The 243,793-nt window shown below is 35.6% G+C and overlaps 2 protein-coding genes across 2 annotated transcripts; both read right to left on the reverse strand.

Annotated features, from left to right (window-relative positions):
• Positions 1 to 1,315: 1,315 nt before the first annotated feature.
• Positions 1,316 to 230,227, reverse strand: LOC150108679 (ATP-binding cassette sub-family F member 1). Its single transcript, XM_090416145.1, has 18 exons — positions 229,917 to 230,227; positions 214,820 to 214,878; positions 198,134 to 198,268; positions 183,609 to 183,709; positions 163,169 to 163,254; positions 136,950 to 137,089; positions 125,204 to 125,352; positions 113,466 to 113,549; positions 110,425 to 110,549; positions 103,010 to 103,122; positions 93,189 to 93,363; positions 77,990 to 78,064; positions 59,209 to 59,279; positions 40,092 to 40,124; positions 19,680 to 19,751; positions 18,100 to 18,261; positions 5,139 to 5,211; positions 1,316 to 2,453 (listed from the first exon to the last, which is right to left on the reverse strand). The coding sequence occupies exons 1-18, from the start codon at positions 230,134 to 230,136 to the stop codon at positions 2,266 to 2,268; spliced, it is 2,061 nt and encodes a 686-aa protein (XP_090272271.1). The 5' UTR covers positions 230,137 to 230,227; the 3' UTR covers positions 1,316 to 2,265.
• A 3,989-nt stretch (positions 230,228 to 234,216) lies between these two features.
• On the reverse strand, positions 234,217 to 234,801 carry LOC150108680 (zinc finger BED domain-containing protein 5-like). The gene has a single exon (XM_090390505.1). The coding sequence runs from the start codon at positions 234,799 to 234,801 to the stop codon at positions 234,217 to 234,219; it is 585 nt and encodes a 194-aa protein (XP_090246631.1).
• Positions 234,802 to 243,793: the final 8,992 nt, after the last annotated feature.

The raw sequence follows: 243,793 nt of genomic DNA on the forward strand, positions 1-243,793 counted from the left end.
CTCTAATATAATATCAGCAATGATTTCTGATAATTGAAAACACAGAGTTTGGCTTTCATATAACTTTGGAAGCTATTTACAATCATGCTACTTATCATTAAACATAAGAGACAAGATCATTAAGATAAGTTTAATACTTAAATGCAGCTGAAATAGTTTTTAAAAAATAAAATAAGCAGCACCTGTGTGCAGTACATAACTATCAGAACATAATAAACTATTTTTATGTGCAATTTTCAATATCCACAATATATTTATTGTTCTGTTCATCAACTGCATATATGCTGGGCAGAAAACTTAATTTTGAAGCATTAATAATGATATGATATATGACATTACTCTGAGAACAGGTCAATTTATTACATTAACTGTGTGTGTGTGTGTGTGTGTGTGTGTGTGTGTGTGTGTGTGTGTGTGTGTGTGTGTGTGTGTGTGTGTGTGTGTGTGTGTGTAAATGAAGATAAAATTTATACACTGAATTACCTTGTAACATCATATACTGAATATTATATTTAAATTATGATTAAATAAAATTAGTAACTTATTACTTAAATTAAGGGGATATTAAATCCCACATAGTTTTAAAACCGAATAAGAAACTCAAAGATTGGAATCAGAGAGTTTCTTGCCGAATATAGTAAACTATAAAGTATCGGCGACACTAGCGTTAGCCAATGCAAGTGATCCTGGTACGTAGTACAATACCGGACGACTCGTTGCAAAGGTGGGGGAAGTTCAGATCACTATTCTTAGGTATTTTCCATAATGTAAAAACACATTTCCTAGGAAATGTATGCTGTTATTACATTATGGAGGGAGGTCACTACCCAGACCAGTTTCAGCCTTTTTTGAGGCTTCATCAGTGAGTAGCTAGACCTAATGTTATCATTAAACATAAGAGACAAGATCATTAAGATAAGTTTAATACTTAAATGCAGCTGAAATAGTTTTAAAAAATAAAATAAGCAGCACCTGTGTGTAGTGCAGCACCTGTGTGTACACACACACACAGTTAATGTAATAAATTGACCTGTTCTCAGAGTAATGTCATATATCATATCATTAGGTCTAGCTACTCACTGATGAAGCCTCAAAAAAGGCTGAAACCGGTCTGGGTAGTAATCTCCCTCCATAATGTAATAACAGCATATATTTCCTAGGAAATGTGTTTTTACATTATGGAAAATACCTAAGAATAGCGATCTGAACTTCCCCCACCTTTGCAACGAGTCGTCCGGTATTGTACTACGTACTAGGATCACTTGCATTGGCTAACGCTAGTGTCGCCGATACTTTATAGTTTACTATATTCGGCAAGAAACTCTCTGATTCCAATCTTTGAGTTTCTTATTCGGTTTTAAAACTATGTGGGATTTAATATCCCCTTAATTTAAGTAATGTTTTCATTGCCGAAATGAAGCTTTTTAGCTCTTTATACTTTAGTAACTTATGTCATTTATATCCGAGCAAAATGTTGCTTTCTATAAATCCAGAATATACTTTTCAATAATTTAGATTTGTTTACAAAAACATGATTCCATATGTTATAATTTCAGACCTGAAGGTGAACAACTACATATTAAAGCATTAAACTTTAACAGCATTCACTTTTAATTAATATATTCCCTAAAAATGTGAATATAATAAAGTTAGTAACTGTATTAGAAATAAATTACTAATTTTTTGAATATCAAATTGCCTTCTATCTATTATTATTTTATTTTCAGCAGAATTGCTATTACCTTTTTGACTAGTACAACATATCTAGAATTTAGATATTCAGTTTTTCAGGTTTTAATGCTGTGCAAAGGACATGCATTAAGAAATAAAATTCTACATCATATTTTTAATTAAAAATATCAAAACTTTAACCAGTTTTGCCCAACATTAAAGGTGACTTCCTAAAAGTACAAAAAAAAAACCATTATGAAAACATAAATGAAAACCTTGGACTAAATTTTGCATTCTTTATCATTCAAAAATGCTTTTAAATGATAAATATTTAAACAATCAGAATAACAGGTATGTTATTCTGATTGTTTATCAACCCTGCATTTGAATAAGAAAAAAGTGTAGGCATTAAATATTATTTCAGATGCATTCAAAATTGTAATATAATGGCTTCATGCTTTCATGATTAGAATAGCAATTTTAAATACGGCAAAATAAATAAAAGAATATGTGTCAGTACCACATTCTGTATATAAATTTTCTGCAGAATCCAGTTCCAGGTTCACAGATTCAGTCCATTTTAATATGATACAATTAATCTTTCATAGCCTGTTGTGCTGCTATACTTGGATTGTTAATTGTTTCCCCTAAAGATTCTAACAACTCTCTACGATAGTCATCAAAGTCACCATCTATTTCATCAATGTTTTTGCCTTCAATGACCCATAACTGACAATTTGTGTCTCGAATTAGTCTTTCATCATGGCTAACAATTATTACTCCTAAAAAAAATTAATACAGAGTATATCAATAATAGTATGTTCATGCATATAATAGCATATGCTGCTTGTTTAACATATATAATAATTAAAAAACAGCTAATAATATTCACTCCAAAAAAAAAAAACTATGCCAAATGATTTTTGTTAGATTAATTTTGTTTAATATTACAGTAGATGCTCACTACAGCAAACTCTTAGTGATTGGGGAAACAATTTTATTGTAGCACAACGGTCAGCTATAATGAATTCTGGGAAAAAATATTGTTCCAACTCACTCCATTTCCATGAAACAAAGGAATAAGCAGGAAACAGAACAAAAGAAATTGCATACATAAAAAATACAAATGAAAACAATAATGGGAGACATAAAAGAAAGAAGAATATAAAACTATAAAACTTAAAATCTAGAATTAATGTTTAAAATTTGAAATTTTATGTTAGTTTAAATTAATATCACTTTACCTGAAATCTTCATAATAAACTAAATATATGCAGTTTGTACCATTAAAATCAAAAATAACCTGAAAATTTATTATAAATTTTATTTATATTTATTTATTATATTTTATATAAATTTATTTATCATATTTTTCATAAGTGTTCACTCATGAAAAATACAACACTATGACATAGGATAGCTTTGGTATTAAATGAGAGTTTTTGCCAGGTTAAGATTTCTGACCAGTCTCTGAGGAGAACCAACCAGTTCAAAAAAGCTGTCAGGCCAGTGAAGTCTCTATCAAGATTAAAATACACAGGCAGCACCTGTGTATTTTAATCCCTTAACGCACCAATTAAAAGTCAGAAAGCAGTCGTTTTTCCGCCAATTTTTTGGGCAAGGGTGATTTGCTGAATCAAATTCATTATTATTTGAAAATTCACATTCACAGTCACAAGTATTAACTCGGGCAAGTGGAAAAAATTCAGTTTCTCAGACCAGAGTTAAGTCGGTTGAGTGCGTTAAGGGGTTAAATAGTGCATTTTAATAAGCTAAGTCAACTTCAATGCCAAGGATTGTATTCCCATAAGCTTTCTGGTCAGTTTTTTGAAACTTTCGGAGCTGCTACACATATTCAGCTTTGAAATAAGGTTGAATCTTTAATATCTCCTGTTTCTATTTTACATCACCAAAATGAAGCTGTGTAGCTCTTTCTTCAATAATCTATATAGAACATTGGAAACAAGCATTCAGCTCAGCCACACATATACTAATATTATGACTATATTATGTAGATGTTGTTGGAGTCTTAACAAGTAACAGACTGATTTGGAGGAAAATTGTAGATAGGAAGTTAGTAATGATGTAAATTTTTCATGTAGTACTATCATATCCTGTACACCCCTTGAGGGTACATGGCAGGAATTTAATGATGATGATTATGTAGATGATGTGCTTGTTATTTGGCATCATGGCCTAGACAGTAATATATTTTTAGCATATCTAAACAGGAAACTTCCAAAAATACACTTCAAAAGAGAAAAAGAAAGTGACAATCATCCTCCCTTTATAGGCACATTAGTAACATGACTACCTAATGGTCATTATCCTTTTCCATTTATAGAAAACCCACACATATTTACAGAAACAATCATACCACCCATCCCAATAATGTGGCATCCTCAAAACACACAGAGGCAGGGCTATTTGTTCAAATGACACAACCCCTGAAACTGATTCAGGTACCTTTGGAACACTACTAGCCAATGGCTAAAAACTTTATAAAATAGAAAAATACTGCATGCACTCCTCATCCCTCCTGCAACCAAAAACCAGGATCACAGCAAAACTATTCCCATCTCATATATTAAGGATAAATCAGAGAAGATAGCTGAAGTTCTCCATGCCACTTTTAAGCTTTTTTTTCTCCTCTTGCATATCCTGGAGTGTATAAAATTCCTTGTACCTACAGTTTAGCCTACTTTGGACAGACTGGAAGATCAGTTATCAGCTTTGAAGAACACAAAAATGACATTCATGATCATTTATACGGCAAGTTGGGAATTGGCAGACCATGCACTAGATATTCCTTCATAAGGGATTAAATGGAAGAAGACATCATTATTACACAGAAGTCACTATATGTCCAAGAGACTATTTTTTGATTTTAGAATCAGCATCAGATGTGAAGCACTCCTCTGAGTATGGCTGCATTAATCTGCCAAAGATCTGGGAGACAGTAGCCATTCTGAGACAAATATGGCCTGAGCCTCCAAATTAACTTTATGGTTCTCTGGCCCCTTGTTAGTTCTTTTTCAGCTACAATTTGAATGTTTCTACAACTATCTACTTGAAGATGGTGGGTAGAAAACCAGTGAAATATTAGTAAGTTCAATATTTTTTCCCCTCCCTCCAAGCTCACTCTCATTAAAAATAAATAAATAAAACTTACCCCATTCAATTCCCTAAAAAGTCAGTATAAGTCTCCAGCTTCTCATAAATGGAATTCTCAAACAAACAGAAAGTGATATTTCAACTTTTGCATCTTATTAATTTCATTCACACATGCATTTGTTTTTAAACATTGGCACAAGCCTTGTTTTGAGAAAAGGTATGAATGAATATTAGAGATCATTCTAAGACAAATAAAAAAGTAATAATAAAATTAAATTTAAAAAAAAAAAAAAAAAGAGTACAAGTTTTAACTTAAAATCTGAATTCACTCAGTAATGAAAAGAAACACTTACCTCCATGAAATTCATTAATAGCATCACCTAAAGCATCAATTGATTCAATATCCAAATTGTTTGTAGGCTCATCCTAACAAAATATAAATAATCAGAAAGCACATTCTGAAAACCCACAGAAAGGCTGATCTTTATAATAATAATAAAATTTATCTAAAAAGAAGAAGCTTCTGATTTTAGATATGATTTCGAAATTCTAAAGCAATTTAGAATATATATGAATGCTTAATCAAAATCCCATAAATTATATAAATAAGATTATGTCATTAAATAAAAGTTTTCACAGAAGTTATCAAAGTTGTTTTTCTATAAGTCTTTTTGTTTATTTGAACAGAGATTGTTTCAAAAATACAGAATTTTTCAATACTCAAGTTTTCAGTTATTCTAGATTTGCAATTGTCTAAGATATTCAAATTAAAAATTCTTCCCCCTCCCCAATTTTTGTAGCCAAATTTCAAAAACTGCAGAACTGTTATCAAAATACAAAACATATATCATCTCCTAAGAAAGAGTGCAGACATAAAAAGAAATCCACTACACAGTGAATAATACATCATCAGATGTAAATAATGCTTGCCAAGAAATTATGTTCTTGTTTAATCCTTTATTCAAGCATAAGTATGAAACATATCTTCACAAATGGGCTACTTTCATATAGAAGCTGGTGACTTCCCATCAATTTCCTCATTATCCCAGTATTTTAATAATAAAGTGATACACCTTTTTACTTCTTGTATATGAAATATGTGCCTTCTGTACTAATTCAACCTTGGTATCTTATCTCTTCTGGGTCTGGCTCTCACAGATGAGACCACAATGAAGGTCAAAACCAGTCTGACAGTGATCCTCCCATTTTTTTAATTTTTTTTTAATGAACCCATATATAATAAAATGAAGGACCTATATCCTTCAGTGTATCAGCATCATGTGTGGAGTGCAGAGGACTCAGAAGTTTATTGACATTTTTCTAAAGAGTTACAGGTTGTAGTTGTTTGGAAATACATCTTGCAAAAGGCAATGCCAGAGGAAGGTAGATGGAATAAAAGCAGGTTCAGCATGTTTACAGTTGCACAGTAAAGGGGTGCTGGGAAGCTGTGTATTAACAGATGTAACAGAAAGTAGAGGAATGATGGTTGCCAGTTCAGTGAAGCAATCTATAGAATACATAGGCCAAACATTTGAGTATATGAGGTAGAGGTTGAAGTCAATCTAATCTGTGAGAGAGAGATCGACTATGAGCCGAATTGCTGCCTCTGAACAGTATCAAGAATTTTTAGAGTTTTTTTTTTAGGGGAGGATGCTCCATTCCAAACATGCGAATAGTAATCTAAGCATGGACAGATTTGGGATTTGTATGGTATACAGTTTAGTTAAGAGTTGGTTGGGTGTAAAACAGCATCCTGAATGAAAGAAAACGCCTAGTTTTTTGGATGCTGAGAATGCTATTGATATGATGTATTGGTACAAGGGGGGGGAAGAGAAAGAGAGAGAGACTGGAAGTAAATTTCATCAAAGCAGAGAGAGATCTGATCTTCACTGTGATTTGTGTATTACTGAAGGTAAGGGAATTTGAGCTGAGATTTCTTTTGTGATAGAAGAGACTAGACTGTGTTTTGATGGCAATGAATGTGACCAGATTGTTCTCACCCCATCGAAGGATAGTATGTAAATCAATGTTTAAGACACTAGTTGTAGATGATCTTGATGCTTGGGATATCTGTGCACTGCATCATTTATCAAATGAGTAGGCTGAATTAAGAGTACTATTGTCTGCAAAAGCTGTGGTTAGGATTAGTGGTGACAGAGTAGGTCGTTTATGTACATTAGAAAGACAGTAAATAACAGAAGATTGGTTGAGAAGCTCAAAAAGAGAGACAGTCATCAACCATGACAGGCAGTGAATAACCAGAGAGGAAACTAGTAACCTAATTAGAGAGAGTGGCTGGTAGAACCAAAGAATGTCAGTTTGTTTAGCAGTCCTGGATGCCAGACATGACAGAAGTTGGCTATTGATTTACAATCTTCTCTATTATTTTGGAGAGGACTGAGGTGATGACAATTGGTTGTTAGTTTGATGATAGACTTCTACCTTTTTTTTTTTTTTTTTTTTTTTTTTAAATAGGCTAGATATGTGATTGCTTCCACTTGAAAATTTTTCTAGTATGGTTCTGTCACTACTTGGTTCGTTCAACAGTCTTTCAAAGTAATTACTCCAGACATCTAGGATATCCCTATCTTCAGTTTTCATGTCATCTTTATCATCTTTGATTCCTTTTACATACTCTTTCCTCCATTTCTAAGTTTCTTCATTAGCCTCCAAAACATTTTGCCACCTTTCCGATATTTATTTTCTGTAATCTCACCAGTCTTTCCATGAATTTGTTTAGCTACAAGATTCGGTTCTTGTTTTCAATTTATTTCACTTTTCTTCAATAATGTTTGTATAGTCAATACTGTTCTTTTCAATGTAATATCCATTTTTATCCTGCTTAGTACTAAGTAATGCTCACTTCCAATTTCAAATCCTCTGTACACTCTTGTATCCTGAACCAGCCTTATGATATTATTATTGACAATGAAGTAATCAATGAAATTTATCTTATTTCTGGTGTCTTCTCTGTATGTGACTTGTGTACATCTTTATGTATTAGTAATGACTAATCCGTGTCCAGAGCAGAAGTTCAAGCAAATACCATTATTATTAGCTTTGCCCTTTTCTCCAAATTTTCCTAAAATGTTCCTATATGCTGGTGGGATTCAGATCCTGCTCTGCTATTCACATCTCCAACAAGGACCACTTTTTCCATTTTCTTTATGTCAGCTACCTCTTCTAATGTCTCAAAAAATTCTTCCACTTCTGCTTTGAAGTGAAGAATTTTTCCATTTCAAAGTGCCTATGGTCCCACAGAAGGTTCTGTGGGACCATAGGCACAAATAAGTTTCATTGTCCATGTCCCCATTTTGAAGTTTGCCCACATAACTACTTGAAACTGCCTTCCAATCAAGAAGGAGTAGTGATACTTTCAACACCAAACATGAAGATAAAGTATCGCTACTCCTTCCTTTCCTTGATCATTATTGCCTGAAAATAACATCCTATACTTATTATTTAGTAAGATCTCACCTGTTTTTGTCTTCTTTGTATCAGTAATGCCAATTATGTGGTACTTTCCCAATTCTTCTGCAAGTTCAATTTCCTTTCCATTAATTCCTTATATTGATGGTTCCTATCTTCAGTTCTTCTGATGTTGGGATTCTTCTTCTTCTTCTAGATGCTGAGTTGGAGCTTGTTTCAGTAGCTGACTTTTCACAGTTCACCCTGGTTCTCTGACAAAAACAGCAGTGGCCTTGTTTAACTGAGTAACACCCCAGTCAGCATGTAATCTCATCATGTTGTACTGCCATCATTTTTTTAAAACATACATAAAAATGTCAGTAGGATTTTATAGCAGTTTTGGACCACCATGCTACTATTCAAGTATGACTGACTTATTCTTACTGTTGAGTCTTCATTATGCTATTTGTACCTTATTTACTTTTAATTTCAAGCTGAAGATGTTCTCTTGATACTTTGAAGAAAATTTTATGCAATTAAAATTCTAACATAAGTGTTTGACTGTATTAATATTTATTTAAATGTCTGTTTACACTTTAGTTCACATAAAAGTATTTATTTACTGTCATTTATAATGATTTTGTATGATTTAAAATAAGTCCACCATTAAAAATGATATAAACCAAAACTGAGATAATCTAACAAATTTTAGAAAAGAAAATTTTTACAATATGCTTGTCTAATTTTATCCTTAAAATTAGACAAGCATATTGTAAAAATTAGAAACATTAGACCAAAATAAGAAACATTTAAAGCAAATCCAACTAACATTATATCTAAAATTAAACTAGCTGGTTTAAATGGTTAATTTAAACAACTCTGAGATGACTCAATATGTTTTAGTTAAAAGACCCTAAGTTCCAAAATAAATTCCATATTTCATTCATCACACGTTAATGATTTCATTAATTGCCACATATACTTTTTTTAACTCTATAACAACACGATCCAAACAAAGAAATCAATAAATAACATCAAAATCTTGAACTGTTTTCAAAAATATGATCTTATATTCCTAGCGCATTCAGTGATCCTCATTATGGCAAAATGATGGAGACTATTGCTATTGGAGTAAAAACTTTCCTAAACGTACACCGCAGTACACTACCCATAAAGAACAGACCTCTAACATTGAAGTCCCCCTCCACACACATCCTGCCAGAGGCGAGACTAGTAGTAACAACAGTTGACCAAATAAGTAATATTATGGTATAGCGTGTACACTGTAATGAAGCTTGTTTCTTTGTAAATAATATAGGTAAATATGTATATGTAGACTCCAGATGATGACCTTGATTTTATTATTATAGCAGCTTCATTATGGGAGGTCTGCTTAACTAGCAGCATATCTATTATATTAAACCTTAAACTCCTTTATGCACCTAGCATTTACAAAACATCTTCGCAATGCGTTCCACTCACTTGCCACTTTCCATTTGGAATATCTATTCCTCACACCTTTACACAACTTACTCTTGTTCTTTACTTCTCACCTTCCACTCATTTCACAATCTCCTCTGTATTAATCCAGTAAAATCCCATCATTATCTTAAATGTCTCTATTATGTCCTCTTTTTCTCCTATCTGACTAACTTTGCAATTTATATTCCTTCAACCTCTCTGCATAAACATCCCAGAATCCTGATATTGCCTTGGTCATTCATTTCTGGATTCTCCCTAGTGTTTCCATATAACAATGAAACCAGGTGATCAAGAAGCACAATAGTCCACATGTTAGTTTAGTAAACTCATCCCCGTGAAGGATGATGATTCTGGTTTTTAGTGGAACTTGTGGCATAGTAATTAAATAATAAAGTAACACATAAAAACCACAGTGAAATCTTTAATTAGTAAAAAGACAGATATTTCGTGCTAAAAATAATAGTATATCTTCAGTGTCTGTAACAGTAATAGGAATGGAACACAGGCAAATGTTCGGTGGATCACCTATTAAAATACAATTGTTACCGCATGCAAGGATATTCGAATATGTCATCCACTCAGGTTATTTTAGTTGGAAAAACAAAATCTACAAACAAATTGAAGGTACTGCCATGGGTAGCCCTCTGTCTCCACCTTTGGCAAACTACTATTTGAAACAATTCGAAGATACTATGTTCTCATCCATTCACCCATCCTCAACCATCTCTTTGGTACCGTTACGTCGATGATGTTTTTGCTGTTTAGCCACACACCGAAGAACTTTCCACTTTTCTACAACGGATAAATAACCTTCACCCACGCATCCAATTCATAATGGAAAAAGAAAACTCTGGTACTTTACCATTTTTGGACATCCTCCTTACTAGAACATCTTCTGGTACCTTATCTACAAGCGTCTTTCGAAAACCCACTTTTACTGGCAGATACATTCACAAAAAAGTCTGCACAGCACGTCTCAAAAATTTGGCATTCTTAAATCTCTAATTCATAGAGCATATAAAGTTTGCTCTTCCCCAATAATCTTACAACAAGAACTTTCCATCATTAAAAAGTTAATGGAATCAAATGATTACAACTCCAATCAAATCCAACAGATACTTGACTCTTATGTTCCAACACCTACAGTTTCTTCAACAGTCTGCACAGTTCCTATTCCATACATTCCAGGAATCTCAGAACCTATAGGTAGAATTCTGAAAAAGTATCAACGGATTCCAACATATATTCCTATCAACAAAATTTTTTCTTTATTACCTTCTACAAAGGATAAACTGTCTTCTCTATCTTTGGCTGGCATTTACCAAATACCTTGTGAATGCGATGTCTCTTATTTTGGACAAACTGGCCATTCTTTGGAAAAAAGAATAAAAGAACATCAATATTATATTGATTATAACAAACCTCTGAAGTCTGGTCTGGCGCAGCACAGTATTGACTCTACTATGACTGGACACTATGACTCTACTCATAGTGTCCAGTGGGATAAAGTAGTTCTCCTCCATAGATGCAGATTCAAATATCAATGCTTATTCAAAGAAAGTTGTGAAACTATCTTACATCGACCGAATTTAAATAGAAATGACTGTATGTCTCTCTCAAAGATCTGGGAGACTTTTATCTTATGTAAAAAACCATTTATCTTAATAGATTAAATTTGTTATTTCTATTATTTCCTAGCACGCGGTAACAATTGTATTTTAATAGGTGATCCACCGAATGTTTGCCTGTATTCCATTCATATTATTGTTACAGACATTGAAGATGTACTATTATTTTTAGTACGAAATATCTGTCTTTTTACTAATTAAAGATTTCACTGTGGTTTTTACATGCTACTTTATTATTTATTATTTAGTCCACATGTGGTCTGAGCAATGCTTTATCTAGGAAGGAACTGGTTATGCTACTTCCTTATTCCTACTTGACAATGTATCCTCTAAACTGTGGTCCATTGTCAACCATCACCCACAGATCATGAATCTCATCCACTTCTGAAGCAAAGTTCCACCAATACAGCAGACAGCCTTACACCCCTGCATTCCAAAACTGTAGCATTTTGCATTTATTAATATTAAAACTGAAATTCATTAATATGAATGCTGAAACATCAAGTAATTAGTAATTGGATTATCTAGAAGGATAAGTTTCATTTTTCTCCTTATGTTAGACATTACCCAAAAAACAGGGAAAACTCCCATTACTATACAGCTCGGCTTTTTTTTTTTTTTTTTTTTGACTAATCAAGTAATTAGTCTCATTTATTTTAAACTACAATTATTACTCCAACAATTATTAGTCTCCTTAACTTTTGCCATTGAACACTGATCACATTGTAACAATGAAATAAATGTTTATGACCCTCAAAAAATACACCTGAAGAATAACTAAGGAACATTCTGAAACTGAATGCTTTAAAGGAATATGTGTAGTACACGTGCTCATTTTTAATACCAGTTGACACATATACAAACAAACTAATTATTAAATCTAACATATGACATCCCAAGTTACAAGAATATCATTAGAGAAAGAAGAGAACAGCAGTTGACAACAATCAAAATGAGTCATGTGTCACAGCTTAATGAATGGGACGATATAGTAATAGTATTCAAAGGAAAACAGTGCTAGTTTTTGTACTTAAAATACAAGGCTGTACAAGGCTTAGTATTATTCATTAATACTAATATATATGAACAATTACTTCCCAAAACTTTGACACAGGCATGAAACCAGAGGGAGTCACTTAAGGATTAAAGCTAGATAATTAAAAGAAGACCTCCATACAGCCTTTTTAAACAGGCTGTATGGAGGTCAGAAGGCCTGGTTGTGAAGACCCAACCAGGCCTTCTGACCTAATGTCCAGTCCTTGCTTTGTCATGATGTATTCCATTACTAGGTACCTGACTGGATACTAAATGAACAAATGTAGACTGAAATTTTGGGATTTAGCTGGCCAAATTGTGTTCTTAAAGGCCTGTGTAGCTCAGTGAAAGTGGCGCTTGTGTCCTCTGAGCTTGGCCACTGGAAGTTAGACCTAGGTTCCAGTTTAGTCGCTGACTGGTAGAACTTTTTCTAAGCCTATCTTTGACCAGTTCCCGAGTTAGTCGATCTCTGGCACGGGCAAGCGGGTTTTTCCTCCCGGAAACTCGGGTTTTTCGTCCCATAAACTCAAGAAAATTGACCGTAGTACCCACATTATTTCAGACAGTAATATCTCTTGTTAGGTACCAAGAGATGGCAGCACTTGTTTGCCAGCCTCTTCATCGGTGGCTGCTATAATTAGTGATAGGCATGGGCCAGCTATCTCTGATTGGCTACCGATGGGGACTGAACTGCCCACTCAGTCTCCAAAAGCTAGATAGGGTATAAAAGGCCTCGCCTACTCCCTATTAGGGAATAAAAGGCGTTAGCTGATTTATTTTTTATTTTTAATTGTGTTCTTATTGACTTAAACCAAAATAAAATGGTGGTACAACACCATGGAATTTCATACTGACTAGGGCAGTCCCAAGTTAGGTAAGGCCACACTATTTTTACATAACGCATAACAATGAAACTTAAATGTGACTAAATTCTATTTCTCTGTACATGATCAGTCATTAAAAAGAGTATATGTTCTGAGTTTCTGAATTTTCAAAGATTATCTGTGAAAGAAAATTATTAACCATAGAGATTATAAATTTATCCACTGCCTAGTCCAGCAATTCCATAACTTTATCAGGCAGTTTATGTATCCAAATATGCTAAATCAACTAAAAATCAGCTAACGCCTTTTTTTTTTGTTCCCATATAGGGAGTAGGCGAGGTTGTTTTTAAGCCCTATCTAATACATTTGGTCATAAAATACATCATTCAAATTTTATGACCAAATGGCATTGATGTCTCATTTCTTTTCAGCATGTACAAGCTGATGACATAAACAATTTGCCAAAATTTCTCAGCCAAATTATCATTATACAAACCATTTTTTAAAAGCAAAATATAAATATTTTATTTTAAATAATCTACTCTATATAAAACAAAGGTGTAGAAATGGCTATTCTGGCTTCTGCCATCTCCAATCTGAACATAAAATTTGACAGAGACATATCTGTGTATGTATAAATATATATCTAGGATACATTTAAAACAAAAACAGAAAATTGCTCAAACTATAGCATGCATAGTTTAATCTACAATGCACAAATTACAACAGCTACTAAAGCTTTATGATATCAGAAACATATTCAAGGATTTAAAAAAATATATAAAATAAAATTCAGCACTTTGAGTCAAACTAATTACAAGAATTTGACACATTCCAAATCAGTGTGGTTCCAAATGCTTTTGACAAACAGGGACAATCTTAGTGCATATGTACACACACACACACACACACACACACACACACACACACACACACACACACACACACACACACACACACACATAAACCTGAAGATATCCACTTTCTGTCTCTTTCCTCAGGACAGGCTCTCCACACAGTAATTATCAAACTAGGGGAGTACTTCCTCGATTTGAGAGTACAGCAGTTTCCAAAGCTAGGCTGCTGGACAGTACATGGGACCAAACTTGCTGGTAGCACTTCAGGAGGCTTCCAGATCAGCTGGCAAGTAATCCTGCTGCTGATCAGCGAGGTTGTGAATGGAGGACATCTTAAATACAGCAACTTGAAGGGGCATGTCGGGACATGATTGGATTAAAGTCTGGGAACTCCCTGTGTGAAAGTCATGCTTACAAGTCCTTCATCCCTACTACAAATTTTATTAACATTCCAACATTATAGTCTTTCTGCAGTTAAATATATATATATATATGCCATAAAAATGAATAAAATTTTCCAAAAGTATCAAAAATACAACAAAAATTCCACCTTTGTGCAATGGAATTACTACACATTCTTTCCATTCCTGCTAAATCTTCCTTGTTCTGAGACTGATATTAAACAGCCTGGTCAAAGGAATAGCCAGTTCAGCTGAACACACATTTAGCACACGTGATGATATCCCATCAGTCTCTATTGCTGAATTCTTATTCAATTTCTGCAACAGCTCTAATCCCTGATCCTCATACACTTGAGTTTCTTCATCAAGTGAAGAGGTAGCAGTGAAGCTCAATATTGCATATACCAGGTTGATAGCTTTTAACAAAATGGGCACTCATTAGTACAACCTCTTCTGCATATGTTATCTTCATGCCATCTGCATTTAGAAGAGTTATTCTTTCATATCCAGTCTTTCTTTTACTTGCAGCATATCGATAGAATTCTTGTGAGTTGCCTTTAGCATGAAGAGCACCGTCTTTTCATACTTAGACTTTGCTTTCCGTACAACAGTTGTGACTATTCTAGCCTGCTGCTTATAATTTTCATAATGGACATCATCCTTATGAACACGGTATTCCTACTACATCATCCTTTTCTAACGAATCTCTTGCTTAATAAGATTACACATCCATTTGACTCGTATCCTAGTTATAGGACACGTTCTGATATCGCATCATTTAAGTTTTTTTAAATGCTTCCCATGCATTGTCGATATTCTTCCCATCCAGCAACCAATCCCACTGAACTTAGTATGCTACTCAGTTGGTCATAATTTCCTGCTTGTAGTTCAGCATGTAACCTTTTCTGAGTGGAACATTCATAAAACTTAGTCACTTCCCAAGTGAGTACTGCATGATCACTGTCACCAACCGAAGGCAGAATAGTCATGTCTTTAACTGAAACGCTCTCTCTGACACTATAATCAAATCTAACTCTTTGAACTAGAGTTCCTTCTATCAAATGCTGCTTGAGGAAGTTGTCCCGCAACAGTTTAATAAATGCATTTTCATTCTTCTTATGTGATTCTACTGCTACCCAATCAATATTTGGATAATTAAAGTCCCCCATTATGATTACTCTTTTTGTGCTCATCTTTTCTATTTGGTATTGCATTTCTTCATCACTAGCAACCGATCCAGCAGGTCTGTAACAACACCCCCACTATGTAATTGAGCTTTTTAGATTCCATCCCACACCAGATGGCTTCAAACTCACTGCTACGTGAAATACTGTTAGTAATAGTACTACAATCACAGGTCTCAACCCTGACTGGATTCAAGTCATCCAATATCGTTAGCAGAAAACCCCTCCTCTCCTATCCTCTCTATCCTTCCTAAAAATACTGTACCCTTTACACTCCACTAGATACCAGTTAGTATTCTGATTCTGATAGCCAGGTCTCACTAATGCCTACTATTTTAGGTCCAACTGTGTTGGACCTAAAATAGTAGGCAACAAACTCTACTCCTAGAGTTTGTTGCCTACTAAAGTAGAGTTTGTTGCTACTAAAATAGTAGCAACAAACTCTACTCCTTTGTTTCTGATACTCCTAGCATTCGTGTGCAGACATAATAATCTACCTGCATGTGTACTCTTGGCTGCAGTCTTAATGACACTGTTGGAAAACTTACATATCTCTATTCTTCTCTAGTGCCTTATACATGTAAATAAACAATAAATAAAATAAAAAATACATAAATCTAAAGCAAGAAACAAGCTTGGTTCACAAATACATTAAGCTTGCCTCCTGCTCAACTCTTCTCCCTCGCTAAGGCTGTTGAGCAAATCTTCTGCCCTACTATATTTTCACCTCTTTCTCTAATCTTGATGGAATAGTAGCAACATCTCCAAGAGATAGGGCAGATCTCTTGGCATCAGTCTTTTCCAACTCTTATTAAGACCAAGGAAAGTCTCTCTCCCCCACTATTTCACAAAAAACGTTCAAGTATGCTTTCTCTGATCTTTCAACAGAACATCAGAGTTATGAAATTAAAATATCAGTAAATATTTTTTTTTAGTTTTCTTTTCACAAGGACTTTAAGATTCAGGTTTTCCTGCAAGCAAAGAATGAGTATTGGCAGCTATTGTTTTACAAAAAGGATGATTTATACACCCTCTGTCCAAAAAGAAACCAAACTTTTCGAAAATAGAAGAAACTAATGGCGCCACCTGTTGTATCTTTTTGTTGTTGAAAGTGGCAACCTTCGTTAGTGTTGTGTCAACTGTTTATGACATTTGTTTCATTAGAAGCTGAGTTATAGTGCCAAGAGCGACAGTGTGTTTTGACGAACGGACGGAAAATGAGTTTCAAACAGAGAGCTGCGATTGACTTTTTGTATTAAACTTGGTAAAAGTTTTACCAAAACACATCAAATGGTTCAAAAAGCATACAGTGATGAATGCTTATCCCGTACTGAAGTTTACGAGTGGTTTAAGTGATTTCAAAGTGGTCGTGAGACGCTTGAGGATGATGAAAACCCAGGTCGTCCAAAAACTGGACTGAGCGAAGTTAACATCCAAAAAAGTGCGTGATTTCATCAAAGAAAACCCAAAATTGTCCATGAGACTCACTGAAGATGAATTGGGGATTCCAAAATCAACTGCGCACAACATTTTGACCAAGAGTTTGAGCCTTCGTAAATTGAATTCGCAATTTGTTCCCCACAAGTTGACTGACAACTAAAAAATGTATCAAATTGAACACTGCAAATACCTCATCATTAAACCGCTCGTAAGGACTCAAACTTTCTTGAAACGATCGTTATTGATGATGAAACGTGGTGAAATCTGTTTTGAGTATGAACCCGAAACAAAGCGCCAGAGTGCTGAGTGAAGACCACCAGAAGAGGGACATCCGAAAAAAAAAAAGTCGCTTGGAGAAGTCAAAAGTAAAGACAATGTTGATTTGTTTCTATGATTCTAAGGGCATTATCCACAAAGAATTCATTCTACCTGGCCGAACGGTCAATGGTGAGTTTTATCTCGAAGCGATTGATAGCAAGAATTCGTCGCATACGACATGAATATTGTGATGCAGGCAGCTGGTCACTTTTGCATGATAATGCACCATCTCGTCATTCGAACATTGTGAGACAGTTTTTGAGCAAAAACCAAGTTTGTGTTGGATCACTCACCGTATTCACCTGATTTAGCTCCCTGTGACTTATTTCTCTTCCCCTGACCTTCATTTGCCGATGAAAGGAAAGCAATACGACACTACTGAAAACATTCAAGCGGCAGACCACAATCCTCAACAGTATCCCAAAAACCAATATAAAAAAACTCATTTAACGAATTAATTGACTGTGCAAAACGCTGTATCGAAGCTGATGGAGAGTATATTGATTGAAATAAATGATTTGAATAAATATAATTGGCCTGTGTTTTATTTTCTATCAAAAGTTTGGTTTCTTTTTTGACAGAAAGTGTATATATATTGACATGTCATATATATATATATATATATATATATATATATATATGTGTGTGTGTGTGTGTGTGTGTGTGTGTGCATTTCCTAAAGGAATAAAAAGCACTAAAACCTATTCTAAGAGATTATTAAATAATAAAAAATTTACCAAAATCAATACATCAGGAGCTCTCAATGATAGCTCAGCCAAAGCAACTCTTGCCTTCTGTCCACCTGAAAGATCATTGTTCTTTATGGTGTGTGCATAACTCACAAGGCCAAAAGTGCCCAGTTGCTTACGAGAATCTTGATAGTTTAGATTGAATAATCTCTGTAGAGAAAAGAATTTTTTTTATATATATAACAAAAAACAATAACTTACAAGGAAAGAACTTTCTTCTTATTTTACCAACAATATATATATATATATATATATATATATATGGGGGGGGGGGGGAATGGAACATTCTGATAAACACCTAGAACAAAAATCATATTAAAGCAACTGATATAACTTATATCTTAGGATACATCTTAAAACCCTTTAACCCCTATGTTTTTCTTTTTCTTTTAGAATATATAAGACATAAAATTAATTAATTTTTGCTCTAGGTGTTTATCAGAACTTTCCAGACCCCCCCCCCCCCCCTTAAATATAAATAAACACATAGGTGTAAAATAACTGTGTTGTCAAGAAATTAATATTAAACTTTTAATTTAATCAGTTTGTAGAATAAATATCCTCCAACTTCCTCAGTATGTGGTTCATTTTTACAGATTGTTTTACAAAATTTGAACTTATCAGAAAATGGTAAATAGTTAAGGAAAAAAAAAATTTAAATCGATGAGTTGAATGCAGCAAACACTAGCTATTTTATAATGCAATACTAAGAATGAAAGATGATTTTTTCCCCCTCACTGTGTATGTGCATGCATGTGTGTAACCAAGATCCAGACAAGACAGCAAAAAAATTTTTAAACTAGTTGAGTTAAATGATGCATCTGCTAGTTATATGAAAATGCAAGAGTATACAAGATTGAAAGAGGATTTTTTCACTCTCAGTGTGTGGTGTAAGTAAGATCCAAACAGAAGACATTCTTCAAACCATAGTACACTAGTATTGTGAGCAACAGAAAGTGGAGAAGAAAATCTCTTATAACCAGATTTCATAACTCATGGTTTTAAAATCTTAGGGAATGCATAACAAGTTGCCCCCAATAACAACAATACTATAAATGAATACAGAAGATGAGAAATTTATTCTGTGAGTTTGAATCTGAATATGGATTGCTAAAGAGCAATCGATAAAGAGCAATGCAATTTTTTAATGAAACCTCTAGCACTGAGATCAAGAGAGCAAACATATTAAACACAGTAATTAACTTTAATGAAAGCAGTATAAGTATTTCATAATGAAACTAAAAGTACATCATCATCAGTGTGGAACAAACAAGTAATTCAAAGAGTGAAATGGATGCCACATGATTAAAAGGACCATATAAATAATAAAAAATAAATCATTTTTGATATTTACATAGGATGAGAATCCCTAAATGTGTGCGAGAGAATGGGAGGGAGTCAAGTAGCTCTGCTAACACATTCCTGAATGCTAATGTCAAGTTCTTTCCTAATATCCTCATTTTTAATATGATATTAATATGAAACGGCCATCCATCCTCTTATTCATATCAATTAAAAAACATTATTGCATTAAAAATAATTTTACATAAATCATTTATAAACATTACCTGCAAATATTCTACAGGGGTTTCTTCAAGATTTAACTGTTCTCCTGAATGTTGATCAAATTTTCCAATCCTCTAAACAAACAAGCAAAAGACAATAGTAACAATATTTCAGCATCAACAATTTAACAACAGGAACAGTAACAATAGCAATAACGTCTTAACAGTAATAATATCACTTAACCAACATATATTAACAGTAACAACAGCAGAAACTTAACATCGACATTTTAAAAGTATTTCATATCTCTTACTAATTACAGCTATTAGTATTGAATGTTTTTCATTTCATATGTCACTTCTTAAATAAAATTCATTTTTTTAAATTAAGTGTAATCAGAAAATTATACCATATTTGAACAACATTCACATCTAAATGTCTAGCAGAACGTATTTTAAAGTTTAAATCAATGTTTGGGCTTCTGAAATAAAAAGCCATATGAATGTAGAACATTTCTTTTTCGTTTAAATTAAACAGAAGAAAATATATTCAGTCAACACTTCATTCATAACTGCTATGGCTAGATGAAAAACAGCTATTCCCCAATCCCAGAACAAAAAAAAAAAAAAAAAAAAAAAAGAGCAGCTTCATAAGAAAATAAATCTCCATAACAATCATAATAATAATATATGCGACAAGCAATTTCCAAGAGCAACAAATTTAATGAACAAACTCCGATGACTTTAATAAGAATGCAAAAAAGCACAAAGCATTAAACTTGTTTTTAGAGAAACTTGTGCCATGGTTCTATACAATATATACACGAAAACACAGGGTAAAAGTTCAATATAGTTATTCTGGTTTTGTGATCACATGTTTATTAAAGAAAACTGTTTTTAAAACTAAACAAGTACTAAAAACAACACTCGACAAGCTTCGTAAGTCGCCAGACTAACATCTTCAACGGTAAAGAGAACTAAAAGTTTAAAGCATAAACTACTAGAAATTATGAAAATTAGTTCATTTGTTGGCATTGTGAACACCTAAACAGTTCGTTAAAAAACCGAATAACAGATCTATACAACCGTTAATCTGTGTTAGCTGGAGACACTGCTATTTGTTGTCACATTCTATGGTTCACGCTCATTCTGTCCAAGGTCTGAAATTGGTAAATTTTTAATAAACGATGACCAAACTTGATTTAAAATCAAACCTTGGTTTTTGTTGCATTGCATAGGAATTTTAATCAAATTTGCTGCCTCTTTGAATTTTCTTGTGAAACAATTCTTATCTATATTGGACATGTTTGTTCTATCACAGAGTACATCATGACCGGTAGAGGTTGTGTGAAATGCCAATCCCGATTTATGTTCTCTCTTATTTTGTACGTCCTTTTGATGTTCATTCATGTGGATTTCTTCCGATCTCCCCATCTGGCCGACACAGCAGATGCCTCAGGAACAGTGAATATTATAAACCCCTGGTTTTTTTAATTCGGTGATGTGGAGGTTCCGGAGGATGAAGAGATCTTGATATTTTTTCAAGTGGCAGGAAAGTCACTTTTATGTTGTATTTGTAGAGAAGTTTGGCTAATTTATCTGTTACATTCCTGATATAAAGAAGGGTGACTGCATTCTTGAAATCTTGTTTATTTAAGTTTCTTGTAGGTGCTGTATTGAGAATTTTCTCAATTAACTTACCATTGAAACCATTCAGTTATAGGATCTGTGCTAAGTATTGTATTTCTTCTTTCCGTTTTTCTTCTGTACTGGGGATGTTGTATGCTTTATCCCTTAAGGTTTTCATTAGGCCTATTTTTTGCTTCGGGTTGTGATGTGAAGTAGCATGTAGAAATCTTCCTGTGTTTGTTGGTTTTCTATAGATGGAGAACGATAATCTGTTTTTTCTTTCATTTATTTCTTTAAGGATGTCTAGGAAAGGAAGTTTTTTATTTTCTTCTAGTTCCAGAGTGAATTTTATGTTAGGATGTAAGTTATTAAGATAGTCTTGAAATGTAGTCAGTTCTGGTGCTTCCTGGCCAAATGATGAAGATATTGTCCACATAGTGGAGCCATATTTTTGGTTTTTTATGCTAGTTTTGCATTATTTTCAAAATTTTCCATGTAGAGGTTTGCTAGAACTGGTGAGAGGGGTGAAGCCTTTGCTAGTCCAGCAATGGGTTCACCCCACTGTACAAAGAGTACAGTATTTTTAGGAAGGATAGAGAGAATAGGAGAGGTGGGGTTTTCTGCTAATGATATCGGATGACTTGAATCCAGTTAGAATTGAGACATATGATTGTAGTATATATGGAATAACATAGACACTATCACATACAATAAAGCTACAATGGTGTCCAGAAAGAAAAAATGCAACCTAATCCAAAAATTCAATTCTCTTCTACAAGAAAAACAAAGGAAACATCTAGATCACTCCAAAGTAGTAATTAACGAGGGATGAAACAAATCTTCTTATAAAAAGCTTTAATTTTGCTGTAATGCCTTCACAAGTCCCGAAAATTGATATCATAGCCCAAACTGAAAAAGGAAGAAGAAATGTATGGGGAGAGATAGCAGATCTGATCTGCATTCAAAGTGCAGCATTATTACTATTAAATTGCAAAATTATCACCAAAACACCTACAAAAAACAGAATTAGCAGCACTTAATAAACTCAAATCACATAAAAACATAGTCATAATAAAAGCAGACAAAGGCAATTGGAAGTTTATTTTGCACTTGGTTAGACTATAATAAATTAGTTTAATTCCTTTATACGGAGGCTGTTCAATAAGTTATAAGACTATATTTATATAGAAAACAGATTACCTTTAATCGCCATTATTTACATCGTGTTTTTCGAAGTAACTACCGTGAGACGTGATGCATTTGTCCCAACGTTGCGTCCACTTCTTAAACACATGTGAAAGTCCGTTTTTGAGAGCTCTTTCAAAACCGCCTCCGCAGCTTTTACACATGCTTTGTTGCTTACAAAATGGCAGCCTCTTAGTGGTTTCTTGAGCTGAGGAAACACCAGAAATCACAAGGTGCGAGACCAGGACTGTATGGAGGGTGTGGTAGGATATCTATGATGTTCTGCAAAACATCCACTACACAACCAACAATATGTGGCCTTGCATTATCGTGGTGCAATAAGAAGCCATTCTTCAGCAATGGACGCTTCCTTTTGACATGCTGTACCATTGTTCGTAAAACATCCACATAGTATGAGCCGTTTACAGTATTCCTGGGTTCTACAGCGTGTTGGTAAACAATGACTTCGTAGTCAAAAAACATTATGGTCATAACTTTATCAGCCAATTTTACAGTTTTTGCTTTCTTGGGGGTAGGCGAAGACGGATGCTTCCATTCACTGCTTTGTTGTTTCACTGTAGGGTCATAGTGATACAACCAAGCTTCATCTGCTGTAATGATGCGTTTTAAGAAGTTTCGCCTTCTTTCCATTCTGTGCACACATCCACTCGATGCTGCATTTGCTCCGGTGTCAAGAGTTTGGGAATCCATCGGGCGCAAACACTTTTCAGTCCCAAATGTTCAGCCATGATTGAGTGAACACTTCCCACAGAAATATTCAGGACAACATGCAGCTGGCGTACTGTAATTCTGTGATACTCCTTGATGATAATCGCTGCTGTGTTGATCATTGTCTCTGTGATGGACGTTGAAGGTCTTCCCTCACATTCAAGATCTTCCACATTTTGCCTTCCTTCCTTAAAAGTTTTATGCCAGCGAAAAACACTTGCCCTCGACATTGATTCATTGTGGAAAGCTTCATGTATCATGTTAAAAGTGTCCGATGCTGATTTTTGCAAACGCACACAAAATTTAATCACATAACACTACTCCAAGGATGCTTCCATTTCGACGACTGGTTGTGGCTCGTAGGCGCGCCGAAACAAGCTTGCATTTAGTCACGTGACACTCTGGCACATCAGCCTGTATACGCCATCTATCAACCTCTTTTGTTAATACAGACAGCAACATTTCTTTATTCCACAGAAATTAATATTGTGATGAGTGGTTTTGCTACAGTAAAATTAGTCTTATTATTTATTGAACAGCCCTAGTACAAGAGTAAGCAAACAAAGTTTGCACTTGAAAATATCTTCAGGACTGAGGTAAGGTGGTACATCCCTTGACAACTCGTAGCAATGGTGGATCAAGCTCTCATCACTCCTTGTCGGAGTATCTCCCAGACAAAGGCAAAGGTGATTTTAAACTCAGAAGATTATAACAACAAAATGAAAAGCCTTGAAGAAACCAATACCCACACAGCATTAGACAGAGACCCCACTTGGAGAACTCACAACAAAACCAATGAACTTATCAAGAATATACCAATTGGTCTGAGGAACTCAAAAGAAATCTACAATTCAAACACCCACTAGTGCCTAGAATATATCGAATCCCTAAAATTCATAAAAAAGATATACCACTAAGACCAGTAGTGGACGGAAGGGACTCTCCTACCTCAAATGTGGCAAAACACCTTACAAACTTGATTTTACCACATAGGAAAAACACCATCATTCATTAAGAACAGTACAGACTTCATAGAAAAAGTAAAAGATATACACATAGATCCTTCAGATATATCAGCGAGTTTAGATATAGTCAGCATTTTCACAAAGATTCCAAGAAATGAAACAGTAAACATTCTAGAAAATCTCTTCCCACCAGACATTGTACAGCTCTACAAACATTGCATAAAAAACACGTTCTACCTTTACCAAGAAAAACTCTGGGAACAAAAAGAACGGCTACCAACGGGTTCGCCCCGCTCACCAGCTCTAGCAAACCTCTACATGGAAAATTTTGAAAATAATGCAAAACTTTACAAAACTGGCACAAAAAAACAAAAATATGGCTGCACTATGTGGACAATATCTTCATCATTTGGCCAGGAACAGCAGAAGTGACTACATTTCAAGACTATCTTAATAACTTACATCCTAACATAAAATTCACTCTGGAACTAGAAGAAAATAAAAAACTTTTTTCCTAGACATCCTTACAAAAATAAATGAAAGAAAAAACAGATTATTATTCTCCATCTATAGAAAACCAACAAACACAGGAAGATTTCTACACGCTACTTCACATCACCACCCCAAGCAAAAAATAGCTCTCTAATAAAAACCTTAAGGGATAAAGCATACAACATCCCCAGTACAGAAGAAAAACGGAAAGAAGAAATACAATACTTAGCACAGATCCTATAACTGAATGGTTTCAATACTAAGTTAATTAAGAAAATTCTCAATACACCACCTACAAGAAACTTAAATAAACAAGATTTCAAGAATGCAGTCACCCTTCTTTATATCAAGAATGTAACAGATAAATTAGCCAAACTTCTCTACAAATACAACATAAAAGTGACTTTCCTGCCACTGGAAAAAATATCAAGATCTCTTCCTCCTCCGAAACCTCCACATCACCCAATTAAAAAAACCAGGGGTTTATAATAGAAAATAAGAGAGAACATAAATCGGGATTGGCATTTCACAGAACCTCTACCGGTCATGATGTACTCTGTGATAGAACAAACATGTCCTATATAGATAATTGTTTCACAAGAAAATTCAATCATCATCATCAAATTCCTGCCATGTACCCTCAAGGGGTGTACAGGATATGACAGTACTACATGAAAAAAAATTACATCATTACTAACTTCCTATCTACAATTTTCCTCCAAATCAGTCTGTTACTTGTCAAGACTCCAACATTATCAGATCTTATATTTCTATCGTCTAAGGTACTTTGTACCGTATCAATCCACCTACATCTTGGTCTTCCGCTGGGTTGTTTTGCTGCCAACCTGGCAGAGAACACTTGTATTGCTAATCTTTCTTCGCCCATTCTGTTTAAGTGACCATACCATCTGAGATTAGCTCTGCTAACACATTCCTGGATGCTGACAATGTCAAGTTCTTTCCTAATATCCTCGTTTTTAATATGATATTGCCATTGATGCCATCTGTTCACGCCTCTAATCTTTCTCAGGACTCTCATATCTGTGGTCTCTACTCTTTGGTAAAGTGTTTTACTTCTGACCCAGCTCTCAGATACATAAGTTAAAACTGGTTTGAACACTGTCTTGTATACAGCTAATTTAGTGTTCCGACTAATTTCTCTCTTATTCCATATGAATTTACTCAATTGACTTCCTACCATACCAGCTTTGCTGATTCTGTTGTCTATTTCTATATTTAATTTACCATGTTCGGTAAAAATTGTGCCTAAGTAGCTGAAATGTTTCACTTGTTCCACAGGTTCTCCATTCACAGTTGACATTTTCAATGATTCTGCCTATTTTCATTGTCTTTGTCTTTTTATTGCTGACCTTCATACCATATCTATTACAACAGCTATTCGATTTAGTCAGAGAATCTTGCAGACCTGTAGCGGATTTATTTAGAAGTATAACATCATCCGCATAAAGCAAAGAGCTGACATTAACATCTCCAATTTTGATATCATGTTTAATACCACTTTCCTTCATAATGTGATCCATATAGATAATGAATAACAGAGGGGATAAGGTACATCCTTGTCTCACACCAGATTTAACATTAAACCTTCTTCCTGTACTTCCTTCAATTCTAACTGCTGACTTACAACTCAAATAAAGACTAAGTATTGCTTCATATAATGCCCCATTGACACCACATAACTGTAGCGTATCGAATAGCTTCTCTCTTGGCACCTTGTGATATGCCTTTTCCAAATCGACAAAACTTAAATACAGATCTTTGTTATATTCCCATGCTTTCTCAACTATTTGTCGTAAAGTGAAGATCAGATTCTGACAGCCTGAATCCAGTTTGTTCTTCACCAAGATTTTCTTCCACAATTCTTCTGAACTGTTTCTCAAGTATACTTGCATAGATCTTCCCAGGAACACTCAGTAGGGAAATACCTCTGTAATTCTCACATTCGGTTTTATTTTCCCTTTTATATATGGGTACTATTAGAGCTCTACTCCAATCATCGGGAATTCGTCCCTCTGTCCAGGCTTTCTGAACTATGCAGTGCAGCCACTGTAAGACTCTTATACCACCTTACTTCAGCATTTCTAGTCGAATATCATCTACTCCTGCTGCCTTTCCACATTTCAAGCCTTTGATGGCTTTTTCTACTTCAAGTATGGATATGTATTCCTGACTGCATGCCTGGTCAGTGTTTTTTACCACTGTGCTGTCATCACTGCTTGTTTCATTTAGCAGTTTTTCAAAGTAATTACTCCATACTTCAAGGATACCTTTTTCTCCCGTTTTCATGTCACCTTTATCATCTCTAATTCCTTTTACAGTACTCTTTCCTCCATTCCTAAGCTTCTTCAACAACCTCCTGAATATTTTGCCACCTTCTTGATATTTATTTTCTATATTCTTGCCAAAGTCAACCCATGACTTTTGTTTAGCTAGTTTTACACAGTGTTTAGCTTTCTTACATTTGTCTCTGTATTTTGTAAGAGTAAAAGCTGACTTATTTGCCAGGAACTTTTGATATGCTTTCTTCTTTAACTTCCTGTGTCCACCAGGGAGTTCTGATTTTTTTTATCCTTGCACACAACCTCACCACATGCCTCTCTGCAAGAATCAATAAATGTTTTCTTCAGAGTTTGCTACTGAATCTCCAAGGTTTGAGTCCTGTTCTCAAACTCTTTCATTTTCTTTTCAATAATCTTTCTGTATTTTAGTCTACAGTTCACATCTGAGAGCTGCTCAACTTTTATTCGCTTTAAAACTTTCTTACATGTTATTCTTTTCAATATTATCCTGCTTCAATATCCTGATTCAATTTTATCCTGCTCAAGACTAAATAGTGATCACTTCCAATTTCAAATCCTCTGTACACTCTGGTGTCCTGCACAAGGGAGAAAACATCACTATCAACAATAACATAGTCAATGAGCATTTTCTTATTCCTTGCCTCTTCTCTCCATGTGAATTTGTGCACATTTTTATGTTGGAACATGGTGTTAGTAATAACCAGTCCATGTCCTGAGCAGATATCCAACAGGTATTTGCCATTATTATTAGCTTTGCTCTTTTCTCCAAATTTTCCCAAAATATTTTTGTATGTCTCACAATCATTTCCTACTCTGCTATTTAGATCCCCAACAGGGACCAACTTTTCCTTTTTGATTGTGTCAGTTGCTTTTTCTAAAGCCTCAAAAAATTCCTCCACTTCTACCTTACTAGAACCTTCACAGAAGGTTCTGTGCAACCATAGGCACAAATAAGTCTCATTGTCCAGTTCCCCATTCTCATATTTGCCCACATTACTCTACTTGAGACTGGCTGCCATTCAAGAAGATTAGCCTCATATTTTGTGTTGAATAATATGGCTACTCCTTCTTTTCCTTGATTGTCATTGCCTGAATATAACATTTTGTATTTATTGCTCAAAAAGATCTCACTAGTTTTTGTCTTTTTTGTTTCAGTCACCTCTATTATGTCGATCTGGTACTTATCTAATTACTCAGCTAGCTCCATTTCTTTGCCATTCAGGCTTCTTATGTTGATAGTACTGATCTTTAACTCTGGTGATGTTGAGTTGGGGTTTGTTTTCAGATTTGTTCCAGTAGCTGACTTTTCGCTGTTTGCCCTAGTTCCCTGGCAAAAACAATAAGGGCCTTGTTTAACCGGGCGACGCCCCAGCCGGCATGAAATTTTGTCATGTTGTACCATCATTTTTTTTATTTTGGTTTAACCAATAAGAATACAATTTCGTCGGCTAAATCCCAAATTGCCAGCCCACCCTCGTTCGTTCAGTATCCAAATAGAAATAGATACCCAACAGGGTGCACCACGAGAAGGTGAGGATTGGACATTAGGTCAGAAGCCCTGGTCGTTTCTCCACATTCCTTTAAAGGTTATGTGGAGGTCTCCTCTCAGTTATACAGCTTTGACCCTTAAGCACCCCAAGAAAATTCAAAGAGGCAGCAAATATGATTAAAATTCCTATGCAATGCATCAAAAACCAAGGTTTGATTTTAAATCAAGTGTGGTTATTGTTTATTAAAAATTTACCAATTTCAGACCTCGGACAGAGTGAGCATGAACCACAGAACGTGACAACAAATAGCAGTGTCTCCAGCTAACACGGATTAACGGTTGTATAGATCTGTTATTCGGTTTTTTAACAAACTGTTTAAGTGTTCAGAATACAAACAAATGAACTAATTTTCATAATTTCTAGTAGTTTGTGCTTTAAACTTTTAGTTCTCTTTACCTCTGAAGATGTTAGTCTGACGACTAATGAAACTTGTCGAGTGTTGTTTTTAGTACTTGTTTAGTTTTAAAAACAGTTTTCTTTAATAAACATGTGGTCACAAAACCGGAATAACTATATTGAACTACTTAACCACAGAAACCTCTGCAGTAACAAGGTAAAAGTATTTTTTATTAAATATACTGACATATATTTCAGTGTGAAATTACCAGACCACTGTCAGTGGCTTAAAAAACTGTTGTTACAAGGTAAGATTGCAAATGATTTATTCAAAATAGGATGAGCCATATGATGTTAAATCACCAATAGCACTGAAGAAAAGGTTAATTATAGCAATGTAAAATAAATTGCATATATATTATTATTATATGACATCTCCAGGGAGTCCAAAGACGCATCTACAACTCTCCACCACTCAATCCACTAACTACCACAACTTTCATCATCTACACCAATGGCATCTACTGCCAACCATCGGCACTAGTATTTTCACAGACAACCACAAACATTCATGCCCATGGTAGGATTTGAACCCGCAGCCTTTTGGTTGGAGAGCGGATACACTAACCACTTGCCCAACCAGGCAGGCATATATATATATATATATATATATATCGCTTATAATATCATACTCAACAATCATCAGATAGATGTAGTATCTAGTTGGTTTCTTAAGACCTTGTTTTATAAAATATCATTCTTGCTCTTAATAGTAAAAATAAAAATTTAATGATGTGTTATTCGCATCAAACTTTCCCATATTTTTGATAAGGATAGGCAGTCATTCCAAACCAAGTTAAGGTGGTGAAGTATGGTCTCAGCACTCTGCTTAAATAGGCATTCAAATTTGTACTGACATTTATGTAGAAGGTATGTTTCAGACCAAAGAATGTTGAGGTCTGCCTTTATTCCACGTTGAGCTAATCCAGACTTATCAGATTTTTTTGTGAAAAATATATGATTGATGTTCTTGTATTCTTTTTTCTATTGAGCATCCAGTTTGTCTGAAGTAGGTAAGATGGCAGTCACATTGAACTTGGAATACACCTATAAGAGAGTGTCTTTATCTTTAGAAGAGGGGAAATACATTGAGAGTTTATTAATAAGAATAAAAGTTGCAAATAAATCATATTTCTTCAGAATTATTGAAATCAGTTCTGAAATGCCAGAGATGTATGAGATCGGAACTCAATGTATTGATTCCTTGTGTTTTAGTTAGGTTTGTAGGAGTCAAACAGATGTTGTGTAGGCCTTTCGGAGGAGTCATTTAATTTCATATATTGTTTGATAGTCGAGAGTTCTTCTTGAAAATGATGAAAGTTGAACAATTAGTCTTAGCTTGTCGAATTAAACACTTTACGATTCCTGTCTTGTGAGAAGGATGATGTGCAGACCGTTGAAGAATGTAACAGCCAATGAAAGTGAATTTTCTATAAACTAGTGTTGTTAAATTACCTGATGGTAGTGGATCAGAAGAATGTCAAAAAACGATAATTTGTTATCTTTTCCAATTTCAAAAGTGAATTTGATATGAGGAAATAAAGTATTTATAGTAGCTAAAAACATTGGGAAAGTATCTATATTGTGAGGCCATGCTCCAAAAATGTCGTCTATATAATCTCTAACCCAAAATGAAGGTTGAGGGTTTATAGATGAAAAAAGGATGTCTTCTAAATGCTCTAAATGAAATTCTCATAGACAGGCTTATACGTTGGTTATGCATTATTAAAACACTTAAGGAATTGAACAACGTAGTTAAGGATATAAATTAAATTAAACTTTAATAAATATTTTCCGATATTTCGGCAACGTCACGTTGCCATCTTCTAAAGGAACTTACAACACAGAAACTGGGAATGAAGAGATGAAGCTACTGTTTCCTAACAGTCCAGATGGTGCCCTCTAGCGGGCTAAGTAGGTGTTCTTGGCCGTTGGGCTGAAGGTCTGCTGATGTAGGCCTCCCAAACTTGGGGCAGTCGCATACAACCAAATTTGTTTAGGTTTGGAGAATTTCTTAGGGCTGAGGCTGATTCCATAAAGAGTCTTTCAAATTTGTATTTGCTACGGTGTATCACTGTAGCTTTCTTCCACCGTATTCTGTGGCATGTATCCAGAGCATGGTCCGCAAGTGTCCAGAATGACTGTATTTGTGAAAACGGATGTAGTCCTTGTGTTCCGAAATTCTGATATTTGCTGTCCTGCCTGTTTGGCCAAAGTAAGGCAGTTTACAACTGCAAGGGACCTGGTAAACACCAGGTAGGTCTAGGGGAAGTGGTTGGTCTTTAGTGGAGCGGATAAGGGATGCCAATTTTCTGTAAGGTTTGTAACAGGAGGTCAGGTCATGTTTTTTTAAGATTTTGGTAATCTTTTCTGAGGTGCCTCGGATGTAGGGAATGGTGATGGATTTAGAGTAATCCTTGTTGTGGATGGGGGGGAGATCTGTGGTCTGTAGGTTCTAATATTTTTTGGATTTTTTTGGTGGGGTAGCCATTGGCTGAGAAAGTGTTGAGGATGTGATTTAGTTCAGTGTTTAGGGCCAAGTTGTTTGAACAGATTAGTTTAGCCCTGTTGTATAGTGTTTTCACTACTCCATATTGTTGTGAGGGGGGATGGTGGGATTGTTGGTGAATGTATCTGCCTGTATGGGTGGATTTTCTGTAAACTGAGAGAACCAAGGATCCATTAGGCTGACGGGTGACTAGTGTGTCTAGGAAAGGGAGGCTGTTGTTTTCCTCTTTTTCCAGAGTGAATTTGATCCTGGGGTGTTGGTTGTTTAAGTGTGTTAAGAAGGAGAGAAGTGTTTCAGAGCCATGTGGCCAAATAGCGAACACATCATCAACGTAGCAAAGCCATACGGTTGGTTTTTGTGGGGCAGAGGATAAGGCTTTTTTCTTCCAAGGTCTCCATAAAGAAATTGGCCAAGGGTGGGGAGAGTGGTGAACCCATGGCTGTCCCCTCTATTTGTTTGTAGAATTTTCCCTGCCAAACAAAATAGCCTGAGTTCATTGTGAACTGAAATAAGGCTGAGATGTCGGGAGAAAATTTAGCTTGGATTAGCTCTAAAGTTTCCTTGAGTGGGACATTTGTAAATAAAGAGGAGACATCAAAGCTGACCATTATGTCAGTATGTTGGAGTGTAAGATTTTCTATGCTGGCTTTGAAATGGGCTGAGTTTTTTAGTCATTCTGGACTTGCGGACCATGCTCTGGATACACGCCACAGAATACGGTGGAAGAAAGCTACAGTGATACACCGTAGCAAATACAAATTTGAAAGACTCTTTATGGAATCAGCCTCAGCCCTAAGAAATTCTCCAAACCTCAACAAATTTGGTTGTATGCGATTGCCCCAAATTTGGGAGGCCTACATCAGCAGACCTTCAGCCCAACGGCCAAGAACACCTACTTAGCCTGCTAGAGGGCACCATCTGGATTGTTAGGAGAACAATAGCTTCATCTCTTCATTCCCAGTTTCTGTGTTGTAGTGCCTATGTGCACGTAACTTTTCTTGTAAGTTCCTTTAGAAGATGGCAACGTGCCGTTGCCAAAATATCGGAAAATATTTATTAAAGTTTAATTTAATTTATATCCTTAACTACGTTGTTCAATTCCTTAAGTGTTTTAATAATGCGTAAACAACGTATAAGCCTGTCTACAAGAATCAACATCATCCACGGAGATACAATCGCACGGAAGGCCTGCCAATACGGTAAATTGAAATTGAAGCTGTCTAGACAATTAAATCGTCTAGCGTTCCTGAAACGCTGCCGGGATAATAAAGTAATCCCGAACTGTGTAAAATTTAAGCACCAGTTTGTGTCACAAAAAGCTTTCTGAATATATAACCGCGCTAGCTACGCGAACAAATCACCGCCACGCGGTCGCTCTTAGTGGACATTAACGAAGCTATTCGTGCCGTCGAAGATGAGCTTTCGTGCACTTTGAACCACGATCTTTGGTCGATTTTACATGACATCTCATGTACCACTGCCGAAAAAGAATTTTAAAAAATACGAGGCCGACAGATGAAAAAGTTAGAGAAATTAAAAAAGAACTCTACCGTCCTTCCAAAACCTGCTACCAACACGGTAATCAACCTTTCTTCAGTCACCCTGTGAAGCACTCAACGCACTGTCACGTGGACACAACTTCGCCATTGCTCCCAATAAAATACGTAGTGATGATATTATGATTCAGATCGAACACGGAATCCGCCACCTTCCACATCAAGTCGCCAACAGTGTAAGACTGGATGTAGCCTGTGTCTTTTCCAAAGCAAGACCACCAAAAACCAACATATCAAACAAGGAATATAAAGCTCTACAGGAAATGAAGAATAATAAAGAATTAGTTATCACCAAAGTGGATAAGGGAAATGCAACTGTAGTACTTAACCAAAAGGACTACACAGGTAAGCTGAATGCTCTTCTATTAGATCGGGCCACTTACCTCTCCTATCAATTACAATCCCACCAACTCTAAAATTAGAAAACTTCAGAGGCTCCTTAAGAGAGTCACTTCTTGGCCTGTAGAAGTTACCAACAGATTAAAGCCGTTTAACTCTATGCCCCCACACGTATTTACGGACTTCCAAAAATACACAAAGAATATGTGCCATTACGTCCCATAGTGGATGGCATTGATTCCCCCACATACAAATTAGCTAAACATTTGGTCAAAGAGCTCACACACTATACTGGCAACACACCATCACACATAAAAAACTCAGCCCATTTCAAAGCCAGCATAGAAAACCTTACACTCCAACATACTGACATAATGGTCAGCTTTGATGTCTCCTCTTTACTTACAAATGTCCCACTCAAGGATACTTTAGAGCTAATCCAAGCTAAATTTTCTCCGACATCTCAGCCTTATTTCAGTTCACAATGAACTCAGGCTATTTCGTTTGGCAGGGAAAATTCTACAAAAAAATAGAGGGGACAGCCATGGGTTCACCACTCTCCCCACCCTTGGCCAATTTCTTTATGGAGACCTTGGAAGAAAAAGTCTTAGCCTCTGCCCCACAAAAACCAACCGTATGGCTTCGCTACGTTGATGATGTGTTCGCTATTTGGCCACATGGCTCTGAAACACTTCTCTCCTTCTTAACACACTTAAACAACCAACACCCCAGGATCAAATTCACTCTGGAAAAAGAGGAAAACAACAGCCACCCTTTCCTAGACACACTAGTCACCCGCCAGCCTAATGGATCCTTGGTTCTCTCAGTTTACAGAAAACCCACCCATACAGGCAGATACATTCACCAACAATCCCACCATCCCCCCTCACAACAATATGGAGTAGTGAAAACACTATACAACAGGGCTAAACTAATCTGTTCAAACAACTTGGCCCTAAACACTGAACTAAATCACATCCTCAACACTTTCACAGCCAATGGCTACCCCCCCCCCCCCAAAATAAATCCAAAAAATATTAGAACCTACAAACCACAGATCCCCTCCCCCCCTCCACAACAAGGATTACTCTAAATCCATCACCATTCCCTACATCCGAGGCACCTCAGAAAAGATTACCAAAATCTTAAAAATACATGACCTGACCTCTGTTACAAACCTTACAGAAAACTGGCATCCCTTATCCGCTCCACTAAAGACCAACCACTTCCCCTAGACCTACCTGGTGTTTACCAGGTCCCTTGCAGTTGTAAACTGCCTTGCTTTGGCCAAACAGGCAGGACAGCAAATATTAGAATTTCGGAACACAAGGACTACATCCGTTTTCACAAATACAGTCATTCTGGACTTGCGGACCATGCTCTGGATACACGCCACAGAATACGGTGGAAGAAAGCTACAGTGATACACCATACCAAATACAAATTTGAAAGACTCTTTATGGAATCAGCTGCAGCCCTAAGAAATTCTCCAAACCTAAACAAATTTGGTTGTATGCGAATGCCCCAAGTTTGGGAGGCCTACATCAGCAGACCTTCAGCCCAACGGCCAAGAACACCTACTTAGCCCGCTAGAGGGCACCATCTGGACTGTTAGGAGAACAATAGCTTCATCTCTTCATTCCCAGTTTCTGTGTTGTAGTGCCTACGTGCACGTAACTTTTTTTGTAAGTTCCTTTAGAAGATGGCAACGTGACGTTGCCGAAATATCGGAAAATATTTATTAAAGTTTAATTTAATTTATATCCTTAACTACGTTGTTCAATTCCTTAAGTGTTTTAATAATGCTCTAAATGAAAGTTGGCTAAAGCAGGGGAGACTGAACTTCCTATGGCAGGTTCCTTCTACTTGGTTGTAGAATTTGTTTTGACAAACAAAGTATCCAGAATGCATCACGAATTCAAAATTTTACTATATCTTGTGGGAATATTTCAGAAAGTAGTTGTAAAGTCTCTTTGAGAGGTACATTTGCATCAAAGCTCATCATAAGATCAGTAGGTTGTATGGAGACATTTTCTAATTTGTCTAAAAAATCAGAAAAGTTTTTTTTAAAAAAAGAGCAAAACTTGCCTAAATGCAATTTAGGCAAGTTTCACTCTTTTTTTTTTTTTTTTCCTTTTTTTAAGTTTACTAAATATTTGGCTATGCGATATGTGGATGAATCAATGCAGTCTACAATCAGACCAAGAGGAATATCTTTCTTATGGATCTTTGGTGACCACAGAACCTCAGTGTTCTTACAAAATATGTTTTTAACTTTTCTATGATGTCTGCATCTAAACTTATAACTTTGTCTAGAAGAGAGTTTAATTTCCTAAGTCGACTGTTTGTGTGGTTATGATCCAGTTCCTGGTAGGTTGAACAATCTCGCAGTAAAAGAGAAATTCTTCTTTTATAATTTGCAGAATCCATAACTACTGTAGCTTTTTGCTTGTTGCTTTGGTGATAACAAGGTGACTGTTGCATCTTAGGAAATGTGAAACTTTCTTTTCAGAAGGAGGTATGTTAGATGGTGGAAGTTTGGATTTAGGTAGGATGGATGCAACTTCTAAGCGAAGATTACTAGCCTCTTCACTGGAAAGGAAATCTAAATAGGGTATTGTTTTCAGAACTATGGAGAATTCATGTCCTTTAGAAAGAATAAGTGTTTCACTATCAGTTAAAGGGCATCCAGAAACACTGATAACCCAATTATCTGGAACAGAGAGAGGCTTTATCTGCCTAGCAACTAGGACATTGAATTTATGATTTAGATGTTGATTTTGTTTATTAAATTGAATGTTGTAGAAAGATTTAACCACGTTAAGAACTATTTAGGAAATTTGTGGGTCTAAGGTTTGAGGAGATAAAAGTCCAGAGCTCAGCAACAAGACAAATATTAATGGCAAGCTCATGTTTAGATGCTCGGAGTAGATTGTAGATGAGAGATATGCTGGTGTTCCTATAGACAGTATGAGCACAAGGTGATTTTATAGTTTCCTTTATCTTAGCGAAGTTTGGAATAATCTTTGGAATTCTACATATTTTGCATTGTTTGCATTCTACCTTGTAACAACTGTTTTTTAAGCCATTGATCATGCTCTGTTAATTTCAGACTGAAATATATGGAAGTATATTTAATAAATAATATTTTTACCTTGTGTTTTCATGTATATATTGTATAAAACATTAAACTAAACTATAGTGCATCAAAATCGAAAAGAGTGAATACAAAGATCACAGATTGTGGTCCTCAGCAAGTCTCCTCCAAGAATCCATATATCTAGAGAAGAAGAAGAAGAAAAGGAAAAAAAAAGAGCATTAAAAATCGAAATCAAATTGAAACACAATAACAGTCAAGGCTGACAAAGGAAATGCCACTGTGATCCTAAATACAGTGGAATATAATAATAAAATAATTATTACTGAATACAGCAACATATAGGCCAACAACTAGGAATCCAACAGTGCAATAAAAAAATAAAACATCTAGTTTAAATAACAGACAGATAATACCATAAGCAATATTATTAAAGATTTAATAATATTGCTTATGGTATTATAGCACAGCATCTGAAACAAAAGATTCCATTATGATTACTTGAACAAAACTAAATCCTTTACCTGATACAACAACAGACTGGACCACTTCCTAAAAGATTATAGGATTAATTGAAGGATTTGCAGAACAGTCTGCAAAGAACTAAGCAAAGTTTCTACCTGCCAAGATCCTGTTTCCTTTCCAGGTGTCTACAATATCCCTTGCCAATGTGATATCCAATATATTAGACAAACAGAGCAGATTAACTGAGAGGGAAGGAGCGATATGGAACCAAAATAGAAAGGCGGATATGAATAATATGACTTTAGTATTAAAAAAAAATTCACTTCACCAGATTGGGTGGGGGGAGTTACTACAGAAACCACACTTCAAATCACAGAGACACTATTCTTGTTCATCAAAATAGCTAAGTATTACAGATACCTAAAAACTACAATAGAACTGTTGGAGTTACTCTTCACTTTTAGAGCAATGCCTTATCATCCTGTCAAGAGTAACTATAGAAAGTCACCAAGAGAAATGCAACTCTGGCAATGATCTTCCTTGCACGTGACTTTCCTTGGTCTATGAGTGATTTTACTTGAGTTGTACTGTTTAAATGTCTACACAATACTAGCTTCAGCTGGCAAAACACTGGCATGCAAATATACAGAAATGTTCTGTGGAAATTTGGAAAACCATGCAAGAGTAATAATAATGGTAAGTACCTGCTAGAGTCCTGAAAGCGCATGTGCATAAATTCACATAGAGAGAATGCACAAGAAATATGCAAGTTTATTCATTATGTTACTGTTAACAGATATCTTTTAAACAGCAAACTTGAAATAGGGAGTGATCACCAACTAGTGTTTTGATCAAGATAAAAATGAGTATCACACTAAAAAGAAAGTTCATGAAAGTTTTTAAAAAAGGAGTTTCTGCCACTTTTATAAGAGACCAGCTAATTCGCCTTTCCTTGAAAAGCCCTGATAAAAGTTCTTCACATCTTAGACAGGATTTGAATTCAGGTCTTTCCAAATGAAATGCATTTGGAAAGACCAGTTGGCACTAAGCATTGAAAGCTCTTACAGACAACTGTGTGAATGCTAAATTAGCCAAAATAACAGTCATAAGGGGTGTACATATATATTCCTCTGATCTTATATTCTATGTAAGGGAGAAAGACAAGCCTAGAATCCATTCTGTTTTATCTATATTGCTCAAAATTTTCTTACAGCACTCTTTCCTATAATCATTGCTATTCAGCCTCCAAGTAATGTGACCTATCTCAAAAACTATTTTCTGCAGTCCAGATATCCAAACAGTAATGTCTTCTTCTTCCTTGGGAAATTCAACAACCACAAAACAAACTAGCATCTCGTCTCCAACTCCACTGATCAAGCTTGGAGAGATGCCAAGATAATGCATAGTAATACAGGATACCAAATACACTGGATAGAATAGTAGTTGTTTTTGCTGAAAACTTGGATCAAACATTGCAGCTATTCCTGGAAGTACAATGGCAGATGAACTTAAAAGTATCTTTGATATCATTACCACTCTGGAACTAGTGAAAGCATTAACATAAATAATACTTTGTTTGTCCATTAGGGCAACCAATGGACAAATGAAGTGTAATATACAGCTAAAAATCAAAATAAACAAATATCTCCACATTAACCAGATTCATGACATAAGCACAAACAGAAATGATATACATTATTACTTATAGAATCTGTACTTGGCCTAATTTTAACTAAGCCTCAAATATAATAACCACTTTCACCTCTTTATGGCTGAACCTTAAATATTAACTACATCTCATCTTCCTTATCCCTCTTTTACCTTGCAGTGTCGAAGGTTAATTAATCATCGGACATCAAACCGTTCACAGGATAAGGTGGTCAGTCCTACGCCCCAGCATATCCTATGTCAATAACGTTGAGTTCTAGTGGCCGGTTTGCCTGCTTTGCAGGATGAAAAACCCCAGGATAAACTGGGGAAAAAACCCTACTGTCCATGCCCAAGGCCGGCTAACTTGGCTATGGCTGAGGAAGATCCTTCAGCTCCTCACGTCTGACAGGAAATGAACCTAGGACGCTCCTTCCCCAGGCATATGGTTGTGAAGCACACAGCCACTAGGCTAACCGCGCAGACAAATATTAACTACAATAACCATATTTACGATTTTTCACGAAATTTTAAAAGACCACCAGTAAGCAACTTGCTGTAAACCACGATTTAATGGAAACTGTCCTACCAATCAGAATACCAGATAAGCCTCACAATCTCCTAAAACCTTGGATCTTTTCTTAAGCCAAACCTTCTCTCAAATTAATGACAGTCATTTGCAAACAGGTACAATTGTGTTCCAAAATCTCTATGGAGAGTCCAGAGATAGATAATTGGCTATTGTGAGACCTGCATAATCCTCCACAAAGATGACATGTTTCCTGGAGATACAATTGTTCAACAAGTATTCCTTATTCTACTTTGTAGTCTTTCTCCATTTTGAATAATTTAGAGCCAGCACTTTCCAATGTTATATCAATGTGTTACATGTCTTAATGTTTGCCTTGAGGTTATTCTTGAAGTCTTTCTTTCTGCCTTCTTCTTATTGTTTGATGCACCTTCAGTTCCAAAAAGAAGTCATCTTTTTGGAGGTGGATATCTGGCATATGGGTGGTATGCCCAGTTCAGCAAACTTCAGTAACCAACGATGTCAGGGCACTTGACTGTCCATTGAATTTTAAGGATTCTTTGAAGGCAAAAAGACAATGTTGATATGATTAACAGCCATACCATAATTGGTGTTATGGTATGGCTGTTATGGTATGGTATGATTAACAGCCATACCATAACACCAATTAGATTTATATGAAGCTATTTTCTATTTATGCTAACTCCACACACAGAGTAGATGAGTAGTCTTGCACTGAGTGATGAACATAATCTTCCATCTAAAGACTCTCACAAACATTCATGACACAGTGGGATTCAAACCCATGGCCTGCTGATTGAACAGCAGAGATGCTATCCACTCCTACATACATACATACATACATACATATATATATATATATATACACACACACACATATAAAAACACATACACAGCACAGCACATGGTGTTTGACTTGGCATATGCATATTCTGTGTACCTCTCATGAATGGCCTGACAGGAGCTACAGGGCTAATTATTATTAAGGTGAAATATTCAAAACATTAAAAATGTCAACAAAAAACAAAATATATGAATTAATTACCAATCTGTGATTCTTCCTCGTTTCTCCTTTTAACTAGAAAAAAAAAAAAAATGGAATAATAGTATATTTCTTTACACATATATTTTTAAATTTATTTTTTATCTTTCTGCAATTAATAAATTGTAAGAATTCCTAGAACAATAACAATATGTTATAAAAAAATTCTCTCATATGACAGTGAGAGAAACCGACAGTCACTGGTTACCAAGTGGTTTGATCACAGTGACCCATATTCAGTACAGTTTATCGAAATGCCATAAGTATACACGGTGATCAGTTATTTCTTTAAAAAAAAAATTACTCCAAGAATAAACAGTGCATACATGCATATATATTATAAAAAAAAAAAAAAATTATATATATCATCATCAAATTCATCCCATGTACCCTCAAGGGGTATACAGGATATGATAGTACTACATGAAAAATTTACATCATTACTAACTTCCTACTACAATTTTTCTCAAAATCAGTCTGTTACTTGTCAAGACCCCAACATTATCAGATATTATATTTCTATCATCTAAGGCACTTTGTACTGTATCAATCCACCTATATCTTGGTCTTGCTCTGAGTCGTTTTCCTGCCAACCTGGCAGAGAACACTTGTTTTGCTAATCTTTCCTCTCCCATTCTGTTTAAATGATCATACCACCTGAGATTAGCTCTGTTAATGCATTTGTGGATACTGACAATGTCAAGTTCTTTCCTAATATTCTCGTTTTTAATATGATATTGCCATTGATGCCATCTGGTCATACCTCTAATCTTTCTCAAGACTCTCATATCTGAAGTCTCTACTCTTTGGTAAAGTGTTTTACTTCTGACCCAGCTCTCAGATCCATAAGTTAAAACTGGTTTGAACACCGTCTTATTATACAGCTAATTTAGTGTTCTGACTAATTTCACTCTTATTCCATATGAATTTATTCAATTGCCTTCCCACCATACCAGCTTTGCTGATGCTCTTGTCTATTTCTTTATTTAATTTACCATCTTCAGTAAAAATCGTGCCTAAGTAGCTGAAATGTTTCACTTGTTCCACAGGTTCTCTGTTCACTACCCAGTTTACATTTTCAACGATTCTGCCTATTTTCATTGTCTTTGTCTTTTTATTGCTAACCGTCATACCATATCTATTAAAACAATTATTCAACAGTTAGTCAGAGAATCATGCAGACTTGTAGCAATTTATCTAGAAGTATAACATCGTCCACATAAAGCAAAGAGCTGACATTAACATCTCCAATTTTGATATCAGATTTAATACTAATACCACTTTCCTTTATAATGTGATCCATATAGATAATGAATAACAGAAGAGATAATGTACATCCTTGTCAGACACCACATTTAACATTAAACAACCTTCCTGTACTTCCTTCAATTCTAACTGCTGACTTATAACTCAAATAAAGACTAAGTATTGCTTGATATAATGCCCCATTGACACCATATAACTGAAACGTATTGAATAGCTTCTCTCTTGGCACCTTGTCATATGCCTTTTCCAAATCGACAAAACTTAAATACAGATCTCTGTTATATTCCCTTGCTTTCTCGACTATTTGTCGTAAAGTGAAGATCTGATCCTGACAGCCTCTATTTGACCTAAATCCAGCTTGTTCTTCACCAAGCTTTTCTTCCACAATCCTTCTCAACTGTTTCTCAAGTATACTTGCATATATCTTACCAGGAACACTCAGTAGGGAAATACTTCTATACTTCTCATATTCAGTCTTATTTCCCTTTTTATATATGGGTACTATGAGAGCCATACTCCATCATCGGGAAATCATCCCTCTGTCCAGGCCTTCTGAACTATGCAGTACAGCCACTGTAAGAATTTTATATCACCATACTTCAGCGTTTCTGGTTGAATATCATCTACTCCTGCTGCCTTTCCACATTTCAAGCCATTGATGGCTTTTTCTACTTCAAGTATGGACATGTATTCCTGACTGCATCCCTTGTCAGTGTTTTTTACAACTGTACTGTCATCACTGCTTGTTTCATTTAGCAACTTTTCGAAGTAATTACTCCATACTTTAAGGATATCTTTTTCTCCTGTTTTCATGTCACCTTTATCATCTTTAATTCCTTTTACAGCACACTTTCCTCCATTTCTAAGCTTCTTCAACAACCTCCAGAATATTTTGCCACCTTCTTGATATTTATTTTCAACGTTATTGCCAAAGTCCTCCCATGACTTTTGTTTCACTAGTTTTACACAGTGTTTAGCTTTTTTATATTTGTCTCTATATTCTCTAAGAGCACAAGCTAACTTATTTGCCAGAAACGTTTGATATGAGTTCTTCTTTTCCTTCACTGCCTGTTTAACTTCCTGTGTCTACCATGGAGTTCTGGATTTTCTATCCTTGTAGACAACCTCACCACATGCCTCTCTAAAGTTTGGTTCCTGTTCTCAAATTCTATCATTTTTTCTTCAATACTCTGTGTATTTCAGTCTACAGTTCACATCTGAGAGCTCCTCAACTTTTATTCACTTTAAAACTTTCTTACATGTTATTCTTTTCAATATTAAATTCAATTTTATCCTGCTCAAGACTAAATGGTGATCACTTCCAATTTCAAATCCTCTGTAGACTCAGGTGTCCTTCACCAGGGAGAAAACATCACTATCAACAATAATACAGTCAATGAGACTTTTCTTATTTCTTGCCTCTTCTTTCCATGTGATAACCAGTCCATGTCCTGAGCAGAAATCCAAAAGGTATTTTCCATTATTATTAGCTTTACTCTTTTCTCCAAATTTTCCCAAAATATTTTTGTATGTCTCACAATCATTTCCTACTTTGCTATTTAGATCCCCAACAAGGATCAACTTTTCCTTTTTCATTTTGTCAGCTGCTTTTTCTAAAGCATCTAAAAATTCCTCCACTTCTACCTTAGTAGAACCTTCTGTGGGACTATAGGCACAAATAAGTCTCATTGTCCAGTTCCCCATTCTCATATTTGGCCACATCACTCTACTTGAGACTGCCTGTCTTTCAAAAAGATTACCCTTGTATTTTGTGTTGAATACTATGGCTACTCCTTCTATTCCTTGATTGTCATTGCCTGAATATAACATTTTGTATTTATTGCTCAGAAAGATCCCACCAGTTTTTGTCTTTTTTGTTTCAGTCACCCCTATTATGTCGATCTGGTACTTATCTAATTCCTCAGCTAGCTCCATTTCTTTGCCATTCAGGCTTCTTATGTTGATAGTACCGATCTTGAACTCCGGTGAAGTTGATTTGGGGTGTGTTTTCAGATTTGTTCCAATAGCTGACTTTTCGCTGTTCTCCCTGGTTCCCTGGCGAAAACAACGGGGGCCTTGTTTAACCGGGTGATGCCCCAGCCGGCATGAAATTCTGTCATGTTGTACCATCATTCTCTATTTTGGTTTAAACCAATAAGAATACAATTTGTTAGGCGAAATCCCAAATTGCCAGCCCATCCTCGTTTGTTCAGTATCCAGGTAGATAACCAACAGGTGCACTCCGTCTCTTCCCAAAACTTCAATACCATCTCAGAAAAACTCTTCCTCGCTGGCCAGTGTTTTTCTTCGAATCAAGAGGTGAATGCAGCTGTAGATGGGTATTTTGCAGATCTTACTGAGAACGACTACTGGGATGGGATAATGGCACTGGAGCATTGCTGGAATAAATATGTCTTAAAGGAGATTATGTTGAAAAATAAAAATAATTCTGAAATTATAAATTCATTTTTTCATTGTTAGGCCGAGAACTTTTCAGACCACCCTCGTATACACACATGCACACACACACATTCATTACTATTTAGATATTCTGTGCTGCTGTCATTTTATATATATAACAATATATACACACAAAAAGAGCTCACAGCAGCTAAGAAACTTTTGTCATGGATGTATAACATAAAACAGTTGCAAAAATCACAGGATTTGTATCTCAAGATCATATTGGTTGGAGAGTGTAAACATAATTCACTCAGTTAACTAGGCCAGCAACTATAGAGTGTCCAGGCTATAGTAGTAGTCCAGGCTACCTGATCTACAATTCTCTGCCTCCACCACTCAATCCACCAACACCATCTAACACCCATCACAACTAGTTTATTCACAGACATCCTTGCCCACAGCTGGATTCGAACCCACAGCCTTCTGGTTGGAGAGTGGGTACATTAACCACTCGGCCAACCAGGCCGGCAATATTATATTTTCTCAAACTAAAGCTCAGTCGATAGGAAATCTCTGCAAGATTTGTTTAGTCACTCTTTCAAGATAACTAGTGTGCATGTGTAGCCATGCACATGCAAAAACAGCATAAGAACGACTATTGCCTCAGTTGAGATGTGGATGCCATAGCAGAAGGTGCAGTGCATGCTTTTGTTATATCTTCGTTTATTTTTATTTAATATTTTCTTCCTTACTTTCTTCACTGATATATTATACTAATATACTTCCTTAAGAGTGCCTTACTCAACTCTACCTAGGAATGCTTCCTTTTCGGACACTGGCAAATTTATTGTTTATTGCTGCGCCAGCCAGAGTCCTATAATATGAGCTTATTCAAATTCAGGGATTATTCCTAGGTTAATTGGCATTCATTCTAATATACACTAAATAGATACTGGTACTAATTGCAATCGTGACCAATAATCTATTACTCAAACATTTCATTAAGTTCCCTCCCGCTGTGGTTCTAAATTTTTGCTAGTGGTAATTTGAATTCTTGAAATCAGGCATGAGTCAGGCATATAGAACAAAACATGTTTATTGTAACAAATTACACTTTACAACTATAATTGGAATGGGATACTAAGCTTTTCAAAATCTCTTGTTAAGTTAGTTACTCAATGCTAATTCAACAAAACACTCACAGATAAAATGCTAATCACACACAAACTATAAAACATTAAAACTAGCTAACTATGTTATTCTAAATCAAACTCTTAATTGCATGCTACATTTAAAGACATTTCACAACCCATTACTATTCTGGTATAGATCATCTACAAAATTACAAATTCACATATAATCTCAGTCACATGCAACTAAAATTTCACTCCTGACATTCCTTTGTTCAGCAGAATTACTCTATCTCAAAATACAAATCCTTATTGTAGTCCACTATGAATTGTCTACTTAATATAATCTAACATTAATTCTGTCTCATTCAAACATATAGTAAAGGTCTTTACGTTACCCATTCTTTTTCCAAAGGTCTGTTAACGGCCACGTGTTATTCGGGTCCTCCTTCGATCGGTTGCTTCTGCAATAGGCTTATGACTACGCCATCCGTTTTACATTCTTCCGGACTCGAACTTCTCACTGCCTCGATATAGTGTTGTCTCTGCTCCTACTTGAGTGGGACATCCAGTGACCGGCACAATTTCTGCATGGGCTGATGATTCACGTGCTGCTCATCGTGGAATCTTGTTCAGCTCACTCAGAATGCCTGACTGCTATCCGGCATTATGGGACCCTCTCGCTCATCCCTACTCCGTCCGCTAGTCAGGAATCCTCGAGGTAAAGTCAGGAACCAGAAAAAAAAGCCTCGCATTATCGCGTGCATTGCCTTATATTTTGTCCCTTCTTTTCCACACAACCCTTAGTTTTCATACCCTCAAGATGATCCTCAAAGTCCAAGCTACCATTAGGTGCTATATTCTAGGGAATCCCGCTTGCATCATCTTCCTTGTACGTTGTAGCATTACGGCCAATACGTGCGTATGTAACTCGACCTTTGCACTCGTACTCTTAACTTCTTTGGCAACTTATTAAGTTTAGGACAGCTTAATGGGACAAGATTATATTACTATTTCCTTATTACAAATTCACTAATCCGATAATCCTTCAGTTTAGTTTTCAACTAAACTGAAGGATTATTTAGACTACAAGATTATTTAGACTACAAGATTACACAACTTCCTATACAACATAAATTCAGATCTGTGTGCTGTTAACCAGGTATTATCTGAGTTAGCCAGATTCTGAACGGATAATTTCTTAAAATTCGTCCATTCAGGATCTAACACTTTGGTTAGCTGAATTTAAATCAGTTACACGTGTTCAGTGGTGTGCATGACAGGAATGGAACGTAGATCCTTCCACATTAAAATCCATTCTTCACTGGGATAAGACTCTAAAAGAGGTGGGAAGTTTGGTTTCACAAACTAGGAAACACCCAAAAAAGCAAGTGACCAATGAGACTATGGATCGTGTGTGTGTGTGTGTGTGTCATTCTCTAGGAGACACATAAGTCAATTAGACAGGCAAGTAATGAACTGAAGATGCCTCGTTGACCAGTTCAAGAGACACTGTTCACAAACTTCAACACCTTTGACTAGATCAGCGTTTCCCAAACTATGTTCCAAGAAACATAGTTTGGCTGCGCTGACCTTGACTCAGCCGCCAGTGGTTGTCAACACCTCCAAGCACAAGTGAAGTACAGAGGTATCTATTCTAAAGGTGAATGCGATGCGTTGCGGCCTGGCACACCTGTAGTGGGCGCTGTCACATTTTTGCGATGCGATACAGCCTGCTGCAGTGATAGTGTGTGCTTAGCTTCACATTGAATAAGAGACCGATGATACTCAACTCTAACTAAGGTGCTCTGTTAAAATTTCAGGATTTGTGATGTTCCATCATAGGAAAACTTCGAGAATCCCTGGACTAAGCAGTAAAATCACCACTTGAGTGCTGATTTTACTGCTGAGATGATCAGTCACATCAATGACAAACCCAATTATTTAATCTTTTGTTATTCGTTGATGAATTAACCTTTCACATTTGAGGAAAAGTGAATAGACACAATTGCCACATTTGGGATACTGAGAATCCTCACCAAGTGATCAAAAATGAAAGGGACAAACCAAAAGATGTGTCCCTTTAGGAATGAGCAAAAATTGCATCATGAGTCCGGTTTTTTTTTTTTCATAGAGCCCACAGCAACACGGCTCATTTACCTTGACATGCTTCAGATCTTTATTCCACAGACTACCCCAAGTTTCACATTTCAGCAAGATGGTTCTCCACCACACTTCCATTCAGATGTTACTACATTTTTGAATGAGTGACTTACTTGCCAGAAGCTTTCAACATGACTTTTTCTTTTCAAGGACTGCTTCTTTAAATTCTTGAACATAACACATTTTTCTATCCTTACAAAAATATTCACATGGCTTCCTTGCTGAATAAATCAATTTTTTTTTTTTCAGATTTTGCATGCAGATCTTATAGTTTGGTTGCAATATAGTAACAAGGGTATGAAGCACCTGTGGCAAGTGTCTAACTTGCGCCCTTAACTCAAAAATGACAAAAATTTTGAAAAATTTAAATGTAACAAGTTAAATTTTACTAAATGCAATATGTTAAATACTTAAATACACTGCAACATCAAAATGAGTTGCAGTGTGTTACAGAATTTGTGTGTCTAAAGTGGCATATTGCCAAAATTTAAAAATACAATATAAAATAGCGGACTTTTATATCTATTTATTTATTTTTAACGTTTTGTGCCCCAAACCTAGTTGCGCCTGTGGTGGGAGCCTCTTTCGCCATGCCCTCGTTATGGCACTGTTTGGTTGTGGTTTCCAACACTTTATTTTTTCCCGCAATACTATTAATATAATTTAGTCGGTAGTTTACCTCTCAGAACTGCTTGATTTTGATTCTTTTTTTAAAACTCTCTTGAAAGCAGTAAAAACTCTCAAGACTCTCAATGATAACTAATGACTAATCTATATCCTCAACAGAAATCCAGCAAGTACTTATTATAATTAGCTTTGCTCTTTTTAACAAATTTTCCGAGACATTTCTATATGATTGGTATTCATTTCCTACTCTATTTTTAGATCTCCAAGAAGAACTAGCTTTTCTTATATTAAATGACCTCTCTAATAACCTAAACATTTTTGTATTTCTTTCCTACTAGAATCGCCATCTCCTTTCTTAATCTGAAATTTGCCTATATCACTCTAAGTCAGAGTTTATCTCTGACTTGGAGTGATATAAGCTTGTTTTTGGCAGCAAAGACTATAGCCATTCCTTTCCTTTGATGTATTCTGGAAATACAGAAGCTTATAATCAGATAAGATATTATTAGTGGTATCTTATCTGATTTTGTCTTCTTCATTTCAATGATAGCAATTATATCAACATGATACTCCTCTATTTCTTCTGCTAGTTCCACTTTTTTTCTCTTTGATACCTCTAATGCTGATGGTGCCTATCTTCAATTCTGCTGAAAATGAGTTTGTTCCAGCAGCTAAATTTTCACTAATCACCCTGGTTTTCTGAAGAAAATAACAGCTCTTGTTTAACTGGTCAGTAGTATATCCAGTATAACATTTCATAATGGTGTATCATCACTTTTGTAGTTCAAGACAACATAGTTTAGTTGGCTTTATCCCAAACCATCAGCTCATCATCCTTCATTCAGTAACCATGTAGATTCCTAATAACATTGCACAACACAAGAAAGTGTGGATTGAACAAAGAATTAGCAGACCTGGTCAGTTATCTCAATTAACGCTTCTATATAATAACTATAAAATGTTATAATAAGACAAGCTGCCTAGTCATCAGAAAGAGTAGCTCTAGTATTCAACATTAAATGTGAAGAGAAACATCTTGAAAGGCTGAGAGTGTCAAGTAGAATAATGTAAGCAAATTTCAAAACTAGATAATGCCTTTGGTTCCACAGAAAGTTTTTGGTGGGTGCTATTTAGTTTAACAAAAAAAAAAAAAAAAAAAATACTAGAGACCTAAATAATAAAGAAGCAAAAATCTGGAGAAAACAGCAATACTAATCATAGTCTACAAGGGTAAAGTTCTCAAAAGATTCTGAAAAGTTCTCAGCCTAACAATGAAAAAACAAATTTCAAATTTCAAATTATTTTTATTTTTCAACATAATCTCCCTTAAGACATTTATTCCAGTGATGCTCCAGCACCATTATCCCATCCTTGTAGTGGTTCTCAGTAAGATCTACAAAATACCTATCTACAGCTGCAATCACCTTGATTGAAAAAAAAAAAAAAACGCTGACCAGCGAGGAAGAGTTTTAGTTTTGGGAAGAGATAGAAGTCAGAGAGAGCCAAATATGGGGAATAGGGTGGATGCTGCAACAATTCATAGTGCAGATACTTAATTTTCCCATAGCCAAAACACCTTTGTGGGCAGGCGCATTGTCATGATGAAAGATGATTTTTTTCTTCTGCAAACAGGGTCTTTTTTCACGAATTTTTTCATCATCTGATTAAAAGATCGGAATAATATTCCCCGGTTATTGTTTTACCCTTTTCAAGATATTTAATAAACAAAATGCCTTTAGCATCCCAAAACACCAATGTCATGACCTTTCCTGCTGACAGTACTGACTTTAAACGTGTGGACAGACTTATGTGTTCGTCGAACATGTTGTTTATTATTTTAACGGTATAATAGAACACAGAAACTAAGTAAATAATTAATTTATTGACTTGATGCTGATATTTCGCTGGTATTATAACATTACCACAGAGAACTACAACAAAACAGTCACCATCCCCTACATTAAAGGCACATCCGAAAAGATCTCAAGAATCCTCAATAAACATAAACTACGCACCACATTCAGACCATGTAGCAAATTAGCCACCCTCATCCGCTCACCCAAGGACAGCATTCCTCCTTTATCACATCCAGGAGTCTACCAAGTACCCTGCTCATGCAATCAAGCCTACTACGGTCAAACAGGAAGAACTGTGAATATCCGCATCAGCGAACATAAACGATACGTCCGGAAATATCATTATGGGAAGTCGGGACTAGCAGACCATGCTCTGGATACCTCTGCACATAGGATCAACTGGAAAAACACAAAGTACTACACAGAAGCCCGTATAAATCAGAGAGATTGTTCTTAGAGGCGACAGAAGCCCTAAAACACACTCCAAATCTCAACAAATATGGCTGTATTAACTTGCCGAAGATCTGGGAGACAGTCATATTAAGAAAAAACTAGCACTTTTCTAGGACTCTAGTAATATATGATAGCGGTTTTTTTTTTTTTTTTTTTTTTTTTTTTTTTTTTTTTTTCCAGATAGAGGGCGCCAAAATCAGGACTCTAGTCTTTGTGTTGCTGCTACAATTTTGGTTAAGTACACCATGTTGTTTTAGTCTCGCGTATTGTGACAAACAGTGTTTTTGTGCTCTGAAGATGCTGGTTATAATACCAGCGAAATATCAGCATCAAATCAATAAATTAATTATTTACTTAGTTTCTGTGTTCTATTATACTGTTAAAATAATAAACAACAGTACTGACTTTGTCTTCTTTGGCACTGAACAACCAGCTTCTGTTCACTGTTTTGACTGCTGTTTGGATTCTGGTGTGTAATGGTGAATTCAAATCCCATCCACAGTAATAAATCGATGCACAAAATCAGTTTTATTCCTGTTAAAATGCTTGAAGCACTGTTCAGAGATTTTCATGCGAGGGCATTTTTGATCTGCTGTGAGCAAGTGTGGCACCCATCTTGTGCAAAGCTTTTTCATATGTAATTCTTCATGCAAAATATATCCTACACATTCTTTTGAAATGCCTATAGTCTCAGCGATCTCATACACTTGGACTTGCCGGTCATACAATACCATATCATGGTGCACTTAATCAATGATTTCTGGTGTTGTTACACTTTTTGGACATCCTACATGTGGATCATCTGCAAGGATGGTACGGCCACATTGAAACTTGTCAACCCATTTCTTAATTTTCGAAAATGAAGGAGAAGAGTGCCCATAAACTTTTTTGAACTTCGAATGAATTTCTTTTGGCGCTAAACCTTCTTTTATGAAGAATTCTATAACCGCACGATACTCAATTTTATCCATTTCAAGGGATACAAACAACATTTTTTTACTTCAGACAGCTGTATATAAAACAAACTACTTGATAGAATGACTTGCAATTTCACATGGATGCTTATGACAGATTGTACCAACTTAGGGGGAAAAAATCTTGCCGATAGTGTTGCCATCTATGGTCGAGGAGTTTTCAGACCACCCTCGTACATAGCTACAGTGCAGAATTCAGTGAAATTGATCAGAGTGTCATAAATGATGTGAAAATTAAAGAAAAATCTCTCATTTCAAGTAAGATTTGTGCAAGTCTTCATGAGAAGAAGATTAAGAAACGTGAAAGAAAACTTGAAAATATAGTTGGGTTCATACCATAGGTTCAAACCAGTTTTATCTTATGCATCTGAAAATTGAATTAGAAATAAAACAGCTGATCAGAGACCAGCCGAGAGCTCAGTGAAAAATCAGAGGAGTGAAATGATGTTTTTAATGGTAGAATCATCCTAAAAATGAAGGTATAAGAAAAACACTTAATAGCATTCAAGAATGTGTGAGTAGAGTTAATCTAAGGTGGTATGGTTACTTCAACAGAATAGGAGAGGAAAGATTAGCAAAACAGATGATCAGGAGGAATGAAAAAAGAACATCAAGTAGTCAAGATACAGACTGACTGACTGATGCAATTAGTAGTGCCTGAGAGAAGTAAAATAACAGTATTGGAGGTTTGCCAAATATAGACCAAATATGTAAAGATAACTATGTACTAATCTCACTGTATTCTTTAATACCACTGAGTGAACACGTGTAATTAATCATGAAATGATGATCCTTAAGAACATACAGTGTTCCATTATCAAATTCCTGCCATGTACCCTCAAGAGGTGTACAGATTATGATAGTACTACATGAAAAATTTACATCATTACTAACTTCCTATCTACAATTTTCCTCCAGATCAGTCTGTTACTTGTCAAGGCTCCAATATTATCAGATCTTATATTTCTGTCGTCTAAGGCACTTTGTACCCTATCATACCACCTATATCTTGGTCTTCCTCTGGATCAATTTCCTCCCGACCTGGGAGAGAACACTTGTTTTGCCAATCTTGACTCACCCATTCTGTTTAAATGACCATACCACCTGAGATTAGCTCTGTTAACGCATTCCTGGATGCTGACAATGTCAAGTTCTCTCCTAATATCCTCATTTTTAATATGATATTGCCATTGATGACATCTGTTCACGCCTCTAATCTTTCTCAGGACTCTCATATCTGCAGTCTCTAGTCTTTGGTCAAGTGTTTTATTTCTGATCCAGATCTATAAGTTAAAACTGGTTTGAACACTGTCTTGTATACAGCTAATTTAGTGTTATGACTAATTTCTCTCTTATTCCATATGAATTTATTCAATTGACTTCTACTGTATACCAGCTTTATTGATTCTGTTGCCTATTTCCATATTTAATTTACCATCTTCACTAAAAATCGTGCCTAAGTAGGTGAAAATGTTTTACTTGTTCAACAGGTTCTCCGTTCACAATGCAGTTGACATTTTCGTCGATTCTACCTATTTTCATTGTCTTTGACTTTTTATTGCTGATCTTCATACCATATCAATTAAAACAGTTATTCAACAATTAGTCAGAGAATCTTGCAGATTTGTAGTAGATTTATTTAGAAGTATAACATCATCCACATAAAGTAAAGAGCTGACATTAACATCTCCAATTTTGATATCAGGTTTAATACCACTTTCCTTCATAATGTGATCCATATAGATAATAAATAACAGAGGGGATAATGTAATCCTTGTTTTAACCACCAGATTTAACATAAAATCATCTTCCTGTACTTCCTTCAATTCTAACTGCTGACTTACAACTCTCGGGGTGCTTAAGGTTCAAAGCTGTATAACTGAGAGGAGACCTCCACATAGCCTTTAAAGGAATGCGGAGAACCGACCAGGGCTTCTGACCTAATGTCCAATCCTCACCTTCTCGTGGTGCACCCTGTTGGGTATCTACTTGGAAAGGGAACAGACGAGGATGGGCTGGCAATTTGGGATTTAGCCGACCAAATTGTATTCTTATTGGTTAAACCAAAATATAGAATGATGGTACAACATGACAAAATTTCATGTTGGCTGGGGCGTCGCCCGGTTAAACAAGGCCCCCGTTGTTTTCGCCAGGGAACCAGGGTAAACAGCGAAAAGTCAGCTACTGGAACAAATTTGAAAATAAACCCCAACTCAACATCACCAGAGTTAAAGATCGGTACTATCAACGTAAGAAGTCTGAATGGCAAAGAAATGGAGCTAGCTGAGGAATGAGATAAGTACCAGATCGACATAATAGGGGTGACTGAAACAAAAAAGACCAAAACTGGTGAGATCTTTCTGAGCAATAAATACAAAATGTTATATTCAGGCAATGACAATCAAGGAAAAGAAGGAGTAGCCATAGTATTCAACACAAAATACGAGGCTAATCTTCTTGAATGGCAGTCAGTCTCAAGTAGAGTAATATGGGCAAATATGAGAATGGGGAACTCGACAATGAGACTTATTTGTGCCTATGGTCCCACAGAAGGTTCTACTAAGGTAGAAGTAGAGGAATTTTTTATTGCTTTAGAGAAAGCATCTGATGCAATGAAAAAGGAAAAGTTGGTCCTTGTTGGGGATCTCAATAGCAGAGTAGGAAATGATTGTGAGACATACAAAAATATTTTGGGAAAATTTGGAGAAAAGAGCAAAGCTAATAATAATGGCAAATATCTGTTGGATTTCTGCTCAGGGCATGGACTGGTTATTACTAACACCATGTTCCAACATATAAATGTGCACAAATTCACATGGAAAGAAGAGGCTAGGAATAAGAAAAGTCTCATTGACTATGTTATTGTTGATAGTGATGTTTTCAACCAGGTGCAGGACACCAGAGTGTACAGAGGATTTGAAATTGGAAGGGATCACTATTTAGTCTTGAGCAGGATAAAATTGAATTTCATATTGAAAAGAATAACATGTAAGAAAGTTTTAAAGCGAATAAAAGTTGAGCAGCTCTCAGATGTGAACTGTAGGCAAAAATACACAAAGATTATTGAATTAAAAATGAAAGAGTTTGAGAACAGGAATCAAACCTTGGAGATTCAGTGGCAAACTCTTAAGAAAACATTGATTGATTCTGCCAGAGAGGCATGTAGTGAGGTTATCTGTAAGGATAAAAAAATCAGAACTCCCTGGTGGACACAGGAAGTTAAAGAGACAGTGAAGGAAAAGAAGAAAGCATACCAAACGTTCCTGTCAAATAAGTCAGCTTGTGCTCTTAGAGAATATAGAGACAAATGCAAGAATGCTAAACACTGTGTAAAACTAGCTAAACAAAAGTCATGGTAGGACTTTGGCAAGAATATAGAAAATAAATATCAAGAAGGAGGGAAAATATTCTGGAGGTTGTTGAAGAAGCTTAAGAATGGAGGAAAGAGTGCTGTAAAAGGAATTAGAGATAATAAAGGTGACATGAAAACGGGAGAAAAAAATATCCTTGAAGTATGGAGTAATTACTTTGAAAAACTGCTAAATGAAACAAGCAGTGATGACAGCACAGTGGTAAAAAACACTGACCAGGCATGCACTCAGGAATACATATCCATACTAGAAGTAGAAAAAGCCATCAAAGGCTTGAAATGTGGAAAGGCAGCAGGAGTAGATGATATTCGACCAGAAATGCTGAAGTATGGTGGTATAAGAGTCTTACAGTGGCTGCACTGCATGGTTCAGAAAGCCTAGATAGAGGGACGAATTCCCGATGACTGGAGTAGAGCTCTCATAGTACCCATATATAAAAAGGGAAATAAAACTGCATGTGAGAATTACAGAGGTATTTCCCTACTGAGTGTTCCTGGCAAGATCTATGCAAGTATACTTGAGAAACAGTTGAGAAGAACTGTGGAAGGAAAGCTTGGTGAAGAACAAGCTGGATTCAGGCCAAATAGAGGCTGTCAGGATCAGATATTCACTTTACGACAAATAGTCGAGAAAGCATGGGAATATAACAAAGATCTGTATTTAAGTTTTGTCGATCTGGAAAAGGCATATGACAAGGTGCCAAGAGAGAAGCTATTCAATACGCTGCAGTTATATGGTGTCAATGGGGCATTATATCAAGCAATACTTAGTCTTTATTTGAGTTGTAAGTCAGCAGTTAGAATTGAAGGAAGTACAGGAAGATGGTTTAATGTTAAATGTGGTGTCTGACAAGGATGTACATTATCTCTTCTGTTATTCATTATCTATATGGATCACATTATAAAGGAAAGTGGTATTAGTATTAAATCTGATATCAAAATTGGAGATGTTAATGTCAGCTCTTTGCTTTATGCAGATGATGTTATACTTCTAAATAAATCTGCTACAAGTCTGCAAGATTCTCTGACTAAATTGAATAGCTGTTGTAATAGATATGGTATGAAGGTCAGCAATAAAAAGACAAAGACAATGAATATAGGCAGAGTCATTGAAAATGTCAACTGTGTTGTGAATGGAGAACTTGTGGAACAAGTAAAACATTTCAGCTATTTAGGCACGATTTTTACTGAAGATGGTAAATTAAATATAGAAATAGACAACAGAATAAGCAAAGCTGGTATGGTGGGAAGTCAATTGATTAAATTCATATGGAATAAGAGAGAAATTAGTCGGAACACTAAATTAGCTGTGTACAAGACAGTGTTCAAACCAGTTTTAATTTATGGATCTGAGAGCTGGGTCAGAAGTAAAACACTTGACCAAAGACTAGAGACCACAGATATGAGAGTCCTGAGAAAGATTAGAGGCGTGAACAGATGGCATCAATGGCAATATCATATTAAAAACGAGGATATTAGGAAAGAACTTGACATTGTCAGCATCCAGGAATGTGTTAGCAGAGCTAATCTCAGGTGGTATGGTCACTTAAACAGAATGGGTGAGGAAAGATTAGCAAAACAAGTGTTGTCTGCCAGGTTGGCAGCAAAACAACCTAGAGGAAGACCAAGATATAGGTGGATTGATACTGTACAAAATGCTTTAGACGATATAAATATAAGATCTGATAATGTTGGTGTCTTGACAAGTAACAGACTGATTTGGAGGAAAATTGTAGATAGGAAATTAATAATGATGTAATTTTTTCATGTAGTACTATCATATCCTGTACACCCCTTGAGGGTACATGGTAGGAATGTGATGATGATGATGACTTACAACTCAAATAAAGACTAAGTATTGCTTGATATAATGCCCCATTGACACCATATAACTGTAACACATTCAATAGCTTCTCTTTCTTGGCACCTTGTTATATGCCTTTTCCACATCTACAAAACTTCAATACAGTTCTTTGTTATTTTCCCATGATTTTTCAACTAATTATCGTAAAGTGAAGATCTGATCCTGACAGCCTATATTTGGCCTGAATCCAGCTTGTTCTTCACCAAGCTTTTCTGGTGAAGAACAAGCTTCTTCACCAGAAAATTCACGACAATTCTTCTCAACCGTTTTTCAAGTATACTTGCATATATCTTACCAGGAACACTCAGTAGGGAAATATCTCTATACTTCTCACATTCAGTTTTATTTTCCTTTTTATATATGAGTACTATGAGAGCCATACTCCAATCATCGAGAATTCGTCCCTCTGTCCAGGCCTTCTGAACTATGCAGTGCAGCCACTGCAAGATTTTTATACCACCATACTTCAGCATTTCTGGTCGAATAGCATCTACTCCTACTGCCTTTTCACATTTCAAGCCTTTGATGGTTTTTTCTACTTCAAGTATGGAGGATATGGATATTCCTCACTGTATGCCTGTTGATTGTTTTTTTGCCACTGTGCTATCACTGCTTGTTTCATTTGGCAATTTCTCAAAGTAATTACTCCATACTTCAAGGATATCTTTTTCTTCTGTTTTCATGTCACCTTTATCATCTCTAACTCCTTTTACAGTACTCTTTCCTCCATTTCTAAGCTTCTTCAATAACCTCCAAAATATTTTGCCACCTTCTTGATATTTATTTTCTATGTTTCTTGCCAAAGTCCTCCCATGACTTGTTTAGCTAGTTTTACACAGTGTTTGGCTTTCTTATATTTGTCTCTGTATTCTCTAAGAGCACAAGCTGACTTATTTTCCAGGAACTTTTGATATACGTTCTTCTTTTCCTTCACTGCCTCTTTAACTTCCTGTGTCTACCATGGAGTTCTGGATTTTCCATCCTTGTAGACAACCTCACCACATGCCTCTCTGGGCTGAATCAATCAAGGTTTTCTTCGAGGCTTACCACTGAATCTCTAAAGTTTGGTTTCTGTTCTCAAACGCTTTCATTTTTTCTTCAATACTCTTTGTATATTTTAGTATACAGTTCACATCTGAGAGCTGCTCAACTTTTATTCGCTATAAAACTTTCTTACATGTTATTCTTTTCAATATGAAATTCAATTTTATCCTGCTCAAGACTAAATAGTGATCACTTCCAATTTCAAATCCTCTGTACACTCTGGTGTCCTTCACCAGGGAGAAAACATCACTCTCAACAATAACACAGTCAATGAGACTTTTCACATTTCTTGTCTCTTCTCTCCATGTGAATTTGTGCACATTTTTATGTTGGAACATGGTGTTAGTAATAACCAGTCCATGTCCTGAGCAGAAATCCAAAAGGTATTTTCCGTTATTATTAGTTTGCTCTTTTCTCCAAATTTTCCCAAAATATTTTTGTATGTCTCACAATCATTTCCTACTCTGCTATTGAGATCCCCAACAAGGACCAACTTTTCCTTTTTCATTGCGTCAGATGCTTTCTCTAAAGCAATAAAAAATTCCTCTACTTCTACCTTAGTAGAACCTTCTGTGGGACCATAAGCACAACTCCAGTTCCACATTCGGATATTTGCCCACATCACTCTACTTGAGACTGCCTGCCATTCAAGAAGATTAGCCTCATATTTAGTGTTAAATACAATGGCTACTCCTTCTTTTCCTTGATTGTCATTGCCTGAATATAACATTTTGTATTTATTGCTCATAAAGATCTCACCAGTTTTTGCCTTTTTTGTTTCAGTCACCCCTATTATGTTGATCTGGTACTTATCTAATTCCTCAGCTAGCTCCATTTCTTTGTCATTCAGTCTTCTTATGTTGACAGTACTGATCTTTAACTCTGGTGATAATTAGTTGGGGTGTTTTTTCAGATTTGTTCCAGTAGCTGACTTTACGCTGTTCTCCCTGATGAAAACAACGGGGGCCTTGTTTAACTGGGCGATGCCCCAGCCGGCATGAAATTTTGTCATGTTGTACCATCATTTTATAATTTCGTTTCATAAAGGATTTTGGTTTCCATAAAGGATCAAATTAAATTTACAAAAAGATATATAAATGTAAAATTGATAAAGTCTTGCTTTTTTTTTTTTTTTTTTGAAATTAGCATGCCTTCATGAATTTATTTTTGTTGAGAGGCTTATACGCTGGTTAAACATGATAACTAATAATTAAGGAATTGACAGCGTACACTAGAAATATAAATTAAATAAGGAAATAAATGAGGAAAGTATATATTAAAGTTTATTTAATTCATATTTCTAGTGTATGCTGTCAATTCCTTAATTATTACTTTAAGAATTTAGTGATGTAGGCATGATTACACTGAAAATAGTAACCTGTCCAAAGGTGTGCTGTCTATTAATTAACAACAGGTTCACCATGCACAGAGAATGCAATTTTAAATTTGCTAATAATGGACTTGATGAACAAGTTAAGATGTAGTAATGGAATTATGCAGGTTTACTAAGTAAGGTGGCATATCTGTCTGACAGTGACACTGTAATGTAATTTTTTTTGGTCTATAAATTTAAATTCTCCTTAAAAAAATGTCATGCATACTACTAGAATAAATATTCTCCTAATCTCTTTGAAAACATACTTATTTTAGATTTTAAGCAAAGTCTAAAATAAGATAGATAAGAGCCTCTGCTACTAATGGCTCAGTTAAGTAAGTTTGAGCGCAGTTAGTAGTTGGAAGGGGACCAATTCGATGCTGTCGGCACACTCTCCCTCGATGAGTCTTTGGACTCCCTGGAGGTGTCAAAATAATAATAATAATAATAATAATAGATTAAGTTGAAAATCTCAACATATGTATTTTTTTTGTAGTAACAGACAATGCAAAATTTAATGTATAAACATTCAGTTTATAAAGCTTTTTATCTTTAAAAAATTTTGCTTTTGTGAAGATAACAATAAAAACATTACCGGTATTAGTTCAGCAGTCAGCAACTTTAGAAAAGTACTTTTACCAACACCATTTGGACCAACAATAGCAACTGCAACATAATAATTCTTTTGATTACAATTTGTTTATTTATTTATTTTTTTAAATATTTCACTTTTAAGAGAGTAAGGAAAATAGAATTGAATAATAAGCAAATATAAAATTATCCTAGCAGAGAATTACTATTTATCCTTCAGCAGGCAGAATGAATACTAGGAATCAAATAATCAACATTCTAACAAATGATCTTGTTTATTTCAAAATGTTTATGTTGATGTATTCCAATCTCCTGAAGAAGCCATAATCAGTTTAAGTTAGCAGGTTCTTTTGCAGAAATACACCATGAGAATTCCAAACAAAAACATATATAGAGAGGGGGGGAGAGAGAGAGAAAGAGAGGGAAAATACCTTTTGTTCCAAGTAGCTAATCTGTAACTTCACAAACACACAGATGTCAGTATTGCCACTGAGCAAGCAAATGTAATCTGAAATTACAGATCAAAAATGCACAAGATCTATCTATGCCAATCTTGATGAAACTGCTGGGATTCAACAGCAAACACAATTCTGAGAGAACATTCCTCAGACAAACAAATCATTCACAGTAGGTACACTAGCTCATTGGTCATAAACCAGTTTATGTAAGAAGAGGTTTAATTCGTTTAGGTTGTAAACTAGATATATTACTATCTACCATAGCTAACAAATGCTATTAGCTATCTAGTGGTGGCAATGAAATTCATAATTTTATGTAATTGCTAAACACTTGGATACAATATGATTCATACCATATGGAAAATGTTCAGTATCAGACACTAATATCTCACTGAATATCTCACACCTGTTGCTATAAAAGGAGAACTACCAGCCCACAATCCAACTTCAATTCTCTTTAAAATAGAGAAGGTTATTAGCAATCAGCAAGGCTTCTTCAAAATCATACTAATTAATCAGCAACTACTGTAATGAATTTCTGCCATTCTTAATCCACAGCAATGCTTGCTTACGTCACCCACCTATGAACATATGCCCAAGAGAGAAACAGAGAACCACTTGTAATCATTCTTGAAATTTCAAAAGCATTTGATATTTGATCAGATATGGAATAAAGATCCACTTGGCAATCCACAATCATCTGGTCATCATCATTATTAAGAGTCTGATTACTAACCTACCATCAAATGTTGATGGTAGGTTAGTAGATGATAGTAGTTTATTGTAGCGTAGCGTACATAAGAGGTACACTACACCACAATAAACTGTATAGATTTTAAAACAGAGATATAAGTAGAATATATTAGAATAAAACTAAATAAATAAATATGGATACCACTTATGTTAATTAATTATTTAGTTTTCCTTATTATTATTATTATCATTTTCTGATAAATTGCTATGAGGTGGTACTGATTTAAATAAAACACGCTGCTTGAAACTCAATTTTTCTAGCTAAGGAATACAGGAGATTATGAAGGCCTTTATCTATACTAAACATAAAGTCCATAATAGGAATAGTTTTTGGAGCTACAGCTTAATCAGGACACGGTCAATTGGGCGACAGCAACTGGGCGATGGCCAATTGGGCGCCGGACATCTGGGTGATAAAATAATAGATCAAATATGCAATGTTATTCTACTGATCTACTACCCGGTAAATTCAAATAATTTATTTTTTGAGAAACGAGTTAAAAGAACGGTAAGCAAAAAATTTGAAAAAACTCGCATATAATTAAGTTTATTTTTATTCTGTAGAATTACGAAATTGTGTAGAAGTTATATTGAATTTCCCAAGCAAAAAATGAGTCAGCTAGTTAATAAATATTTTTGTTTATATTATCATCATCATCATCATCATGCATATCAGGGATTTAGGCGTAGCATGGCCTGTTCCGGCCTTAGAAGTCATCGCTGAATTGTTTAAGAGGACGTCCTCGTTTTCTTTTTCCTAATGGCTTATACTTTAAGGCTTGTTTTGGTAATCTTTCTGTTTTCATTCTTTGAATGTGTTCCATCCATTTATGTTCATATTTTTTAATTTTTTCTATTACTGGTTCTTGGTTTAATTTTTTCATAATTTCTTTGTTTCTTTTGTGATCAAATAGGGTATACTTTGCAGTTTTTCTCATAAACTTCATTACTGCTGTTGATAATCTTTATTTGTCTTTTTTGCTTTATTGTCCAGATTTTGCTTACATACATTAAGACTGGTAGGGCTAATGTATTGTATACTTTTAGTCTGGTTTATTTTTGAAATAGGTTTGGTTTAAATATAGAGTTAATTACACCTGTTATTTTTAAATATTTTGCAATTTTTATGTTTATATCTTTTTCATTTTCATATGTGATCGTACATCCAAGGTAATTAAATGAATTCACCTGTTCTAAGATCTTGTTATCTATTACTATTTTAGTTCTTGCTGGATCTTGTCCTTTAAAGGCCATAGTTTTTGATTTTTCCGTTGATATTATCATACCATATTCTTTGGATATCTCATTTAGATCTGAAATAGCTTTCTGTAGTTTATCTTGAGAATTTAATAATGATAATTATTATTTGGTCGTCAGCAAAGAGGAAAGTGTTTAAGTTTACTGTAGAAGAAAGTTTAATTCCTTGATGTAAATTTTTATTCCATTTTATTATTATTTCATTTAAGTAGATATTAAAAAAGAGTTGCTGAGAGGGGATATCCCTGTCGGACCCCTCGCATATGATAGCTCGTGATTTAATCTTATTTGTATTTGATTATTTTCATATATACTTGTGATAGCTTTTAGGATATTATTTGGTATTTGTCTTTCTTTTAAGATGTTAAATAATATATTTCTTTTAACATTGTCAAATGCTTTTTCAAAGTCAATAAATGCAATATGTCTTTCTAAATTGTATTCTCTTCTTTTCTCTATTATTAATTTTAGTCAAAAGGCCAGGTCTATACATGATCGTCCTTTTCTAAATCCATTCTGTACTTCTAAAATAAAGTTTTCGGAATATTTCATTAGTTTCCTATTTAAGATTCTGCTATATATTTTGTAACAGGAATTTAGTATACTGATACCTCTATAGATTTTAGGGTCATCTCTATTACCTTTTTTAAAGATAGGAATCACAATTGCTTTTTTCCATTCTATTGAGAAGATACCAGTTGAATAAATTTTATTTAAAAATAATAAGTCTTTCTTTGAATCTAGTTCTTGCATATTTATATAGTTCTGAACCTAGTTTATCTTCTCCAGGTGATTTTCCGTTTCTTGTTTCTTTCAGGCTGATTTCTAATTCTTCTTTTTATTTCCTTTTCATTTTTGTTAATTGTTTGCCAAGTGTCTTTTTTAAAATATTTGTCTGTCCACAATTCTGTGTAGTAATTTAGAAATTCTTCTAATTTCAATTCAGTGTTTGATTTTATGTTTTCTTTGGTATCTGTATTTAAGTGTTTCAAAATTGTATATACATTGGGTCTTATTTTATATAAATCATGTTCTAATCATGTTTATATTATAATAACTATTAATTTTTGGTCATGAAAGTCATGCAATGTGGAGTCAAAGAATGAATGAATCATTTGTGGATGCCAGATTTTTATTTTCTCCCCCTCTTTTGCTCAAATTTTTGTTATTTTGGCTAGAAAGGATGGAGGTCCTGTTTACTGTGTTTTATATCGTTTACTACCTAATAAGACTCTTGAAACATACACAAAATTATTTATATGATACGTGAAATGTGGCCATTACTAGATCCCAAAAATATAAATGCTAATTATGAAATTGCCATTCATCAAGCTTTACGTATACTATTCCCACAAGCTAACATAAATGGTTACTTTTTTCATCTCATACAAAATCTTCATAAGCATTTGGCTTCATGCAAACTTTTAACCAGATAAAATTCTGATGCGCAATTCCCTTTAAATTCAAACATGAACACTTCACTTGCTTTCGTTCCAGAACAAGATATAATTTACGATATTTCTGAACTTGAGAATCATTTATCAATGAATATGAACCAATTTTAGAATGGTTTACAAACACATACATAGGTCGTCTAAGGAATAATAGAACCATGGCTCCATAATTTTGCGGAAGCCTGTCATCAAAAATTGCAATTGAACTTCGCCAGCAGCATAAGTCATTTGAATTTTTATATACTGACTACAAAAAATTAAAAAAAAAACATATGATTTTGATTATGAAAGAGCAGTAGCAGGTTTTCAACATCAGCACAAATGTACACAATACGATGAAGCCGAACTTACGATGAAAAATATATTTTGAAAAAAGTTATAAGTTACGATAGGGAAAATATAACGAATATTTACGTGGTATTGCATATAAATAGCATCATCATCATCAAATTCCTGGTATATACCCTCAAAGGGTGTACAGGATATGACAGTACTACATGAAAAATTTACATCATTACTAACTTCCTATCTACAATTTTCCTACAAATCAGTCTGTTACCTGTCAAGACTCCAATATTATTAGATCTTATATTTCTACCTTCTAAGGCACTTTTTACTATATCAATCCACCTATATCTTGATCTTCCTTGGTCTTTTTCCTTCCAACCTGGTAAAGAACAGTTGTTTTGCTAATCTTTCCTCTCCCGTTATGTTTAAGTGACCATACCACTTGAGATTAGCTCTGCTAACGCATTCCTGAATGCTGACAATGTCAAGTTCTTTCCTAATATTCTCGTTTTTAATATGATATTGCCATTGATGCCATGGATTCAGTCCCCTAATCTTTCTCAGGACTCTCATATCTACAGTCTCTAGTTTTTGGTCAAGTGTTTTATTTCTAACCCATCTCTCAGACCCATAAGTTAAAGTTGGTTTGAACACTGTCTTGAATACAGCTAATTTAGTGTTTTGGCTAATTTCTCTCTTATTCCATATAAATTTATTCAGTTGACTTCCTACGATACCAGCTGTGATGATTCTGTTGTCTGTTTCCATATTTAGTTTACCATCTTCACTAAAATCGTGCCTAAGTAGCTGAAATGTTTTACTTGTTCCACAGGTTCTCCATTCGCAATGCAGTTGACATTTTTAATATTTCTGCCTATTTTCATTGTCTTTGTCTTTTTAATGCTGACCTCTACCATATCTATTACAACAGTTATTCAATTTAGTCAGGGAATCTTGCATACTTGTAGCGGATTTACTTAGAAGTATAACATCATCCGCATAAAGCAAAGAGCTGAGATTAACATCTCCAATTTTGATATCAGGTTTAATACCGCCTTCCTTATAATGTGATCCATATAGATAATGAATAACAGAGGAGATAATGTACATCCTTGTCTGACACCACATTTAACATTAAACCACCTTCCAGTACTTCCTTCAATTCTACCTGCTGACTTACAACTCAAATAAAGACTAAGTATTGCTTGATCTAATGTCCCATTGATGCCTTATACTGTAGTGTTTTGAATAGCTTCTCTCTTGGCACCTTGTCATATGTCTTTTCCAGATCTATAAAACTTAAATACAGATCTTTGTTATATTCCCATGATTTCTCAACTATCTATTCTAAAGTGAAAATTTAATCCTGACAGCCTCTATTTGACCTGAATCCAGCTTGTTCTTCACCAAGCTTCTCTTCCACAATCTTTCTCAGGCATTTCTCAAGTATACTTGCATATATCCTTCCAAGAACACTCAGTAATGAAATACCTCTGTAATTCTCACATTCAGTTTTATTTCCATTTTTATATACGGATACTATGAGAGATCTACTCCAATCATCTGGAATTTGTCCCTCTGTCCAGGCCTTCTGAACTATGCAGCCACTGTAAGCCTTTTATACCTCAATTCTTAAGCATTTCTGGTTGAATATCATCTACTCAACTGTCTTTCCACATTTCAGGCTTTTAGTGGCTTTTTCTACTTCAAGTATGGATATGTATTCCTGACTGCATGCCTAGTCAGTGTTTTTTACCACTGTGCTAAAAAACACATGTATAAACATGTATAAATATGTTTGTTCACTACAAAATAATATTAATAGATGAATTAAAAAACTATTTTTTCTTTATTTTAATATTGTGAGATTATACCTTTTCATTTCTAAATCGTTTTTGGACCACTCTTTTTAAAAATCTCTTCGAAAACGAATTCCTCAAAAATAAGTTTTTTGAATGATCAATTCTTCGGAAAAATAGACTTTTTTAATTTATCGAAAATTAGAATATCGGAGGCAAATTCACACAGGTAAGCTTAGGTCATTAAGTCTGGATTATTTTTAGTCTTTTTTTTTTTCAATTATGTGGAAATAACTCATAACTCACAGTTCATAACTTATAACTCATACCTCCTAAGTCTTAACCATATTTATATATATTTTACCAATATTTACAAAAAAAAAAAAAATCTGCCAAATTATATGCCTGCGAAGCATGCAAAAATTTGTAAGTTTCTGTCGCCCACCTGGCTATCGCTCAGTTAACCATCACCCATTGTGAATCGCCCAGTTGTCGTGCACCCGCTTCATCTAACTCTTTCTACAATAGTGAGATATCTTCATTGGATAAAGAATGGCTTGAAATATTAATGACAGTTCTTGAGGAGTCAATCTGGTTGTTAAGCAAAATATTGTTCTTATTCAAAAGATATTGAAATTTCTAAATATGACATTGTTTAACTGTCATGCAAACTTTTTCTGCTGAGTTAGAAGAAATCAACAGATAAAACATTAGATAATTCAATTATAATAGAATCAATGCTGTAATTCCTGAAAAACAGTTGCTTTAGTTAATTCCAGATACTTCAACTGTCAATACAAATTGTATAAGCAGATGGAAGGAATACTATGGGATATCCCATTTCCTCTACTCTACCAATTATTTTATGGAATGTTTTGAACAACATATTCTCAATATTTTTCACCTAAGCTATCCATTTGGTACAGATATGTTGATGGTTCTTTTGCTGTATGGAACTCTTCCTTGTCCTTGTCTTCAGTGAACCCAAGAATTAAATTGACACCTGAAGATGAATATAACAACTGTCTTCCCTTTCTAGATGTTCTCATTCTGCATCAACTTAATGGCGGTCTGCAGTTCTCCATATATAGAAAGTTAACTCATACTGGCAAATACATTCATGCTGCTTCAGATCATCACCCTGTCAGAAATATGGTCTGGTTATATCTTTGGTTGTCAGAGTTCATAAAATTTGTTCGTTGTTTCAAGGATACTTGCGACATAAGACTGAATGATATAATCACGTAATCACAAGAAAGATATTTATTTAACCAGATATTTTGGTCTGGAAATAGCAGACCATCATCAGTGGTATTACAAGAACAGTTTAAAAAATACAAGCTAGAATACTAATGATAGATCATTAAAATTAGAACACGCCGCGTGATGTTATATCACTAAGTATGAAACGGAATATTTTGAAGTAGAAACATGATTGAATTTGCAATTTAAAAAAAAAAAAAAATTAATGAGTAATCTTGATTACACTTTCCCAGATTTTTGATATAGATATACAGTCATTACAATTCAGGTTGGGGCGATGGAGCAAGGCCTCCACGCTTTCCTTCAACAAGCATTCGAACCTATAATGGGATCTATGTAAGAGGCGAGTCCTGGACCAAAGGATGCTGTGGTCAGTTTCAATCCCGTGTTGAGCCAATCCAGACTTTTCAGGTTTGTTGTGAAGAATGGATGATTGATGTTCTTGGAGTCTTTTTTCAAGAGAATGTCCAGTTTGTCCAAAATAAGAGAGATCACAGTTGCACGGAATTTGATAAACTCCAGGAAGAGATAAAGTTGAGCGTTTGTCTTTAGGAGAAGGAAAATGAGAAGATAATTTGTTAATAGGTGATTACGTAGTTGTTAAATCATATTTCTTTAAAATTCTTGCGATAGGTTCTGAAATACCGGAGATATAAGGAATAGGCACTCGACATATTGAAACTTTGTTGTTTTTTGGAGGATTATAAGAATTGAGAAGACGTTGAGTACTTTTTTCAGAAAAGCCATTGAGTTTCATGTGTTGTTGGATTGTAGAAAGTTCTTTCTGTAGATAATCAAAAGTAGAACAATTAGTTTTGGCTCTTCTGATGAGGCATTTTATAATTCCTGTTTTTTGACATGGATGATGGGCTGATTCTTTAAGAATATAACGACCTGTGAATGTTGGTTTCCTGTATACTGTAGTTGTAAGAATATTTGAAGGTGATCGGATGAGGAGATAACTGGTTGTTTTCTTCTAATTCCATAGTAAACTTTATGCGATGATGCAAGGAATTAATACTGTTTAAAAATGGAAGGTAAAGTGTTTTTGCTGTGAGGCCAAATAGTAAATATGTCATCTATATATCTTACCCAAAAAGATGGTTGAGGGAAAATAGATGCGAAGAGGACTTTTTCTAAATGTTCTAAATAAAAGTCGGCTAAAGCCGGAGAAAGAGGACTTCCCATGGCCATTCCTTCTACTTGGCTATAAAATTTGTTTTGACATACGAAATATCCAGAATGTATTACGAAATCAAATAGTTTTATAATATCTTGAGGAAAGATGTCAGCAAGTAATTTTAAAGTTTCCTTGAGAGGTACATTGGTATATAAAGATTCTATATCAAAACTAACCATAAGATCTGTAGGTTGTAATGAGACATTTTTTAATTTTTCTAAGAAATCTGAGGAGTTTTTTAAAAAAGAATTAGAGTTGCCAATGTAAGATTTCAATAATTTAGCTAGATATTTGGCTATACGGTAAGTAGGAGAATCAATACAATCTACTATTGGACGAAGAGGATAGTCAATCTTATGGATTTTTGGAAGGTCATAAAATCTAGGAGGTCTTGCAAAATGAGTTTTAAGTCTTTCAATTGTGTCTTTATCCAAACTGATGACTTCATCAAGGAGAGAATTTAATTTCTTTAGTTGTCTGTTGGTTGGATTATAATCAATTTCTTGATATGTGGAGCAATCTCGAAGCAAAATATCTCCTTCTGAAATGAAATCTTTACAGTCCTTGAAAAAAAATAATCACCTCATTATCACTAAAGCTGACAAGGGAAAAGCAACAGTAGTTATGGACTCAGCAAATTACAGAAGAAAACTTTCTCTTTTGCTTCTGCCTTACAATGCTCAAACCCTCCAAGCTTTCAAGATTTTCATTTTTTTTTCCCTAAAAAAATTGTTTCACTTCATTTCTCCTTATTCTTGATAATATCTAGATCCTCAGACAAAAAACAAATTTCTCTCCTTAATTTGATATTCAACTCTAGCCTTTCTGGACACAAACATATCACATACATTATCTTCTCAGCCTCCAAAAAACTATTTATCCTCTTATGCTCAAGATACTAATTCTCTCCAAAGTATAGCTTGACACCTAACTTAGTAATCCCAAATCTATCAGACAGAATAATATTCTAACAAGTAGGAGGGCACACTAAAAAACTTTAAATATCCTTAATACAATCCAAAAGAGAACAATTAGGAAAAATGATGATTTCATCACTCTTGTAGGCTCACTTAAAAAACTTAAATATTTGAGTTTAAATATCCCAAAAACAAATGTTCAACAATTCACTTAAAGGATTTCCAAATGCCACCTAGAGTCAGTCCCTGATTCTTGCTGAGACAGCAAAGAGAAAAAATGACTGAGATAGATTCTTTTATCTGATAAGAGAGAGAGAGGAAGTTTCCTTCTGGAAAAGGCATGGAGGTCTTGTTCCAATCTATGTCATGATGTGTATGAGAAAAGTGATAAACTAAACTTGATCTTCTTCCCTATTTTGAACCATGATGCTGCGATGTTTCTTTTTTCTCATCTCAAAACTTCTAGAAGAATGACCTATGCAGGAAATGCCACAGGAACACAGAATTCTGTAAACCCCATGAAGTTTATAGAAAGGATTATTGTCTATGGGAGAGTGAAACAGGTTTGAATACTACTCTGATAAGATTTCAAGTGATTAGCAACACTGGCTGAAAGGTTACGAATGTGAACAACAGAAACCGAGTCCCTATAGTACATGTCAGGATTTGGTTGTGGAGAAGGATTAGAGAACAGTATTGGTCTAATTTCTTGGATATCCAATTGAATTGGCTAAATAAATATTTTAATGTTTTCTTATCTTCAATTTTCTAGAAAGAGATAGCACATTCTTTGAAAATATGAATAATTTCTATTTTTTTGTGAGGAATAGGAAGAAATGATGAATGAAGGTAACATCCTACATGACTAGGCTTGAAGTAAATGTCTGATGTGAAACATTTTCAGGAGTTTTTGAAATGGTGACATCTTTTAAGCTAATCATCTTCAAACAATGATAGAAAGCAGATGACTCATACCATCTTTCGTTGTCGCCACATGTTTTCTATTATTTATATATTTATACTATGGTTCTTTCCAGCTTTGCTTATTAATTTACGTTTTGTATTTGCAAGGAACACATTTATATATTTTACTCTAAGGAAACCATGAGCAATCTGTGGTATAAATAGTTGGTTTCTTTTACTCTTTGCATGTATTTCTTTAATTATTAACAACCAATTAATACCCAGTTTCTCATTCTTAAGGTACTGGATATGTCCAAAACGTGGATATTAAAAGTATCAGCTTGAACACTAATCCTTCAGGGTGGTAGTCTATTAATAAAAGCATTCAAATCTTACTTCAGTTTCAATTTATATATATTAAACTCATGTTAGTCAGAGGCAGGGTGCTTAAGGGTCAAAGCTGTATAACTGAGAGGAGACCTCCACATAGCCTTTAAAGGAATGCGGAGAACCGACCAGGGCATCTGACCTAATGTCCAATTCTCACCTTCTCGTGGTGCACCCTGTTGGGTATCTACTTGGATACTGAACAAATGAGGATGAGCTGGCAATTTGGGATTTACCCGACCAAATTGTATTCTTATTGGTTAAACCAAAATAAAAATATGATGGTACGACATGATAAAATTTCAGGCCAGCTGGAGCTTCGCCCGGTTAAACAAGGCCCCTGTTGTTTTCACCAGGGAACCAGGGCGAACAGCGAAAAGTCAGCTACTGGAACAAATCTGAAAACAAACCCCAACTCAACATCATCAGAGTTAAAGATCGGTACTATCAACGTAAGAAGCCTGAATGGCAAAGAAACGGAGCTAGCTGAGGAATTAGATAAGTACCAGATCGACATAATAGGGGTGACTGAAACAAAAAAGACAAAAACTGGTAAGATCTTTCTGAGCAATAAATACAAAATGTTATATTCAGGCAATGACAATCACGGAAAAGAAGGAGTAGCCATAGTATTCAACACAAAATGCGAGGCTAATCTTCTTGAATGGCAGTCAGTCTCAAGTAGAGTAATGTGAGCAAATATGAGAATGGGGAACTGGACAATGAGACTTATTTGTGCCTATAGTCCCACAGAAGGTTCTACTAAGGTAGAAGTGGAGGAATTTTTTGAGGCTTTCGAAAAAGCGACTGACACATTGAAAAAGGAAAAGTTGGTCCTTGTTGAGGATCTCAATAGCAAAGTAGGAAATGATTGTGAGACATACAAAAATATTTTGGGAAAATTTGGAGAAAAGAGCAAAGCTAATAATAATGGCAAATATCTGTTGGATTTCTGCTCAGGACATGGACTGGTTATTACTAACACCATGTTCCAACATAAAAATGTGCACAAATTCACATGGAGAGAAGAGGCAAGGAATAAGAAAAGTCTCAATGACTATGTTATTGTTGATAGTGATGTTTTCTCCCTGGTGCAGGACACCAGAGTGTACAGAGAATTTGAAAATGGAAGTGATCACTATTTAGTCTTGAGCAGGATAAAATTGAATTTCATATTGAAAAGAATGACATGTAAGAAAGGTTAAAGTGAATAAAAGTTGAGCAGCTCTCAGATGTGAACTGTAGACTAAAATAGACAAAGATTATTGAAGAAAAATTGAAAGAGTTTGAGTACAGGAATAAAACATTGGAGATTCAATGGCAAACTCTGAAGAAAACACTGATTGATTCTGCCAGAGAGGCATGTGGTGAGGTTGTCTGCAAGGATAAAAAAATCAGAACTCCCTGGTGGACACAGGAAGTTAAAGAGGCAGTGAAGGAAAAACAGAAAGCATATCACAAGTTCCTCTCAAATAAGTCAGCTTGTGCTCTTAGAGAATACAGAGACAAACGTAAGAACGGTAAACAGTGTGTAAAACTAGCTAAACAAAAGTCATGGGAGGACTTTGGCAAGAATATAGAAAATAAATATCAAGAAGGTGGCAAAATATTCTGGAGGTTGTTGAAGAAGCTTAGGAATGGAGGAAAGAGTGCTGTAAAAGGAGTTAGAGATGATAAAGGTGACATGAAAACAGAAGAAAAAGATATCCTTGAAGTATGGAGTAATTACTTTGAAAAACTGCTAAATGAAACAAGCAGTGATGAAGGCACAGTGGTAAAAAACACTAACCAGGCATGCAGTCAGGAATACATATCCATACTTGAAGTAGAAAAAGCCATCAAAGGCTTGAAATGTGGAAAGGCAGCAGGGGTAGATGATACTCAACCAGAAATGCTGAAGTATGGTAGTATAACAGTCTTACAGTGGCTGCACTGCATAGTTCAGAAAGCCTGGACAGAGGGATGAATTCCCGATGATTGGAGTAGAGCTCTCATAGTACCCATATATAAAAAGGTAAATAAAACTGAATGTGAGAATTACAGAGGTATTTCCCTACTGAGTGTTCCTGGCAAGATCTATGCAAGTATACTTGAGAAACGGTTGAGAAGAATTGTGGAAGAAAAGCTTGGTGAAGAACAAGCTGGATTCAGGCCAAATAGAGACTGTCAGTATCAGATCTTCACTTTACGACAAATAGTCGAGAAAGCATGGGAATATAACAAAGATCTGTATTTAAGTTTTGTCGATTTGGAAAAGGCATATGACAAAGTGCCAAGAGAGAAGCTATTCAATATGCTGCAGTTATATGGTGTCAATGAGGCATTATATCAAGCAATACTTAGTCTTTATTTGAGTTGTAAGTCAGCAGTTAGAATTGAAGGAAGTATAGGAAGATGGTTTAATGTTAAATCTGGTGTGAGACAAGGATGTACATTATCCCCTCTGTTATTCATTATCTATATGGATCACATTATGAAGGAAAGTGGTATTAAACATGATATCAAAATTGGAGATGTTAATCTCAGCTCTTTGCTTTATGCGGACAATGTTATACTTCTAAATAAATCCACTACAAGTCTGCAAGATTCTCTGACTAAATTGAATAACTGTTGTAATAGATATGGTATGAAGGTCAGCAATAAAAAGACAAAGACAATGAAAATAGGCAGAATCATTGAAAATGTCAACTGTGTTGTGAATGGAGAACCTGTGGAACAAGTCAAACATTTCAGCTACTTAGGCACGATTTTTACTGAAGATGGTAAATTAAATATAGAAATAGACAGCAGAATCAGCAAAGCTGGTATGGTAGGAAGTCAACTGAATAAATTCATATTGAATAAGAGAGAAATTAGTCAAAACACTAAATTAGCTGTATACATGACAGTGTTCAAACCAATTTTAACTTATGGATCTGAGGGCTGGGTCAGAAGGTAAACACTTGACCAAAGACTAGAGACTGCAGATATGAGCGTCTTGAGAAAGATTAGAGGCATGAACAGATGGCATCAATGGCAATATCATATTAAAAATGAGGAAATTAGGAAAGAACTTGACATTGTCAACATCCAGGAATGCATTAGCAGAGCTAATCTCAGGTGGTATGGTCACTTAAACAGAATGGGCGAAGAAAGATTAGCAAAACAAGTGTTCTCTGCGAGGTTGGCAGCAAAATGACCGAGAGGAAGACCAAGATATAGGTGGATTGATACGGTATAAAGTGCCTTAGACAATAAAAATATAAGATCTGATAATGTTGGAGTCTTGACAACTAACAGACTGATTTGGAGGAAAATTGTAGATAGGAAGTTAGTAATGATGTAATTTTTTTTCATGTAGTACTATCATATCCTGTACACCACTTGAGGGTACATGGCAGGAATTTGATGATGATGATGATGATAGTCAGAGGCTGCCAATGTACTTTTATGTGGATGTATATTGCTCTATCAAAGAAAGTTAAAGTCATAAAGCAGCAAATATCATGAGGTCTTCCCAACTGTAGTAGAGGTTTTCTGGCAACATGTGCCAGTTATAACGAATTGCTTTAGTAGATAATGGTGTGATTGTTTATGTATCCGAGAGAGAGAGAGAGAGAGAGTGTGTTAGCTTTTTATAAATGGATTTATATATTTTATAAAAAGATTATGTTTTTTTTTCTGCATTCTTAGTTAAAATAATCCTTGGTTATTTTATAAATTAAGAGCTGCAGTTGCTTTTTGTGGAATACATTACAATGTATGTAATGAGGAATACTGATCCAGCCCTAAAGAGTGGGATGCCAGGACATTAGTATTCTTCATTCCAAGCAGTTTGAACTGCTTCCACAGTTACTTAATTATAGTGTCTGTCTTGCATTCTATGGCAAGTGCTCTGAGGTTTTGGTTTGGTTTGAAATATCAAACCAAAACCTCAAGAAAAACATCTTGAAAATTTTCAAGAAATAACTGAAGCCTTCAAGAGTTTAACAACAATGAATACACATTACAGACAAGCCAAGACATACAGAAACTACTCCAATTACATAGACACTTTTCTAGTATGTGTTTATGTATATATAGCAAATCAGCTTCTCTCTCTCTCCTGTCTTTCATCTCCTACCTCTGGAACAGTCTTAGCCATGTAGCAAACCCACAAAGATTACAATCTGCAGCTCTTCCAAAAGACTATTGGTAAGTTCCTTCTCTTCTAAACATCGCATAGTGCTAATAATAACCCATGAAAACTCTATATGTTATTTCTAAGGTTGTGCACTTCTCAACCAAGCCGGTCCAATGGTTCAGCACAAAGGCCTAATTCTTAAGAAAGGGACACTCTTTAATGATTAAAACCAGAACCAATACTACAGTTTGATATGCAGTAACTTTTTTGTCATAAATTCTTGTACATCCATGATAATAATTATTTATTCTCTGAAAATTTCTAATGAATTATGTAAATTCCAAGATAATGAATCAGTTTTTCAACATATTTAATTATGACAGTATAGAACCAATTAAAGCAAAATATACACATTTAAAATATTGGGAAGTTTTTTATATACTGCCCTACCAAAAACCACGTGATAGCCCTCTGCAGGAAAGGATGCAGTCACATCCTTTCCTGCAAAGGGCTATCATGTGATGCACATTATGAAATTATGCAATGTACAAAGATGATTAACAGTTTGCTTGGAGGCTCTTTTGCAATCTTATAAGTATATGAAAGAGTTAACAATCTTTCATAGGGAGAGAATGCTGGTCACACATCATGTAGTCAAATGTGTACATGCTACTATATGCAGTAAGTGTTCCCAAATATGCATCCCACAACATGCAAAAGAATGTAAGTCCATGGTGATAATGAGTTAAAGATGTGATCAGGTAAGCCTAATGCTACATGAGAGGAGCCAGCACTTCCTCAAAAAGACTGGTTATCTCATGAGACACTAAAGAGTTTGTGTCTGCAGATGGAAAATGAAATTGATATTAAAAAACAATAATTCACATCATGGTTCACTCATGCATGCTTCATTTCAACTTGGGATGCATATTTTTGATCAAAATAGTCAACAATTCATAAAAAAAAATCATAATCTCTAACACATCATTCACTGTCATGAAATAAAAGGGAAAATTATGGAATATTTTTAATTTGTACAAGATCAAATTTTCTAGTATTCACCAGCTTCAAACCCTTTCCCTCCCCCCATCCCAAAACAATTCTCTTCATGCTAACTCAGATAGCAATAAATAAGATGATTGACTAGATCCAAGTAAAGAAAAAAAATTTCAGAAAAGCAACATGATTTTTTTTGGAAAATAGGCTTAATCAGAACTAAATGGAATATACTACAATTTCACTACTTCTTTCCTGTGATTATTTTACTTCCAAAATTGTACAGCACATGCCCACTATAGTACTGCTATAAGAAATATGGAAAATACCAACAATGCCATTTTAAGGCTGACTACAGTAGCAAATAACAAAAGTTCCAAAAATTCACTACAGCAAACCAAATTGGCTATTGGTTTGCCATTTGCCAAATGACTTGCATCAACTGCAAGTCATTTATCTTGTCCAGTGATGCATCACTGGACAAGATAAATTTATTTTTAATGTAATCTAAACATCAAAACTACTATATCAAAGTGCAATACTGCCATAATGATGAATGTGAAAAGTGGTCAATACATTTTAAACAGAAATGTCGTACCTTAAAGTTTGCTGTGACTGGTGTTCTGAGAATAGTTTCACTTGACACGGTTCAACTGCAAGTCATTTTGTGAACAGCATCATACAAAGGAAATCCAAAATTGTATGATGCTTTAAATTAGAAACTCATATAGTTAAATGTCGCACAAAAAATTTTAACTACTACTAAACATACTAGCTCTTACCATATAGTATTACCATAAAATCCACAAAACCTGTTTCAAGTCTATAGTTGGAGGGAGGTCAATTAAACTCTTATAGCGATTTAAGTTATAAGGGGAAAATATATACCAACTTTGGTGACTGTAACTATTTTTGTTGATATAAAATCCCCAAGAATTTGGATAATCTCCAGATGTAGAAAAGCACTAACCCAACTATTACGTTTCGATAAGCTGAAGAAGATTTCAGATTCATCTCGGAGGGTGTTGGGGGGGGGAGCATGGAATGTTTGCTTATTTGATGATCTTAATGTTCAGGAGGTCAAAAACATTGGATCACACAGAATGAGGCACTCATTCTAATACTGTATACACCATTTAATTATCAAACTACTGTAACTATTCAGAAATAATTACATGCCATGAATCTCTTATATTAACAAAAATATAAATCATAGACATTTATGCATATCAAAAGATATTATGATAGTATCATATAAAAGCATTACATCATTACTAACTTACTACCAACAATTTTCCTGCAAATCAATCTATTATTTTTCAAGACTCCAATACTGCCAGATCTTATATGTCAGTCTTCTAAGGCACATTTTACTGTATAAATCCACCTAGATCTCTTGGTTTTACTATGGACTTTTTTTTTTCTGCCATCTCAGCAAAAAACTTGTTCTGCAAACATTTCCTCTCAATTTTGTTTAAGTGACCACATTACCTGAGATATGGTAATAATGTTAAGTTCCTTCTTAATAACCTTGTTTTTAATGCAATTCTGCCATTCATGGAATCCATTCAGTCTCCTAACCTTTCTCAGAACTCTCATATCTGTGGTCTCCAGTCTTTGATCACATGTTTTGTTTCTAATGCAACACTCAGATCCATAATTTAAAACTGGTTTGAAAACTTGTCTTGCATACAGTTGATTTAGTGTTTTGACTAATCTCTTTCTTTCTCTCATTCAATATAAATTTATACAATTGACTTACTTCCTATCATACCAGCTTTGCTAATTTTGTCTCTTTCCATTTTTAATTTGCCATTTTCACTAGGATGAGAAGCAGCACTGCTATTCTAGACCTATAAATCAATGCTGTTTTCATCTTAAGTAGCTAACTTACCTCCTCCCTATCCCCCCCCACAAATTACTATTTCCTGGTAACACAGCAAAATAGCTTGGTCACAGAAGTGTTTTATATATGTTACTATATCAGTTAATTCTTTCATCTGTATAGCTTCCTCTGAAATGTTTTGATGAAAAGTGGTTAGATTTTCAAATTTTATCAATAAGGATGTAAAAATCACACTTTTTTTGAGTAATGATATGAAACTATGTAGTAATTTCAGATATATGATGATATCTCAAAATACTAGAATACAAATGAAAAGTTAAATAAATAATCAGTTATAACCATTTTATTTCGATAGTTTTGGAGAGAAAAGTCACAAAAGTAATTTCAATAATAAAAAAAAAAGACTTGATAGTCAAACAGGTCATAAAAAAAAAGTCTCGAAACAAATCAAATAAAGAATGAAATACACACAAAAAATTCTGAGATATGGCCAGTAGCTTGCCAAAAAGCTATTATAGGGAAATTATCCATATTCCTCTCTACATTGAATTTTCATCATCATATCTGAAACATCGCCATATCTGATATAATTTTAATTAAAATTATTAATATCACCAAAAATAACTATTAGAATGTGGAAATTCGTGGAAATTTTTTCGTGGCAAATTTTATCAATAAGGATGTAAAAATCACACTTTTTTTGAGTGATGATATGAAACTATGTAGTAATTTCAGATATATGATGATATCTCAAAATACTAGAATACAAATGAAAAGTTAAATAAATAATCAGTTATAACCATTTTATTTGGATAGTTTTGGAGAGAAAAGTCACAAAAGTAATTTCAATAATAAAAAAAAAAAGACTTGATATTCAAACAGTTCATAAAAAAAAAAGTCTCGAAACAAATCAAATAAAGAATGAAATACACACAAAAAATTCTGAGATATGACCAGTAGCTTGCCAAAAAGCTATTATAGGGAAATTATCCATATTCCTCTCTACATTGAATTTTCATCATCATATCTGAAACATCACCATATCTGATATAATTTTAATTAAAATTATTAATATCACCAAAAATAACTATTAGAATGTGGAAATTCATGGAGTCAAAAATATGACACCAAACTCAAACCATTCTGAACAACCAAATGTTTTTATAATGCTAATATACTTACTTCTTGATGACATATCAATTCCAAAATCTAGCTGTTTGAAAAGCAGGGACTGATCAGGATAACCAAACTCTACATCTGAGAAAAAAAAAATTAACTAATTAATACATCATAAGATTGAATTTCATATTGAAAATAATAACATGTAAGAAAGTTTTAAAGCGAATAAAAGTTGAGCAGCTCTCAGATGTGAACTGTAGACTAAAATACACAAAGATTATTGAAGAAAAATTGAAAGAGTTTGAGATCATTAACCAAAGCTTGGAGATTCAGTGGCAAGCCTTGAAGAAAAACCTGATTGATTCAGCTAGAGAGGCATGTGTTGAGGTTGTCTGCAAGGATAGAAAAATCAGAACTCCATGGTGGACACAGGACGTTACAGAGGCAGTGAAAGAAAAGAAGAAAGCATATCAAAAGTTCCTGGCAAATAAGTCTGCTTGTGCTCTTAGAGAATACAGACACAAATGTAAGAAAGCTAAACACTGTGTAAAACTGGCAAAACAAAACTCATGAGCGGACTTTGGCAAGAACATAGAAAATAAATATCAAGAAGGTGGCAAAATATTCTGGAGGTTGTTGAAGAAGCTTAGTAATGGAGGAAAGAGTGCTGAAAAAGTACTTAGAGATGATAAAGGTGACATGAAAACGGGAGAAAAAGATATCCTTAAAGCATGGAGTAATTACTGCGGATGATGTTATACTTCTAAATAAATCCATTACAAGTCTGCAAGATTCCCTGACTAAATTGAATAGCTGTTATAATAGATATGGTATGAAGGTCAGCAATAAAAAGACAAAGACAATGAAAATAGGCAGAATCATTGAAAATGTCAACTGTGTTGTGAATGGAGAACCTGTGGAACAAGTAAAACATTTCAGCTATTTAGACACGATTTTTACTGAAGACGGTAAATTAAATATAGAAATAGACAACAGAATCAGCAAAGCTGGTATGGTGGGAAGTCAATTGAATAAATTCATATGGAATAAGAGAAAAATTAGTCGGAACACTAAATTACTGTATACAAGACAGTGTTCAAACCAGTTTTAACTTATGGATCTGAGAAGTAAAACACTTGACCAAAGGCTAGAGACCGCAGATATGAGAGTCCTGAGAAAGATTAGAGGCGTGAACAGATGGCAACAATGGCAACATCATATTAAAAACAAGGCTATTAGGAAAGAACTTGACATTGTCAGCATCCAGAAATGCATTAGCAGAGCTAATCTCAGGTGGTATGGTTACTTTGGGGTGAGGAAAGATTAGCAAAACAAGTGTTCTCTGCCAGGTTGGCAAGAAACGACCCAGAGGAAGACCAAGATATAGGTGGATTGATATGGTACAAAGTGTCTTAGATGATAGAAATATAAGATCTGATATTGTTGGTCTTATCAAGAAACAGGCTGATTTGGAGGAAAATTGTAGATAGGAAGTTAGTAATGATGTAAATTTTTCATGTAGTACTATCATATCCTGTACACCCCTTGAAGGTACATGGCAGGAATCTGATGATGATGGTGATGACACGTCATAAGACACATTTGATATTTACAAAGAGGTAAATGAAATTTAGTTAAATATTTTCAGTATACTGTTTGAATGGTGGAGTTAAGTATACACAGTCTTGCCACGATTTTTACTGAAGATGGGAAATTAAATATGGAAATAGACAACAGAATTAACAAAGCTAGTATAGTAGGAAGTCAATTGAATAAATTCATATGGAATAAGAGAAAAATTAGTCGGAACACTAAATTACTGTATACAAGACAGTGTTCAAAACAGTTTTAACTTATGGATCTGAGTATGAATGAATAAAGTTATAACTCCCCCACCCTGCACTGCCTACAGAATTGTACAACACTCATGTGTTTATCAGCAGAGAGAGAGAGAGTTGTCTAGCTGTATGGGTTAATATACAGTGGGGAGATTATGAGAACCGTGTAGTCATAACAGCACTTCACAAGGATGACCTGTTATTTTCAACATGCAAAAATTACTCAGGATTAGTAGGATGTTTGTGTTTCAAACTATTAATTGTTATAATGATACAAAAGACATATCTGACTGCCAAAGAACAGGTGGACCACACTGTGCTAGGATGCAACAGCTTGTGATAGCTGTGAAGGCACATCTCTGCCATAATCCTGTGAGAACACAGAAAATGATGTCGCAAGTAATGAAAGTTTCACAGAGAATGATGTCACATGTACTAACTGATGACCTGAGGGTGAAAGCATATCGTCATTCTACTGGACACTTCCAAACACAACAACTTATGCAGTAGAGGGTGATAAAATCAAAGGCACTTCTCCAACAGTACATAAACAACAATCAATATCCTCTTCAATGAGAAGATTTTGACCATTGAAGAGTTCATTAACCACGAAAATTATGGGATATGCCCCTGATGGCTGCACAGTATACAAGCCATAGTACCCAGGATTCAGAGAGATAATCACTCTGCATCAGTGATCATTTGGTGAGAGTGACATATGGGGGGGTGCAAGTTGCATTTCTGTGAGAAAGGGGTCAAAACCTCCCCCAAAATGTATAAAGACACCATGCTGGAACCTGTGGTATGGCCCCTGAACAACACCTTGTTTCATGTAGGCAGCTGACACAAGGTGAGGACCATACAACAGCGGTTGGAGGCAAATATGCCCGACATATATATCACCAACTGATTGGTCTTCTGGAAGTCCCAATCAGAATCTGTTGGACTTCAAATTGTGGTCGGAGCTTGAGAGAGTAGCCTGCAAGAAACAACACCCCAGTATTGCCAACGTGACAGTGAATTTGGAGTGAGAAGTGGCACTGTTTCCATTGGATGTTGTGTGTGCCACCATTGATATGTGGCCTCACAGACTTCAGGCATGTGTGAAGGCAATTTTGAACATTGTGTGCTGTTATAGATATGTATGTATGCACATTATACATGTGGTTTGTATGTGCTGAAAGCTGTAAATAATTTACTGATAGATTAAAGGTTTATGTGCTGTTCAAATTGTAACAGTATTTATGGCTAGACTAGGTAAATATATACAGGACTGGTTATCCTTAGTGCACTCAACATACAGTATCAAAATCAAATAAATGTCTTTCCAACAAACCACGTAGAATAAAATATTTCACAATCACATATACCAAAAAGATTAAATAAATTTATCTCTCTCTCTTTCTCTGTGATTCCCCAAAGCAAACTTTGGGGAATCACAGTGATGCTGATAGGTCTGATAATAATCTGGGAAAAAAACTATACTTTCATCACTGACTTGACAAACTAAGATTAAAATGTTAGTTTGAATAAGCTTATTAAGGCAAATTACGGCAATATGTATATGCAAAATGAAAAAAATTACAATATGATTAGCTAGCTAACTCTAAAGAAATAATTTTAGATAATCTATTACATAAGGAGTTAAGCCTATCATATGAAGGTTGATGTTTAAATCAATATCAGATTTCAATTTAAACTGTTTACATATAGTTTAATTAAAAGAAATACTTCAGATACTAATAAATAAGTCTGAAATTGTAAAGATTACATAAAAGTTAAACTGCACCAAAATAATTATCTTTAGTTAACTGAAGATAATTATTTTGGTGGAAGGAGATAGAGTGGATTAGCAAAAGGAGATTTCAGTAGAGAAGATAAGTGCTTTAAGGTCAAAAACAATAAATCGATTATCATTATCAGATTCCTAGTTAGTATCTTCAAGATGGGGGGGATACACACAATACTATGATAGTACTACATAAAAATCTTACATTACTAACTTTATATTGACAATTTTCCAACTACTAACCATGCTCAAACTTTCTTAACTTTTTGCAAGCCATTAGTAGCAGAGGCATTAGTAGTTAGGCATTAAGCCATTACTAACAGTTGAGTAAAGAATATTGACAGAAGAAATGTTACTGTTGGTGATACTGCTGAAAGTGCAGTGGTAGTAGTTCGGAAGAAATCAGCATACTTATATGCAGCCCTTTACAGGACAAAGCATGAGATCAAAAGAATAAAGAAACATTAGGCAGAAATATCTTAATACAGATGAGAAAAGAAGAAAAACATGACCTGCAAAGTAAGAAACAAGAAGAAGCATAAAAGAAGACAGAGAGAGAGAGAGTGAAGACTAAAAGTCTGCTATCATGCTATGACAGAGAAAAGTTGAAGAGGGTAATGATTGCAAATGAATCAATATGCAGTTCTGCAGAAGGAATGGTGTGGAGTTTGTAGACCCATGAACTGAATATTATTATTATTCCTGACACCTCAAAGAAGTCCGAAGACTCGTCGCAGGAGGACACCTACAACTGTCTCAACCACTACACCGAACCTCTACTACGAATCATTTCCATCAATGCCATCTACCGCCCACCTCCTCCACCACCACAACTGGTATTCTATCTGTAAATTGCGTGTGTTTGAAGGGCCAATTTGTCTGTATGCGGACAAATGAGAGACAGATGAGCTTATGGAGTCAGAGTTAGGTGTATAGAGAAAGCTTTGTCCACTGAGAGTGTGGAAGTGGAAAGTTAGGAAAACTAAAGCTATTGGGAAGAATGCAGATGGGTATGCATGTGTGTGCAGGCAATCGTGAAAGCAAATGAATATCAGAATGACCAAAAATTGCAGAATCTAGTCTCTCACGTGACAAAATCAAATTAGTTACACAATACAAGAAAAATAAGTTGGCTGGAGGACTAAGGGGATGCTGCCATTAATACTAGAATTATCACGAATAAGAGGAGGAGTTTTTAGCACTGGTTGGTGCAACCTTGCCAAAAGTTATAGTAATTAGTGAGAGTTGTCTGATGGCAGATGATAGTTACTGAATAGAATGTGAGAAGTATAGTATTTTCTACGAGAGTAGAGAAAACAGGATGTGGAATGGGTACTGCTGATGATTTGCAGCTAAAAAGAATATGAGATCAGAAAGACTAATGAGTGACCAGCAGTTCATTTGAAGCAATCTAGTATGAGATAGAGGCCAGACAAGACAAAATGTACAGCTGGATGCTGCATTTGGGTACAAAGGATGATGTGAAAAACATGCATCAGTAAATCAGCACAGTAAGTGCAGGTCAAGTAATTATTATCAGGAACTTCAAATATGGAGACAGATTGGAAGGAAAGAAAGATCACAAAGCAGGAATGAAATGGAATTTATTCACCTACTAAAAGATAACTAATTGAAAGCAAGTGATGGAGGGGGGGGGGGCAGGTTTGAGAGTCGGATCTGGTCACAGGATATTAAGATCTGTTACATTGGACCTGACTAGGGAGAGTGATCATGCAGTCTTGGTTTGGAAGGTTGCAAAATATGGAAGTTTCAGTTTAAGGTAAAAATACAAAAAAAATAATAATAATAATAATAAGCAAAACTATATACAGAATGACAGTTCAGTTAACCAGTCAACAGCATTATTTGAGTGTAAGTATAAGTTCCTAAGGGAAGGAATATGTGGTATCGTCATCAGTGATATGATGCAAGATCTGGACAGTGCCACACATACAAATGGATGATTGCAAAATTCCCCATAGATGTAATAAGTGGGCACAATGACCTTGTCCATACCTAAATTAGTTTAGCTGCCTGCCAGAGGTGTCAATTCAAGATAGACTGAATCCCTCCAGGATTCAGTCTACCTTGAATCCAGTTTGACAGTTGGATTTGACAGTTGGAATCCAGTTTGACAGTTGCACTGAATCCAGTTTGACAGTTGGATTTGTGATCCGATACTTGTTTGTAGTTTATTCCAGAATCTTCACCACCAGTGCTGGGGACCATCATCTAGTATTTCCACAAGCCAGATGAGAGATCTGGAGATAATAAGGCAGCGCACTGGAGGCAGGAAGATATCTCGATGTATGAGAAGGTTGATGTTCTTTCTATTTTATTTATTTCTTAGCTTCTTTCTGAACAGAGGAGGAGTGATTAGGAAAGGAAAGACAGGCAACCATGGGAGAGGAGTAGACCTTAAGGTACCAGAGACCTGACTGTTATGTTGAGCTGTGTATTCATGAGAGTTGTGTGGTGACTTGGGCTCTAAACTAAACAATATTTTGCAACTGCAGAGACCATAACTAGGACAGCTGTTCTAAGAGTCAAAGTATCACATCCGTGTGATACTTCGACTCTTAGAACAGCTGCGAGTTAATTTAAAATGTTGTTCTAGGCAGACATATTTAATTTAACCGAGCAAAACTATATACAGTATTCATGAGAGTTGTGTGGTGACTTGGGCTCTAAACTAAACAATATTTTGCAACTGCAAAGACCATAACTAGGACGGCTGTTCTAAGAGTCGAAGTATCACATCCCCAAGTTGTACCTGTGAGTTAATTTAAAATGTTGTTCTAGGCAGATATATTTAATTTAACTTAGTTATTTCATATGCTGTCAGCCTGGTGGGCCAAGTAGTTAGCTTATCTGCTTGCCAACCATCAGATTTCCACTTTGCATCCTACCCATAGGCATGAATTTTTGTGAATGTTTTTAAGTTGGATATGAATTTCATTAACTGGTACCTTATTGGAGGCCTGAAGTGACATTAAAAAGTTCTGTGTTTAGTCTCTAGAGAAGGGTTTCCAGACTATGTAAAAAATAAATAAAAAATACAATATATATATAAGTTAAGGATATTATATCCCATATTGTTTCTTAGCCGAATAAGAAACTCAAAGAGTTTCATGCCGAATATATAAACTATATATAAAGTTCGCCGATTCCAAGCGTAAGCAAATACCTGGATAGTGCAGCATTTGACCCTTGAAGGTAGTGCAAGCTGAGACAACTCATAGAAAGGGTGGTGCAAGCTCTGATCACTATTCTTGATATTTACCCATAATGTGAACTTAACTCCTAGGAGCTGTATTATTGTTCAACATTATGAGAGAAGGTTGGTACCCAGACCGGTTTCGACCTTTTCTGAGGTCTCATCAGTGAGTAGGTAGACCTAGTTAATACCAAGTCTGCAGCGAACGGAACTTACATCCCTTCTATTGAAGCTTTTGGCTCTTCATTATAATTAGTAATTTAATAGGACACCTCTTGGCAATTATCATAGAAGGGATGTAAGTTCTGATCGCTACAAACTTGGTATTAACATGGTCTACCTACTCACTGATGAGACCTCAAAAAAAGGTCGAAACCGGTCTGGGTAGTGACCTTCTCTCATAATGTCGAACAATAATACAGCTCCTAGGAGTTAAGTTCACATTATGGGTAAATATCAAGAATAGTGATCAGAGCTTGCACCACCCTTTCTATGAGTTGCCTCAGCTTGCACTACCTTCAAGGGTCAGTTGCTGCACTATCCAGGTATTTGCTTACACTTGGAATCGCCGAACTTTATATATAGTTTCTATATTCGGCATGAAACTCTTTGAGTTTCTTATTCGGCTAAGAAACAATATGGGATATAATATCCCTTAACTTAAATAAGTTCATGTCGCTAAATTGAAGCCTTTGGCTCTTCATTATAATTAGTAACAATATATATATATATATATATATATATATATATATATATAAAAAACTGACAAAAAAATAGGAAAAAATCCTTAGCCTACCCAAGGTAGAAATATAAGATAGGTTTAAAAATAACCTTTCGTGGGTGGAAATTTCAAAGTATTTTTGCGCTGAGCTCAGACCTTTGCTCACTGTTTTCTCAAGGCCTTGGAAGGTAATTGCATTGGATAGCAAATGCTGTGTTATCAGCAAAGATAAACTTTTTACTGGCTGTTGGAGGGATGTCACTTGTATACAAGTTTAATAAAGCTGGAACTGGATTCTCAGCTGACCAGCATGGTATGTGTAGGTCTTCCTGAATTCTCTGGGAAAGTGTCTTTTGCCAGATACTATGTAGGAGTTTAGTGAATCTTCCACAGTCATATGTGGAATTATGTTGATAAGGTTTTCAATAAATTAAGTGAATTTTAACTCGTTTGCTTTTTTTGAGATTCCAACAGGATATTTGGAAGTTATTTATTGTGGAAATTATTAAGTCCTACTGTAATTAGGCAAAGTCTCTGCTAGCTGTGGAGAAAGGGAGGTAATACTTGACAGGTATTCATGGTGTATATATGAAGGAGTATGTGTTGAACTACAAGGCAGGTGATTATGACATGATTAGGAGGCAGCTTGAAGCAGTGCTATTGCATAAGAATCTGCAAAGAAAGGAAAGGATGTTAGCAGTGCATGGGAGATAGTCAAGGGTATCTGAAGGAAACATCATCACGCCGTATACTCAAGGTCAGGAGGATAAATTTGGTAGGAGTTAGATTGATGGGTGGTATCATTAAGCAGGAAACTCTAAAAGAAGAAAATCTTGCGATGGTGGATATAAGGAAAAAGTTGATCAGCAAGCTCACAAGCAGTTCAAACCTCAAGGTGTCCAATATGCTAAGGAAAGCAAATTAGACTGTATGAAGACACAAGCTGAGCAGGTCAAAGGAGCTCCCAAAAAGTTCTCTTGCTTTGCACCAAGTAAAAGGAAGAATGACTATGGAAGGATAACTTTAGTGGGTGCTGATGGTAGTGATTTGACAGAAGAAGACAAAATAGTTGAGTTACTGAGAGACCAATTTGATAGATATGACAGTAAATGATGAGAAAATAGAAGTTGACAAATGAAAAGGACTTGGATATCACAGAATTGCAATGCAAATATGGCCATGGAATTAGATAGGAAATCAGCTTGTGTTTTATGTGCAATGGAATTGGCATTGCCTCTAACTAGGCTGTAATGTATGGAACAGAACTGTGACATCCGTTATACAGTGGTAAATTATAGACCAATTTGACATGCATTATACATTTTCAAATTAAAAGCTGTTAATGACCTTTTCCATTATTTTCGAGAGTATTGAGGTCAGAGCAACAGAACAATAGTTTGATTCCAGTTTCCTCCATTTTCAGGAACAGGCTGAATTAAGACTTGGAAAAATTTCCAAGCTATTACATAGATGTAAGATGAATATGACATCTTGAGATGATACAAGATGATTGCAAGTTCTGTGGAGTACAAGCTTTTTATACAATTAGAGAAATACCACCAGGTGCAGGAAACTTGTTGGTATCAAGGCTAATGAGCATTTTTCTAATGCCCATCTGGGATACTATGGATATTTCAGAGAAGGCATACTGTGGATCTCCTACCATAGTTTGTAGAACTATGGTAGGAGATCTGCATGGATCATCTATGCAAGAGTTGGAGGAAAGAAAATTTTAGATATTTTAGATGTTACCTTTTGTACTATCAGGATATGAGAAGAGGAGGAGGTATAATCAATGCTTTGTTCATTTGGCCTTTACAAAGTCTACTTTGGATTTGTGGACATTTTTTTGCAGTTGTTACAAGCTACAATAAACTGAGTGAGAGGCTGAGGGTTTTGACTTGAGCCATTGCACATAAGCTGGATTTTGGACTGGACTACTTTAGCACAATTATTGGAGAACTCAACCAATGTTTGGATAATGGTCAAGTTTTGAGTGAAGTTGTTGGGGGTGGGAAGCACTCATCCAAGCAAGAAAAATTTTTGTTATTAGATCACAGCAGGTGCAAGAATCAGAAGAGTGGAAGCAATGATCAGACTACGGATAACACAGAGGTCCCAAAGGTCATCCCAACTGGCACTGTTGTAGAGCCAAAATATGTTAGGCTGAGAACGATTTACAACTCTTAAAGAGTTTTTTAACTTTTTTTTTTTTTGTATATTCATTCGGTTATATCGTAATCATTATCAAATTTCTCATACATACCTTCATGAGGTGTACAGGATATTATGACAGCACCACTTGAAAAGGTTGAATCATTACCAACTTCCTACTGACAATTTTACTCCAAATCAGCTTATCTGTCAGGACTCCAACATTGACAAATCTTATATTTTGATAACTAAGATAGTAAATATATATTTTCTATCTTAAAATACATTTACCACTATCGTAAGATTTAAGATAGTGTTTCTTCTACACCTTCACTCAGAGAATGATGCTGAACACAGCTGCCCCATTTTTCTTTATCATCATCATCATCATCATCAAAATTCCTGATATATATACCCTCGGGGGGGGGGGGGGGGGGGTACAGGATAATTATGACAGTACAACATGAGAAAGTTACACCATTACCAACTTCCGATCAACAATTTCCCTCAAATTAATATGTTATCTGTCAAGATTCCGGTATTTAGATCTCATATTTCTGTCACTTTTAAGTGGCAATTTTTACTGTACTTTTAAGGCACTTTTTACTGTATCAATCTATCTTCTACATCTTGATCATCCTCTGGGTCTTTTCCCTTGGCAAAGAACACTTCTTTTGCTAATCTTTCCTCTCCCATTCTGTTTAAGTGACCATATCGCCTGAGATTAGCTCTACTAACTCATTTCTGAATGCTAATAATGGCAAGCTCTTTCCTAATTAGTATCCTCATTTTTAAATGTGATACTGTCAATTGATGCCATCTGTTCACTCTACTAATTTTTCTCACAAATCTTATATCAAAGGTCTGCAAATCTCTGATCAAGTGTTCTATTTCTAACCCAGCTCTAAGATCCATAAGTTAAAATAGGTTTGAACACTATCTTATATACAGCTAATTTAGTGTCTTGACTAATTTCTTTCTCATTCTATATAAATTTATTCAGCAGACCTCCAATCACACCAGCTTTGCTAATTCTGTTGTCTATCTCCATATTTAATTTACCATCGTCACGAAAATTGTGCCTAAATAGCTGAAATGTTTTACTTGTTCTATAGGTTCTTCATTCAAGATGCAGTTGATGTTTTCAGTGTTTCTGTCTATTTCATTGTCTTTTTAATGCTGATTTTCATATCAAATTTATTACTGTAGTTATTCAATTTGGTCAGGGAATCCTGCAGACTTGTCCAGGATTTATTTAGGACGATAACATCATCTGCATAAAGTATAGAGCTGAGATTAACATCTCCAAGTTTGATATCAGATTTAATACTGCTTCATTTCATAATGTGATCTATATAGATCATGAATAACAGTAGAGATATTGTACACCCTTGTCGCACACTTGACTTAACAGCAAGCCATCTTTCTATACCTCCTTCAATTCTAACTGCTGATTTACAACTCAAATATTGACAATGTATTACTTGATATAATTTACACCATATAATTGGATGTTTTGAGCAGCTTTCCTCTTGGCATGTTGTCAAGAGGAAAGCCTTTTCTAGATCTACAAAACTTAAATACAGGCCCTTATTATGTTCCCATGATTTCTCATAAAGTGAAAATTAATTAAAAAATTAAAAAGTAATTTTTCTTATCCTGAAAAAACTTCTAATTGGCCTGAATCCAGCTAGTTCTTCACCAAGCATTCCATCCACAATTTTTCTTAGCCATTTCTCAAGTAAACTTACATAAATCTTACCAGGAATACTCAGTAGAGAAATTCCTCTGTAATTCTCACATTCAGTTTTATTTCCCATTTTATAGATTGATACTATGAGAGCTCTGCTGTAATCATTTGGAATTTTGACTCTCTGACCAGGATTTCTGAATTACTTTTCTTTATTTTCTTTATTCTTTATTATTTTTCTTTATTGATTCATAAATGTGTACTTTTGGTGTTCTCTTCTTTTAGCTATATATGCCATACTGTTTATAATGGCAGAGAGGTTCCTATGGCACATGAAGAATATCAGCCTCTGATACCATTTCAAGATACCAGGTGGCTCTGTTTTGCTATTTACAGAAAGCCCTCAAACACCAACATATATTTGCATATTAATTCATATCACAAGCCTCAGGCATGTAGATAAGCTTAAGTATAGCAGCTGGTCATCTATAACTTTACAGTTCAATTCACAATACTATAGGAACAAAATAAATACAATATTAGTTATTTAGCCACTAGCATTTTGTTGGCTTTATACATATCATCATGTAACACTATGCAAACATCAACAAATATCAGTGAGCAGTTTTAAAATTCTAAATAAAGAAATTATAGAATTAACTTTACACTGGAATAATATTTATTAAGAGCAAAATTTCTGATCTAGTTACAAGATCATTATCAATGAGAACAGTTAAAGAGACAAAATACAACAGAATAACAACTGAAAGAGAGCTTGATCTGTAACTATCAAGATTCAAGGAAAGGACCCTGAAATTGTTATCAATTAATAAGTTATATAACATAATCATAGAATCATGAGGAGTCTTGAGTACAATAATTTCTCAAAACTGGGAAAGTTTAACAGGATAATTTCTGTTCTGGTACTGGACTTATGTAAGAGTACTCAATTTATGAGTATAATATCATCTGCATAAAGAAAAGAGATGAGATCTCCAATTTTAATATCAGGTTTTCCTTCATAATGTGATTCATACAGATGAATAACAGTAGAGGCAGTGTGCACACATTCTTGTCTCGAACATGATTTTACATCAAACCATCTTTGTGCCTCTTTCAATTTTAACTGCTGACTTACCATTTAAACACAGACTATCTATAGCTTGATATAATGTCCCACTGACAATATATATACTCCCTCATCCCCCCTCCACACACACACACACTCAAACCTCTCAACTTTTTACAGAAAGCACTCAAACACCAACATATATTTGCATATTAATTCACATCGCAAGCCTCAGACATGTGGATAAGCTAAAATAACACTAGGTACAGCACTTCCCCAAGAATGTCAGTACAAAAGGGAAAGAGCAATGTGAAAGATGAAATTAATCAAGAAATAAAAAGTAGAAGAAAGGAACTCCCCCAGGGATGCTGGAACATTAGCATGACAGCAGATTACTGTCAATATTTAAAAAAGAGAAACAATTGATGCTGCCTCATTTAAAAAAAAAAAAAATTAATGTAGTTAGATCTACTAAAGAAAGGCATGCAAAAAGAGTTCACAAACACAAATACATTTTTAAAGAATGATTTTATGTAAACAAAGCTGAAACATCAAATATATAGTAGATCATATATAACACATTTTTTTCTTATAATTAACTTGCTCTACATTTCCTTATTTATTGGCAACACAATCATATGTCAAGCAATAAGTGAAGAAATCTTCAAGAAGACTACTTCAGCAAATCTTCAGGCTGCAGAAGGGAAAAAGTGGCAAAATGTCCTATAACTATCTGCAGGACAAGGTACATATTGTGTCTAAACATCTTGATATATAACAAACAATATAGAGAAAGCAGAATGCCAAATTCCTTTGATATTTCAGTCCTCCCTGACTTTTCTGTCTAATATGCACAACTTCTCGGTTATCACCAGCTCCTATTTTCATATCCAAGCTGTCACTTTCTACTGTTTTAAATAATATACTTAGCAAACTAAAAGAAATGGCAATATGATAACAGAAACATGTTTGTACCCATTTGCAGTATAACAGATGTGCATACCCTAGAAGAGCAATGCTCTGCTCATACGACACCTTTCAATTATGACCAATGCCGTTTATAGAATGCTGCATTTGCTCATGACAGTTTTAGCAATATGACATGAAGTTTTCATGTCATATTGCTAAAACACAAAAATAAAGAGACATGCTACATGTCTCTTTATTTTTGTGTTTTGTTATGAACTGTAAACTATTTAGAACTATTATTTTATTTTGTTGCTAATAATGACAAATAAAATTCAAAGTAAGTGTGCTGTTGCCTCCAATGAAAAGAAGACGTGTAAACCTATTACATTACATACTAAGATTCCAATTAATAATTTAATGCACAATGACACAAGTATCAAACATTGTGAGAGTTGCAGACTAACCTTACCTCTCACTATTGTTACAATTGTTAAAAACAATAAAAGTTCTTAGTAATGGGATGAGTGCTATACCAGTTATTCCTAGTTATCCGTAAACATTACAATTTTACTGCCACAATGGAAAAACTATTAATGGTGTAGACAAGGTGCATGGTATATCATGCCATGTAATGAGTCACCTATTTGTAACCAGTATAAATTACAGGAATACGATTCACCCAAATCAGTGCAACTGAGTCCAGGTGAAATGGTTACAAGAAGTGAGCTGACAAAGTTTGAAAGAGGCATTATAATAAGATGCCAGGTTGCAAGCTTATCTGTTCGGCAAACTGTTAACAAATTGGGCCCATTCCAAATCAACAATCAGTGATACTGTATTGAGATGAAAGTGCAGGGAGTCAACAGCAAGTATCATCCACAGTGAAAGACCCACGACACTCACCAAACATGACTAAAGAGTGCTACAAAGGATAACATGTAAAACCTGCCATTCGTCGGCCAACACATTCAATGTGAAGTTCCAGACATTGATTGGAACATGAATCTGTACAAAAATATTCAGGACTGAGACTCAAAGCATGGGTTTCCATGGTAGGCTAGGACTGCCATATGCAAGCCCCACATTACCCAAACCAGCATGTAGTGTTGTCTTTAGTGGTGCAAAGAGTGTGTACAGTAAGGTGCAAAAGCTTAGAAAGCTGTGTTATAGAGAAACAAATCATGCTGCACCCTCTAATGAGCAAATAAATGGGTGTGGCAGATGCCTGATGAACATCTCTTACCAGAGTGCATAACCCTAACTATGAAAGGCGATGTGATATAGTCCTGTTTTTCCTGGTTTAGCCTCACCTCTATTTGTGGTGCCACAAACACTGAACTCCAAGAGGTATGAACTCCAAGAGGTATCTGAACATTCTGGATAATGAAATGCTTCCTACTTTGCAGCATTTCTACAGCGCTGACCACTGTCTCTTTCAGCAAGACAATGCACTGTGTCATAAGGCTGCTGAGGTAACCGAGTGGTTCATGAACATAAAAGTCACCACACTTGACTGTCCTCTATGGAGACCTGATACCCACAACAGTCCAGGACCTCATTGCATGCTTACAGGAAGAATGGTCCAAAATTTCCATTGATGGCTATCATATGCTTGTGGAAAGCATGTCCTGTTGATGTAGGACCTCCTTTCACAGTCATCGCAGTGAAAGGAGGTCCTACATCTTATTAAGGTGAGTACCATGGCTGTTTGTTCCTCATACTATAGTGTCCGTTGACTTCTTTCCAAGCAGTGTGTGCGTATATACACACACACACACACACACACACAAATTATTAGAGTTAAAATTAAATGGGACTCACTAGTATATACAGTTTCAATTGCCATGTATAAGTAAAATCACTAAATACACTTACTATGTAACCCAAGTATGGGAGGATTGAGATGTGGAGGATCTGGAAAAGTAAATTTCACTAAATAATCTTTAGGTTTCTTTATTAATTCTGTAGGGCCATTGTCAGCATCAGAGTTTGGTAGTTTCTGCTTGTTCTTCTGTTGCTTTCTTGTCAAGGCATCTTTGGTAGCTTTTTCCTAATAATCATAAAAAATAAAAATGTTAACAATGAAAAACCTGCAAACTAATAAACACTACCCCTTTTATCTAATGAAAATGCAATCAATTTCATATGCATTCTCCTGAAAGGATTCAGAAATTTTTAAATAGCAAGTTTTTATGGAAGAAAATAATTCTGATGATTCTTTATTAGTTGTGAATATAATGTTTTTAGAGTCTTATTCACATACAATGTTAACTGTATCTGGCTAACTATTTAACACACACTTGCAAAGACTGGTAAGCCTGTAGTAAAATAAATATATAGCTGGATTACAGTTATCCAATATATATGATGAAATGAATGAACATTATATTCATAATTAATAAGGACACATCAACTAAGAAGATTTACAGCATTATTATACTGGTTTTATATGAAATATTCCCACCCACTTCCTTTGTTTTGTTTCGACCCAGTTGTTTATTGAAAGCTAAGGATATAACGGATGTTAACTATAATGGTAAAAAAAACTGTATGGAAACATTAGAGTGATTAACCAACTTGAACTGCGATACCAATCCCTGAAAGTGTATAACTATCTTTTGAGCTGATCTGAATGCTGATAACCTGTTTTTTTAGAAGTATGTTGCAGATAAAAATCTTTGTTCAAATGGCTTAGTTAATAATATTTGTTGGTCTATTTGATTGGTTTAGTTTAAAATTATTTTTGATGCAGCTAAGGTCATGGGAACAGTGTATTAAGTCTATTAGCTGCATGTAGTTCCAGCTTGCTTATTTTACAGAAAGATAAAAAACCAAAGCCATTGGGAGAAAAATACCATCTGAAATGGGCTAACAGCCTTATTTTACCTAAAAAATTCCTCCCATATATGGGATATGAAGCCAGTCTCTTTCCAAAGTAAGTAACTTGTGATTAAATTATTCAGCTGTGAAGATATGATATCAGTCTGTCTGGAAAATGATGTAACAGCTAATGTAAGGAAAAAAGATTTTAGCCACCTTAACCACTTTCAACCATTTCTAAAATTCAACACTTTTGATTAACACAAGTGGCCAAATTCATAATTCAGAACACAGAATTCAGAGATCAAGGATAGAAATAATTCAGAGTTCAGAATTCACACAGAATAAACACAGAATTCAGAATTCAGAACACAGAATTCAGAGGTCAAGGATAGAAATAGTTTAATTGTCAATTAAACTATTTGACAATTAAACTATTTGACAATTAAACTATTTCTATCCTTGACCTCTGAATTCTTTTATAAGTGAAGAAAACAATTCATACTGATTTTGCAAAGTTAATAATCTGGCAAAACTTTTGTGGAAGCTATTGCAGATGGCATTTATCTATCAATGCACTTCAAAAATATAACTGACACAAGTAACTGATACCTGGAAGTATGCGGTTTGTTTAGTAAAACAGGGTAAAGTGATGAAAAAAATAGATACTGCAATTATAGTTATTTGAGCATCCTTACTTTATGAGTTTCAAATGAACAACACAAGCACCAGCATGGTATAGGAAAATATGTCATATGATGAGTACTTGACATTACAGCTCATCAGGGACAACTGATAACCACTGATGACAAGGAACTAAAGTTGCTAATGAATGAGATTCAAGATAAATGTGTCAGGTGCTTGTCAACATATTCAAAGTCAACGGCAAACTCATCTGTTCACATTTGTATCAAAAGGTATGTAAACTCAGCAAATGGACTTCACATAAAATTCACAGATTAAACAAACTTTAAAGCTCTAATTTGCTTACTTCCACTTGTGAATTGCAATAAGTCATTTTTCATTGCATGTCAACAACCTGCCCTCCAATGGCATTGCTATCTGGTCTTAGCAGAAGGCTTGTAGATCCCAATGACCCAGATGTGAGTAGGGATTAAACTAAAAGAGACACCCTAGTCCTTGTTAGTGACTGATAAACAGTCTGACTACCCATCTAACATAAAAATTCCATGAGTGACAAAACCAGGCACTAGGTTTACAAACTGGAATGCTGGCGATGGCAAACTGAATGGAGCTGACTAATGAATTTCAAGTCAGAACATGATATATAAAAATTTTGTTTAAACATGAATTTCTGCAATGTTTTGTTGATGCAAAAAAAAATTACAACATTCACATCTTAGCTATACAAGAAACCAGATGGCCAGGTCATGGAAAACCCTACTGAAAAATAACAGAACAATATTCTACAGTGGAACATATAATGATAGAACTGAAAATGGTGCGAGTTTTATGGTTATGACAACAGCTTAACATATGTAAAAACTTTCACACACGTATACGATCAACTCTTTATACCCATTTCTGATCATCAGTTTGATGTTGTAATTATCAACAATTATGCACTAACTGAAGATAAGGATGATGATGATGTCAAAAATAAATTTTATGAAGAACTAGAAAGGATATATGATCCTTACCAGGGCATTGTAAAAAATTTACAGGTGACTTTAACACTAAAATAAGAAAAGAAACAAGATACAGACCAACAACTGGCTCAAACAGTTTATATGACATTGGTAAGGTCAATCGGATTACAGCTATTAGCTTAGCATCCTAACCAGTAAAACTCAATGTATAAGACACATCTGAACCTACAGAAGAGCTGATGCAGATACTGATCATTACCTGGTAATACTACGTTTCAAGCTAAGACAAGTACAAGCCTACTTAGACAATAGCAATCTCGTTTCTGACAGACTGTCTTAGGACCAGAGTTAGCCTCTTAGACAAGCAATATCTCACTCATTAAACACCTATTTGATCGGTGGAAACCAGTCAGCAGCTCTGCTGTTGTCAAAATCGCTCTAGCCAGATTGGCACCCACAATAAGCCCTTTATTGAACTCAGAAAGATCCTGTTTATCCTATTATGATCAACACTATTGATGATCACTGACCAGCAGCATTCATAAACAGTTGCCTAGAACATGCAGTGATGCACATGACCAAGTATTTTGTATATAACTGAATAAAGGGTTCTAATTCAGTGGCCAGTGTGTGTGTGTGTGTGTGTGTGTGTGTGTGTGTGTGTGTGTGTGTGTGTGTGTGTGTGTGTGTGTGTGTGTGTGTGCGCGTGTGTGTGTGTGTGTGTGTGCATGCACACTAGGATTTACTAGGTCAATTAAAATGTCACAACAGCCGCAAGCTTGGAAAATGTCATATTCAACAACATCCTTTCTGACAAACGTACAAATAATTCATAACTGACATTGGTCTGACAGCTAAATGGAATTTTTTTTTAATACTTATGAAGACAGATGCTGCAAAAAAGTCTAGTGAAGGCAAATATCACAAACCTCTCCCCTAGCCATATAGCTCATTAGTGAGTATAAACAACTTTTAAATGTTGGTCCATTTGTGTTTTATAGTTAGATTTGAATACTTGCAAAATCAAATCATAGTGTTTTAAAGCTACATAATGTATGAGATCCTCTGATATTTCCCATTCTATTTCATCTAAAAAAAATGCTGATCACGACCGACTAAAATGATTTCAAGTCCACTAATAGGTTGTAACGCCTGCAGTTTGAAAAATGCCAATTTAAATAAACTATCATACCAGTATGGTTGAAGCATAATGGTTGCCAGTGCGATGTGCAATGTGTAACATTATGTATGAACTTTGGGATGAAAAGATTTATAAACTATTATACATATTTTATATATATATATGTTACGGTTAAAGTGATAAATCTAGTTATTATTAATAATTAAGTGAATAATTCCTAAAGGAGTCTGGTAAATGTAATAAAAACATGTTTATAGGTTTTGAATATAGGTTTTCATTCTCAATAGAAATTATAACAGCTTAGGTTAGGTTAGTTTATAATGAAAAAAGTAAGGAAAGTACTTCTTTTGCACTCAGTGCTCCCCTGTGTGCTGACAGACAGACAAGGGGGGGGGGGATGTGACTGAAAGATATATCACTAAAGAAGATTTCAATACATTACAGAATAGAAGAGAATAAGGGATCAATCCTGGAATTTATGTAAAACTGTTAATAAGGCACAAGGATTAGATTTTTTACTTGAAGAGTGGTAAATGAGTGGATGGATTTTCAGAGCTGGTGCTTTGCCAGCGAATATGTTTGGGGAAAGGCATGATTGATATAGGAGGAACAATGGTTTGTGTGGGAATCCCATAGTAAGTCTTTGGACTTCATGGAGATGCTCGTGTAATAATAATAATAAGTAGTGCCATCCTCTTCTCCAAATTGTTCTCAAAGCATTTCTATGCCTGATATTTGTTTCCTAAATTACTTCCTAGGTCTCTAATGACAACCAACTTTTCTTTTTTTATATATCAGCTGATATCAAGGAAGAAACAGAGGCACAAATAACTCTCACTGTTCAACCTATTCTGAAATTTGCATACTTCCTGTTCTTGAAATTGACTACCGTTCAAGACATGCATCAATGTTTACTGAATATACAGTTATTCTCTCCTTTCTCTACAACCTCTATGAATAATCATTTTATAGTTATTATTTAGATAGATTCAACTTGCTGTAGTCCTCTTAATAACACTACTAAAATGGCATTTCTGTAATCTTCTGCTAGACACACTTCGTTTTCCAATGACATCCCTATACTGATGGTGCATATTTTCTTTTCTGTTGAATTTAAAGTTGTTCCAGATGCTTATCTTTTTTGTGGTTCACCTAATTCTTTTACAAAAACAGCAGTTTGTATAACCTGCTAACACCACAATGAGCACAAAATCTGATTATATCACAGCATCATTATGTATATACAGGTATCCCTCGATTAAAGCGGTTAATTAATCCCTCGATGTTACCATGTATATCAAAATCACATTAATCAAATCTAATAATCAATGGTAAAAATTACAATTTGTCCATGATCGATTACCGTATTAATAATTCGTTTTATGTGGTACTCTTTTAGGAAAGATAAAAAATGAATGCAAAGTAAATGTTTAATAAATGCTTGTATCTACATTATTTACTGCAATTTTTTTATCAAAAGAAGTTATCAAGAGTCGTTTGAGCAGTTTTAGTTTTTTTTCTTATCGGCATAAATTCTACAATAACAAGCAAAATGACTCTCCATACTTTGGCAAACAAGCAATAAAACATAAAGAAAAACACTGCAAATATAATACATGATGGTACAAATTAAGTGGATATTGAATCCAACATTATTTCAAAGCCGAATAGAGAAACTACTAGAATTTTGTGCCAAATATATAGAAACTAAAAGTTTCGGAGGATGCAAGCATAAATAACCTTATGTGCAACTCATAGTAAAGGTGGAGTAAGCTCCAGTACCATCACTTCCCTTAGTATTTTCCATAAATGTAAAGCACATCTCTTAGAGAACATGTATGATAAATAAGTCTTTGTCTCTCTATTGTAATATGATGGTTTATTTATTTCAGTTACAATCTAAAAATTATTGAACAAAGAATAAAAAAAAAAAACTAACCATATTATACTGACATCAGACGTTGCAGTATCTCTCAGATACAGTTTACTGTCAAATATCACAAACCTTTACATAACGTGTTAAACCAAACTGACAACAAAAAACAGTGCGGAATATCACTCGTAACATGTGAATGCACAGCTACTCATGACTTCCAAGCTATACACTGAATTGTGTAAGAATATTTATAATAAACATTTTGCTTGTATCTGACAGATCAGCTGCGAGCTCCTCAGGGTTAAAGGCGCATTAATCAAAACTCTTGCCGCATATATCAAGGGATTGCCGCAATTAATTTCACCGCGATAATCAAATCTGCGCTAAGCAAGGGATACCTGTATAAAGTTCCAGCTAATAAAGAATATGGTTTGATCAGATAAGCCTGCCATCCCATTCTTGTTTGTTTGCCATCAACTGAACCTAGTAAAGGTTCAGTTGACACTAAACAAAAGTGAGGATTACAATGGATCAGAATCTTCCAGTCAGTTCTTGCTTCCTTATAGGCTTTATATGGATGTTTCCTACTAGTTATCCACCTCTGATCGATAAGCAACCCAGAAAACAGCATAAGAGGAAAAAATTAATACTTCAAAATGGCAGATGTAAATCAGGTGTTAATATCTGATTTGATTTGTTCTAGACCATAGTAGGACATTAGCTATTTCATGCCAACTCTCCTCCATGTGAGGCACCTATTCCAGCGATGGTACTGGTCCTTTTCATTATTCCTCTTTTTCTTTACTTTTCTTCCCATATTCTTTGCTCTACTTCTCCTGAGTATTTTTTACTATCCTTTTTACCAGACCACTATTGCTGGGATCCAACACCCTGCTACTGTGTTTGCTGTGTGGTGCATCCCATGGACATCTGAAAAGGGAGATCCTGGTAGTCTTGCACTACTTTGGCAAGACTTGGAGGCAGTCTTGGATGGCCTGGCCAAGATCGATCAGCTAGTGGGCTTTTCTGCAAGTTTTTTAGTCAAAGATGTTGCAGTAAGTCTCTCATCCCATGATCTGGGATAAGTCCAAGGCTTGCTGTGGTGCCAGTATAGTGTCCAGGGAAGCCCTGCCATTCCACTCCTGAGTGCAGTCATTGCTTGCTGGTCACTGGGCTTTCATGTGTGGCTCCATGGTAGGTCAGGAGCTCTGGCACCAAATCAAAAACTCCTTGAGCACGAACTCTTCATCCTCAAATGTTTCAGAGGCAATAACAAAGTCACAAACAAATACTGATACTGCAGATACAGCATTTGGTAACAGAAGTAAGAAACAAAAGATATATGATACTAGTATAAATGTACCGGTGTTTTTGATCATTCATGCAACAGGTGAAAACGTCACCCTTCTTTATTCAAAAGGGTTTAGAAGGATTGACAAGACTTCCCAAAACTGTTAAGAAATTACATTCTGGTGATATCCTCATGGAAACATTGTGTCAGCAACATTCTAAGAAATACTGGGAGCATTTCATGACAATGTTGAATTCTTCCTTCCAAAATTTTCTTAGGGTTATGTTGGTAGCCTCACACATTTCAAAGCACCTGGTAAAAAGTGCCCTTGTGTAAAGTTTTTTAAAATTTGCAATTATCAGCTGATCCATAGGTTGAATCAGAGATGTAGTCTTGGAAGGAAGAAAAATCACCTTGATAAAATCTAATTCCTCTGGTAGCTCTTCTTGTATGCCCGTTGGATGGCCAGGTGCATTATCCAAGGTAAAAATGGCTTTTAGAGGCAGATTGTTTTGCTCAAGATAGGCTTTGACAGTTGGTCCAAACACTTCGCGAATCCAGTCTCTAAATTCTATTCTTGTGACCCAGGCTTTGCTGTTAGACTTCCACAAAACCGAGATTGGATTTAAAGACACTGAACTTTTTGAATGCTCGGGGATTCTCTGAGTGGTAGATTAACATTGGTTTTACCTTGCAGTCTCCACTTGCATTTGCTGCTAAAAGCAATGTTAACCTATCATTCATTGGTTTATGCCCAGGAAGTGTTTTTCCTTCTTTTGTGATAAATGTCCTGTTGGGCATTTTCTTCCAAAATAACCCAGTCTCATCACAATTGAAGACTTGTTGAGGTAGATATTCTTCTTCTTCTTCTTCTATAATTCTTGTAAAGCTATTGACAAATTTATCTGCTGCTGCTTTGTCAGCACTAGCTGCCTCTCCATGTCTGACCACACTATGAATTCCTGTTTTTTTTTAAATTTGTCAAACCAACCTCTGCTACCTTTGAAATCATCATCATCTACCTCAGAACTTGATCCCAAAGTCTTCTTTTTCAAATCTTAATAAATCTGTTTAGCTTTCTGACAGATTGCATTTTGAGATGTAGTATCACCCACCATTTCTCTTTCTTTGATCCAAATTAGAAAAAGGAGTCCTCTGACATTCAACCTTGAAGTTCCCTTAGCAACCTTATCTACCATAGGTTCTTCTTTCTTAGCCAAAATGGTTGATATTGTAGAATGACTGGTTTCATATATTCGAGCTTGCTGCATAACTTTCACACCTTCATGATGTTTTGCTATTATTTCTTTCTTCTGTTCAATAGAGAAAATTTTTCTGTTTTTTTTTCCCCTCACTAGCTTTCTTTTTGAGACCTATTTTGTCACGCAGTAAAAAAATTCACTCTATAAAAAAAAAAAAAGATACGCAAAATACGGTATTATTACAAATTGTACAACACTAAGACAAGGGATACAAAGAACATATCGTCACATGAAAATAAAAGTAAAAGTTCAAAAAAAAAACTTTTTGAAATAAAAGTTAACAGTTAAATTCGAAACCTGCAATTTTTGACTTAGTGCATTTTGCTTGTAAGGTGATAATATTAGATACAGCACTTACCATAACATACACTGATTAGCAGCTTATAGATACAATGATTATTATACAGATGAGATTTGATTTTGCCTTTTGATGGTGAACAAACACTGACATGCACCCGCCGATTTATTGTCTATATGAACCAACACATAAAAAATAAATGCTTAAATAGTCATTTTCATCATAAAACACATTTATAACCATAAATTTTAAAATAAAGCACAGTACACTACAAGAAAAGAAACAATAAACGGAAAACATAAACAGCTGGCTATGATGGGTCAAACATATCTGAGCTTCACAGCTAAGCCGCATAGCTGTTCTCTATTCGACAATGTCTTCCCGTGCATGGCTAAGTGCGATCGGAAAATTCTGGTTTTTTAGATCGGATAGATGTTCACATAATCGAGAGTTGTTAACCAAAGCCTGTGTCATTAACCAAGAGATTTTTTCTTACAGCCACTCGTCGTTAACCAAGTACATCATTATCTGAGGCCGTTGTTAACCAAGGCACCACTGTATATACATATATAGAAAAAATTTCAAAGACAGTGGAGGAAAAACAAGTCATAGGAATTAAAATAGGAAATAAAGAATTAACCAGCCTTCTGTATGCTGACAATCAAGTTATTTTTTGCTGAAAATGAAGACCAATTAGAGAAAAATCTACATGTTTTGAACAAAACAATAGAACAGTATGGCATGAAAATCTCAATAAATAAAACTAAATCAACAGCATTTCAAGGTAAAGAAGTTAAAAGATGCAAACTAGTCATCCACAACAAAGTAATAGAACGTCGACAAATTTAAATATCTAGGAAATTACATAAGCTCCAATGGAGAAATCGACATTGCATATAAAAAGCAAAAATTCCTAGAAGTCATTGGAATCTTTGAACAGACACTTCAGTAAACAGATGTCTAGAACAACCCAAATAAAACTATATAAAATAATAGCAAAACAAATTCTGAAATATGGCAGTGAAACATGGACTTGGGGAGAACGAGATAAAAGACAAGTGGAAGCTGCAGAAATGAAGTTTCTAAGACCACTTGCAGGCCATAAAAGAATAGACAAGATAAGAAATGAAGAAATAAGAAAACAATTATCCATAATTAGCATAAGAGACGATATCGCACACTAAAGAAAGAACTGGAAAAACCCATGTAGAAAGAATGAATGAGGACAGATGGCCAAATATTGCCTGGAAAGATAAACCAAAGAGACATCAATCAAGAGGAAAACCCAGAGAAGATAGAGAAGACTTTTTAAACCCTTGAAAGCATTACAGGCAAACAATCGCCTAATACGCAAAGCCAAGAAGAAGATATATATATATATATAACAATTTTACTCACTGCTGCTTTTGTGGATTTACCAGATGCTTTCATATCTTTTAACCTCTTTTCTTGTTTTTCGTACTCCTTGATCATTTCTTTTCTTTTTTGTACATACATTTTTTTGAACTGGCCTGTAATGATATTGAATTTCAAAATGTCTACAAAAATAGTATAATTAATTGTTTCCATAATTGTGAATATATAAATTTAAAATTTTAATCAAATACATTAATTTAAAAATGTCTGACATACTCTAATTTGCATTAACATAAACTTATTTTATAATCTTGGCAGTGATATTATAACATCCCAATACAGTCAACTCTCACTATTTTTTTATAGCAAACAGTTTGCTACAGTGAATTTCTTTGAAATCAGCATTGTGCCTATGAAGCTTAGGTCGGGACTTTCTGATAGTTTGTTATAATCAGTCAATTGCCTTCATGATGGCTGGCACACAACTGCCCAATAAATATTCATAAATAATAAGCATACCACAAGTACTTCACCCTCAGCTTATTATACAGAAGTATGTAATAAATGCAAAACAATTATCAAAAAATTGAAATTTGACTGTGAAAGGGTTAAATACAGAAAACTCACAGAAAATGTGTTACACCATTTTACTACTTGTATATTTAAAATATATGGCTTCTGCATTGATTTAACCTCAGTAATAACTTCCTGGATCAAGCTTTCACAGAGGAGACCTGAATGGAAGCTAGATCAATCAGACAATCAGAAACTATTTTCTATAATCTGCATCACAGTGAATGGTTTCTGACTCTTCAGACTTCCCCACCAATGGGAAAGTTCTCCGAGACTTATGTTCTATCACACAACTCTTTCTCTTTATATCCTAATAACAATCCCTCACTGACCAAAAACCCTATTCATAGATTTATTGAAAATAGCATACTCAATCCATACTTTGACAAATCTCAAAGTGTCAAACATTCCAAGCTTCAAGAACTTTTATATCCAGTGCCTTTAGGCTATTCTTCAGTAGGAAAACCTAGTTGCCTTCAATGCTATCAAACACAATCTTGCCTCTTTTTTTTTCATGAAAAAAGATCTCAATTCACCTTTCCTTACTCTTGATAATACACAAATCACACAACAGGATCAGATCGCTTCTCAGACTGACATTATCTCTAGTCTTTCTTGGCACAAACACATCACATTCTTTAGCCTCTAAAAAGCTTAACTTAAAAGACACAAGAAATTATATTTTTATTTTAATCAATACCCAAGTGTAAGCAAATGAAGTTTAAGCATGAAGTATTATCTTCACAACTAGGATACTTGTATACAGGCTGTTGACTTCACATCAATTGCTGTGGTATTTTATCATGCAAAGCACACTTCCTTTTAGACATGTATTTTGCTATGCATTGTGGGAAGGGTCACTACCCAGACTTGTTTTGGACTGGATCTAGCTCCCATTGAAGAGACCTTAGTAGGAGCTAAGGAAGGAAGTTACTGAGATTAAATCAATGCAGAAGCCATATATTTTAAATATAGAAGTACAAGTAGTAAAATGGTGTATTTTAACTATGCAAGTAGAAGTAGTAAAATGGTGTAACACCGAATTTTTAAAACACTCTGGATCTGAGAAAGTTTAAACCTTAGTGTTTAAATGTTAAAGGTCAGAATGCAAAGTAAAAGTGAGAAAGTTCAGTAGTTTTGGTGGGTAATAATTATTTAAAAGGTGACAAGTAATAAATGCAAAAGAATACGAAAGAGTTACTGGAAGGATAAAAAAAATTTATACATAAGGCAAAAACTGTAAATCTATTGTCAAGGTATGACAATACATTGACGATAGATTCACAATAGATAATGAATTGAGTGGCAAATGAGTCAATGCAGATTGAGTAGTAGGAAAGATAGGATGCAAATTTTAGATAGATGAAAGGTGATGAATGGATTTAGAATAAAGTAAATTTTGTTTGGTGGGAAAAGGTATTGCAAAATCATGGAAACTAGTGACATTTGGGTGAGGAAAAGGAATGAAGTGTATTTTTTTTTAAAGTGAGACAGTCATTAAAAGATACAAGGGTAGATATGAACACAAGGGTATACTGCTTTTCATGTATACTAATGCCAGATGCATCAGGAACAAGGAAGCGTTTATGGCTCTGATTAGTCTGACATGGCCAAAAGTTGTACAAATTAGTGAGACTTGGTTGATGGAGGATACAGTTAGAGGAACAGAATATACATTGTATTTTTAGGAGAATAAACAGAGCAAGATAATGAAGGATAATACTAATGACAGAAGTAGAAGTTTAGCAGGAAGTAGGATCAAGGGAAGCAAGCATATTTGAGACTATCTGATAAAAGCCAATGGAACAAAATAGGCAACTGGTGGCACAGACACAGGCATAAAAAAGAAATACAGATGACATAGATTCCAAAGTGCACAGTCAAGTGTTTATGAAGATTTCAACTATGGGAATGTATACGAAAGAAGAAAACTGGAAAGAGAGAAGGACACATGAGGAGAAAGAAATGGAAGTTAAGCATTTAAGAGATAATATCATAAACAGCATGTAACAGAAGAGAATCCTAGATATGAGTGTGCTTGATCTAGTGGCAATATCAGAGGATATCTCTACAATCAAGGTGGAGATATCCTCTGAAAAACACATAATGAATATTATGGAAAAAAATGACTTTTTTTATATTAAACTAAAGTTGTACTCTAACATAGTACTTGTTTCCATAATTTTCATGATGTATTCTAAACACCGTGTAAGCATGAAAGAAAGGACCCTCTGAAAAACACTTTACCTCCAACTGAGGAGAGCGATCGTGAAGTCTTGACCTGCAAGGTAGAATTTTCAGTTAAGATAGGGAAATACAGACTATGATTTGACAAACACTCAGGCAGAAGCTTAATGTAGTGCAATGACTTAAAAAACTGTAAGGAAAGGATGTTAGCAGTGAATGGGAAATGGTCAACGGATGTTTGATAAAAGCATTATCAGATTGCATATCCTGAGTTAGCAGGATAAAGGATTTATCCTCCAGACTGTAAGTGAGGAATTAAATGGATGAGCAGCAGCATCCAGTGAAAAAAAAAAAAAGGATATATATAAAGAAAAATTATCACCAAGTTATAACATACTCATTATTAAAAAAAAAAACTAAAAAATTAACATGGTCAAAAGCTGATGACCACAATTCTATTATAATGGCAATTCACTATAAAAAACTATTCCAGTGACCCTTAAGAGTTTGCTATAGTGAGTCAATCAAAGCAAATAAAAGGAAGAATATACACAGAAAAATAACTTTAATGAATTTGAATAATGAATACATATGATATGAAGATGATAGAAGAAAAAGAAACAGCTGAATAATTGACAGACCACTCTGCAAGAAGGCATTGTACAGGTGGAGATAATGCAGTGACTGATATAACAACAAAAGTAGATGAACTGGAGGTATTTAGCACATTAAGAAAGTTCAATGTAAATATAGCAATATGACTGGAAGGGATAGCCATCAATATGTTAAATGAAAGTGGAAAGAAGTGGAAATATACCTCACCAAACAGTTTAATTTAAGTTTTAAGTTTAGTACTAGCAAGGTCTCAAGGAAAATCTGAAAGCACACCCCAACTCAACATCATCAGAGTTAAAGATTGGTACTATCAACATAAGAAGCCAGAATGGCAAAGAAATGGAGATAGCTGAGCAATTAGATAAGTAACAGATTGACATAATAGGGGTGACTGAAACAAAACAGGCAAAAATTGGTGAGATCTGTCTGAGCAATAAATACAAAATGTTATATTCAGGAAATGACAATCAAGGAAAAGAAAGAGTAGCAATAGTATTCAACACAAAATATGAGGATAATCTTCTTGAATGGCAGGCAGTCTCAAGTAGAGTGATGTTGGCAAATATAAGTCTCATTGCCCAATTCCCCATTCTGATAACTTGTGCCTATGGTCCCAAAGAAGGTTCAACAAAGGCAGATGTGGAGGAATTTTTTGATGCTTTAGAAAAAGCAACTGACACAATGAAAAAGGAAAACTTGGTACTTGTTGGGGATCTAAATAGCAAAGTAGGAAATGATTGTCAGACATACAAAAATATTTTGGGAAAATTTGGAGTAAAGAGCAAATCTAATAATAATAGCGATTACCTGTTGGATTTCTGCTCAGGACATGGACTGGTTATTACTAACAACATGTTCCAAGATAAAAATGTGCACAAATGCACATGGAGAGAAGAGGCAAGGAATAAGAAAAGTCTCATTGAGTATGTTATTATTGATAGTAATGTTTCTCCCTTTCAAATCCTCTGTATGCTCTGGTGCAGGCACCAGAGCATACAGAGGATTTGAAATTGGAAACAATCGCTATTTACTCAAGAGCAGGATAAAATTGAATTTCATACTGAAAAGAATAACATGTAAGAAAGTTTTAAAGCGAATAAAAGTTGAGCAGTTCCCAAATGTGAACTGTAGACTAAAATACTCAAAGATTATTCAAGAAAAAATGAAAGAGTTTGAGAACAGGAAAAAAACCCTGATTGATTCAGCCAGAGAGGCATATGATGAGGTTCTCTGCAAGGATGGAAAAATCAGAACTCAATGGTGGACACAAAAAGTTAAAGAGGCAGTGAAGGAAAAGAAGAAAGCATATCAAAAGTTCCTGGCAAATAAGTCAGCTTTTACTCTTACAGAATACAGAGACAAATGTAAGAAAGCTAAACACTGAGTAAAACTAGCTAAACAAAAGTCATGGAAGGATTTTGGCAAGAACATAGAAAATAAATATCAAGAAGGTGGTAAGATATTCTGGAGGTTGTTGAAGAAGCTTAGAAATGGAGGAAAGAGTGCTGTAAATGGAGTTAGAGATGATAAAGGTGATATGAAAACGGGAGGAAAAGATATCCTTGAAGTATGGAGTAATTATTTCAAAAAATTGCTAAATGAAACAAGCAGTGATAGCACAGTGGTAAAAAACATTCAACAGGCATACAGTCAGGAATACATATCCATACTTGAAGTAAAAAAAGCCATCAAAGGCTTGAAATGTGGAAAGGCAGCAGGGATAGATGATCTTCGACAATATGCTGAAGTATGTTAGTATAAAAGTCTTACAATGGCTGCACTGCATAGTTCAAAAGGCTTGGACAGAGGGACGAATTCCCGATGATTGGAGTAGAGCCCTCATAATACCCATATATTAAAAAGGGATATAAAACTGAATGTGAGAATTACAGAGGTATTTCCCTACTGAGTGTTCCTGGCAAGATTTATGCAAGTATACTTGAGAAATGGCTGAGAAGAATTGTGGAAGAAAAGCTCGGTGAAGAACAAGCTGCATTCAGCCCAAATAGAGGCTGTCAGGATCAGATCTTCACTTTACGACAAACAGTTGAGAAAGCATGGGAATGTAACAAAGATCTGTATTTATGTTTTGTCGATCTGGAAAAGGCATATGACAAGGTGCCAAAAGAGAAGCTATATAATACACTACAGTTATATGGTGTCAATGGGGCATTATATCAAGCAATATTTAGTCTTTATTTGAGTTGTAAGTCAGCAGTTAGAATTGAAGAAAGTACAGGAAGATGGTTTAATGTTAAATCTGGTGTGAGACAAGGATGTACATTAACCCCACTGTTATTCATTATCTATATGGATCACATTATGAAGGAAAGTGGTATTAAACATGATATCAAAATTGGAGATGCTACAAGCATCTCTAATCCGCTATAAGTCTGCAAGATTTTCTCTGACTAAATTGAATAACTGCTGTAATAGATATGGTATGAAGGTCAGCAATAAAAAGACAAAGACAATGAAAATAGGAAGAAACACTGAAAATGTCAACTGTGTTGTGAATGAAGAACCTGTGGAACAAGTAAAACATATCAGCTACTTAGGCACGATTTTTAGTGAAGATGGTGAATTAAATATGGTTTAATTGACCATCTTCGTTGATTCTGTTGGCTTTGTTGATTCTGTTGTCTATTTCCAAATAGACAACAGAATCAACAAAGCTGGTATGGCGGGAAGTCAATTGAATAAATTCATATGGAATAAGAGAGAAATTAGTCGGAATGCTAAATTAGCTGTATAATAAGACGGTGTTCAAACCAGTTTTAACATACGGATCTGAAAGCTGGGTCAGAAGTAAAACTTGACCAAAGACTAGAGACCACAGATATGAGAGTCTTGAGAAAGATTAGAGGCATGACCAGATGGCATCAATGGCAATATCATATTAAAAATGAGGATATTAGGAAAGAACTTGACATCGTCAGCATCCAGGAATGTGTTAGCAGAGCTAATCTCAGGTTGTATGGTCACTTAAACAGAATGGGCAAGGAAAGATTAGCAAAACAAGTGTTCTCTGCCAGGTTGGCAGGAAAACGACCCAGAGGAAGACCAAGATATAGGTGGATTGATACGGTACAATGTGCCTTAGACAATAGAAATATAAGATCTGATAATGATAATATTGGAGTCTTGACAAGTAACAGACATGTTTGGAGGAAAATTGTAGATAAGAAGTTAGTAATGATGTAAATTTTTCATGTAGTACTATCATATCCCGTACACCCCTTGAGGGTACATGTCAGGAATTTGATGATGATGATGACGATGATGATGGGGTCTCAAGGAAATGGAAAAATGGCAAAATAGTTCTGTCATGTTAAGAAAGCTTGAAGACAGAGGTATCAAATTACAGTTGAATTATTATCTCAGGGTCATGTTTCAGGTATACTGGAAAAGTTAGTTAATGAAAGAATTCAGAAATGGGTAGACAGGAAAATCTTAGAAATCTAATCACCTATCTAATAATGTGATAATGAGTTAAATAGGAAAAATGGTTATATCATGATACCACTAGATATTACAAAGGCAGAAAATATACTTCATGGAACCCTATTAAGTACTTGATGCTCATGGGAATGGACAATGGAGCTGGTGACATGATTTTCAACACCTCGTGGTGTGAGACCATCACCACCCTGCTTAGTGAAGTCATGGCTGGAAAAAGTTTGTGTGTGCGTGTGAGAGAGAGAGAGTAAGTAGGGTTTCCAGGTTATCAAATACTTACACACCCATGGTACTAACATACTGTGGGTTTAAAACCTTTGGGTAGATTCACATAAAAATACCTTCTGAAAAGCATAACTCATGAAATAAATAGCAAATGATTTAACAGATATTCTAGTTGATGAGCTTTGTATTAACAGCAGTAGTGATGGCTGGCACTCTGGAATCTTTGTTATCCAATACTAAATTGTGCAAAATAGTATGAGATCAAAATCAGTCTTCTAAGTCAGGAAAGTAAGTAAAACAACATTTAAAGAAAATCAGTTTTAAAAAGAACAGAGGTCCATAATAATGCATAAAAAATTTATTTTTCTTAATTTTTATTAAAAAATATTTACACTTACTGTAATTTCCTCTATAATAAAACAATTTTTGGTTATCTAAGTGAATAACATCTGTACAAACATTATCAAGGAAACTCTGATCATGAGAAACCACAAGTAATGTCTTTTTCCAACCTTGCAAGTAGCTGGAAAGAAATGGGAGAGAAAAATTAAGACAAATTTACAGTTATGGCATTTTTTTTATTTTTTTCATTAAATAATGCCTGGCATTTTAAGCAGATAACAAAATGTACAATTGTGCATGCCAATGATAACAGCCCAATTGTTAAAAAAAAATATAAATAGACATTAATCTTCCATACTAAAGCCACTTTTCATGTTTAAATAGTCTGATATGCTTTAGTGATTTTTAATTATATAGTAACTATGTTTATTATAAGTAAATAACAGCATATGTGTATAAGCAGAAAAAGTATCAGTAGAATAAACAACTAATTTGCTAGAATCATTAAATTATTTTTTCTGAATTTTAAAAATAAAATTTGACAACACAATTCCATTTTCAATGTCAAAATGACTTAATGGTGATGATATACCAATCACAAATAAATAAATAGCATACTTCTATAAGCAATTAAATTTTTCAATAATGAGTGATATCCTCTACGACATACCAAATTCACTTTAGAGGGCTCAGTACCCTCCTGCCACAGGCTGGCTGCTGGTTAGGACACTGGACCAAACCAGGTATTAACAAACTTGGAGGCTTCCTGATCAGCTAGCGAAAAATCCTGCAACTGCATATTTTGCCACTTCATGACTGGGGGGGTGACCAAATACTGTGGCTGCAGGGGAACTGTGGAGGCCAAGTATGGACAGGAGACTGACTCCCCTCTGTGTGAGCAATATGTTTGCGAGTCTGTCACCTCCCACTGCACGCCTCACTTCCTTTTTATCTCTTCATCACCAAACACAATGAATCACAACCAAAAGAAATGCATTTCTATTGCAGATCTTAAAAATTCTTCCACAGAAAATAGTTTAAAAAAAAAACATAAAAAACATTAAAAATCCAACCTAACAAATCATAAAAGACAAAAGAAATCAAACTAAACAACTCACCAACACTAATTTTACCAAAAAAAAAAAGTTTCCACATCCACTTCACCAACATCAGTGGCCAAACACCAATATAAACCATCATGTGCACATTGCTTATATTCCTTTCAGAACCACAACGGCAACCTCAAAAGCCACTATACACCTAAATTGCCCAAACTACACATTACACACCTCTTTCTGTCACTCTTGTGACAGAAAGAGGTGCAGAAAGAAAGTGCTCCATTAGTCACAACTGACATACCATGCCAGAGACTGCACATGCTTGAATCCCCACTGTTTCATCTGCTTTGGCTCAAATTTTCTTTACCAAACCAAACCAACCTGCCATTTTCATATATTCCCTCTATCGTGCTCCAAACTCGTCAATTACTCTGACCTCTTTAACTTTCTCTCTAAAACTCAACTTTCTGTAGTCTAAATACCCCAATAGTGAGGTCATCCTTCTTGGGGGACTTCAATGTCACAACTCATATTGACTCCCATTCTCCAGTTTTAGTGATCAAGCAAGCAGGGATGCTAAGGTATTCACCATCAGCAATGACCTATCTCAGATCATCAATCTTCCTACCAGAATACCAGACAACCACCTCAATTTGTCAGCAAACTTGATCTCTTCCTAACAAGCTTCCCTTCCGGGTATACTGTGGTTGTCAGTTCTCCTCTTGGAAACATATACCACAACCTCATATAAGTCTGTTTTGCCATAGAACAACCTTCACTCAACAGTTCACAGTCTCATGTCCTTTGGCACTACAAGGGTGCCAACTGGGAGGACCTCTGTGACTTGTATTCCTCTTTCCATGGTCCAACTCCTCATAGGAATGAAGACTTTTATCCCTTATTCCACCCCAAATTCTCAGCCACCATCCAAGCCTTGGTTCTCAAAAAAGTGTGCCCATGTTGTAAAAGAAAAAACTTGCTTACCACAATTGGCTAAAGGCCAAAACTCATCAATCTTGCAACAGTTGCAAAAGAATTATCTCCAGGTCTAAGTCAGACTTTGAAAGAGCCAAATGCTGAAAACTTGCCTCCTGTCCAAATGGTAGTTGCTCCTTCTGGTCCCTTTCCAAGGCCATTGAGTGCAACTTCTGCCCACCCAGATTTCTGCAACTCTCACATCCAGAAGGTACTGTAGTTACCTCACCAAAAGACAAGGCCAACCTATTGGCATCACTCTTCTCTTCCAATTCCTGCATTGATGACCGAGGCAAAGATCTCTCCACGCAACAAAAAAAGGCTCTCTTCATGTCTTCCAACAAAAAGAAATCTGAAGAATCCTCAATAACCTGAACACAAACAAGGCATCTGGTTCTGATGGTATTTCCCTTATTATGTTAAAAAATTGTGCCCTAGAACTAACACCTATCCTGTACTGCCTCTTCAATCTATTCTATTCAACTGACATCTAACCTACAACATAGAAACAGGTCCACATCCAGCCCATCTCAAAGAAAGGTGATAAAAGACAACCAAAAAACTACCATCCAACTACTCTGATTTCTGTTCTTTCAAAAATTATGGAGAAGGTCATCAACGATCAATTCCTGAACCACTTAGAGATATATCAACTAATCAGTGACTAGCAGTATGGATTCCGATTTCTTTATATTCTGTCCCAACAAAGTCATTCTGAAGAGGTATTAATATAGAAATGAGTGTACAGTGGTCTCCACATTCCACAAATTGCATTCCACATTCCACAAATTGCATTCCACATTCCACAAATTGCCAATGATGCAACTGAAGCACAGCTTCTGTCAAACATGTATAAAGGGAAGGGAGTATACTTTCATGCAAACATTATTTTTACTTAATGAAATAAGAATTTGATTATTTGGGAAGTTCAGAAATGGAAATACTTTAGTTACTATTTTCAGGTCTCCACCTGATGGAGGAGACCTGAAAATGGTGGAGACCTGAAAATAGTAACTAACCTTCAAAAAAATACTGAAAGAATAAAATCAATAAAAGAAACTTACTTGTCCAGCCAAATAACTGCATTTAGATCAAGGTGATTTGTAGGTTCATCAAGCAGTAGTAGTGTTGGTTCCATAAAGAGAGCCCTAATTAATATAATTAATAAAAAAATTCTGAATAAGAATTTTTTTTTTATAAATCACATTCTCTAAGACAAAAAAAACCCTTCAAATGAGTGTTACTCTAACAATGCAGAACATCTAAACTTACTCTCTTTTGCATGCGTACACACACACTCAAAATTATAATGTAATCATGGTTATTAACAATGGTAAAATTTATAGCAGTATCTATGTTTTATAAATTAACTATAACAGCCTCCTGCAATAAGTCCTGGAACTCCACAAAAATTTATGTAATAATAATGCTTCGTATGCAACTAGATCAGCGTTTCTCAACCTTTCTAAGCCCAATGACCAGTAAAATGCCTAAAACAATTCTACAGACCACTAAATTATGTAATTTTTTTTTTTTTAATGTATGTGGGGATTACCAACATTTTGGAAAAACTGTGCCTTTTATAACAAAATAAATCTAAAAGCATGTTTTGAATACATATGAAAACATAATTAAGTTGGAAGTAAACAATTAAAAGTGTATCATCACTGAACAAAGCTTTAATTTTTATTAAACAAATAAAGGTATTAGTTTCCGATTTGCTGTGGGCAAATGAATGGGTATAGTTCGCCCACCGTTTGTAGATCTCTCCTTGGCATTTTGCCAAGAATAGTCGATTCATGCTGAAGGGAGAAAGAAATGAAGGATGTAGGAATTGGTCACTAACATGCGAAATCACGTGCTTTCTTGTCTGTCGCTGTACTAGTACTAGCTTGATTTTTGTTGTCGCTTTTTTTTTGCATTATTTTTTTTATTATTAATTTGTATGATGGATCCAGTACAGTCAACAAGTTCTGTTATTAAACGTTTCAGTAGCTCTTGCAGAAGAATATTAAATAATGTGCTGACATTCTGCGAAAAAAGAATCGTTTTATGACTTGAGAAAGAAATCCCTTTCTCAAGTCATAAAACGTGCAAGTGCAATGCGGGCGTATCGGGGTCAACTGTTAAAAGAATTCATAGGGAATCAAAAGGTGAAGGTAAGCCAAAATTTAAATCTCCTAAAAAAAAAAAAAAGCACCAGAGTAAAGAAAACCATCGAAACCGTAGCTTTGAATGATTTTTGATGTAGACGTTATAAGAAGAACTATTCACGAATTTTACGTGGTTGAGAAAAGAGTGCCAACTGTTCCGAAATTGATTCCTGTGCGTAAAGAAAAAATTAATTTTTCTTTGAAAAGAGAAACTTTAAGGAAAATACTTCATGAAATCGGATTTTGTTTTAAAAAGGCCCAGAATAAAAGGAAACTTATCATAGAGTGAAGTGACATTGTTTTATCTAGAACGCAGTATTTGAGAGCAATAAGATGTTTCAGGGAGGAAAAAAAACCGATTGTGTATCTAGATGAAACCTGGATTGATAGTAATTTAAATTATGGAAAATGTTGGCAGTCTAAAGAAGAATGTGGAGTGCTACAAAGCAGAAATGCCTCGCGGCACATAATAATTTTGTGTGCAGGTGGAGAAATGAGTTTTTTACCGAATTCAAACTTACTATACAAAGCCAATTACCATAGGCAAATGAATTCTACGATCTTCGAAAAGTGGGCAGAAGAAAAACTGCCTCCAAACCTTCCTAAAAATGCTGTTGTTATAATTGATAACGCTTCATATCACTCTATTCGATCAAACAAAGTTCCAAATTGGTCTAATAAGAAGCAAGTTCTTATGGATTGGCTCTCTGCAAATAACATTTCTCATTCCCCAGATATGCGAAAAATTGAATCGCTTAATTTGGTTAAAAGAAACTCGCCCACAACTAAACTATTTAAATTCGACACGATGCTCAAAGAGCATGGCTTTCTAGCTTTGAGGCTACCACCATATCATTGCGATATTAATACTATTGAGTATGTTTGGGAAGAAGTGAAAAGTTTCATTCACCATCGCAATGTAACTGGAGATATTGACATGTCGAAACTTTTTAAGCTTTCAGAACAGGCGATTGAAAGTATTACAGTTCAAAACTGGGGAAAATATTGCTTTCATGTCACCTCATTGGAAAATATGTATTGAGACAGAGACGGAATTATCGAAGAATTATGCGAATCTTTGGTGATCAGTTTAAGTGAAAGTGATGGCGATTCGGACATCGATTGAGATGACTATGAAGATTAAAAGGATTTCATAATGATATTTTTTTCCAACTATTTTTTGCATGGGTTTGTTAAAAGAGTCACAACAAGTCATAAATAATTAATCGGTTTAGGACATTAAAGTGTCTCAGTTCTCTCAACTGTAAGTTTAGAATATCTAAGTTCATTTGAAAAAATTTCTGTTTTTCTGTATAATTATTTTTATTTTATAGAAAACTTTCTTAAAAATAAACTTAGTTAAATTTTTGTTTTATGCTATACCTTTTTTTTAATTTTGTTAATACTCTACATACATTTTTCCAACTGTTATACAAGCAAAACAGTTACACTTTAAAAACTACAATGTTCATAAAAGAAAAGCTAAATTTTCCGACCTGTAATAATAAACAAACACATCCCAAAAGACAGATTGATTACCCTATTATCGGAATGGATTCTCCTTTTTCTGACATGCGCAGAAGTGATTAGGGACCTCTAATCGGTGGGCAAACTATATTCAGCGCTGTCCCGCTGAAATCCCCATTCATTTGCCCACAGCAACTTTTATATTATACATGTTATCCCCATTCATCTGCCTACACTCATTAAGCTCACCCCACAACAACTTTTTTAGTGTTGTTGGTACCATGGGCAAATGAATGGGGAATGTCAGCACCATCCTGATGATACCTTCATTCATCTGCCCAAAACGACATTTATCTTTAATCCCCATTCATCTACCCACATAAACTTTTATAGTTTATATGTTATCCCCATTCACTGCCCATACTCATGAAGCTAGTCCCACAACAACTTTTATCTTCACGCACTCTCTGATTCGACCTGCAGCATGTAAACTGTTCCATTCGCTAAGTGTGTTATGAAACAAGGGAAAAATGTTGTTCTTATCTTACTCCATTCATCATAATACTGAATACGAACTTGACATCCACAGATTCCATCCCTTGTCCTGTCCAAACATCCCCTGCATATACCCAAAAATTTCACTCAGAACATCCACATACACACTTCCGGCAGATATGAAGCACCTTATTTCCCTGACAAGTTTTCCATGACCAGCAAAAAAAATTTAAGACATACTGTTATGTGAGGTCCTTCCTAATATCTATAAACAGTCCAACCCATGATGTCAGTCACAAATCCACGTGATCAGACACATTTTCCTGCCAGCAACTGTATGCGTATATACTGTACATACACGTGATTTGTACTAATTGTGTTATGATGGTGGTTTTAATTATATCCGTCCTGTTTTATCCAGGGTCACAGCAGTGGTCATCATAAATCTGGCATATTCATTAATCATGTGGTGGTTTTATTTATATCCGTTCTGTGTGCTGCTTGTATTCGTTAAGTTGTGATGTGTGTTTCTATACAATCCATGATATATCGATGTTGTTATCTGCATGAGATGGATTCAGTGTGCTCGGACGCATATTCCCACAAGCAAATGTATGAGATACGGAACTTCGCTAAACGGGACGTGGCAGCTATCCTCCTCGCCAACAGAGCTGAGACTCGCCGTGACGTCACTTTGTGGAACTTTCGTTTCATCCCCGATTTTGGTAATGGATTAATTCCAAAACCAGTAATGAGAATAATCGAAAACTATACTCCAAATAAATAATATGATATAATTATGTTACTAATTACTTTTAATGAGATAGATCAACTTCTCGGCCCTTGCAGAGTTGCTGGATATCTGGCTCAATATTGGCCAACTTCAGTAGAAGATTGGTACACACGCCAAGACGATTTTTGTATTTGGTTTTTATTTGAAAGAGCGATGAAAATCCTTTCTCACAAAAATAGGTTGTAGAAAACTGCATGACAATTTTCAGTGCTTCTTTCAGATGATTTGGGAAATTCACTTCTCACTGAAGGCAAGATCGAGAATCGAGCCAAACTGAGATCACGGAATTGCATTTTAAGCCCACTGTAACTTGAAAGCTCAATTAACTGTTCTTTTTTTTGACAACGAAAGGTCGTTCTTGTAACTATAAGCCTCAAATAGATCTCGAACCCACAGAAATTTCTTATAAAAGTTATTAGGAAAATATGTTTCAAAATTCTGTTTCAGAGTTTTGAGGTGGTCACAAACCCTTTCCAGAAACTCAAAATCAACAAAAAGATCATTTTCCACTAAAAAGGATTCCAACATTGAAAAAGGTGCAAATTATCAATCTTTTACATAACTAATGCACAACACTAGTTTTTTTTTCTCAAATGAGTTTATTTTGTCAACGGCATCAAGAACAGTTAAAGAATTTCCCAGAAGGGTGAGATTTTGTTTATTTAATTTCGAAAAAATGTCTGAAAGACAGGATAGTGTTGATAACCATGATTCGTCAACAAGGAGTATGCAAAATTAGAATTGCGTTCATTTACAAACAATAAAACTTTGTGTCTTAATTGAAATAATATTGTTAGTAGTTTGCTCTGGAAAGCCAGCAAATCTCATAATGAAGCAAAAGTTTGTATATATTCACTGCCCATTTCATCGCAGAGTACTGAAAATAACCTGTCATTTAACGGTCGAGCTTTAATAAAATTAACTAACTTTACAGCGTTGTATAGCACAGGTTTAAATTCTAGTGGCATTCCTTCAAAGGCTAACACTTCCCTATGTATGAAACAATGTACCCAATTCATATCCGGAACCACTTCCTTGACCATAGAAACAATCCCCAACTATGCCTGCCTGCCTGCCTGTAAGGGAGCGAGCTCCATCCGAACAAAAGCCCATACATTTTTCCCAGCTGGATACCTTTGTGTATTACGTAATTATTGAGAGTGTGAAATATTTCTTCTCCAGTTGTTCGGGATGACAAAGTTCTACAAAACAGAATATCGTCATGAATGTTGTTATCATGTGCATATCTTATGTAGCATATTAACTGCACATCATTTGTAACATCAATAGTCTCGTCTATTTGTAATGCATAATAAGGAGTCTTCTTAACTCTTTCGATTAACTGAGATTCTACGTCAACTGACATATCATCAATTCTGTGAATTACAGTGTCATTGGCTCATCATCATGTACCCTCAAGGGGTGTACAGGATATGATAGTACTGCATGAAAAATTTACATCATTACTAACTTCCCATCTACAATTTTCCTCCAAATCAGCCTGTTACTTGAAAGACTCCAATATTATCAGATCTTATATTTCTATAGTCTAAGGCACTTTGTACCATATCAATTCACCTATATTTTGGTCTTCCTCTGGGTCGTTTTCCTGCCAACCTGGCAGAAAACACCTGTTTTGTTAAATTTTCCTCGACCTGTTTAAGTGACCATACCACCTGAGATTACTCTCCTAACACATTACTAGATGCTGACAATGTCAAGTTCTTTCCTAATATCCTCATTTTTAATATGATATTGCCATTAATGCCATCTGTTCATGCCTGTAATCTTTCTCAGGATTCTCATATCTATGGTCTCTAGTCTTTGGTCAAATGTTTTACTTCTAAACAGCTCTCAGATACATAAGATAAAACTTATTTGACCACTGTCTTGTATATAGCTAATTTAGTGTTCCAACTAATTTCTCTCTTATTCCATATGAATTTATTCAATTGACTTCCTACCATACCAGCTTTGTTTATTCTGTTGTCTATTTCCATATTTAATTTACCATCTGCACTAAAAGTCGTGCCTAAGTAGAGGATATGTTTTACTTGTTTGACAGGTTCTCCATTCCTAACACAGTTCATATTTTCAATGATGCTACCTATTTTCATTGTTTTTGTCTTTTTATTGCTGACCTTCATCACCTTGATTACCTTGATGGACCCGTGTTTCACTCAGGATTTCTCCATGAGTGCAGGTCACAAAGATGCCCCCAACAATCTCGATCTTGAGCCGTATGTAAATCCACCTATACCTTAGTTTTCCTCTGGGTCGTTTTCTTGCCAACTTGGCAGAGAACACTTGTTTTGCTCATCTTTCCTCGCCCATTCTGTTTAAGTGACCAGGCCACCTGCTAACGCATTCCTGGATGCTGACAATGTCAAGTTCTTTCCTAATATAATCGTTTTTAATATGATACTGCCATTGATGCCATCTGTTCAAGCCTCTAATCTTTCTTGGGACTCTCATATCTGTGGTCTCTAGTCTTGGTCAAGTGTTTAACTTCTGACCCAGCTCTCAGATCCATAAGTTAAAACTGGTTTGAACACTGTCTTGTATGCAGCTAATTTAGTGTTCTGACTAATTTCTCTATTATTCCATATGAATTTATTCAATTGACTTCCTACTATATACCTGCTTTATTGATTCTGTTGCCCATTTCCATATTTAATTTACCATTTTCACTAAAAATCGTGCATAAGTAGGTGAAATGTTTTACTTGTTCCACAGGTTCTCAGTTCATAATACAGTTGACATTTTCAACGATTCTACCTATTTTCATTGTCTTTGACTTTTTATTGCTGACCTTCATACCATATCTATTACAACAGCTATTCAATTTAGTCAGGGAATCTTGCAGACTTGTAGCAGATTTATTTAGAAGTATAACATCATCTGCATAAAGCAAAGAGCTAACATTAACATCTCTAATTTAGATATCATGTTTAACACCACTTTCCTTCATAATGTGATCCATATAGATAATGAATAACAGAGGGGATAATGTACATCCTTGTCTCACACCAGATTTAACATTAAACCATCTTCCTGTACTTCCTTCAATTCTAACTGCTGACTTAAAACTCAAATAAAGACTAAGTATTGCTTGATATAATGCCCCATTGACACCATATAACTGTAACACATTCAATAGCTTCTCTCTCTTGGCACCTTGTCATATGCCTTTTCCACATCTACAAAACTTCAATACAGATCTTTGTTATATTTCCCTGATTTCTCAACTATTTATCGTAAAGTGAAGATCTGATCCTGACAGCCTCTATTCGGACTGAATCCAGTTTGTTCTTCACCAAGCTTTTCTTCCACAATTCTTCTCAATCGTTTCTCAAGTATACTTGCATAAATCTTACCAGGAACAATCAGTAGGGAAAGGCCTCTGTTATTCTCACATTCAGTTTTATTTCGCATTTTATATATGGTTACTATGAGAGCTCTACTTCAATCATCGGGAAATCATCCCTCTGTCCAGGCCTTCTGAACTATGCAGTGCAGACACGGTATGACTTTTACACCACCATACTTCAGTATTTCTGGTCGAATATCATCTACTCCTGCTGCCATTCCACACTCCTTCCTCCATTTCAAAGCTTCTTCAACAACCTCCAGAATATTATGCCACCTTCTTGATATTTATTTTCTATGCTCTTGCAAAAGTACACCCATGACGTTTGTTCAGCTAGTTTTACACAGTGTTTAGCTTTCTTACATTTGTCTCCGTATTCTCTAAGAGCACAAGCTGATTTATTTGCCAGGAACATTTGATATGCTTTCTTCTTTTCCTTCACTGCTAACTTCCTGTGTCCACCAAGGAGTTCTGATTTTTTTATTCTTGCACACAACCTCACCACATTCCTCTCTGGCTGAATCAATCAGGATTTTCTTCAAGGATTGCCATTGAATCTCCAATGTGTGGTGCATGTTCTCAAACTCTTTCATTTTTTTCTTCAATAATCTTTGTTTATTTCAGTCTACAGGTCACATCTGAGAGCTGCTCAACTTTTATTCTCTTTAAAACTTTCTTACATGTTATTATTTTCAATATGAAATTCAATTTTATCCTGCTCAAGACTAAACAGTGATCACACTTCCAATTTCAAATCCTCTGTATGCTCTGGCATCCTGCACCAGGGAGAAGACATCACTATCAACAATAACATAGTCAATGAGACTTTTCTTATTCCTTGCCTCTTCTTTCCTTGTGAATTTGTGCACATTTTTATGTTGGCACATGGTGTTGATAATAACCAGTCCATGTCCTGAGCCGAAATCCAACAGGTATTTGCCATTATTATTAGCTTTGCTCTTGTCTCCAAATCATTTCCTACTCTGCTATTTAGATTCCCAACAAGGACCAACTTTTCCTTTTTCATTGTGTCAGTTGCTTTCTCTAAAGCCTCAAAAAATTCCTCCATTTCTATCTTAGTAGAATCTTCTGTGGACCATAGGCACAAATAAGTCTCATTGTCCAGTTCCCCATGTCAAAATAATGTCAATCCTCACCTTTTCCACGAGAAGGTGAGGATTGACATTATTTCAGAAGGTCGGTTCTCTGCATTCCTTTAAAGGCTATGTGGAGGTCTCCACTCAGTTATACAACTTTGACCCTTAAACACTCCTTTGACCCTTAAGCACCAATTTTTATTTGTTTGGATAATTTAAGAGTCTATACATATTTAAGTCTGCCTGCGTACCACTTGTGCCATCGTCACAGACCACCTGTGGTCCACCGACTACTGGTTGAGAAACACTGAATTAGATGATATTCACAATTGTGCTGAAATTTCATTCAAGATTAACAAAAATCACCTATAAGACATCATATTCATCTGGCATCTACCCAATAGTATGGAACCTACACTCAGCCCACTTTAAAAAAGAAAAAGAAAAAAATGGAAAGAAGTAAAAGTTGACCATCATGTTATTATCCAATCCTCACTTCAGTTATCTTGAAAATAATGGAGAGGTTACTAATAATAAAGTCTGACAGAGACACCTACTTACCAAGGTATAATCTGCCTCCCAACCTTTTTGTAACAGGATCAGTTTCCTCTCTTTGCATTTTCCCACCAAAGCTGAAGTAGTATCCCACAATTCTGCATTTTTGCCTACACTGCCTTCTTACTTACACATTAATGACTTCTCTCACTAATCACATGTCCTACCAGTAAAAAAGAAGTATCGCCAGTAAAACTATGGACTACAGTCTACATTACCTTTCATTTTTCTTTTTCATTTGGAACCTCCTATTGCTTATAACTTCCAAGCCTGCAGATCTTTCACAAACAATACTCTAAACTCTGATATCCTTGCTATTCTACTGCAGTGAGGAAAGACTTTAGTTACCTTTACCTTTCGTAATATTCAAATATCTATCCAAGATCAAATTTCTCTTCTTTGACTCACACCTCTACCCTTTATTTTTATTTGTTTTTTATGGTATAAAGACATCAAAGGTCATACTGCACAGGACAGGGCATAGGTCACAACAGTACATATGGTAACTGGTTAGTAGGACAATCACAAACAACCATGCCCTTGGTAGGATTCAAACCTGCAGCCTCTCAGTTGAAGAGCAGATATGCTGACCACTCAACCAACCAGGCTGGCCTAGCCTTTAGTACAAACATAATCAAATCCACTACCTTCCCAGCTTCCAAAACAATGGGTATATGCTTCTGGTATACTTGTTTTTTGAGGGAATACATCTCATTCCTACAACTGAAAAAGAGTCACATCTCGACTTACGGTGCATAGTCATATTTACAATGGCCATCCCATTACCATGTTCACTGAATACCACCTCACTCCTGCAACCCACAGAACAAGTTGTTATTAGTGCCTTCAAGACATATTATTTAAGAAATGCTTTTGCTCAGGCTATTGTGCTAGTGATAGTGATAAAATACTCAGAGACCTTGAAAGGAATAAAAATCTTCTAGTATACAAAGAATGTACATGAAGTATGGAGTGAAGTGACAGCAGAATGTATGAATGGTGTTTAGAAGAAGTTGCTGAAAATATATGCTCATACATTCACAGTATTCGAGCCTTACAGAAGTTGGCAACAAGATAGTGCTGCTAGTTATTGGCATCTGACAATGAAGATGAAGAGCAACTGGCAGAAGCTATGGAAAAAAGAGCTAGAAAATGAAGGCCTTGTAAGATGGAAGTACAGAATGTTGCAAAAAAAGAAAAAGAGAAAGAGAGAGAGAGACAGACAGAAAAGAAACTGAAGAACATGAAAAAGATGTAAATTAAAGATACCAAGAAATTATATTCTTGGTTTCATCCTTTATCCAAGTGTAAGCAAACAAAGTTTGTATGTGAAATTACTTCATGACTGGGTTACTTGTATATAGAGGCTAATGACTTCACATCAATTGCCTTGGTATTCCATAATACGATGCACATATCCTTACAGACATGTATAATGCTATGCACTATAGGATGGGCCACTACCAAGACGTGACATCAAAGTTAAAGTAATTCAGAAGTCATATTTCCATATGCATATATATATGAGACCTCAATAAAGATTGAAACTGGTCTGGGTAGTAGCTTTTCCATCTGAGTGTATGTGAGTTGCATTATGGGATACCAAGGCAACAGAAGTCATTAGCCTCTATATACAAGTAGCACAGTTATGTAGTGACTTCACGTGCAAACTTTGTTTGCTTACACTTGGATAAAGGATGAAATCAAGAAGATAATTTCTTGGCATCTTTAATCTCTGCTAAATCTCTTTGATAAAGAGATTTAGCAAAGAAGACAATGATGCAGGTTAAAGAAATTTATTCCAAAAAGAAAAGAATTGCACAGATTAAGTTACACAGATTAATATACAAATTTTTTAAGAAGACTCATCTTCAGGTGTGAGGTGACAGCCTAGACCTTCCAAGTTATGCATCTGGTGAACCATTCTCAGAACACTTTTGCACTTCCTGAATTTTTTGTGGAACTGGAATCATGTCTTCTCCAATGATAGTTCAATTAACAAAGCAGGAACTTTGAAGAATTACTCCTGCTCTCTGTGTTTCTAGCTGACTGTAAGCACACAGTACTGTACACAGTAATTTTATGTCATAATTAGTACACTGTATTATTTCACTACAAACAAACAGTAAACACACCCACACATTTTACCATATCCTTATGATTCATATAATGATTTCAGATAATCACTATATGAAATGACTTCATGACTGGGTTACAAATAACCCAGTCATGAAGTAATTTCGGATAATCACTATATGAATCACGATTATGTCAAAAGACGGACTTATGACAGAATCATCAGAACACTGTCATAAGTTGAGGATTGACTGTATATTCAATAATGCAATTAAAAAAGATGAAAACTATAAGCAACTAGCCTGTTGGTCAGCTTTCCTACAACTGCTACCACAACCTGTTTTAATCTACATTCTTTAACTGTAAATTACAGGCCTGGTATTCTTATTTTTTTAAAAAAATTTCACTCCGTATTACAAGATGGAATTCAAAGTATATATAAATTAATTATAAAATTATAAATATATAACTTTTAACCCATTGTAGCTAATCTAACTCTACAATACATATGAAGTATTCTGAATTTTGAAATGACATTCAGTATAACATTTCCCAGTTATGTAACACCCATAAAGAAAATATTATACTATACTATGTGAAAAAACTTGAGATATCATTCACCTTCTAGACTAAGGGCACAGACAATACACATATTCTTTAATTTTAAAAAGTAGTTTTAGTTAAAATTTTATTAAATTATTAATTAAAACAATTATTTTTAATATTAGTACTACATATACACATGAATAATAAATACTTTTACAAATAACAGAGAGGGTGAGATTATAATCCATACCTTGCAAGTGATACTCTCATTCTCCACCCTCCAGAAAAATGTTTTGTTGGTCGATTTTGCATTTCCCTGCTAAACCCTAATCCTGCAAGTATACGCCTTGCTCTTGCTTCTGCTGAATCAGCTCCAATAATTCTTAACTCTTCATAGACCTAAAACATAAAACATCGTTTCTCCACATTATAGTTCACAAAATTTCACAGAGATGTTAATTATAAAGAAAGATTATTATATCTGTTAATCACGTACTTTCACTGAATGGTTTGTTTGCAGAAAAAGCAAACTGTGAAGCATCCATTTGAGAGCAACTAATTCACCTTCAGTTTAAAAAGGTAGTAAATGCTCCAAAAATCCTTAACAGGATTCAAAATCAAGATTTTCCAATCAAAGGATGTCTCATTCTGCAAATGTGGTGCAGAGGCATTCCAATTGTGAGCACATCAAGACTTCTTGCTTGGAATTTCTATATAAATCTATACAGGGTGATTCAGAACTCTTGGGCCAAACTTTAAGGGATGATAGAACACACCTAAACAAGTACTTTTCGTCATACAATGCATGGTCCGAACTCAAGCGGTGAAGTGCTAGGGGTAAGCAACTACTGTGTCAGGAAATGAAGAAACACAAGAATGACAGAGGAGATTGGAAACAATTGCAGAAATTACAGAACATAAATTAAAGAATTTTATTGAACAAATTACAGAAACTGCTCAAAAGAGCGACCACCGACATTAATGCAGGCTTCACACCTTCAATGTAGTGATTGGCGTAAATTGGTGAAAACACCAGGCATTTCTCATACAGCGGCAATAGAAATCCTGGCAAAAAAAAAAGGTCCTCATTGGAATCGATGGGGCTATCGTAGATCAGGCTTTTTATATGGCCCCATAGAGAAAAGTCCAGACATGAGAGATCGGGCGATCGTGGTGGCCAAGCGATGGGACCACCTCGACCAATCCATCATCCTGGAAATGTTGCATCCAAGGCGTTCTGCACATCCATGCTGAAATGGGGTGGTGCTCTGTCGTGTTGGAACCACATATGTGTTTGAATGTTTGCTGGAAGGTATGTTTGACAGAAGGTATGGGCTAATCAAATGGTCATGTAGGATTCCAGCCAAAACATTTATGGAGAAACGCCAATGGTACGAATGTGGACATGTGGCGTGTGGATTTCTGCTTGCCCACTAATGATAATTGTGGTATTAAAAATGCCCTCATGTGTAAAGGTGCATTCGTCAGTAAACAAGACATGTGCATCAAAGTCTGGCTGCACTGCAGTCTGCTGCAGGAACCACTGTGCAAAATCCACGAGGCTGGTAATCTGCAGGTGTCAAGGCATGCACCATCTGTGCATCGTAGGGGTGTAATCGTTCTTCTCGTAGAACTTGCCACACCATCAATTGGGGCACACGTACACCATGGGAAATTGCTCATGTGCTACATTCAGGATGATCTGCGACCCCACGTAGAATTTCCTCTGTAACACGTGGCATCCTCACACTCCTTGCATGCCCTGTATCCTGCATGCCACTGACAAAGAAGCCCATTTCGCACAGATACCAGTGCAATCACTAAAAGTTTTCACGATCAGGCATGCGTCTGGTCAAAAAGCGCTCTCAGTACAGTCTTTGGGCTTTCCTCGCATTCCCGTCCGCAGCTCCGTAAATGAAATGGATATCAGCCTTCTCCTGATTTGTGAAAGAATCCATCATTCCCCCCCCCCACCACCACCACGGTAGAAATAACGACGACTGCAAAAACCAGTGCTTATAAGTGTTCGCTGGAAAGCGCCCTCTAGCGCTTCACTGCTTGAGTTCAGACCATGCATTGTATGAAGAAAAGTGCTTGATTAGGTGTGTTCTATCACCCCTTCAAGTTTGGCCCAAGAGATCTGAATCCCCTGTATAAATAAAATACAGAAGTTGTAGTTTTCAACTGAGTTAAAACAACCAGAACATTGCATTGTTCTGTTGCTTCAATGCAATATCTGGATATTGGGAATCAGCCTATCTTTTAAACAAGTTACTTCTAGTATGCACCACTATAATTAATACAAGTAGCCTATTGTGAAGGCTACTTGTATAATATACAAGTAGCCTATTGTGAAGATGCTGTACATGCTAACTTTGTTTGCTTAAGACTGGGTAAAGAATTAAAGCAAGAAAATAACTTCTTATCTATTATAATTTACTATCTAACCAAACAAAAAAAAAAAAAAATCCGCATCTAAATGTAGGACATAATAAAATATACTATATATTGGGAATGGGAATTTCATGATGATTAAAAAAAAAAAAAAATTTCTAAAATATCATTTTAATGTTAAGTGGCATGTGAACTCCTCTTGGAAATCACATATCTTAATTCAAATATTGCATACTAAAGGATGCCTGTACTGATGACAACTGATTTCAGAGCTAATTTAAAGATGACAGAGCTAATTTAAAAGTGAAGCTTATTCTGTATATCGTCATCACCATTTTGAAACTTCACTTGTATAAAATGAAAATAGGCAATCTTTTTAGTCAAGTATAGTTTCTGGGAAATTCCCATGCTACTCCTCTTAAACACTATTAATATAATTAACGGCTATTTTAGCCTGTTTTTGTTTAGGAGTGTCCCTTATCTTTAATACATTGGCAAACATAACTCAAAAAGGGGTATATATATATATATATATATATATATATATATTTTAGGGCATTATGGGCGAGTATAGAAGGCAATTATGGCAGAATAAAAAATGTGGAAAAAATTTGTACTCAGATTTTGTACTCAGAATTTTGTATTCAGATATTCTGGAATGGGAATATTCCCATTCCAGAATATCTGAACACAAAAAAACATCACAACATCAAAAAGAAAAACAAAACACAGAATACGGGGAAGACAGAAATTGCAGCTCACGCCCTTGAACTAAAACACATCCCCCAAATTGACAAAGCCATAATCATTGGCAAACAAGAAAACGAAACAATGCTTAGAATATTCGAAACTATTGCCATAAAATGCGATGGAAATTCTATCAACGTCCACCGTCCCTACCTAATTTCCGAATGTTGGACATTCCAAAACTTACAAATTAAGCCACACCTCCGGCCATTTAGCGACAACAAATGCCCAAATTTGGCAGATGCAACTTGCAGCCTTGACATAGCCCTACAGTCATTCCCACAAAGTTCTGACGATGACCGAAACGGTCCACACCCCGTAAACCCTTGCCCCATTTTCCACATAAGGATACCCTTCCCCTTCGTTTTAACCCCCTCTCTCCCTCCCTATCCCCACAACAAAATAATATATATATTATTAATAGTAACCCGGATTTCCAAACTTATTTCCCGTGTCTCAAGCACATCCCCATGATGTTCTTCCCCACCCCCCATTTACATACAACCTTTCAGCAAGAGCTTGGATTTAGAAGGCATCTTTAAACCAAAAACAAGGTATGTACAAAATTTTTCCACATTTTTTATTCTGCCATAATTGCCTTCTATACTCAGCCATAATGCCCTAAAACATACATGTACCCCTTTTTGAGTTATGTTAGCCAATGTATTAAATATAAGGGACACTCCTAAACAAAAACAGGCTAAAATAGCTGTTAATTATGTTAATCTTTTTAGTCTTTTTAGTGTCCATCTTCAAGGCCCACCTTTCCTAATTGGGTTGTGGGGCAGCAGCTGCAAGAGGGACTTCCAATGGTCACAATCTTCCACCACCACCAAGCTCAGATGTTCTGGTGGCACTTCCAGACGTGTCCACCCAAGGTTTTGGATATAATCTATCCAGCAAGTCCTTGGCCTTCCACGTGGCTGGGCAAAGAGGGCCTAGTGGGGGGAGCCTCTCTTGTGGCATTCTGACCAGATGACCGTACCATCGTAACTCTGATCTCTCAACATGGAGAAGCAGCGGTTGAGTATTGAGGGTTTCCTGAATTGCAGAGTTTCTGACTCTGTCGAGTCTTGTCAGCCCCGCAATCCCTCGAGAACCTCATTTCAGCCACTTGGATTCGTGTCCACATATGTGATGACCATAGGTGAGGATGGGGACATAAACTGTATTGAAGACAGCCAGCTTTGCCTCCTGGCTTAATTCCTGCTTCAATACTACCGAATGGCCAAGCTTCCGCAATACTGCGCTTGCTGAGCTGACTCGAGTATCTAGCTCTACGTTCTGTTTTCCATCACTCGTGAATATGGCCGCAAGGTATTTAAACTTTTCCACCTGCCTCAGTGGGACTCCACTCACATGTAGAGTGCACTGGGATGGTTGTCTTGAGACCATAAATGTTTCTGTTTTAGCCACACTGATCTTCATCCTGGCTTCTGCACAAACAGCTACAAACCTATCCAGGGTCTGCTGGAGATCATCTGTGGAAGAGCTAAGCAGAACTAAGTCATCTGCAAAAAGCAGACATCCAATGCTACATCTTCCAATTCTGACACACACTCACTCTTCGGCTGTGCCTATCAATCCAGTCCATAAATATTATGAAGGAGGGGTGACAGAACACATCCTTGGCGGAGACCAACGGAGACTGTGAAGGGTTAAGATTTTGTGCTGTTTACCCTGACACAAAACTCCAGGCATTCATACAGAGACTTCATGGCAGCTAATAGTTGGCCATCCACTCCATACTCCTGTACTACTTACCAAAGCTTATCCCGAGGAACCCATTCACATGCCTTCTCCAAATCCACAAAACATGTGTAGACATTCTTAGCATATTCCCAAGAGTTCTCAAAGACTTGCCTTAAAGTGAAGATTTGGTCAGTTGTGCTTCTACCAGGACGAAAGCCACATTGTTCTTCTTGGAACTTTCACTCAACGATGCTCCTGCACCTTCTTTCCAAGCACCTAGCATATACTTCCCCCAGCAGGCTGAGCAGAGAAATGACATGATAGTTGCTGCAATCTCTCTGGTCTCCCTTCTTGCAGACTGGTATTGTTATGCCTGTCTGCCACTGCTTTGGTGTTCACACAGATATCCAAGCAGCCTGACACACTCGAGTCAGCCAGAGAACACCATCTCGATTTAAGGGTTTAGTATTTCAGGCTGAATTTCATCATCACCAGCAGCCCTGCCTGATTTTAGCAATTTTATTGCTAAATGGACCTCTTCTGCTGTGAGACTAGTCATCACCCCGATCTGCACCCCTTGGATGTCCACAGCTACCTGACCATTGGGTTAAGAAGGCTCTCAAAGTATTCCCTCTATCTGTGGAGGATATCCTTCTTGTGTGTTAAAAGTGCACCATCAGAGGTCTTAATTGCCCTTGCTGTGCATAATTTCCTCCCTCAAAGGCAGCAGACCATCTGCTGCCTTTGAGGGAGGAAATTATGCACAGCAAGGGCAATTAAGACCTCTGCCAGAATACCTTGTTCATATTTGCATAGGATGAGTCTAATCTTTCTCCAAAGCATTCCCAAGCCCTTTGCTGTCTTTACTGCCTCAGCAGCAGCTTTTCGTGCCTCAGTGTACCAGAAACGCATCTCGGGTGACCTGACCCTAAGCCATGTTGGGTAGGCTGCCCTTTTTGTCCAGACAGCTTTTTAGACCTCTTGGTTCCACCAAGGTGTCCTTTTTTCATTGCCCATCACCATGCCAAGTTGCTTTCTGCCAAAGCATGAGAGTGCAGAAGCAGTGACAGCTGTTCTGAACAGCTGCCACTCCTCCTCAACATCTGCAGTATGTCTGGGAATCTCTTTGAACCTGGAAGAGCTGTTATCTGTAAATTTCTTCCTCACAGTCTTATTTTCCAATGCCTCCCATTTCACCAGGTATAGCAGCTTAGGTCTACCAGCATTGATGGTAGCATTTGGTATCTGTAGCCGTAGAGAGCAGACAGTTAAATTTAACAGCCCTTCTCCACAAATTTGACAAACGATGTATAAAAACGAATTATGAAGTAAGATAAAACAGTTTTATTATACAGTTTCAATCTCTGAGAGCAAAATGATAACAACTTCTTGCCATCTGCTGAAATAAAAAAGTACAGTTCTTCAATATGAAATCTTAACTCCATACATTATGTATGGATTACTGCTGCATCATGGAAACAATGACGTTTAGTGATACTTGATAACATAAACTTAACAAAAATTATATAAATAACAATACATTGCAACTTTAAATATCTTACAAAGATTTTATTAATAAAGTATATGCCAGGGGTGCTTAAGGGTCAAAGCTGTATAACTGAGAGGAGACCTCCACATAGCCTTTAAAGGAATGCGGAGAACCGACCAGGGCTTCTGACCTAATGTCCAATCCTCACCTTCTCGTGGTGCACCCTGTTGGGTATCTACTTTGATACTGAACGAACGAGGATGGGCTGGCAATTTGGGATTTAGCCGACCAAATTGTATTCTTATTGGTTAAACCAAAATAAAAAATGATGGTACAACATGACAAAATTTCATGCCGGCTGGGGCGTCGCCCGGTTAAACAAGCCCCCCCCCCTCCGTTGTTTTCGCCAGGAAACCAGGGCGAACAGCGAAAAGTCAGCTACTGGAAAAAATCTGAAAACACACCCCAACTCAACATCACCAGAGTTAAAGATCGGTACTATCAACGTAAGAAGCCTGAATGGCAAAGAAATGGAGCTAGCTGTGGAATTAGATAAGTACCAGATCGACATAATAGGGGCGACTGAAACAAAAAAGACAAAAACTGGTGAGATCTTTCTGAGCAATAAATACAAAATGTTATATTCAGGCAATGACAATCAAGGAAAAGAAGGAGTAGCCATAGTATTCAACACAAAATACGAGGCTAATCTTCTTGAATGGCAGTCAGTCTCAAGTAGAGTAATGCGGGCAAATATGAGAATGGGGAACTGGACAATGAGACTTATTTGTGCCTATGGTCCCACAGAAGGTTCTAATAAGGTAGAAGTGGAGGAATTTTTTGAGGCTTTAGAAAAAGCAACTGACACAATGAAAAAGGAAAAATTGGTCCTTGTTGGGGATCTAAATAGCAGAGTAGGAAATGATTGTGAGACATACAAAAATATTTTGGGCAAATTTGGAGAAAAGCGCAAAGCTAATAATAATGGCAAATATCTGTTGGATTTCTGCTCAGGATATGGACTGGTTATTACTAACACCATGTTCCAACATAAAAATGTGCACAAATTCACATGGAGAGAAGAGGCCAGGAATAAGAAAAGTCTCATTGACTATGTTATTGTTGATAGTGATGTTTTCTCCCTGGTGCAGGACACCAGAGTGTACAGAGGATTTGAAATTGGAAGTGATCACTATTTAGTCTTGAGCAGGATAAAATTGAATTTCATATTGAAAAGAATAACATGTAAGAAAGTTTTAAAGCGAATAAAAGTTGAGCAGCTCTCAGATGTGAACTGTAGACTAAAATACAGAAAGATTATTGAAAAGAAAATGAAAGAGTTTGAGAACAGGAATCAAACCTTGGAGATTCAGTGGCAAACTCTGAAGAAAACACTGATTGATTCTGCCAGAGAGGCATGTGGTGAGGTTGTGTGCAAGGATAAAAAAATCAGAACTCCCTGGTGGACACAGGAAGTTAAAGAGGCAGTGAAGGAAAAGAAGAAAGCATATCAAAAGTTCCTGGCAAATAAGTCAGCTTTTACTCTCACAGAATACAGAAACAAATGTAAGAAAGCTAAACAGTGTTAAAACTAGCTAAACAAAAGTCATGGGAGGACTTTGGCAAGAATATAGAAAATAAATATCAAGAAGGTGGCAAAATATTCTGGAGGTTGTTGAAGAAGCTTAGGAATGGAGGAAAGAGTGCTGTAAAAGGAGTTAGAGATGATAAAGGTGACATGAAAACAAGAGAAAAAGATATTCTTGAAGTATGGAGTAATTACTTTGAAAAACAGCTAAATGAAACAAGCAGTGATGAGAGCACAGTGATAAAAAACACTGACCAGGCATGCAGTCAGGAATACATATCCATACTGGAAGTAGAAAAAGCCATCAAAGGCTTGAAATGTGGAAAGGCATCAGGAGTAGATGATATTCGACCAGAAATGCTGAAGTATGGTGGTATAAAAGTCTTACAGTGGCTGCACTGCATAGTTCAGAAAGCCTGGACAGAGGGACGAATTCCCGATGATTGGAGTAGAGCTCTCATAGTACCCATATATAAAAAGGGAAATAAAACCGAATGTGAGAATTACAGAGGTATTTCCCTACTGAGTGTTCCTGGCAAGATCTATGCAAGTATACTTGGGAAACGGTTGAGAAGAATTGTGGAAGAAAAGCTTGGTGATGAACAAGCTGGATTCAGGCCAAATACAGGCTGTCAGGATCGATCTTCACTTTACAACAAATAGTCGAGAAAGCATGGGAATGCAGCAAAGATCTGTATTTAAGTTTTGTCGATTTGGAAAAGGCATATGACAAGGTGCCAAGAGAGAAGCTATTCAATACACTGCAGTTATATGGTGTCAATGGGGCATTATATCAAGCAATACTTAGTCTTTATTTGAGTTTTAAGTCAGCAGTTAGAATTGAAGGTAGTACAGGAAGATGGTTTAATTTTAAATCTGGTGTGAGACAAGGATGTACATTATCCCCTCTGTTATTCATGATCTATATGGATCACATTATGAAGGTAAGTGGTATTAAACCTGATATCAAAATTGGAGATGTTAATGTCAGCTCTTTGCTTTATGCGGATGATGTTATACTTCTAAATAAATCCGCTACAAGTCTGCAAGATTCTCTGACTAAATTGAATAGCTGTTGTAATAGATATGGTATGAAGGTCAGCAATAAAAAGACAAAGACATTGAAAATAGGCAGAATCATTGAAAATGCCAACTGTGTTGTGAATGGAGAACCTGTGGAACAAGTAAAACATTTCAGCTACTTAGGCACGATTTTTACTGAAGATGGTAAATTAAATATAGAAATAGACAACAGAATCAGCAAAGCTGGTATGGTGGGAAGTCAATTGAATAAATTTATATGGAATAAGAAAGAAATTAGTCGGAACACTAAATTAGCTGTATACAAGACAGTGTTCAAACCAGTTTTAACTTATGGATCTGAGAGCTGGGTCAGAAGTAAAACACTTGACCAAAGACTAGAGACCGCAGATATGAGAGTCCTGAGAAAGATTAGAGGTGTGAACAGATGGCATCAATGGCAATATCATATTAAAAATGAGGATATTAGGAAAGAACTTGACATTGTCAGCATCCAGGAATGCATTAGCAGAGCTAATCTCAGGTGGTGTGGTCACTTAAATAGAATGGGAGAGGAAAGATTAGCAAAACAAGTGTTCTCTGCCAAGTTGGCAGGAAAACGACCCAGAGGAAGACCAAGATATAGGTGGATTGATACGGTTCAAAGTGCCTTAGACGATATAAGATCTAATAATGTTGGAGTCTTGACAAGTAACAGACTGATTTGGAGGAAAATTGTAGATAGGAAGTTAGTAATGATGTAATTTTTTCATGTAGTACTGTCATATCCTGTACACCCATTGAGGGTACATGGCAGGAATTTTATGATGAAAGTATATGCCATTTTTATGGAGAGGAGGACAAGTGAAATTCTCTATTTCTTATAATGGTATAAAAATGCAAAATAGTATTACATTACTGAAACAGGAAAAAATAATAATAATACATTTAATTATATCTTAAAATCTCTTTCCCAAAATAGCTAATTTAAAAGTGTTTAAATTTTGGAAGTTAATTATCAAAACAAGTGGTGTATCTCAATGATAATTATCAGATATTCCACACCAAGCATCACTCCTTACAGCATTGCCTCAACTGTGCACTCCCCCCTCCCACATGGGTCACCAGTCCAACTCCTTTCAGGCATGATTAGGCAGAGCACGTGTAGCAAATGATGTAATAAATGATCCAGAAGTCTCCTGATGCATTATCATCATATTTGGTCTCCTGCTATACCTTCAAATGGAGGAGGTGCCCGATCTCCATATCAAGCTACAGCAGGATATTTCAATACACAATGTGTTAGTGCTACATCAAGCGATGAACCTAACTCAGCACAAATTATAGCTTGACTTAACAATAAAAATAACTCACAAATAAATATATATATATATATCACCATCATCATCAAATTCCTGCCATGTACCCTCAAGGATGTACAGTATATGATAGTACTACATGAAAAATTTACATTATTACTAACTTCCTATCTACAATTTTCCTCCAAATCAGTCTGTTACATGTCAGGACTCCAACATTATCAGATCTTATATTTCTATCGTCTAGGGCACTTTGTACCATATCAATCCATCTATACTTGGTCTTCCTCTGGGTTGTTTTCCTGGAAAACTGGCAGAGAACACTTGTTTTGCTAATCTTTCATCGTCCATTCTGTTTAAGTGACCATACCACCTGAGATTAGCTCTGCTTACGCATTCCTGGATGCTGACAATGTCAAGTTCTTTCCTAATATCCTCGTTTTTAATATGATATTGCCATTGATGCCATCTGTTCACGCCTTTAATCTTTCTCAGGACTCTCATATCTGTGGTCGCTAGTCTTTGGTCAAGTGTTTTACTTCTGACCCAGCTCTCAGATCCATAAGTTAAAACTGGTTTGAACACTGTCTTGTATACAGCTAATTTAGTGTTCTGACTAATTTCTCTCTTATTCCATATGAATTTATTCAATTGACTTCCTACCATACCAGCTTTGTTGATTCTGTTGTCCATTTCCATATTTAATTTACCATCTTCACTAAAAATCATGCCTAAGTAGCTGAAATATTTTACTTGTTTCACAAGTTCTCCGTTCACAACGCAGTTGACATTTTCAACGATTCCACCTATCTCGTTGAAAATAACCTATTCCGCCAATCTCGTCTTTGTATTTTTATTGCTGACCTTCATACCATATCTATTACAACAGTTATTCAATTTAGTCAGGGGAATCTTGCAGACTTGTAGCAGATTTATTTAGAAGTAAAACATCGTCTGCATAAAGCAAAGGACTGACATTAACATCTCCAATTTTATATCAGGTCCAATACCACTTTCTTTCATAATATGATCCATATAGATAATGAATAAAAGAGGGGATAATGTACATCCTTCTCTCACACCAGATTTAACATTAAACCATCTTCCTGTACTTCCTTCAATCCTAACTGCTGACTTACAACTCAAATAAAGACTAAGTATTGCTTGATATAATGTCCCATTGACACCATATAACTGTAGCGTATTGAATAGCCTCTCTCTCTTGGCACTTTGTCGTATGCCTTTTCCAGATCGACAAAACCTAAATACAGATCTTTGTTATATTCCCATGATTTCTCGACTATTTGTCGTAGATTAAAGATCTGATCCTGACAGCCTCTATTTGGCCTGAATCCAGATTGTTCTTCACGAAGATTTTCTTCCACAATTCTTCTCAACCGTTTCTCAAGTATACTGATCTGATCAGTATACTAGCATAAATCTTACCAGGAACACTCAGTAGGGAAATACCTCTGTAATTCTCACATTCAGTTTTATTTCCCTTTTTATATATGAGTACTATGAGAGCTCTATATATTATTATTATTATTCAAATATATGGAATGTTCAAATATATGCACCTTAATATAAATTATGTGATCTATTGGATTAAAACTGTAAGCATTAGTTAATTAGCATTGTTTGTGCTGAACCCTTAAAAAAAAAAACAAGCTTCCACTCCTAATTCATTACAAAAAAAAAAAGTCATTTCAACAGATTTTTATAGTAGTATCATTATTTTTCTTACCTCATTTAGTCGTGATTGGTGTTTGAGGTTTCCTCTACTTATTTCAGCTTCTAATTTATCCATTTCTGATAATAATTCAACCCTCTTAGTATCTGATTTTAATACAACTTCTACAGCTGGTGTGTCATCAGCAACCACCTCTAAAGGAAATGCAATGCACATCAATAAAATAGACAACTTTCAAAGTAAAGTTTTCTTGTCAATATATTACAGTTCTTTTTGAAACCAGAAGTCACATTCTATCCCATTTGCAATACACAGAGGATAATCTGATGTAATCTATATTTAGATGTACAATGGAATGACATGGAGAATTTCAAGCAGTTTTTCTCCTTGATATGTTATTAAAGAATCCTTGCTCTCTAGGACTTCTGCTTCACAGTGTAAAGGTTCCTCGTGAGCTTTGCATGTAATGGTAATTCTTTTTTTTATATTCACATTTCACTACAGCTGGATATGCATTGATTTGTCTGCATACTCTTTATATATCAATGCACTCCTTTGATTAACTATAAATCATATTTGTTGATAATATAATGCATTACTTGTTTTCATTTGATAAACCCTCTACAAATATGATGAATATGTAATTTTTTTAAACAAAAAACAAATGAAACAAAAGTTAACTAACACTGTGTTTAATAAGTCGTGATAATATAAATAGTTAAACCAACTAGTTCACCACATATGCTAGTGGCTTCTTCTAAGTAACTTTACTTGGACAAACCATGAAGAAACTAACAACCTTCTATACAACACGACCTACAGAACTTAAAAACAGGAGGGTTGAAATTGATGCACTTCTTAACATCACAATTATATGGAACCCAGAAGGGGGGATACATACACAAAACTAATATTCCTCTTCAGCCTATCATAGATGGTATTAGCTCACTTACTTATTTGTAGAAAAGCTAGGAGAAATTTCTATCTTACCAACAGACATTCTAGCTGGTCTAGATATTGTATCTTTGTTATGGCACTTGTAGATTATCTCTGAACTCAAATTATTTCCAATGAAATGGGAAAATCTAAAGATAACCATCTGGCCTTGCAATGGGAAAAAACCTTGTATCTCCTCCATGTGTCGACTTATTCATGGGAAACTTTGAAAAATATTTCCCACTATCTACAAATCCAAAACTGTCACTTTAGTGGAGATAGATAGATGACATATTTATACTTTTGTGTGGCTGAGTTGCACGATTTTTTTTTTTTTTTCATCTAACAACTCCTCCATCATAAAATTAAATTCACTTCAGAACTTGAAAATGAAGGAAAATTACCTTTCCTAGAAGTTTTAAATTAAAAAAAAGCAAAAGAGGCCTCTCTCCTAGCATATATACCATAAGCCTATTCATACAGGTTATTCGTTATCTACATTTCTCTTCATTGCAGCATACGTTGCAAAAATTAGGTATTATACATACGCTGCAAAAAAAAAAAAAAAAAAAAAGCAGGACGGCAATCTCTATTACAGGAGATAAAGAAGCAAAAAGAAGAATCACATTATTTTCTACAACTACTGTTGAGCAATGGATATTCTAAGAAAATGGTACAAAGAGCACTATTCACCACTCCTGCTCCACAACAAATTCCTGACATCCGCTACAGAGCTTGTTTCCATCCCTTATATTGGTAAACTTTTTCTCAAGATCACCAATCTCCTGAAATTTCATGAGCATATCAGCTCTAATAAGTTCACCTCAGGACCACAACCCTTTCAACAAACATCCTGGAACTCACAATATTCCAAGTTCTTGTGGCCCTGCTGACATATGACAAACAACTAGAAGTTTGGAAATTAGACAAAAAGAGAATATTGGTGATGTAAATAACAACAAAGAAGACAGCTCAGGCCTAGCTTTTCACTTCTCCCATAGACACCAGAATATTGAATGGGACAAGAGCTCCATATAGAAGACATTTGGAAGTTACTTAGTAGATCTTTCCACATGTCAGACTTTTAACTTTTCTGCCAATTATTATTATTATTATTATTGTCTGCGCAGTTAGCCTAGTGGCTGTGCACTTCACAACCATATGACTGGGGAAGGAGTATCCCAGGTTCGATTCCCGTCGAAGACATGAGGAATTTGAGGATCTTCCTCAGCCATAGCCAAGAAAGCCGGTCTTGGGCAAGGGCAGTAGGGTTTTTTCAACCAGTTTATCTGGGGTTTTTCATCCTGCAAGCAGGCAAACCGGCCTCATGGACACACCCGGATCTACAACCATAAATACTTAACCCCCCCATGAGGGGGCTCAACTCGCCCCAACAGGGACGGGGGAGAAAAAGGGAGGAAACTCCATACGAATAAATAAATATATAAATTATTATTATTATTAGAAATCAGCCTGAAAGAAACAAGAAATGGAAAATCACCTGGAGAAGATAAGCTAGGTTCAGAACTATATAAATATGCAGGAATAAGATTCAAAGAAAGACTCTTATTATTTTTAAATAAAATTTACTCAACTGGTATCCCCCAATAGAATGGAAAAAAGCAATTGTGATTCCTATCTTTAAGAAAGGTAATAGAGATGACTCTAAAAACTATAGAGGTATCAGTATACTAATTCCTGTTACAAAATATATAGCAGAATCTTAAATAGCAAACTAATGAAATATTTCGAAAACTTTATTCTAGAAGTACAGAATGGATTTAGAAAAGGATGATCATGTATAGACCTGGCCTTTTGCCTAAAATTAATAATAGAGAAAAGAAGAGAATATAATTTAGAAACACTTATTGCATTTATTGACTTTGAAAAAGCATTTGACAAAGTTAAAAGAAACATTATTTAACATATTAAAAGAAAGACAAATACCAAATAATATCCTAAAAGCTATCACAAGTATATATGAAAATAATCAAATACAAATAAGATTAAATCACGAGCTATCATATGCGAGGGGTCCGACAGGGATATCCCCTCTCAGCAACTCTTTTTTAATATCTACTTAAATGAAATAATAATAAAATGGAATAAAAATTTACATCAAGGAATTTAAACTTTCTTTTACAGTAAACTTAAACACTTTCCTCTTTGCTGACGACCAAATAATAATTATCATTATTAAATTCTCAAGATAAACTACAGAAAGCTATTTCAGATCTAAATGAGATATCCAAAGAATATGGTATGATAATATCAACGGAAAAATCAAAAACTATGGCCTTTAAAGGACAAGATCCAGCAAGAACTAAAATAGTAATAGATAACAAGATCTTAGAACAGGTGAATTCATTTAACTACCTAGGATATACGATCACATATGAAAATGAAAAAGATATAAACATAAAAATTGCAAAATATTTAAAAATAACAGGTGTAATTAACTCTATATTTAAACCAAACCTAGTTCAAAAACAAACCAGGCTAAAAGGATGCAATACATTAGCCCTACCAGTTTTAATGTATGGAAGCGAATTCTGGACAATAAAACAAAAAGACAAAGACTAACAACAGCAGAAATGAAGTTTATGAGAAAAACTGCAAAGTATACCCTATATGATCACAAAAGAAATGAAGATATTATGAAAGAATTAAGCCAAGAACCAGTAACAGAAAAAATTAAAAAATATAAACATAAATGGATGGAACACATTCAAAGAATGAAAACAGAAAGATTACCAAAACAAGCCTTAAGGTACAAGCCATTAGGAAAAAGAAAACCAGGACGTCCTCTTAAACGATTCAACGATGACTTCTAAGGCCAGAACAGGCCATGCTAGGCCTAAATCCTTGATACGCATGATGATGATGATGATGATGATGATTATTACAGGCAACTCCAGGGAGTCGACAGACTCATCAAGGGAGGCCTTAACATCATGTCCAGAACAACTATTCGACATTCACACAGTATCTATCATACCTCGCCTTGAACTCATTCACAGCACCCACAACAGACTTTGGCAGCTTATTCCACTCATTCACCACTCGCCAAGTAAAAAACCTAGCTCTTAACACCCTTGTTAACCACACTCTTGCCCAGCTTCCATGTATGGCCCCTAGTCCTCCCGCCACCATATTCTCAAAAATATCTTCTGAATTAATCTTATAGAAACCCTTCAGTAATTTGAATGTCTCAATCATATTACCCCTTTTCCACCTATCAACCAATTTCTGCAACCCACAAATCTTCAACCTGTTCTCATAAGGTTCATTCCATACACCTGCTATCATCTTGGTCACTCATCTCTGGATCCTCTCCACCCCATCAAGAAGAAACCCTGGTGCCCATATCTGGGCACAGTAGTCTAGATGGGATCTTATCAAGGCTCGATACAGAGGAACAATGACTTGTTAAAGTATTTTTCAGCAATCAAGTGATTTGATGAGCTGATTTAGCCACTTTTGCAATGCACCCCCTAAACTTCAACTCCCTATCCATCAACACTCCCAAATCCCTGGCCTCATCAATCTCCTGGAGTACGGTTCCACCAATGTGATATACTGCTGCTAATCTTTTCACTGCAAAATGCATAACCTTACACTTTGCCACATTATATTGACATCCATTTTCCTTAGCCCAGTCCTCCAAACTATCCAAATCATCTTGCAAAATTTTTACAACCTGTGCACTCACTATTGCTCTACCCAACTTTGCATCATCAGCAAATAAGTGAACACCTCCTCTCAGATCCTTTCCTATATCATTAATGAACAAATTGAAAAGTAGTGTCCAAGAACAGAACCCTGCAGCTTCTGCGGCAATTTTGACAAACTGTGCACTCACTATTGCTCTACCCAACTTTCCATCATCAGCAAATAAGTGAACACTTCCTCTCAGATTCTTTCCTATGTTATTAATGAACAAATTGAAAAGTAGTGGTCCAAGAACAGAACCCTGCAGCACACCACTAGTCACAGGTCGTCTTTTGGACTCTACTCCTGAATAAACCACTCTCTGATATCTCTCCATCAACCACCCTCCTATCCATCTCACCAACCCTATATCCATCACCATATGCTGCAGTTTACTGATTAGAATCCCGTGTGGTATCCTGTCAAAGGCATTAGCAAGGGCCAGTAGAATCACTGTAAACCCATTACCCTTATCCAGTTCAGCAGTCACAGTGTTATAAAACGTGAGCAAGTTACTGAGGCATGATCTACCCTTCACAAAACCATGTTGTCCCCCATACAGTATCCCATTTTCATCTATCCAATCCTGTATTTTTCTCTTGACCAATTTCTCCAAGACCTTGACAGCGATTCCTGATATGCTAATCAGTCAGTAATTTACAACAGCAGTCTTGGAACCTCCTTTATGCAGTGGAACTATTTTCCCCTCTTTCTACCCCCTCAGGACTAACCCAGACCCGAGACTCAAATTAAACAAAATGGTCAAGACCACTGACAATTCTTTAGCCGCTTCATGTATGACACGAGCTGGTATACCATCCAATCCCACAGATGTATTTACATTGAGGTTTTGTAATAGACTATTCACCTCCACTTCATTCACCACAATTCCCGTATAATCTATTGGTTCATTCATTCCTGCAATGTCACCACCTGGATGATATACTCATTATCATGTATACCTATTGAATAATGACAGACCCATGCCAGCTTTCATGCTTTTTTTTTTGTGTGTGTGTGTGTGTGTAACAGTTCCTATATGTTTAGTTGTAGTTATGTAATGGTTCATATTAATCTTTTATTGTATTTTTTGTTCTTTGTAACCCAGAAGAAGCAACTAGCATAGATGGGGAAACTAATCTGTTTAACAATTTATCATGACCTATTTTGTCAGTTAACTTTTGTCACACTTCTACAAACATTATTGAACTAAGCACGTTTTTTTTTTAAAAAATAACTATCACACTGATTTTTTAAATGCCAAATCAATGAGGGAAATTCTAGTTATTCTTACAAATAAATGAATATTTTGTCTAATTACCTATCTTCAGCAATACCTAAATTGCTATAACAAGATTAGATATCCTTGTTTCTAACTTTAATAAATTTAACTTAAAATCTTCTACTGTACTGACATATCTTTCCACAGCCATGCATTACTTGGAGTCTCTGTTAAAGGACTAGGTCTCAGTGGAAATCAGCTGCACAAGCATCTAGTTCATTTACATTATTGGTTCAATGTTACACACTTGCATGGTAGAGACCCTAATGGCAAATCAATATTTGCTCTAAGTTTTTAATATTAAAGAAAGGATAATAAATATCCATTGTTATTTTATACCAATCACATGAATAATGTTTGCAGTGTCTGCTTATTTTGCAATCCGCTCTATTATTCCAAATTTCCCATTAAAAATACTTCTACCCCACAACAAAGCACACAAAGATCTAATAATATCTCCCCCATCACTATGTATATGTGAAAATGCAGATAAGAAAGCACGTATAATGAGTTACCTGTATTTAATTAGGATAATACAGGCCAGGGAATGCAAAGGGATATGATCCTAAATGTTCAGACAGATGAGGCTGATAAGAATGGATGACACTATGGCAGAAATGACTGGAAGCAGGAAATATATATGTATAAAGGAGATTGAACTCTTCAGGGATGACTACCTTATACAGCATGCAGTTAAAGCAACACATGGGACACGAGTGGACATGAATTTAATAATACCATCCCGAACAGTGATAACAAATATCACCACAATACCACCAACTGGGGAGAGAGTGATCGAGTGATTCAGATTTAGAGAGTGGCCATACAAGGTATAAGTCCCACAGAACAAAAAATGTGTGGAATTACAGAACAGGAGCCTATGGACATAGGTTTAGGACATAGATCGATGATATGTCATGGGAATATCAGATTATATTCCTAAAGTTGCAAGGATAAATAATGTAGGGGCGAAATAAATGCATCACATTATTATACTGAAGATTCTGAGAAAGATGATGTTCTGGAGAAGATATAGCCCTCAATAACACAAGGTGCATAATGCACAGACTAGGAAGGTAACTATTGATAACTGCAGTGAAGAAGCAAAAATTAGCTTCTTCACTTCAATATGAAAGAAGACCTGGCTGAAGCAGTAAAACTAAAACCTAGACAATTCTACACCAATGTCACAAGTAGAAGAAAGGATGAACAAGAAAAACTGACTAGTTGGAGATGGAATAGTTCACCTCTGCTGAAGATGCCATGAAAAATGTGAATATATGATTAGTGTATTTCATAGGGGGGGGGGTTGCTTAAGGGTAAAAGCTGTATAACTGAGAGGAGACCTCCACATAACCTTTAAGGGAATGTGGAGAGCCGACTAGGGCTTCTGACCTAATGTTCAATCCTCACCTTCTCATGGTGCACCATGTTAGGTATCTACCTGGATATCAAATGAAAGAGGATGGGCTGGCAATTTGGGATTTAGCCAACCAAACTGTATTCTTATTGACTTAAACCACAAATAAATGATGGTACAACATGACAGAATTTCATGCCAGTTGAGGCGTCGCCTGGTTAAACAAGGCCCCGATGTTTTTGCCAGGGAACCAGGGTGAACAGTGAAAAGTCACCTACTGGAACAAATCCTGAAACACACCCCAACTCAATATCACCAGAGTTCAAGATCAGTACTATCAACATAAGAAGCCTGAATGAGAAATAAATGAAGCTAGCTGAGGAATTAGATAAATACCAGATCGGCATAATAGGGGTCAATGAAACAAAAAAGACAAACTGGTGAGATATTTCTAAGCAATAAATACAAACTGCTATATTCAGGTAATAACAATCAGGGAAAAGGAGGAGGAGTAGCTATAGTGTTCAACACTAAACACGAGGCTAATGATGATGACTGTATTTGGAAAGTGGTGTTGATTAACAATAGGAAGGAGGATAGAAGACACTACTGAATAATTCAAGAGTGAGAAGTGTTTAGAATATTGAATAACCATGATGTTAATAAGGATGTGGGGCTGGATGGAATATCACCACATATACTAAGGGAAAGCACAAAGGAGCTTCCAGTAGTCTTGACTCAGATGTTCAACAAAAGTCTGGCAACAGAAACACTTCCAGAAGAATGGAAAGGAGATAAAATAGTGCAACTATACTAGGAAAAATCCAAGTCAATAGTGTCAAACTACAGGCCAGTATGCACATCAGGTATAATGTTGAAGGTTAGAAAGATAGACTGATTAGATGAATAGAAACCTGTTCATGTTAAACTACCCTGTATTTATGAGGTACCTCCATCATCATCATTATCAAATTCCTGACATGTATATAGTTCACCTCTGCTGAAGATGCCAAATTCCTGACATGTATATAGTTCACCTCTGCTGAAGATGCCATGAAAAATGTGAATATATGATTAGTGTATTTCATAGGGGGGGGGGGGTTTGCTTAAGAGTAAAAGCTGTATAACTGAGAGGAGACCTCAGTCAAAGGGTGTACAGGATATGATAATACTACATGAAAAAATTACATCACCACTAACTTCCTTTCTACAATTTTCCTCCAAATCAACCTGTTACCTGTATAATATAAGCATGTACACACAAGAAAGATATTTAATTAGCCAAATATTTCAGTCTGAAAATTGCAGACCATCTGCAGTGGCAATACAAGAACAGTTTTAAAATACAAGAATACAAGGTGGAATACTAACAATAGATCATTTATAAATAGAACAAGCTGTGTGATGTTATATCACTAAGTATTAAAGAGAAATATTTTTAAGGCAAGACATGATTGAATTAAAAATATTAATTAATGATTTCAATAATTTTAAATAACATGAAATTAATATGAATTAATGAGTTATCCTGATTAGACTTTCCCAGATTTTACAGATATACAGTCGTTCCGATTCAGGTTAGGACGGTGGAGTAAGGCCTCTATGCTTTCTTTGAATAAACGTTTGCAGGATCTATGTTGGAGGCAAGTTTTTGACCAAAGGATGTTGTTGTTAGTTTCTATCCCCTGCTGAGCCAATCCAGATTTTTCGGGTTTGTTGTGATGAATGGAGGATTGGTGCTCTTGGATTCTTTTTTCTAGAGAGCATGCAGTTTGTCCAAAATAGGAGAGATCACAGTTGCAGGGAATTTGATAAACTCCACGAAGAGACATAGTTAAGCATTTGTCTTTAGAAGGAAAATGGGAAGATAATTTGTTAATTGGTGAATAAGTAGCCGTTAACTCATATTTCTTCAGAATTCTTGAAATAGGTTCCGAAATTCCAGAGATGTATGGAATTGGAACTCGACGTATTGAATCTTTGTTGTTTAGTGGTGGATTATAAGAATTGAGAAGATGTTGTGTACTCTTTTCGGAAAAGCCATGTGTTTCATGTGCTGTTGGATAGTAGAAAGTTCTTTCTGTAGAAAATTAGAAGTAGAACAATTAATTTTGGCTCTTAGGTGAGCGGATGAGGAGAACGTCTAAAAATGATAACTGATTGTTTTTTTCCATTTCCATAGTAAACTTTATACGATGATGTAAGGAATTGATACTGTTTAAAAAAGAAGGTAAGGAGTCTTTGTTGTGAGGCCATACAGTAAAGATGTCATCTAGATATCTTACCCAAAAGGATGGTTGAGGGAATATAGATGAGAAGAGGACTTTTTTCTAGATGTTCTAAATAAAAGTTGGCTTAAGCAGGAGAGAGAGGACTTCCCATGGCCGTTCCTTTTACTTGGCTGTGAAATTTGTTTTCACATAAGAAATATCCAGAGTGCATTACGAAATCAAATAGTTTTATAATGTGTTCTGGAAAGATGCCAGCCAGTAATTTTAAAGTCTCTTTGAGAAGTACATTTGTATATAAAGATTCACCATAAGATCTGTAGGTTGCAATGAGATATTTTTCAATTTTTCTAATAAATCTGAAGAGTTTTTTAAGAAAGGAACTAGAGTTACCTATGTGAGATTTCAATAATTTAGCTATACGGTAAGTAGGAGAATCAATACAATCTACTATCAGACGAAGAGGAAAGCCAATCTTATGTATTTTAGGAAGACCATAAAATCTAGGCGGTCTTGCAAAATGAGTTTTAAGTCTTTCAATTGTGTCACTATCTAAACTGATGACTTGATCAAGGAGAGAATTTGTTAGTCATCTAACTAGTGATAAAGTTAATGCTCTTCACCTATAAGTCACTTCTTCTCTACTCAAGGCCAAACTTCCTCCTTCCAACATATCTACTTCTGAAATGAAATCTTTACATCCTTGAGAAAAAAACAATCACCTCATTATCACCAAAGCTGACAAGAGGAAAGCAACAGTAGTTATGGACTCCACAAATTACAGAAGAAAACTTTCTCATTTACTTCGAGATTGCTCCACATATCACAAACTTGATTATGATCCAACCAATAGACAACTAAAGAAATTAAATTCTCTCCTATATCAAGTCATCAGTTTAGATAGTGACACAATTGAAAGACTTAAAACTCATTTTGCAAGACCTCCTAGATTTTATGGTCTTCCTAAAATACATAAGATTGGCTTTCCTCTTCGTCTAATAGTAGATTATATTGATTCTCCTACTTACCGTATAGCCAAATATCTAGCTAAATTATTGAAATCTCACATAGGTAACTCTAGTTCCTTTCTTAAAAAACTCTTCAGATTTATTAGAAAAATTGAAAAATATCTCATTGCAACTTACAGATCTTATAGTGAATCTTTATATACAAATGTACTTCTCAAAGAGACTTTAAAATTACTGGCTGACATCTTTCCAGAAGACATTATAAAACTATTTGATTTCCTAATGCACTCTGGATATTTCTTATGTGAAAACAAATTTCACAGCCAAGTAGAAGGAATGGCCATGGGAAGTCCTCTCTCTCCTGCTTAAGCCAACTTTTATTTAGAACATCTAGAAAAAGTCCTCTTCTCATCTATATTCCCTCAACCATCCTTTTGGGTAAGATATCTAGATGACATCTTTACTGTATGGCCTCACAACAAAGACTCCTTACCTTCTTTTTTAAATAATATCAATTCCTTACATCATCGTATAAAGTTTACTATGCAAATGGAAAAAAAGAATCAGTTATAATTTTTAGACGTTCTCCTCATCCATTCACCTTCAAATACTCTTACAACTACAGTTTACAGGAAACCAACATTCACAGGTCATTATATTCTTAAAGAATCTGCCCATCATCCTTGTCAAAAAACAGGAATCATAAAATATCTAATCAGAGGAGCCAAAACTAATTGTTCTACTTCTAATTTTCTACAGAAAGAACTTTCTACTATCCAACAGCATATGAAACTCAATGGCTTTTCCGAAAAGAGTACACAACATCTTCTCGATTCTTATAATCCACCACTAAACAACAAAGATTCAATACGTCGAGTTCTAATTCCATACATCTTCCGGAATTTCGGAACCTATTTCAAGAATTCTGAAGAAATATGAGTTAATGGCTACTTATTCACCAATTACAAATTATCTTCCCATTTTCCTTCTTCTAAAGACAAACGCTCAACTATGTCTCTTCGTGGAGTTTATTAAATTCCATGCAACTGTGATCCCCCTATTTTGGACAAACTGCACGCTCTCTAGAAAAAAGAATCCAAGAACACCGATCCTCCATTCCTCACAACAAACCCGAAAAATCTGGATTGGCTCAGCAGGGGATAGAAACTAACAACAACATCCTTTGGTCAAAAACTTGTCTCCAACATAGATCCCGCTATATATTTGAATGTTTATTCAAAGAAAGCATAGAGGCCTTACTCCATCATCCTAACCTGAATCGGAACGACTGTATATCTGTAAAATCTGGGAAAGTCTAATCAGGATAACTCATTAATTCATATTAATTTCATGTTATTTAAAATTATTGAAATCATTAATTAATATTTTTAATTCAATCATGTCTTGCCTTAAAAATATTTCTCTTTAATACTTAGTGATATAACATCACACAGCTTGTTCTATTTATAAATGATCTATTGTTAGTATTCCACCTTGTATTCTTGTATTTTAAAACTGTTCTTGTATTGCCACTGCAGATGGTCTGCAATTTTCAGGCCGAAATATTTGGTTAATTAAATATCTTTCTTGTGTGTATATGCTTATATTATAAAATCTTTATGTCACAAGTATCCTTGTGACATAAAGATTCAATCTGTTACCTGTCAAGACTCCAACATATCAGATCTTATATTTCTGTCTTCTAAGACACTTTTTACTATATTAATCCACCAATAAACTTGATCTTCCTCTGGGTCTTTCTTCCAGCCAACTTGGCAGAGAACACTTGTTTTGCTAATCTTTCCTATCCAATTCTGTTTAAGTGACCATACCGCCTAAGATTAGCTCTGCTAACACATTCCTGGATGCTAACAATGTCAAGTTCTTTCCTAATATCCTCATTTTTAATATGATATTTCCATTAATGCCATCTATTCATACCCCTATTCTTTCTGAGGATTCTTATATCTGCGGTCTCTAGTCTTTGGTCAAGTGTCTTATTTCTAACTTAGCTCTCATATCAGTAAGTTAAAATTGGCTTAAACACTGTGTTGTATACAGTTAATTTAGTGTTTTGACTAATTTCTCTTTTATTCCATATAAATTTATTCAGTTGACTTCCAACCATACCAGCTTTATTGATTCTGTTGTCTATATCCATATTTAATTTATCATCTCTACTAAAAATTGTGCCTAAGCAGCTCAAATGTTTTACTTGTTCAATAGGTTCTCCATTCACAATGCAGTTGATATTTTCAGTGCTTCGTCTACTTTCATTGTCTTCGTCTTGTTACAGACCTTCATACCATATCTATTACAACAGTTATTCAATTTAGTCACAGAATCTTGCAGACTTCTACTGGATTTATTTAGAAGTACAATATCATCCGCATAAAGTAAAGAGCTGAGATTAACATTTCAAATTTTTATATCAGGTTTAATACCACTTTCCTTCATAATGTGATCAATACAGATAATGAATAAAATGGAGATAACGTACATCCTTGTCTGACGCCACATTTAACATTAAACCATCTTCCTGTACTTCCTTCAATTCTAACTGCTGACTTACAACTCAAATAAAGACTAAGTATTGCTTGATATAATGTCCCATTGACACCACATAACTGCAGCGTATTGAATAGCTTCTCTCTTGGGACCTTATCGTATGCCTTTTCCAAATCGACAAAGCTTAAATACAGATCTTTGTTATATTCCCATGCTTTCTCAACTATTTGTCGTAAAGTGAAGATTTGATCCTGACAGCCTCTATTTGGCCTGAATCCAGCTTGTTCTTCAGCAAGCTTTTCTTCAAAACAATTCTTCTCAATTGTTTCTCAAGTATACTTGCATAAATCTTACCAGGAACACTCAGTAGGGAAATACCCCTGTATTTCTAACATTCAGTTTTATTTGCCGTTTTATATATGGGTATTATGAGAGCTCTACTCCAATAATCGAGAATTCGTCCCTCTGTCCAAGCCTTTTGAACTATGCAGTGCAGCGACTGTAAGACTTTTATACCACCATTTATTCAGCATTTCTGGCCGAATATCATCTACTCCTGCTGCCTTTCCACATTTCAAGCCTTTGATGGCTTTTTTTCTCTGATATATATCAAGTATGGATATGTATTCCTGAGTGCATGCCTGGTCAGTGTTTCTTACCACTGTGCTGTCATCACTGCTTGTTTCATTTAGCAGTTTATCAAAGTAATTACTCCATACTTCAAGGATATCTTTTTCTCCTGTTTTCATGTCACCATTATCAACCCTAACTGCTTTTACAGCACTCTTCCCTCCATTTCTAAGCTTCTTCAACAACCTCCAGAATATTTTGCCACCTTCCTGATATTTATTTTCTATATTCTTGCCAAAGCCCTCCCATGACTTTTGTTTAACCAGTTTTACACAGCGTTTAGCTTTCTTACATTTGTCTTTGTATTCTCTAATAGCACAAGCTGACTTATTTTCCAGAAACTTTTAATATGCTTTCTTCTTTAACTTCCTGTATCCACCATGGACTTCTGATTTTTCTATGCTTGCAGACAATCTCACCACATGCCTCTCTGGCTGAATAAATCAGAGTTTTCAAGGCTTTCCACTGAATCTCCAAAGTTTAGTTCCTGTTCTCAAACTGTTATTTTTTTTTTTTTCAATAATCTTTGTGTATTTTAGTCTACAGTTCACATCTGAGTGCTGCTCAACTTTTATTCTCTTTAAAACTTTCTTAGTTATTCTTTTCAATGTGAAATTCAATTTTATCCTACTCAAGACTAAATAGTGATTACTTCCAATTTCAAATCCTCTGTACACTCTGGTGTCCTGCACCAGGGAGAAAACATCCCTATCAACAATAACATAGTCAATGAGACTTTTCTTATTCCTTGCCTCTTCTCTCCATGTGTATTTGTGCACATTTTTATGCTAGAACATGGTGTTAGTAATAACCAGTTAGTAATTGCTGAGCAGAAATCCAACAGGTATTTGCCATTATTATTAGCTTTGCTCTTTTTAAGGAGTGCTTAAGGGTCAAAGCTGTATAACTGAGAGGAGACCTCCACATAGCCTTTAAAGGAATGTGGAGAATCGACCAGGGCTTCTGACCTAATGTCCAATCCTCACCTTCTCGTGGTGCACCCTGTTGGGTATCTACTTTGATACTGAACGAAAGAAGATGGGCTGGTAATTTTGGATTTAGTCGACCAAATTGTATTCTTATTGGTTAAACCAAAATAAAAAAATGATGGTACAACATGACAAAATTTCATGCCGGCTGGGGCGTCGCCTGGTTAAACAAGATCCACGTTGCTTTCGTCAGGGAACCAGGGCGAACAGCGAAAAGTCAGCTAATGGAACAAATCTGAAAATAATCCCCAACTCAACAGATCAGTACTATCAACATACGAAGCCTGAATGGCAAAGAAATGGAGTTAGCTGAGGAATTAGATAAGTACCAGATCGACATAATAGGGGTGACAAACAAAAAAAAAGACCAAAACTGGTGAGATCTTTATGAGCAATAAATACAAAATGTTATATTCAGGCAATGACAATCAAGGAAAAGAAGGAGTAGCCATAGTATTCAACACAAAATACGAGGCTAATCTTCTTGAATGGCAGTCAGTCTCAAGTAGAGTAATCTGAGCAAATATGAGAATAGGAAACTGGACAATGAGACTTATTTGTGTCTATGGTCCCACAGAAGGTTCTACTAAGGTAAAAGTGGAGGAATTTTTTGATGCTTTAGAAAAAGCAACTGACACAATGAAAAAGGAAAAGTTGGTCCTTGTTGAGGATCTAAATAGCAGAGTAGGAAATGATTGTGAGGCATACAAAAATATTTTGGGAAAATTTGGAGAAAAGAGCAAAGCTAATAATAATATCAAATATCTGTTGGATTTCTGCTCAGGACATGGACTGGTTATTACTAACACCATGTTCCAACATAAAAATGTGCACAAATTTACATGGAGAGAAGAGGCTAGGAATAAGAAAAGTCTCAATGAGTATGTTATTGTTGATAGTGATGCTTTCTCCCTGGTGCAGGACACCAGAGTGTACAGAGGATTTGAAATTAGAAGTGATCACTATTTAGTCTTGAGCAGGATAAAATTGAATTTCATATTGAAAAGAATAACATGTAAGAAAGTTTTAAAGCGAATAAAAGTTGAGCAGCTCTCAGATGTGAACTGTAGACTAAAATACAGAAAGATTATTGAAAAGAAAATGAAAGAGTTTGAGAACAGGACTCAAACCTTGGAGATTCAGTAGCAAACTCTGAAGAAAACATTTATTGATTCTTGCAGAGAGGCATGTGGTGAGGTTGTGTGCAAGGATAAAAAAAATCAGAACTCCCTGGTGGACACAGGAAGTTAAAGAAGAAAGCATATCAAAAGTTCCTGGCAAATAAGTCAGCTTTTACTCTTACAAAATACAGAGACAAATGTAAGAAAGCTAAACAGTGTGTAAAATTAGCTAAACAAAAGTCATGGGAAGACTTTGGCAAGAATATAGAAAATAAATATCAAGAAGGTGGCAAAATATTCTGGAGGTTGTTGAAGAAACTTAGGAATGGAAGAAAGAGTGCTGTAAAAGGAGTTAGAGATGATAAAGGTGACATGAAAACAGGAGAAAAAGATATCCTTGAAGTATCATCATCATCATCAAATTCCTGCCATGTACCCTCAAGGGGTGTACAGGATATGACAGTACTACATGAAAAAATTACATCATTACTAACTTCCTATCTACAATTTTCCTCCAAATCAGTCTGTTACTTGTCAAGACTCCAACATTATCAGATCTTATATTTCTATCGTCTAAGGCACTTTGTACCGTATCAATCCACCTATATCTTGGTCTTCCTCTGGGTCGTTTTCCTGCCAACCTGGCAGAGAACACTTGTTTTGCTAATCTTTCCTCTCCCATTCTATTTAAGTGACCATACCATCTGAGATTAGCTCTGCTAACACATTCCTGGATGCTGACAATGTCAAGTTCTTTCCTAATATCCTCATTTTTAATATGATATTGCCATTGATGCCATCTGTTCACGCCTCTAATCTTTCTCAGGACTCTCATATCTGCGGTCTCTAGTCTTTGGTCAAGTGTTTTACTTCTGACCCAGCTCTCAGATCCATAAGTTAAAATTGGTTTGAACACAGTCTTGTATACAGCTAATTTAGTGTTCCGACTAATTTCTTTCTTATTCCATATGAATTTATTCAATTGACTTCCCACGATACCAGCTTTGCTGATTCTGTTGTCTATTTCTATATTTAGTTTACCATCTTCAGTAAAAATTGTGCCTAAGTAGCTGAAATGTTTTACTTGTTCCACAGGTTCTCCATTCACAACACAGTTGACATTTTCAATGATTCTGCCTATTTTCATTGTCTTTGTCTTTTTATTGCTGACCTTCATACCATATCTATTACAACAGCTATTCAATTTAGTCAAAGACTCTTGCAGACTTGTAGCGGATTTATTTAGAAGTATAACATCATCCGCATAAAGCACAGAGCTGACATTAACATCTCCAATTTTGATATCAGGTTTAATACCACATTCCTTCATAATGTGATCCATATAGATAATGAATAACAGAGGGGATAATGTACATCCTTGTCTCACACCAGATTTAACATTAAACCATCTTCCTGTACTTCCTTCAATTCTAACTGCTGACTCACAACTCAAATAAAGACTAAGTATTGCTTGATATAATGCCCCATTGACACCATATAACTGCAGCGTATTGAATAGCTTCTCTCTTGGCACCTTGTCATATGCCTTTTCCAAATCGACAAAACTTAAATACAGATCTTTGTTTTATTCCCATGCTTTCTCGACTATTTGTCGTAAAGTGAAGATCTGATCCTGACAGCCTCTATTTGGCCTGAATCCTGCTTGTTCTTCACCAAGCTTTTCTTCCACAATTCTTCTCAACCGTTTCTCAAGTATACTTGCATAGATCTTGCCAGGAACACTCAGTAGGGAAATACCTCTGTAATTCTCACATTCAGTTTTATTTCCCTTTTTATATATGGGTACTATGAGAGCTCTACTCCAATCATCGGGAATTCGTCCCTCTGTCCAGGCTTTCTGAACTATGCAGTGCAGCCACTGTAAGACTCTTATACCACCATACTTCAGCATTTCTGGTCGAATATCATCTACTCCTGCTGCCTTTCCACATTTCAAGCCTTTGATGGCTTTTTCTACTTCAAGTATGGATATGTATTCCTGACTGCATGCCTGGTCAGTGTTTTTTATCCTTGAAGTATGGAGTAATTATTTTAAAAAACTGCTAAATGAAACAAGCAGCGATGACAGCACAGTGATAAAAAACACTGACCAGGCATGCAGTCAGGAATACATATCCATACTTGAAGTAGAAAAAGCCATCAAAGGCTTGAAATGTGAAAAGGCAGCAGGAGTAGATGATATTCGAACGAGAAATGCTGAAGTAAAGTGGTATAAAAGTCTTACAGTGGCTGCACTGCATAGTTCAGAAAGCCTGGACAGAGGGACGAATTCCCGATGATTGGAGTAGAGCTCTCATAGTACCCATATATAAAAAGGGAAATAAAACTGAATGTGAGAATTACAGAGGTATTTCCCTACTGAGTGTTCCTGGCAAGATCTATGCAAGTATATTTGAGAAACGATTGAGAAGAATTGTGGAAGAAAAGCTGGATTCAGGCCAAACAGAGGCTGTCAGGATCAGATCTTCACTTTACGACAAATAGTCGAGAAAGCATAGGAATATAACAAAGATCTGTATTTAAGCTTCGTCGATTTGGAAAAGGCATACGATAAGGTCCCAAGAGAGAAGCTATTCAATACGCTGCAGTTATATGGTGTCAATGGGACATTATATCAAGCAATACTTAGTCTTTATTTGAGTTGTAAGTCAGCAGTTAGAATTGAAGGAAGTACAGGAAGATGGTTTAATGTTAAATCTAGTGTGAGACAAGGATGTATATTATCCCCTCTGTTATTCATTATCTATATGGATCACATTATGAAGGTAAGTGGTATTAAACCTGATATCAAAATTGGAGATGTTAATGTCAGCTCTTTGCTTTATGCGGATGATGTTATACTTCTAAATAAATCCGCTACAAGTCTGCAAGATTCTCTGACTAAATTGAATAGCTGTTATAATAGATATGGTATGAAGGTCAGCAATAAAAAGACAAAGACAATGAAAATAGGCAGAATCATTGAAAATGTCAACTGTGTTGTGAATGGAGAACCTGTGGAACAAGTAAAATATTTCAGCTACTTAGGCACGATTTTTACTGAAGATGGTAAATTAAATATAGAAATAGACAACAGAATCAGCAAAGCTGGTATGTGGGAAGTCAATTGAATAAATTCGTATGGAATAAGAGAGAAATTAGTCGGAACACTAAATTAGCTGTATACAAGACAGTGTTCAAACCAGTTTTAACTTATGGATCTGAGAGCTGGGTCAGAAGTAAAACACTTGACCAAAGACTAGAGACCGCAGATATGAGAGTCCTGAGAAAGATTTGAGGTGTGAACAGATGGCATCAATGGCAATATCATATTAAAAATGAGGATATTAGGAAAGAACTTGACATTGTCAGCATCCAGGAATGCATTAGCAGAGCTAATCTCAGGTGGTATGGTCACTTAAATAGAATGGGAGAGGAAAGATTAGCAAAACAAGTGTTCTCTGCCAGGTTGGCAGGAAAACGACCCAGAGGATAACCAAGATATAGGTGGATTGATATGGTACAAAGTGCCTAAGATGATTGAAATATAAGATCTGATAATGTTAGAGTCTTGACAAATAACAGACTGATTTGGAGGAAAATTGTAGATAGGAAGTTAGTAATGATGTCATTTTTTCATGTAGTACTGTCATATCCTGTACACCCGTAGAGTGTACATGGCAGGAATTTGATGATGATGATGATTGCTCTTTTCTCCAAATTTTCCCAAAATATTTTTGTATGTCTGACAATCATTTCCTACTTTGCTATTTAGATCCCCAACAAGGATCAACTTTTCCTTTTTCATTGTGTCAGCTGCTTTTTCTAAAGCTTCAAAAAATTCCTCCACTTCTATCTTAGTAGAACCTTCTGTGGAATCATAGGCCCAAATAAGTCTCATTGTCCAATTCCCCATTCTGATATTTGCCCACATCACTCTACTTGATATTTCCTGCCATTCAAGAAGATTAGCCTCATATTTAGTGTTGAATATTATAGCTACTCCTAATGACTTCAAAAGTGAAATTATGGTATGAGAGAAAATATGAAAGTCACTGGAAGAAGCAAAAAAGATGAATGAATGAAGTTAGGGCTTTAATGACATGATCTTCTCTCATGCTATACTTTTCACCTTTGAAGTTATTAGTAGTAGCTATAGTATTCAATACTAAATATGAGGCTAATCTCCTTGAATGGCAGGCAATATCAAATGAGTCAATGTGTAGGTTGTGTAAAAGATACAGTGCACAGTTTATGGGCCTCCAGACTCAAATGAATGGACAGAACAACTTATATATGGCCAATAGATTAGACTTAAATGTCTATGTCTTGAGAGAGCATTGTTCACTGAGAATGTGGAAGTGCAAAGTTAAACTAGTTATTGTAGAGGAGGATGCATGTATATGTGCAGGCACCCGTGAATTGGCTCTCTCTCTGTGTGTGTGTGTGTGTGTGTGTGTGTGTGTGTGTGTGTGTGTGTGTGTGTGTGTGTGTGTGTGTGTGCGCGCGCGCGCGCGCGCGCGCGTGCGCGCACGCGAGAATGACTAAAAAATTCAGAATCTGGTCTCTCGCATGATGAAACTGAATGACATAGTCACCACAAACTGTAGAGGTAGTAGTGGATTTAAAGGATACTTCAATTTATTTCAGTTAATGCCACACACACACATATATCAGGAATAAGAGGGAAGGTGCAAGCTCATTAAAAGTTACAGACACTATTGAGATTTCTTTGGCAGCAGATAATGCAGCTAAAGGGATAAAATGCAGAAATATAGTATTTTCAAGGAAGAGAGGGAGAAGAGAAATGGGGAGGGGTACTGCTGATGACAGCAGATGAATAGCAGCAAAAAAAAGAGTAGAAGACCACCAAAGATGAACAGAGATACATTGGAAAGCAATGTATCTGAGGAGCCTGGTGTCTTGAAAAGAAATCAACGGACACTATGGTGTCCGTTGATTTCTTTTCAAGCAGTGTATATGGCAAGTATATTACTATGACAAGCTTAGGAAACAGCTCAAAGCGGTGCCATGGAATAAGAATCTGCAAAGGAAAAATGTTACCAGTGCATGAAGGATGACTAAGGTTGCCAAAGGAAGCAATATCATGCCACATATCTAAGTCAGAGGATAAAATCAGATAGGAGTTGAATGAACAGTATCATTAAATGAGAAGGTGAAAATATGCTCATGAGCAATACATGACACCAAGAAGGATGACAATCATGGTAAAGGAAGGCAAAATCAGTTTGTGAGAGGAAATTATCTGAGTAGGCCAAAGGAAATCCAGGAAGTCTCAATGCAAATAAGGCCATGGGATCAGATAAGATAGCAGCCTGTGTATTACAAGAATGTGCAAAGGAATTGACTCTGCCTCTGACTAAACAGTTTAACTTAAGCCTCAATTCTGGAAAGTGGAAGCAGAGCAAATAATTCCACTGCAGAAAGGAAGCTCCAAAATAAAGGTAGCAAATTATAGAAGAAACAATATCTCAGGAACTGTAGTAAGCTATTGAAGCTGGTCAAAATGCAGGAATAGCTGGATAAGCTCCACTAAAGATCATAATTTAGTCATTTACTTAATTTTTTCAATAGAATGACAGCTGAGTTGGATATAGGAGATCACAACACAATAACAATGCTGGATTTTGCAACGGTCAACAGGATACCACATGGAATTCTTTTACGCAAACTGGAGCAAATGAATAAGATAGAAAGCTGATAACGCACACATTATCTTCAAATAATGAAGAGTAGTATATGGAGGAGGAATAATCTAGGAAAAAAGCAAAGATGAATAGTGGTGTGCTTCAGAGTTCTGTGTTTAAACCATGCTATTTAAATTATACATTAATGATATAGGACAGTGGTTCTCAAACTTTTTACCTCTGAGCCCCACCTGACAAGAGAAAACACGGTCAGTACCCCCACCGGTTTTATTTATCAAAATGAAGTCATACTAAGTTTGACGTTTTATTCAGTTTATTTTGTGTTTTCTACATACCAGCCTGGCTGGCCGAGTGATTAGTGTGTCGTTGTCCAGTCAACAGGCTGAGGGTTCGAATCCTGGCGTGGGCATGGATGTTTGTGATTGTCTGCGGAAATACTAGTGGTGGTGGTGGTCAGCAGTAGATGGCGTTGGTGTAGTTGCGGTCAGCTGGTGGATTGTGAGTGGTGGAAGGAGAGTTGTAGAGCAGATGCCCTCACTCGATGAGTCTTTTGGACTCCCTGGAGGTAACATTATAATAATACTACTTAACAGTTTTTGACACAAAATAATTAAAGTATCACAATATTAGGCCTACAATAAAAATTAGTTTTAACACTTGCAATTAATCAAAATATGTACTGAAATGAAACAATATTTAACTAACAAGTATTTAATTTTTCTCTGTAAAAATAATCAAACATTTAAATGTCAAAGTCTTATGTGATGGATGGGCCTGCTTTTGAGAACAAAGTTTATTAAAACGTGGTGTAATATCAGAAATGGCCACCCTAAGTTCTTTAGCAATATTTAGTCTTGAACGATACTTTGACTTCACAGCTGTCAAAGCAGAAATGCCTTTCTTGCTTTCTGGCACATGTGTTTTATAAGTGTGAGTGAAGAAAATAATTATTAGTTATTTTAAAATTCATGATAATTAAAACCTCATCATCATCATCATCATCAAATTCCTGCCATGTACCCTCAAGGGGTGTACAGGATATGATAGTACTACATGGAAAAAATTACATCATTATTAATTTCCTATCTACAATTTTCCTAGAAATCAGTCTGTTACTTGTCAAGACTGCAACATTATCAGATCTTATATTTCTATCGTCTAAAGCACTTTGTACTGTATCAATCCACCTATATCTTGGTCTTCCTCTGGGTCGTTTTGCGGCCAACCTGGCAGAGAACACTTGTTTTGCTAATCTTTCCTCGCCCATTCTGTTTAAGTGACCATACCACCTGAGATTAGCTCTGCTAACGCATTCCTGGATGCTGACAATGTCAAGTTCTTTCCTAATATCCTCGTTTTTAATATGATATTGCCATCTGTTCATGCCTATAATCTTTCTCAGGACTCTCATATCTGTGGTCTCTAGTCTTTGGTCAAGTGTTTTACTTCTGACCCAGCTCTCAGATCCAAAGTTAAAACTGGTTTGAACACTGTCTTGTATACAGCTAATTTAGCGTTCCGACTAATTTCTCTCTTATTCCATATGAATTTATTCAATTGACTTCCCACCATACCAGCTTTGCTGATTCTGTTCTCTATTTCTATATTTAATTTACCGTCTTCAGTAAAAATCGTGTCTAAATAGCTGAAATGTTTTACTTGTTCCACAGGTTCTCCATTCACAACACAGTTGACATTTTCAATGATTCTGCCTATTTTCATTGTCTTTGTCTTTTTATTGCTGACCTTCATACCATATCTATTACAACAGCTATTCAATTTAGTCAGAGAATCTTGCAGACTTGTAGCAGATTTATTTAGAAGTATAACATCATCCGCATAAAGCAAAGAGCTGACATTAACATCTCCAATTTTGATATCATGTTTAATACCACTTTCCTTCATAATGTGATCCATATAGATAAGGAATAACAAAGGGGATAATGTACATACTTGTCTCACACCAGATTTAACATTAAACCATCTTCCTGTACTCCCTTCAATTCTAACTGGTGATTTACAACTCAAATAAAGACTAAGTTTTGCTTGATATAATGCCAGATTGACACCATATAACTGCAGCGTATTGAATAGCTTCTCTCTTGGCACCTTGTCATATGCCTTTTTCAGATCAACAAAACTTAAATACAGATCTTTGTTATATTCCCATGCTTTCTCGACTATTTGTCGTAAAGTGAAGATCTGATCCTGACAGCCTCTATTTGGCCTGAATCCAGTTTGTTCTTCACCAAGCTTTTCTTCACAATTCTTCTCAACCGTTTCTCAAGTATACTTGCATAGATCTTACCAGGAACACTCAGTAGGGAAATACCTCTGTAATTCTCGCATTCAGTTTTATTTCCCTTTTTATATATGGGTACTATGAGAGCTCTACTCCAATCATCGGGAATTCGTCCCTCTGTCCAGGCTTTCTGAACTATGCAGTGCAGCCACTGTAAGACTCTTATACCACCATACTTCAGCATTTCTGGTCGAATATCATCTACTCCTGCTGCCTTTCCACATTTCAAGCCTTTGATGGCTTTTTCTACTTCTAGTATGGATATGTACTCCTGAGTGCATGCCTGGTCAGTGTTTTTTACCACTGTGCTGTCATCACTGCTTGTTTCATTTAGCAGTTTTTCAAAGTAATTACTCCATACTTCAAGGATATCTTTTTCTCCCGTTTTCATGTCACCTTTATCATCTCTAATTCCTTTTACAGCACTCTTTTCTCCATTCTTAAGCTTCTTCAACAACCTCCAGAATATTTTGCCACCTTCTTGATATTTATTTTCTATATTCTTGCCAAAGTCTTCCCATGACTTTTGTTTAGCTAGTTTTACAGTGTTTAGCATTCTTGCATTTGTCTCTATATTCTCTAAGAGCACAAGCTGACTTATTTGACAGGAACTTTTGATATGCTTTCTTCTTTTCCTTCACTGCCTCTTTAACTTCCTGTGTGCACCAGGGAGTTAATTAAAAGTTAATTAGAAAAGTTAATAAGTAAATTAAATTAAAAAGTTAATTAGAAAAGTTAATAAGTAAATTAAATTAAAAAGTTAATAAGTAAATTAAATTAAAAAGTTAATAAGTAAAGTAAAGTAAATTAAAAAGTTAATAAGTTAATTAATACCTGTATCATCAAAAGTTTTTCTTTCTGTATTTTTATTTGTTGTTATTTTTAAAACTGATTTAGGGCAGTTTTAATTTTTATCTGGAGGAAAGTGTGCTGAACCCCCTTTGAAGCTATTCGTGATCCCCCCCTGGGGAGGTCACGCCCCACAATTTGAGAACCACTGATATAGGAAATGATCTGAAGAGAAATATTCAGTTGCTTGCTGATGATGAAAAATTGGATTGTGTGATAGTAAATCAAGGCAATATAGAGAGCCTGCAGAATGACTTAATCATTCTTCCTGAGAAAAGTTCACTTATGTGCATGGAAAGGGGGGGGGGCATGAGTGGAATGTTTTGGGATTCTGCCAATCCCCACAAACCCTTCTAGATAAAGAAGAGGTATTCTTTATTTTATCAAACAGATGTTCAACAGTTGAGCATATACTGGGAAAATATTGTATATTTGTAGGTGTCTCTAATGCTTGTTGCTTTGTATTTTTTGTAATTGTGCAAATGTGAAAATGGTTTCTGTTTTGGATTAGGGTAGGCTTATTGAGGACCCATAAAGTTGAGGAAGAAAGACATTAAGGGGATAATAAATCCCTCACTATTTTAAAGCCGGATACAAAACTCAGAAATCGAAATCTAAGAGTTTCATGCCGAAGAACTATCGGCGAGTCCAAGCGTAAGTCAACACCTGGGTAGTAAAACGCTAGGGCAACTCGGAGCAAAGGTGGAACAAGCTCCATCACTATCCTTAATATTTTCTCATAATGTAAAACGCAGCTCCTAGGAGTTGTATTACTGTAATACAACTGTAGAGGAGAGGTCACTACCCAGAGCGGTTTCGACCTTTATTGAGGTCTCATCAGTGAGCAGGTAGACCTGGATAATACCAAGCTTTAAGTGAACCGAACTTACATATACCCTTAATATACAAATTGCCAGACCGGTGTACCCATATTATTATTACTACAATAAAGAGCCAAGAGGCTATTTTTTTCCAGCGGCATAAATTAAGTTAAGGGGATAATAAATCCCTCATTATTTTAAAGCCAGATATGAAACTCAGAGATTGAAATCTAAGAGTTTCATGCCGAAGAACTATCGGCGAGTCCAAGCGTAAGTCAACACCTGGGTAGTAAAACACTAGAGCAAAGGTGGAGCAAGCTCCATCACTATCTTTAATATTTTCTCATAATGTAAAACGCAGCTCCTAGGAGTTGTATTACTGTTTTACATTATGAGGAGAAGTCACTACCCAGACCGGTTTCGACCTTTATTGAGGTCTCATCAGTGAGTAGGTAGACCTGGATAATACCATGGTTTAAGTGAAATGAACTTACATATACCCTTATTATATGAATTGCCACACCGGTGTACCCATATTATTATTACTACGATAAAGAGCCAAGAAGCTATTTTTTTCAGGCGGCATAAATTAAGTTAAGGGGATAATAAATCCCTCATTATTTTAAAGCCGGATACGAAACTCGGAGATCCGTAGATGCCGTATGGTCACAGCAGTGACCATACGGCATCTACGGACATCAAATGTGAAAAAAAAAAAAAAAAAAAAAGGAATAATTTAATAATGATCTTAAACAATACACAATACACATCATAAAACAATCTATAAAGAACTGAATTATTACAATTAGTAATGTTCCGTTTCACTTAACAGTGTTCATTATAAGTGTTCATCAAATACCATTTTATAATGCAAAATCAACAGTAACAAACAGATATACCTTGTTCACATAGCAAAACATCAATTGTTGGGGGAATATTGAGAGACCGATTAGCAATATGTTTTAGTAATGTAGTCTTTCCATGCCTAAAAAAATAATAATAAACACACTGGATGTATCTAAAAAGTAAAACTAATTAAAATATGATAATCTAAAATTCAACATATTGTTATTTTAAGACATTCATATGTAAGAATGGAAAAAAAAACATTGTATAACTGGAAATAACAAACTACAATCTGTTTCCATACCATAGTACAGTATGGAAACAGAATCAATAATGATACACATAAAATAGCATTTTTTGAAACGGTTTTTTTTCAAGAAACAGATATCTGAGAAAGCAACAATATTATAACTGTTTCCTAGAAACTTAAACATATGACAAGATAATTATAATACACATATACCAGTATGCTACTATATGAAAGAAATATAATTATGGCTTCTCTAGTTTTGAGCTAAGAGAAACCACCTTACAGTGGATTAGGTTGGTTGATTGGTTGTTTAGTAATGCAAAAGCTACTAAAGCTATGTGACTAGTGCATTATACTTGTCAATGTGAATGTGTCTTAATGAACAAATAAGCATTTCATGCAATCTTATGAAAAATAAATAAAATAAAATAAATTAAAAAAAAAAAAATATATATATATGTAGAAAGTATTTTACCTTGGGTATAATAAATGTTAAAGATACCAAGCTATTTTAAACCTGGTTTTACTCCATTTCCCAAGTAAGCAAACAGACAAACAAGTCAAGTTTGCACCTGCAAGTGTTGTTGGTCTTGCACTACGTGCAGGATCAGCTAGACTTGCAACACTTGCAGGTGCAAACTTGACTTGTTTGTCTGTTTGCTTACTTGGGAAATGGAGTAAAACCAGGTTTAAAATAGCTTGGTATCTTTAACACACATATATATATATATATATATATTGATTCTGGTTCAAGGATACATAGTGGTTGGTCGGCAAATTTGGTGCTCCTGTAAAAGTTGGCGATTTTTGTCTGTTTTTATTGTGTTTTCCCTTAGAAAATTAGTGTTTTATAGTATACTAGTGTAGATTTTAGTGCTTTATAGTGTATGCATTTTATCATATATTTTTATTAAGATATTTCAGTATTTAGTATATGTTTAAAATGGCGCCAAAAAAGGGCAAGAAAGGTAATGCTAAAAAAAGAACCGCAGGCTAGAAAAAGAAGGTTAGCCCTGCCAATGAGGTTATTGTGCACATGGAGAAGGTTAACAAAAATGAATTAACCACCAAAATAGCAAAGTTGAAGCAGATCATCAGAGGGACGATGCGGGAATTGCAAAAAGTTGAGAGATGTTTAAATGAGCACAAAGGGAGGAAAAGAAAAATGAACAGGAAATAAGAAACAACAAAGCAAGGAAACAGGTACTTCAAGAAATAATGGAAATCAGGTAAGTGACGTTGTTAGTAAAAAGAAAGAAGTTATTAGGTACGGTGACTCTATAAAAATACATGCTATAGATGAGCGAGTTATAACATCAAGTTTTACAGAAAGAAAAGTAAACAAAATCATAGTTGTAGTAGGTACGAACGATTTAACTGGTGATAAGTTCAGTATGAGAGAGGACATGAAAGGGTTGTTGGAAGAGGCGAGACTGAAGTGAAAATTGTTAGTATTTTACCTCGCTATGATAAAAATGAATTAAAAAGAAGGGCTAGGATGGCAAACGATTCGATGTGTAGGAATGGATGCGAGTTTTTGGATGTGTGGAGTGAGTTTGAGGAAAGATTGGATTTGTATATGAGGGATGGCCTAGACCTCAATGCATTTGTATCAGGAGTCTAGAACAACTAATAACTAATACAGAGAGTCAGGGAAACTATTTTATAAAGGGAGGAATGGTGTGAATCTGAGTGTAAGAGCGACAATGTTTTATAACTATGTTAATGACGGGAATGGGCTTCGTCATGAAAATGTTGACAAGGCGAGAAAGACTTGAGGTTTGTGTTCTTCCGGTTTGGACCCATCATATGTGTGCAAAGATGTCCACATGTGTAAGACATTAGAGAAAAATAGAGATCTGCAGTTGTCCAACTGTATCAGGCAGACCGCAAACAAGAGTATACAAAAGAACATTCAGGTAGATTATTATGGCTGTACACAAATGCTAGGAATATCAGAAACAAAGAGGTAGAGTTTTTTGCCTTAGTCAATATGTTGCGACCTCAGATTGTAGGTATTAGTGAGACCTGGCTATCAGAATCATACCTACTAACTGGTATCGAGTGTCATGAGTACAGTATTTTTAGGAAGGATAGAAAGGATAGGAGAGGAAGGGGGGCGTGCTGCTAATGATATTGGATGATTTAAATCCAGTTAGAGTTGAGACCTATGATTGTAGTAATACTACTAACAATATTTTATGTGGCAGTGAGTTTGAAGCTATCTGGTGTGAGGTGGAATCTAATTAAGACAAATTACATAGTGGGGTGTTGTTACAGACCTGGTGGATCGGTTGCTAGTGATGAAGAAATGCATCGTCAAATAGAAAAGATGAGCGTGAAAAGAGTAATCATAATAGGAGACTAATTATCCAAATATCGATTGGGTAGCAGTAGAATTTCATGAGAAGAATGAAAATGCATTTATTGAGCCATTGTGGGACAACTTCCTCAAGCAGCATGTGACAGAAGGAACTCTAGGTCAAAGAGTGTTAGATTTCATTATAGTGTCAAAGGGCATATCAGTTAAAGACGTAACTATTCTGCCTCCAGTTGGTGACAGTGATCATGAAGTACTAACATGGGAAGTGACTAAGTTCATGAATGTTCCATTCAGAAAAGGTTACATGCTGAACTACAAAGCAGGAAATTATGACCAACTGAGGAGTATACTGAGTTCAGTGGAATGGGATCGGTTGCTGGATGGAAAGAATATCGACAGGGCATGGGAAGCATTTAAACAATACTTAAATGATGCCATATCAGAATGTGTCCCAATTGTTCGAAGAATAAATAGAGCAGGAGTCAAATGGATGTGTAATCTTGTTAAGCAAAAGATTCGTAAGAAAAGGATGATGTGGCATTTGCATATGGAACGTCACCCATATGCAAATACCATTTGCATATGAATGACGTTCGTTATGAACGCTATAAGCAGCAGGCTAGAATAGTCAACTGTTGTATGGAAAGCAAAGTCTGAGTATGAAAAGACAGTGCTCTTCATGCTAAAGGCAACCCACAAGAATTCTATCGATATGCTGAAAGTAAAAGAAAGAATGAATATGAAAGAATAACTCCTAAATCCAGATGGCATGAGGGTTACAGATGCAAAAGAGGTTGTTCAGTTAATGATTGCCCATTTTGTTAAAAGCTATCAACCTGGTGAACACAACATTGAGCTCACTGTTCTCTTCACTAGATGAAAAAATGCAGGTTGGGTGAGGCCGAGGTATTAGAGCTGTTGCACAAATTGAATAACAATTCAGCAATGGAATATCAGCACATGTGCAAAAAGAGTGTTCAGCTGAACTGGCCATTCCTTTGACCAGAATATTTAATATGAGTCTCAGAACAGGGAAGATTCCGCAGGAATGGAAGGAATGTATGATGATTTCATTGCACAAGGGTGGTGCAAAGACCGATGTATCCAACTATCGACCAATTAGTATCTCAGGAGTAGCAGTGAAGATTTTGAAAAAATTGGTTAGGGCTCACGTTCAGAAATGGGTTGACGGTGAATCTCTACTTTGCAATGAACAACATGGGTTTACTAAGGGAAAGTCATGTTTTAGCAACTTGCTCACATTCTATAACAATATTACCATTGAACTAGAAAAGGGGAATGGATACACCATGATACTTTTGGATTTTGCTAAAGCTTTTGACAGAATACAGCATGGAAGACTGTTGCATAAATTGGAGAAAATGGGTTTGGGTTATACAATATTAGCATGGATAAGAGGATGGCTGACTGATAGATATCAAAGAGTGGTATATACGGGGGATCTGAGTCTGCAAGATTTAAGGTAACAAGTGGTGTACCACAAGGATCAGTGCTTGGTCCACTGTTATTCAATCTGTACATTAATGATATTGGGAAGGATTTGACAAGCGACATACAGTTATTTGCTGATGATGCAAAGATAGGTAGGGTAATCAGGAATGCTCCTGATATGCAGTCTTTGCTGAATGATTTGAATAGGCTGGAATTGTGGGCATGGGAAAATGGGTGTCAGTTCAATATCAGTAAACATAAAGTCATTCACTTCGGAATGATTAGATATCCAATGTCATATTATATTGGTGGGATTAAGTTAGAAGAAACTGATGAGGCTAGGGTTCTTGAAGTGTTAATAGATAGGAAGTTAAAGTTCAGGGGCCATGTAGCAAAGATTGCAAATACAACTCAAAAGATAATTGTAATGCTGAAACGAATGTTCACATGTTAAGCTAAGGATCTTATTTTGTCTCTTTACAAGGCCTTGATAAGACCTCACTTGGACTATTGTGCACAGGTCTGGTCTCCTGGTTTCCGTTGCGATTCTGATATATTGGAGAGAGTACAAAGGAGAGTGTTAAAAATGATATCAGGATTGTGGAATACTGATTATGAAGACAGATTGAGAATTTGTAGACTATAGACACTACAATTATCTTTTCAGTTGTATTTACAATCTTTGCCACATGGCCCCTGAACTTCATCATCATCATCATCATCAAATTCCTGCCATGTACCCTCAAGGGGTGTACAGGATATGACAGTACTACATGAAAAAATTACATCATTACTAACTTCCTATCTACAATTTTCCTCCAAATCAGTCTGTTACTTGTCAAGACTCCAACATTATCAGATCTTATATTTCTATCGTCTAAGGCACTTTGTACCGTATCAATCCACCTATATCTTGGTCTTCCTCTGGGTCGTTTTCCTGCCAACCTGGCAGAGAATACTTGTTTTGCTAATCTTTCCTCGCCCATTCTATTTAAGTGACCATACCATCTGAGATTAGCTCTGCTAATGCATTCCTGGATGCTGACAATGTCAAGTTCTTTCCTAATATCCTCATTTTTAATATGATATTGCCATTGATGCCATCTGTTCACGCCTCTAATCTTTCTCAGAACTCTCATATCTGCGGTCTCTAGTCTTTGGTCAAGTGTTTTACTTCTGACCCAGCTCTCAGATCCATAAGTTAAAATTGGTTTGAACACAGTCTTGTATACAGCTAATTTAGTGTTCCGACTAATTTCTTTCTTATTCCATATGAATTTATTCAATTGACTTCCCACGATACCAGCTTTGCTGATTCTGTTGTCTATTTCTATATTTAGTTTACCATCTTGCTCTTTTCTCCAAATTTTCCCAAAATATTTTTGTATGTCTCACAATCATTTCCTACTCTACTATTTAGATCCCCAACAAGGATCAACTTTTCATTTTTCATTGTGTCAGTTGCTTTTTCTAAAGCCTCAAAAAATTCCTCCACTTCTACCTTAGTAGAACCTTCTGTGGGACCATAGGCACAAATAAGTCTCATTGTCCAGTTCCCCATTCTCATATTTGCCCACATTACTCTACTTGAGACTGACTGCCATTCAAGAAGATTAGCCTCGTATTTTGTGTTGAATACCATGGCTACTCCTTCTTTTCCTTGATTGTTATTGCCTGAATATAACATTTTGTATTTATTGCTCAGAAAGATCTCACCAGTTTTGGTCTTTTTTGTTTCAGTCACCCCTATTATGTCGATCTGGTACTTATCTAATTCCTCAGCTAGCTCCATTTCTTTGCCATTCAGGCTTCTTACGTTGATAGTACCGATCTTTAACTCTGGTGATGTTGAGTTGGGGTTTGTTTTCAGATTTGTTCCAGTAGCTGACTTTTCGCTGTTCGCCCTGGTTCCCTGGCGAAAACAACGGGGCCTTGTTTAACCGGGCGACGCCCCAGCTGGCATGAAATTTTGTCATGTTGTACCATCATTTTTTATTTTGGTTTAACCAATAAGAATACAATTTGGTCGGCTAAATCCCAAATTGCCAGCCCATCCTCGTTCGTTCAGTATCAAAGTAGATACCCAACAGGGTGCACCACGAGAAGGTGAGGATTGGACATTAGGTCAGAAGCCCTGGTCGGTTCTCCGCATTCCTTTAAAGGCTATGTGGAGGTCTCCTCTCAGTTATACAGCTTTGACCCTTAAGCACCCCGCCCCTGAACTTGTACTTCCTATCTATTAACACTCCAAGATCCCTAGCCTCATCAGTTTCTTCTAGCCTAATCCCACCAATATAACACGACATTGGATATCTAATCATGCCGAAGTGAATGACTTTATGTTTACTGACATTGAACTGACATCCATTTTCCCATGTCCACAATATAAATTCTTATTTCTTACATTCACATATTTCATTTAGTTACTACCTCACAATGCTTAATGTACTGATCCAACAGAATTATAATATCAATATTAACATTGTTTTTGAACTTAAATCTAGTAATGGATTATCTAGTAATGGATATTCATTATTAGCTAGCAGCTTAACTTGAATTACCTATAGAAATTGTTACCTATAGAAACTGCATTAATCTGTGTTGTTCCTATGAAATTATAACATTGCTTTTTTTTATCAAACTAGCAAACAGGAGAAAGAGGGGTAATATGATTGAGATTTACAAACTTCTGAAAGGGTCATACAGGTCATACATTTAATTGATGGAATTTTTTGATTTATGGAGGGTGGGGCTAGAACAAGAGGGCATCCTTGGAAGCTGAGAATGAAGGCCGCCAAGAAGGGTGTGGGGACTAGATTTTTCTCTCAGAGGGTGGTGTGTGATTGGAATGAATTGCCTTTGGATATTGTGAGTGCAAGCAGTGTGAATGAATTCAAGAATAAGTATGATAGCTGGTGTGTATAGTATGTGGCCTCCCTCGATGAGACTCTGACTCCCTGGAGGTCTCTCTTAATAATAATAATAATAATAATAATAATAATATTCATTTTAATAGCATTCCACACACACACACACACAAACAAACAAGATCACAAAAGTTCCATATAAGGTGTGTTGAGCAAGGTTTCTGGGGTACATAAAATATAAATAGAAAAAAAAAAATCCATAGCCCACTTACAGTACAAATGAACTACAAGTTTCCAAAAGCTTTTGTGGAAGTAAAAATTATTAATAAACCACTTTTTACCGACTACAGACACCAAAAATTCTTATTTCTTACATTCACATATATAATTTATTTACTACCTCACAATGCTTAATGTACTGATCCAACGGAATTATAATATCAATATTATCATTCTTTTTGAACTTGAATCTAGTAATGGATATTCATCATTAGCTAGCAGCTTAACTTGAATTACCTATAGAAATTGTTAGGCATTAATCTGTGTTGTTCCTATGAAATTATAACATTGCTTTTTTTATCTGAATTTCAAGTTTAATTTTGCAATTTTTTATAAACTTATAATTATCATTAATTTATTTTTGTATTTATGTTTCTATGTATTTATTTACTTCTTTACTTATTTCAAGGAGGAGTTCAGTATTGTCTTGGTACAATGGATTTACTGTCTTATTAAATTTTTATTTGTAGCTAACTGGCAACACATAAGTGGCAGTGACTCAGGTGACCGAAACACTGCAGAAAAAAATATTTAAAAAAAAAATAACAATTTTATTATTATTACCCTAAGACCCCATGGAGTCCAAGATTCATCAAGGAGGTCCCTTTGTCATACACACAGCTCATCATACTATGCATTTAACACATTCAAATTGTCTGCACACACACCACACACTCTCAGGCAAAGCATTCCAATCATTCACAATTCTGCATACAAAAAAACCTCCTTCTCACTTCCTTGTCCACACTTATACAGCTTCCAGGGATGACCTCTTGGTCTCCACTGATCTCTCATCATTTTATGAAAAACCTCTTCAACACTGATCCTGTAACAACCCCTTACCAACTTGTATGTCTCTATCATATCATCCCTCTTCCTCCTATCCATTAAACTCTGTAAATTGCATCTTCTCAACCTTTCCTCATATTCAACATTCCAGAAATCAGAAACTACCTTGGTCAGTTGCTTCTGGACCCTTTCCAACATCTCTTTGTCCTTTTGAAAACCAGGTAACCAAATCTGTGCACAGCAGACAATGTGTGGCCTAATCAGAGCCTGATACAATGGAACAAGAATCTTCTTGCTTCTACAAGTCAGTGTCCTCTGCATCATTCCGAATTCTTTATGTTGTCCTCTGAATTTTCGATCCTTATCCACTAGCATCCCAAGATCTCTTATTTCCTCCAACTCCAACAATATATTCCCACCAAACATAAATTCTACATCCCATCTTTGTTTCCCAAATTTTAAAACCTTACATTTTGCAACATTGAACTGGCATCCCTATTCCTCTACCCATTCACTCTTCATAGTTCATCCATCTTTGCATCATCTGCAAACAACTGAATATCTGAATCCAAATCTTTGCCAATATCATTAACATACAGGTTAAACAGCAATGGCCCTAAAACAGATCCCTGAGGCACACCACTAGTGACTTTCCTCTTCAAAGATATTACCCCTATCCCACACAAAACTTGCTGATACCTATCAGATAGCCAGTCTCCAATTCAATGCACTAGTCTAATATTCAACCCCATCTGCTCTACTTTGACTATCAACTTGATTACCGTGATGGACCTGTGTTTCACTCAGAATTTCTCCATGAGTGCAGGTCACAAAGATGCCTCCAACGATCTCAATCTTGAGCCTCTCTCTTCCATGTTATACCCATAGATTTCACTAGTGGATCTTCCCATCTTGTAGGTGATCTTCCTGGTTTTCTCTTTATTCTTGGTTAACAGTTGAGTATCCTATGTGTCCATCTATTATCCCTGAGTCTGGCTATGTGACCTGCCCATCTCATCTTGCTTTCATATACTGCAGTTACCACACCTTTTATGCCTGATCTCTGTCTTAGTTCCGTGTTTACAAGTTCCATTTTGCTGATGTTACAAATCCTACATTCTATTGCACACTGAGTTATTCTGAGAGTCTCTTCTTCTTTTCCTGTCATGTTCCATGTTTCTGATCCATATGTGAGTGATGGAAGAATGTCACCATTAAATAGTTTTGCCTTTGCAGAGATGTCAAGATTTAGATCAGTAAGTATTTCTTTTAGTCTGTTAAATGATAGCCATGCAGCTTTCTTTCTTTTTGCTAGTTCTTCAGATAAATCGTTATTCATTTTTATTGTTTGTCCTAGGTAATTGTAGGAGTCAATTTGTTCTATAGGGATGTTATTAATACATAGGTGACTGTCACTTGTGTAGATGTTTTTGTTTTTTCCAGATTCATTTCTAAGCCTATCTTACTGCTGTTTGTGTACATTTTTTCCATTTCTTCTAAGTCTTTTGGGTTGTGGGATATCAGTATTAGATCATCGGCAAACATAAGGATTTGTGGTTTTTCACCATCTATGCTTATTCCTCCATTTAGGTCTATTTCTTTCAGAATGTATTCTAAAATGCTGGTAAATAGATTGGGGAGATCACATCGCCTTGGCAGACCCCTCTCTTTATATCTATATTTATAGGTTGGTCAAATAGGGTTATTTGTGTGGTCTGATTTTTGTTAATTTCTTTTATCATGTGGATGTAAGTAGGGTCCACATTTATTTCCAGTAAGGCACTGATGACTGCATTGTGTTCTATGGTATCAAATGCTTTTTTAAAATCAATAAAGAGGAAACATGGAGGGAGTCAGTATTCTCTGGAATATGATCTGTTGTGGAGAAGCCTCTTCTGAATCCTGCTTGCTCTCTACTGGAATTGCCTTTGAGTGTGTTTTTGATTCTGTTCAGTATTACTCTGTTCATAATTTTATATATGTGAGACAAGATTGGATGATAGTTTTTTATGTCTTCCTTGTTCCCTTTTTTTAAAAGAAGTATGATTTTTGAGGTCTTCCATTCCTCTGGAATCTTTCTTTCTTTGAAATACCACATGAATCTGGAAGCCAACGCTTTGAAAATAATTGGTCCACCTTGTTGGATTTCTTCAGCCTTAACATGATCAAGTCCTGAGGCTTTACCTTTACTCAATTTCTTAAGGGCATGTTCTATTTCTTCTGGAAGTACACCTGGTATATTGTTTGGTTTTGGAATGATAGGTTCTGAAACTTGGCACTTAGTTGCACAGAGATCTTTATAAAAATTCTGCACAATTTCTTCTATCCTTTTTTTTATTAGTATGTTTTTCTTCATTTTGATCCTAAAGCAGATGGAATTGACTGTTTAAAATTTAAGTCTTTCTCTATTTTTTTCAGGCTGGTTTTTGTCTGCACTGCTTCTCTTAGTTTTTGTATCCTGAAAGCTTTGTAGTCTTCTGGAATTCTTTTCCTTAGTAACTTACAGATAATTTTGTATTCTAGAAAATCAACTTATCCTGCAGTAATCTATCAAAAGCCTTTGAAAAATCTAAGTATACTACTGAATATATATATCCATCTCCTTTGTCCAATGAAATCGTTCACCTTATTGCAATAGGTAAGCAGATTACTAAAACATGACAATCTCCCTTTAACAAATTCATGCTGTCCATCAAAGATAACATCATTGTTGTTAACACAATTCTGGATCCTGGTTCTCACCAGCCTCTCCAACACTTTAAACACCACCAATGACACACAGATAAGCCTATAATTTGATGCCTTAGTTCTATCACCACCATTATGATGCGGCACAATCTTGCTTTCCTTCCCACCCTTTGGAAATTGAAGCACTGCAAGACTTGTCAAGGCAGATGTCAACTCCCTGACACATTCCTTCAAAATACATGGTGATATGTTATCAAGCACCACAGCCTTATTAACATCAAGTTTGCTCAATTCCCCCATATACCTCTTGCTCACTTACAGTCAGTCTCTTCTCCTCCTCATCATCATCAACTGCTCTTGAAATCTCCATGATCCATATGTTGAGGCTTAAGTGCTGTGAGGACATCCTGTTGAAAATTTAATGGAATATTTACAGCACTGGAGAAGAAGTAAAACTTTAATGTTTCCAATATTTCCTCTATCACTGAAACATCTTCAGGGATTACAAATAACTTTCATAACAACATACTCAAATACAATACAATACTAAGTGAAACACATGGGTGACTAACTCCCTTCTCTCTCTGTGTGCCTGGAGTATATAGAGTACTCTGTTTTTGCAAGCTGCTTACTTTGGAAAGACAGGTAGATAACCATCCGTTTAGAAGAACACAAATCATACATCTTCAATCACGACTATGATCAATCTGCCTTGCAGACCATGTTTTTGATACAATCCATAGGATCTCTTGGAGAAAAACCACTATGCTCCACCACAGCAAATTCAAAGAAAGAAAGACTGTTTTTAGAATCTGAGGCAGCACTCAGAAATCACCTAAATTTAAATAAATATGGTTGCATAAAACTTCCCAAAATTTGGGAAACGTTAAGTATCAGAGATCCCACTTTACATCCTAGGCATTTGTAGGTAGTGTGCACCACCTAGATAGGACTTTAGAGTCACCCAGGTGTTTCACTTAGGTCTGTACTTAGGTATTGTATTTGAGTGTGTTGTTACAAAAGTTATTTATAATCCCTGAAGATGTTTCAGTGACTAAGACAAAATATTGGAAGCATTAAAAGTAGTTTTAATCCTTTCCCAGTGCAATAAATATTCCATTAAACCTCCAATATGAAGTCTCCATGATGTCACATTCACAAGAATGAAAGACCTTTATGAACTGGTGATTAAATATCTCAACTATATCTTCTGCAGCATACCATTTTCTCCAATCAATGTCATCTTCCATAATCATTCTTTATTTTTGCTGGCTACATATCAAAAGAACACTTTAGGATTCATTTTGGCTTCGTTAGCTAACTGCTCATACGTCACTTTTGCTACCCTTACTAATCAAGTCATCCTCCTTGCCTTTCAAACTGCACATTCAAATTGCCTTCTGCAGTTCATTTCAGAATCCAATCAGTGTACATCAGTAACAAGGAGAGAAAGCAGAAAGCTGAGGAGAAAGAAGAATTTATTAATCATTAACTTGTTAGATTAAGTTGATTAATGTTGAGACATGGATTGAGATTACTGCATATAGTCTTTTAGAAGGGAAGAGGTGTTCATTTCTTTTTCTACTGTGAAGTGCATATTTGATGTTGGCTGTTTAACTTTTTTTTCTTTGAGCCAAGAAGTATTAAAAAGTTCACCTCGGCTCAAAGATATTACTAAATACTAAAGTACAAAAACTAGATATGCTAATTACTCGTCTACAAATGATTCATTTTCTTTTTCTGTTTTTTTGAAAGCCAAAACACACACACAATGTGACTACTTACAGAGGTAGTCACCATCATCCAACCCAATAGTACATACAGCATCCCCAATACACACATACTAGGCCTATTTATTTTAATGGTACAAAACTGCATGATCTTTGCCATTCCTCCTGCATCAGAGATAGAATACCAGAACAAAACTATTACCAGCACTCATTATTTGAACTACCTCATCTGCTTGCATTCAGTAAAGTTATTCTTTCAAAGTCAATCTTTTACTTGCAGCATAATGATAAAATTCTTTTGGGTTGCCTTTAGCCTGTGCAACCAATTTCTTTTCATCCTCCAACTTAGCTTTGCTTTCAATTTAATATTAATATCCAAGATTCTTGTGAAAAGACAGCTTAAGTTTTCCATAAATATAATCTCCATTCCACTTTCAAATCACGCATCCAATTAGCAACCATCCATTCTTCAAAGGTAAGCTTCATCCACTTACACATTCTGGAGTGTATGAATTCCATGTGCCTGCAGCTTAGCCTATTTTGGACAGACCAGTAATCTATTAACATTCACCTTGAAGAACATAAAAACTACATTTGCTATCAAGAGTATGGCAAATCAGGAATGGAAGACTATGCTATGAATATTCCATCACACAGGATTAAATGGAAGAAGACAAAGTGCTGCACAGAAATCACTATAAATGTGAGAGATCATGTCTGGAATTAGCATCAGCTATGAAATACCTCCCTTGGCCCAAATCTCAATACAGCTGCATTAAGTTAAGGGATAATAAATCCCTCATTATTTTATTTTAAGGCCGGATACGAAATGCGGAGATCGAAATCTAAGAGTTTCATGCCAAAGAACTATCAGTGAGTCCAGGTGTAAGTGATCACCTGGGTAGTACAACACTAGGGCAACTCGCTGCAAAGGTGGAGCAAGTTCCTTCATTATCCTTAATATTGCCTCTTGGCTCTTTAATACAGCTGCATTAACTTGCAAAAGATGTGGGAGAAAGACCTTGTGTAGCTTGATTTCATTGAATTAATATCCTTTTATCTCCCTCCCCAACACACACATACACTGCAAGCCCATGGCAGGAATCCAGTTACTTTTCAATTACAATCTCGACTGTTTCTGCAATAACTTTTTCAATGGTTTCTGTTTCATAATACCTGTAATTTGTGCTCTCAAGATTCTGGGTGAAGGTCCAGTAAAATAATAGCAACTTAAGGATGTGACTATTTTGCCACCACTTGGAGACAGTGATCATGTCATAGTAACCTGAGAAGTAGCAAAGTATATGGATGTTCCAATCAGGGCAGGTTATAAGCTGAACTAAAAATCTGGAAATTATGACAAACTCAGGAAAATACTATCTTTGGTTCCATGTTATCAGTTGCTAAATGGGAAGGTTATCAGCAGTGCATGAGAAGATTTGAAAAGATGTTTAAATGATGCGGTATCTGAATGTGTCACTAGAATTCAGAGAACAAATAGAAAGATTGAAATAGATATGCAATCTCAATAAACAAGGGATCCATAAGAAGATGATGTAAAAGGAATATTGTTAGAATAAGAGTGAGAGAAGATATTAAATATATAAAGCTTGGACAGAAAAGTTGCGAGTATTGAATGCAAAGCTAAGCTGAAGTATGAAAAGAAATTGGTTGCACAGGCTTAAGGCAACCCAAAAGAATTTTATCATTATGCTGCAAGTAAAAGAATGACTGCGAAAGAATAACTTTACTGAATGCAGACAGTAACCTAGTATCAGAAGCAGATGAGGTAGGTCAAATAAAGAGTGCTCAGTTCAACATGGTCTATCAACCTAGTGTATGTAACATAGTGAACAGTGATACCAATACATTGGATGAAGAGATAGAGATGCAACTAAAGTTCAAGAGCTGTTGTATAACCCGAATAAGAATTCAGAAATAGGGGAAGATTGGATATCAGCATGTGTGCTAAAAGAATACTCAGCTGAACTGGCAAGGCCCTTGACATGTTTGTATAATTTGAGTCTTAGCTCAGAAAATATCTCACAGGAATGGAAGGCATGTATGAAAATTACTTTGAACAAGGATGGTTTAAAGGCTGATGTGTCTAACTATCGAGTTATCAGTACCTCTGGAGCGATTGTAAAGATTTTAGAGAAGTTCGTAAGAATTTGCATACAAAAATGGGTGCATAAACAAGATATACTTTGGAAGGAACTGTATTAGTTTATTAAAGGAAGATCAGGTCTAAGCGATTTGTGCATATTTTATATTAATATTACAGATGAGTTGGATAAAGGGAATGGATACACTATCACACTGTTGGACTTTGCTAAGCCATTTGATAAAATAACATATGAAAGGTTGTTGAATAAACTAGAGAATATGGAATTGAAATATTGGCTTGGATAAGTAGGTGGCACATGAACAGGTATCAGAAAGTGGTATATGGGGTTTGTCAATCTGCCAGATTTAAGGTCAGCAGTGGTGTGCCTAGGGATCAGTCCTTTTACCACTGTTGTTTAATTCTAGACATTATTCGAAAGGAGTTGACAAGAGACCTTCAGTTGTTTGTTGATGATGATGCAAAGATAGGTGTGGTAATCCAAGATACTACTGATATATAACATTTACAGAGTGATTTGAACATACTGGAAGTGTAAACAAAAGATAATGGCTAGCAATTCAATGTTAGTAAGTGTAAAGTTATGTACTTTGGCATGATTCAATATCCAACAGCATGTTACATTGGTGGGATTATGCCTGAAGTAGCTGATAAGGCTAGAGATCTTTGAGTTATAGTGAATAGAAATTTGAGGTTCAAAAGGTCATATATATATAGGGGTGCTTAAGGGTCAAAGCTGTATACAGAGAGGAGAGTTCCACATAGCCTTTAAAGGAATGCGGAGAACCGACCAAGGCTTCTGACCCAATGTCCAATCCTCACCTTCTCGTAGTGCACCCTGTTCGGTATCTACCTGGACTGAACGAACGAGGATGGGCTGGCAATTTGAGATTTAGCTGACCAAATTGTATTCTTATTGGCTTAAACCAATATACAAAATGATGGTACAACATGACAAAATTTCATGCCTGCTCGGGCGTCGCCCAGTTACACAAGGCCCCCATTGTTTTCGCCGGGGAACCAGGCAAACAACGAAAAGTCAGCTACTGAAACAAACCTGAAAGCACACCCCAAACTCAACATCACCAGGGTTAAAGATCGGTACTATCAACATAAGAAGCCTGAATGGCAAAGAAATGGAGCTAGCTGAGGAATTAGATAAGTACCAAATCGATATGATAGGGGTGACTGGAACAAAAAAGACAAAAACTGGTGAGATCTTTCTGAGCAATAAATACAAAATGTTATATTCAGACAATGACAATCAAGGAAAAGAAGGAGTAGCCATAGTATTCAACACAAAATACGAGGCTAATCTTCTTGAATGGCAGGCAGTCTCAAGTAGAGTGATGTGGCAAATATCAGAATGGGGAATTGGACAATGAGATTTATTTCTGCCTATGGTCCCACAGAAGGTTCTACTAAGGTAGAAGTGGAGGAATTTTTAGATGCTTTAGAAAAAGCAGCTGACAAAATGAAAAAGGAAAAGTTGATCCTTGTTGGGGATCTAAATAGCAAAGTAGGAAATGATTGTCTGACATACAAAAATATTTTGGGAAAATATGGAGAAAAGAGCAAAGCTAATAATAATGGCAAATACCTGTTGGATTTCTGCTCAGCAATTACTAACACCATGTTTCCAACATAAAAAGGTGCACAAATTCACATGGAGAGAAGAGGCAAGGAATAAGAAAAGTCTCATTAACAATGTTATTATTGACAGTGATGTTTTCTCCCTGGTGCAGGACACCAGAGTGTACAGAGGATTTGAAATTGAAAGTAATCACTATTTAGTCTTGAGCAGGATAAAATTGAATTTCATATTGAAAAGAATAACATGTAAGAAAGTTTTAAAGAGAATAAAAGTTGAGCAGCACTCAGATGTGAACTGTAGACTAAAATACACAAAGATTATTGAAGAAAAAATGAAAGAGTTTGAGAACAGGAATCAAACCTTGAAGATTCAGTGGCAAGCCTTGAAGAAAGCCCTGATTGATTCAGCTAGAGAGGCATGTGGTGAGATTATCTGCAAGGATAGAAAAATCAGAACTCCATGGTGGACACATGAAGTTAAAGAAGATAGCATATCAAAAGTTCCTGGCAAATAAGTCAGCTTGTGCTCTTAGAGAATACAGAGACAAATGTAAGAAAGTGAAACACTGTGTAAAACTGGTTAAACAAAAGTCATGGGAGTTCTTGCCAAATGACATAGAAAATGTCATTTGGCAAGAACATAGAAAATAAATATCAAGAAGGTGGCAAAATATTCTGGAGGTTGTTGAAGAAGCTTAGAAACAGAGGAAAGAGTGCTGTAAAAGGAGTTAGAGATGATAAAAGTGACATGAAAACGTGAGAAAAAGATATCCTTGAAGTATGGAGTAATTACTTTGATAAACTGCTAAATGAAACAAGCAGTGATGACAGCACAGTGGTAAAAATCACTGACCAAGCATGCAGTCAGAATACATATCCATACTTGATATGTATCAAAGAAAAAGCCATCAAAGGTTTGAAATGTGGAAAGGCAGCAGGAGTAGATGATATTCGACCAGAAATGCTGAAGTATGGTAGTATAAAAGTCTTGCAGTGGCTGCAGTGCATAGTTCAAAAGGCTTGGACATAGGGACGAATTCCCAATGATTGGAGTAGAGCTCTCATAGTATCCATATATAAAAAGGGAAATAAAACTAAATGTGAGAATTACAGAGGTATTTCCCTATTGAGTGTTCCTGGCAAGATCTATGCAAGTATACTTGAGAAACGGTTGAGAAGAATTGTGGAAGAAAAGCTTGGTGAAGAACAAGCTGGATTCAGGCCAAATAGAGGCTGTCAGTATCAGATCTTCACTTTATGACAAATAGTAGAGAAAGCATGGGAATATAACAAAGATCTGTATTTAAGTTTTGTCGATCTGGAAAAGGCATATGACAAGGTGCCAAGAGAGAACAAGAAGACACGCAGTTTATCAAAATAATACACTGGCCTCAAAGCATTAGTCTTTGGCTATAATTTCAAATAATCACAACATATAAATCTAGATAAAGAATCAGTTATCGAATCGTCAAATATTCTTGACAATGTCCCATGCACTGTTTATCTTTTCTCTCTTCGAGTTCCTTTTTCCATAGTATTCTTTAAAGCTGTTTTCTAAGTCATAATATATTTTTATGGGAATTCCATCCGAAAATGCCGCAAACCTACAGTAGTACTATGGAAGGGGTAACCGTGTGTGTTCGGATATTTCTGCATGCCTTCACTGTGACTACTTAGTCTTTATTTGAGTTGTAAGTCAGCAGTTAGAATTGACGGAAGTACAGGAAGATGGTTCAATGTTGAAAGTTTATTTTTCACTTGGTTAGAGTATAATAAATTTAGTTTAATCCTTTATCCAAGTGTGAGCAAACAAAGTTTGCGCCTGAAAGTATCTTCAGGACTGGGGGTAAGGTGGTACAACACCAGGGCAACTCGTTGCAAAGGTGGAGCAAGCTACCAACACTCCTGTCTCAGTATCTCCTATAATGCAAAACACATCTCCTTGCAGATATGTCTAATGTTATGCATTAAGGGAAGGGCCACTACCCAGACTAGTTTCGACCTTTATTGAGGTCTCTTCAGTGGGAGCCAGGCCCAAGTTGAGATACCAGGCAGAAGCTTTAGCAGGTCATCTCTACCTATAGGAGTTGCCAAATGGTGTGCCACCCTTTTTTATAAATTACTATGGGTTTAGAGAAAGATGTTGAAAGTTTATTTTTCACTTGGTTAGAGTATAATAAATTTAGTTTTATATATCCGCAAGGAGATGTGTTTTGCATTATAGGAGATACTGAGACAGGAGTGTTGGTATCTTGCTCCACCTTTGCAACTAGTTGCCTTGGTGTTGTACCACCTTACCCCAGTCCTGAAGATACTTTCAGGCGCAAACTTTGTTTGCTCACACTTAGATAAAGGATTAAACTAAATTTATTATAATATGGTTCAATGTTAAATCTGGTGTGAGACAAGGATGTACATTATCCCCTCTGTTATTCATTATCTATGTGGATCACATTATGAAGGAAAGTGGTGTTAAACATGATATCAAAATTGGAGATGTTAATGTCAGCTCTTTGTAGATGATGTTATACTTCTAAATAAATCCACTACAAGTCTGCAAGATTCTCTTACTAAATTGAATAGCTGTTGTAATAGATATGGTATGAAAGTCAGCAATAAAAAGACAAAGACAATGAAAATAGGCAGAATCGTTGAAAATGTCAACTGTGTTGTGAATGGAGAACCTGTGGAACAAGTAAAACATTTCAGCTACTTAGGCACGATTTTTACTGAAGATGATAAATTAAATATAGAAATAGACAACAGAATCAGCAAAGCTGGTATGGTGGGAAGTCAACTGAATAAATTCATATGGAATAAGAAAGAAATTAGTCGGAACACTAAATTAGCTGCATACAAGACAGTGTTCAAACTAGTTTTAACTTATGGATCTGAGAGCTGGGTCAGAAGTAAAACACTTGACCAAGACTAGAGACCGCAGATATGAGAGTCCTGAGAAAGATTAGAGGCGTGAACTATCATATTAAAAACGAGGATATTAGGAAAGAACTTGACATTGTCAGCATCCAGGAATGCGTTAGCAGAGCTAATATCAGGTGGTATGGTCACTTAAACAGAATGGGCAAGAAAAGATTAGCAAAACAAGCGTTCTCTGCCAGGTTGGCAGGAAAACGACCCAGAAGAAGACCAAGGTATAGGTGGATTAATACAGTACAAAATGCCTTAGACGATAGAAATATAAGATCTGATAATGTTGGAGTCTTGACAAGTAACAGACTGATTTGGAGGAAAATTGTAGATAGGAAGTTAGCAATGATGTAAGCACTATCATATCCTGTACACCCCTTGAGGGTACATGTCAGGAATTTGGTGAAGGTCACATAACAAAAACAGCAAATAGAACTCAGAGGATGACTGTGATGCTGAAACACTCATTGACATGTAAAGATATGGAAGTTATTTTGCCTCTCTAAAGGCCATAATGTGACTGCACCTGAAATACTGTATACAGATTTAGTCTCCTGAGTTCCAAAGGAATAAAGAGCTGTAGAAAGGCTGCAAAGAAGAGTTTCAAAAATGATATTGGAATTATGGAATGTGAGATCATGAGAAGAGATTAACAGTATGTGGACTGCAGGCACTGATAAATAGAAGAAAGAGGGATGATATGATAGAGGTCTACGAACTTTGGAGAGGTCATTACAGGATATCAGTTAATAAAATTGTACATTATAAGGAAGATGGGGAGAGGATACGTAAGAATCAATGGACGTTAAGTTTGTGTGCAGTTAAGAAAGGGATAAGAGCTATAATTTTCTCTCATAGAGCTGTAAGTGAGTGGAACAGTTTCCCTGTTGAAATAGTGTGCATCTAGTGTGAATGAGTTTAAGAAAAAGTCTGACAACTGGTGTGGACAATGTGTGGCCTCCTCTATGAGTCTTGACTCCTTTGATGTCTAATAATAATAATAAATTATTTATTTTATTCTGGTGTTGTTTCATCAACACCTGTCCTTTATTACATCTATGAAATGATGTCAATTATTAGAAAATATATTTCCCAACAGTAAATTTTTGACCCGCCTCTTGTTAGCAATACTGAACTTAAAACATGGCATGCAATATGGAGCATGTCATGACTTTTCAGTAATTCATAACAGATACAAATTTCCTATAATATTATTCACATTATGGTAAGTCTCTGTAAAATAAAAGGACAGAAAACTGTCGGGAGAAAAAAAAATTTGCAGATAGAAAAGTGGTAATAAAACCATAATTGTATTGGGCCATCACAAGATCTTGTACAATCTCACTTGCATGAAATGATGACTGTTCAACAACTATTAGAAGAAAAAACAATATACATTAAGGTTACCTTAACACGAATTTAAATATAGCATCTTGTATAGTAAATAATAAAAATTACATTGAACATACCCATTTGGACCAACTAGACCATATCTCCTGCCGGCAGTTATATGCAAATTGGCATTAACAAAAAGATCTTTCCCCCTTGCAGATATAGAGAAGTTGTCAACCTTAAAAATAATGGGAAAATCTGAATTATTAAAATTGTGTTCAGCATTATTTAAATATAGTATATTGAGGAATATAAATTATAGAAATTACTAGTTTAATAATTATTAAAAGCACTTAATCAGTTTATTGCAAAAAAAAAAAAAAAAAAAAAAAAAAAAAAAAAAAAAAAAAAAAAAAAGCAATACAAATAAACCAATTTAATGAGAAAGCAATATATTCTTGCAGATTTTTATTTATTTAATCATATGATGCAATAAAATCATCATATAATATGATGGCCCTGAAATCATTATATCACTACAAGAAAGTAATAAAATCTCTTTATCGATAAGATAAATTTATAGGTCTCTCAAAAAAAAAACACTGCAGTCAAAGACAAATGTGTTCGCAGATTTTTTTTTTTTTTTTTTTTTTAAATAACAGCCAGCACCTAAGCTATTCGACAAGTTTTCACAGGTATAGGCTTTCACAGTTTACTGTTTGATGGCCCTAAACACCAAGAACAAAATAGGTATGCAATAAGCAGCTGATATTTTGATGAATTTCAAACCAGCATTTTCAGACAAACAAACACCTATGCCAGCTTGGTTGCCTGAATGCTTAACATACCTTCTTTCCAACTAAAAGGCTATTCATTTGAATCCTGGTGTGAGCATGGATGTCTGTGAATGTCTTTAGGCAGGAAATGAATCTCACTGCCTGGTATGAGATCCCCATCCCGCTAACTGAAATCCTATGGACAGTAGTCGCGTTCTGTTTTTTGTGTGTCCAGGGGGAGATGGGAGATATATAGAATTTTGTCTATTTTATAGCAATTGTAGTTATTTACTAAAAATGCATGGCAGAGTCAGTTGAGTTCTATCATCATCAATTTCCTGATATGTACCCACAACGGGTGTTCAGGTTACTACAACAGTACTACATGATCAAGTTTACATTATTATTAATTTCTTATCAACAATTTTCCTCCAAATCAAACTATTATTTGTGAACACTCCAATATCGTCATATCTAACATTTCATGCTTCTAAGGCGCTTCTAACTTAAACAATGCACCTATACCTTGGTCTTCCTCTGGGTCTCTTTTCTTGCCATCTTGGAATCCAACACCTGTTTTGCTAACCTTTCTTCACTCATTCTATTTAAGTGATTAGCTTTAAGCAACCACCTTAGATTAGCTCTGCTGACACATTCTTGAATGCTAATAATGTCAAGTTCCTTTCTAATATCTTCATTTTTAATATGATTCTGCCACTGATGCAATCAGTTCTTTCCCCTAATTTTTCTCAGAACTCTCATATCTGTGGTAGCTAATCAAGTCCTTTATTTCCAGCCCAACTCTCAGATCCATAACTTAACACCAGTTTAAACACTGTCTTGTATACTGCTAGTTTGGTGTTTTGGTTAATTTCTGTCTTATTCCATTTATATGGAATAACACAGCAATTAGCTGGCTACACCCCACCATACAAGCTTTGCTTATTCTATTGTCTATTTCCAGATTTAACCTGCCATCTTCATTAAAAACTGTGCCTAAATAGCTGAAATATTCCTCTTGTTCTATAGGATCTCCATTCAGAATGCAGATGAAGTTTTCTATGCTCCTATCTATTTTCACAGTTTTGGTCTTTTTATTGCTAATTTTCATGCCAAATTTGTTACAGCTGTTATTCAATTTAGTTAGGGAATCCTGGAGACTTGCACTAGATGTGTTTAGGAGTACGACATCATCTGCATAAAGCAAAGAGCTAAGTTTGACATCCCCAATTCTAATATCAGGCTTGATGCCACTTTCTTTCATAATATGATCCATATAGATGATGAATAAGAGTGGAGATAACATGCATCCTTATCTTACCCCTAATTTACATCAAACCATCTTCCTGTTTTTCCTTCAATTCCAACTGCTGACTGACAATATAGACTACGTATTGCTCTGTACAATGTTCCATTCACTCCATATAATTGCAGTGTTTTGAAAAGTTTTTCTCTGGGCATCTTATCATATGCCTTTTACATATCCTTGTCATATTGCCATGATTTCTCAACTATTTGTCTTAAAGTGAAAATCTGATCTTGACATCCTCTAATTGGCCTGAACCCAGCTTGTTCTTCTCCAAGTTTCTCTTCCACAATCTTTCTAAACCTCTTTTCAGGTATGCTTGCAACCTGACCTGGAATACTTAGTAGAGAAATTACTCTGTAATTCTCACATTCAGTTCTATCATTAGAACAGATAACCATGGGATCTATGAATTAGTATTTTTAGGATATCGTATTGCTGAAATGTGACTGTTTATATAATTATCATCCAATACGTAGTGGCTTCCTATAAATAGAAAAAGATAATGAACCATTTGAAAGATGCAAGTAATGTGTCAAGAACGGGCAGATTGTATATCATTACTCATCTTTTAGGGTGGTAGCTTTCTAAATGTAGCAAAAACAAATCAAGTATGAGAAATTTTCTTTTTATATTTATTAGTGGACCATAGTTCTTTATAAATGTATACAATCGTCACCAAGTTTTGCCAGCTAAAGTCTGTCTGGCTTCTTCAGGACAAGAAACGAAATGGATACACTAACATTAAATGCTAAAAAAGAATGGAGTAACAACAGTTAAATTAATTAAAATTGAAATGACGCGTAACATCAAGAGCATGGAGCGTGGAGTCACTGTTTGTTGATCGTGTTTTATAGTTTTTCGCGAAGTTGAGTTCTGCTAAGCATAGTGAATTTATTAAGCTTTTCCAAATGTCTTTTAGTATCATGCCTTGATTTCTGTTGAGATTGTCTCCTGTCCGGAATACCACTGCAGCTTCTTTAAAGTTTCTACATCTGAAATCTTCTTCAATGTATGGCATGGAGCTGTTGTCCCAATCGACGGAGTGGTTTGAAATCGAGAAATGATGGGCTAATCCTGAGGTATCTGTTCTGTTGTTGTTGACATCCCCCTATATGTTCTTTTTTTTCTGATTTCTAAACTTCATGATGTTTGGCCTATATAATTCAGTCCATAGGAACATAGGATGTTATATACACCTGCATACTTGTAGAAGGCGATGCTGTCACGAAGCCTAGAAATCCGAAAAAAAGAACATATAGGGGATATCAACAACAACAGAACAGATCATTTCTTGATTTCGAACCACTCCATCGATTGAGACAACAGCTCCATGCCGTACATTGAAGAAGATTTCAGATGTAGAAACTTTAAAGAAGCTGCAATGGTACTCCGGACAGGAGACAATCTCAACAGAAATCAAGGCATGATACTAAAAGACATTTGGAAAAGCTTAATAAATTCACTATGCTTAGCAGAACTCAACTTCGCAAAAAACTATAAAACACAATCAACAAACAGTGACTCCATGCTCTTGATGTTACGCATCATTTCAATTTTAATTAATTTAACTGTTGTTACTCCATTCTTTTTTAGCATTTAACGTTAGTGTACTCATTTCTTGTCCTGAAGAAGACAGACAGACTTTAGCTGGCAAAACTTGTCGACGATTGTATACATTTATAAAGAACTATGGTCCACTAATAAATCCAAAAAGAAAATTTCTCATACTTAGTGTCAAGGGACCAAATATTAACAGTTACAAAAATGAATCAACTGGACCTGGTCCATGGAGCCAAATGGCAACTAAAAATCTGAGCATAGCTGTGTGCCTTTGTTCTCTAATTGTTCTATATAAGAATTAGCTAAATAAGAATGGGAAGGCACCATTGCAGTTCCATTTATTTGTAATTTTTATTTCTTTTTAAATGTTTTGTACTCTAAAGATGTAGATATCCGAAGATCCAGCAAAATATCAGCTACTTAATAATTATTTGGTTCATAGGGCATATTAGAGTCACCATTTACTATGTAACACAAGTGGTATGGGAATGAAACCAGTTTTCCAGGATGTCAAAGCCACTCATGGGTTTTCAATGAGATCAGTAACAAGTCAACTACTGACTTCATCATGCATTTATCATGTCTGATTTGTGAAATAAATGGCTCCTAACTCCTAAATGGCTGGCATTCATACTGAATGCCAGCCATTTAGGAGTGGATGACATTTCTACTCTCAAACCACAGACTATAGGTTTGAATCCAGAAAGCAAAAATTTTGGTTTTTACATGCTAGAAAATTTATCACCCTTGAACAGGTTCTATGCCAAGGTTTTCAAATAATCTAATATATATTACTGCTACTTATGTGTAGTATTAAAAAAACATCATGTCTGGAAAAAGAGAGAGAGAGAGAGAGAGAGTCAGAAACAGATGGACACTCGTATTGATCAATTAATCCATCAGATGAAACAAAAAAAAGCAGATTCTCAAATTATTCATAAAAGTTTTATCTCTGCAGCAGCACTGTTGCTATTAATATCCTCAAGACCTGTTTTTTAAGACAAGTAAACAAGAAAATAAAATAAAACATACAGCACCACAAAAAAAAAGGCAAGCACAGTTAGTTTAATGCTAATATCTAGCAACAATATTTCACAAATCAGACACCCATAAATATCCTATCCTTCTCATCCATCTAGGACAGGTTGAGTCCCCTCCTAATGAGGGGTTACTGGCGTATTAATGCAGCTGGTTCACTACTCCTCTGCTGCATCCCCTAAGGGTGATATTCATGACTATAATCTTTGTGCATTCACGGGGCCGATTTGCCTGCTTGTGGGATGAAAAACCCCAGATAAACTGGGGGTGGGGGAACCCTGCTGTAACTTGGCTATGGCTGAGGAAGATCCTTAAGCTCCTCAAGTCATCAACAAGAATCGAACCTAGGACACTCCTTCCCCAGGCACATGGTTGCAAAGCGCATAGCAACTAGGCTAACCACGTAGACCCCCATAAATATGATGATGTAAAATGTCTAATAATTAAACATCAACAAACCCATTACATTTTTAGAGGAAATTAATTTATTCTATCTCCTGAACTTAACTCAACCTGTAAAACGTACTTGCATTAATGCAATCAGTATATGCCTACAAAAACAACATAAAAAAAAATTGAAATGCAGTAAATTTATCACATGGTATCCAGCAATTCCTTTGTAATTTAGTATATAGGTTGATAAATTTATATTTTTATGAGTAAAATAAAATATAGGTAACAGGGAATTTTAATTATGTACACTAGTAATAATGCTAGCACACATTACTAAAACTGCATAGTTTCTTCACAATGCCTATAACCTGGTGGTTTCTTTGGGATTTTTTTTTTTAAATGGGAAAAAACGAAGAAAGTAGTTGACATTAAAATAAATAATTTCTCTTTCATTGTTTATCTTCTAATGATTTTTGTTTTGAAATCAACAGTTTTCTTAATTTTTTTCCATTTAAAAAAGTGCTGATAAAGCCACAAGTTACAGGTGTCACAAGTTAGTTGATAGAGAATTTTAACAATAACATGCTAAAATTCTCTAAATATGATGTATGATGAAAATTGACTTAATTCTTGAGAATGCTGATATAAAAACATTGCTCTGTACTAGTTTCATAAACATTTTTTGTACACTTCTTGGGAAAGGTTGTTGGTTAAAGAACAAGAATCCTTTTGTATCAAAGCTAGAAATCAAAAGGTGAAAACTGGTTTAGCAATGGATTCGTGTTAGCATGTGTACTTAGATGAAATTATCACATTTCAAAAAAATGTGCACTGTGAAGATTCTTGATGAGTGATGACCAGACTTGATGTAAGATGATACACAGCATTTCTGAAGCTTCTCTGCATTTTCTTACAAAGTAGTTATGGTCAGTGTGCAGCATAACTGATTTTTGCCATAGCACAGGATTACCTTCATTGGTTGTATAATAGGCTAAGTCAAACGTGTTTTCTCTTCTTTTCCATATCTTTAACATGTTCATGCAGATCTCTCCAAATCATTGTTTATCTTCTGTAACATATACCACATGATCATATTAAAATGAAGATAACAGGAAGAAATTGACATTCAAGAATGCATGAGCAGGGCTAATCTAAGGTGTTGTTTATTTTTTTACGGTATATATTAGAACACAGAAACTAAGTAAATAATTAATTTATTAACTTATTGCTGATATTTCGCTGGTGTTATAACCAGCATCTTCTCGCATATTGTAACAGTTTGTTACAATACGCGAGACTATGACAACATGGCGTAATCAGCAGACTGGTTAAACAAAAGTGTAGCAGCAACACAAAGACTAGAGTCTTGATTTTTTGGCGCCCTCTATCTGAAAGGAAAAAAAAAAAAAAAAAAAAGCATACTAGTTTTTTCTTAGGATGACTGTCTCCCAGATCTTAGGCAAGTTAATACAGCCATATTTGTTGAGATTTGGAGTGTGTTTCAGGGCTTCTGTCGCCTCTAAGAACAATCTCTCTGACTTATAAGAGTTTCTGTGTAGTACTTTTGTGTTTTTCCAGTTGATCCTGTGTGCAGAGGTATCCAGAGCATGGTCTGCTAGGCCCGACTTGCCATAATGATAATACCGGACGTATCTTTTGTGTTCGTTGATGCGGATGTTCACAGTTCTTCCTGTTTGACCGTAGTAGGCTTGATTACATGAGCAGGGTACTTGGTAGACTCCTGGATGTGATAAAGGGGGAATGCTGCCCTTGGGTGAGCGGATAAGGGTAGCTAATTTGCTACATGGTCTGAATGTAGTGCGTAGTTTATGTTTATTGAGAATTCTTGAAATCTTTTCAGATGTGCCTTTGATGTATGGGATGGTGATTGTTTTGTTGTAGTTCTCTGTGGTGAGGGGAGGGGTTTCTTAGGAGCGTTTAGTATTTTGTTTATCTTGTGTTGATTATAGCCATTGGCCAAGAAGGTGTGGCGTAAGTGAGCCAGTTCAGCAGCAAGAAATATCAGCAATAAGTTAATAAATTAATTATTTACTTAGTTTCTGTGTTCTGATATATACCGTAAAAAAATAAACAACATGTTCGACGAACACATAAGTCTGTCCACACGTTTAATCTAAGGTGGTATGGTGACAAGAGAATGGGAGAGGAAGAGTTAACAAAAGTATCTGATGACAATATGACAGGGAAAAGATCCAGAGAAAGACCAAGATCGAGGTGGATTCATGCAGTAAGAAGTGCCCTAGAAAACAGAAACGTGATAATATCAGGGTGCTGACAAGTGACAGACTAATTTGTAGGAAAACTGTTGATAGGAAATCAGTAATAATATACACTTAATCATATAATATTACTGTTGTAGTATCCTTTACATCACTTGAAGATACATATCAGCAAAATTATTTTTTTCAATAAAAAATTATTTTTTATTGGTTTCAGTGAATAGTTTCTTCTTCTTCAAGTGTCATCTCCTAGAAGGAGGTTGGCAACCATGTCACGGAACCCTTTTTCTTTCTTTTGCTGCTCTGGAACATTTCTGGTAATTCAAGCCAGTCCAGTCCTTAATGTCTTCGAACCACATTCTCCTGGGTCTACCTCTCCCTCTTTTTCCATCTAATAGCCCTTCTAATATTAATTTCTGAATGCCTTCTTGTCTGGTTAGATGTCCAAAATATTTAAGTTTTTGCTCTTTAATTATTTTCATTAATGTTCTTTTCATTTTTGCTTTCTTTAAAACATCTTCGTTTTTCATTTTCTCTGTCCATGGTATTTTCAACATTCTTCTGATGGTCCACATTTCGAAAGCTTCTAATTTTTTCTCTGCTTCTTTATTTGGAGTCCAAGTTTCACTGTTGTAGAGAAGGCTTGACCAGATATAGCATTTTATTAATATTTTTCTTGTGTCTATATTAATGTCTCTGGATGTTAGAAGAGTTTTCATATCAGTAAAGGCTTTTCTTGTTATCTCTATTCTTCTTTTTATTTCTTTAAGGGAATTTCTTCTGTCTCTAAACATTTGTCCCAAATATATAAAAGACTGAACCTGTTCAATTTTCTTTTTGTTAACAGTTATGTTCAGCTTCTTAATTATTGGTTCTTTTGATATAATCATGCACTTTGTTTTCTTTAGGTTAATAATTAGTCCCATGTCTAAGCTTCTGTTGTAAATTTCTGTGATTAAGTTTTGCAGATCATCTTCAGATTCAGCTATAAGAACTGTGTCACCTGCATACCTGAAGTTGTTGAAGTTCCTACCTCCGACTTTTACACCCTTCAGTTCTGAAATATTTTTAAAAACTTGCTCACTATATCTATTGTGCAGTAAGGGTGATAAGACACATCCTTGCCTTACTCCTTTTTTGATTTCTAAAGTTGCCAGACTATGTATTTTTATATCTTATTGAGGCCATTTGATTCCAGTATATATTTGTAATTATACCTATTTCTTTTCCTTTTAACCCATTATTCTGTAGGATACGTATTAATTTCTTGTGATCGATTGAATCAAATGCTTTGGTGTAATCAAAAAAACAAAGATATATGCTTTTCTTGTTGTCAAGGCTTCTTTCACATAATGTTTTCAAATTGAAGATTCCTTCTCTTGTACCTTGAAACCCTGATTGAGTGTCTTCTATTTCTACTGACAAAGTGCCTTTTATTCTTTCTAGGATTATTCTCAGTAGTAATTTCAAGCCATCAAAGGCTTGAAATGTGGAAAGGCAGCAGGAGTAGATGATATTCGACCAGAAATGCTGAAGTATGGTGGTATAAAAGTCTTACAGTGGCTGCACTGCATAGTTCAGAAAGCCTGGACTGAGGGACGAATTCCCGATGATTGGAGTAGAGCTCTCATAGTACCCATATATAAAAAGGGAAATAAAACTGCATGTGAGAATTACAGAGGTATTTACCTACTGAGTGTTCCTAGCAAGATCTATGCAAGTATACTTGAGAAACGGTTGAGAAGAATTGTGGAAGAAAAGTTTGGTGAAGAACAAGCTGGATTCAGGCTAAATAGAGGCTGTCAGGATCAGATCTTCACTTTACGACAAATAGTCGAGAAAGCATGGGAATATAACAAAGATCTGTATTTAAGTTTTGTCGATTTGGAAAAGGCATATGACAAGGTGCCAAGAGAGAAGCTATTCAATACGCTGCAGTTATATGGTGTCGATGGGGCATTATATCAAGCAATACTTAGTCTTTATTTGAGTTGTAAGTCAGCAGTTAGAATTGAAGGAAGTACAGGAAGATGGTTTAATGTTAAATCTGGTGTGAGACAAGGATGTACATTATCCCCTCTGTTATTCATTATCTATATGGATCACATTATGAAGGAAAGTGGTATTAAACGTGATATCAAAATTGGAGATGTTAATGTCAGCTCTTTGCTTTATGCGGATGATGTTATACTTCTAAATAAATCTGCTACAAGTCTGCAAGATTCTCTGACTAAATTGAATAGCTCTTGTAATAGATATGGTATGAAGGTCAGCAATAAAAAGACAAAGACAATGAAAATAGGCAGAATCATTGAAAATGTCAACTGTGTTGTGAATGGAGAACCTGTGGAACAAGTAAAACATTTCAGCTACTTAGGCACAATTTTTACTGAAGACGGTAAACCAAATATAGAAATAGACAACAGAATCAGCAAAGCTGGTATCGTGGGAAGTCAATTGAATAAATTCATATGGAATAAGAAAGAAATTAGTCGGAACACTAAATTAGCTGTATACAAGACTGTGTTCAAACCAATTTTAACTTATGGATCTGAGAGCTGGGTCAGAAGTAAAACACTTGACCAAAGACTAGAGACCGCAGATATGAGAGTCCTGAGAAAGATTAGAGGCGTGAACAGATGGCATCAATGGCAATATCATATTAAAAATGAGGATATTAGGAAAGAACTTGACATTGTCAGCATCCAGGAATGCGTTAGCAGAGCTAATCTCAGATGGTATGGTCACTTAAATAGAATGGGCGAGGAAAGATTAGCAAAACAAGTGTTCTCTGCCAGGTTGGCAGGAAAACGACCCAGAGGAAGACCAAGATATAGGTGGATTGATACGGTTCAAAGTGCCTATCTTAGACGATAGAAATATAAGATCTAATAATGTTGGAGTCTTGACAAGTAACAGACTGATTTGGAGGAAAATTGTAGATAGGAAGTTAGTAATGATGTAATTTTTTCATGTAGTACTGTCATATCCTGTACACCCCTTGAGGGTACATGGCAGGAATTTGATGATGATGATGATGATTTCCTTAGATCATCAAGGATGTATCTTAAATCATAGATGTTATTAAAAATAACCTTTAGGTCATTAAGTGTGATTTCATTTACTTTCTTTAACAATTCAATAGGGATCTGTTCAGGGCCTGGTGTTTTACCTGTTTTCATTTGGCTCAGAGTGCATTCTATTTCTTCATATGTAATTGGTTCGCAATCTATATTTTGTGAATCTGGTGCGTCTGTGAGATCAGAGTCAAACAGTTCTTTTCCATATTCTTTCCATCTTTTTATAATATCTTGTGTCTCTAGTAGCATTTTTCCATTTTGATCTTTTATACAAGGATTATGGTTGAAATTTTTCTTTTTATTTGTCATCATCATCATCATCAAATTCCTGCCATGTACCCTCAAGGGGTGTACAGGATATGACAGTATTACATGAAAAAATTACATCATTACTAACTTCCTATCTACAATTTTCCTCCAAATCAGTCTGTTACTTGTCAAGACTCCAACATTATTAGATCTTATATCGTCTAAGGCACTTTGAACCGTATCAATCCACCTATATCTTGGTCTTCCTCTGGGTCGTTTTCCTGCCAACCTGGCAGAGAACACTTGTTTTGCTAATCTTTCCTCGCCCATTCTATTTAAGTGACCATACCATCTGAGATTAGCTCTGCTAACGCATTCCTGGATGCTGACAATGTCAAGTTCTTTCCTAATATCCTCATTTTTAATATGATATTGCCATTGATGCCATCTGTTCACGCCTCTAATCTTTCTCAGGACTCTCATATCTGCGGTCTCTAGTCTTTGGTCAAGTGTTTTACTTCTGACCCAGCTCTCAGATCCATAAGTTAAAATTGGTTTGAACACAGTCTTGTATACAGCTAATTTAGTGTTCCGACTAATTTCTTTCTTATTCCATATGAATTTATTCAATTGACTTCCCACGATACCAGCTTTGCTGATTCTGTTGTCTATTTCTATATTTAGTTTACCGTCTTCAGTAAAAATTGTGCCTAAGTAGCTGAAATGTTTTACTTGTTCCACAGGTTCTCCATTCACAACACAGTTGACATTTTCAATGATTCTGCCTATTTTCATTGTCTTTGTCTTTTTATTGCTGACCTTCATACCATATCTATTACAACAGCTATTCAATTTAGTCAGAGAATCTTGCAGACTTGTAGCGGATTTATTTAGAAGTATAACATCATCAGCATAAAGCAAAGAGCTTACATTAACATCTCCAATTTTGATATCAGGTTTAATACCACATTCCTTCATAATGTGATAGATATAGATAATGAATAACAGAGGGGATAATGTACATCCTTGTCTTCTCACACCAGATTTAACATTAAACCATCTTCCTGTACTTCCTTCAATTCTAACTGCTGACTCACAACTCAAATAAAGACTAAGTATTGCTTGATATAATGCCCCATTGACACCATATAACTGCAGCGTATTGAATAGCTTCTCTCTTGGCACCTTGTCATATGCCTTTTCCAAATCGACAAAACTTAAATACAGATCTTTGTTATATTCCCATGCTTTCTCGACTATTTGTCGTAAAGTGAAGATCTGATCCTGACAGCCTCTATTTGGCTTGAATCCAGCTCGTTCTTCACCAAGCTTTTCTTCCACAATTCTTCTCAACCGTTTCTCAAGTATACTTGCATAGATCTTGCCAGGAACACTCAGTAGGGAAATACCTCTGTAATTCTCACATTCAGTTTTATTTCCCTTTTTATATATGGGTACTATGAGAGCTCTACTCCAATCATCGGGAATTCGTCCCTCTGTCCAGGCTTTCTGAACTATGCAGTGCAGCCACTGTAAGACTCTTATACCACCATATTTCAGCATTTCTGGTCGAATATCATCTACTCCTGCTGCCTTTCCACATTTCAAGCCTTTGATGGCTTTTTCTACTTCAAGTATGGATATGTATTCCTGACTGCATGCCTGGTCAGTGTTTTTTATCACTGTGCTGTCATCACTGCTTGTTTCATTTAGCAGTTTTTCAAAGTAATTACTCCATACTTCAAGGATATCTTTTTCTCCTGTTTTCATTTCACCTTTATCATCTCTAATTCCTTTTACAGCACTCTTTCCTCCATTCCTAAGCTTCTTCAACAACCTCCAGAATATTTTGCCACCTTCTTGATATTTATTTTCTATATTCTTGCCACAGTCCTCCCATGACTTTTGTTTAGCTAGTTTTACACACTGTTTAGCTTTCTTACATTTGTCTCTGTATTCTGTAAGAGTAAAAGCTGGACTTATTTGCCAGGAACTTTTGATATGCTTTCTTCTTTTCCTTCACTGCCTCTTTAACTTCCTGTGTCCACCAGGGAGTTCTGATTTTTTTATCCTTGCACACAACCTCACCACATGCCTCTCTGGCAGAATCAATCAATGTTTCCTTCAGAGTTTGCCACTGAATCTCCAAGGTTTGATTCCTGTTCTCAAACTCTTTCATTTTCTTTTCAATAATATTTCTGTATTTTAGTCTACAGTTCACATCTGAGAGCTGCTCAACTTTTATTCGCTTTAAAACTTTCTTACATGTTTTTCTTTTCAATATGAAATTCAATTTTATCCTGCTCAAGACTAAATAGTGATCACTTCCAATTTCAAATCCTCTGTACACTCTGGTGTCCTGCACCAGGGAGAAAACATCACTATCAACAATAACATAGTCAATGAGACTTTTCTTATTCCTAGCCTCTTCTCTCCATGTGAATTTGTGCACATTTTTATGTTGGAACATGGTGTTAGTAATAACCAGTCCATGTCCTGAGCAGAAATCCAACAGATATTTGCCATTATTATTAGCTTTGCTCTTTTCTCCAAATTTTTCCAAAATATTTTTGTATGTCTCACAATCATTTCCTACTCTACTATTTAGATCCCCAACAAGGACCAACTTTTCCTTTTTCATTCTGTCAGTTGCTTTTTCTAAAGCCTCAAAAAATTCCTCCACTTCTACCTTAGTAGAACCTTCTGTGGGACCATAGGCACAAATAAGTCTCATTGTCCAGTTCCCCATTCTCATATTTGCCCACATTACTCTACTTGAGACTGACTGCCATTCAAGAAGATTAGCCTCGTATTTTGTGTTGAATACTATGGCTACTCCTTCTTTTCCTTGATTGTCATTGCCTGAATATAACATTTTGTATTTATTGCTCAGAAAGATCTCACCAGTTTTGGTCTTTTTTGTTTCAGTCACCCCTATTATGTCGATCTGGTACTTATCTAATTCCTCAGCTAGCTCCATTTCTTTGCCATTCAGGCTTCTTACATTGATAGTACCGATCTTTAACTCTGGTGATGTTGAGTTGGGGTTTGTTTTCAGATTTGTTCCAGTAGCTGACTTTTCGCTGTTCGTCCTGGTTCCCTGGCGAAAACAACGGGGGCCTTGTTTAACCGGGCGACGCCCCAGCCGGCATGAAATTTTGTCATGTTGTACCATCATTTTTTATTTTGGTTTAACCAATAAGAATACAATTTGGTCGGCTAAATCCCAAATTGCCAGCCCATCCTCGTTCGTTCAGTATCAAAGTAGATACCCAACAGGGTGCACCACGAGAAGGTGAGGATTGGACATTAGGTCAGAAGCCCTGGTCGGTTCTCCGCATTCCTTTAAAGGTTATGTGGAGGTCTCCTCTCAGTTATACAGCTTTGACCCTTAAGCACCCCTTTTTATTTGTTAGGGCTTGAAATGATTATGCATTTCTTTATGATTGTGTTTCTCGTCCAATTCCTCTATTTCTTTACATTTTTCATTTAGTCACTTGTCTTTAGCCTTCCTGCATTCATTTTTTATAATTTTACTGAGTATTCTATACTGTTGTGTATTTTTCTTCTTTCGTCTTTCATTCATAAGTTCTAGTAATGATGCTAGTATTCTAGTAGTGAATAGTTTAACATACTCAAAATAAAATAATAGCTGAAAAATTTTGAAATTTTGTAATATCCTTTTATTTAATCATCACACCTTTTATTTTAAACTTTTTGGTAGTAATTTTAATCAGTGATTACTATGAAAATTTACCATTCCAGAATTAAAAATCAATTTTCTTCAGCTATGCAAAAGATACTGAAATTTTTAATTCTGTTATGAAAGACATTTTATGACTTCATTAAAAGCAATCACTTTGCTGTAAAAAAAACATTATGAAAATGTCTCTTGGTTGTCAGAAAAAATATTCATAAAATCAATAATCAATATGATGCACTGATTTATAAATAACAGATATCAATAAAAATAAATCTAAATTAAAAATAAATAAATAAAAATATATAAGCACAAACCTTGATATCAACAGCATTCTCCTGCTGCATTTGTTGAGAAGCTGATTTCTCTGCCTGGGAAACTGTAAACTGGTCTCCATCACTAAGAGTTTTAGTTTTGCTGCCTACTGATTCCAGCTGTTTCTGATAGTCATGCTGAAATTATTAAATGAATTATTTGCATACACAATTAATATTCTGATCTATACTAGTTATGATATTTCCAGCTGTTTCTGATAGTCATGCTGAAATTATTAAATGAATTATTTGATACTAAACAATTAATATTCTGATCTATACTAGTTATGATATTTCTGCAGAATATAAATATATTTTGTAAAAAATATAAATATAAAATATAATACAGGATACAGCCAAGAAGTATCTAGGCCCAATAAGAAGACCAAGAGACTCATGGATATCAGATTCAACATGGGATCTACTCAAAAGAAGGCAACTGGAAAAACAAAGAGACACAGAGATTGAAGAATATAAAAGATTACATAGAGAAGTCAGAAGAACAATCAGGCAGGACAAGGAAATGTTTTATACTAATAAATGTGAGGAGATAATACTCCAAATGAGGAGGCACAATTATAAAAGGATGTTTCGTTTAGTTCATGACCTAAAGCACAAGTTTAAACCAAAATTGAATGTCATCAAAGACAGGAATGATGCAGTACTAACAGAAGAACTGGAAATCAAAAAACAGATGGAAAGGATACTATGAGGAACTGCAACAGAGAGGATTAAGAAAATTTGGAGAAGCTCTCTCGCCAGGAAAATTTCGATTTGGAACCTCCTCCAATTACACGAGGTTGAAAGAGCAGTTAAACAGCTTAACAACATTAAAGCCCCAGATGCAGATGAAACTCCAGCAGAGTTACTTAAGGTTATAGGGGATGGAGGGATAAGAGTGTTTCATAGATTGATTACAAGGATATGGAAGACAGGATAATGGCCTAGAGATTTGAAGTATGTTTTCATATCACTTCATAAGAAAGGAGATATAGGATTGCAAGAACTATAGAACTATTAGTTTAATATCTCATGCAAGCAAGATTTTATTAAAGAACATTCTAAATAGAATTGAGGACAAAATACCTAAGGAAAAAGCAGGTTTTAGGAAACGGAAGGGTACCAAAGATCAGATCCTTTGCCTTAGACAAATCATAGAAAAGTACAAGGAATTTAGATTCCTTATGTTAATGTGTTTCATAGACTACTCTAAAGCTTTTGACTGTGTTCAGTATATAAAACTGTGGGAAGTAATGAAAAGAATAGGTTTTCCTGAACATACTATCAGGCTGATAATGAAGGGAGCAAGAAGTACAGGGAGCAAGAAGCCACAGTAAGACACATGTTGGATTACCTGGTTGGCTTCATTTTGGTTTAGGACATCATGCATGTAGCACTGGATGAGTTCAAGATAGGAATTAGAATAGGTGGTGGTGGATGTATGCCTGATGATACAGTACTCCTCTGTAATGACAAGGAAGAACTAAGGCAAATTCTTGACAAAGTTAATGAGATCAGTAAAACACAGGACTTCAGCTAAATCCCAGCAAGATACAATGATTATGGTTCTCAAAGGAAATACAGACAGGGAAGCTCCTGAGAAACAAGTGTACCTTAACGTAGAAAGAACTGAGGAAGTCAGTCAATTCAGTAAAGTACCTGGGATGTGAAGAATTGCTGTTCAGAAGATGTCAAAAGAAGATTAGGAATTGTTAATACACCAGTCAGAGACTTGTCTAAAATCTGGAAGGATGGATCTATCTCCATGGGAACAAAGTTGAGGATTTTGGATGCAGCTGTTTTTCCAACAGCAACTTATGGATGTGAGACTTGGAACCTAAAGAAATCTGATAGGTGCTTTTGAAATGTGGTGTTACAGAAGGCTGTTGAAGATATCATATACTGAAAGGATTGATAGAACTTTAAGGCACCTTAAGGCTAATAAAAGAAGAAAGTTGAAACACTGGACATAGTGAAAGGATGGAAGGAGGACTTCTCAAAAGAGTAATAGAAAATAAAGTTCCTGGAAAAAGGGAAAGGAATAGACCATCAATGAGATGGATGGATGGATGGATGGATGGATGGATGGATGGATGGATGGATGGATGGATGGATGGATGGATGGATGGATGGATGGATGGATGGATGGATGGATGGATGGATGGATGGATGGATGGATGGATGGATGGATGGATGGATGGATGGATGGATGGATGGATGGATGGATGGATGGATGGATGGATGGATGGATGGATGGATGGATGGATGGATGGATGGATGGATGGATGGATGGATGGATGGATGGATGGATGGATGGATGGATGGATGGATGGATGGATGGATGGATGGATGGATGGATGGATGGATGGATGGATGGATGGATGGATGGATGGATGGATGGATGGATGGATGGATGGATGGATGGATGGATGGATGGATGGATGGATGGATGGATGGATGGATGGATGGATGGATGGATGGATGGATGGATGGATGGATGGATGGATGGATGGATGGATGGATGGATGGATGGATGGATGGATGGATGGATGGATGGATGGATGGATGGATGGATGGATGGATGGATGGATGGATGGATGGATGGATGGATGGATGGATGGATGGATGGATGGATGGATGGATGGATGGATGGATGGATGGATGGATGGATGGATGGATGGATGGATGGATGGATGGATGGATGGATGGATGGATGGATGGATGGATGGATGGATGGATGGATGGATGGATGGATGGATGGATGGATGGATGGATGGATGGATGGATGGATGGATGGATGGATGGATGGATGGATGGATGGATGGATGGATGGATGGATGGATGGATGGATGGATGGATGGATGGATGGATGGATGGATGGATGGATGGATGGATGGATGGATGGATGGATGGATGGATGGTGTTTCTGGAACGACTGATCTTCAGAGTTGAAGTCTCCTAAAAAGCATACAGCAGGACCACATGACAAGGATTGGTGTGAGTGACTATAGAGCATCTGTTGATGAAAAGCAAAGTATTATTAATGGTGTGTATGGGAAGGGTGGTTAATATGGGAAAGACTGGGAAAATGAAATAGTTGATAAATACAACAAGTACTTTATGCAATAACTTCATATTTATCTGAAGCATGCACAAAAATCTACTATAAGGGATAAGATATTGGATTTAATACTCATATTAGAGGAATTAGTCATGGACCATAATATTAATTACTCAGAAAGCATCAAGGATAGTGATCATTTGACCTTAGAAAAATTAAAAGACTAAAGAGAAAAACATTCAGGAAGGCATTATTTAATAAAGATGACATTAATGAAAAATGGATAACAATGAGAGACATCATTCTTCGTTGTATGTCTTAAATTAACTCATAAAAAGTAAATTTCATTAGCCAGGAAATCCATTGTAAAACAAAAAAAAATAGAAAGAATATCAATCAGATAAATCAGCTATTACATTTGATAGATATAAGCAACAACTTGCATTACCAAAAACTGTTGCCTGCACGGTTAGCCTAGTGGCTTTGTGCTTTGCAACCATATGCCTGGGGAAGGAGTGTCCTAGGTTCGATTCCCATTGGCGACAAGAGGAGCTTAAGAATCTTCCTCAGCCATAGCCAAGTTAGCAGGTCTTGGGCATGGAGAGCAGGGTTTTTCTTCCCAGTTTAGCTGTGGTTTTTCATCCCGCAAACAGGCAAACCGGCCCCGTGAACACACATAGATACAATCAGGAATACCTAAGATGATCCCTCCAGCCATAGGTCTGAATTGTCAGCTACGCCAGTCCCAAGCCTGGATAAAAATAGGGGGAATTGAGGTGGTGCTCTTGTACCTCCCCGTAATAGAGGCTCACGGCTGTTAAATCGCCATACGAAATAAAAAAATAAAACCAAAACTGTTAATTAAAGATTAGAAAGCAACATCAGAACTCACAACAAGGAATGCTAAAAAACAATCAAGAAAGAAAAATAGGTTAAACATAGTAAAGAACTTTGAAAGTTTTTTCAATTGATTATAATATAAATTAAAGATGCCAAGAAATTATATTCTTGGTTTAATCCTTTACCCATGTGTAAACAATTCAAGAATATAATTTTGTGGCATCTTTGAGTGAAAAACTTTCAATATCTATCTCTAACCTAAAGTATTTTAATAATATGAAATGACACCTTTTGACTTCTTGTATATGATATGATTTTGGCATTACTTCCATCTTGGTTATCTCTTCTGGGTCTGGCTCCCACTGATAACATTTAATAATGCTCATCATTGGGTTTGCTTACTTCCTGGGGAACTAAAAGCTCTACTCAGTAGCGGGTTTTTGTCTGTCATTGGGTGGAAACACCTCCGAGTTACCTGTCTTGGAGTAATGAGTTAGTAATGATTCTTTAGGGTCACTCAGTGAGATTTAGGGTGATTTTGTAGATCACCCAGAGCTTTTGGAAAGGTATCCTTGCACTTAAACAAACCTCAATAAAGGACAACACCTGTCTGGGTAGTGGCCCTTCCCATAATGCATAGCATTATACACATTCAAAAAGGTGTTTGCTTTGCATTATGAGATACTAAGGCAAATTATATGAAGTCATTAGCCTCTACATACAGGTAGCCCAGTTTCTTAGCATCTTTAATTTATAGTAAAGAACGTTAAAGAAAATAGCAGATATTTCATACTGAAATTATCAGTATATCATCAGTGTGGAACAAACAAGCATTTCAAAGAGACAAGAATATAAGGTAAGTACAATAATCAGTTAACCCACTGAAACAGTTGCCATGTGCTACAAGAACCATATTAAAATATATATATTTCTGATATTTACATAGGATAAGGGAGGGAGAAAGGGGGATGGCAATCATTCTGATTCAAATTAGGCTGGTAAAAAGGGATTCACAGCTTTCATTAAAGATACATTCATAGCAAATTATTATTTAAACCATCTTCTAGATCAGGGATCGGCAAACTGCAGCTCATGAGCCACATGTGGCTCTTTGGGTACGTACATGTGGCTCTGAAATAAAATTGAAAATGGAAATTAAACTATCATAGTTTTATTTATAAAATTTTTAAAGGATTTTATTCACATAATGGTGATTTCATTTGTTTTATAGGTCTCGCAAAACTTCGTGGCACTAAGATACATAATGTCTGGGAGGGGAAAGCGAGCGTGAAGGGGGGGGATACAGAGGGAGTGGAGAGGATGGTTGAGCACATGGTAGGCAGGGCAGCTAAACAAAGTGACTGATTAGGTTTTAGGGTGCCTTGACATCTGAGGTCATTTGCAGAGCAACAAAGCAACTAATAAGTGAGCACACGGGCACCCTCTACTGGACAAGGCAACATTGGCAATGGCGAAATGTGAAAGCAAATTCCATGTTGCTTTGCTGTTTCTGCAACTTAGTATTCTCTTTTGGCTGGGTGCATCCAGAAACAACTGCATTAAGGTGATAAAGGCAACCTGGCAATTATTATTATAAAGGAAATTATTTTAAATATATATATATATATATATATATATAAATAATATTGGTTTTATTAAATTTAGATACGTTGACGGTCGCGATTTACCACACCGTGTTTTATTTCACGTGCAACTTTTAAAATAAAGTGTTACTGGTGAGATTTATTTTTATTATATTTTTGAATTATTGTCATTTATTATTTTGAATAATCACTTAGTTCTTTTTATATAATGTATTTATATAACGTGTTAAATAAAATATATTGTTTAGGGTGCTTTTCAACAGGCTACGAAGAAAAAACTAAGTAAAACAACAGATGAGCATCGTGACTTTAAAACTGAACTCAGGTGGCCTTCCAACTTGTCTTATTTGCCAAGAAAAACTGGCGCTCAACAAAAAGTCAAATATCGAGAGACACTTCACGACAAAAACATGCCATTTGCCAGAAAATATCCTGTTGGTGACACGAGAAAGAGAGCAGTGAAGAACTTCAGAAAAATGTTGAAAAATCATGTTCTGTATTTAATTATTGGAGAGAGGCTGCCAATGATGTTAATATTGCAAGCTTCATAGTGAGTCAGGAGATCGTTGAGAGAAAAATCATTCACAGATGGTGAATACATAATGTTGTTTTGTTAATGCATCTGAAGAACTTTTTTGAAATTTCAAAAACAAAGCAGAGATTTTAGATAAAATTAAAAACATACCATTATCTGCCAAAACAGTAGCAGATAGGACAGTTACAATGTCCTCAAATGTGACCAACCAACAAGTCGAAGATGTTAAATTAGCTTCAGCTTTAGCAACTGTGGTAGAGGAGTCTTGCGACATCAAGGACACAGCCCAAGTTTCTTTTTTTGTGCGGTATGTATCATCTGAGGGTCTGTGAGAAAAAACTTCTGGGATTATTGCCACTCAAGGGTCAAACGCGTGAAGAGGACATAGCAAATGTCGTCCTTGAATACATGGAAAAAAATCATATCCCACTCAATAAAATTGTGTCGATTGCAACCGATGGTGCAAAAAAGTATAACGGGAGCGAAAAAGGGTTCGTTTCAATTTTAAAAGGAAAAATTAATCATGAAGTGATTACTTTCCATTGTATACTCGACCAGGAAGCACTTTGTGCACAAACATTTACAGAAGAAATTGGTAAAATTATGGAATTGGTAATTAAGATTACCAACACCATTTTAGCAAGGGGACTTAACCATCGACAATTTAAAGAGTTGCTAAGTGAAATGGAGGACGAGTGTTCAGATCTTCTTCAGTACAACAGGATTCGATGGCTTTCCAGAGGTGATATGTTAAAGCGTTTTGCATCTTGCATAAATGAAATCAAACTATTCCTCGACAACAAGGATGTTCAATATCCAGAATTAACAGTAGATCAGTGGTTACAAAAATTGTACTTTATGGTGGACATTATATCACAACTGAATCAGCTCAATCATAAATTACAAGGCAAGGGAAATACTGTTTTTCAATGCTAGAGGAAATTACTTTGTTTGAAAAAAAAAATTGATTCTGTTCGCTGAAGATTTAGAGAGGAAAATGTTTGGGAAATGAATTAGAGTTTTTGTTCATTTCCCAAACTTGTCTCAATATCGTGGAGAAAACAATGCCCTCATTAACAAAGATTATTTCAAGACAGCAGTTTTAAACATGAGAGAATCTTTTCTTCAAAGGTTTCAGGAATTCAGAAATAATAAAGCAACTCTAGCTTTTATTACAAATCCTCTTAATGCCAGTGTGAAGGAATTAAATTTTTCTCCATTTGATATTGACACGGCTAATTTTGCTGGACTTGCCAAGCAAAGACTTATGCAGCTCCAAATTTGTACATCTTGGTACTGAAATAGAAGAACTGGAAAAAGAAAAATGCAGTCTGATTTCACAGCACAAGCAGACTGCAATAAAAGAACTACAGAAGGAAGACTCAATGATTTTCAATACTTGGAATAGTCTTCTGGACTCATATCATGAGTTGAAAAAATTTGCATCTGGTGTTCTCAGTATCTTCGGGTCTACATATTTATGTGAGCAATCCTTTTCTAACATGAATTTCATTGAGTGTAAATTGAGGAGCCAAATTACTGATGCCAACTTGGAATCATGCCTTAAATTAAAAATGACTAGTTACAAACCAGACATACAGAAACTTTGTAAGGAAATGCAAGCTCATTGCTCACACAGATTAAAACCAATGACAGCAATTTTTTGTGTGATTTTTTCTTCATTTAACAAAGATATAATTAATATTATAACTTGTTATATATTACTATAAATTTACTACAATATTACTTTAAATTTTCCTTATTTGTAAAAATATATTTATGGCTCTCGAATAATTTTTAAATTGTTGTGAGGGACAGGTTTGGCTCTTCCATCTCAAAAGTTTGCCGACCCCTGTTCTAGATGGTTTAAATAATAATTCACCAAAGGTGGGGACAGAAAGCTCCTCATGTTTCTTCAATCTGCTTATAGATCTTTTTTTTTCTTCAGCTGAAATATTATGAATATATAACAAATTCAAATATCTTCGTAACATCCAAGGAAAAATTATCATTTGGAAGACATATCAGACAAGGGAATGTTGGTGTAAATAGTATTAACATTAGCATTACTTCCAAGCCTCAAAAGAATTCGAAAATCATCACGGGAGGTCAAACACTCACAGACCGCAATAACTATAACATCTTGTCATGAACATATTCAATGTGGAGTACTCAACACACTCATTCTGGCAATGCATTCCACTCATGAGTGTGGTGAGTGCAGAGAGACAGTGAATGTATTTAAGGCATGATGAGCTGTAGATGTAAGAGTGGAACCTCCCACAATGAGTCTCTTGACCTCATGGAGGTCTGTTGATAATAATAATAAATATTCAGCTTAACAGATTCAGTATTTGGGCAACCAAAGCAGAAAAATTCCTGTTACATGCTGCAAAACAAATGCAACAAATCAGGAAAAGCTCTCTTTATCTGGCACAACTGCATACAAAGGCTTGTTGCATTTGATGTAGGTATATTTTTTGGTATTTTTATTTTAGTTTATATTATGAAGTACTGAAATTTGTCTTAAAATATTAAAAATAGTACAATTTTGGTCATGAATAATTTATTTGGAAGTTTTACAATTTACAAGAAGATTCAAAATTATTCATCATATAGAACATAGGTTAACAAAGTGGGCAATACCGCTCCCCAGTGGGCGCTAAAGCCTTCTAAGGGGGGGAGGGGGACTATAGTGGGATCAGAAGCATTTGGTTTCATTCAGGCGGTCTAGGGGTCGGTGGCTCTTTATAGAAGAAATTAATAATATATATTTAAAAATTAATTATTTTCATGATTTTGCGATTAGATAACCATTTAAAATTTAAATATTGCATTTTAATTCATCTTATGCCCGTCTTACACAATCACTTTCTTTATCAATTTTCTATTTCAATTATTTAATCATTTGAAAATTTACCATGTCAGATAGAAATAGATGTCAATTTTCTATGTCAATGAGAAAATAGAGCATGTATATATGTGTGTATAACAGTTTATGTTTACAGTAGAATATATTAGTTATATTTCATTTCAAAATATATATAAAATATATAAAACCACTTTTCTAATTGATTTGTACAAAAATAAACCAATTTTATATAATTTAATATCACGAGTAAAAATAATAATGGCAAGAAAGAAATAAAATAGTAATTTTAGTTAGCCAAGTTAGTACTAACTTATATTGCTAACTAGAGCGAAAAAAACAAAGCAAATATTATTCGAAACTTATTATGCTGTTTTCTGTGGTTGTTTTGTAGGTTTGTTGTTTATATCTTGTGTAATTATCTTATTTATTAATTCATCATCATCATCAAATTCCTGCCATGTACCCTCAAGGAGTGTACAGGATATGATAGTACTACATGACAAAAATTACATCATTACTAACTTCCTATCTACAATTTTCCTCCAAATTAGTCTGCTACTTGTCAAGACTCCAACATTATCAGATCTTATATTTCTATTGTCTAAGGCACTTTGTACCGCATCAATCCACCTATATCTTGGTCTTCCTTTGGGTCATTTTGCTGCCAACCTGGCAGAGAACACTTGTTTTGCTAATCTTTCCTCGCCCATTCTGTTTAATTGACCATACCACCTGAGATTAGCTCTGCTAACGCATTCCTGGATGCCAACAATGTCAAGTTCTTCCCTAATATCCTTGTTTTTTATATGATATTGCTATTGATACCATCTGTTCACGCCCTATAATCTTTCTCAGGACTCTCATATCTGCGATCTCTAGTCTTTGGTCAAGTGTTTTACTTCTGACCCAGCTCTCAGAAGTTAAAACTGGTTTAAACACTGTCTTGTATGCAGCTAATTTAGTGCTCTGACTAATTTCTCTCTTATTCCATATGAATTTATTCAATTGACTTCCCACCATACCAGATTTGCTGATTCTCTTGTCTATTTCTATATTTAATTTACCATCTTCAGTAAAAATCGTGCCTAAGTAGCTGAAATGTTTTACTTGTTCCACAGGTATTACATTCACAACACAGTTGACATTTTCAATTCTGCCTATTTTAATTGTCTTCGTCTTTTTATTGCTGACCTTCATACCATATCTATTACAACAGCTATTCAATTTAGTCAGAGAATCTTGTAGCGGATTTATTTAGAAGTATAACATCATCCGCATAAAGCAAAGAGCTGACATTAACATCTCCAATTTTGATATCATGTTTAATACCACTTTCCTTCATAATGTGATCCATATAGATAATGAATAACATAGGGGATAATGTACATACTTGTCTCACACCAGATTTAACATTAAACCATCTTCCTGTACGTCCTTCAATTCTAACTGCTGACTTAAAACTCAAATAAAGACTAAGTATTGCTTGATATAATGCCCCATTGACACCATATAACTGTAGTGTATTGAATAGATTCTCTCTTGACACCTTGTCATATGCCTTTTCCAAATCGACAAAACTTAAATACAGATCTTTGTTATATTCCATGCTTTCTCAACTATTTGTCGTAAAGTGAAGATCTGATCCTAACAGCTCTATTTGGCCTGAATCCAGCTTGTTCTTCACCAAGCTTTTCTTCCACAATTCTTCTCAATCGTTTCTCAAGTATACTTGCATAGATCTTGCCAGGAACACTTAGTAGGGAAATACCTCTGTAATTCTCACTTTCAGTTTTATTTCCCTTTTTATATATGGGTACTATGAGAGCTCCACTTCAATCATCGGGAATTCGTCCCCTCTGTCCAGGCTTTCTGAACTATGCAGTGCAGCCACTGTAAGACTTTTATACCACCATACTTCAGCATTTCTGGTCGAATATCATCTACTCCTGCTACCTTTCCACATTTTAAGCATGTGATGGCTTTTTCTACTTCAAGTACGGATATGTATTCCTGACTGCATGCCTGATCAGTGTTTTTTACCACAGTGCTGTCATCATTGCTTGTTTCATTTAGCAGTTTTTCAAAGTAATTACTCCATACTTCAAGGATATCTTTTTCTTCTGTTTTTTTGTCACCTTCATCATCTCTAACTCCTTTTACAGCACTCTTTCCTCCATTCCTAAGCTTCTTCAACAACCTCCAGAATATTTTGTCACCTCCTTGATATTTATTTTCTGTATTCTTGCCAAAGTCCTACCATGACTTTTGTTTAGCTAGTTTTACACAGTGTTTAGCATTCTTGCATTTGTCTCTATATTCTCTAAGAGCACAAGCTGACTTAGTTGACAGAAACTTGTGATATGCTTTCTTCTTTTCCTTCACTGCCTCTTTAACTTTCTGTGTCCACCAGGGAGTTCTGATTTTTTTTATCCTTGCAGACAACCTCACCACATGCCTCTCTGGCTGAATCAACCAATGTTTTCTTTAGGGTTTGCAACTGAATCTCCAAGGTTTGATTCCTGTTCTCAAACTCTTTCATTTTTTCTTCAATAATCTTTGTGTATTTTTAGTCTACAGTTTACATATCCTGCTCAAGACTAAATAGTGATCACTTCCAATTTCAAATCCTCTGTACAATCTGGTGTCCTGCACCAGGGAAAAAACATCATTATCAACAATAACATAGTCAATGAGACTTTTCTTATTCCTTGCCTCTTCTCTCCATGTGAATTTGTGCACATTTTTATGTTGGAACATGGTGTTAGTAATAACCAGTCCATGGCCTGAGCAGAAATCCAACAGATATTTGACATTATTATTAGCTTTGCTCTTTTCTCCAAATTTTCATAAAATATTTTTGTATGTCTCACAATCATTTCCTACTCTGCTATTTAGATCTCCAACACGGACCAACTTTTCCTTTTTCATTGTGTCAGTTGCTTTTTCTAAAGCATCAAAAAATTCCTCCACTTATACCCTAGTAGAACCTTCTGTGGGACCATAGGCACAAATAAGTCTCATTGTCCAGTTCCCCATTCTCATATTTGCCCATATTACTCTACTTGAGATTGCCTGCCATTCAAGAAGATTAGCCTCATATTTTGTGTTGAATACTATGGCTACTCCTTCTTTTCCTTGGTTGTCATTGCCTTAATATAACATTTTGTATTTATTGCTCAGAAATATCTCACCAGTTTTTGTCTTTTTTGTTTCAGTCACCCCTATTATGTCGATCTGGTACTTATCTAATTCCACAGCTAGCTCCATTTCTTTGCCATTCAGGCTTCTTATGTTGATAGTACCGATCTTTAACTCTGGTGATGTCGAGTTGGGGTGTGTTTTCAGATTTGTTCCAGTAGCGGACTTTTCGCTGTTCGCCCTGGTTCCCTGGCGAAAACAACGGGGGCCTTGTTTAACCGGGCAACGCCCCAGCCGGCATGAAATTTTGTCATGTTGTACCATCATTTTTTATTTTGGTTTAACCAATAAGAATACAATTTGGTCGACTAAATCCCAAATTGCCAGCCCACCCTCGTTCGTTCAGTATCCATGTAGATACACAACAGGGTGCACCACGAGAAGGTGAGGATTGGACATTAGGTCAGAAGCCCTGGTTGGTTCTCCGCATTCCTTTAAAGGCTACGTGGAGGTCTCCTCTCAGTTATACAGCTTTGATCCTTAATTATTCGGACAATGTCGTAGTCAGACGAACAAAATGCGCTTTCGCGTGTAAAATAAAAAATTGGATGTGTCATGCAGGATATTTTAACTTCTATTTTTTTATATACTTAAAAAATGTATTCATTTTTTGCTATTGTAAAAATTGATTGCCATACAGGCTTTAGTCTATCCACGCAGCAGACAAGTCTTAACTAGTAGTATGTCGGTCAACTATTACGTAGGTAATTCACTGAATTCAGAATGTTTTGACAGGAATACGGGTGCTTGCAGTGACTTGTTCACAGCACGAGTACAATGGTATCGCAAACAAGTCAATGCATGCAAGTCGATTCAGGCTACATTTCAAATCTATAAATATCAGTGGTTTAGGAATAAGTTTCATTATTTTTTATGTGCTTTGCCAACAATCATCAGTCAAAAGTGTGATAGATAAGTGGAGTCATACAAAGTGTAAATTAAATCTTTTATTTTGTGAATATTTTTGCAAATTTTATATCTTCATTATGTCTGAATATAAGAAGAAATGTCGACAGTATAGTAATGAGTATTTAAAATATGGTTTTATTCAGTCTCCTTCAAACCAATTATTACCCATGTGCTTGATTTGCCAAAAAGTGTTTTCAAACGAAGCCTTCTAGGCTACAAGAGCATTTGACTAAAATGCATGCTGACAAAAAGTATAAAGATTTGTCCTATTTTCAAGTACTAGAAGAAAAATATTTTAAACATCTAACTATATCAAAACTTTTTATGTCGTCCACTAAACAAGATAATGACGGATTACAAGCTTCTTATAATATTTCATTATTAATTGCAAAAGCGGGAAAACCACACACAATTGGTGAGGAATTAATCTTGCCAGCAGTAAAAGAAGTAATAAACACTGTGCTTCATAAGCCAGCATCAGATATCACCAGGAAAATTCCTTTGAGCAATAATTCAGTGTGCAAAGAAGAATCGATGAAATGGCTGAAGACGGTGAAAAATCATTGTGCAATTATTTGAAGACATGCCAATTTTCCATTCAAATCGATGAATCAACTCTCCCAAATAATGAACCACTACTCTTATCATACGTACGATTCATAAAAGAAGAAAAAGTTTGTTAAGAATTATTATTTGCTAAAATCTTGGAAGCGGATACAAAGGGAGAATCTATGTTTAATATCATGAATAAGTAATATTTTGTCTGCTGCTACTGATGGTGCTCCAGCAATGACAGGGTGCCACAAGGGTTTCATAGCACATTTGAAACAAGCAGTACCAAATGTACTCACTATACATTGTGTTCTTCATCATCAACATTTGGTTGCGAAAAATTTAAGTGAACGCCTGCACACGTCGCTCCATTAGGTTATTAGAGTAGTCAACAAGATTAGAAGCAATTCATTGAGTGACAGATTGTTTAGCCAACTTTGTAGTAGTGAAAACGATGAAGATTTCAATCATTTGCTGCTTCACACAGAAGTTCGCTGGCTTTCGGAAGGTATTTGTCTGAATCGATTTTACAATTTGTTTGATCCAGTACTAGAGTTCCTAGAAAACAGAGACGACGGATTGCGGGCCAACCTGATTACATCCAAAAATGACATCGCTTATTTGACAGATCTCAATAAAATATTTAATGAAGTCAATCTACAACTACAAGGTGATGAACTGAATTTAATAAAAACAAAAAACGTTATTGCCGCTTTTGTAGGGAAACTTCTTCTGTTCAAGCGGAATATGGGCCAAGGGGAATATAGCCACTTTTCAAATTTATCAGCAGTGTCTCTCAAAAAGGAAGATTTACTTACATAATGCCAATACTTGGAGGTTCTCCATGCTGATTTCAATGAGCAATTCAAGGATATTCTAAACATGAATATACCAAATTGGGTTCTAGATCCTTTCTCACATGTAAGCACAGCAGGATCATCAAATTTAGAAGTGGAACTCACAAAACTCACAACAAATGAAGAACTAAAAATAAAATTCAAAACTGGATACCAAGAGTTCTGGCTTCAAAAATCAATACCGACACTGTACCCTGGATTATGGGAAATAGTGCATAAATTTTTAATTGCATTTCCATCTTCTTATTTGGCTGAGCGTGGGTTTAGTGCTGTAGTGAATTTACTATCTAAGAAAAGGAACCGATTGCATATAACTGAGCGTGGCGATTTACGACTGTTTTTAACGAAAGTTGAACCCGATATTAACAAACTTTTAAAAAAGCACCAGGCTCATCCTTCACATTAATTTGTTATTTTTTCTTTGTATTTTTACTTTGTAAGTTCGAAATAAACCATCTAATACATTTGATGGCATTTTAATTATTACAATACGATTCTTACTAATGTAATGCAATCTCTTAATATGTATTCCGAATTTTCATATTTAAACCATTGTATGAAACTTTCCATTAATTTGTTATTTTTGCTTTGTATTTTTACTTTATAAGTTAGAAATAAACAATTTTGTAATATATTTAATGGTGTTTTAATTATTACAATAAGATTCTTACTAATGCAATGCAATCTCTTAATTGTATTCCACATTTTTATTTAAACCATTGTATGAAACTGTGCATAATGTTATTCGAGCATACATTTTACAATCTTTACATATGGGCTACGTTTCACCAAAATCGGTATAGCAATAACTGTGTTCAAGATGAAGCACATATTGGCCACTTCTTTTTAAAAATTTAATGGCATAAGTAGTAATGTATCATTAGTTGCTATTTACGTCAAAAATATCAAACGGCTTGAATGCGGAAAACTGTAATAATGAGGTTCTTGTGTAGAGGCTTAAGTGCTGTGAGGACATTATGTTGGAGGTTTAATGGACTTTTTACAGCACTCACAAAGAATTAAAATAGAATTTAATACTTCCTATATTTCGTCCTAGTCACTAGGACATCTACGGGGATTACAAAGACAATTAATGTAACATGCACACAAAAACTTACAATACTAAGCCCAACCACGTGGGTGACAATAAAGTCCTATCTAGGTGGAGCGCCCTCTAAGGGCAGTTGTAGGTGGCCTGGAATGTAAGGTGGGACCTCTGGCGATGACTGTTTCCCAAATCTTCGGAAGCTTAATGCAACCGTATTTGTTAAGATTTGGTTGGTTTTTGAGAGCTGCTGCTGCTTCTAAGAAAAGTCAGCAAATTCAAGAAAGAGAGACTTTTCTTAGAAGCAGCAGCAGCTCTCAAAAACCAACCAAATCTTAACAAATACGGTTGCATTAAGCTTCCGAAGATTTGGGAAACAGTCATCGCCAGAGGTCCCACCTTACATTCCAGGCCACCTACAACTGCCCTTAGAGGGCGCTCCACCTAGATAGGACTTTATTGTCACCCACGTGGTTGGGCTTAGTATTGTAAGTTTTTGTGTGCATGTTACATTAATTGTCTTTGTAATCCCCGTAGATGTCCTAGTGACTAGGACGAAATATAGGAAGTATTAAATTCTATTTTAATTCTTTGTGAGTGCTGTAAAAAGTCCATTAAACCTCCAACATAATGTAATAATGAGGGACGTTACAAAATTTATGTCTTGCAAAGTGGGTGGTGGCCTGAAAAAGTTTGGGAACCTATGATATAGAAACACAAGCAGCAATGAATTTCCAAATCAAAATGAAACTGAAATATCAAATCTGAATGCAAGAAGAAGCAAGCAGTCAGAATCACCAAAATAATAAAGGTTATTGACATTAACGAATAATCTAAAAAAAAAAAAGACGACGACAACAAAGGCAAAATCTTTGCATTATGGCTGAAATTAATGCATCAGAAGGCCATATTCAGCTGTGTAGAATAAAAAGGATTTTCAAGGGCTTATGAGACTTGGCTTATATTTGGCTGAGACTTGGTACTAAAGAGATAAAAGATAATAATAAAAATTAAAAAAATGCAGCATGTTTGCCACAGTTACTATATTGAAATTTATGTGCTTCTTAAAGAGTCCTATTCCAAATGAATTTATCGTTGCACAATGAACAAGAGAGTGGCTTAAAAAAGAAAAAAAAAAAAAGACTAATTTTGTAAATTATTCACATTACATAATAAAGTGAGCTATGCAACATTTATTTTAAAAAAAGGTTCTTACTTTTTTCTTTAGTTTCTTTTTTTCTTTATGACTCAGTTTCTGCTTAGGTTTCTCCTCATCTGAAATTAGAACATAATTAATCCCTTAATATTTTGTACATATAAAAATAAACTGGATAAAATATATCTTTTATTCTGGAAAAGAAAATATATTTATAATACATAATTAGTAGAGCTTAGTGGTCAATGGAGCTACCTGCTAAGCTCTGCTAAATTTTGTATTATCTGATATTAGTAGTGACATGAAACTTTACTTTCAGAAAAATTTAAGTTCTAGTTTATTTATTTGTTTGTTTTATCTTATACATGTTATTAAATTGCCTTTAATGCATTATACTCATTTTATTATATTCTAGCCTTCACATGCTAAATGGATCACAAATACCCATTGACACATAAGAATCAGCTCTTAAAAAAGAACAGCATCCAATTCTTGATATGCATCCTCCAGGGGAGTACAGCATATTATGACAGCACTATATGAAAAGTTTACATTATTACTAACTTTCTATTGATGATTTTCCTCCAGATTAGTCTGTTGTTTGCCAGACTTCAATACTGACAGATTTTTTTTTATTTTTTTTTATTTTTTATCATCCTCTGGGTCTTCTTTCTATCTATCATCATCCTAGCATCAAATGCCTGTTTTGCCAACCTTTCCTCTCATGTTCTATTAAAGTGCCCACACCACATTAGATAAGCTCTGCTTACACATGCCAGAATGGTAAATTCCGGCATGTATAACCAAGATCTTTCCTATTATCTTCATCTTTAATATGATTCTCCCACTGATAACATCTGTTCACTACCCTAATTTTTCTCAGAACACTCATATCTGTGGTCTCTATCATCAACTGTCTTATTTCTAACCAAACCTTCATATTGTTACACCTGATATCTTAAGAATGTAGAATACTCAGCTATCATGGTGTAACATGAAGAGAAATAAATTAAAAACCCTGCATAAAGGCTAATAGCTAATTTAAATGAATTATTTAAAAGAAAAAGGAAATATTCTTGCATCCAATAAAATATATATAAAATAAAGGTGTTTGGTTGAACTAACTAACAAAAGGAAAGAATATATTAATATTGTGATATGATTTAAAAGAGAAAATTTAACTAAATAAGACAGAAAAGGATTAGTCATAAGAGATGGTATGTGAGAGGCTAGAGATTAAAAATATTAAGTGAATTCATAGAAAAATTTTGGAAAGGGGATTAAGTTAGAGGCTAGCGGAAGAAAAACAACAGACTATCGCTCAGGGCCGATTCCCGGATTGAGACATCGTTTGGCTCGCCGACCAAAGGACGTTCGGCAGAGAAAAAAAAACGCCACCCTAATTGGTCGGTGAAGTAAAAACAAGTAGGGGTCGGAGAAAAGAAGTTAAAGAGGGTGCCGTTAGGAGAGCAAGTATAAAAGGGTTGGAAACTCCCCCCCAGAAGGTTTTTGTTTTATGTTTTGGTTCTGTTCCCGAGGAGTTTTCTACGAGCTTCGTGGCATAGGTTTCATGCGGTTTTCCTGAGTGGAGATTGGGGTTATATCTCCGTCGTCACAACATGGAAACAAAAGTGAGCGGGATTTCGATTCCAGATTTCCTATGTAAGAAGCGAAGAATGCCATAGAGTCAGAGAAAAGGAAACACATTCTTTGTGTTTCAACTTCAGTGACAACCACGAGAAAGGGAAAGCTGTAGAGATATCGATATCCACGTCGCGAGTTGTACAGCCGTTATATAGATGATTCAAAGTGTGTTCTAAGTTACAAGAGGTTAAGACCGCGTAAGCAAAGTTCAATTCCAAAAGGAACGTAGGAGAAACAGATTATCGGAGAGGTTATACCAAGCTAGTTCAATCAGAAAAAGGTAAAGGCCCATATGAAAAACTCAAGAAAGAAAGGTACTGTACAATATATCTAATGTTAATTAAAATTTGTCTGTAATAGGTATCATTATTCTAATACGGAACTATTGAAGTGACCAAGGAAAATTTATACTAGGACTTTAGTATCTGACAGAATATATTAAAAGTAAGCTGGCTAGTGTTAATGTTATATGAATAATTAAGTGTCCTGAGAATTTTGCATGTCTATTGTAACGTATAGGAAAGTTAAAATGTCATAGTTGTGTGTTAGTGCAGTAAAAGGTTTAGTTAATCTACTTAAGTTTGGATAGTTAAATAGTGTGAATTAATCTTATATGTCAGTGTCAAATGAATTTATGTATTGAATGTGTATGGCGGCATGATTGTAATACCCATTATTGGATCATAGCCTAATTACTTGTAATAAGTTAATGTTAGTTTGTAAGTATTTAGTTTAGCATTGAATTGAGTAAAAAAAAAATTGAATTGTACCATGTAAAAATCTTTAATAAACCTTTTGTCCAATGATAAAACAGTTGTCTGAAATTGCTGTCCAATGCACCACTTGAAAAATTACGAACCTAATCACGCAGGAAATTAATGTGTTAAGAAATGAGATAAAGTGTCACGACTGCAACATTGTTTCACTTTCAGACATATTTGAGTTCTTTCTCCTTGTTTTTGTATATAATATCTCAAACTAAATATCCCAAAAGGCGCAGTATAAATACAAATATTAGGGGTACTAAGGGGAGAATTAACTTAAGTATTAGTAAAAATTTTGGTGATATCTCGTGCGTAGATAACAGTTGAACATAGATAAAGGGGAAATAACTAGATAGAATAAAAATCATAAATTGGGACACAACAATATCCATAATTTAAAATAGGTTTGAACACCTGTCTTGTATACAGGTAGTTTAACGTTTTGAGTGATTTTTCTCTTATTCCATACAAATTTATTCAACTGACTACCCATAGTATCAGTTTTGCTTATTCTACTGTCTATTTCCACATTTAATTTAATTTACCACCATCACTAAAAATGTGCCTAAACAGCTGAAATATTTTATCTGTTCTACAGATTCTGCATAAAAAATGGAATTGATGTTTTCATCAACTCCATCAACATTCTTATTTTCATAGTTTTTATCTTTTTATCAATGATTCATGTCATATTTGTTAAAGAAATTATTCAATTCAGTTATGGAATCCTTAAGCCTTATGCTTTAGAAATGAATATCACCCACATAAAGTATACAGAAAAGCTGAATATCTTGTGAATTGCAGAATGAAAACTGAATCTAGGGGTGACGTTACAGTTGAACATGTTAAGCGGTAGAAGTGAAAAAAAGATATGTTTTTGTTATGATTTATTAGTTTTTACTTTAATTTACAGGGGACCTAAGCTAGATAGAACATATAATCTGTGGGTAGTTTGCAGTTGGGGAAACTGTATCTAAACATAATATTTCAGTATAGTTTGTAGTATTCTTTGTGCAGTGTTTAAATAATGGTGGCAGCAGAAACTCAGTTTGCCAATGACTTATCACCAAGTCTGTCCCCATTTAAAGACTACATTTTGCATAGCATACTACAGGATTTTATGGTATGCAGGGCTTGCAGCATGTATAGATCCTGGCAGTTAGAAATGTGGCAAGCGAGATCAGGGAGTGCATATCGGTGAAAATAGGAAGAACTTTGTGATTTAGAAATTAGCATAACAGACGTCAGTCGGCAGTGTCAGAAATGGGTATATACCAACCAAGAGAAATAGTAGTGTGATAGTGAGAAATTGTAGGTGAGGAAAACAAGTGGAATGTGAATGAAAATATAAAAGTAGGGAATGCAACAGGCTTGGAACATCATGAGGTTTTCATAGATGGTGTTGACTGAGAGGATGAACATTGAGCAAGAGTAGGAGGCTTACAGAGAGAGAGAGAGAGATGTGCTGAAAGAAGAAGTGGAATGTAACAGGAACAAGTTGAGAAGCTTGAAAGAAGAGAATAGGTGACTGGAAACAACAAATATAAAGCAAATCAGAACAGGAGTGAGAGAGAATTATGGGAATGATAGAAGAGAATAATAGAACCAGTGAAAGAGATGGAATGAGAGAAAGGCAAGACAGTGCAGGAACCAGGGATGGAGAGATGACAGGTAAGTGGAGAAACAAAGAAAAAGTGTTAAGGGGGGGGGATAGAGAGAGAGGGATGCAGATGAGTAATGAAGAAACAGGTAAGAGGTGTGATATATGGAGATTCGATGGCCAGAGGAATGTTTGCATGGAGGAATGATATAGCAATTAAGCAAGATGAAAGGACGGATGAGATGATTGTGATTGTGGGCATGAATGACTTGAGAGGCAAGGTAAATTGGGAGGCAAGAGATCAGAGGTTCGTGCTTGATGTTGTACGGAAGAAGAAGACTGAGATAGGGAAGATGGTGGGTTGCCCAGGTACGATAATGCAGAGCTGCAGAGTCATAAAACATGTGATTATGACTAGCTGAGGAGTCAGCTTTCAGTAGAGCCATAGTATAAGCAAATGGAGGCAAGAGATGTCAATGGTGCATGGGAGAAAGTCAAGGGGTGCTTGAAAGAAGCAGTATCTGAATGTATACCTAAAGTCAGAAGGATAAATCAGGCAGGAGTTCATTGAATGAACAGCTTTATTAAGCAGGAGTTGCACACAAAGAAAATGTTGTGGAGGGATTATAAATTAGAAAGGTGATCAGCATACGGTGCAGGCAAGAAAGGTTACCAGTATGGTAAGGAAAGCTGAAGCTAATTAAGAGAGAAAGCTGATTAGGCCAAAAGAACCCCTATGATATTCTTTCACTATGCGGCAAGTTAAAGGAAGAATGACTATGGAAGGATGACTTTAAAAAGTGTTCATGGTGGAAAGGTAACAGAACCAATCCAAATAGTTGAATTACTGAGTGAGCATTTTTCAGGGATGTACCATCTAGGAGGTGACATTGCAATGCCAGATGTGATACTGACTGATTAGAGAACAGAGGTTGAAGAAATGGAGGTACTAAAAATATTGCAGAACCGGCATAAAGGTTTCTAATTCAGTGGCTGAAGTGTGTGTAGCTACTCAGTGATACTGCCGGACTCTGGAACGCCATATGACAAGAGTCTACATAAAAATCTGTTGCATAAGTTAAGACAAATGAAGCAGATATGTATCAGGTGATATGGATTACAGGGTGGCTGATGGACAGATAGAGTGGTTTATGGTGGAATTGAGTGCAAAAGTATGGTACACCAAATGACCAGTAGTGTACCACAGGGTTCAGTATATGGTACTCTGTTATTTAATTTGTTTATCAATTTTATAAGAAATGATTCGACAGGTAATATTCAGTTGTTTGCTGATAATGCTAAACTGGAATGTTGGAGCAGAGATAGAGTATTATTCTCCTGTATAAGGATTTAATAAGACCACATCTGAACTACTGCACACAGATCTGGACATCTGGATTTCATGGAGATGAAGCTGTGGAGAAGATCCAGAGGCAAGTAACAAAGATTGTCATGGGTCTGTGGAATGCTCCCTATAAGAAAAGAATGACAGTCTGTAGGCTTCAAAAAAAATTGCTGATAAGCAAAAAAAAGGAGCCATTTGATAGAAGCATTTAAGTTATAAAAGGAGTTTTATACGATTGACAATGAAGATTTTTTTTCACCAGTGAAAAAGGTGTCACCAGTGGAAGTTGAGTAGGAATGTGGTTAGCAAGGGTGTTGATTTTTTGCTGGGCAGTTGTGAATAAGAGGAATGGTTTGACAGAGGTGGTTGTGGACACCACATCAGTGAATGAGTTCAAGGAGATGTATGATAGGTACTATATGAATAATTGCTACATCATCAACAACATCAAATTCCTGCCATGTACCCTCAAGGAGTGTATAGGATATGATAGTACTACATGAAAAAATTACATCATTACTAACTTCCTATCTATAATTTTCCTCCAAATCAGTCTGTTACTTGTCAAGACTCCAACATTATCAGATCTTATATTTCTATCATCTAAGGCACTTTGTACCGTATCAATCCACCTATATCTTGATTTTCCTCTGGGTCGTTTTCCTGCCAACCTGGCAGAGAACACTTGTTTTGCTAATCTTTTCTCTCCCATTCAATTTAAGATTAGCTCTGAGATTAGCTCTGCTAACGCATTCCGGGATACTGACAATGTCAAGTTCTTTCCTAATATCCTCATTTTTAATATGATACTGCCATTGATGCCATCTGTTCACGCCCTATAATCTTTCTCAGGACTCTCATATCCGTGGTCTCTAGTCTTTGGTCAAGTGTTTTACTTCTGACCAAGCTCTCAGATCCATAAGTTAAAACTGGTTTGAACACTATCTTGTATAGAGCTAATTTAGTGTTCCAACTAATTTCTCTTATTCCATATGAATTTATTCAATTGACATCCCACCATTCCAGCTTTGCTGATTCTGTTTTCTATTTCTATATTTAATTTACTATCTTCAGTAAAAATCGTGCCTAAGTAGCTGAAATGTTTTACTTGTTCCACAGGTTCTCCGTTCACAATGCAGTTGACATTTTCAACGATTCTGCCTATTTTCATTGTCTTTGTCTTTTTATTGCTGACCTTCATACCATATCTATTACAACAGTTATTCAATTTAGTCAGAGAATCTTGCAGACTTGTAGCAGATTTATTTAGAAGTATAACATCATTCGTATAAAGCAAAGAGCCGACATTAACATCTCCAATTTTGATATCATGTTTAATACCACTTTCCTTCATAATGTGATCCACATAGATAATGAATAACATAGGGGATAATGTACATACTTGTCTCACACCAGATTTAACATTAAACCATCTTCCTGTACGTCCTTCAATTCTAACTGCTGACTTACAACTCAAATAAAGACTAAGTATTGCTTGATATAATGCCCCATTGACACCATATAACTGTATTGTATTGAATAGATTCTCTCTTGACACCATGTCATATGCCTTTTCCAAATCGACAAAACTTAAATACAGATCTTTGTTATATTCCCATGCTTTCTCAACTATTTGTCATAAAGTGAAGATCTGATCCTAACAGCCTCTATTTGGCCTGAATCCAGCTTGTTCTTCACCAAGCTTTTCTTCCACAATTCTTCTCAATTGTTTCTCAAGTATACTTGCATAGATCTTGCCAGGAACACTTAGTAGGGAAATACCTCTGTAATTCTCACTTTCAGTTTTATTTCCCTTTTTATATATGGGTACTATGAGAGCTCAACTTCAATCATCGGGAATTCGTCCCCTCTGTCAAGGCTTTCTGAACTATGCAGTGCAGCCACTGTAAGACTTTTATACCACCATACTTCAGCATTTCTGGTCGAATATCATCTACTCCTGCTGCATTTTAAGCCTGTGATGGCTTTTTCTACTTCAAGTATGGATATGTATTCCTGACTGCATGCCTGATCAGTGTTTTTTACCACAGTGCTGTCATCATTGCTTGTTTCATTTAGCAGTTTTTCAAAGTAATTACTCCATACTTCAAGGATATCTTTTTCTCCTGTTTTCATGTCACCTTTATCATCTCTAACTCCTTTTACAGCACTCTTTCCTCCATTCCTAAGCTTCTTCAACAACCTCCAGAATATTTTGCCACCTTCTTGATATTTATTTTCTGTATTCTTGCCAAAGTCCTCCCATGACTTTTGTTTAGCTAGTTTTACACACTGTTTAGCTTTCTTACATTTGTCTCTGTATTCTGTAAGAGTAAATGCTGACTTATTTGCAAAGAACTTTTGATATGCTTTCTTCCTTTCCTTCACTGCCTCTTTAACTTCCTGTGTCCACCATGGAGTTCTAATTTTTCTATCCTTCCAGACAACTTCACCACATGCCTCTCTAGCTGAATCAATCAGGGCTTTTCTTCAAGGCTTGCCACTGAATCTTCAAGGTTTGATTCCTGTTCTCAAACTCTTTCATTTTTTCTTCAATAATCTTTGTGTATTTTAGTCTACAGTTCACAACTGAGAGAGCTGCTCAACTTTTATTCGCTTTAAAACTTTCTTACATGTTATTCTTTTCAATATGAAATTCAATTTTATCCTGCTCAAGACTAAATAGTGATCACTTCCAATTTCAAATCCTCTGTACAATCTGGTGTCCTGCACCAGGGAGAAAACATCATTATCAACAATAACATAGTCAATGAGACTTTTCTTATTCCTTGCCTCTTCTCTCCATGTGAATTTGTGCACATTTTTATGTTGGAACATGGTGTTAGTAATAACCAGTCCATGGCCTGAGCAGAAATCCAACAGATATTTGCCATTATTATTAGTTTTGCTCTTTTCTCCAAATTTTCATAAAATATTTTTGTATGTCTCACAATCATTTCCTACTCTGCTATTTAGATCTCCAACAAGGACCAACTTTTCCTTTTTCATTGTGTCAGTTGCTTTTTCTAAAGCATCAAAAAATTCCTCCACTTATACCCTAGTAGAACCTTCTGTGGGACCATAGGCACAAATAAGTCTCATTGTCCAGTTCCCCATTCTCATATTTGCCCGCATTACTCTACTTGAGATTGCCTGCCATTCAAGAAGATTAGCCTCATATTTTGTGTTGAATACTATGGCTACTCCTTCTTTTCCTTGGTTGTCATTGCCTTAATATAACATTTTGTATTTATTGCTCAGAAATATCTCACCAGTTTTTGTCTTTTTTGTTTCAGTCACCCTTATTATGTCGATCTGGTACTTATCTAATTCCACAGCTAGCTACATTTCTTTGCCATTCAGGCTTCTTATGTTGATAGTACCGATCTTTAACTCTGGTGATGTCGAGTTGGGGTGTGTTTTCAGATTTGTTCCAGTAGCTGACTTTTCGCTGTTCGCCCTGGTTCTCTGGCAAAAACAACGGGGGCCTTGTTTAACTGGGCGACGCCCCAGCCGGCATGAAATTTTGTCATGTTGTACCATCATTTTTTATTTTGGTTTAACCAATAACAATACAATTTGGTTGGCTAAATCCCAAATTGCCAGCCCATCCTCGTTCGTTCAGTATCCAAGTAGATACCCAACAGGTTGCACCACAAGAAGGTGAGGACTGGATATTAGGTCAGAAGCTCTGGTCAGTTCTCTGCATTCCTTTAAAGGCTATATGGAGGTCTCCTCTCAGTTATACAGCTTTGACCCTTAAGCACCCCGAATAATTGCTAGTGTGTATGAATAATGGATCTACCATGATGAGTTATCAGCCTCAACGGATATACCTATTATTATTATTGCAAGTCTTCCCAAGACTTTTGTTCACCTGTTTTTAAACAGCATAGCTTTCTTAGATTTTCTCTCTATCTAAGGGGCGGCTCGTGCATAGGCACTGCGGAACTGCAGCAGTCCCCGATTTTTCTCGATATATAAATATATTTATTAAATTATTTATATTTGCTTGTAATATTTAATTTTATCATCAACAGTCCTATACAATTCTCTTATTTTGTATAAAAAATAATTAAAATCCATCTTGTAGCACTTAGGAGGGCGAAGGACACTAGCAGTACTGTGTTTACCACAGTGTCATATTGCTACGCAGGAAGGCATATGCACGTCATAGCAAGATGCGAGCTATTAGCATAATGCGGCACTGTCCATCGCACAGTTCCACTGTTGTTTATATGCAGTTTGCGCCAGTAGTAGAGTGTTCATAGTGCTTATTGTGTTTACTCCGTCTCTTTAAATATTTGGACATTACAATTAAAGGATTTAATTGTAATGTCCAAAAATTGTAAATCCATTCCTTTAATTACAATTAAAGGAATGGATTTTATTTTTAAGTAATTTTGAATTATACTAAACTGTATAATTTTATCGATAATAAAAAATATTTTTCATGAAAAACAAGAAGAATATATTTTATTTTTAAGTAATTTTGAATTATACCAAACTGTATAACTTTATTGATAATAAACAATATTTTTCCATGTTTAATTTTCTTTTTTAATTTTTACCATAGTTCTGATATTTTATCCAAACACGTATACACTGTACTTACAGTGTGTATGTATATTTCGAAAGTTGCAGCACCCCCACGATTTCAAGCTACTGCTCTATCTCTTATGTAGCAATGCTGACCTACTTCAAGGAACTTTCAAAATTCTTTCTTCTTTTCCATGACTATCTTTATCTTTGTCCATCAACCATGAAGTTCCTATTTTTCTCATCATCATTATCAATTTCCTGATATGTCCTCCCAAGGGATGCTCAGGTTACTATGACAGCACTGCATGATTAAGTTTACATCATTAATCTCCTATCAACAAGTTTTCCTCTAAATCAGTCTATTAGTTGTGAAAACTCCAATATTGTCATATCTAACGATTTGTGATTCTAAGGCACTTCTGACTGGATCACTCCACCTAGACCTTGGTCTTTCTCTGGATCTCTTTCCTGCCATCTGGACATCAAACATCTGTTTTGCTAACGGTTCATCACTCATTCCCTATTTAAGTGGCCATACACCTTAGATAGTTCTGCTGACACATTCTTGAATAATGTCAAGTTCCTTTCTAATATCTTCATTTTTAATATGATTCTGCCATTGATGCCATCAGTTCGCTCTGCTAATTTTTCTCAGAACCCCTAACCTTCATCAAGTGCTTCCAGCCATTTTCACTAAAAGCTGTGCCTGAATAGCTGAAATATTTTACTTGTTCTATAGAATCTCCATTCAGAATACTCCATTCTATGCCTATTTTCAAATGGCAGGAGCCATTTGAAATTAGGCAGGAGCATAGTTTTGAAATTAGTTTTGGTCTTTTTATGGATGTTTTCATGTCAAATTTGTTACAGCCATTGTTCAATTTAGTAAGAGAATCCTGGAAACTTGCACTACATGTTTTTAGAAGTACAACATCATATGCATAAAACAAAGGGCTAAGTTTGAGATCTCCAATTCTAATATCAGGCCTACTGCCACTTTTTTTCATAATGTGATCCACATAGATGATGAATAGGGGCAGAGATAATGTGCACCCTTGTCTCTTACCCCTGATTTTACATCAAACCATCTTCCTGTATTTCCTTCAATTCCAACTGCTGACTGACAACTTAAATATAGATTATGTATTGTTCTGTATAATGTTCCATTCACCTCACACTTTTCAAAACTGAAGAGTTTTGAAAAGATTTTCTCTAGAAACCTTGTCCTATGCCTTTTCCAGATCTACGAAACTTAAGTACAGATCCTTGTTATATTCCCACAATTTCTCAACAATTTGTCTTAAAGTGAAAATCTGATTTTGACAACCATTATTTGGCCTGAACCCAGCTTGTTCCTTTCTAAGTTTCTCTTGCACAAAAATTCTCAACCTCTTTTCAGTAGAGAAATTGCTTTGTGTTCTCACATTCACCTTTATTCCCTTTTTTATAGATGGGCACTATGAGAGCTCTACTCCAATCACTGGGAATTCAACCTTCTGTCCAGGCCCTCTGTATTATGCAGTGTAGCTACTGCAAAACTTTAATATCTCCATACTTAAGCATTTCTAGTCAAATATCTACTCCAGCTTCCTTTCCACATTTCACGTTTTTAGCAGCTTTCTCTACCTCAAGTACTGATATGTACCCCTCTTTTGCATTCCTTCTGAAAAGTTGCTACTACTTGCTCTAGTACAGTTCTGTCACAGCTTAGTTTGTTTAACAATCTTTCAAGGTAATTACACCAGACATCTAGGATATCCTTATCTTCCACTTTCATTTCACCTTTATCATCCCTGATTTCTTTTATTGTATTCTTTCCTCCATTTCTAAGCTTTCTTCACATATTTCCTTCACATTCTTCACACATACCAGTCTGGTTGGCCGAGTGGTTAACGTATCTGCTCTCCAACCAAAAGGATGCAGGTTTGAATCCATGCCATTGGCATGGTTGTTTGTGATAGTCTGTGAAAATACAGGTGGTGGTGGGGGGAAGTAAATGCTGTTGGTGTGAATGGTAGTTACAGTTCACTGTAGTTGGTAAAGACAGTTTTTGTAGAGTAAGTGCCCTTCCTCAGTGAGTCTTTGGACTTCTTGGAGGTGCCACATAATAATAATTTATTTTCTATACTCTTACCAAAGTCTTCCCATGACTTTTGTTTAGCTGCTTTTACACATAGCTTAGATCTCTTACATTTTTCTCTGTATTCTTTCAGGACATCTGCTGACTTATTTGCTAGGAACTTTTGGTATGCTTTCTTCTTTTCCAGAACTGCTTCTTTAACTTCTGGTGTATACCATGGTATTCATATTTTTATATCCTTGCACTTTACCACATACCTCCCTAGCTGAATCAATCAATGTCATCTTCAGAGTTTGATACTTATTTTCAATTGGTTTCATTTTTAATTCAATAATGTTCGTATAGTCGAGTCTACGATTTACCTGTAAAAGCTGCTCAACTTTAATTCTCTTTAAAACTTTCTTACATGCTTGTTTCACCATGTTTCAATATCTTATGTTGAAACATGGTGTTAGTAAAGAGTAGTTGGTTTCCTGAGCAGAAGTCCAGTAAATACTTACCATTATTATTAGCTTTGCCCTTTTATCCAAATTTTCCCAAAAGGTTCCTATATACCTGGTGGGATTCATTTCTTACTCTGCTGTTCTGAGTAGGAAATGAATGGAAGTGGACAAGGACCATTTCCATTTCATTTTCCATTTCTTTATGTCAGATGCCTGTTCTAATGACTCGAAAAAATTCCTCCAGTTCTTCCTTAGAAGAATCTTCTGTGGGAACATAAGCACAAATAAGTTTCACTGTCTATATTCCCATATAACTACTTGAAACTGCCTTCTAATTAAGAAATTTATCTTTATGTTTGGTACTGAATGCTATTGCTACTCCTTCCTTTTCTTGATCATTTCTTCTTTTTCCTTCCCTCCTCTTTTACCTTGCGGTGTCAAGGATTTTCTTAACCGCTACCATATAAAGGTGGTTAGTCCTATGCCTGTAGATGCATGTGTTCACAGGCCAATTTGCCTGTTCTGAGTAACAAAAAAAAACACTACCTGCATATGAGACCAGCTAACTCACCTTTAGCCAAAAAAGACCAGATAACCTCACATCACTGATGGGAATCGAACCCATTTCTTTCCAACCAAAGGACTTTATCTATACTGAGTGAGCTACAGAGGCTTTTCTTGATTGTTACTGCCTGAAAATAACATCCTATATTTATTATTTAGTAAGATTCACCTGTTTTTGTTTTCTTTGTTTCAGTAATGTCAATTATATCCACATGGGCTTTTCTAATTCTTCTGCAAGTTCAATTTCTTTTCCACTAATACTCCTGATATTGATGGTTCTTACCTTCAACTCTTCTGCTGTCAGTTTTATTCTTCTTCATCTAGATGTTGAGTTGGAACTTGTTTCAGTAGCTGACTTTTCACTGTTTGCCCTAGTTCCCTGACGAAAACAGCAAAGTCTTATTTAACAGGATGACACCCCAGCTGGCATGAAATCTCACCATGCTGTACTATCATATGCATTTGTGATTAGAGTAAGTACAATTTGGTTGGCTAAGTCCCAAATTGCCAACCCGACCTCATTCGTTCAATACCCAGTACATACTTACTAAAGGGGCACACCACGTGAAGGAGAGGACTGGATATTATGTCAGAAGCCTCAGCCGGTTCTCTGCATTCCTAAAAGGCGATATGGAGGTCTCCTCCCAGTTATCTGACTTTGACCCTTAAGTGACCTTATTCTTCTATCTTATAAAACAAACTTCAATACATGCCTCCCTGGTTGAATGATATCAGTGTTTTCCTTCAGACTCTGTTATTGAGTTTCAAAGGCTTTGTTCCTGTTTTCAAATGCTCTCATTTTTTTCTTGAATAATGTATTTATATTTGAGTCTTCACTTCATCTTCAAAAGCTATTCAAACATTTTAAAACATATTTTCCTTTTTAATATGATATTTAACTTCATCCCTTCTTATATCTAAATGTTGATTTATATTCCTATATCTAAATGTTGATTACTTATACAGGTGATTTCAAATCATCTGTATACTATGTCAAAATCAAGGGTGTAGATATCAGTATCAATAACAACGTGATCAATGAGACTTATTCTTGTGTTCTATCCCTCTCCACATGAGGTTATTGTTTGACATATAGTATAATAATCAAGTAGGAAGAGAAAACACTTCATAATGTTAGATCGCCGGCCTGGTTGGCTGAGTAGTTAGAGTATCCGCTCTCTAGCAAAAAGCTGCAAGTTCAAATCCTGCTGTGGCATGGATGTTTAAATGGGATGTATAAATACTATCCCAAGATGGAATAGAAGAAGTAGATCCAAAACCTCCGGTGATGGGAGCGGCCTTAACCCACCAGCAGCGAGGAATATACAGGCTTATATATATAAAAAAAAAAGTTAGATCTAAAAACCTGTTGCATGTTCTCTTTAGGAAATATACAAGAGAAATTATTCCAAAAGACAGCACCAGAAGAAGAATGAAGGGAAGAAAATTGTGTTCTGAGTTTGAAGTTGAGCTGCCAGAACAGAAGAAACACTAAATTTAAAAAAATTTAGACAAGTGTTGCGAAATTACTGATACGAAACACAAACAGCAAAAACCTGACGTGTCTGCGAAAGAAAGTGGTAAAAGAAGTGTTATTAATCGACCCAACTGCTCTCTTTTATATTGAATCGAGTATATTTTGAGAGTTCTTAAAGGGATCATTCAAAAACGGTATTCAATGACAGGACGTATTTGCGATTTGTACACAGTTACCAGCTGTTCAGGAAATAAAGTAATGCCAAGAGCAAGGTGAGAATAGCAGAGAGAGAGAGAAGGTTAATATTCTGGATGCTGCGCAGACGATATCCATAACGTATTTAAGCCAAGACCAGTTGAAAGTTCAAGTTTATCACAGGTGCCGATAAACTTTAATGAGGTACTGATTTTTCTCATGACAAGTACCAGGAATGACGGTCGATGATTTTACAGAAAACTTATACCACAACACGCACTGTACACAACTGAATGGGCTTCCCGGGATCCTAATCCACCGTTGAAGTAACCGATTGTGGATAATAATGTTTTGTTGCTTAACTAACCTCGTAACTTTGACGTCAACAAAAGCTGATTATTCGTCTTAATTAAATGCATAAGCGACGGCATTATCGGAAAATTGTGCTAGATGATCCAAAGCATAAATTTGAAATCACTTCCATTAATAACACTTTCACTTACCATTCTTTCCTTCAATATCATTTGATTCATTTTCAACAATGTCAATGGAACCGGTATCATCGTCATCCCTTTGATCTTCTATAACGTCGTCTTCATCACGTTGATCCAAAGTTAAATCAGCTAATTCATCCTCAGGTGGTGTTTTGTTTCCAGATTCTCTGTTATTTTTTGTTTCACTGTCTTCCTTTTGGTTCGATTTCGATTTGCTCTTTTTCGGCATGTTAATTACTCCTTATTGAAAGAATCTCTATTAAAAAGTAGAAACAAACTGACAATAACGAAATAGCAAAATTGTAACGAGAAAGTCCACGTGATCTAAGAGACGTAAATGAACAAGAATATCGCCCTCTAGTAACACTGACGTGCAACAAAACTAAACATCAATAATACTCCGCATAACGACTACATTCGCTTTACGACGCTTTCGAATTATGACACTTCGCCATTTATATGACTGCCTTCGTTCATACCACGATTTCAGCAACATGGAGCGACCGTGAATCAATGCGCAAATTTCGTTAACGGTTTTCGGTTAACGGTTTCGTTAAAGCATAAACATCGTTAACGGTGTTTATGCTTTGGAGTTCTATTATGAATTATAAACTGTAACTATTATTTTATTTTATTCTTCTAATAACGACAGCTAAAATTTAAAATAAGAGTGCTATTGCTTCGAGCAAAAATAAAACAAGTAGACATGTTATATTACATCTTCAGATTTACGCATCTTCTTCTTTTCACAGGAAGCAACAGCACCCTTATTTAGAATTTTATTCACCATCTTCACTAGATGAGATACTGATCCGGGAAATGAGAAAATGTGTTCTGGAACATCCGGAAAATCCACCAACGTCTATCAGTACGAAGTGGATGAATAGGGGAAATGGCTCTAGTAAAGTTCCAAAGGAATTTTTTTTTTTTTAATGTTGGGCCCATATACGAGAAGTTGGCTGATCAACCTATAGTATACTTTAGTACCATATATGGCTAATGGATTGGGAAAGAAGAAACTTGTTGACATTCGATTTAAAAGCAATATATTGTATTCCTTGGGAAATACATCAGGGTGAAGACTGTTCCACAGTACAGCAATAGCATAGATGAAGAACGAAACTTTCTCTTTGGGTTTCGTACTGTGTAGAAAGGTGTACTGTGTAGAAACGTTGCGCTACAGCTGTACATATTGCAATAGGCTTAGTACAGACAGGGGGATCATTTAGACTGATAAATGCTCTCCTCTGAATAGTCAAGGATTTTGAAGGACTTTTAGGAGCTCCCACTCCAAATGTGAGAACAGTATTCAATAGCTATGAGGAATTGTTATTTGTATAAGGTTAACAGCTGTTTAGAGGTGAAGTAACGTCTTGAGTGGAAGAGAAATCCTATTTATTTGGAAGCTCAGGATACATTGGTTGTGATGTGTTTATGCCAGAAGAGACAAGTTGATGAGATTATCTGAGCCCTATTAGAGGATGACTTGGAGTTCAGAAATAAGTGCAGTTGTGGTTGATGTTCTGTGGGTTCAAGCGAGTTCTGTAGGGTAAATTTATCAAATGTAAGGGATGCAATTTTCTATTATCAGCAAAAATGTGTATTAGGGTGGAGGTCAACTGAAGTAGGTCTTTGATATACAGAAGGAAGATGGTCGGAGAAAGAACTGAGACTTGTGGGACCCTAGCATTAGTTGGTTGGTGAGGGGATGGGGAGACATCTACCATCACACATAGTGTGCGTCCAGACAGAAAGCATGCAATCCATCTGCAGAAGTCCTGAGACAGTCCAAATGATGGAAGTTTGTTTAATAAGCCTTTCTTCCAGATCCAGTCAAAGGCTTTAGAGATATCAAGTGCACCCACTTGTATTCGCCAAATTTCTCGATGGCATTTGTCCAGAGATGGGTGATATATGGAAGCAGATCACCTGTTGATCGGCATCGATGGAATCCGTACTGGTGATCGTTTAATAGCAGAGTACCTTCAAAGTAGAGTAGGAGTTGAGAATTGATGATTTTTTCCATCACTTTAGACAAGATTGAGGTGAGTGACATTGGGCGGTAGATGGATGGCAGCGATTTGTCACCCTTTTTAGCAAGGTTCAATCTAAGCCAATTTCCAGGCTTTGGGATATACTTGTGTACATCATTGGAATAAGAGAGTATGTACATACTGCATGGATAGGAATCAGTTCTGTAGCACAGACCTTCAGGATAATAGGAAAAATGCTATCAGGGCCAAGAGCCTATTTTGTGTTTGTATCTGGCAAAAGGATGCAACAGGGGACAATGTATGTTACATTTCGAATGACTGGGAGGGTGACGTTTGCCATTATCAGTTATGCATGCATTGGAGACCAAGTGTGAAGCCAGGTGACTAGCTTTTTCTATGGGTGACGTTGCAATGGAACCATCTAAAAGGGTAGTCTGAAAGGTTCTCGGCCTAACAATGTAAAAACGAATTTATAATTTCAAAATTATTTTTATTTTTCAACATAATCTCCCTTAAGACTAATAAATTTATTCCAGCGATGCTCCAGCGCCATTATCCAGTCCCTGTAGTGGTTCTCATTAAGATCTTCAAAATACCCCTCTACAGCTGAAAGCACCTTTTGCTTCAAAGAAAAACGCTGATCAGCGAGAAAGATATTTAGTTTTGAGAAATTATAGAAGTCAGAGGGAGTCAACTCTGCGGAATAGAGTGGATGTTCCAACAATTCATGGCGCAGATCCCTTAATTTTTCCATTGCCAAAACACCTTTGTGGGCAGGTGAATGATCCTAATGAAAGATTAATTTTTTCTTCTGCAAACCAGGATTTTTCTCACGAATTTTTTCATCTGATCTGGTTAAAAGATCGGGATAATATTCCCCGGTTATTGTTTTTATCAAACACGGATACCATGACCTTTCCTGCTGATGAAACCGAATTTGTCTTCTTTGGCGCTGAACAACCGGCTTTTTCCACTGTTTTGACTGCTATTTGGATTCTGGTGTGTAATGGTGAATCCACGTCTCATCCATAGTAATACATCGACAAACAAAATCAGTTTTACTCTTGTTAAAATGCTGAAAGCACTGTTCAGAGATTTTCATGCGAGTGCATTTTTGATCTGCTGTGAGCAAGCATGGCACCCATCTTGCGCAAAGCTTTATCATTTGCAATTCTTCATGCAAAATATATCCTACACGTTCTTTTGAAAGGCCTATAGTCTCAGCAATATCACGTACTTTGACTCGCCTGTCATCCAATAACATATCGTGCACTTGATGAATGATTTCTGGTATTGTTACACTTTTTTGACGTCCTTCACATCATTTACAAAGCTGGTACGGCCACTTTTGAACTCGTCACCCCATTTCCTAATTGTCGAAAACGAATGAGAAGCGTGCCCATAAACATTTATGGACTGCGAATGAATTTATTTTGGCGTTAAACATTTTACAAAGAATTTTATAACCGCATGATACTCAATTTTATCCATTTCAAGGAATACAGACAACACTTTTGCATCAAGACTGCTGTATAAAACAAACTACTAGATAGCAATTTCACAAGGATGCTTATGAAAGATGTCAGTTTAGAGTGTACTGGGTGTTAATTGGATCTCCAGAGACGAATCTTCAGACTCCAAGGAGGAGTCTGAAGATTCGTCTAAAAAATAAATAAATAAATAATATCAGTAATATGACAATCTTGTTGAAAAAATATTATGCACAGATATGCCTGCTCAAAAAATTTTATTGAACCATTACATCTAGATATCATGGTTCTTTACTAGATGAAAAATTATTAACTTCAGTGACGATGGTGTATTTAACACTGAGATAAGCAGCAGGCTAAACGTACCTCATACTACTGTTTTTACAGCTGTTTAAAACAAAAAATAATGTTCTTAGTGAAAGCAAAAGAGCTGCACTATTTAATTCTACCCTCCAGCTATACACAAAATCTGCGAGCCCCCATCGGTAAACGTGAATATCTTATTGAAAAAATATTACGCAGACATGTAACTGCCAAAAACGTTTATTGAAGCATTACTTATTTTTACATGCTACCGAAAAGAGGAATTATTCGCTGTAGGACGGTGGTCTACAACCTAATGTGTCTTATAACCAAAGTATATCTGTAATTCATTTCATAAAAAAAAATTAGCATAAAAATGTTTGTGATGTGATGGAAGGCATTTCCAGACACCAATTCATTTAAGTCCTCTAAGCCTTAGAGGACTTAAATTTTCAGACCGAACTTCGGACGCCAAACCTCTGATCCTTCCTGTCATTGCAGCCGAGCCATTAGTACATAAACTTACGCAATTTTCCATGAAATTTTGTTTGTATCAAAGTATTCATTGATCACTTTAAAGATTTCCTTCCCAGTTGTTTGTTTCTGAAGTTCTTTGCAGAATAAATAATGCTCTTTCAACCCTTTCTCATCAGGAATTCTAACAAGTGCAATTAGCTGACAACAGTTGCTAACATCTGTTGATACATCAACCTGTAAGGAAAATTTCTTAACTTCACAAATTTTCTGGATTAGTGTTCCTTCTATGCTAACTGACATGTGTTCAATGCGCCTGCTGATCGTATTATTTGAAAGCGCTACTTTGTCAATTTTTCTTACTTCATCGATTCGAAGCATAGTTTTGATAATTTCCATACAAGCTGGTAAAATGAGTGATTCAGCAATTGTGTGAGGCTTCTTGGCTTTAGTTATCAATCTCGCGACTTTGTAACTTGCTTCTAGATCTCCATTAGACACCTTTCTGGCTGATCTCGTGAAAGAATTTTGCATTTGAATTTGAGTTCGCAGATATTTAAAATACTTAAAATTCTTATCTATGTATGAAGGATGCTTGGTAGAAAGGTGTCGATGTAGGTTACTTGGCACCATCGCTTCATTTGACAACTTCTCCAGGCATATGAGACATTGAGGCACAAAAGAATTATCGGAGCATACAAAACCAAATTTCAGATAATTTACTTTAAACTTTTTCTTTGGTTCACTTTCTTGGGCTCGTGAATTTAATGGATTTCCTGATTTTTTTAAATATTTGTTCATTATTGAGGGTAACTGAAAATTAAATTTAATAGAATTAAAATATATGCAAATAAACAAGGCATTGAATAGAAAGACATAAATCTCATGAAACTAAAAATACTACATTATAATCGAGGATATCAAATAGGCATTGTAACTAGGGCATCCATAATACCGGAACACGCAAAACTATGGTAGGAAAATGCCTATTAATGACAGAAAGTCTACGTTTACCAAGCTTAAGCTATACAAATTACACATTAATCATTTTGTAACTCATAATATCAGCGTCCATTGTCCAAAAAATATCTCAGATACCTTTTGAGTCTGAAGAAAATACATTACGAAAAAATGGTTAACTATAAGAAAAAAATGACTCACTAATGTTTATTTTATCATGCGAAGGTACTTCTTTCTTGTATGACCGTTATAGCTTCAGCTAAAAATGAATGTTATAGATCGACGGTAACAGAAAAAAGCGTCTTTTTCAGCAAATAATAACAACTCGACTTATGTTCCACAAACTATCACATTTGTTAAAAACACAAATTCAGAAAAAGTAATGGGAGGAATGGCGCCTATGACATTCTGCGAGGTCGCATTCACACGAGCGTAGCTAGAAAAGAGCAATAAAGCGAAAAGGGAACCACTCGGCAGCCTAGCCCTTCAGTACCATCGCCCCATAATCAGGACTTGGCAGTTAAATTTTTGGGGGTACACTTCCAGTCCTTTCGCGCCACACCAGTGTGCCACGGAACGTCGTTTGGTAAGCACTGCTCTAAGGTTATACAGTCCGTAAGCTATGAAACACTAAACTGTTCGACACTAAAAACACTGTTCGACGGTCTTAGAGGGAAATAATGTTTGTTTTACATACACAGATACCAAATGGATATTTCTTGTATTTCATTTTGATTTGGATCACTTTTAAATAAAAGACTCAAAGTTCTATTATTCATTAGTTAAGGCTCTGACATCAAACTTTAAAAATACAAAATAATATCCAAATATGCAAAAGCCTGTGTAGCTCAGTGGATGTGGCGTTTGCACACCACCGCGCTAGGCCGCACGAAGGAAGTCTTGGTTTCGAGTCTAGTCGGCGACTAGAGGAAATTTTTCTAAGCCTTTTTTCGACCGGTTCCCGAGTTAGTCGATCTCTGGCACGGGCAAGCAGGTTTTTCCTCCCGGAAACTCGGGTTTTTCGTCCTGTAAATTCAAGAAAATCGACCGTAGAACCCACATTATTTCAGACATTAAATATATTGTGTTAGGGTTAGAGACCACGAGATGGCGGCACATTTGAGCCGCCTCTCTTCACTGCGTACCGCTTAATTAGTGATAGCCTTGGGCCATCTGTCTCTGATTGGGTACCAGTGGAGATTGAACTGCCCACTCAGTCTCCAAAAGTTAGATAGGGCTAAATGGCCTCGCCTACTCCCGTATATACGGGAATAAAAAGGCGTTAGCTGATTTTTTTTTTTTGATATGCAAAAAGTTCAAAATTACTGGGAGTAAGACAGCAGTTCCTTTTTTTATTATTATTTTTTTATTTGATGTTATTCTATAACATAAAATAAAAATCTAATAGATAAAAACAGTGCAGATTGATATTTGTCATTTATGCGATATATTGTCTTTCATTACTTTCAGCGCATTCTCAGCAACTCAGCAACCCAATGTTCAAATATACGAGATTTTGAATATATGCATGTTTAAATTATTATTTTTTTTTTAATATGGCATGTCAATAGAATGAGCACAACAGAGGCGTATCGCTACATATTATGATATATACCCCTTTAGTATAAATAGTGTAGATACGATCTATGAGAGACGTTATAGCTTACTTATAGTTAGAAACATATTCTTAGCAGTAGAAGTTTTATAGTTTTTTTTTTCTTATATTTGATCCCCGTGCAAAATGTTTTAAGGTTTATAGCAAATTGGTCCTCTGCAGCCAAGAGGGTAAGAAATAGAAGAATTTGCTTATGCCGTTTTTTTTTTGTGTGTGTTTTCAAAAAAAAAAAAAAAGAGTTAGACTGAAGAAAACAGAAAAAAGAAAATTTTACCTGATAAGAAGTTATATTCCGGATAAATTCAAATCCCTTAATCACAACTCCATTTCAGTAGAAGAAAAAGCAAGGAAGTAAATTGTTATGTCTATAAATTTTATGTGGAGTTTGTGCCTAAAAGAATACATCGTGACATAAAACTGTTGGCATCAGTGAAATCTGGCTCTCAGATTAAGATGTAGAAATTGGAATTAAATGTAAACGATATGTACTGCTACGAAAAAAAGTCAATGAACACTAAAGTGTAAAGGAAAAACAACAACCATTGCACCCTCCTTAATCAGATATTCCAATTCTTTTCACTTAATGACAGCAGTAATATTACACACCATAATTTCCATAAGGGTACGAAAGCGATCGATGGGAATTTTGGACCATTTTTCCTGTAACGAAGGCATGCAACGATATCATGGACTGTAGTGAGGCGGATGTACCTTGATCTCACCCGACGTTCCAGTTTATCCTACAGATGTGCAGTCAGTGCTCTGTGGAGACCAGTCAAGTGAGCCGACGTTCATGTCCCCTAACTGCAGTTAAAACAGCAACCTTAGGACACGATGCCTTCCGAAAGAGAAATGGTCAGTTCCGTAGAAACGCCCAAAACAATAAAGTACTGCATTATTCAGAATGTTTAGATACTCTCGGAATTCAATGTTCATGGCGGCACAAATAAAAGTCCGACGTCAATCAAGGAAAAATAGAATCATACCAACACACCTCCACCCCCAAATTTCGTAGTAAGGAATACGAACTCTGATAAGAGACGTCTACCGATCATCCGCCACACTTATATCTATCCATCTGCTCAGTAAAGCAGATGGAGAGATATATCATAGCTTGATTCATCGCTCCATAACACAGCTTCCCAAGCTTCCACATCCCACTGTACACTCCAGAACACTTTGCACCAGTCAAGACGAGTTACACATTGTTTTGGATAACCAGGGAAACCCATGTTATGAGCCTGGATTCTGAATTTTTTTATTTATATATTTATTTATTTTTTTATATAGATTCATGTTCCAGTCGATGCCCGGAGCTCATTATACGTCGCGGGCGACGAATGGTGGTTTTTACATATTATTTTTAGTAGCACCCTACGGTCACATTCGTTGAGTATGTTAGGTCGTCTGCTGTGGATAGGACTTGCAGTTGACTCCCTGCGCTTCCATGTCAGTAGTATGGTATCACTGATTGTTGACATGGGATGGTCCAATTTGTCAATAATTTGCAACATAACATTCTATCACAACTCCTCTTTCAGACTCTAACAGTTCCTTCTGGCAGCCACAGTTGCATTGACCTGGGAGCATCACATTCCTCAAATTTATACCGGCTACAAATACGTGTCTTGTTACATGGCACGAGGTTCCTCGCCCGTTAGAGTCTACTCTAACTTCTTTCAGAGCAGGACAGCATGTTTTGACATAACAAAAGCGATAGAAGAGGTAGGCCAGTAATACTAATCACACAGATGAATTGAATCCAGTTTCGACACAGACATACGAAAGTAATGATAGTTATAAAATCCTGCGTGGCGCTTAGATTAGGGTGATCAGGTGTGAAGCAAAGGCTAACAATATATGAACGGCTGTTGCTATAGACTTGTTGCATAATTTTCTGTGGATGAAAGAAATGCATAGACAACTAATCCTAATAAATATGGAAAAATTAATTATCATGGGTTAATTATACGAATCGTATAATTCGTATAATTAACCCATAAGAGTATACGAATCGTATAATTCGTAAAATTATACGAATGTTCATTTGATATCAGAGAAGTCCCATGACAAAAACGAAGGAGAATTCATTTAACTGTTCAGAGACACCTTTTTCAATGATCATGTGAAAGAAGGGACTCGAGGACCCCGAGCATTATATGGGATCATATGGTTATACGATAACTTAGTGAAAGAAGTGGCTGTTATTCAACCAGTTGCGAATATAATCATGTCATACTAAATTAGGAAGTAGCCAACTATATGCGTGTACCTACAAGGGAACATTATAAGCTGTACTAAAAATCTGGAAATTAATAAAAACTCTGGAAAATCTCAAGAAAACTCAAGAAGCTCTTTGGATTCGCGTTATCAGTTCCTAAATGGGATGGATATAAGTAGCGCAGGGAATCTTAGAAAAGATACTTAAATTATTATTGTTATTATTGTCAAATGCTAATAATAAAGAACCCTGAAATTATGCATCCTGCACCACTAACAACATATAGTCACACATAACATCGCATTAACCATGGAAGCTACCACTGTTCCCAAATCACATCCGTGACACACGCTAAATACTTCTGTTTGTACATTGACAACAACCTTAAATGGACTAAACCCATAAACCCATGCCTTCATAACAAATTAAGTACTATTGCTGCAAAACTCTTCGAAATAAAAGATATGATGACGACCTACGTAATAAAACTCATATCTCATGGAGTTTGTGAAAAAATACTAAGGTATGGTATAACTGTCTATGCAAACACAATAAACAGTCTCTTATCAAATTCAGAAAAACTTCACTGAAGAATCATTTCAACGGTGCTTTGGAGATCAAATATACACACCAGGAATTAACCAAATCCCTAGAGCCGCCGTTGCTCAGCCGTACAGACTGAGTAGGTAAGACCTGGGCTCGATTCCAGTCCATGACGTGAAGAAACTTTATCTGATCTCTTTAGATTAAAGGTGAGGTTAGCGGGTCTCATACGGAGGTAGAGGTCTTTTCTCCCGGAAACTCGAGTTTTTCGTCTCTCAGAACAAGCAAACCGGCCTCGTGAACACACACTCCTACACTCAGGAACGGAAGGGGGGGGGGAATCCCACACGAATAAAATCAATAAACCGAACCCCTAATGGCAGAATACAAAATCCTGAGTATAAAGAATCTAAGACACTGCATGGTGTTACTATGATTCTATTTCAACAATGCTTACTGCAATAACAGAAAAACGTACTGTACAACCAGACCAAACACAACCCTCCTCACAAACAAGCATTATAGAAATTTGAATGGAGCAGCCATGAAGAAGCATCTTATACCAACATTACTCAACAATTTGCAATATAAAGTAAAATATCCGAACAGTTAGAGAACATTAAAAGTCGAACGATGGAAATTGTATCAGCACACTAAGAACTGCAACAGCTACTATACATTTCAAAAAAAAAAATCCGCTAACGGCTTTTTGTTCCCGTATAGGGAGTAGGCTGGGCCATTTTAACTAGGCTGACCATATTTCCTTGAGACAAAAACGGGACATTGGGATGGCAATAACGGGATGGGGGTTATGTATGATTCTGTATTCATGAAAAAGTAAGACTATAAAAAATAGTTTTATTACATAAACATATTGAGCTTACCATTATTCTTCAGTTTTTTCAGTGACAGAACCCATACAAAAATTTAGGTAAACATAGTTTATCTAAATTTTTCGACTTTTAGAGGGGAGACTGTATTTCACCACGATCGTATGATGAACATTCCTCCGATGAAGTGATCTTATGCAGCAGATTTCGGTCTTCCAACTACTTATCATAAAATTTCTCACACTCCATGACACAATTTTGTCTTACAACTAACATAGCCTTCATTGTCTCAACACTTAATCTAGATTTCTCCTTTGACAACATACGATTCATAACAGAAAATATTCTCTCAATAGGTGTTGTATTTCCTGGAAGACAAAGAATAAACTGTACAGTATTACAAAAGTCTTGAAAGTCTAGGCGATTTTCGCTCATTTCATAAAAAATCTGTACTTTTGTTATATCCACTACACAGCTTGTCCACTTAAAGAAATTTGAATTCTTTCTGGAGATCGTCATTAAAACTGCGCTTTTGCCTCTTTGACATTGGAAGGATAGACTAAAAACTTTAAAAATAAGACTTAAAATATTTAAAAAATATGAAATCTAAACCACCGGCATTGAATAACAAAGCCACCGGTTAGCATACAGGCAAAACAAAAACGAACGCAACAGCAGAACAGACGCCGTGTCTGAGACGTGTAAGTGTTGCCAACATGCATTGTTTATTTTCTCTGAATAAATCACTGCAGATATCGATATTTAGTATCAAGCAATGCCACTCCATGGTTATATAAATTACTGGTATCCGTGATATCGATATACGATTATAGGTTATGAATAATAATTTATGATTCAGCAATATTAAAGTATATCTATAGTTTTTATTAAAAACGGGACAAAATTGACATTTTCATTAAATCGACGGGAAGGCTGGGAATTATAAAAAAAAAAACGGTACGTATGGTCAGTCTAGTTGTAATCCTATATAACTTTTGGAGACTGATTGGGCAGTTCAATCTCCACTGGTAGCCAATCAGAGAGAGCTGGCCCAAATCTATCACTAATTCAAGGTGAATAAGTGTTCCTCGAGAGGTTCTCCTGGAATTTGTCATTTTAGTTTTCTAAGCATTTCTTATGAATAAATATTTTATAGTGGAAATATTCTGAGGAGAATAACATTCGTGAATATGTCGAAAAGCGCAGACCCAGAATGCCTAATAACATCTCTGTAGCAAATGTTAGTGACCAATATCAGTTGGGATCAGTTATATCATTAGGGAAGTATGAAAAAATAAAAACTAATAATAATAAATGATCATATCATTCATTGAGCTAAACAGGAGCCTGTGTAGCTCAGTGGATGTGGCGTTTGCATACCACGGCGCTTGGCCGCACGAAGGAAGACTTGGTTTCGAGTCTAGTCGGCGACTAGAGGAAATTTTTCTAAGCCTTTTTTCGACCGGTTCCCGAGTTAGTCGATCTTTGGCACGGGCAAGCGGCTTTTTCCTCCCGGAAACTCGGGTTTTTCGTCCCGTAAACTCAATAAAATCGACCGTAGAACCCACATTATTTCAGACATTAAATATATTGTGTTAGGGTCAGGGACTACGAGATGGCGGCACATTGGAGCCGTCTCTCTTCACTGTGTACCGCTTAATTAGTGATAGTGTTGGGCCATTTATCTCTGATTGGGTACCAGTGGAGATTGCACTGCCCACTCAGTCTCCAAAAGTTAGATAGGGCTAAATGGCCTCGCCTACTCCCGTATACGGGAATAAAAAGGCGTTAGCTGATTTTTTTTTTAGCTGACTTTGTGCATTTTCATAAAATATTTTTAACCAGTTCCTAAAGATTTCTCCAAATTCTAATGCTTTTGCTACTATAAAAATGTGTTCATGACTCACTGTATTAAAAGCTCTTTCAACATCTAAACTTAGTAATATGCATGGTCTGATGGACAATTGATAGTATTCGTATATACATCTAAGATGGGTTATGGTAGCTGTTATATTTCTTCCTTTAACTGCACATGCTTGATTAGGCGATACAAGTGTCTGTAAACATCTCTGTATTCTGTTTGTGAGGAGTTTTGAGATTATTTCATAGTCAGTGTTTAACAATGTTATACCTCTCCATTTTTTTAAATCCTTCAGTTTTTCTGGATCGGAAACTTTTGGTATTAATGTGATGTATCATCCACCGATGAAGTGTTCTGGTTTTGCCTGGTTTCTAACATTTGTTTAATCATCCTCATAAACAAGTTTTCAAACTTTTTTGAAAGTATCTTTTGCAGAATTCGCCAGCTCCACTGAGCTACACAGGTTCTACCATACATTTCACATAAAACATATTAATAACAGTAACTAAGAAAAACAGAAAAAGTATAGTTAATATCAGTAACTTCAAAAAAGCTAACTCAGGCTGCTAAGTCAGTGGATTACTTTGCCAAACCATTCATTTACTGCGAATGTTAGCATCGAACTCATTTTCATAGATATGTATATAATTTAAAATTCTATAAATCACATTATCCTATTATGCACATAATGTAATATAAATTATTCTTATTGAAGAGAAGCCGAAGGAACTCATATTCATTAATTTGTCATTTCCATTCCTTTACTTTATGTAAGATATTTATGTAAGATACTTAGATAAATATAAGATACTCAGATACATGCACACATACTGTCCGCCCACAGATGCGAGACCTTTCGACATTTCTGCGCATGTTAAAAGAAGGAGAATTCATTCCGATACTCGGGTAATCAATGCGTTTCGTGGGATGAATGTTTATATGATGTGATATGAGTTTTATTAAGTAGGACAGCATCATATCTTTAATTTCGAAGAGTTTTGCAACAATAGTGCGTAGTTTGTTGTGAAGGTATTCTATGTGTATATTCCATTTAAGGTTGTTGTCAATGTACGTCACAAAATTAGTTTTTCTTTTATTAAAATTCTAGTTCTTAAAGTGGTAACTATTTTGCTTGTACAACAGTTGGAAAATTTATGTACAAAGCACGTGAGTAGTAGGGGTGGCGGTTAGAACCAGATCAAGATCAAGATAAGATACGGAATCGTGACGTGATTGGTAGTTGGTTTGATGACGTCATTGTGTGCGTGACGTCATGAGATTGGAATGGTAGGAATTTCCCTGGGAGCATATGTGTCAGTGACGTGAGTTTTTGTGTTTTCGTTCCCCGTATGGAATTATGGGTGATGATAGAGATGATTCGTGTTGTGATTGGTGGGACGCTTTAAACGAGATCAAGATCATGGTAAGTTAGCGGATCGTGACGTGAATGTTGATTGTTACCAGATGAAGATAAGTGACGTCATTTGTTATTTGTAAATAAGTGACGTCATTTATTAGTTGTAAATAAGTGACGTTGTTTTGAATGGAAAAGGATATATATTAGTGTAGAAGGAATCGCGTCGTGATTGTTGGGA

This window comes from Typopeltis vanoorti, chromosome 3 (genome assembly GCF_054136105.1).
Source record: "Typopeltis vanoorti isolate ZY-2024b chromosome 3, IOZ_Tvanoo_1.0, whole genome shotgun sequence".
Classification (NCBI taxonomy): Eukaryota; Metazoa; Arthropoda; class Arachnida; order Uropygi; family Thelyphonidae; genus Typopeltis; species Typopeltis vanoorti.

Coding starts and splice junctions, on each gene's coding strand:
- LOC150108679 (XM_090416145.1), bottom strand. CDS start 230,136: ATGCCGAAAAAGAGCAAATCGAAATCGAACCAAAAGGAAGACAGTGAA. Junction 78,065..93,188: donor TCCCATACTTGGGTTACATA/GTAAGTGTATTT, acceptor TTTTTTTCTCAG/ATGTAGAGTTTGGTTATCCT. Junction 40,125..59,208: donor TGACTGCTGAACTAATACCG/GTAATGTTTTTA, acceptor TTTTTTTTCTAG/TTAAAAGGAGAAACGAGGAA.
- LOC150108680 (XM_090390505.1), bottom strand. CDS start 234,801: ATGGTGCCAAGTAACCTACATCGACACCTTTCTACCAAGCATCCTTCA.